Source organism: Denticeps clupeoides, chromosome 1, assembly GCF_900700375.1.
Source record: "Denticeps clupeoides chromosome 1, fDenClu1.1, whole genome shotgun sequence".
Lineage (NCBI taxonomy): Eukaryota > Metazoa > Chordata > Actinopteri > Clupeiformes > Denticipitidae > Denticeps > Denticeps clupeoides.
Genome location: NC_041707.1, coordinates 23,675,218 through 23,963,575, shown reverse-complemented (window position 1 = coordinate 23,963,575; position 288,358 = coordinate 23,675,218). Strand labels below are relative to the sequence as shown.

Here is a 288,358-nt window from a genome sequence, read left to right as displayed (position 1 = left end):
GACTTTTTAAAAGACCAAAACTGTTTACAGTCCGACATTATTGTGACTGCAGAGGCTGGTCAACCTGACTGTACCAGCATGCTTTGAGAGCACTACGAGCACTAAACTAAGAGGGAAATGAAATGTGTGTGTTGGATGTAAATAGTTGAATGTGTATTAAATGGCAGTACGTAGTGGCACTAGGCAACGCACCATCTGTGTTGCCTAGTGCCAGAGAACAATAGTATGTGATCTGTGGTTCACTGAGTAAAGATGAAAAAGGGCCGACCGGATAAGGAAGTGGACCCATAATCTGAAGGCTGAGGGTTTGAATCCCGAACTGCCAAGGTGCCACTGAGCAAAGCACCGTCCCCACACACTGCTCCCCTGGCACCTGTCATGGCTGCCCACTGCTCACCAAGGATGATGGGTTAAAAGCAAACGGACACATTTCGTTGTGTGCATCCTATGCTGCGTTTCACAATGACAATCACTTCACTTCCACAAAGAGTGAAATGGCTGAAAATGGAGCTGAGGAGGGCAGCTCAAGTCATGGTTTAATATGTTAATAAGCTCTTCATTATCTATGGTGTCTTTGGCAATATTCAACATTGGAAAGTATATTTTGATTTTTTTTTCCCCACCTCCACCCAGCTCTATTCTGGGTGACAGGATCTTCATTAACAAATGTATGACTCTGAAGATGAGAAATCAAGTGAGTTCTCTTTTAGTCAAGGCCATGTGTCTCTATGCTTGTTGCACAGTGGTTCTTTGCCTTCCCACTCAGTACCTTGATCTGTGGTCTACCACACTTTTTCTGGAAATCATAAATTGTGGACTACAAATCATTATCATGCTAGTATCATATGAGGCCTTAAACCTCTCTATCATTAAGAAAAAGAAAAAGGAAAAAAACACTTCTCCCATTTTAAAATATAGCTGCTATAATTTGAACTAGCTTCAGGGGATGAAAAGTTTTATTCTTTACCTTCAATGTTACATTACTGGCTCATCTTTACCAGGAAAATATCCTGCATCACCTACATAAACTGTATTGCTGGAAGCAGAGTTTAAACTTGTGTTTGGCAGATGTCTCAGTCTCACCTTTGTAAACTTGGGACTGGATAGAAGGTCTTGAGGTTTCCGGAGATATTCGCCTAAAGAAGAAATGGAAAAGAATTGGAAAAAAATACATTAGGGAATGTTTGCATAATTTTTCTAAATCGTTCAGACATATTTAAAGGGCTTTGTAAAATTAGCAAGTGTTGAAACAATTTGGACAGATTCATTTTAATGTGTTACATTAAGAACATTAAACAGCAGAGGAAGCATTCTCATGATGTTCCCTGCAGTAGAGCTAGTGTGGGGGTCAGGGTAGAGCTTGTCTGGCAGTAGCAATAATATGTTGTTGGAGACTGGAGAGCCCAGGATCTGTTGGATTCAACCCCCCTCCCTTTTACCAGGTCTTTCCCCCCATGCCCCCGCCGGACTATCCGGTTGTAACTGGACAGGCAGGGATCTCATGATGGCATGTGTTTCTGGTGATGCTGGGGCAGCCTTCAGACCCTCAGCCTGATGACACACTGTTCAGTTGATGCTTCGATTGAAGTTACCAAGTCAGTGTTTTTATGACTTCTTGTTAACAAGCCAGTAGGGGGCACACAAACACCACTGTGATGATTTGGGAACATTATTGTCATTTTAGTGAGTTTGCAATTTTAAAATGAATCCTTCTAAACTTTTCAATGCATATAATCCACATTCTTTTAAAATAGTAAAATAATCCATTTGTCTTGATTTAAAAGAAAAAAAGAAAAAAAAAGTAGGCAGTAGATGTGTACATACAAAATTAAAAAAATGTTTTAAAATACATTTTGGGTGGGATTACTTGGATCCAATCATACTATCAGCAAACCCAAATTGCTGTCATGTGTGAAAGGATGCCAGTCACTTAAGTGTGTGTGTGTGTGTGTGTGTGTTCAAGCGTATGGGTGCAAGTGTGATGCGTCAGCACAATCTACGTTCTCCTTTGTCCGTTTTGTTTTTCCCAGTGCATTAGTGTCTAAAATCCCCTCTGCTAGAACAATTATGAGAGGATTGGACTTCAGACCCCATTTTCTATTTTTCAGAGGCTGTCACAGTTAAGCTGCTAAGCTCATGCCTAGAATCTCAGTTGATGGTATTGACTTGTAATGTTGGCAAGCAGGAATAACAAAACCAACTGGAAAACATATAAAACAAATCACTTTAGCTTCTTGAAATGAAACAGGTCAGTCCTGGATCATCAACAAGGTCTTTAAAGAAGACAAAGCTAAATCATGGTTTCATTATAAATCTTAAAACAAAAAAAGGACATGGATCTGAGCATGTCTGCACTGAACAGACTTGAGAGGCTATAAGAAGTTTGTTGGGTCATAAATCAGCGTGGTCAGGCTGTGCTATATGGGACAATGACATCACACACAGCTAAGCAGCTGACGCTGACACACACACACACACACACCTCTTCTTGTGTGCATTTTGAGATGAAAGACATACTGACATACTGAAATAGTCCACATATGAATACAAATCTGCATACAAAATAAAGACAAAGGACATCTGAAAATGTGAATGTGCTGATTGTGCATGCTTAGGCAGTCTTACATTTTTACCAGATTACAGATCAGCAGACCAGAAAGCTGTCAAAAAGTATTTATTGATGCCTAAGAATAACTATTTTCCATCTTGAAACAAAATCTTTTGGGCTATGTGCCTCTGAGAATTAACTCTATGTGCTCTGCAAGGAGAAAATAAAATAATAATAAAAAAAAATTCTGTGCAGCTACAACTTACAATGTGCTACAAATGCGTAAGCCACATCACAGCCTCAGATAAGGTCTCTGCTAATTAAACCAGCAAACCGATCCAGGTCAGACAAGATTACATTTACAAAATATTTACGTAAAACACTAACAATTTATACTGTGCTGCATTGTACATACCCTTTTCTTATAACCCAGTAATTGCTTAAGGTATTACATTTTCAAATAAAGTATGTGGCCATACTCAAATGTGTCAACATTTTTAACAAGCACACCACTATTGTAACCAGGGGGGGTTAAAAATTTTTTTTTTTACATAAATTTCTAAAACGCATGAGACGGCATGTTGTAAATCCCAAATACAGCAGCACTCAAGTCACTGATTGCAAGAAGTGTTCTCAATTCATGTCACATTCAAATCTTCTAAAATATAAGCCATTAGTGTTGGGACAATGTCCTGTTTCAACTGAGTCTCTTTTTTCCCAAAAAAACAAAGCAATTAAAAAAAAAAAAAAAAAAGATTTAAAGAGCTAGGAGCTGGGGTTTAATGCAGTTGGTGGAGGGATTCTGCACATGGACCCCCTTGGTCAAGACACTCTCTGGTGTAGGGACAGCCTTAAACGCTGTCCTTTCCGCTTTGATTTGTCAGCACTAAAGTCTTACATAAACCACCTTCAAACAGGGTAAACAGATTCTCCTCCACAAGGGACACACACACACACACACACAAACACACACGCACGCACACATCACTGCTGCTCTAAACAGGACTAAGGACTATGTTTAACACCAGCCAGATAACCGACGGCATACTAAATTCCGCTGGAGTGGGAGTTTTGGCTTGTGCACAGACCTAAAATGTTGCTTCATTTGTGTGTTAAAATGCCACCCTCACTGAAAACCTCACTTGTGCCATTTATTCTGGTTGGATGGGCACAGCGGGGTAAACAGGGCCCTTCTCTCTTCCTGACCCCTCGGAAGACACTCTTCACAGTATAGGCTTCTGAGAACTTGCGAGCCCCCCCCCCCCCACTTTCAAAATGAACGGCAAACTATTTATTTTCCACCACTGCCCGCCTCCCACTCATCTCCAGCTCTGAAAAGTGACCCTCAAGTGACTTGACAGTGTGGTTATGAGATGAAAAGATTCAGCCTTATAGAGTTCCACATTAAACCAGTCTCAATTTTGCTTTCTTGTACTATATGCTTTTAAAAGTCCTATATTTACATGAGAAATTAGGAATCCATTTAGGAATCATGGTCACTCGAGCCATTTTCAGACCTGTGGTTAGATGAACACAGAGGATGAATATTTTTTAAAAACCAAAATTCCATGGGCAAGTAAACTCTCATATGAAACCCCCGATTCAAATCTACTCCATATGCAGGAATTCAGTGGAATTTGTGGAATGCATAAGATGTCTCCCTTCATGTTCTGCGCAGTGTTTAGGCCAGATTCAGCATGGACCCTGTGATCACATCATCCAGGTACTCTTCCAATTAAACCACGTCCGGATGAAAATGGCCTCCAGGTACAAACGCTTACCGTAAGAGATGGTAGTGTGTGAGATCTCTGCATCTCGAGATCTTGAGTCATCATACCGCCTGTGATAGAACTGGTCCCTAAAACAGACAATTCACAGCAATAAATACTTTGCAGCTGGCATCCAGGCCTAGCATGCACCCCAGCTAACACATCTAACAAACAACTGTCAGCATGCAGACCTTTCTGCAGCTCACGTTTTATCCTGATTACCTTTAATCTATACCCGGGCATAAACACACATGCGCCACTCTTGCTTTACACCAGTGTACTGGCTGACACTTAACCACAATTTTTTTTTCCCCTTTCTGGGGCAGTGGTGGCCTAGCGGCCTTTGCCACTGAGCAAAGTACCGTCCCCACACACTGCTCCCCGGGCACCTTTCATGGCTGTCCACTGCTCACCAAGGTGATGGGTTAAATGCAGAGATATTTCATTTTGTGAACGGTGTGCTGAGTATCCATTGGACTGCTGCAAAAGGGTCTCACTGAGGCATGCTGGGAAGGCTCTCTCCTTGTATTTAATGCTCAGCTAGACAGAAGCATCTGACACTAGCAGGTTTTCACCCGTTTAGAGGTCCACATAATGGCCGGTAAATACACAACACATACGCCTCTGCTGACACCAAGACTGAGTTTGAATTGATTTAAAACACTCTGCAGCCTTTTATAGTCCATAGAGAGCAGTGAAATGTGATCAAATCAAATCAACAATCCTTACTAAAGCACAGCAATTCTGCACCCTTACACAAATGCACACATGCACTTTTTAACTTTCAACTGAATACATCATGGGAGTATATACGTTTTAAGACATTATTATAACGGACTGAAAACAAGGTGCATTTAGGCACTGAATGAGAAAGAAAAACTCATAAAAGCATTTTATACCAGTTAGTCTATTCTGTCATTTTAAATTGATGGTGGACACCATAGACTTTTGTAAACCACTGTGTCTTTGGACTACCTCCAAATATCTACTAGTGTTTAATTCCTAGCTAAAGGGTTATCATGCTACATACAAGCAACATACAAGAACTACTGAACACTTTACAGGACAAGATTCTCTAATTTCTATTCCCAAAACCACTGCTAGCAATGGCTATACAAACAGTAAAAAACACAATTTGCACTGTTGTCTGCAATCTGTAGCAATGAAATTGCAAGCCAGATACAACTGACTGGTACATTGTGTAATAAAAACAGGACTGTCAAATCCAAACCAATCAAAAAAAAAACTGATTCTGAAAGCACATTATCATGTGAGTAAAGGACAGCTACAAATAGGATTGTGTGAACTGGTTCTGAACAAGCAACTAGCAGAGTAATCATTTAGGGGCAGCCTTATCAAGGCTGATCAAATAACGGAGTAAGACTTTTCATATAGTTATATAGGTTTCAAAACACACCAAGACCCACAGATTTTCGTCCAGAAAAGGCAAGACTTTGCTGGTTTATTTTCCCATACATTTCACACTAGGAAAAACCAAGCCAGTGAGACTAGCTTCCATTCAAAAAACAGCACAGACACATAATCCAAATAGTTATTAATATTTAATGATTATGTACTTTGGGAAAATATTTGAGGTATGGAAGCCTCAATAAAAAGCATGATCAATAACTGGTGAAAAACATTTGTCTGATTAATTGACTAAGGAATAAGTGTACCACAAGTGTACATTGCTCTAATACATACATAACTATTGAATCAAAGCAGACACGAACAAAAGAGGACCAGAATAAATTTGGCAGAAAACACTGAAACTCCCCCTTCACTTCTGTTGCTTGACCATACTTCCTGGTCACAATCAATTTCAAAATAAAATCCCAGTGCATAATATTGACGAATGAAACCATGCATACGAATTAACAGCTTTTTTCAGGTACCTATTTCTGCTCTGAGGAGGATATTCATTATTCCACCACAAAACATTAACAAAAGATGAAAAACAGAAAAAAAACTAACATTTACCTTGAAGGATGGGCTTCAGGTATGGGCCTCAGTTCTTTGGTAATGACGTTCTCCACCACAGGAGAGTCCAGGTTGGCAGAGCCATTGCTGAGGCGGTCACTGCTCTCATAGCCAGACTCTGTGCGCTGGATTTTCCAGTTGTCGCTGCGGACCTTTAGGTTAGCCTGGCCCTTAATTCGCTCCTGGTCCTGAGGGCCGCCATGGCTATCCGAATCCAATGAACTGCGACTGCCCATCTCATGTCGCTGCTCATCCTCATAGATGGTCATCAGGCTCTTGGGTTTGCGATCTTCGTGGCTTGTCCAGGCCACATCTCGCTCATATAGCGGTTGCTCCTGAAAGGGACCTTGTCGCCGAGGGCTGCTGTTACCCCACTGTCCTTGGTCATTCAACACATGGTCCACATTGAGTGCCTCACGCACTGGCCTCCATACTCTATTAGTGCGTCCTGAGCGCCCATTGCCCTGACACTCCCGTGAGTCTTGACTGCTGCTGTCTGTGTCATATCCATTTGCAATATCCAACCGTCGGCCGTGTTGCCCACCGCTGTAACCTCCTGCTGTGCCTCTGCTGCTGCTGTCACCGTGCAGAACAGCTACCCTACCCTGCGAGTGTGCACGAGGCTCATATGTTGTTCGGCTGGGGTAGTGGGGTCTGTCAGTCCGTAAGGGACCCCTGCCCTGGCTGCTGTACAGTCTTGGCTCCATGTACTGCCGGAAGCCATTCTCTGGAGGGGACAGGGAGCGAGACAGTGTCTTCTCTGATTGCATATCTACCAAAAAAAAAAAAAAAAAAAAAATGTATTACTCATTATAGCTTATGGCATGTCTGTAAAGAGGATTCACATTTTACCCTTTTCTTAAAACACAAATCATAATATGAGTGAATTCATGTATTGTAGCCACTACCGCATTTTAAAATGATCAGGAATACCTCAAATTATCTTTTTTTTATATATATATATATATATATAAAAAAGCAACAGAACAGGGCACAGTGTGTAAGCAGAGCAGAGCTGTAATGTGGTCTTGGCAGTTGCAGGGCCATTCATCTTCAATGGAAGAAGACAGGCGCTTTTAACAGCCTGGATGACCTTTCTTGGTGAAAGGAGGAGAGTTTCCATGCAGAATATTGCTGAATCTGGCTCAGTTAAATCTGGCACACACACCCCTCAACTGCCCTAATGTGTCAAAATGCCTTTGTGTCAGTGGACACTGCCAAGTTCAGCAAACCCCCTGGATTTCGTCAAAGGCTGCTGATGTGTGTACATGTCTTCAGTTTGGCATTTAAAACACCAGTAAGTGTGTAGTCAAACTGTAGAGATAGAATTTCAGTGACACCCAAAGGTGACAATGCATCTCAGAGTCCAATAAAAAATTTTTTTTATTTTTTTTTAAATACATAAAAAAAAAAAGACAGATATACCTGTTAGCGTGTTGCCAGACAATTACAAACCCAATAAGTAAAATCAGTATCTCTGTGGTTTATTATGGAGGGTCTGAGCTTGTTGAATTAGTGCAGTCAGCTCTGTCACAGACGGGTCAGGCTAGTTGTGCTCCTGTTTGTGCTGTGACCCATGGACAATATGAATCGCAGTGGAGATCAAGTGCCCAGTAGTGACACCTCAGACACCTGCACTGCAGTCACTAATGTCCACTAACGCCCTGCTAATGCCTAGTCGTAAAAGAGGACTGGTGCAATAAAGGGGAACGGTCACTGTTACAACCAATTTGCATGTCCTCCAAGCTCCCAGCATGGAGGCATTACGTTCTTTGTGTTACACACAAGTGTTCTGAAAAAACCTGCAGCATTTCCCCCTGACAAATACATGCACATTCACAAACTCACACAAGGGGGTGTTTGTTGTGCTGTTATTGCTCCCTTCAGAAAGCCGCATGCATGATTGCTTTCATTGTAATTAATTGATTTGCACACTCAATGTGACTGAATGTTTTGACATTTACATTCATCTAAAATGCAGGCAGATTGAATTTGTGCCACGGAACACATCAAAATCTTTCAGTCTAATGGACTGCGGTCGCAGCATGGTGAGGTGGTATAGAGTAGGAGGTAATTTGATGTGGTGTGAGTGCTGATACGGGTTTTACAAAAGGGGCCATCGCCACACTCTGGAGCATAGCTGAACGCTGATGTATGTGAGCGCAGGCCCATCAACGTGGCTTCTAATGAGCCATTAGGCAGCTGGAGGGAGGGGAATTGTGCTGACAATTAAATTTGAATGAAATCACTCTGCACACTCTTCTGATGATACATGGTGTGTCTTTGTCTCAGGCATAGCACAGAGGAAAAAAAAAAAGTGAGCGAAGATGATGACTACATGGCGACTGAATGAATGACAGAATTTCAGTCAATGACCACGCTTACTCTCTTGGCAAAAATACCAATCATGCCAAAATTTCAATTAGAATATTTTCAGTAACAGTGTCATGAAAAAAGCCTTAATCAGTGCTCCTGCTCCAACAAGAAGGTTTATTATTGGGCAGTGTGGTCACTGCTCTGGCTGTTCAAATTGACTGTTGCAGAGAGAGTCAAGAATTCTTCATTATGAAGTGGCTGTGACTGCTCGAAATGGGAATGGGGGGGGATAAAAAAAAAAAAAAAAAAAAAACTAATCTTTTTCTCCTAGGCCAGCTTATACAAAGACCAGTGGTGTACCATAGCAAGCCACTTTTTTCTTAGTTTCATCCTATGAAATGCAATAAAGGTGCAGCAGCTTTAATTAAAGAAATAAGTGCTATATGGAATGTAACAGAACAGATTTTTTGTTGCAGGACTGCCTGTGTGGTTTGTGTTTACCTCTGTTCCTTAACGTGTCATGTCGTCTCTGGGTTCGCTCTGACCTTTCTGATTCCTTCTTAACTAGATTGGCTACCCTCATCTCCCCAGCCCTCTGGGCCACCTCTTTTGAAAGCTCCCGTAATCGGCTCTTGGGATCGTTGAATATTTTAACTGTGGAGGAAAAAACATTTACATTAACTCACCATAACTACACAACATAACTACACATGTTATCTGTGTGGGGGAGAGAGCAAGAGACAGGATGTTAAAAAGTTGTATATATTTATAAGCATGTATAAATGAAGTAAGGCAAGAAACAGTCCTGCAGAAACATACATTTACATTTCAAGATTGCAGTAAAGCAGGAAATTGTATGAACCTGAATTTCAATAGACAAGATGTAACATAAATAACATGTTTGTGTGTGTGTGTAAAATATATATATATATATATATATATATATATATATATATATATATATATATAAAATGTGAATACTTAAGTGCACATTTATGATTTATCCTGTTGCATATATGTGTGTGTGTATAAGGTAAGTGTTGGGATGATGCCAATTGACACCCACTGAGGCTCCTTATAGTGATCGATGCTGGGCGGTTGCGAGATCAGCATTCTGCTGTATGGGAAATTCATTGAGCTGGCACTGCAACACCCCCCCCCCCCTCTCTCTCTCTCTCTCACTCGCACACACACACACACACACACACACACACACACACACACACACACACACACCACCCTCAAAAAAATGCCAAGCAGCCAAGATCATCTTCCTTAAATTCAAACGTGAAACTGACCATCAGTCCCTTTATCTGACCTCTTTTATGGCTGTACCTCACTGAGTGCAATTTTGGCAATCAGTATGGTGGTCTAGCATTATATTTTTCTAAGAAGGTGAAGACTTAGGAAACAAAGCTAATGTGTAAGCACTCCCTAATTACAAATAGAATCTAGGGCAATAATGTCAGTACCCTCCTGCTATCTCTTTCATCCTCACTTGTACCATGAGCTTTGTCTTTTTCCAAAAGTATTTGTATTTTAAAAATAAGCCCAAAATGCCATGATTACTACATTGAGTCACATATATTACTCTTGTTAAAAAAAATTCAAAAGTGGTGGTACCTGGTCCTCTCCCGCCACTGGTCTGGTTGCTTCCTCGGCTGAAGAGCGATGCGGGCGTTTTCTGCTTCAGGGTTCCTTGGCCAGACAGAGCATTCAGATTTTCTTTGGTCAACTCGAGCTTCTTGGGTGCAACCAGAGGGGTCTCTGGCACTAAAGAAAAACCTAATATATACACACATTTAAGATATGGACATGAATACATGATATTAATAATAACTGATACACAGAAAAATTATACAGCTATATTATTTAACCACATAACCATGCCTACAAGTCCATTAAAACTCCTAACTCAACAAAAGAAAAAGGATACATCTAGATACATCATAGTGAGGTTAGTGGAAGTGGGAAATTAACAGAAGAAGCCATAAATTAATGCATGATGGTAGGGGACACTGGGACGCAGGATCAGTGGGAAGTTCAACCCCCAGTCAGACAACCTATACTTCAAAAAGTGCAATTCTACAATGTTGTATCAAATACAAAAGTGTTCCAAGATCCTGTCAAGTTCCACAATAAGCATCTCTCTCAATTTTAAAAGGATCAGTCCAGTCAACACTAAATTATTACAACTATAAGTTTCTATTATTTGTACCAAATTTACTACATTTAAATTAATGTGAAAAAAGTATAAAATATACAATCAGTCTAAATGAATGTTCATTCAGTATGTATGTGGAACTGGTCCTGGTTTAACAGGGAAATTGAGCTGTTATAACAGTGGTCTAAAATTAGAGCACACCAGTCAATTAGCATTAATCAATAGTCATTAGATCTCAGGTCACCCAAGCTGTTTTCTGACATGCACTGCAACCCTGAACCTATCTAGACATCACCCTGAGGGGCTCTATGTGTGAATGCAACTGTGCAAACCAGTTGAACCAGACATTAAATGGGATTCACCCTGCCAGCTCCCTGTTACAAAGTCCATGTAATGCCTGTGTATAGACAGAGTATTGTCCAGTGAACCAAATAAGTGGGCATGTAGATGACGTTTTAATCATGGGAACAACTGAAAAATACAAATATCTGAAAACACACCAATAAAAACAAAATAAAAAGAAATTCTGAGTGTATGAAAAATTCACAAAACCGCTAGGGTTAAGTTTCCAGACATTGAACAGCAATTCCTCCAAACAATTGGTAATTTCAACCAAAATACCAGGCTGGTCAGGCTAGACCAGGAACAGACTGACAGTGCATCTGGCAAAAAAGTTATTTATTTGGACAATAGTCATCTCCTTTTTAAGATTAAGTGTGACAGCCAATGACAGAATCCTCCATGTTAACATGAAGTGAGCTGCTGGGCTAGCATAGCTTTTGACATTTCTCACCAGTGGTGTCCCCATTGGCAGGACTCTTGTTCCAGATGCTGCTGGGTTTGGCAGAGTCGTCTGTATGCACTGCACTGCCGTCTGGGTTGGAGTAAAACAGAAGCAGTGGCTGGAAGTGGCCCCGAATGCATTTGACCACCACATCTTTCCATTTTGTGCCAACCTATAACAAATAAAAAAAAATCTGAAGAATTCAGCAGACTGAACCTGCTATCTTAAAAGTAGGTTTATTTGGCAAAACTACAAAATCTGATGTTGATTCATTCAGAAGTCCTAAAGTGAATTGTCTTAGAGAGTGCAATTAGGTGTGTACATATTTCTCTTCGGCACAGAGGATATATTCTTGACAGATACTAGGACATGGACATGGACAGAACTCTCCCCTACACTCACGTAATGTGCGTGATCTAGCCTGACAAGGTAGGTTTATTATTAGAAACCCCTCATATTATTTTCCCCCTCATAAAACAGGTTCAGGTAAGAGGTACACATCTGTGTTCTGCTACATGGCTACGGAGCATGACTACAGGCAAACAGATGGAGACAAGGTCCTTAATTATACAGGGAAAGAGACAAAAAGAAAGAAAAAGAACAGAACAAAAAAAGGATTGATGTCTTGAGGAATGTCCCAGCACATGCCACATGGATCCAAACATGAGAAATCAGTAGTGACTGGGCATCCATAAATGTCCCAAGCTCAAACATTTGCAATATAATTGCATTACAAAAAAATAAAAATAAATAAATACACCAACAGGAACTCTGGGTTGGTTACCCAGAAACTGCACTAATTGAGTTCATTTAAAGAACAGCACATTTTAAACAACAATATTGATTCACTGCACAAATTAAACAACACTTTAGTCCATGGACAGACTGGAGTGTGTGGACCATGATGGTGTACAGCATTTAGTTCATAATGGCTGTTTAGAGGTTATGAGCAGCAGAAGAGTTTTATGTTTTTAGTCTGTTGTGTGGTTTAGTGAACAACAGAATTCATTTTTTCAGGTTAGCAGTAACTCTGCTATATGTCTGTGTGTGTGTGTGTGTGATATTTGGTGGGGGGTCTGTGTGTGTGAGAGAGTGAGCAAAAGATTTATCTTGGTGAGTTGGTGACATGCGGCTTTCGGTGCTGAACTGCACACACAGCACAAGCAGCACAACCAGAGAGAGCTGATAGATTGAACCAGTCCCACCCACCTACCAAGGACTGGCCACTGAATCTAAATAGAGATTAAAACCTAGATACACATTGAGGGATACGAGCACACAGACAATGACTGTGATTATGGAAACCTACAATTTTGCCAATGATTACAATTGAGTAAAAAAAAAACATTGAAGTTCAACCCTGTCATAACTATATATATCTCAGATATTTTATAATCACATTTTTGTACATATCTGATTATACATGTCTTAAGTGTCCATTTCAGATAGTTTGTTCAGGGAACCCACCTCTTTGACAGTAGCATCATCAAAAAAGACCCATTTGGAGGATTTAGTGTGGAAGGCAAAGGCACAGTAATGTTTACTGGAATAGCAGATCATCCCTACCAGGTGGAGGTCACTTTTTTTGGCATGTTCATCTGTCACTCTGTAAAAGAGCTGCACAACAAAACAAAAAGTGTGTTTAACAAACTTTGTAAGCAATAGAATTTACAGTACCACATACTGCTAATAGGGATGGGAATCTTTTGGCATCTCTTGATTCCGAAGAATTTGCAACAATGATAAAATGATTATAAATGCATCTTTTTTCATAAACAAAACTATTTGTAATGGTCTAAAATGAATCAATATACTTTAATCATAAAACAGAAGTAGTGTGTACAATTAATTAAAATCTGACTCAGTATGGTTTACATAATAACAACTATACTAAAGTCTTAATTTTCATTGATGAAAAATGAGACAAGACGTTATTTCCTCGTTTAATCATGTTATTATATCATGGTTTCTGTGTTTTGTATCACCCATCTGGTTGTACAGATGACATTGCTTCCGCAATAAGCAATCATGGCATTAATTAGATTTCAGGATACTTGTGGTGGTTTAGCTGATTGCTAGGAGAAAATGAAGCGACCTTTAAATCTACTTTAATGTGAAGTAGAAGAGAAAACAGAATGTGTGATCAAAAAAATATGGATCAAATCAGAGAATCTATAAAGTATCAATAATAAAATAATAAGATAACTGTCAGTAACTGTCATCAGTATATGTTGACTAACACATTAAACAGTAAAGGTTTAAAGATTTCTCTGACTAACCTATAACTGAAACATTACTAGAATGAAATGAGTAAATAATATGACAGCTTGACGCAAAGACTAAAGTTAAGTCAACTGGAAAGACAAAATTTTGAACATATACAGTTGAAACCAAAAGTTTACATATGCTGTATTTTTTCTAACTGTCTGATATTAAAACATACAAAACCCTTTCAGTTTTAGGCCCGTTTGGATGGCTGAAGCTGGTAAAAGTGTATCACAATCCACAGTGAAACGAGTCCTGTACCGACATGCGCTGAAAGACTTCTCAGTAAGGAAAAAGGTTCTGACCTCAAGGGGTATTTCATTCCACCACCGAGGGGCCAAGACGGAGAAGAGTCTATATGAATGTCTTTTACCTTTAGTGATGGGGGGGACCAGGCGAGCAGTACTGGAGGCTCGGTGTATACGAGGTGCAGTGCGAGGTGTAATAAGGGCTGTGAGGTAGGATGGTGCTACTCCATGTTTGGTTTTGTAGGCCAGCATCAGTATTTTGAATCTGATGCGTGCAGCTACTGGGAGCCACGTAGCAGAGGGGTGGTGTGGGAGAATTTGGGAAGGTTAAAGATCAGTCGTGCTGCTTCATTTTGTATGAGTTGTAGAGGTCGGATGGTACTGAACCAGTAGCTGGGTGGCCTGTGTTGATAGATAAGGGTGGATTCATCTGATATTGTAGAGAAGGAATCTACATGAGCGGGAAAGACTGCTGATGTGAGTAGAGAAGGACATAAAGGCAACATAAAAGCCAGATTACACTTTGCAAATACACACAGGGACAAAGACCTGATTTCTGGAGACATGTCTGATGAAACAAAAATTTTACTGTTTGTCCATAATGACCATACTCATATTTGGAGGAAAAAAGGGGGAATACTTGGGAACACCATCCCAACTGTGAAGTACGGAGGTGGCAGAATCATGTTGTGGGGGGTGTCTTGCTCCAGGAGGGACTGGTTCTCTTTGCAAAATAGATGGCATCATGAAGAAAGACATCTCAAGACATCAGCCAGGCGCAAATGGGTCTTCCAAATGGACAATGACCCTAAGCATACTGCAAAATTTGCTACAAAGTGACTTAAGGACAACAAAGTCAATGTTTTGGAGTGGTCATCACAAAGCACTGATCTCAATCCCATAGAAAATTTGTGGTCGGGGCTGAAAAGACATGTGAGAGCAAGACAGCCCACAAACCAGTTCTGTCATTTTGGGAATATAAATGGGCCTAAGACTGAAAAAACTAAAACCGATTTAATATCATACAGTAAGAAAAAAAAGCTGTATACCAGCACTGCAAAGACCAGACAGGAAAAGCTTACTTGTAATAATAATACCATAGACTTCAGCATATTCTTAAAAAATATTCTAAAAAAAATAAATAAAGTCCATGGACCCTGTAAATGTTACATGTCATCTATACATAATATAGATGACATGAAGAGCAAGATTTCTATAACATTCACGTTTCCTCAGGCACTCAACAGGCATTTGTATGAGCTGTTATTGCAAAATGTGCTGCTCCGTTTTCTTGAATAACAGGTTTTCCCAAAGCCACCTTAAACAATGGCTGCCACAGATGGAGGCTGTTTTAGCACCCAAAACAATCACATGGAACACAAGAAAATGCCTTTGTAGGCATCCATGGTGATCTGGTGAATTAATCCACAACTGGAATGTATTCAAATCCATGAGAGGCCACAGAAGGGGAGATGTTTGGTTTGAACTTGACAGAAGTAGGTCATTGTTCTAATCTCAATGTGAAAGAAGAAAATAAAAGGTTGTTTTTACAATGTAGACATGCCTTGAGGACTGTCAAGTCTGGATGATTCAAACACATCTCATTTTGAGGTCTTGTGACCAGCAGGCCACAGTTTGACTGCCATATAAAAATATGGAGATAGTAAGCTTTTGATAACTGAAACTTTGTAAAATTCACATGGCTACAGACTAATTCAAAGACACTACAGAGACTGTGGGGACAGCTAGGCGTCAACAAGGTCAGTGCCACACATTCACACTCATTCCCTCATGCACACATACACAAAGACCCCTGGCAGTGTGAGGCTGACATGAGGTGACCTTCTGGTGACAGAGAGCTTTGGATCAGCCTGGGCCAGTGGAGCATAGTGGGTGGTTACACAATAGTGGCTGAACAGCGCAGATAAAGATGCACTTTAGCTCCCTCATATGCTGTGGAGCACCATTAAAACTGCCACAGTCCACCACAATGACAACATTCAATCAGTGGAGGGGATAGGGGAAGGAGGGTTCCACCCCCATGTCTTCAACAGTCAACACGACGCAAATCTACCGAACAACATTTTTACATATTTCCCCATCAATCTCTCCCAAACTATCAGCAACACTATCTCTGAGCAATCAGTGAGTTGTTGCTATTTTAAAACAAGACTACAACAACACTACTCTGTAGCGCAACCAGACGCAGAGTTTACATTTCACCTGCTAACTAATTCTTTTGCACTGAATGGCTCTATAATGGCACTCTATAAGTGCATCCAGAAAGTATTCACAGCATCACTTCTTCGACATTTTGTTATGTTACAGCCTTATTACAAAATTAAATAAATGCATTCTTTTACTCAGAATTCTACACACAAAAAAACCCCGCAAATGCAGCCTTAAGTCTTTTTGAATATGATGCCACAAGCTTGGCATGCCTTATCCTTGGACAGTTTCGCCCATTCCTCTTTGCAGCACCTCTCAAGCTCAGGTTGGATAATCTCGCCAGGGATGTTCAATCAGATTCAATTCAATTCAATTCAAGGCCATGGGCCTTTCACTAAGGAGTGGCTTCCATCTGGCCTTTCTACCATACAGGCCTGATTGTTGGATTGCTGTCTTTCTAGAAGGTTCTCCCCAGTTGACAGACGACCTCTGAAAGAGTGACTATCGGGTTCTTGGTCACCTCCCTGATGAAGGCCCTTCTCCCCAGATTGCTCAGTTTAGGTAGCCTGTCAGTTCTAGGAAGAGTTCTGGGTTTTTTTTATGGAAGATGGAGGCCACTGTGCTCATTATGACCCACAAAGCAGCAGAAATGTTTCTGTAACCTTCTCCATATTTGTGATACCAGATCCTGTCTCGGAGGTATACAGACAATTTTGGAATAAAGCTGTAACATAACAAAAGGTGTGTCTGTACTTTCCGGATGCACTGTATATTGCCTGGAAGGCTGTGTATGCACTATTCTAATGAAAAGGCTTTTGGTGGATTCCATGAGTGTACACTTCTGGTGTGTACAAGAGGATTTTGCATAGCTCTCCAGCAACACTGGATCTTCTGAATCAGAATTTTAACATGCTCACTTGAAATTAATTTAAAAAAGGCTAAAAAGTACATCACACTCACCCCTGACAGGTTGAGATGTGGCCCCAGTGAGCGGATGACCTCTTCAGTCAGGTCTGAATGCTCAGAGTCCCACACAAAGCCAATGGTGACTATCTCAGGTGAGTTCATAAGCACACGGCGAATCTTTATCCGTTGGCCACAGTTGCTCTGAGAAGAGAAACACATCTTGGTTCCAATGATTTAGAATTAGAAACTATTATATTGGCAGGCTAACTACTGCCAAGAAAAATAAAAGGCTGGGTTATTTTGAAACTTCAAGTGATGTGTAGAATTTCACTGACCGAGGTTCTTTCTGACTCTGCATGCTTAAAAGTCAGTGTCAATATTCAAAAAAAATGTATAAACTGAAACATAAGTTCAATCCAAAATTATCCAAAATCAGGCTGTTCACTGGCCACCTACTGGGCAGTTCCGGAGGTCTCCAGATGTACTAGCTGCTTGCAGAAGTTCCCCAAACGTGTCGGTGTGTAACTTCTCCTCTCTCCGGTCATAGACTTGCTGGCTGAAGAAATAAACAAAAACTTCTCAAACCTTTCGTCAAGCACATGACAATTGTGTTTGTAAAGATTAGATGGCACACTGTAGAAATTATTATAATAAAAACATTATTTATTATAATAAATTGTATTAATAATATTAGATGTAGTATATTAATATAGACAAATGTGACTACAGCTCTGTGGGGTTTGTTTTTACACTGTTTTGTCAGTTTGGTTTGTCAAAAATGGTGTGAAGTTGTTTTCAGCCCAGTTCTCAGAAGTCTACGGTCCTGATATTGTACATGATTTCAATTCCAAACTTTCTTTAATTAGGCTGAGATGATTGTTAATATCCTAACTATGCAGGATGGTTGTAAGAGAGAAGGAAAAAAATAAGATGGCTTCTGTCCAGACTGTCCAGACATGGATGATATGGGTTGCGGCCTTACCACAGGGCGGTGGTGGAAACATAGTGGACCAACTCTGTAAAGGGCAAAGGGTCAGACGACGCTCCGCAACTCCGGCACACAGACTGCAGAAAGCAAACAGCCGAGTGAGCAAGGCACCACTTAGCCACTGCTAAGTGCTAATTACTGCTCTCAGTGGGATATTTTGGAGGACAGTAGGGGTACAGACTGAGGTTACAGGCACCTGGGTCATTTCTGAGTAACATGCATAGGCAAAAAGAATTTGCTTTTGTGTTCATTATTTTCCCCTAATGTGGCCATTTTGGGCGCCGATGCTGTGCAAGAATCATTGCACAGCACCTTACACAGACTCTGACTAAAACATGGTGTGGTTTTCATAATGGATCAGTAGTGCATTAGATATGGGTGTCAGCACCACAAATGGGATCATTTTTTATTTTTTCCATGAGTATTCCAACATGACAACATGACTAATTGGGAGACCCTCACTAATGACAGTGATCTATGTTCAATACACACACAAAAATGTGATTAAGAGAGAGAGAGAAAGAGCGAGCGAGAGGAAAGAAGGGAAAAAAAGGCAGCGAGTTCATACCTGTTCATACAGTGTCATGGCAAACTTCTGATGTGTTATGCATGACTTGGATGTGCAGGAATCTGTTTCAGCATTAGGAACTATGTGCAGGTGGATTCTTTCTAAAATATTCTCCTGTAAAAACAGAACATAATATTCTCACATCCTCAAAGGAAATTTTCATTTTCACAACCAAAAGGTACAGCTTGGGGAAAGAGATCCCCAGAAATAAGGTGTTGCTAATGAGACACTGGTTAATTAGTTGTCTGTTCATAGGTTAGAGACTGACTGGTAAATAAGACTTCTCACTGTGGTGCTGATGTACTAAAGAGAAGCCAATGGCTTCATTTCTACACAGAGCTGCTGCGCTAAACAGAAAAAGATTATATCTCTGTGCTAAGCAGGTTTACTGCAATTATCCTGCAGGGACGAAGCCTTTGTTGGCCTGGGGGAAGGACAATGCTTACTGCAGGACAAATGTTATTCTGTGGCCCAGTGAAAACAAACTGAAGCAGGAGGGTTGAAATAATTACACTGATTTGGAACAAATCTTTAGAACATTATCAACCCTAAATAAAATATCAAGTTTTATAAGCTGCAGTACATAGTAAATGCTAATGAGCAGAGTGATTAAATGACAATTTATTACTTTCTTTGGGGAACATAACATTGTTCCAAAATACTGACCACAAAATTTCATAATATTCTGAGTGCTTATAGGGAAGGAGATTAAACACACTAGAGTGTCAGTGTGCTCATGTGGCCATTACATCACATCCCTTACTGATTAAACTCTTACATCATCTGAGGAAATAGCAGATAAAGCGTGGCTGTGGTGAACAAAGACATAGGAGGGAACACACCCCAAAACACCAGCACTGCTGTGCCTCAATTACACACTTACAAAGCACTCTGCAGCATCATCCATGAAGCCTAACTGGAAGCGCTGCTCATCCTTAAAGGTCTCAGCCAGAGCGTTACGGAGGTTATCAGAAGGCAGGGCTCGCTCTCGACTATGCTGGAACTGGCAAAAAATGCCCTGAAAACAGACAGATAAGACTTTAAGACTTACTTACTTAATTAATATTTGTCAAACTTATTAATTTTTTATTCATACCTTTAATGCACAGAAGATACATGAATCCCCAAGGCAATAGTGTGTAGGGAGCTGCCGCAAACTCCTCCTGAAGATATCCAGCTGCCAGAGAACCTGGGAAACAAAATAAGATTCACTCACAACCAACTGCCAAGTAATAAACAACTATGTGCGTGTCTTACACGCTGCTTCGCAGTTACAGTGTTCTGCTCAAGCACTTTTCACTCCCTGATGAAACTGCTCAAACCAGGGACATCTGAAAGACATGGGAGACTAAAATCCTGACTCACTGGACCTCATAAGGGCAAGAGGAACTAGGGAAGCCCAAATTCTGCCTACGGAATAAGCTCACTGCCACTGACAGCGAGTTTACTCACACTGTCCATCATTCCACCCCAGGAGAAAAATAACCTTCCAGTAACATGCTGGTGAAGCAGACAGTGAGTCAGAATTTGGATGTGGCGTAGGAAACTGACTGTAGTCCTCAGGGTAGATATGACTCAATTGCATAAATGTTTTTGTGATGAACTTTTTTTATTTAGGCTCTCTTGTGATGTAATACATGAGGGACACTAGACAGTCAAATGCAAATGTTAAACTTCTTTACACCTGTAAAAATGACTTTCAAAACATGGATTTATAATTCTGCTCAATTCATGTGTGGTTAGAGTAGCTACTCACCTGCACTGCACTGTTGAGAAAGCAGCTGTTCTGTCCCGGCTCATTCAGTAGCCCTTTAGTGGGAGCAAGTGACAGCATGCTCCCTGGCTGGTAAGACCTCCCTAGATTGCCTCCTGGCCTTCTGAAGAACTTGACCCATGCCATTGGATTGGGGGTGGGGGAGGATCTGCTTTCACAGGGACCAAGAGTCAGGCTGGGGGGGTAGTGGTGTTTACTCCCTTGGGAAAGAGCCTTGTGATCCAGATGCTATGTTACTCCTCCAGGAGAAGATCCAGCATTGCGACACATGGAGATCTATTAAACAGGCTCTTGGACGCACCAGAATGAAGCATGTAAAGAACCAAAACCCAAATGAGGTCTTCAGAGTATACAATGTTCTGTTGGGTTCTGAGGGATATCTGGAGGAATAGCAAGCTGCTGTTGTTGTTGTTCACAACCCGAATACTCCAATGTCTCTTGGTCTTTGCCGCATGGCTGTTCAAAGATCAACAGGAAATCCTTGTCTCATCCAAGGCTCCCTTAGAGGGAATTTCAGCCCAGGAAGGCCTTAAAATATTGTCAGTGGAACCCTGTCAATAAAAATAAAGTAAAATTATAAGCAAGTAGATGCCACAAGAGAAAAACATTTGCCAAAAGATTCAAGCATGAACAAGCATAACATGCATTAAATGGTGTCAATTTCATCCTAATTAGCTGGGTTACTAAAAGTTTGGTCTACACTGACACGTAAACAAACATATCCCAGAGGAGCTTTATGCCCATATGTTTTACAAAACCAAGCATGATCAGCAAAGAGAACATCTGCCCTTCAGGTCGTATTATTAATCACCCGCTTCAAATATTTGAATATGGTGGAAACCACAAGCTGGCAGAAAAATGCAGAAAACGGTGTTACTTCTCAGGTCAGTAGAGCAGTCCCCACCCTCCCATTTTCTTTGTAACAAAAGGTTATTCATTAACGTGCACAACTGTTCTTTGGTCTGACCTATTTACGATCAAAACTTTTTTTGCAAATACACCTATACACATGTAACTGAAAGGGTTATAAATATCTTGTTTTGACTATTGGTTTTTGACCCATTAGTTTGCTCAACCACACTGCTGCATGCTTCAGAAACAAGCCAAACTTTCTTAGGCACAAGCATTGATGAGTGCAAGCGTGCACACGCACACACACACACACACACCCTAAACATGCAACTTCAAACTAATCTCAGACCAGGACTACACTATAAATCACATAATGATGAAATATGACTAATACGCCATATTGCCAAAGGGTGCAATAGAAGATCACCTTAATTTAAACATTAAAACACGATCAATTCAATGAAGCTACTTAAAAACTGCAACTTTTCAAATTATAAAATAATTTTATTTCAGTAAGGTTCAGTTTTGTACACGTGGTCTACATGTGCCAAGAACTGGTCTCAGTAACGCACAGGCAAATATCATAAGATTCAGAACAAATGTGACACCAGACAATGTATGAAGACTTAAAGGTCCCTTATCACGAAAGTGAAATTTTGTGAGATTATTTAACATTAATACCAGTTCCCCTAGCCTGTCTATGGTCCTGCAGTGGCTAGTTATGGTGAGAGAGAGAGAGAGAGAGAGAGAGAGAGAGAGAGAGAGAGAGAGATTTTTAAAAAGTGCTTCGGCCATTCTGCTTCACCTTTCAGAAAGTGGACGCTTAGACGGTCTGATCTGTAATTTGTCCCCTTATGTTTTCATAGCTTCCAAACATACAAAGCATTGCAGTTGCTCGGTGACTGGATGTGAAAATGAGCACACATGTATCGAAGAACCAGTGGGTTAATGGTAACACGACTTCCTGTCTGTAGCAAACATTGTGCTTGTTTGCATTTAAGGCTACAGGCACAGAAAATGTGCATCCTGGCTAAAAAAAAGGTCACATGTTCGTAGTTAATCTCTAGTCTATGTGGGTGTCATTCATTAACAGAAACTGGCTTAATTTACATGACTGATAATGAATGTTGCATTTAAGCATCAAGGTGACACCACAGAACTTCCAAGATCTCTCATTAGTGCCATGGCTGAAACTCGGATTGTTGTGTCTGGTGAATATCAGTAGTTAGGGCGGAGCAGCAACCCTAGTTGGCAACACTTCTCAGCTCATTGTTTGAGAGAATGTGTCACATGCACAGAGCAGAGCTCAGTTTCTCCACAACCAACACTTCAATAATACAACTCTAGAATTGGGCAGTGTCAGTTTGGAATCTGAAGTTTGTGATCTTTTAAACCTGAATTTTAATTAATATATTTAACAAAAACAGATCTGCACCACAAAAGCAAGCACTAGGGCCAAAATATGTTTCAAACTATCTTACTGTACTATTCTGCAGGAAAAAAAAAAAAGTGTAGCTATACTATTTGGTTATATAAATTACACAAAGTCTACTGAACATGTGTATTTCTTGTAGCTGGAGTTCAAACAGTGAAGCACACTGTTGCATGTTTAGACAGAGCTGGGACTCAAAACCAGTTTGTCAGCATAGCTGCCCTTTGAACCAGATGTACAACATACACTGCAATGTGACCCAATGACTGACTTTCAACTATTGCCACAGTTTTATGGTACGACTGGCTGTTTCACATTCCACATTCATTGTTCCACAAAAACACAGAACACCAACAGAAACCACTTCTAGAAAACCTTACTGAGGTGCTCTGCACATTTGCCATGTAGCTGCTGCCTTCCATGGCAACAGCATTCCAAAGCGTTGCCTTAAATCCAGTGTTGCCGAAACGACAAGGCCTCTGGGATTAGACCAAAGCTAGAACGCATTCAAGAACATCTCTGTTTTTAGTTGTACGTGGAGAGCAGCGAAACACACTCAACACTCGCACACTGATGCTAGCAGAGTTCGGCATCTGATAAACTGGGTGGAGCCAATAAGAAAAAAATGAGCAGAGGTAGAGGAAAGATACAAGGCCATATGGGCCATGATTCGCCTGCATTTTAACACATGGTTTTAAGCTAAAAAAAAAACGTGTTTTTATGAAAAAGCGCCATATGCTCTGCACTACCACACATTACGTGCGCTTTTTTGTACATGCTAAAACAGACCACGCGTGACGCCAATCCCGAACCACCAAGGTGCCGATGAGGTGCCACTGAGCATTATTATTATTATTATTATTATTATTATTATTAAAACAGCTCAAAGAGCAACATGCTTGAGCACTTTCTAAAGATTTTTGTTCTGTTGTTGAATAAAGGGTTGGAAATGAATGCTTTTCTTGTTTTGTTTTTCAATCTACTGCTCACCAAGGGGGATGGGTTAAAAGCAGAGGACACATTTCATTGTGTGCACAGTGTGCTGTGCTACAGTGTATCACATTGACAAGCACTTCACTTTACGTTTAAATCAATTACTAATCCTTAATCTAAAATCTAAAGGCTCAGCTTGCATTTTTTGATTAAAAGTACTTCACTGTTCTCAGTTCTCCAAGCTTAAATGTGTGTATGTATATACACGTGCTCATACCAAATTTATGGGTATCAATCACCAGGTGCCGCTATTAACTTGATTTATCTAACGGCCCACTCTCCCACATACTGTAGCCATTAACATCCTTTTACCTTCTCCCCTGCCTCAATGTCCCTGAAGTGGACTCAGCACACATCATTTCTGGTGACTGCTGACAATAATGCGCTGGTGCAAACTATACCTGCTGCAGTCTGGTGATGACACACCAGAGGAGACCAAAAGACAGTCCTGCATGGTGGCCAGCAGTTTTCTTTCCCATATGGCAGGTGCTGACCAGTCATGGCCATTCGTTCCTGCATGACATATCCCTTGCCTGGACTAAGGCTAGAACAGAACTACACTGCTTAAAAAAATAAATAAAAGTGAACACTTAAACAACAGAATGTAACTCCAAGTCAATCACACTTCTATGAAACTGTCCACTTACACTGACAATTTCACATGCTGTTGTGCAAATGAAATTATATGCAATTAGCAAGCCATCCCCAATAAAGGCGTGGTTCTGCAGGTGGTGACCACAGACCAATTCTCAGCTCCTATGCTTTCTGGCTGATGTTTTGGTCACTTCTGAATGCTGGCGGTGCTTTCACTCTAGTGGTAGAATGAGACAACCCACACAAGTGGCTCAGGTAGTACAGCTTGAGCAGGATAGCACATCAAGGCATAGCATAGTGTCCAGAGCATTAAGGTGCTACCAGGAGACAGGCCAATACATCAGGAGATGTGAATGAGGCCGTAGGAGACCAACAACCCAGCAGCAGGATCGCTACCTCTGCCTTTGTGCAAGGAGGAAGAGGAGGATCACTGCCAGAGCCCTGCAAAGTAACCTCCAGCACACGGTGCACACAACGAAATGAGTCCTCTCGATTTAACCCATCACCCTTGATAAGCACTGGGCAGCCATGACAGGCGCCCGGGGAGCAGTATGCGGGGACGGTACTATCCTCAGTGGCACCTCAGTGCACCTTGGCAGACCGGGATTCGAACAGGGCCGCTTCCTTAACCGCTAGGCCACTACTGCCCCATGCAGGTCCATGAGGGTGGTATAAGTGAACAATGTCCACAGGTACTTACAGTCAAACACCATGCAGCAAGTTTGGCATTTGCCAGAGAAAACCAAAATTGGCTAATTCGCCACTGGCACCCTGTGCTCTTCACAGATGAAAGCAGGTTCACTGAGCACATGTGACAGATGTCTGAAAATTGTCTGATGTCTGACAGATGTTCTGCTGCCTACAACATCCTCCAGCATGACTGGTTTGGCAGTGGGTCAGTAATGGTGTGGCATTTCTTTGGGGAGGGGCACAGCCCTCCATGTGCTCACCAGAGGTAGCCTGACTGCCATTACAGAGATGAGGTCCTGAGACCCCTTATGAGATAATATGCTGGTGCAATTGGCAATGGGTTCCTCCTAATGCACGACAATGCTAGACCTCATGTGGCTGGAGTGTGTCAGCAGTTCCAGCAACACGAAGGCAAGATGCTATGGGCTGGCCCACCAAACAAACAGTCTCTGAGTGTCCAGAGATCTACAACCCAACATTATCGTATATGTTCTTATCAGGAGTTTAGAAAAACATGCATACTTTTTGGTCTGAGCCTGTGATGCACGCAGAGCATTTGGTCCGAAAGGGACATTAGATTCTCTCTAATGAGCAGACAAATGGTCTGTGCTCAGTCCCTGTTCACTTGACACCATGGTGTGAACCAGGCATTTCTTTTGCCGTTTGCGGTGTTGGGGGAGTGCAAACTGAACACAGACTGTTTTTCTGCTTATTGTAGCAAATCAAAGCATCCACCCAGGTGTACGATACCTTAACTCTTGTATTTGAAAACATCATGTGACCATGTTGAAAATTTATGGGATGCATCATGATTCATCGATATCGATGCATTGATAATCATAATCGAATTGTGAGACCAGAGAAGGTTCACAGGAGACCATCCACCACCTAATCAGGAACATGTCCAGGTGTTGTAGGAAAGTCATACAAGCACGAGGAGGCCACACACACACTGCTGAGGCTCATTTTGACTTTAATTTAGGGTGTGACTCCAAATCAAGACCTCGAAGGGTTGATAAAATAGTGTTCAATAAGAAAATTTCATTCATTCAGATGTAGGGGGTCTTATTTTTGTGTTCTCTTTATTTTCTATTGAAAATCTCTTCGCAGAGTGAACTGGACTTTCTAAACGTAGGCTAATTTTTTTTGTCCACTGGCTCTCTGAATTATGTGACTGAAATTTCACAGGACTCTACCACTCCCCACTCTTGCAAAGTGACATCATCTCCGGTTACTCATGAGGCATGTGACATCAGCGTGACATTATCATTTCACCACATTCTGTACTAAACTAAACGTACAAACTAGCAGCAAATACATGCAGTAAATGTTTTTTAAAACATCAGAGAAGCCAAGAATAATGTGAGCATCAACAGTAAGCACAGATCTGTTGGTCACACTGATAAGATAGTTCTGTCACACTAATATGTGACTTTCACAGAAATTCTGTATCTAACAAGCTACTGGATTTCTCTAATCTTGTAGTAAGAACACATTCAGGATCTAAGTCCAGCCGTTCAGTGGGCTGCCTGAGACTAAGAAAATTAACAATCACGCAGTTCTCAGTCCCAATGAATTCTGAAACAGCTGCCACCCCAAGAGCAGTGTTCTTCATGCCGATTTGTAATCCCTCAGCTCGGCTACCTCCCCCTCAAATCCCTTAGCCAGTACAATTCCATGTTGCCCCCTCGACACTTGTAACTCGGAGAGATAATTAATCACAATGCATGATGAAATGCTTTTGCAGTGGAAGCCATAATCCTCAGGATATGAGAGCAGAATTAGCTGATTATGTTCACTGATTCAAAGAAAACTATCCTCTGCCTCCACATTATGACTTCATAATCCACACTTGGGATGGAAATACAGGCTAGAGAGAGTCACGTCCTGAGAGGTGATTTATACACAAGCAGTTCTTAAATGAATCTCCCTATTGACAGTGATATAACTTATAGCCCTACTGTGCTAAAGTCAAGAGTGTTTTGATTAACTGACAGCACGTGAGATTGATTCAGAAATTAATTAACTCCAAATGTAAAGTGAACAACACACACACACACACACACAGTATAGCTTGTTACTAATTGGCAAAGTAGTTTCTTGTGAAGACAACATTAATCACCTGCACCACTTCACTGGAGTGTACAAAGGCGCCTTTTAATTTTCATATAGGGAAAATCTTTATAGAGTCTGAAATGCGCTTTAGCAGAACTAATTGTCAAAGAGAATTCTAAATACACATTCAATAATGCTACTGCAATAATCAAACTGCTAAAACATCTCTTCATCTCAGTGCTGCATCTACTGTAAAACAAATTAATCTAAATTATTTATTCACTGCAGCAAGGCACATGACCTGCTGTCAATGAAAAAAAACTTATGTTTGAACAGACTTAAATCTACAACAATTCTATACAGACCTTTTTTACATTGTACGGCTGTTTTATTGATAACCCAGCAGCTGGGGATGCATAGAACAGTGCATTTCTTGCTGCCATTCCCAAACCCGAGGAAATGGTGAGGGTTGAGTCAGGAAGGGCATCAGACGTAAAACTTTTCCCAAATCAATTTTGCGGACAACCGGCTGCTGTGGCGACCCCTAATGGGGGCAGCCAGAGGAAAACGACGATGGCTGTTAAATTGTTAATTGAAACTCATGTATAAATGTAACTGGAAACCTCTGACATTATGAACCACACACGCTAGAGTGATCAAGGCTTTCCTCCACCTCCTTCTGAGATCCTCAGAGCAGAAATGCAGATCCGCCGAGGGCTATAATGAAAGGGTTAGGAGCCATTACTAATGTAATAAAATTCTTGCCCCTGGAGACATTATATCTACAAATTCACATTTATGGAGTACTTTTTCCTAAACCGGAACACTGCATTGCTCCTTACAATAAGGTGCATTGCAGATCTATTGTGAAAAAGAACAACTTCCTGTGCAAGATGTTTTCTTCCCTGAACTACATATGAAAAGCAACAACACCCCCACTTTTCCCCACCATAAAGTGGACAAGACACCTGACAACACACCATACCATGTTCGGACCCCTACACGCCACTCAGCAGAAAGTTGAAAGCACATCATGCATGATCTTCAAATCGAAGGTTTGAGGAGGATGTGCAGGGTGGCACCATGGGACCATTTTGTTTGTGGCCAAAACACGCAGGAGGAAATCCGGACAAAACAAAATAATTGCAGCATAAGAGCTGAAGTTTGACAGGGCAGTTTTAAATAAGTTTGAACTTCATGCTTGATTAATATATATATATATATATATATATATATATATATATACACACACACACACACGCACACACACACACACTAATATTATAATATATATTTACAAAACAAACTTGACAAAGAAATAAGCAACAACTGAGAAATACTTGTAGGTGGGGGGAGCTGACGTGGAGAAGGCTGCTGGGACGCAACATGACACGTTCCCGAAACCCCGAAACAACAGAGGAGAAACCTAATTCCCTGAAGGCCTCAGCGAGGGATGTTTGGCCAAAAGCAGCAATGCAGCAGCCACTTCCTGCGTGCGCTTCCTGAGAGCTACTGCACAGGCTTAGTCCCAAAACAGTGAACAGGTCACCATCTGCACCACACTGAGTCACACCCTCACCACATGACCACACCGCACTAATAATCAAAAAGAAGGGACCAAAGAACACAGACAAATTTTCACTGTGTTCACCACAAGACACAATTTCCATGGTTGTAGTAAAAGGACCAAAGGAGTTTAGTTCAAAATAAAAACATGACTAGTCCTGTTCTTTACATTTTTACACTGAGCGAGTGACTGACCAGACGTTTATTCCAGGCATCATCACAACCTACATAAATACGTCAGAGTAAGAGGTGTCTGTACGTGTAACTCCTGCGTTCTCAACCATGGCTGATATCACAGTTTCCATGCTGAGAAGGGGGAGGAGAAAACACGTCCAAACTTGATTCCACATCATCAAACACACACACACACTACACCGCAGACTCCACCCCAAACAATTTCATTCATTTCCACCAGGAAGCGTATTGTTTGCATATTGGTGAAACTACGGCAGCCAGTTGCACCGCATACTTCTCCCAGCTCAGCAATCATGCTGGCCGAACTAACTAGCGTGCAGCACGGTCTACAAAGCAGCGAAAGGTAAAATTGAGCGTGTGAAAAATGACAAGTATGCCAGATGGAGCCCGCACTAGTCCAGCTTCCTCCTGCTCACTGAACACAGAAGTTAAAAGAATAATTATGCACAAGTTTGATGTGTCTGCAGCAGTCACAACGTGTTCAGATGGCCGGATAAACACTGCAGAGATAAACAGGGCCACTCCCATGCCTACTACTCATCAATGTTCGCCCAAACAGGAAGCCTGATCATGATCACGCCTGGGGTTCCAGAATCACCAGAAGCTTTGACAGAGTTTCCACGCAACTCCAGCAGCAAAGACCACAACCTACACATCCCTGCTCATGATAATTAAAATCACATATTAACTAGATTTTATATATATATATATATATATATATATATATATATATATATATATATATATAAAATGTTTTACCTCATACCCGTGAATTCTTAATTATCTGTCCAGTTATTTTCCTCAAATACAGCGTAATGAAAGTTTACATCGTGCGGGTACAATCATGGTTAAACAGTTAAACAAGTGTACAAAAAAAAAAAAGTTAATGTAGGTTATTTACAGATTAAATAAGAGAAAGAATGTGCAGGTGTGTTGCAGCTCGCTGCATTTACTTCGGTAAATTTACGATGCGGCAGGCGGTTTGGCAGATCGTACAGTACGCGGCGCATTACGACCAGTGAACGTGCGGAACGGAGCCAGGAGCTTCTATACTTCCAACTGTAGGGAAAGACACAACCACTGTTAACAGTACGGATATTATAATACTTCAGAATTAAGAACCACACACACAACAACAGCAGCAGCAGCAGCGGCGGCAGCAGCAGCAACCCGCTCGCTGCTTCTCGGGCCTGCCCGCGACTTCCACCACAAACATGCGACACGGCGACCGAATAAAGTTACACGCCTCGCGGCGGCTTGGGTCACAGTAAACACCCGCTCGGCTGCTCCCGTTTCGGGGGGTTTATTTCATTTCAACGCTCGTGTCAGCGGGCTGTCGCTGTCGCGACCGCCCTGTTTACCTGAATCAGGTACATTTCCTCCACATGCGCAATGGAGCTCAGAAAAATGGCGAGGAAAAGTTTTCCACCGAACACCGGAGAGGCAGCGCGGGGCCGCCGCTTACCGTGTCAGCGACGAATCCCGGATAGAATTTTCCTCAGTTTCTGCTCCTGTGAAGTCGGAGTTAGATCCACAATTCAGTCCACATTGGGACCTGGAGCGAAGAGGAGTTTCTCGCTTCGTCTGTTTTTTTTTTAATATAATCGACTGGCGCGTATTAGAAATGAAGCCGGTTTGCTAGTTTCTCCGCTTCCTTTTCCAGCCCCTTCATTAATTCCGTGGGAAGCGCGACGTTCCGAGCGCGACTCCCGAGCAGTTGAGTGAGCGCGCGGCGGCTTCGGGCACCTGAAATACTGGATTAGTGATGTTCCCTGGCCCCGCCCCCTGCACTCTACTGTATCTGCTGCAGTCTCTCTCTCTCTCTCTCTCTCTCTCTCCCACAAGCACACACACTCCTACATGCGCGTACATATCCGGACACGTCATTTATTTCTGAGACATATTTACTCTCTCTCTCTCTCTCTCTCTCTCTCTCTCTCCGGGATAGGGGGAGGGGTTAAGCAGGTACACGTTGGTCTGCATCCGCGGCTCACTTTCTGGATGCGGGGCCAAAAAATGCAGCCCCAGACAGAGGCTGCAGAGAAACTGGCCACAACCAAATGTGATGTAAGAGCACGCTTATCCACACACCATCTGTTCCATCCCGTTACATAAAAAGCTAACAATTTAACTTTTTAGACTTCTCGATTGGAAAACGCGTTTTACAAATCGGCTAGAAAACAACTGTAGAAAACATCGATTTTTTTTTTTACAAACCATATACTTATATAAGCATATAAAAGTACTCAAGAAATGTAGTAATACACTTGTCAAACAGAAGGATAGTAAACCAACGTTTTTAAAACTGTACTTTCCCATATGCTCTGCAGGCACACAGCAAGCATTGAAATTACGGGAACACAAATCCTTAAACTGACACATACCATCACCAGTTCAAAATATAACACTGAAGTTAAAGTTCATGAGGAATTTAGCAGATGCCATAGGTATAAACAGCTCTAATTCAGATATCTAGTTCATAGATCACATACAGCTGTGCAAGTAAATGAGATATTCCTGTCAAAAGGAAGGTGAATAATTTCGTCCTTAATCTGATATCAGACGGTCATTTTCACACAAGGCCAAAGATCCGGGCAGCCTGGTAAAGGAAAAAGATTTTCTTAGTGGGAGCTGTCCAATTCGGATGCGGAAATCAGACACAATCATCAAGTGTGCGCAGTGAAAAGGGTCACGGTGTATCTGAATGGGCCAGGCTTTCCCAGGGAAGTACTTAAAAGGCCCTCAATATGGACAATGGCTCTTTCCCCTTTGCTAGTCTTTCCCTGGGGAACACATAATGCTTCCTCTGCCAATGTGCAACAAGTCTCGGAGCATGTTAATCGTGGTGCGTGATGGGAAGGGCAGACCCTCTCAGGCATATGTGAGCTAGTGGTCTGATGGGATTTACACAGGTTGCCAGTAGTTGGACAACTGACTCGGTTGGCATTGAATAGAAACACTCCCATGTTTTGGATGGTTGTGTAATCAATGACTTAATCCAGTGGCCTGGAAAACTGCATGGTGGTGCCATTTTGAGTGAGATCAGTTATACAAGTGCTTCCCTAAGTGGTAAGGAAATGGTGTTTTGTTCTGATAAAGAAGATCTGTTAAAAACTTTCAACTCTACTGTAGACTCCACTACGAATGAATGTTTTACTCACCTGTGACATTTAACCACACATAAACACACAATCTCACACAACATCTCTCACTCTCATACACACATGAATATAAATATACAGCTACGCCTATTTCTTGGGTGTTGTCCCTTCACTTTAAAGTGGTGCCAACAAACACAGTACAACAGGCTGGAGAGGACATTGGGCGGGATTCAAACTAAGAAGGATTTCTGGGTTAGCAGGATAAGACAAAACATCACAATTGGCCTGTAGACGTGTTTCACTTGTTTCCCTACCTTGTGCATGCAGGACATACTTCAAGATTCAAGATTCAAGAGAGATTTATATCAGTGCAACAGTGTACACAGTATACCGTGTATTGAAATAATGTTAAATAGTTCTGAATAGTTTTAAATAGTTTTTACTCTAACCCAATCTTGACTGATTTTGAAAGTGGCAGGTTGTAAACAGCATAGGTTGGAATTACATATTTTTAATAAGACTAGGAAAAACCAGATTATTTTATGCCAAGTATGATTCCTGAGGGGAATCCTTTGTAAAAGGATCACTGGTTAGTTGTTTCATACTTGAAGAGAGCTGGTTGATCACACAGCTACTTGTGAGATCCTGAAAAGATGTTCTCGCCAACAGAACCAAAATATTCCGATAGACAGTCACTGACTATTGAATATTGACTTTTTTCTATAAAACAGACTGGAATTGTGGCGAATATTATTTTTATGGACATTTGCGATATATGCACAGAATTTCTTTGCATAAGATTTCTTTGTAGTCATTGCACAGTTTAGCACAAAATGTGCATTGCAAGAAAGAATGGACCTATTTACAAATCACACAGACCCATTCTCACACATACATGTTACTGAGAACGAACCAGACTAACAGAATCTTGGTTCATTTCTGGTTCCATGGCTCTGCAGTGGAAAGTTTGTGCAGTAGCACAGCAGCAGCATTGTGACAGACACATTTAAATGAGGGATTCATTAAGTTTGGTGCAGGCACAGCATCTTCCCCCTCGAGGCCTAGTGTGATTGCTCCTGTTTCTCACCTTGAGAGAGTTTTTTGCTTAACACTGCAATGGGCAGATTGACTGACACGCCGGTCTTCCCCACTCACTACCCGGACGTACAATGAAGTTAGGCTTGAGAAACAATATCCCTGCACAACCGACTATTAGTGGCAATAGTCCATAGAGGAGATCGGTGATGGATCAATCAAATTGGCAGTTTAATGGCCTCAGATGAACTCACAGTATTGATCGGGGGCCAGGCAGAGTCAGATCATGTTTGCTCATTCTGATGGCTGGGCTTGGCTGTGACTTTGCCAGGGTTGCCACTGGTAAACATAACATATTCTGTTATTGACCATAAGCTCTTGTTGTTCAGCTCAGAGAGTTTTAAACCATTTTAGATTTTTCACTTGGCATTGGAACAAATTCAAAATTGTGCAATGGAATAATTATTATGTTTCATGTTTACAATGAAACTCAGAAGGAAGCCAAATGAGCCCTGTTAAAACCTCTGCTCCATTATAAGGGGGCAAAGTGGTCACAATCAACAATAGCAAGAAACAAGCTGACTAAAAGATGCATTCATGACCTAGAAAACAGTCATTGTTTCAGCATTTCTCCCAATATGTCAGAAGCCGGTCACACAGCTCTCATTTTATCATTGAAGAGGATTTTACTGAGACTTGAAACTAATCAAATTCCAGTGCATTATTTTTCATATGCTATGCTAAACAATGAAGATGTTGTGCTTTGTAATTTTAATGTTATAATTGGGACTGCATTTATTTTCAAATGAGATTACACACAAAATGAAATCTTCCTTCTCCCCATTCCACTGGTTAAATCCCAGTCACTTGCATAAATACTCCAAACATTGAGTGTGTATACACAGTTCTCTCTGAGTTTTAGCTGATATAATGCAAACGTCATTTAGAGGAATACATTGTTTGCAGAATTGCACATACCACAAAATCAAAATTAATAAAACTACCAATGAATATCATTTTTATTGTGTGTGTGTGTGTGTGTGTATCTCACACCTCCCTTTTACCTTCTTACTGCTGCACTGTCTTGTACAGCGTCTACCAAAGGGAAGGGAGAAAATGGGATGACATAAGCAGCATTTTCTGGCAAATGACCATGTTACATTAACTCTGGCCTGTGGCCAGCCAATGACTGTGATGTATTGTGCTGGTTTGTTTGCTGTATCCGTGGCAGCGCAGGGCACTTGCAGCAGAAGTGATGCTCCTGCTCTGGCTAAGGAAAGGAATGGGCACTGACATTTGGGATCCCACTGCAGTTTCATTCTGTAAAAAAATGTCTTCTGGCACATTCTTGCCTTACAGGAAAAATTCCAATTTTTTTGCTGAGTTTCATTTTTTTCCTCTTAGCCAAGAGAATTTGAGGCAAAGTCTGTTTAAGGTAAAACCATCACTGCGTGTACATTACCTAGAATCCATGACTGTCCTCTCTTCTTCATACATCAGTTCACGCAGTCCTCTTGGGCTTTATCTCTTAGTCTACCTTTCTGTGATGGTAAAGAAGTTAATTGGCCTCTTGAGGATGTTATTCCCACAATAACAATCCTCGGTGTGGCTTAACCAATAACTTTTTAGACATATACACTGTTACAAAATTATTAAAAATGATTCAGAATAGACATGTGGCCTTTTCTCTATGAATGATTAACCAGTTCAGTCAATGAATAATTGTTCTCCAGAAAAAAGGTGCCATGCCATTGATCCTGAATAAATTTAAGGGATGGAAAGTCACAATGACTTGAGGCTTTCTAATGTTTATGGAGCTTTAAACTAGCGTTGTTTACCAGATCCCTCACTCCATCCACAATAGCCTCAGTGTCAGGATCCGGTTCAGAAGGGCATATTCTGGGTCCAGGGTTCAGAATGGATTTTTATGTATGTCCTGTTTTACTTTGATTCCGGATTGTTTTCAACTGTGTATGCCTTTATACAGCTGCCCTGTTTGTGTCTTTTCACTGTCGGGTTGTTGTTGGGTGATTTCTCCCCTTGGTTTTAATTCCTCTTCTACACCTTAGGTGTAGAGACAAGTCTGCATCACTCAACATTGTCCCACATCTGACTATAGATGAATGGGTATTTTTTCTTTCAGAACGGCACTGTGATGCAGCAGTTAAGATGTGCACTGTGATGCGATATGGCCTCACACCTCCAATGTTGTGAGTTTAAATCCCAGCTTGGTCCTGTGTGGAGTTTGAATGCTCACCATGTTGGCACTGGTTTCCTTCCACTGTATAAGGCAAGCACTCTAGGTGGATTGGCAAATCTGATTTGACCGTAGATGTGAGTGTTTTATTGAATGATGTGTGTGTGCACCTTGTGGTGGGCTGGTGCCCTACCCTGGGTGAGTCTGCACCCAACATCCCAGGATGGGCTTCAGGAGCTGTGTCCCATGGTAACAGAACTGAGCAGTAAAGGATAGTGAATGAATATTTATTTGCAGACCGGGTCCTTGTAAACCAAATGAGTAATTACAATGATAGACATCTTAAAGCGTTTATGTAAGTCGCTCTGAATGAAAGCATCTGCCAAATCCTGTATATGGGTATCACTGATTAAAATGTGGTGTCGTTGACTGCTGTTCACAACAATTAGGTCAGCAATGCAATGCTAACTTATCCCATTTCTTCTCCACAGGCTTAACTTTTACACTGAACCTAAGCATTCCACACATAATAAAAACAAGAAAGATGCTATTAGGATGCCACTGGAAGATGGAATTATATCAAAAACAGGTCAATTTACATTCTGTTTATAATATTTCCATTTGTGTATGTGCCTTATACACATGGCCTGAGCTATTCAAGAGCAGTACAGTGACAGACTAAAGTGTGACCAAGAGGCAAAAGATTCATGACTCATTCGTTTTTATGGCTCATGAATAGCATCATTTGTTGTTGTTAATGGTTGAATAATAGCCTGATGCATGTATGTACAAACAGGGAAGCCAAACTCTGGAGACCACTGTTTTATTCAGATATGTACTGGTTGCGTCAGTGTATATAATACTGTATGGATCTTGGCAGAGATAATTTTTATTTGGCCATCTGCCATTCTGCATGGTTCCTCTGGGAGCTGTGAGTGCAGTGGCGGCCTCCCCAGGTGACTCCCCATACTTCATCTTGCGTATAAGCAGGATGATTTACAGACTGGTTACTGAGCGGTAGGGTCTCCAGAATTAAAGGTATAGCAGCACCTTCCTGGTAGCTTTAGTGTCGTCTGAGTCACTGTTTCAACGTGCTGCTCTCATAAAACCTATATGGAGCTATTTTTCTTTAATACATTTCACATTGGTAACCCCAAAGGTAACGGATCAGACGCTAACAGTCCAGCATTAATTATTAATTATAGATACTGGGTTTTATACAAATAAGTATCAGTGACCAAGCCCACTATCTGGCCTTGTCTATAACTTCTTCTCATAGATGGACTAGATATTGTAGCATGCCCCTTTGCCAAAGAACACACTGTTGAGGGGGGAGCAGGTGGACATAAAAGACAGATGTCTCACAATATTTTCCTTTCTCCCTCTTGTACTGACGCACAGCAAAAGTTCAAAGTGAGTTCGTCCCACCCTTATTAAACACACACCACATCTTCTGCTTGTGACTCTCGAGCAAGTAAGTCCTGGACGTACAGGACATTTCCCGTCCAGTAGCTTCCCTGGGGCTGTGGATTCCAAGCAAAACAGCATCAAGGAATGTAGTTGAAGTGCCGCACTGGATGATCCATTGTAAGAGAATGGCAGTTCCTGTTTGCGGCTGTCAGTTGGAGCACATAAGAATTCATAAAATGTCCTGCACGCAAAACTACTCCGGATGGTTTTGTTTGCCATGATGGTACTTTTGATGCTTTACCGCACTGATCAAAGTTGTAATAATATGTAGCTTATTCCTGGTAAAAAAATAGACTAAAGCATTATGTGCTTGATCAGGGTAAATAAACATGTTGTACAAAGCACACAGCACAGCACAGAATTCATGACATTTCCCTCCCCTGAGGTAAAGAGAGAAACGAAAGACAAGAGAGCAGTCACAGAGCAGCAGACAGAAAAATCAGCAACTTTTTCATCCTGAGCTAGCAAACTAAAGCTAATTGGTTGGCTGGGATCCAGCTTGAGTCCCATTTACCACTGGAGCTATACGTCCTGGGAAACGATGCTTGGAGACATCCAGCTTGCTTTTTTTTCAGATTTATGGTTTCATGTAAAGAAAGTCGCAGGACTTTGACACCTGCCCGCCCTCATTTCTCATACCCACAACCTGACTCAAGACGGCCCAGCTGGCAATCCACGGCTCTAGCATGTGACTGTAAATCACAGCTTTAAATTCTCATCTGAGGAAGTGGTGAGACTGTATATCAGTAGTTGTGGGCTGTGCGGTGTCAGTCCCATGCACCATCTGAGCATACCAAATGACCACTGAAGTGGTGAGAGTGGTCATCCCCTGCCCACACTTTCCAGATCATGGAGGCTATATCCACAACGTTGGCAGCAGCATGACGGGGCCCGTGCTACAGAATCACATAGACTTAGCAGAAGCAGGGTGGTTTATTTTTATATTATTATGACTTGTATCTTAGCCTGGAAAAATCAAGCTGCACTTTCAACCAATCCCCATCAGAATGCAAAATAAGATCTTTTTAATACTTCAATTGCGCCCCCTGTATGGTAATGAGAAGAAAATAAAACTGTTACTTATGCCTGCTGCATCTATTTTTTTTTCTCCCTGAGTGAGACTTGCAAGTTAATCTCATGTGTGTCAAAGTTTGGGCAGAAATCTCAATCAATCTTAACCAATTTTAGGAGAATCTCCATTTAGTCCCACTCTTGAAACATTTTTGGGATGTTGGCGGCTGGTATTACTCACCATTTTTTCTTAAACTGGTCTTTATTTTATTTATCACCAGTGACATGTTACTGCCTCTAGCTGCTTGTGTTTACTTCTATTGAGCAGGTCAACATGTGCCATTTCTACTGCCTCTCCACCCTGAAATACACAAAGTAAGAAAGTAGGGAGAGGGAGATAGGGTGTGTTTATGTGTGTGCGTGCCCGATAGCCATGGCCCGAGCTCTTCAGCAGCAGTACCCTGTGAAGGAATAGACTGAAGTGTGGCCAAGAGGCAAAAGACTCATCACTCATCAGACTGGCGTCAGTGAAACAGATTCAATTTGTCAGCCTTGAGTGTGTAACCTTGAGGAGTGTACAATATGTAGAGTGCACACAATGTCAAACAACACACTTATACAAAGGATGCTCTATAGTGTGTATGCAGAATCTAGTGGGCACACCTGCAAAAGCATTTCTCAATGCAGACATATTTCAAATCCCCAAATAAATAAATATTCTGCTTATTTTTATATTGAGATGCACAAACAAGGTGTTAGTTTTCTTTATTTTTTACTTTAAAATGATCAATGTTAAATATTAATCATAAGTTTTTTTTTTTTACATGTCTATATACAGAATGTGCTGGAGTAACTGGGCAAGCTCTGATAATAGACTAGCTTTGTTATGTACTGTGCAGATGGGCTTCACTTGCGCTCCCGGGTGTTGCCAGGGGTGGTGAATGCCACAGAACGTAGGATACAATGGCACTCCTCCCCTGGAATGAACAATATTTACAGGTCTTCTGTCTCAGGGAGGAACCCAGGTGGCAAGAACTGCAGGGTGGCGCTTGATAGAACCAGGGGAGCACTGTCAGAGACCCATCCTAGAGCTGTTCTGTTGAAGGTGGGACGCTTGGTCACAGTTTCAGGTGGCATCACTGGGGGTAAAGGACTGCTTCTTGAATGGAAAATTGGATCTGTTGCCTTAGGAACAGTAATTTTGGGGGTTTTGTCAAAACCACCAAATGGAGTGGCAACTCTGAAAAGTTCAAGTCATTTTGTTATTTGGACCAAACATTCCCAATTCATTAATTATGCTTATTTTTGTGTATAATTGTGCAGAAACTTCAATTTGTGTAACCAACCTGTTAAAACTTTTGTACCCAGGTGCCTGCTGTTTCGGTTCTGGGTCAGGCATGCAACTGACCAGTGTGTCAGCCAGGGATGGGTTATTGATGATGGCCTGCTCCCATGGCGTGTGGTAGGACTTAGGTATAGCTGTGCAATTGAATTTCTCTGCTGGGAGGTTCTTCAGAGGTCCCCCATAACCTACAAGGAGTATCAGGCAGAAGTTCATTACCATGTAGAGAGAGAAGAAAAGACTAAAACACAAAATAAAATAAAAATGAAGACAGCGTGGGGAAAGAGGGATGAAAGAGGTGCAACTCTGAGCATAAAATAGGATGATGAATGAGGACAAGCTTGCTGCCTTGAGAGAGGGCTTCACAGGCCAAGGAGAAACAGTTCCTGCTGTGTTCATGTGAGGAAGGAATGCAGTCCAGGATTGACTCAATTTACGCATGGCTAAGTCATTTGTGCACATTAATAAAGATTTCCTCTGAGCCCGAGCAAACTGGACAGCTCCACCTCAGACTTTGAACAAACCAGCATCCCCCTAAACTGATTATCTGTAGCCTCAAACCTGAGCACTGCCTTTGTTACATAACTGTCACGTATCAGCCTTGCGCTGTGAGCAAACTCTTTCCTGAGTTCATCTGGCCTAAGGAAACGGGACACACCATAGTGCTCATCCCCAAGGGCCCAGCCATTAGTTATTCAAAGCCCTGAAACATTTGTTCAGCTATTTGTTTTCTGGGCATATTTGGGCAGCATCCAGTATGAGACTATTAGGCCCCTGGAGCAAAAAAAAACTTATACATGTATACCAAGGGATTCTATTTAATAGCACAAAGATTTCCATTCCTAGCACCTCATGCCTGTCTGAGTGCTTCTTCTAATCTGGCTCTCAACACACAAAGACCTGATAAAGAGGGAGAAAATGTTGTCCTAGCTAGGCTTCCTGATTTTCTACCAAAAGGACATCCCCTTGCCATTGCATTTACAGCAACGTACCCTCCAATTGCACTGGCCCACTGCAAGCCTCAAAACTACCTTGTATGAGGAAGAGATTTAAATCTAGCACCCATGTTGTAATGTTGAGAGGACAACATCAGAGCATGAGAGATGATGGGGGCATGATAGTGTCAGCAACCCTGTTACATGTACAGGAAATCCATAACATGCTTCCTGTGGGGCTCACAGCACTATTAAACAAAAATGCCTTCTACTGCAGGTCAGTGAAAGAGCAAAGGAGCGAAGGAGGGAGAAGATAAAAACACTGAGCGGAAGACAAAGAGAGCGATTACAGATTCAGCAGAGTTCAAAATGTGGCATGTTTAAAGGATAGGAAGGGGCAGCAGTGGACACCCGTTGAGTAATGGAATGCAATGGATTGTGCCCACAGGAACAAATAAACAAAAATGGCTTCACCTGGGGCTATGATGTTGGGGTCAGCCATGCTTCTTGGGTCTGGTGTGTTTGGAGGTGTTTTTGTTGACTGGTCAACATCCCCATCAGTATCAAATTTTAGCTCAGGGGTATTGGCACAGTTTGGGTCAGAGTGTACACCATTCTGAAGGGTGGAAGAGAATGAAAAAGCAGATAAAGAGAGTGTTAAAAATAATTGATAGAATCTGAAAAATGTTAGTTATAAAATGACAAATTATACAATATCATTCTCTGCAGTTAGCATGGAAAATTCTTTGACTAGTTCTATTTCCTACAGCCACTACATCTAAAACTGAAGACTGAAAATCCGAGGACATCCTAAGGGATTCTTGGCACACTGCCTCTAAATAAAGAAGGAGCTTCTGTTCTACAGCATTAGTTCTTCACACACATATGACCCCTGTCCAGCGTTGCAAGTGTTTATGGACACACTGGAGTCTGAAGCTGTTGTGTTATCCAGGCAATAGCTGCCAAGGCTTAGATGAAATTATGAAATAGATATTATCATCTCACCCTGGTGTACACCCTGGTGAGACCAAGGGTGTAAAGGCTTTTGTAAGTACTTGAGGACATGCTTCTTAAAACAACATGGAAGATTATGTTCTAGTATGACTTTTCTACAATTATTGGTTTACATAAAAAACGGCTTCTGAAGGCTTTACGCATGTGCTATGACTATGGTTCTCAAACTGAGGTACTGATTTTATTGTTAATACTGTCAGAGTGTTAAATATGTAGTGTGTTAAATGCTAACCACAAGCTATGAAATCCAGGTTAAAATGCTGTCATGATAGTTTCTACCTATGGCCACTGCAATATGAACTAATGTTCAAGTGTTTGAATGAACAACATCTAGTCATATTTGCCCTTTACATTCATGCTTTGAAATCTTTATTCAGTATTTGGTCTTACTGCTTCCCTCATGGTGAAATGTGATGTGTTACAGAGCCTATTCTTACATTGATGTCTGTGTTTGTTGCATTCTGGATGCTTTCGAAGGTGTACTTTTCTGAGCGTTTCTGACGCATTTTGAAAAGACGGGAGCCCCTGTTGGATGCCAGGGACAGTTCTTCCAGCATTATCTCCTTTGGAGCATTCAGTTTCCTTCCAAGATCCATGTCTGGATCTGTGATGAAAAGAAAAGTGTCATTAATTCCTGTGTGTGCAAACTACATGTACAGAATACATTATAAGTGTAATACTATGCCAATATTATCAATTCTCAATCTAAAATTAAATTGTTTTTTTGTGATGTTTGCAAAGCTAAAGTTGCATGTGCTTGGCTCTAGGCTAATAGAAATGAGTTTGTTTGGCTTATACCCAGAGACAGACAGTCAGTGGGGCATTAAAATGACTGACCTCATTTGTCCAGATATTGCTGAACACCAAATGCCGGCCAATTACGGAAATGTTATAAGCCTGTCAAAGGCAGGGGAACCTGTCCCACCCAAGTCTGCTTCAGCTGTCAGCAAACCTCAAGCTCCCAGGGACAGTGCAGTTGTGGCTGTCCCAAAAATAGAATTTCAATTTTTTTCTTCTTTGGATATTAAAATATCCAACTGTCTTATATTTAGACATGTTCGAGTGTGCTGCTTAAAAAGATACTCAGGGTAAGGTTGTCCTCTCAGCATTTGTAAGCATTCATGTACAGCAAAAAAGTACCAATGCAAATCGAAACATTGTGGGCCAATGGGAATGTAATGCCGTAAGTCTGCTGAATATTTGATTTAACACATTCACAGCATGAGCAATAATTATGGTGCAATGGGATGACCATGTGTGCACTTCTACTAAATTAGTTCAAATCAATTAGTTTTATTGCTTCTGTAAAGTTAAAAGGTGAAATGTCACATGTGACCCTCTGGTTCTCCCCGCTTGATATGTGCTTGGCTGTACAGCATGCAGACTGTAATTACAGTGCAATAGGAAGAGCATGGGTGCATGGCTGTACTTCTAACTTTGAGGGTCAGCTGATTGATGGCCAAGTTGTTTGACCGCTAGGCCTCTGCCGCCATAGATAGTTGCACAGATATTTGATCCTTTACCATCAGGTCCCTTGATCTCTCTGCAGATGGCTGCTGCTTGCAGCTTCCTCTCCTGTGTTGTCATCAGGCTGTGCTGTGACATACTGGAGCCTGGAGAGCACACAGCCGCCACGGGACAATGAGCATTTACACCAACATGACACTGACATTGATCACACAGACACATGCACGCACACTCAAACTCTCTGGTGACAAGCTTTCTGGTCACTCATGCTCGAGGAGTCAGGATTTATCACACCTGTTAAAAAGAGGCAGAGTTAGCACACCCCTTTAAATAACCTGCAGCCACTACACATGAGGAATACTCTCCTGTGGCGATCAGTACAGGGCACACAATCGATTTGTGTAACACAGCTGTGGCTGACAGAGTACTGAAGCCCTTTAAACACACATCACACAAGGCAGGTGAGAGCAGAGGGATGAATACAATCTGTAGCGACAGAAACTGCCAGTCCTAGTCACTGTCCACATGTGTACTGTGTCGTCAGTTTCGTCTTGCACTCTTAATCCAATCCTTTTACACCATTCATGATGAAATATTGCCTTCAAAATTATTTTACAGATGTGAGTGACTACAGAAAACAAAAATCATGATAAATCTATTCTCAAGTAGTATAGGAATAGAATTGAGAATCTCCATGTTCATCTCCATTGCATACAAATCATGTCTTGTCACATTCTGCTCCAAGAAAGACAGCAATACAGACTTACATGTTGGCAGAGATGTGCAGGCAGTTACCTGTGGCTTGGAGCTCCCTACTGAGATTTTAGGGTGGTGTCTGAACCCGTGAAGAAGGAAGGTGAGAAGCGTGAGGTCAGACTGGGTGCTGTGTCTTTCCGCACAACTCTGAGACTGTACCCAGTCTGTGTGTGTATGGTGTCAGTGGTATGCAGCTAACAGCCAGCTAAATATAGTGTTATAGACACACACACGCATACACACACAAACTACTTTTTCAGTTTAGAATAATTGAATAAGGTTAAGGTCAGACTAGAACTTAACTTTCATTAAAGTAATTTTCTGTCTTTTTTCTTTCTATATTCTCTCTCTCTTTGATTTTGTTTGGCTTTTGTTTTTTCATAACATGACTCTTGTAATAAAGGAGTTTTATATTTCTCTCTCTCTCTAATTTATTTTTATTTCTCTTTATTTCTGGTGAAATAAGACCCATAGTTTCATAGCTTTTATGAGCCATAATGTCATGGAAGCTCTTTATGGTTGAAAGCCAAGGTCAGAGTTCATTCTTTTCAAAACACCCAACTTTAGCACATTATTTAGAAATTTGCAATTGTAGGTACAAAAAAGTAAAATAGTCCAAATATAGGAATACATGAATTTAATGAAAATAATACATTTTCCAAATATGGAGTTACTCCAGCAGCAGAGATGACAGATTGTGAACTGCATGAGCTTGACCTAGTCTTTTTTTTAAAAGTGAGTGTGAGTGGCAGACATAATTCATGTGTGTTATAGTCTACTTCGCACTCACTGTGCTTGACTATAGGACTTTATGTAACTGTCTGCATGACTACAGATAGTCATACACCCTACTGAACACATGCAGTTTTGCAAATTATCACATCAGGCCAAATCAAGGGTATACACAATCTCCCTCAGCAACAAAACTACAGTAACTGAATCTCACACACTCATACCCTCACTCACTCTACAGGAGGTTCAAAGATGGCCAGTTGTAGATACACCATGGCACTTCTTTCATTTTTTTTAAAATCCATTTTAATACAGTTAATGCAACAATCAAGTGCTGTTTTGTCATTGTTGAGATGCCATCAGAAAGAAGCTCAAAATAATACTACATACAGTGAACAGCAAATGTTTGAAATTAGCTCTTCTTTTAATTATAATATCCAAAAACCAATGGGGATTATGTAAAATGTTTTTGAGTTGTCGCTCTCAAATGATTGGGTTCAATACTGTTCATAAAACAATAAACCAGTGTAATTAGATGTGATTAATGTATATTAATATATATTATATCCAAATCCAAAACATACTCAAAAACACCAATCAAAGATGTGATCCTCACATAAATCAGACGGCATTAATGTGGAGTTAATGTTGGAGGATAAAAGAAAAAAACACAATTAAGCAGCAAGCTCTAGGGCCTTTTCCCATTAAAAAATGTTTCAGTCACAAACACAATGCAGGTCTTCCGTGTAGAACAGCCACAGCCATATAAGGGGTGACGTATTATCATCCAGCTGTCAATCAACCATCCACTCTTGGGTGAGGATGGAGTCACAGTTAAATAAAAGGCAACAGCTAGAGAACAACGTAATCCTTTTAAGTGGTGCTTATGCAACAGCCATTCGCCAAATGTACAAAGTTCCTCTGATTTGGCTGTTTTGAGCACTCACTGCCCTGCACACATGTTTCGCAAGCATGTGGGGTCCCACGGACTCTTTTCCTAATATATTGTGCATTTCTACACTGCACATCATGCTTCTGTACCCACAGATTGATGTACTGCTGTTAATGAAACTCTACTATGGGTTATATCGGATGAAGAGAGGCTCATGTAGCAGTCATAGCTCTTTTCCTCTTTTACAACAATAATATGTCTCTTTAATGAAATGGCTGAATATTGTTCTATATATGCAGTCATATGAACTTGACCTTCCTTTTCATTTCAAACAATGATCTCTTCCTCTCTTTCTTCATTCTCACAACCATATCCTTTTCATAAACAATCCAGAGCCACAAACAATAAAGAATATGGCATGGGGCTCTGTCAGAACTTTTTCCAATATTTCCATGTCTTTTTGCCTATATCAGGCAACTTATCACTTAAAATTCCTCGATATCACTTAAACTTCCTTGACACTAATCAGGAAACATTCTCCATAAACATCCATTACACTACAGTTTTGCCACTGTCTTTAGTCAGACTTCCTTGGCCTGTGTCTCGTTCCATTGTCAGCAGATAGGTTGGCTGGAATGGGTCTTTGGGTGTCATTCTGTAAAGTTTCTCTTTTAAAAAACACTAAAATAATTTTCTGTTCAGGCTGTTATCGTAGTACTCAATTGTGTTAACAAATAAGATATCTGATTTAGGGCCCTACTTTTAATGTGATGTAATGGACGTGGCATATGGGGCTTGTTTGCAAATACCAGTTCAATTATGTCCTCAAGATTTACATCAATAAGTAGGTAAAAACAAGAAAACACTGCTTGCTTGTTATCTGCAACTACGGGTGTAGATCATGGTGATGACTGATAGCTTTCACACACCCTACAACACTTAGTGTCTCAAGGTGCCGGTGAAAGTGGATCTGTAGGGCGTTTGTGCCCGTGGTTTGCCGGGCTCAGAAGTGACCCATGGAGGTCCAATGCTTGATTCGGTTTTGGACCTTTGTGGTTGGGACTGTCGGAGAGGAGATGTAGTGTAGATAGTGCTGGCAGCAGGAGCTGATGCTGTGCTCTTTGTGGGGGAGAGGAAGGGTAATGGGGAGCGGTTGGAGATGTGGGTCCTTGGTGGAGGCTTGTAGGCCCCACAGGCTTTCCACTCTTCTGGAGGCTGAGGCAGCATCTTGCGCTGAGCTGCTGACCGGAGGTTGGTGGCAATAGACTGCTGCAGGTCCTGAAAAGCAAATGCTTCATCCACCATACCCAGTGGGTGACGTGAAGCTGCCTCCCAGGGAGTGGGTGGCTTGTGACTGTGGTCCAACTTAGAAACCTGCCTTTCCTTGGCTCTGGTCGAGGAGCTGGGGGCCTGCAGCCGCAGTGATGGGGAGGCTGAGGAAGATCTAGCGCTGAGTCCTACAGCAGAAAATCTTGCGGGAGGAGAAAGGGAGGAGCTTCTGCCAAGACCCTATAAAAAGATATTTTAGTATTGTGAGCTCAAATATTGATTAGGGTTCACAGCAGTACATTTATAATATGTGTTGTTAAATTCAGCATTGTTAAAATTGAAGCATTTATCTTCTGTAGTAACATTTTCTCTCATTTTTTAAGTTGGGATAGAAATGTAAAATGTTGCCAAGTAAACATTCTCTCAGACAAGAGCCCCCTGAGTGGTTATACATAAGAAACAATAGCGGACTTGTGCAGAGCACTGCTCTGAGTAGCTTCCTCTGTATGGAGCCACTTGCCCGTTTATGCTGGACCATGTCCAGCTCTTTGATTTCTTAGAACAATTGGCTTGCATAAGTTGCTTTTCCCCATAAGTCATATTTAGATCTTTTTAATGGGACTTGCGCAGGACACATTTCCATTTCATCTCCGAGAGTCAGCAAGTCTGCTTAGGTGGTTTTTATCAGTTCTATCACTTTCGGCTGTGTTTTAGGCCCATTTGTGAACTTGCTCAAGCAACAGAGAAAGTCTATCCTCAGTTGTGCGCCCTGATCTACTTGCACAAGGCAAGCATGAAGGAGTTTGCCGCCACCTTCTGGCAAAAGACTAATAAAAATCAGTGCGTTTCCACCTACCCCTGACAGAAACATTTTAAACATTTAAAGATAACGTTCAGACTTACGTGCTTGGGTAACTCAGTATATTATAATTTTCATAATAATTGTGAAGGTGCAATTACTGCCTGACAGAATGTACACATGTGCTGTATAGAACATATTGTAAAGTAATGTTCATGGATCTTTATTATCAGTCTCTGGCAAAGCAATAATTTTTAATCTCAGTGAGTATACAAAAATACCAGTAGTAGATATCTCCATCCAAAATAAACTCGTATTATATAATTGTCATTTGTCTGCACCTTATATGACATTTGACAGCAGGACTCTGTCAGGGGGTGTTGTAGTTGCCCACCCACCAGTCTTTGAACTGCCTGACCAGATGGCGTTTTTTTTTTTTAGACAGATGTTTAGCCTGCACTGCCACATATGGTACATCAGGGTTCTGATGCAGATTATCAAGATTTATACATTTCAATCTATAACAATGCTTAAAATAGTTTGGAAAATCTGCAGTGACCCAGCACTATACTGCCTACTGCACAAAATGCTGCTGCGTAGTGTGGGATATGGGTCAAAGGTCAAAGCCAGGAAAAGTACTTTCAGTCCTAGACGATGGAAAGAACTAGCAGTTTTGAAAATTATGACTGAAACATTACAACATTATGACTTGACCTTATGTGTTTTGCTCATAAAGAAAAAGCATGATTTATTTCTCTAAATCTGTCATCGTTCTCTAAATACCTTTTTTTATGTTATAAGTAAAAAAAAGGTTCTCATGTAAGATAGAACTGAGAACAGGTGTAACAAATTGTAATGCTGTGCACCCCTCAGGGCGGGAGACAGAAGATCAGATTTCTCCAAATATAGCCCCTGACCTCAGACTCCTCTGAGCATTGATTTATATATTTGAGGACTTAGCTAATTGCATACATACAATTTTAAAGCATGATTGTAGATTGAGCTTCATTAGAAGGGGATGGGAAATTATTATCAGAAACTGCTATGGTTTCTAGGTAGGCACTTCTTCATAGTTTGTGAATTATAACTTTTAGATAGTTATAGATTCAGTAGATAGAGCCAGACTTTGATACTAAATAATGCTCCTTTTGCTATTGCATTTATCATATGACAGAAAATAAAGCTAATTTGCTGTTAAAGCTTATCGGTTGAAATGTGTTCACTTACTTAAAATAATTCTAATAGTTGTTTAACCCTATTCTAAAAAAGAGACATTGTTATAATTTAAAAATCATATAAAAAAGAAAAAAATATTGATGTGGCTCACATGTTTTGAGTAAAGGTGAGATGATACAGAATGAATGTCTAAGGCAGTGAATGAATGCTTTTTGCCATGCGTGATGGAAGTGGACCCATGCAATAGTAAACCAAAGCAACATAAACTGAAGGACATGATTCATTTTAATATTGTGGCAAAACCTGCAGAGCATATGCACAACAAATAAACACACAAAAGATGCAGCAGAAAAAGGAAGAATGAAAGAATATCAAGAAACTGAGGCCTATGAGCTGTGCAGCTAAATTTTAAAGCTAGTTTAACCATACACAGGTGAATCATGGCATTTTAAACCTGCTGCTCTTCTGTCACCAGATGTGTCAAGGAGAAAAAAAGACAGTCGGAAGAATGAAAGTGAAGAAAAGTAAGCACTGCATAACATGGTTGGGAAAATTATGTTTTTTGTATGCCTACAAACTTAGCATAGTTTTGGTAGCTGAGTCTCCCTAACTCTTCAACAGCTACCTAAGATTACAAACTCATCAGAAACATCTTTTTCACCTGCCTTCACTTACAGAATTTTCATTTAAGAAAAGTTCAATTACACAAAGCAACAACTTAAAGGAAAACAATGGTATTCAAACTGGGTCTTAGAAAGACCATTCTTCACAACCAACACAGGCAATTACATTCATACATACACATTCTCATCCTTGAGACTGGGTTCCAACTCCATTTACAAAATAAAGCATATATATTTCTAAATAATTGTATGTTAAGCTTACATTTTTATATTTTATACATTACTATGACTGACTATTGAATTGTGTCCCTATCCAAAATTTGCAAAACTCCAGCTGCTAACATTGCATTTGCCCCTTGAGTCATTAATCATCGTCTAATTTTGTCCAGTCTACGATCTGGGAAAGTTTAAATTATTCATATTCACTAAGAATCTATTGGAGTATACCAAACAACACAAACTCTTTCCATCAAAACCCAAACCTTCTTATGCTCCGTTAAGATGCAGTGTTCTCCAAAACCATTGCAAGATTACTTAAAAGGGTCAGAAATACTGGCTTCATCTAACACTGAAAAAGTTTGAATACCCCAACACTTAAAAATCTTGACAGCTCTAATAGTGTTTAATGTTTGACTCTGCACAAATTCATATTATTTTTCTTTGTAGTTGTAGAATAGGTGAATCTACTTCACCAAAATGTGAATATTTCCATTAATGGATTTTATTTAGATTTTGGCGGAGACTATAGATTGGACAGCAACTAATTCTCATCTCTCACTCCGTTATCCCCATCAATCATTAAACCACTGGGTAATGTATCTTGATTGGCTATAAAATGAAATTTAAGATGAATCTACCTGTTCTAGGAAAAAATAAATTAGAAATTCAAATTCATGTACAGTATCAAAGTCTAGCTGATACATTCAGCATAGAAAAGGTATTGCTTTCTGAAATGCCTTTTCTAAAAAAAAAAGGCAATAAATTTGTCACTTACTCTTGGTTTAAATGGTTCTTTACAAGAGCATACCTAAAAACTAAAAAATGTTATTTTACACCATATAAAATCCAATCAATATACATTAATTACTCCCTGCACTGAAGCATCAAATATGAATTTTGTTTTTCTTGAGCAAAGAGTCACTCCTTCTCTGTAGCACATGGCTTCCACACCTGGGCAGCACTTTTTTTGGCTGAGAACTTTGGCTTCGGTGCTGCTACTGCAGTCCCACTGGAGACAGAGTCTGCCTTGGCTGCTGCTGCGAAGCTGGGCACCACATAGGTATTGGGTGATGGCTGGTAATTTGTTGCAGGTGCTGCTGGGGCTGCTGAGTAGGGGGGGTTATAGCCTTGTGGGTAGGGAGCATTGAGAGCCTGCTGGTATGCAGAAGTAGGGGCTTGCTGATAAGGGTTAGCCAGGGGGGCTGACTGATAGGACTGGTTGTAGGGTTGCTGGTAAGGAGAACGCTGATAAGCAGTGAGCCCTGAAGCTTGCTGGTAAGCATTAGCATTATAATAGGGGTCATCATGCATTGCAGGTGATGGGCCAGGCATCCCATAGGGCTGCTGTGTTTGGGACTGTGGTGTTATGAAGCCATAGCCTGGGGGCATTTGTCCTGGGCCTAACTGTGCTTGAGCTTGAGTTTGGGCATGGGCTTGAGCCTGGGCTTGAGCTTGGGCTTGGGCTTGGGCTTGTGCTTGTGCTTGTGCTTGGGCCTGAGCCTGAGCTTGAGCTGCTTCTTCAGCCTTTTGCTTTTCTGCCAGTGCCTCTGCTGCTGGACCGTAAGTAAAAAGAGAAGCTTTCAGTTGATAGGGCTGGTGTTTCATGACATCCAAGACATGAAGGGGCTTAGGGGTGGGCTTCTCTTTTTCTTTGCTTTTGGACTTAGCTTTTGTTGATGGGCTTGAAGATGGAGGTTGTTTGACTGCACCTGGGGGATATGAAGGTGACTGAAGAGGGTTGTAAGCCAAAGGTGGGGGTGCACGGACATTTGGTGAGTACTTCCAGGAGTTTGGTAAAGATGGTGTGGGGGATGCAGGTCTAAGTTTATTAGCCTGCACTGTGGCAGAATCTACAACAAACTTTTCCATTCGAGACTGCCTCTTTGCAAACAACTCTGCCCCCTTGCCTCTTAAGGCAGGCATCTCAAAGGCTGAACCCAAACTTTCCACTTGGGCAACTTTGGTGCCCAGTGTGTAGTTATTCATTCTTTGTGTTGAAGGGGGTGTTGAAACTTGTCTGTCTGGTGTTTGGTTCCACATTTTAAGGGGATGGCGTGACACCTCATTGTTTTCTACATGGCCAGTGGTACTTACTGAAGGTTGCTGTGATTTTGATGTCCATGTATTCACTGACCCCACTGGATCTGGCTGTGAAGGAGCTGGCTTCCAGTGATTCATGAAAGGCTGTGCTGTCTGCTGAGGATGTTGGGCCCAAGGGGGTTGGGGTTGGGGTTGAAACTGATTTGTTGGTTGTTGGGTCCAGGGGGGTTGAGGCTGAGACTGATTAGAGGGTTGTTGTGCCCATGTTGGTTGGGGCTGAGATTGATTTGATGGTTGTTGCACCCAAATGGGCTGTGATTGGTTCTGATCTGTGGCCCAAGCATTCAAACTTTGTTGAGGCTGCTCCTGAAGAGAAGCTGAGTGAGCCCATGGTGGCTGTGCCTGTGAGTTTGCTGGCAGTGCAGAAGGCCAAGAACTGATGGGAGGCTGCATTTGTGGTGATTGCTGATGGGGTGCTTGAGAAGTTTGAACCCATGGTGGCTGTGGAGGAGTTTGCAGTTGGCTTTGAGGTTGGACCCAATCACTTACAGCTGGTTGTGGAGATGACTGTGACTGAGACTGAGTCATCCAAGGTGGATGACACTGAGACTGGGCCCAAGCACTTGCTTGAGGCTGCTGTTGCTGCTGTTGTTTGAGTGAAGAAGCCCAGGGTGGAAGTGGCTGAGAATCTGTTTGTTGTTGTGATGGTTGAACCCAAGGTGGCTGTATCTGATTTTGATCAGGGGACCAAGCATTAGCTGGTGGTTTGGCTTGGTCTTGTGGTTGGACCCAAGACATCTGGGGTGGGGACTGAGACGAGTCTGTCCAAGTATTAACCTGAGGTTGTGACTGTGACACCCAAGGTGGTTGTGCAGGTGACTGCATTGGAGGCTGAGTTTGCACTTCAGCAGATGGTTTGGATTGTGTTACCCAAGGCAGCTGAGAATGAGAATGTGTTTGCACTGATGTTTGTGACTGTACAAGACTGGCTTGAGCATTGGTTACCCAAGAGGGTTGAGACTGCGATTGAGTTTGTGCCTGCACCTGCACATCTGGTGATTGAGCCTGGGTCACCCACGTGGGCTGTGATTGATCTTGAGTTGCAGCTTGAGTTTGAACTTCAGATGGACTCCAGGTACTCACAGCTGGTTGCTGTAGTGACTGAGTTTGAACATTAGCCCAAGAACTGACAGGTGTCTCAGACTGAGGATGTGACATTGTGGGTTGCTGAACACTCACTGGCTGATGGGTCTGACCCCAAGATTCAGGTTGCTGGGATAAATTAATTTGAACTGCTGTTGTACCCCAGGCATTAGCTGTGGTGTCTTGCTCTTGTGAGGGAAGTTTGGCAGAAGCAGCATTGGCTTCAGGAACAGCCAATGGGGGAGGGGCAGGTGCTGGAGAGTACTCCATTTCTGGAGCTGGGTTGGTGTCATGAACAAGGGGCTCAGCATGTGTGGGGATGTTATTTTCAGTATGCTGAGGCAACTCCTGGCTTGCATTTTCTGGCTGTGGTGACCATGGGGGAGAGGCTGGGTTGATTTGAGGTTTAGGGGCAACGGGTGGAGGGATTTTCTGCTTTACTCTTGGGGTCTGCAGGAAGTTGCAAGCCTCTGCTCCCAAACTCAGATAATCCTCTTCTGGACCTGATTCAAAACCTTTCTTGTCACTCCTGTTGAGGAGATTCAGAAGTTCAGGGTTTGGAGAAATCTTTGGAGGCTCCTTGAAGGTGAACATAGGTTTGGAAGTGTTCCGCTTCTTTGCATCCTGTAAAATTCCAGTTTTAATAGCAGGCACTGAAATTCGCTCATCTCTGGATGCAATCTGTTCCCCTTGTCCTTCTGTAGAATATGATAACTGCTCTTGAATGGGGGATGAAAATGGAGCAGGAGTTCTATTCTGGGTTGCTGAAAAGGGTTTAGCACTTCTGTTTGCTACTGTCATTTGCATCTCATTAGCTTGGAGATGAACCATTCCATTCATGTTAGGGGAATACTGTTGCTGTTGCTCATGGTACTGTTGCTGAAAGTACTGTTGCTGTTGCTCGTATTGTTGCTGATATTGATACTGTTGCTGCTGATAATATTGTTCTTGGTGATACTGTTGCTGCTGTTGTTGTTGGTGCAGATTGACATCCATGTAGTTTTGGCTTTCAGCTTGCATATAAGAATGTTCAGCTTGTTGGTAGACTAACTGCTTCTCTGCCTCTTGGACACTCTCTACAGGGAGCCCTTTCTGTCTCATTTCCTCATGCTCAGCTGCGATTTCATCAATTCGTTGCCGTCGTTGAGCAAACATCAGGGCTCCTTTACCCTTGGTTTCAGGAAGTCGATCCATCTCCTCTTGGTTGTCAAGCTTCCGTTCTATCTCGAGGAGTCCAGTGTCCCAGTCAAATGTTACAACACTTCCGTGGCTCTGGGCATGAGTAAAGAAGTCCTCATCAACCTCAGATTCACTGGTTGCTAGTACAGTGAACTCAACAGCATGCTCTTCTTTATCTTCTACGTCGTCGTCCTCCTCAAATTCAGGCTTGTCCTCACCAGTACCGTAGCTCACAAGTGTGTATTTTTTTGCCCGTTGTCTGTGTTTCTTAAACAACAATAACCCCTTATTATTGGGGTTAGGGGCTGCAGCAGTCAGGAGTAGTGCAATGCGCTTACATTTAGACTTAGCTTCCTTTACTTGCTTTTCTGATTGGCTTTCACTTCGCCTGAGCCCTGTGTGAAAGGGTGAAGTCAGACAGAGAGAGAGAAAGATGATAGGAGATAGGAGGATACAAGAGAGATATTTCTGATTATTACACACTGTGATCTACTTCCACACATAAAACATGAACATTTTAAAGGTAATGGTAAAGGAGATCTCCACACAAAACATGCAACGTGAGTAGTTTGTTTAGTGTGAATAGTAAATGCATGAATTGCATATTAAATTTTAACACCTTAAGTTTTATAAAATCAATTTTAACTGCTGTAATATTTAAATTACCTTTTGTATAATGGGATGGACAGTTATTCAAGCACAAAAACATTAAGCCATCCTTTCATTGCATTTCTTGAACAATAAGTAAAGATAGAAATATTAAAATAAAACATTTTAATACATGCAAAACTTAACAGTTAATAACATCACAAATTTTAATATATATCGTTCCTTCAACCAGCAGAAAGTTACACAGTCAATAATTATTTAAACAATAAGTAATCTAAACATATAATATTCCTCAAGTGTCAATTTGAAGCCAGGGAATAAGTGCAAGTAAATAATAAATACGATGATAAATACGAATAAAAATTACCCTGGAAATTGGTTTGGCAGAATGAGATTATATAAGATCTTGCCTTTTCAATTTAAATATCTCTTTTCAGTAAAGTGAAGCCCAGTAACATAAGAGCTCTATGGCAGCTCTCATTTATATCTAGAAAATCAAAGACAACATTTAAACAACGTTTTTGTTACAGTTTACACTCGCCTAACCTCAATGTGGAGAGATCTGTAGGAGTGAGTGCTTCCCTTTTCAGTATGGCTAAGATTTGCAGCTTTAAAGGATCGGGTAATGAGTGAGCAACCCACATGCTGGTGTCTGTCAAACAGCACTTCTGCAGGCATCATCAGCATGCCCGTGTTTTATTCTTATCCCAAAAGCCAAAGTAAGAGTTTGGTCACCGTGTCAGTCAACTTCACATTACAGCCTGCTGAAAGCCTTTACTGTGTAAAGCTAATTCTGAAGTAATTCTACGTAAACAATTTAACTTTATGGCTAATTACATGCAAAGGAATCACTACATTGTTGTTTTTTTGAGTGGACAAATTTTGCTCTTTGATATATTTTCTGATATAGCCTTTGCAAAATCAATGACCATACTGTCAGATACATTATCAGATTACATACATTATCACACATGCTGTCCAAAATACATTTTACACCAGGCTAGAAAAAAAAAGAGACTTACTGGCATGTCTTGCCCGGTGCTTGCTGGGTTTACTTAGCTCCTTCTCAGACTCTGACTCCTCTGAAAGGATACCACAGCAGATGCCAGAGGAGGCGGGAGCTGTCTCACTCTGCCCTCCTTCTTCTTCTTCACTGGCTCCGGCTTCTGACCCCCCATGCCCCTCCTTCTGTCCTTCATAGCCCTCCCCTGAAGCCTGAAGCGTCACTTGCACCTGGGTGTGGAGTGCGGGGGACCTCACCAACAGAGCACGTTGACCAAGAGGCTCTCTTTCAGAGATGGGTATATAGAGGGAGCTGTGGGCACTGATGTATGTGCTTTTGGTCTCTTCAGAGGTTTTCTTTTTGTAGACAGGCCCCTCCACCCCCTTAGCACTGCCAAGAGAGGTGCAAACTGAGTCCTCCATTGTATGTTTTGAGAGGGATAGCTGCAGCTCCACCATAGTCCCTGCAGGGACCTCTACCCGGGGCCCTGAATGTCTAGCATCTTGAGTCTCCGGTACTTCCTTGCCCTCATATTCTGGCACGCAGAACTGAGTTCGAACCAGCCGACTTCCCCTGGAGCAATCAACATCACTGTCTGTCTCTCCATAATAAGCTTCATCCTGGGAATCTGATGTATAGAGCTCACGCTGGGGTTGGGATTGGTAAAGAGATGGGATGCGGAGAGTTGTGCTCTGAAGACCCTTTCTAAGTGATTTTCTCCCAGTGAAGTCTTCCTGCTCTGAATCTGAGCCCTGGGATGACTGAACACAATGTCTGAAACAGGAAGGAAGGAAATCATGTCAACACAGCAGATAAAGTTCATATCTACTTGTCTCTAATTGCTTATTCATTCTAACATTACAATTAAATCAATTAATTATAAATTGTAATTGTAATTAACACTTTCTGAATTATTAAAGAGATACCCAGCACTTAATCTCTTTTTGTGACCTTTCATTACCTGAAGAGATTTAATTGATGAATTGTGCTTGAACTAATGAGCCAAGACTGCGGTAGAAGTGCATGTGAATAATTTACACCATATCATAGAACCTATGGGCACTAACATAAAACTAATATCTGGGCAGTTGTGTGCTGAACAGAGACACTACTTTGCAATATGCCTGGCTGACAAAGGTCAACTTAATTGCTTATAAACCAACTCACACCAACCAACTACGTGTCCATAAACAACGCCCATTACATGCTAATTCAATTCTGAGCATCCTGAAGACTAACAGAGCCACGATTTGCATTGTGTGCATATTTGAGGGGAAAAAAAACTGTTACACAGCTATGGTATTTATAGGAAAATTAAAAGATAAACTCATTGTGCCTCTTTTGGGATATTAATAAGTCAGTCAGACACAAATATAATTGTGCAATCAGATCTCATTTATTTCTGTGGTTATGAAATAACTATCAAGCCAGAATGTCTGCCTGTGAAGAGAGACATCTATCCAGTGGAACTGTACCTTTTGACAAGCAGTTTTAGGCAGTCGGCAGAGGCCTCAACAAGAGCTACAGCTTGCCGGAGAGTGAGGCCAGCACAGGGTTTTCCATTCAGTGACACCAGTTCATCACCCTCACAAAGCCCAGCCAGTGAGGCATGGCTGTCCTCCTCTACCTGAAATAAAGGGCATTTGTGATATTAATGGACCACCTGAAATGTATCCATTATCTTCTTTCGGATTCATTTAATGTATAACATTTCATTTAAAACCCACATCAAAATGAGATCATCCCAGTGATTGCCAGAAAACAGGTGACGGTCCATGTGACAGCACAAAGGCGGTGTTCACAGAAAGGGCAGGTGCAAGAGTGCAAGATTTAACGCTGTACTTTATGACAGCACCAAAATGGCAACCAGTCGGCTCAATAATGTAATCAGCTGCAGCAGGGTACACTGGAATTATGTTCTGGATATTGCACTGACATGTCCAAAAAACACCAGTTGGTACATAAAAATCAAGGCCAGTTTTCAGCAGTAGCCAAGTTTCCTTATATTCTTCTTTGCTTGGTTGTGTCTGGGGGGCAGAGTGATTACTTCCGTATGTGCTGTGGTCTGACATTAGGAAAGGGCAACATCATAAACTTTGCAATGAATGTCTGACATCAGCTTTATGGCCCCTGGCAATGTCATTTTGCATGCAGTGACCTGTATTTAATATACTGTATGTGTATCTAATTGAAGTTACCTCACATGACTTCTACAAACCATGGTTAAGGTCTATATCCAAACATAATATATATGTATTTAGGTAGTTTGTTCCAACTGTAAGTATAACATCTATAATTCAGGATCGTTGAAATGTTACCATAGCTAGTATTGCTTTAATTCAATTCAGGTCAATTCAAAGAACTTTATTTGACACAACAGATGATACAAAGTAACAAATCTCTGTATATTGCAGTATGAAAAATTATTAATATGAAAAATGATTAACTTGACATAACAAAAGCAGTCATAAGAGGGTGGGAATGTTAATACATTGGTATGTTCAAATGTACCTACATTTATTAAGAATACAGATTGACTCTCTGAACTGCCATTTAGCATAATTATAATCTGTAATGTGTGTTTATATGTGTGTGCGTGTGTGTGTGTGTTAACCAAACTTCATGTTATATATATTTCAAATATATATATTTATATAATATAGTATATATTTGATATATTATATTATATATATTTCAAATATACTTAATTATATATGGAACATGAAGTTTGGTTAACACACATATATATGTGGGAAAGGGGGAAATTTTGCAGATTGATTGCAATGCACTTATTTTAGCACTAGGTGGCAGCACAAAATCAGCCTCACAATTCAAACCTCACTAACAGTTCAGAGACACAGTAAAAGTATAATATGTTCATGTGTTGATAAGTGTATTGCATGGAATAACTCCAGTGCAATTAAATATTTGTATGAAATGTTTGATTGCAACACACATACAGCAGACCTTTCTTGCAGACCATTACTGCTAAAAGGAACCACGTTTATTTTAAACACCAATCATTCCTAAACCTGCCCTGTGTGGGGTGTGTTATATTGTACTTGCCCTCAGTGTGAAAGTCTCTCCCTGCTTCTACTGTTCAGACGGCCGTATATGGAGGCCCTGTGCAGTCTGTGTCTTTGGAATCACACCTCACAAAGAAAGTAACAAGACATCAACTTGGCCCAACCAGTCCTGCTCAACCCCCCTCCAAAAAAGGGAGGGAAATCTTTCAAAACACATGGCCTCATTGAAATACACAAATCTGCATTCACAATGGAAATCTGAGAGCAACCTTTTCGGCTTGCTGCCTCCAACGCTTCAAGTGTTGGTGATGAACAGAATACAAAATAATTTATAAATTGCATTGCTGTTGAATATGTCATAACGATTTTGCACAAACTATTTGCAGTAAAGTGCAAAGGCTGTTCTAGAAAGTTCCTGAGGCATGGCATGGGAAAGTTGAAAAAAAAAAAAGCTACAGGAAGCGTAACCCTGCAGGCTTTTCTTGCTTAAATCAGCTTTCAGCAATGAGCTTTTCACATTAACAGCAAACATTAACCAGTGACTGGACAGGTAAAACTGTTCACAGCATCCACTGTCTGACATGGAGGTAGATCAAGGCTGGAAGGCAGGATGCATGCGTGTGGATGGAGGAAATAATAACTTTCAAACAGGAGAGTGAGAGTTCTGATAGGGTTTCAAATTTGTGGCAAAAAAGTATGAAAATGGTTACTCAGTCCAGCAACAGTCTTGTCCAGTATAAAGGTCTTCTGTGGGTGGCACCCATGATGAGTGGGAGGGCACTGAGTATCCAATAGAATTAATGTGTAGAACACATTCTACACATTGTTACAGAATGAAGCTAAAATGCATTTAATAAAAATACATCGATATGTTGAAAATGCTTTCTAAAAAATTATCTGATACGATAACACACACATCTGTTTGCATTCTTCATCCATTTTTTCCCATGCAAAGTTAGGTTCCTGTCTTATTTTCTGGTGAAGAATGGCCACCCTGCACCTTTAAAAAATCTGAGGAGTTATGACTTCACCCTCTTTGTACTCCAGCCAGGACTCCCAAAAAGTCCAAATAAAAGCCACTCTGCCATATAAGGGAAACAGACTCCTGAGCGTGTATCCCCCTCAGCACATCAAAACTTCACTGCTTGCTTGTTCCTTGAAAAATGCATGAACAGTCTGACCTCGGTATAATACGTATATATTTGCCAATAAGTATTCCTTTGCAAAATCCAGAGATGGGTTTAGGGTCTGTCTTTTGTATGATTTGCTGCAGCCATAGAGCTACATATAGAGGGAAATCTTTGATTTCAATTGCCATCATCACAAAGGTACAAGTGTATTCATCACAACATAATGTCTTTTAAAGGATTGGTCATCTGCAAATGGTTTAGTGCAAATTTAACTCAACATCATATAGCAATTTAATATAAGAGCTATTCAGTATAAACAGACTGAATATGTGAATCTGTCCAGCATTAGATCAACAGAATTGATGTGCCATCAGCCATGAATCCTCTTTTAGAAAATGACTCTAGTTGTAAGCACTGGAGTAGTTCTTTCTCCAAGAGCAGCTCTGATCCCAGTGGAATGTGGGGATGTTTCTGAGAGACATTATCACTTCTCTGGGCAAGAAGACAGCATGCTGACAGGTTTGGTAAACCAACACCACAAGCTTTAAGGGTGGCCTCATGCAAAAGATAGTGTACTTAAAAAATCTAAAAAAAAAAAGATTGTCAAAATTGGATTCTTTGCGTGTTTTTGTGCCTTTTCAGTTTTTATCAGCTGCTATTAATGAAGATACTTTGCCTGTAATTTAATGAGGGCCAGTGAAGAGAAACAACTGCTTACAAATACAAGGACCCACATTCTTTGGCCAAAGTTTAGATATAGAAACATGAAACAATGACTCATGTAGATATGGTGCATATACAGTACAGGCCAAAAGTTTGGACACATGGTTATTATCATGACCATTTACATTGGTAGATTCTCACTGAAGGTATCAAAACTATGAACTTATGAACTATGTACTTAACAAAAAAAGGTGAAATAACTGAAAACATGTTTTATATTCTAGTTTCTTCAAAATAGCCGCCCTTTGCTCTGATTACTGCTTTGCACACTCTTGCATTCTCGATGAGCTTCAAGAGGTCGTCATCTGAAATGGTTTTCCAACAGTCTTGAAGGAGTTCCCAGAGGTGTTTAGCACTTGCCAAAGAGTTTGTACCTTGCCAATGATTACACTTGCCAGAACCAGTTCAGGGCTTTCAGTTTTATGGATGCAACGGGAACTATTTTAATCTAACAATTTCTTGAATGATTGCATCTTAAAGATCAATTAAAAAAGAACACTTAACATAAAAACATTTACTGAAGTGTTCTAACCATATAGGAGCGATAGTGAGTTACCATTGAATAAATTTTGCCCTACATTTTGCCCTCAATCCCTTTTAAAAGAGAGAAAGTAATGTTGCTTCGTGTCAGTCATATTGAAGGTCCTGCCCTTATTAAAAAACGATTCCCAAACACAAGGGCATAAGGTGTGTATCTAGACTTCCCAAGTCGCATGCAGCCCTCTGCACATGACGGTTACTGTGATTGTTCTATTACTGTTATAATAATTTAAAACATCTATACCAAGATCTTCAGGAGCCTAAATGCATGGGAAATAAAATATAACTTATAACTCAGAAGTGGTCAATTTTTCACCGCTCCCCTTTTCCGGGGAGCCAAGCCCCCCCGTCCAAGGAATTTGCACTATGACCTTCCCTGTCTCAGGCGTGAGCTGTCCCACCAGTCACCTGTCCACGTTTTTTAACAGTGGTCTGTGTGCTGGATGGTGGTGTGGCAAAAGAAAAGGGTTCAAACTGATCACGGATCAGCCACCCTCTCCTTGGCGTGACCATATAAGGTCTCCGGCTGTTTTTTTTTTTTACAGGAGAAAACCAACGAATCCATCTTCCATCAGAACCAATGCGCCGTTCCCATGACTCAGTAGTAAGAAACGCAGCCAGTTTGCAAGCTGCAATCATGCAGAAGAATGGTCAACACCGATAAGGATGTCGGGAAATAGAAAAACAATGCTTTGTTGTAGGAATTTATGATTAATTCATTGAGAGAGTGAAAGAGTTTATTTTTATTTATCATAACTAACTATAACTTTAGTTCAAGAGTTAAGTAAGTATTATTTTTGCCCTTAAAAATATATCTGAAGCAAAATGAGCCCCGGTGGAGCTCGTTTTCAGTATTTCGTCTTGAAAAAGTCACTTTTCAGTTGTAGCTGATCACTAAATTGCTAGTGATGGTGATGGTTGATACCCTACCTGATGAACGTGCAGAGGATGCTGACGGTCCTCGCTATCCTGGCTCAGGCTGAAGCCCCACGGCGCTCCCCCACGCACCGTGAAGCAGTAATAATCCCCCGCGCCCATCCTGTGCCCAGCACCGGGTCCCGGCAGTCTGCGGCACAGAGGTTCGGCTTTTACTCTGGAGGTCCAGCCCGGTGCCGCGTCACGTTCCAGGTCCCGCCTCCTTATTTCACAAGGACCTTCATCCCTGAAATTCATTTCTGTTGATCCCACGGATCGTTATTTCTGTGAAAGAATAGCTCAACCATTTATGTTTAAATATTTGACCATCGCTCACTGTGCTGAACGTTCCATAAATGTCTTAGTGTAAGTTTACTATGAAACCTGATTTTTCTCTTCCGTGTTGAAAATGTTTACCGATCCATGTGATACAGAAGAAGTGGAGGAAATACCTAAAATGTAAATAACTAAATGTAAACAATGATTTATTTCATTTATGTCCCAGCTCAACATCTCCGTGTCTCCTTGGAAACAGGTCTGTACACTAGTCTGCACTGGTCGCAGCTTTGCTGGTGAAATCGGAGCACATGTGGAACCTCCTACTCCCGCAACATCTGACGTGTGGCGCTCGCTGCGTGGCTCCGCTCCGCGCATGCGCACGCCGCTGGACGTGCAGCTGTGTTGGAGTTTGACGTGGCACTCGGCGCCACCGCCGCCTCTCAGCGTCGCACAGGTAAATACAACCGCGTTCGGGTACCGAGCGAAAACTCAGGGTAAAATCGCCGCGTTTCGCCTCGCGCCAAGGACAGTCTAGTCTTTTCAAACGTTTCATGTTAATCGCATCGTTATACGAAAGTTCTCTGATCTGGAAGTGTTTGCAGCGTGTGTAGAACTGATCTCGTCTTGCAAAATCCCGTTCTTAGCTTCGATCGCACCTGCCGTTTATTATTCGAGCTACATTATACAGTCTAAAATAAAAAGCCCATTCATTCTCGCTAGCGTCATGATGCTGATGCTTCATAACGGTGTTTGACGTGGCAGTTCAGGGCAGGGCGCTTTATGTAAGAGGCACGGTGAGGATGTCGCTGGAGGAAAGCAGGTTTTATCTGTTCACTCACTCTTGATCTTCGTTTAAGTGACAGACTGAACTATGTCACAACTGTGACTGTGCCAACAGGCCCAGCCAAGCCTGCGCAGTATCTCACGCTGAGACTTTTAAATGAATGTCAGCTACTGCGACGCCACGGACAGTATGGTGAAGTGTAGCCACTTTTATTTAGTCTCACGTAAAACCTGCAACACCTAACACCCGTGACGTTCATGCAGTCAAATATAGCTTGATTTATTCATCGTGCAGAGGTATTTATAGTGATAGCGTCAAATACTTATTCTGATGAGTATGGACAACTAGTTGAAGACATGATGTATTTATTGGAAGCCTACTGGCTCCAAATGATTGTGTTATCATACACAACTCTTATCTCGTAGTTCAATGCCAAAGGTCCTTTTTAAACCTTCTGACTGGCACTGAAGGAAGAAGTAAAGAAGCAACTGTCATTCTTAGTCAAATATTCCTGTTTACTAATCGCAGCTTTCGCTGCCCTGGTGTCACACAGTCTTGGATTGAGCATTTTAAAAATGTATTTATGATTCTGTTCATGATTTACAGCATAATACAGGGTGCTGCATATTTACTTACATGTGGTATACCTACCGTATAACTGTTTGTATAATTTCATCACTGGTAAAATTCTCTCCTGTACTCTGTAGGTCATTTGTACGTTGCCAAATTGGCATGAAAATATCCTAACAGCACGATGAGTCAGCAGGGTTATGTTGCCACCCCACCATACTCCCAGGCCCAGCTGGGTATGGGGGGGCATCCAGGAGGCTTTGGCGGTCCACCCAGCCAGCCAGTGTATGGTCACTATGGAGGTCCCCCTCAGCCATTTCCCATACCGCCAGGAGGTAAACCAATGCATGAACGGCCATTTTTTTACTATCGCTAAAAATTATTTGGGGCAGCGTGGTGGCGCGGTGGGTGAGTCTTAGACTTGCACCCAGTGTCCCCGGCAGCCACAACTATGAAGTAACAAGACTAAGTGGTTATGGGAAGTGAGTGAGTTAGTGAGTGTTTCAGTCTGCACATTTGCTTCTGTCAAATATAAAAGCTGATCATCTATGTAAATATCACTTAAAATTCCCTGACTCATCAATGAGTTATTACAGCGGGGTACAGCACTCAGTCACCACTTGCCTGGTATGTTTATATCACCTACCTACCGTTGTGTAGTTCACTCTGACATAAAGCCACTTTAACATGGACTTCTGACACCAAGATCTTTTAGGTCCTCTCAGGTACCTCCATGCAGCTGACTTGTTTTTTTCCAGCATGTTCTTCATCTGCTCAATTGGGTTGAAATATGGTGTATGGGTTGGTATATGGATGCCAAGTCAACACCTTACAAACTTTGTCATGATCTTTAAACCCTTGCTGAACCACCTGCCTGTCCATATAATCTTAAATATGTGTTTAATCAGATCAGGCTAACACTAAGCAATTTTAAGACCTGTCATTTTAGGTATGCTTTGCCTGGCATCACAGATTACTCACGAACTAACTACTGACTAAATAAGTTCTGGCCCTGAAACTGACATTATTTTAATTATCATCAGATTTTTTTTTTTGTGAGTGTATTTTAAGCAAACATGAAAATACAATCATATTGGTAACTTTCACATTCCCAATCTTCAGGAACACAACATGGCATTTTAGGTATCCACAAAGGACCTGTCTCAGCTCCATCTGCCATGCCTCAGCCACCAGCATCCAGCCATTATGGATCGTCCGTCCAACAAAATGGCTCATATACTCAAGGGTATCTGTTCTGCTTGCTTTGTTCTCTTTATTATTTGTTCAAAATTGTGTTTCCTCTGAAGAATATGTCTTCTCCCAGGTTTCCACCCCCTCCAGCTGCATCCTCTTCCTTTGGACAGGTACCTCAGAGCCCTTACCAGAACATAGCTCCTCAGGCCACCCCCTCAACCCACCAGCTGACTAATCAAATAAGCAATATGCAGATCAGTGGATATGGTACGAACATACAAATGGACAGTGGCATATAAAGTTTGGGCACCTTTGCTTTAAATTCTTTATACTGTGAATGGTTAGTGAGCACAAAATTAGCCAATAACAATCTAAACAAGCATGAGCCATTATGGAACAAAGATCATCTGTCAAAAAAAGATATACTTATCCAAAACTCACCTCAAAATCTACAGTGGAATATTTGCCTGAATCTGTGTTTCAATCTTGGGGGTTGTTAGATGTCATTTGTTGGTCCATGTTGGGTGCCCAAACTTTTGCTTTGACAGTCTAGACACAGGTAACATTTACATTTGGAAAGATATGTCTTATGTTAATAAGATATGTCTTATGTTAATTATATTATTAATGTGTTTAATGCTGAAGGTCAAGGCCCAATGCCAACCCCTCAGTCTCCAAGCAGGTCTGCACCTCAGCAGCCTTTCCATTCTGCCCCACCACATCTCATGGCTCAGACACCCACAGCACCAGGCCCCCAGTCTCCATCTATGGGGTCTCCACTGCCACTGGGTGGTCCTCCTCCTATGGGCGGCATGATGCCTGCACCAATGGGAGGCCCTGCATTCCATCAGCTCCAGGGTCAAGGTACACCACAAGGGTATCCTCAACCACCAGGTACACATGAAACACCATTGGATAGAATCATTTTTAACTTTGCTGTTGTTCCACATTGACTGAATTTTGTTTATTGTTTTAGCCGCAGGCCCCTATGGAGGACAGTTGGCAGGACCACAACCGGGTTTCCCAGGCAGCTTCCCCGGAGGAGCTGCACAAATGGCCGGACCACCACAGAAAAAACTGGACCCTGATTCCATTCCCAGCACAGTGAGTGCAGAACTGTAAATGTTAGTAGGATTAATTGAATTGGAGCATTACCAAGTTATTAATGGAATGAATCTCTCTTGTTAAGACTCAAGTAATTGAGGATGACCAGGCTAAACGAGGAGGTCAGATCTATGCCACAAATCTCAGAGGACAGATTCCTCCACTGGTCACCTCTAACTTCACAGTCCAAGACCAAGGTATTGCATATACCACAGCAAAGAATGTTCAGTGCCTTCCACTATTGTATTGACACCCCTTGTCAAGAATGGTAAGAGGGTTTTGGTGAAGTAGTATCTTCTACTCTTGAGAAGAAATTCCTCATCAAGAAATTATTTATTGACAACTCTGCACTTAAATTATTGCACAGCCAAATCCATGACTTGCAAAAGATGACTTGTGATCTCTGTGTTTCTCCCTGTTATTATAGGAAATGCCAGTCCCAGGTTCATGCGATGCACAACCTATACTTTTCCCTGCACCTCTGACTTGGCAAAACAGTGCCAGGTTCCCTTGGGAACAGTAATCAAACCCTTTGCCACTATTCCGAAAAATGAGGTTATTATTTTTTCTTGCTCTTTCGGATTATTTCTACATAAATTTCATGTAGAAATTAAATTAATACATGAAGTTATATGTAGCTCTGCTTTGCACATGCTAGTCTCTGCATCTTGTGTGATCCAAGAATCCCTCCTTCGATTCTCTCCTTGACTCCACAAGGAGAGCAGGGCTCCACAGAGAAATCATCCTTTTTAGGCAATGTTAGTGTTCTCTCACCGTGTAACAGACAAGGCTAATTAGCCGGAGCTCAAAACGCCGAGTACATAAGAGAGAAAATGAGTGTCTGCAAAAAGGCTCTCAGCACACAGAGTTTGTCTTACTTGAGAACTAAACCGTGTAAGTAATGAGGCAAGCAACATCCTACTGGAGGAAAGTGATTTGTGTTAACAGTCTTTGTGAACTTCATTCTGTAATGCAGCTTTGTTAAAAACATTGTCCAATTGTTCAATAAATACTGTACGCTTGGACTGAATATACTAATAATAGACAGACTTAAATACTGGTTGTCTGTGGAATTGTAATACAACCTTAACTGATGCACTTTTTCATTACGGTCTCCCAATAAAATGCTAAAATGAACACTTTTAATAGGTTTACGCTTGTAACACGTGTATGTTTACTGGGGTATCAGTTACAGTGCAGTCTTCTTGGTGATGTAGCACAGATATATTACAACTTGTACACAGTTGGCAGATGTGCATTAGATTTAAATATTTGATTAACATATTTTCTGTTTACTATTTTCTTAACATTTTTGAATGTTGAATACACCTGATATTAAAAGTACAAAACCCCCACCCCTAAACTTGTATGGTAGTTCCATGAAGTTCCAAATACAGTATTTTTATACTAAAACCTACCTACAACTTCAATTAAAGGAAATGATTCATCATTTGCTTTGACTCAATACACATGTAGTGATAACTGTAGGGAAGAGTGATGGTAAATGCTTGCTGTATAAATATACAGAATAGTAATATTTTGCTGGCTCTGTTTACCCAAGACTCCTCTCTATGTGGTGAACCATGGTGAGACGGGACCCATTCGCTGCAACCGTTGCAAAGCCTACATGTGTCCCTTTATGCAGTTTATTGATGGAGGACGTCGCTTCCAATGTGCCTTCTGTTCCTGCATCAATGAAGGTGCCCACCCAACTTTTTTATTTGTTAAAGTAGTACATTTTACTAGTGTATTTTCAAAATGACACAATGACATGGCTTACAATGATCCAAGCAACTGGTATATAATGTTATATTGTAAGCTAATGTAACATTACAGGTTGTACTCAACAGAGTGCATGAAAGCACTTGCTTACTTTTTGTGTTTACAGTGCCAGTGTTTTATTTCCAACATCTGGATCATATGGGACGCAGAATGGACCTGTACGAGAGACCTGAGCTCTCTCTGGGCTCCTACGAGTTCATTGCCACACTGGATTACTGCAAGGTAGGGTAGGGACATGTTTCTGACAAAAAACACCACTCTTTACTGCCCTAGACTGTGGCAATTGAGAGTAAATTGCTAACATTAAAGGTCCAAGAGCATTGTTTTATTGACTTTTCTTTTGAATTTCATTGAATATATTGTTCGAATAGACGTCTTTGATTTAAACTTTAAACTTCACACAACTGATGCAGATGAAAGTAATTGTATTGACAGTTGTAGTTGTAATACTGGCAGAAAGTTATCTTAGTTAAGCTTTCACCAAAGTTTTGCCCAAATAAGAAAACCAGCTTAGTGGGGAATTTTTAATGTTTGAAGGTTTTCCCAGACTGTAAAGAATATATATCAGCAGTCAGAGATGATTTCAAAAGCAGTGTCGAGTCTGCTTGAAATGGTGGGGGGGTTCAGATTCCAGCAGAGAAGTCCAAGTATGTGTTAATGCATGAATGTTTAAGGTTAAGTATGGGGGTGCTTTCTGTGTGTGTGTGTTTTCTTTTGATTCTCTCAATGTGGGCCCAGATCTGAGCCTTGGGGGGCAGGGATCTGATTTTTCCCGCTCCTTGGCTGCCATCTCCACTGTTTATTACAGTTTGGAGTTTAGTTTTAAACAAACGCCTCATAGGTGAGGTCTGTCGTAGGCTGTTGCTTAGGAAACAAAACATGATTTGTGTGTGTGTGTGTGTGTGTGTGTGTGTACACTTCTGTCCTTTATTTGCTGGATGTCACATGCATTCTTTTTTCTAGACAGCAACCGTTATGAATGACCAAAAAGAGATAGGAAGAGATGGTAGAGCATGTTGGGAGATGGAAATAGCATAGTATAAACATTGAAAATGTACCTAAATAAGTTAAAGAAAGTCTCAAAGACAATCTCAAAGACTGATGGTCAAAATGATTGTGTACAGTGGAATATGTCCTTTATTCATATAACAAGATGATCATATATCACTGCTTTTGGTCATATATCACTTTTCTGTTTTGTTCTGGATTTTGCAGGTTAAATAAACCTATAGGCTTTGTAGTAAGGTCATGAAATCAGGAATTTTAATAACAGGAAACGTGCATATTAAACGTCTTTCCCTGCAGAACAACAAGCCTCCAAATCCACCAGCATATATCTTCATGATTGACGTATCCTATACTAACATCAAGAGTGGGCTGGTCAAACTGCTGTGTGAGGAACTGAAGACTCTGCTGGAGAAGCTTCCCAGGTAAAGGCCACTGTTTCAGTTTACGCTATGTGTTTTTCCTATCAGCACAGACGTGAGTTCCCTCAGAATGAGAACAAGCATGCTTGAATGAAATAACAAAATGCACACCCCATTCACTTCATACCTCCTGGTAGGCCTTTCATTTGAGTCCGAGTGGTGCCTCCACCACAAGTGATAGATGGGTCCTGTTTAAGAAGAAGAAAGCAGTTTTAATCTTCTATTCTTCTGCATAAGAATTTTGTATGTGAAGATTTCTTTGTAGTCCTTCTTTGTAGGCAATGCAGCTATTACTCAGCTGTGAGTTTGCTATGACCTTATGTGCCGACTTTGAATTACAGCTACTTGGCAGGTCCATGGCAGGTCCACGGTAACCTTGCTTTTATGGAAGATCCCATCTCTACTGGGAGCTGTTGAATAGATACTCCACAGACCTGAACATATAAATATGTGTGGTATAAACAATTCGGCATTCACACTTTAACATGGGTTAAATAGACATTGAAACCGATATTCAGAGGACATGTTCAGACAGATAGAGGTCAACCTTCTGTCCCTGTACAAAAGCATTGCCAGTCTCTTCCATATTGGCATAAATAATGGTCTGCATTATTTAATAGACTACAGGTCTATTGTGCTACACTGGCTTTTAAGAGCATCTGTTAGATTTATGAGACTGGCTGTGGTGTTTTGCCTGAGTCAGCTTGGAACAGGTAGGTTGGAACATCTTGAGAGAGATAGCAATTCCCATCCAAATATGGAAGCATGAGGTATTGGTGGAAAAATGAGAAAAAAAAACAACATGAAGCCAAGTATTTAAATGTCTCATCATTCCAACATTCCTGCCTGAAGGTTTGCTGGGTGTGTGTGGAGACGTTTAAAGACTTTATTGTCATTTCACAATAAGTACACCCCCCAGTTCTATACATTACATTATACTACAATTTCACACAAGCATGCTACCGCTGTCATTTCACTTGTTTTTCACACTCTGGTTCAGATTATATTTGTATTTGTGCAAAATATCAGAGTGGGCAAACAAGTCAATTGAGTGAGGTTGCGTACCAGTGTGAAATTGTAGTATAATGTAATGTTGCAGCATAGCAGATACAGTGTGTATGTTTGCAGTTTATGTGTTTGATGAGTGATATTGCCTGGTTGTAAAAACACTCCTTCATTCTATTAGTTCTTGACCTCAGTGCCCTGAATGTCCTGCCAGTGGGCAGCATCTGAAACACCCCATGTCTCGGGTGTGTGCAGCCTCTAGCGATGCTGCGGGCATTCTTGAGACAGCGGGACATAGGTCCTTTAGGGAAGGAAGCTGATAATTGTCCCTGCGGTGTTGATGACCTTCTGTAGTGACTTCTTGCCTGCCATAGTGTAGCTCAAGTACCACAAAGAGATGCAATATGTCAGCACAGTCTCAATGGAGCAGCGGTAGAAGACAGCTCCTGTCAGCAGCCCCCTCCTCAGGTTAACTTTCCTGAGGATCCTCAGAAAATTGAGTCAGATCTGCATCCATATACACACCCAGGAACTTAAAACTGGTCATCCTCTGATGTAGATGGATTGCAGCTTGGCATTTTTTCAAGGATGAGTTCCTTGGTTTTTTAAGTTGTTTTCCACACACCATCCCACCAGTCTCTGGACCTCCTCTCTGTACACTGTAAATTGACCCCACCACAGTGGTGTCAACTGAGTATTTTGGTGGGTACTGACACAGTCGTATGTGTACAGCGTGTACACTATAGGACTTAGTATGCACCCCTGAGCCAGTGTTAATGCTTAGGGCTGTGAAAAGCTGTGGTGTGTGTGTGTGTGCACATTTAATTCCTGTAGACATCCCAAAACAACAGTAGTTCATGACACATATGGCTTGTGTTGTGATGACAGTGAGCAGTGGAGTATATAAAGTGTTTTATCTGAATTCCCTCTCCTACCTCCCACTCCCCATCAAGCTCCACTGACAAAAGCTGTATGTCAAAAGGTGACCTCACTCCTGAAGCAGTCTGGGAGTTTGTGCCATGCCGGCCCCTCCCCCTTCACAAATTGTGCCTTCTGGACAACTTGGACTAATGAAAACCAGCTTTCTCACCACTCTGTACAGCTCTCCATGCTCTTGACCATTTTTCTCTTTGGTAGCTTTGGGAGAATAGAATCTCCTCATTTTGGCTCAGTGCCTGTCGGAGAGAACCGCACCAAATAAGTTTGTAGGAAAGGGAGGGCCACACATGAACCATGAATATAGCAACTCTACAATCCACATGCCACCCAAACATATACAGAGGAGGAGAGAACTATACATCCCAGACAGGAATGCTTTTAACTCATTACAAAAGCATGAATGCTGCTTTAACATTTTTTGTTAAGGTGTTACGTCCTGGTCTAGGTCAGGAACGTGAACAATTAGAAAGAGGGAAGGAAACGCCACAAACTTTTGAACGATGTGATTTTTTAATAAAACGAAACAGTACAAGTCACGCCTTGAAACACAGTCAGGCCACGAAAAAGCACCGGGTAGACTAATGGGAACAGAGCATCTGTCCGGCATATTTTCCCATTCTCCCCTTCCTCCCATCTCTCTCCTCTTCTTCCTTCTCTCACCTCCATCTTTAACCGCCTCACTCCGACAGGAGCGCAAATCAGTGGAACAAGACGGAACATACAGACCACACATCACATGATCACTGGACGTAACACCCCCACCACCAAGAATCAACATTCCATGTTGATTAATACCACTTTCAAACTCAAAAGGCCTGTGACATGGTGTCCGCTAAAACAGTGTCCCCTCCCCACTTCTACTTAATCTCTGGGTTAAAATCCAGGAGTACCAAAGACCAGCACATAATCTGCTGGGTTGAGTTCTTCATACCGGCTAAAAACAGCACTGGCATCCACGTCTAACTTAAAGGGGCGCTGGAAATATGGGGCAGCGAGGACTGGAGAACTGCAAGAAGAGACTTCACAGCCTTTAATGCACTTTGGCAGTCTGCAGACGAAACAAAGGATGTGCTGCCACGAAGCAGCTCGGTTAACGGGCAGACCACGTCAGAGAAGTTCTTACAAAAACCCTGATAAAAATCCAGCCATCCCTAAAAGCCGCCGCAATTCCCGTTTCGAAGTGGGGACAGGAAAATTCATGATCGCCTGAACTTTAGCCTCCACAGGCCGAACTTGACCCTGACCTACTTCTTTTCCTAAATAGGTCACAGTAACTTTCCCAAATTCACATTTGGCGAGGTTTAGGGTTAGTGACGCTTGTTGAAGGCACTTAAAAACAGACTGTAGTGTGTCAAGGTGCTGGGTCCAGGTGGCTGAGTAGATTATAATATCGTCTAGGTCGGCTTCACAGCAAGGGACTCCAGCAAGCACCTTACATATTAAGCGCTGGGAGGTAGCAGGTGCATTGCATAACCCAAATGGCATCACTGAGTACTGCAGGAAGTTATCAGGTCTAACAAAGGTGGAGATCTCAGCAGCACAAGGAGTCAACGGAACCTGCTAATAACCTGCAACAGGTCTAATTTTGTGACAACTCTGGCAGCATCAACCTTGTCTACACAGTCTTCCATCCGAGGTAATGGAAACGAATCCGGTTTAGTGACCGCATTAACCTTTCTGTAGTCAGTACAGAATTGAAAGATCCCGTCCGGCTTAGGGACCAGTAGGCATGGACTACTCCATGCACTGCAACTCTGCACAGCCAGTTTGTTCTCCAGCAAGTAGTTCACTTCAGACTGCATCACCGCTCGCTTAGTTGGATTCAGCCAATACGGGTGCTGCCTGATGGGAGAATGACCACCAATGTCAACATCATGTTGCATGACAGACGTACCTGCAGGGATGTCAGAAAACAAAGCAGCGTGTGACTGAATTAACCAACTAACTTGTCTGCGGTCTGCTACAGGTAAATGAGACAAATAAGCTTCCAAATTCTGCAGAATTGCACTATTCTACAGCCGGGGTGAAGCTACAGGGACATCACGCAAATATAGTCCATCCTCAGCAGGAGAATAAGTAACAGGTACGTTTCCTGTTCGACGTACAGATGACATAATCGGTCTCACTCAACTGATGTAATCTAAAACATTAGTGCTGGTGGCAGGCTGCTCCGACACCCACATCTCCCGTAAAAGTCTAAGATGACCACGCACAGTGTGACCAAACACTAAGTCCACAGGACTAAATCCCAGGGACTCACGAACAGCGAATAAAAGCAAAGGGAGTACCTCATCCCACTCTTTAGCCGTGTCCAAGCAGTAAGTACAAAGCATGGTTTTCAGGGTTTGGTGAAACCTCTCTAGCGCCCCCTGGGACTGAGGGTGATAGGCACTAGAAACAGCATGCTTAATTCCAAGGTGGGACAACACCTGTCCTGCACACCTTCTCCACAGTTCTTTTTCCGTGATTGTGAAAACACAATTTTATGTGTAAGAGAGTACTCGTCTGCACACACAGCAGCCTGTGCTAACGTGGAAACCTTCTGGTCATTTAAATGGGTTGCCACTGCTTCAGGAATACAATTCTTAAATTCCTCCAGTAACATCAACTCCCGCAGCTGATCCCATGTGGTTACCTTACTTGACACACACCACCGGTCGAATAGTTTCTTTTTCTCTGGCAAATTCCATAAACGTAAGCTGATCGGTTTTTCAAAAAATGTTTTGCCTGTACATAGTTTTGACCAGAGCGTAATCGAAACTTTGCTGCATAGTGAGAGTGGAATAAACCTCCTGAGCTTTTTCCACCAGCACACACTGCAGCAACAGGGTCCAGACATCCTCAGGCCACTTCAACACGGTTGCAAGGCGCTCAAAATGGTTAAAATATTTTTCCACTACCTTCTCAGAAAATGGAGGTATCATTCTAATGTGCAGACCTACATCGAAAGCAGGCGGTGTGGGATCAGACGAGGGTGAAGAATAGGCATATTTAGAAACCAAATTGATCTCCACACATTTTAATTCTAACTCGTGTCGACACTCGCATTCCTGTTCTTCCCACATTTTAAGCTTTAGATCATGTTCCAACTTTTTCATCTGGAGCTGATGTTCCAGCTCCCGTTCACGAAGCGCCCGAGCTTCCCGTTCGACGTGTAATTTTGCGGTGTCAAGCTGCATTTGTTTCTCCGGAACCAATAACACCCTGCTCTACCAGACCAATTTTTACAGCTTTTAACACCGTATCTTTTAACCGTTTATCCGCACCAGTTAATGGAATTTGGTCAAATTCCGCCACCAGGGGGGGAATGTTCCGTTACAGGGACATTCCCCCCTTGGAGCAACTTAGGGTTAAGTGTCTTGATCAGGGACACAATGGTAGCAAGTGGGATTTGAACCTGGGTCTTCTGGTTCATAGGCGAGTGTGTTACCCACTAGGCTACTACCACCCTGTACCAACCAACTACGCGTTGCGATAATACAAAAAAAAAATGCTGGCTAACAACCACAACCTGCGGTGACCTTGTGTAACCCCGGAACTACAGCCCCTAAACCTGCCTACACAAACACTGCCTACCGCCTCGCTAGTCTTCAAGGAAGTACCAGTTTTAGGCAACTTCAAACATGGAACTCGCGGCTTCTCCGACCAGAGACGCCTGACGTGTACCCCTCCCCAGGGTTTTCCCCAAAAATAAGAAAGGCAAAATAACAAAGAAAAACAAGAAACAGCGCCCGAATGAAGGATCGGCACTCGGCACGACCCAGCAGGACGTGTCTTCCTAACCTGAGTTTCCCAGTTTACACAAGACCGCAGAGCGCAGCGTACTTACCCCGCAGCATATATCACTGATTTGTTACGTCCTGGTCTAGGTCAGGAACGTGAACAATTAGAAAGGGAGGGAATTCCACAAACATTTGAACTATGTGATTTTTAATAAAACGAAACAGAACAAGTCACGCCTTGAAACATGAAAAAGCACCGGGTAGACTAATGGGAACCGGGCATCTGTCCAGTGTATTTTCCCATTCTCCCTTTCCTCCTCTTCCTCCTCCTCCTCCTTCTCTCCCATCCATCTTATATGGCCTCACACCTCCTGGGCTCAGCTATGTGTGTGTGGAGTTTACATGATCTCCCTGTGTTGGTGTGAATTTCCTCTGGGTTCTCTGGTTTCCTCCTGCTGTCCAAAGGTGTGCATGGTGTGCAAAGGTGTGGGTGGTGACCTGGTGTCCTGCTCCGACCTTGTTTACGTTGTTTTTGTCTTTTACGTTTTACACGTATTTCACTGCATATCATAATGTGTATGACTGTGTACATGACAAATAAAATTAGCAAATTTGAATTTGATTTTTTAATGAATTTTAGGCAGGCCACTAATGTGTGCTTATTGTGTTTAAGTAGCACCAAGTGATTGGCATCATTATCATACTCAGCTGGTCAATCACTGGTAGTTTCGGGTTCCCTGAGGTGCAAATTAGGGGGCTGGACATAGGGATTTATAAGGAAGGTGGAGTCAGATCAGTCTTCAGAGTGCTTCTTGTCCATCGTTGTATTAGTCTCTTCTGGAAAGGTAGGATCTAGATTTTGTTTACTGTCTATTTGTAAGCTCAGCTGTAGGACTGTGTAGCAGCATCAATTGTGTTGTGTGTATTTGAAAGGTAGATTGTGTTTAAGTAGCACCAAGTGATTGGCATCATTATCATACTCAGCTGGTCAATCACTGGTAGTTTCGGGTTCCCTGAGGTGCAAATTAGGGGGCTGGACATAGGGATTTATAAGGAAGGTGGAGTCAGATCAGTCTTCAGAGTGCTTCTTGTCCATCGTTGTATTAGTCTCTTCTGGAAAGGTAGGATCTAGATTTTGTTTACTGTCTATTTGTAAGCTCAGCTGTAGGACTGTGTAGCAGCATCAATTGTGTTGTGTGTATTTGAAAGGTAGATTGTGTTTAAGTAGCACCAAGTGATTGGCATCATTATCATACTCAGCTGGTCAATCACTGGTAGTTTCGGGTTCCCTGAGGTGCAAATTAGGGGGCTGGACATAGGGATTTATAAGGAAGGTGGAGTCAGATCAGTCTTCAGAGTGCTTCTTGTCCATCGTTGTATTAGTCTCTTCTGGAAAGGTAGGATCTAGATTTTGTTTACTGTCTATTTGTAAGCTCAGCTGTAGGACTGTGTAGCAGCATCAATTGTGTTGTGTGTATTTGAAAGGTAGATTGTGTTTAAGTAGCACCAAGTGATTGGCATCATTATCATACTCAGCTGGTCAATCACTGGTAGTTTCGGGTTCCCTGAGGTGCAAATTAGGGGGCTGGACATAGGGATTTATAAGGAAGGTCACTCCGCTACAGACATAGTCTGTAGCGGAAAAGCAGCAGCTGTCTCATTCAAACCTGGCATCTCTCCTTAAACCTCCATTTAGCCTTTTTTTCACAGTAACCATGTGTCTGAAAACTATCCCAGTAACTGTCTCCTACAGACCCAGAAAAACATACTCACGCTGCAGAGGCTCTGTTACAAACAACCTCATCTACCCCAACCTGTCATCTACTTCTCAAACAAGGGTGGTAGGTGGACTCTGGAACTGTCAATCCGCTGTTAAAAAAGCTGACTTTATCTCTGGTCTCACTACTCTCCACTCCCTAAACTTCCTGGCACTAACAGAGACCTGGATATCCCCACATAACACTGCTACACCTGCTGCCCTCTCTTCTGCCTACACGTTCTCCCACACTCCTAGAAAAACTGGGAGAGGAGGGGGTACTGGCCTTTTAATATCTAGAAATTGGTCCTTCACACCAATGCCTCTGACACATCTTAGCATCTCTTCTTTCGAATTCCATACAGTCTCAGTTTCTTCTCCTGTGAACATCATTCTCATAGTCTTATATCGCCCTCCAGGGCCACTTGGGACCTTTATAGATGAATTGGACACTCTCCTCAGCACTTTCTCCTTAGAAACCCCCCTAACTCTCCTTGGTGACTTCAACCTTCCATCAGCCCAGCTACAATCATCCTGCCTTCTTCCCCTTCTCCACTCTTTCTCCTTAACCAACAGCAACATCTCTCCCACACACAAAGGAGGGAATGTCTTGGACCTGGTCTTCAGTCGTCCTTCTCCAACTTCTGACCTTTCTTCCACTCCCCTTCACATCTCTGACCACCACTTCCTGACCTTTACACTCACTGTACCTACAGGATCCACAACTGTCCCCCGTCCATCCTTCATTAGACAAAACCTTCACACTGTCTCACCTTCATCTGTATCTTCCTGCATTCTTTCACATCTCCCAACCCCTGACTCATTCCTCTCCTTACCACTAGAGACCGCTACTAACTCTCTCCTCACCTCACTTTCCCTTTCCATTGATCAACTCTGTCCTATATCAACTAAACCCAAAAGGACTTCTCCCCCTGCGCCCTGGCTCTCCGATACATTGCGTAGCAATCGAAGAGTTCTTCGAGCAGCGGAGAGAAAATACAAGAAATCTCAACTTGACTCAGACCTACTGGATTACCAGAATCTTCTGCGCAAATTTTCTACTAACCTCACTACTGCTAAAACTGCTTTCTACAAAACAAAACTAGAAGCCTCTGCCCACAACCCTCAAAAACTCCACAACATCTTCTTATCCCTACTCAACCCCCCGACTTCCCCTGCCCCAACTTCATTAACAGCTGATGATTTTGCCAACTTCTTCACAGGGAAGATTGAAAAAATCTGTGAGACATTCTCCACCACTAATCCTACTCTTCCCTCTGAAAATTCGACAACTACTCTAAATCAATTTTCTAAAATCACATCTGATGAAATCATTCAGATTATTTCCACAGGCAACCCAACCACCTGTCCACTAGATCCAATACCTTCTGCAATGTTTCAAACTATCTCCCCTGACCTCATCCCTTTCATTTCTTATATCATAAACGGCTCAATCTCATCTGGCCACGTACCATCCGCCTTCAAAACAGCCAGGGTTCTTCCAATCCTAAAGACACCCACTGCTGATCCTACAGACATTAACAATTACAGACCAGTTTCCCTCCTCTCGTTTCTATCCAAAATCCTTGAGCGCTGTGTCTACAACCAGCTATCACTCCATTTATCACAGAACAACCTCCTGGATCCTAACCAGTCTGGCTTCAGAACAGCTCATTCCACCGAGACTGCCCTTTTGGCGGTTACCGAGCAGCTACATGCAGCCAGATTGGCAAAACTGTCATCAGTTCTTATTCTCCTTGACCTATCTGCTGCATTTGACACCGTTAACCACAAGACTCTCTTGTCAATCCTGAAGAGGCTTGGAATTCGGGGCTCAGCATGGCAGTGGTTTGCTTCCTACCTTGATGAGCGATCTTACCAAGTGACTTGGAAAGGATCCACCTCTACCTCACGTAGACTCTCCACTGGTGTCCCTCAAGGCTCGGTGCTAGGTCCTCTCCTTTTCTCCCTCTACACGAGATCACTTGGTGAGGTCATTTCCTCACATGGATTATCCTACCACTGCTATGCTGACGACACACAACTCCTCTTCTCCTTTCCTCCCTCTGATCTACATGCTGCTTCCAAAATCTCTGCATGTCTAACAGACATCTCGTCTTGGATGGCAGCCCATCACCTCCAACTCAATCCCACCAAAACTGAACTAATATTCATTCCAGCAGATTCTTCAACACATCAGGATCTTGCTATTTACCTAGACAACTCGCAGCTCTCTCCTTCTGCAACAGCCCGCAACCTTGGCGTAACAATAGACAACCAACTCTCCTTCTCAACTCACATCAGCAATCTTTCCCGCTCATGTAGATTCCTTCTCTACAATATCAGACGAATCCGCCCTTACCTGTCAACCCAGGCCACCCAACTACTGGTTCAGTCCTTAGTAATCTCACGACTGGACTACTGCAACTCCCTTCTAGCTGGTCTACCTCTATGTACCATCCGACCTCTACAACTCATACAAAATGCAGCAGCACGACTGATCTTCAACCTTCCCAAATTCTCCCATACCACCCCTCTGCTACGTTCCCTTCACTGGCTCCCAGTAGCTGCACGCATCAGGTTCAAAATACTGATGCTGGCCTACAAAGCCAAACATGGAGCAGCACCATCCTACCTCACAGCCCTCATTACACCTCGCACTGCACCTCGTCTACTCCGAGCCTCCAGTACTGCTCGCCTGGTCCCTCCATCTCTGAAGGTAAAAGGAAAACATTCATCCAGACTCTTCTCCGTCTTGGCCCCTCGGTGGTGGAATGAACTTCCCCTCGAGGTCAGAACAGCTCAGTCACTGAGCACCTTCAAACGGCAGCTCAAGACCGTCCTCTTTAAAGAATATTTAGATTAAATTGTAATTTTCTTGTCAAACTTTGTGTACAGAATCTACAACAGAGTGAATTAAATAGATGTATTCATAGTTGGGGTCCTAGTGAACCGGAATTGATCTCTTCATCGATGGTAACTTGAAAGCACGTTGTAAGTCGCTCTGGATAAGGGCGTCTGCCAAATGCCGTAAATGTAAATGTAAATGTAAATGCTTATAAAGTGTGTTTTTACATCATGTGTCCACTTCAAAGTCTTGCTTCAAATAAGTACGTTATTGTTTGCTTTACCTCAATTTCTCCCTATTCTCTCTCAATGTGTATCTTGCAAAGTGATATCCCCAGGCTGTGTCATGATAAAATCCAATGTCTTTTTAATCTGGAATAATATGAATATTTCCACTTCCCTTCAGATGCTGTGTGTTATAAACAACGGTCACCTTTCAAGTCTGGCCAAAGACATACGTCAGAAATTCTCTTATCCATGAAACCTCTTCTCTCGTCTTTGGTGTTCTCTTCCCTTCTGTCCCTTTCCTAACAACTAAAATCTGACAACTCTTTCTGCACTTCCCATGATAATGGGCCAGGTTTGCTTTAAAAAATGTCTTAATACCTTGTTCTCTTTTGTTTATTCTTAGAAGTCTTTTCAGCTGTAATGAGTGTATGACTTGCAGCTTGTATGAGAATTCAGAATGATTTGTGCTGCAATTAAGTTTTGTTAGTTTTTAAAGTACGTGAATGTGTGTTGGAGAAACTAACTACATTACTTAAACCCACAGGAACACTAACATTTTGGAAGAAGGGATTTGAGATAAACACATTATGGAGACAAGAAACGCTCTCTGTTGAAATCAGTGTAGAGCACCAATCTGACTGATGCAAAGTAAAAAACTGGTGCTCTGAAGTCTCACAAACATTCAGTTCAGCATTCATTCCTTTGTACATATTGCATCATAATCTGTCTTTCCTTGTATGTCAATCCCACTTTTGCTCAGATGTGCTTATTTTCCACCAATAATTTAGCATTACATTGTTTTTTTGGAAGTCACTTTTATGCAGACTTAAACCCAATTCAGCAAATGCTTCTAACATATAACCTCCTAACATATGATATGATATTTATCACATATCACTGTGTTAACAAAGTGGAATAATTATTGGAAATGAATGGCACACCATTTCTCTTATCTGTTGTATCTTCACAGAGAGGAGGGTGTGGAGAGTTCAGCTGTGAGGGTGGGCTTTGTCACCTACAACAAGATCTTGCACTTCTACAACGTCAAGAGTGCCCTTGCTCAGCCACAGATGATGGTGGTCTCGGATGTGGCTGAGATGTTTGTACCATTGCAAGATGGCTTCCTTGTCAACTATCAGGAGTCACGTGCTGTCATCCACAAGTATGTTGCATATACTTCTACAATATGCAGAACTTACAATATGCAGAAATTATTACATGCCAGAGATTATAATTTTATTCAGTTGTATGTTCAGAACCAAATATTAGAAGATTAGAAAAATTCCAAGAGTTTTTCATCATGAAGAGTCAACAGAAATGCTAGAGGAATCAGTGGTGCAGTGGATCAAGCACAATCATTTCTGCTTTCAATTTGACAGTGATGCTGCAGATGGAACGAAGCCATGCTAAACATTCTTTGAAAGGACACAATCTCGCCCTGTTGTTTCTGGGAGAGAATTTGGAACCAAATTATTCCAATGGTTTTAATTCAATTTCAGTTTAACAATGCTTACATCTATACATTAGCAAGCACAAGCATGACAGTGCAAAACCTTTTAGTCTCCATTTAGGTTGTCATTTATTTTAAAGACAGTATAATCTGTGATTGGTTTCATAGTCCTTCAGCCAGTCACATATGCTAGATAATGGTTTATCCCTTATTAAAGACATAAGTTAACCAGGACCCAGTTGATTTCTTGCAGTTCCTGCAAATCCATGACTCTCCTCACCACACTGTATTTGGCTAATCCTGTCTGCTCTGACCTCTGCAGCCTGCTGGACCAGATCCCAGATATGTTTGCAGACACCAACGAGAGCGAGACAGTTTTTGCACCAATCATCCAGGCTGGAGTTGAAGCATTCAAGGTTAGCACAGAAAAAGACCAAATCTCAACCCCTTTAGTAGTCTCCTTTCACAGTCTGGTTCTCTTGTGACAGCACTACTTTTTAAAGGTCCCCTATCATGATATGCGTTCCCCTAGCCTGTCAAACAAAAATAAAAATCGTTCACAGTTGGTCTCCCACAATCTGCACAGTCATCAGCACAAAATATATCTGATAAACGATAAAATCCACCACCACCCGTGATTTGTTTTTGCTCAACTACTGGCACCCTGAAGTGTGTGTCTTGTTTGCTAGTGTAAGGTCAGTCATCAATAAAACAAGAAGGAACTTCTTATCTATGTCTTGAAGAATTATCCTTTTTGTTGGCGTGTAATTACTTGTATCACCCAGAAATGATATTTTAATAAACAGCATTTAAAATGTAAGGAGCCAGATGATTGACAAACTTCCTTTTGTTAATCATCTACTTTCTCATTCTGGGTGATTTAAACTGCTGCCAGCCTGAACCAGTTTACCAGCCATGTTATTTTCTTTGAATTGGCCTGATTCAGTAATGACTTACGTACTCATGATGTTTTGCATCAGATATAAGTGTTTGATCTGACTAGTTGCCATGCAACTTCAACGTACTGACAGTAATGATATGAGGGTAGTTGTGTTTGCCTTTTGAACAGTTTGGTTGTTTCTTTTCTTCTGTTCTTTTCCTTTAGGCGGCAGAGTGCAGCGGCAAGCTCTTCATTTTCCACTCCTCCATCCCCACTGCTGAGGCTCCTGGGAAGCTGAAGAACAGAGATGACAGGAAACTGTTCAATACAGAGAAGGAAAAGGTAGGGGGCCATTTCCAAACTCCAGTATCACCACCTACAGAGTCTAGAACAGATGTCTCCTGTTTCTTATTTTTTGATGATTGTGAAAATAATGTTCTGGTTTCCCCATGCAGACACTGTTCCAGCCCCTGAAGGGTGTATATGAACAGCTGTGTAAAGATTGTGTGGCTCAGGGCTGTTGTGTGGACCTCTTCCTCTTCCCCAGCCAGTACCTGGATCTGGCCACAATGGGAGATGTTCCCACACACACTGGCGGCTCAGTCTACAAGTACAGCAACTTCCAGGTAGAAAGGGTTTGCTCAACTTACCCTGTGGTCTGAAACCTCGGTCCTGATTGCCTGAAAGTGGATTAATAACTGAATAATTAAAAATGTAATACATTAGAATGGAGTATAATTTTGGACAATAGCAAGCGATGTCTCCTTTCTTCAGATTTAGCATATATGCATGAATCTTGCATCAGTGGTGTATTTTTGTTTCCTTTAAGCTAATTTTACTGAGATGTTCAGTCATTAGTATAAGAAAAAAGTCTTGTATTTGTTGCAGAAGACAGAAATTAACACTACTATGCAGTACAGTTGTGCAAAATAACAGAAGAGCTCTGAAAAGCAATCCTGAGGCCAATGCTTTCATTACAGAGTGCAAAACTCCTGAATACCAAAGCAGCTTAGCTGGACCATGGTAAAAAAAAATGTAATTTGATTCCTGGCCTGGACTGGATCATTTCAGCTGGAGCTTTCTCAGATTTTCACTTCTGTGAAATGCGTCCACCTAGTGGCCAAATGTGTAACATATATTTTGCTTGACCAGGCTGAGGTCGATGGCACCCATTTCCTGAATGACCTGAGAAAGGATGTGGAAAAGCCCATTGGCTTCGATGCCATCATGAGGGTTCGCACCAGTACAGGTGATAAAAACTGATCTGGACGTTCATCCTCAGTTTTCACAGTTTTCTTCTCACCCAGAATATCCTGTTTTTCATTGCAGGTTTTAGAGCAACAGATTTCTTTGGCGCCATCCACATGAATAACACCACCGATGTGGAGATGGCAGCCGTGGACTGTGACAACGCATTAACTGTGGAGTTCAAACATGATGATACTTTAAACGAGGAAACAGGGGCCTTCATACAGGTTTGTGTGTGTTTGTGTATGTGTCCACACATGCAGATTTCAAAAGAAACATTTTTGAGCTAATAGACACATATCTCATTAACTTTTCAATCCCAGTGTGCTTTGCTGTACACCACGGTTGGTGGGCAGAGGCGACTTCGTGTCCATAACCTCAGTCTGAACTGCAGTTCTCAGCTGTCTGAGCTTTACAAGAGCTGCGAGACTGACACTCTCATCAACTTCTTTGCCAAATCAGGTCAGTTTGTGCAAACAGAATCTCTGCACAGCACACCACACAATGCAATCACGTAATAGGAAATAAAATTGAGACCTCACAATAATATAAACATCAGAAACAAAGTTGGTGCAATGTAGAGTGTTTTAGCATCTGTGTGTCTGACTAGATGGGGTACAAGTGGTGGAATCCTGTGACCATGTACAGTATGTCTTTCTGCAGCGTACCGCGCCATGCTGAACCAGCCTCTGAAGAACATCAGAGAGATCCTGGTAAACCAGACAGCCCACATGTTGGCCTGCTACAGAAAGAACTGTGCCAGTCCCTCTGCTGCCAGCCAGGTCAGTCCTACACACACACACACACACACACACACACACAATCATGCATGTGCACTGTCATGGGTTCTTTTTTTCTTCACTCCCACAAATCTTGGTTCTCCGTTTGGATGTAACTGTTCACAATGATAAAGGGAAAAACATTCTATTCTGAGGATGGAATTATTTTATATGAGCAAAAAAATGCATCATAATGTCACTAGGAGGTCACTAAATGTATGTGTCCTGTGTGCAGCTGATCCTGCCTGATGCCATGAAGGTGTTCCCTGTCTACATGAACAGCCTCATGAAGACCCCTGCCATGGTGGGCAGCCCTGAGATCTCCACCGATGAAAGAGTCTTACAGAGACTCTGTGTCATGGCCATGGGTGTTGAGGAGACCCAGGTGTTACTGTACCCATGTCTCATACCACTGGTGAGGGTGCGCACACACACACACACACACACACACACACTTACTATGCATTGAAATAAAATAGGGGACTTTTGCATTTAGATATAATTTTATTTTCATATAAAATTATATCTAAGCTTAGTGATGGTCTACTTTTAGCCCACAACCAACCTTTTGCAATACAATACTGTTCATTATTTTCCTTTTTAACTGGTTTGTTGGTATGTGCTGTGGGTTAGTTTCACCTGGAAGATGCTTAAAAGTGAAAGTGATTGTTTTTGTTATTGCGATACACAGCAAGCACAGCACACTGTACACACATGAAATGTGTCCTCTGCATTTAACTCATAACCCTTAGTGAACAGTGGGCAGCCATGACAGGTGCCCGGGGAGCATTGGTTGGGGGACCAGAAAACAGTGCTGTGTATGTACACAGTGTATTTAACACGTAGTAGTAGTCAAAACGTTGTAATGTATGAATGACTTAATAGATGTTGTAAACTGAGAAGACTGTGTTGCCAGATAACTGTTTTAATCTTAAATAGTCAAAAAATGTGTTAAACAGACGAGAATACTTAAATGAGATCATTTTTTAAATGTCAAATTCAAAACCACCCAGATATTTGCTTTTTAACATTGCCTATTTAAGTCATATTGCCTATAAATGTAATAAATCTTTAAGTAATTAAGTATAAGTAATTGTGACACCTATTAACACTATCAAAATGAGCTGTTTCCATAAATGCAGATATTTCCACCTCACTTTTGCTACTCAGAAAATCTATAGCCTTGTGCCAATCTGTCAAATTTTCTGGGGTTTTCTGTAACTAGTGATACTGTTTGATGTGATGACACAGGTGCAATTTAAAAAAAATTTCCTGTATGTGCCTTGGTGTGCTTATATACAGCAGAACATGGACGTGAGCAGCAGTGTGCTGCCGGGTGCGGTGCGTTGCTCTGAGGAGCGGTTGAGTGACAACGGCATGTTTCTGCTGGAGAATGGTCGTCTGCTGTTCCTGTGGCTGGGTCAGGCCTGCCCATCCGAGCTCATCCAGAGCCTCTTCAATGTGCCATCATTCGCCCACCTTCCTGAAGAATTGGTGAGAAGCCACTGTTGTTATTACATTTAATCTGATGATATACAGTATATTTATATGATATACAGTTGAGGACAAAACTATTAGCCCCCCCCCCCCAGGAATTGTGGAACATTTTCCTAAACCTTTTGCCAATGTTTGCAGCACTGATGAAGCAAAGATTACAAAATATAGCAAAAGCTACTATATCACATATAGTAATATAGAGAAAGATTCTCAAAGAGCGGCACAGATTTGTCCGTGAACATTTGAAAAGTGATCAGTTTTGGAAGTCTGTGCTTTGGTCTGATTAGACTAATCTAAACTAAAGCATACATCAAAATGAGTCCAACAGTTCTTCAAGGATACCAAGACCAATATCCTGAAGTGGCAGAGAGACCAGACCTCAATCCTATTTAGAACCTGTGGTGGGTGCTCAAAGTGAATGTCTCTGCTCAGAAACCATGCAATTTGGCCCATCTAGAATTTGCAATGGAAGAATGGGCCAAAATAACAAACACTTGTTGTTAATGGTCATTTTCATGGATAAATTAAAGGGGGGGGGGTAATAATTTGGTCTCAATTATATATTTATAGATGAAAATGATTTTAAATGAAAAGCTTTTCATTAGTTAAGGTCTTCCAATTTAAAGCTCTTGTGTTAAATGATTATAATATAAAATAAATTCACAGAACACCATCATCAGAGCAGTTCAACAAGCAAAAACCTTTAATACTTGAGGGGTCTAACTTGAGTGGTGTGTGTGTGTGTGTGTGTGTGTGTGTGTGTTTGTAGAACTCATTGCCTGAGCTGGATAATCCCCAGTCAAAAAAGGTTCATGCAATCATCTCAGCCATCTCAGAGCGGAGGACCAACCGTATGAAGGTACCGACACATTTACTGTTCATCAAGAGTGTATATGTTCTCAGATAGCTTCAGGCTTACTTTTTAACCTCATTTGGAATTATTCTTTTATTGTTCTTCAGCTGCTGATAGTGAAGCAGAAGGACAGGCCAGAGATTCTGTTCCGGCAGCACTTGGTGGAGGATAAAGGACTTCACGGGGGAGCTTCTTACATGGACTTCCTCTGCTATGTTCACAGAGAGGTCCGCCAGCTTCTCACCTAAGATAAAATGGCATCAGACACAGTGGGGGGAGCATAGGACTACATAGGACCCCTTCACCTCATAATTTCTCCTCAGATGTCTGATATTCATTCCATCCCTTATTCTTATTTTTTTTCTTCAGCTACAGTTCACATTTCAAGTCCAAAAGTCCCAAAATTTCTTTCTTTCTTAAAGTGAAACGATACAGGGGTATTTTAGGCAGCTGCTAGACCAAGGCCAAGGCATTTCTGATGAAAAGAGACATATCATGTAAGATATAGAGTGAACTGCAAGCAAACTATATTCGTATGAAAATACCAACAACTTTCCTTCCAGGCTGGTGCCTGTACTGGTTGGAGCGAAGGTCCTTTTCTTCAGGTGGTAAAATCAGGAATCAACCTTAAAGGTCTCCTAACATGAAAAAATCAGTTTGTTACATATTTAACATATGAATATGAGTTCCCCTAGCCTGTCCATTAGCCCGCTAAACATTGTGGTTGGTGAATGTTGTGATGACATAATTTCCACGAATGCCTCCTCAACTTCTATAAGTCCACTTCCTCCTGCCTCTGTCCTCCTCATTCAAAGATACTGTAATTCTGCACCAAGGCTGAATTTCGGAAAGAGACTTCAGACATCGTATTAGGGGACCACTAAGACCTATATAAAAGCAAAACAAATCATGTCAGGGGACCTTTAAACATATCTATATGACCTTAATGTTGTCTTATTATTTGGCATTTTTTGGCATTTTACATATTAGGAATACTAAGTCATTGGTGATTAAATAAAGAACTGGAAATTAGTTGGGAGGATTTTTATTTTATAAATCATTGGAAGTTTCAGAAATAAAGCAGAACTGACTATCAGGCTGCCTTAATTGCAGTTACTTATTTGGTGCTGTGTCTATTAAATTAATAGTTCATATCACTGTGACATCAGTATGCAGTTATTTATGCTGTGATAGGCAAAGCCTTAAAATGCATATTACATTGAAAAATGAAAATTAACCTCGTAATCAAGCTATTTATTCGTATAGTGACATACTACACATACATTCCACATACTCCTTCATTCCGCTCATTATACAGTACAGGCCAAAACTTTGGAGACACCTTCTCATTCAATCTGTTTTCTTTATTTTCATGACCATTTTCATTGGTAGAGTCTCACTGAAGGCATCAATATTATGAATGAACACATGTGGAGTTACGTACTGGTGAAATAACTGAAAACATGTTTTATATTCTAGTTTCTTTCAAAAAGCCACCCGTTGCTTTGCTTTGCACACTCTTGTCATTCTCTTGATGAGCTTCAAGAGGTCGTCACCTGAAATTGTTTTCAAACAGTCTTGAAGGAGTTCCCAGAGGTGTTTAGCACTTGTTGGCCCCTTTGCCTTCACTGTGCTGTCCAGCTCACCCCAAACCATCTCAATTGGGTTCAGGTCCGGTGACTGTGGAGGCCAGGTCTCCACTTTTTGTTAAGTACATAACGCCACATGTGTTCATTCATAGTTTTGATGCCTTCAGTGAGAATCTACCAATGTAAATGGCCATGACAATAAAGAACATTGAATGAGAAGGTGTGTCCAAACCTTTGGCCTATACTCTATGTAATAGACCTGAAATAGTTTTGTACTGAATGTTTGTGCTTGGCCTTTCATTGTGTAACGCAACATTGCCAGGTTGTGAAATTGTACCACACTGATCAGCATTAACCCATCTTCTGAATGGTGGTCATTTGAAATGGTTTTGGGGTGCTGTGCATTTAGTGCACAGCTCCACCTGCCGCCTGCCTTAACTCATTGTATGGTACATGTCAGACATAGACTGTATATTTAAGTGCACATGGACATTTGGGGATAAAGGACAATATGGTTAATCATTAAACAAATATATCTCAGGTAATTCCTGTGTTGGTGAGTAAGTTGCAGGTACCTGCCACTGTGCTGTGGAACTGAGATACATTCCTGTCAGTGTACAATGGAAAATATTTAATAATTCAATAAAACCTGGTCTGTATTAAGCATTTGAGAGATGTGTTCTGTATCCCTGGTGCTGACTGGTGTTGTCTTGACACCAGTGGAATATTATAGTTCAAAACATGCTGCATTTATTGCTACTTATGGTCCGATTTTTGTGGCACTATATACGTTGTTTGCTAATATTACATCACAACTGTCTTTAGGATTTACAGAACTTGTCATGTCGGCAAGCTGATGAGGAAAGGAAGCACAGAGGTGGGACATAATGTAAACAAGGATTTATTAACAAACACAAATCAACATGGCGCAAGGGCCGTTCTCATTCACCAAATGTTAAATATTACTATTTGTATTTATTTAAACCTTGTACAGAGGAATTAAACATTTAGACAACTGATAGACCGATTTAGACAGCTGGCAACAGATTTTCAGTTCATTTCTGATTTGCCACATGCCACGTCATATTGAAGTGGAGCTTTATTGTCATTTCAGCTACATACATGTTAGACAGTACATAGTGAAATGAAACAACGTTTCTCCGGAACCTGGTGCTACATGTAACATTTGAACAATTAAACAGTTACATACTGACATAAAGTGCACGTGTGCGACACAGACAAACTGGGCAACATGAAGTGCAAACAGGGGACACAGGCAGTGCAAGAATAACATTTAACAAAAAAAAGTTCAAGTAACCTTTATTGTCATCTCTTCTATATATTGTGCAGATATACAGAGAGACGAGAAGACGTGGCTCCAGTTTACACAGTGCAACATAAAAGTAGACAACAAAAAAACAGAAAACAGATGCGTCACATGAAATACAATATATAAATAAATAGGATACAGAATATACAATTTAGCTAAAAATGTAGTGTTAAAAAGTGACCAGTGATATATACATGTTTAGACTGTGCAAATAAACAACAGTAGTGATAGTACAGTTATTGGTTTCAGTGCAACAAGAAGAGGTAGTCCGTATAGCAGCGTGTGCATATTTGCAGCAATGAGGTATAAAGTGCAGAGGTGCAACAGAGTTAGTCCACAGTGCGAGTGTGTGTGGGGGGAAGTATGAGTGCAGGTAGTGTGTTCAGGAGCCTGATGGCTTGTGGGAAGAAGCTATCACGCATCCTGGAGGATCGAGACCTGATGCTGTGGTAACGTCTGCCGGATGGGAGGAGTGTAAAAAGTCCATGTGATGGATGTGAGGGGTCAAGCACGATGCAGGCGGCTCTTCTGATGCAGCGCTTATAGAAGATGTCCTGCAGTGGCGGAAGAGACGCTCCGATGATGTTACCAGCTGCTTTGATGATCTTTTGAAGCTGCCTGATATCGGCAACAGTGCTGTTACCGAACCAGGCGGAGATGCAGCTGGTCAGGACACTCTCTATGGTGCCCCTAAAAACATGGTGAGGGTGGGAGGGGGCAGGTTGGCTCCCTTCAGCCGTCTCAGAAAGTGGAGACGCTGCTGGGCCTTTTTGGTAATGGAGGTGATGTTGGTGGTCCAGGTGAGATCGTCTGAGATGTGGACTCCCAGGAACTTGGTGTCTTTTACAGTCTCAACCGTGGAGCCGTGGATGCTGAGTGGGGTGTGTGTGGGGCGAGTTCTCCTGAAGTCGACGATCATTTCCTTTGTTTTGTCCACATTCAGTGACAGGTTGTTCTCACTGCACCAGGCAGCCAGCCGCTGTACCTCATCTCTGTAAGCCGACTCATCGTTGTAACTGATGAGCCCCACCACGGTCGTGTCGTCGGCGAATTTGATGATGTGGTTCGAAAAAAAGACAACAATGAGACAGACAGCGCTAAACTAGTGAAATGAATAATAAATGTGCAAAGTAAAATAGTATTACAGGTAGATAATAATACAATATAACAGAAGATGTGTGTGTGTGTGTGTCAGTCCAGAGTGGAAAGTCCTTGAGTGTTCAGGTGTCTGATGGCCTTTGGGATGAAGCTGTTGCATAGTCTGGTAGTGAGGGCCACAAATGCTTCGGCACCTTTATCCAGATGGCAGGAGGGTGAAGAGTGCATGTGAGGTGTATAGAGTCCTTCACAATGCTGGTGGCTTTCTGGATGCAGCATGTGTTGTAAACATTATGGGGGGAAGAGACACTCTGATAACATTCTCAGCTGTCCTCACTATATGCTGTATGGTCTTGCAGTCTGATACAATGCAGTTCCCAAACCAGACAGTGATGCAGATGGTCAGAATGCTCCCAGTAGTCCCTTTTTAGAAGGTGGTGAGGATGGGTGATGGGAGATTGGCTTTCCTCAGCCTCTGGAGAAAGTAGAGACGCAGCTGGGCTTTCTTGGCTGTTGAGCTGGTGTTAAGAGTCCAGGTTCTCCTGTAGATGAACACTGAGGAACTTTGTTTTCTTGACCATCTCCACACAAGATCTGCCGATGTTCAGTTGAGACTGGTCCTCCGTTCAGGTCAATAATCATCTCTTTAATTTTTTCATGTTCAGAAAAATATATTGATGACCTTACACCAGTCCGTCAGTCATTGCAGTAATTTCTGCATGCTTACTCATCGTTATTGCTGATGGGACCCACCATGGTCATGTCATCAGCGAACTTGCTGATGTAGTTGGAGCTGTGCATCGCTGCACAGTCGTGGGTCAGCAGGGTGAACAGCATTGGACTGAGCACACAGCCCTGAGGAGCTCCAGTGCTCAGTGTGGTGATGCTGGAGATGCTGATCCGGACAGACTGAGCAACAAGAAATTGTATGCATTTATAGAGAACTACAGACAATGAACTGTACACAATACATTTTCAGACATTGGCAGGGGTTTAGCCCTGTTTGTGTCTGATTGCTGTCGGGTCATTGTTTGGTGATGTTTCTGTTGTCCTGTCCACCGTATATTTAACCCGTTTCGTGACATCATGCGTATGTCCAGCCATTGTGACAGAAAGATGAACATCCATTTACCGGCTTATTTGGACAAAAGAAAAACTATAAAAAAAAACTACAAAAGCTTTTTGTATAGACTTGTCTGGAACAAAAATAGACAAAGATGATAAAATATCAGAAGCTCCAGCCAAATATTTCTGCCAGTGGGGTGATGTATGTCTTCCATACATTCCCTTGTCCTGTCCACCATGTATTAAACCCCTGTTTCGTGACGTTGTGCATATGCGTCCTTCTTCCTCTCCATGTCCAGCCATCGTGACAGAATGACCCGACTAGATTTGGACGCAGCCGACTCTGCCCCGCTGAGATCCACAGAGCCGTGGTTCGGCAGGAGGGCGCCGCCAGCTTCCTTGTCCCTGGCCAGTGTTGGCTTCATGTTCCGCAGGGTCCTGACGTGCCTGATGGGTTTTCCGGACGGTCGAGGACGCATGCCCTATAGTCCCATGTCTGGTGGTGTTCAAGATTATATGGATTATTTGTCATCTAGTCCGGATTCCAGCTATGTACCTCCGGTAATCGTCAGTTTCTTGCCAAGGTCCATGCCATTTTTGTTACGTTTCCCCAAGTGAGACAGACTCTCAGCGGCCTACGAAATCTACAGTGGGGTCTAGAAGATTCCAGAGGTGGGGAGCACCGGCGAATTCGTACAGCCGGGCAGCGAGGCTTTGGACATCATCATTTTCGGCTCCTCCCCTAAACGAAGCAAGCCTTGATACGTGTTTCGCGGAAACATTTACATTTACATTTACAGCATTTATCAGACGCCCTTATCCAGAGCGACTTACAATCAGTAGTTACAGGGACTACTGGAGCAACTTAGGGTTAAGTGTCTTGCTAAGGGACACAATGGTAGTAAGTGGGATTTCAACCTGGGTCTTCTGGTTCATAGGCGAGTGTGTTACCCACTAGGCTACTACCACCCCCTCTATTACTCGACACCCGCTCCGAAGCCTCGGCGCATCTCGTTACATCACTGGATGATAGTCCTCCTTGTTGTTAGCCTGTGTTAGCATTGTTTGTGGTTTTGTGCCTTGTTTTTGTTAACTTTTGTGCGTGTTTGAGTTATCCCCTCTGGACCACCCCTGATGTTGGTTAGCTGTGCTGAGTCCGCTGTTTTAGCTCACTGTAAATAAAAGCGCTGTTTGTACACTTTGGTTATGTTTGTGTAACAGTGGACCCCCCTCCGCTCCACACCCTTGTCACGTCTGTTAACCCCTAGGAGTGTGACAGGGAGGACAGCAGGACTGAGACAGAATACAAGTGTGTGAGTGAGAGGGGAGGACTGCGGGAGGGTCAGTTTACAGGATGAAGAGCTGGTGAAGGAGCAGGACTTCAGATACTTTGGTTCAACATAAGAAGATAATTCCTGTCACACTGACCAACGGCTCTTTACAATATTCAGTGAAAAATAAAGTTAAAGGCTTAAATGTACAGGACAGGCCAAATGTTTGGACACACCTTCTCATTCAGTGTGTTTTCTTTATTTTCATGACCATTTACATTGGTAGATTCTCACTGAAGGCATCAAAACTATGAATGAACACATGTTCATGCACAGTTATGTACTTAACAAAAAAAGGTGAAGTAACTGAAAACATGTTTTCTTCAAAATAGACACCCTTTGCTCTGATTACTGAACACTCTTGGCATTCTCTCAATGAGCTTCAAGAGGTCGTCACCTGAAATGGTGATTTCAGCAAATTCTTTCAGTGTTGAAGGAGTTCCCAGAGGTGTTTAGCACTTGTTGACCCCTTTGCCTTCACCCTTGATTGGGTTCAGGGCCGTTGACTGTGGAGTCCAGGTCTCCACTTTATGTTAAGTACATAACTCCACGTGTTCATTCATAGTGTTGATGCCTTCAATGAGAATCTACCAATGAAAACGGTCATGAAAATAAAGAAAACACATTGAAGCTAGCGGTGCCAACAGCTGGGGACAGATAGACTCTGCCAGCACCAAAACGCATTCATGATCACCTGACATGAGGAGAGCCTTCAAGAGAGTGAATACCAGGAAAGCAGCAGGGCCAGACGGCATCTCAGGTAGAATCCTCAGAGCCTGCACAGACCAGCTAGCTCCTGTGTTCACAGAGATATTCAAACTCTCTTTATGATGAAAAGGCCCGGCAGCGTCTCTACCACCTCAGATGCCTGAGAGACTTTAGACTGCTCTCCAAGGTGCTTAGGAACTTCTACTCCTGCACCATAAAGAGCATCCTGATGGGAAACATCTCAACCTGGTTCGGGAACAACACCATGCAGTACAGACAAGCCCTACAGAGGGTGGTTCGATCAGCTTAACGCATCATCTGTACTAAGCTCCCTGACCTCCAATCAATCTACAGCAAGCGGTGCTGGACCAGGGCCAGGAAGATAATGAAGGACCTCAGCCACCCCAACAATGGTCTGTTCTCTCTGCGGCGATCAGGGAAGTGCTTCCACTCCCTGAAGTCCAGCACAGAGAGAATGAGGCTATACGAGCTCTCAACAACCACTTCTGGACTCAATCCCCCCAGAATCTTGCTCTAATTTTTTACTTTCACTTTATTCATTTGCACACCTTCACCCTACCTGTTACACATATTTTGTGTTAAAAACATAAAAGTATACCCAGAGGGCCCAGAGCTGCTGCCATGCCAAATGACAATAAAAGGCCAACCAGAGGGTCCAGGTCCCCCCGGTGATGGCAGTGTCAGAGCTCTGTGGCTCGCAAGCTCACAGACTTCAAGGCCACAAGCTTGTGAGTGTGCCGATTCTGAGCCTGCAACACAAAGAGCAAACAAAAGCATCAGCTGCTGTTCTACACACTCAACACACAAAAGTGGCCACATCCACCATTAAAAGAAAACTATGATACCATTCAGTTTATCTGTTAAACCTCGAAGCCTTATTACTGCTTAAGAATGACATTCCCAAAACCAGCAAATATGTTACTGGGAAAGGAAAAGAAGATGGAACAAGAAAAGGTACATGAGCAAAATAATAACCCACACATGGAAAAACATCTTGATTTAAAGTGCCTCTAGATATTTAAGACTCAAGCAAGCCTTGAACAGGGTGATAAATTATTAGTGTGGCAGATCAAAATACAATAAAAAATAACATTGATTACTAATATTATCTGGGGCAGTGGTGGCCTAGCGTTTAAGGAAGTGGCCCTGTAATCAGAAGGTTGCCGGTTCAAATCCTGATCCGCCAAGGTGCCACTGAGCAAAGCGCCGTCCCCACACACTGCTCCCCGGACGCCTGTCATGGCTGCCCACTCCTCACTCAGGGTGATGGGTTAAATGCAGAGGGCAAATTTCACTGTGTGCATTGTGTGCTGTGCTGCTGTGTATCACATGTGACAATCACTTCACTTTGACTATTATCTCTGATGAAAAGGTTTTGACGGATCTGTCAGGGAGGGGTGGGAGTATGACGAGCTGAGCCCGGGTTTCTTGAAGGTGGGGTGGGGGTACAGGAGAGAGCAGGGAGCTGGGCTGTGCTGGGTGACACGATGCGGAGGCGGGCAGTTGGGGGGTTGTACCAGGTTCTCATCGTCACAATCCAGGGGAGGGTGCTGGGGTTCAAGATTCCCAGTGAGATTGCTCCTACAGAATGTAGCTGAAGTTTAGCCAGAAAGTCGCTAGATGATGACACGCACTACTTTACATATACGCGTTGGCGTTCTGACAAAACATCACATGGGAGAGGAGAGGAGAGGAGAGGAGAGGAGAGGAGAGGAGAGGAGTGGACAGACCCATTACTGCTAAACTAACCAATCACCGATCAGAGGTCATTAGCCCGCTAAGCACCCGTGATTACCACCACTTACCTGTGATGAAGAACAGGTGGGAATAATCAGGGTGCTAGTGAGCCCCGGAAGAACACACACTAATACATGGGAGAGTTCGACCGCTGGGGGCGTGGCAGAGGTGGCACGAATGTTACAAAACCTAGCCCCAGAAGTATCTTTTAAGGATGAGATTACATTAGTCTCTGTCCTCCTTCTAGCCAGATGTGCAAGAAGTCAACCAGGTTTATTCCCTGGCTCATAAAATCTATGTCTGGCAAAGAAGAGAGATGATTCAACCTTCTTGGTTAATAAGCTGCTGGGACACACCTTTGGAAGGTGACAACTTGAAATCTCCTTCCAGACGGAGTGACTTCAGGAGTTTTATTTGTTTCAATACTTTTGGAAGAACAAGTGCATGTGACTATACATGTACAGTATTGTTCAAAATAATAGCAGTGCAATGTGACTAACCAGAATAATCCAGGTTTTTTTATATATTTTTTATTGCTACACAAGTTGCCAGGAGGTGCAGTGGATTCTCAGACAACAAACAAGACCCAGCATTCATGATATGCATGCTCTTAAGGCTGTGCAATTGGGTAATTGGTTGAAAGGGGTGTGTTTGCAAAAATAGCAGTGTGGCATTCAATCAGTGAGGTCATCAATTTTGTGAAAAAACAGGTGTGAATCAGATGGCCCCTAGTTAAGGATGAAGCCCGCAATTGTTGAACATGAATTTGAAAGCCTGAGGAAAATGGGTTGTTCAAGACATTGTTCAGAAGAACGGAGTACTTTGATTAAAAGGTTTATTGAAGAGGGGAAAAGAGGTGCAAAAAAATTATAGTCTATTCAACTAAAATGATCTCCAATGCCTTAAAATTGAGAGAAAAACCAGAGAGACAAGGAAAAAAAAAACGGAAGACAACAACAAAATGGATCGAAGAATAACCGAAATGGCAAAGGCTAAGTACTATACTGTAAGTACTGTGAAAGTTACATTTACAGCATTTATCAGACGCCCTTATCCAGAGCGACTTACAATCAGTAGTTACAGGGACAGTCTCCCTGGAGCAATTTAGGGTTAAGTGTCTTGCTCAGGGACACAATGGTAGTAAGTGGGATTCAAACCCGGGTCTTCTGGTTCATAGGCGAGTGTGTTACCCACTAGGCTACTACCACCCTAAAGTTAGAAGATGTCTGTGTGAAGCTAATATATTTTCAAGAATCCCCCACAAAGTCCCTATGTTAAAAAAAACACATCAACTGGCTGAAAAAAATGGAGGAACATTTTGTGGACTGATGAAAGTAAAATTGTTCTTTTTGGGTCCAAGGGCCAAACTCTGAATTCAAGCCACAGTACACAGTGAAGACAGTGAAGCATGGTGGTGCAAACATCATGATATGGGCATGTTTCTCCTACTATGGTGTTGGTCCTATTTACCGCATAACAGTTATCATGTATCAGTTTGCTTGTCAAATACTTAAAGAGGTCATGTTGCCTTATGCTGAAGAGGACATGCACTTGAAATGGGTGTTTCAACAAGACAAATACCTCAAATACACTAGTAAACGTGCAAAGTCTTGGTTCCCAATGGCCTGACCTTAATCGAGAACTTGTGGGGTGATATAAAAAATGCTGTTTCTGAAGCAAAACCAAGAAATGTAAATGAATTGTGGACTTGTTAAAGAATCATGTAGTGGAATAACAGCTGCAAGGTGCCATAAGTTGGTTAACTCCATGCCACACAGATGTGAAGCAGTTATATAAAACCGTGGTCATAAAACAAAATATTAGTTTAGTGATTCACAGGATTGCTGAATCCTAGAAACAAAAACGTTTGTACAAAATATTTGAGTTTGTACAGTCAACGGCAGACACTGTTACTTTTTTAAACACACCCTTTCAACTAATTGCCCAAATTCACAGCCTTAAACATATCATGAATGATGGTTCTTGTTTGTTGTCTGAGAATCTACTGAACCTACTGGTAACTTGTTTGCCATGTAACAATAAAAATTATACTAAAAACCTGGAATATTCTGGTTTGTCACATTGCATTGCTATTATTTTGAACAATACTGTATATGAATGAACCCTTAATCCATCATTAGTAATATGTATGGTGATGTAGTATGAAGCAACTCACCCATCAGAAGCTCCCTGTGACTGAGTCATAGATGTGTGACTTTGGTACATTTATTTGTGTAAATGTACCATAATAAAGGCTAATCTGATTAATTTTAATCATTTAATATTAAAAACGAGGGGAAACAATGCTCCTGCAGCATGTGACAAGTTATGTGACAAGTGTTTATTTTGAACATTTGAGAAAATCATACAGAGCACTTGGATAAATGTATAATTAATTGTTTGTAGATCCCAGTTCTCTCTCAGGTCAGTTTGATGTCGGTATCAGGAGAGGATAGAAGGAACGCTGCAGAGATCATGCTTGACTTCGCTGCACTGTACAACAGCCGTCTGCACAATTACGGTGCAATTGAGTGCAGAGAAAATAAAAGGATTCTCAAAATTATAAAAAGCTTTATAGAAATCCACAAACAATACATAACTATCATTTTGAGTAAGGTGAGAATAATCAATGAGGTCTAAAACTAATCTTATATTGTAAAGCAAAAGAGTTCTCTCTTTTTACAAAATGTGAAACAGATGGACAATGTGACCAATGTGACATTTGAATGAACTGAATTTAAAGCTACAGGGAAAGGACAATTCAATTTGTGACCTGATGACATCTGTTTGCTTTTTTTCAGTGAAAACGTCTTCATGGAAGACTTTCAGCGAGACAGCACACACTTCCCAGCAGTGCAGGAACAGGTTCAGGGACGACGAGGTGTTGTTTCTTTATTGATAAGCTGATTGTGAACTTCAGCAACCGTTTTTACAGTTTCAGCTTTGGACAGCAACTCACCATGTTCCTTCAGAATCCATTTCTCATCACTGCTGTCAGAGGGATCTCAAAGGAAGTCACACAGCACTTTGAATGGGCAAATGCTGGACTTTCTTTCTTTCCAGGCTCACAAACGAGCACTTCCACATGTGTATGAGAATGGCCCTGACTCCATTCAAGCCCAGGTTTAAAATCCTGGCAGGACAAGCTAGAGCTCAATTCTCTCACTGAACAAAAAAGCGGTGGAATATTACAGGGGAAGAAAGTGAGCGTCTAAAACTGTTCAACTGTTAAAATGTGTTGGTTTATTTTCTATAAGAGTGGTTCAGACTAACACGCGTAATACGTGTATTGCAGCACGTAAGATGGAACGGATGATTCGAATAATGAGCCAAACTTTAGCGTTGTGCGTAGATCGCTCAGCAAGGTGCGCATGGCATTTTGGGATTTGGTGTTTGTGTGTAGTCAGCGCTTCATATCGCCGAGCAATAATAATAGATCTATATAAAGTAATCTCGCGCGAGTTTGACACATGTACCTTAAGGGCTAATCTTAAAGTGCGCCTAAAGAAATGCTTTATTAGGCTATTTGTAACAAAAGGATCAGAATGTGGGAGTTCGAGCGTCGCTGCTATTATAAAGTTCACGACCATCGGCGCGCGTCTTTTTGGCGCTTTACGGCAGTTTACGGCAGATTCCGGCACTGACTGCGGCGGAGGAGTGAGGATGGTGGCGACGGTGTTCGTGTCGTTCTATACAGTTTTAACTCAGCAAGTAAAAAAAATTAAACTACAAGCAATGCGTCGCCTTGCGAAACCAGACCGGAGAGAAACAAAGAGCCAGAAGGGAAGGAGGCGAGTTCCATCTACACCAAGCTGCGCGTCGTCACCCCAACTTTGCACCTCTGAGTGAGTGATGTTGTCCCCTTCATTAATATATTTTTATTCTTTATAGGTAGAATTTGGGGGAGTTATTGCATGTTGAAGGCAATGAATGCTGTTACACAGTAAATATACATACAAACATACAAAAAAAAGTTTTATGTGAATTACACCGTTTAAAATAAATTCGAGAGTGGAGTTTGAGACCACTGCTCTATGGCAATGCAGCTTTGAGTTATTTAATTAGGAATGTTAGGGAAGTTAAGAAGTTTAGTAAATCAGTACGTTAGTTCTGTTGGTATTACATGAACTATAGAATGCTGGCAGTTGTAGTAACTGTTTATTATCTGCGTGTAGAACCATTCTGAATGTAAATTTATACAGGGGGTCACAGATGGTCCCATTTCCTTCCAGTGTTCCGCAAACCACCAGGATTTGGAAAGGCATCGGATTTTTAAAAAGGAAATTGGGAGATGCTTCCATCCTCACTGACTTGGTGGGCCAGAACACACACAGACACACACACACACTCATTTTCCATTTTAGATCTAGTTATATTTTAACACCCTTGTAATTATCACATTAGTAGCATCCCGAAACTGAGATAAACAAGTACTGAGACAAAGATGTGAGACTGTAGGGAGTTTTTTTTCCACTCCTCGCAGTGATTCCTCCTGAAGTGACACTGAGCAAAGCACCGTCCCCACACACTGCTCCCCGGGCGCCTGTCATGGCTGCTGGGTTGTATGTGCTGTGCTGTGTTTCACAACGATGAACACTTCACTTTCACGTTGGGTAAGTGGTGGCCATAACCGGAAAGTAGCACTTATTTGTGTTTTTTATTTTTAATTTAGAAGATGAAAAACCTATAATTAGTTTCACTACATCCTAAAGTAAACTTTTTTTAAAAGTGAAAATTAATATGCACACTGTGTCATCTAATGAAAAATATGATTATACTATGATTAATACTAAGTATTAATCATTGTATATTATTCAATCAATAAAAAAAGAATGCTTTATTATTTAAAGGAGGGATAATAAATTGTGGGTTGGGTTAAATTATCTTTCCTTCTCGTGTCTGCGAGCCACCTGTAAGAATTTAGGGACATCTAATCCAACTCCTCTGAATCAGATTATTAATCAGATGAACACAGGATGTTAAAAGACACATTGTGTGCAGTGAGAGAAAGAAAATAAATGGCAAGTTCCACCGTGGCCTAGGTTTCCAACAAGCAGGTGTGAGTAAATAATGCTCTCACAATCTCCAGCCACAAACTGTCCACGAAGATCTTCCAGGCAACATTACCAACCTGTTTACCTGCAGGATTACCGAACTCAACATGCAGGATTCAAACACGAAACCACAGACTCGCGTGTCTGTTCGGGCACTGCGCCCCATGTGCCCAACCCTGTGGCGGGAGCGTGTATTGCAATTCCTCAGGAACAGCCTGCAGAAAGACCACATCCTGCATGCCTACCTGCTCCTGCAGCATCTGCTGGCGAGCCGTACACCAACAATAAGTTTGTACCAGATGTGACTCAATTAAAAGAACGTCTTTATTTAGGAGGTACTGTTCAGGGCTTAGAAGACAGAATGGAACGCTATGAACAGAGATCCATGTATTCTGATTGATCTAATCTGGGTGAGCAGCCTTCCTTACTTCAGCATGAGACTGCAATAGAATAAATAGGGTTTAAAAGTTTTGGGCCACTGAAAACCTGCCTGGCCCAACACTGTTTTTGTAGCCCCCTACACAATTGTACAACTAGTTGTACAACTACAACTACTACAAAATGCAGCAGCACGACTAATCTTCAACCTTCCCAAATTTTCCCACATCACCCCTCTGCTACTCTCCCTCCACTGGCTCCCAGTAGCTGCACACATCAGGTTCAAAATACTGATGCTGGCCTACAAAGCCAAACATGGAGTAGCACCATCCTACCTCACAGCCCTTATTACATCTCGCACTGCACATTGTATACTCCGAGCCTCCAGTACTGCTCGCCTGGTCCCTCCATCTCTGAAGGTAAAAGGAAAACATTCATCTAGACTCTTCTCCGTCTTGGCCCCTCGGTGGTGGAATGAACTTCCCCTCAAGGTCAGAACAGCTCAGTCACTGAGCACCTTCAAACGACAGCTCAAGACCTTCCTCTTTAAAGAATACATTTACATTTACAGCATTTATCAGACGCCCTTATCCAGAGCGACTTACAATCAGTAGTTACAGGGACAGTCTCCCGGGAGCAATTTAGGGTTAAGTGTCTTGCTCAGGGACACAATGGTAGTAAGTGGGATTTGAACCTGGGTCTTCTGGTTCATAGGTGAGTGTGTTACCCACTAGGCTACTACCACCCTATATTTAGATACCAGAATATTTAGATTAAATTTTAATTTTCTTGTTGTTGAACTTTGTGTACAGAATCTACAACAGAGTGAATAAAATAGATGTATTCATAGTTGGGGTCCTAGTGAACCGGAATTGATCTCTTCATCGATGGTAACTTGAAAGCACGTTGTAAGTCGCTCTGGATAAGGGCGTCTGCCAAATGCCGTAAATGTAAATAATGTGGTCTAACATAATTAAAATATTGAAAGTACACAGAAGGATGTCCAATTCATAAAAGAGAGAGACTATTTCATCTTTATTTGATTATCACCATTGGTGTTAAATTAACCAATAGAAATTAAAGAAACCGGAAGTTTCTTATGGTTATGCTTTTCTGAACATAACTGGCAGTAGCCATTTTTTCTGTCCTTTCTGTGGCACTGCGTACAAAAAAAATCTGCATCCCTTGTTGATAGCGCATAAATGAGCTAAACGTACGTGCACCAGATCTCACTTTCGTTTTGTCGAGTGTGTTTTTTCATATTTTCAAAGGAAAAGCAGCTAGCGCTAATAGTGGTAGTCAAATGCTAACGTTTCCTTACTAGCATGATTAATATCTAGATTTATATCAGTCTTGGTAAACTGAGATGCTTGTTAAAGCTCAGAGTTATGGCTGTTTAACATTGTTAACTTGTTACGTCCCTGGACTTATGCTCCCACGTGTTCTGTGTGTCTGGCTGTGTTTTTACGTCCTGTCTCTTTTAGGTTTACTTCATGGGAGGAGTTGAAGCCTTCCAGCTCCACCTACCATCTGCCATTGGTCACCTCCACCTATATAAAGAGACTTCTGATGGTGTTTGGGTTCGCTAGGCCCTTAAGCTTTCGGGAGGTCCCCAGGGTTCACGGAGATCTGCATGGAGCTCCGTTGGGGATCTCATTCGTGTGTTTTGTTGCTTTGTGTGATAGATCCCTTTGTTGTTAGCCGGTTATGTGCCCTTTTTGTTAACTTGTGTGAGTTATCCCCGCTGGACCATCCCTTGCTTTAGGCTGTTTTAATGTTGGTTAGCTGTCCTGAGTCCGCTGTTTTATTGTACCTCTTAGCTCACTGTGAATAAAAGCACTGTTTGTACGCTTTGTTTGCTGGTGAGTGTGTGTAACAGTGGACCTCCTCCTCTCCACACCCTTGTTGTGTTTCTAAGACTCCTAGACCTAGGAATGTGACATAACTATATAAGTGGCCTTACTCTTAAAACAATTTTGAGTCACTGTTACTTTCAGATAGTTTTATTTTGTTTGTTGTAATATAATAATGTCTGCCTGTTAAAATGTGCAGGTCAGGGTTTTTTTTTTTTTTTTTTTTTTTTTTTGTGGGTACAAGTGATGGCGAGCCTCCTAGAGATTTCACTGAACCAGCGATCTGAACTGTGACGGGACATCAAGAAAGTGAGCTTCACTCTACCAGGCTGGTAGGAGTGTTACAGTTTCCAAGCATTGGATTCCTACAGTTTTCCTTTCTCTTACTTTGATATTAAGTTCCTTTGAACTTGAGGCCAGAACTGAAAAAACAGAAGATCAATAAGACTTAACACTTTTATTTTATTGTGTTACAAGCATTGTGGAAATTGTTTATTGCTTGATGTATATGTACTGTGTGTGGAAATTCTTTATCGGTTGCTAGATAAATTCCCAGAGTGTAGTCAGTAGTTATAAAAAGGTGAATTCATCTGTCTTTATTTCTGTTTATGCAATCATCTACTCTGTTCATCTACTCTGATTTATTCATTAACTTATTTCTTCCTCCTTCAAATTAGGTCCATTATTACTGCATGCTAGGTGGAATATTTTTTTTAATACAATCTTTAAATACACCGTAACCCTGCATCCTTATTGAGCCTAGAGCTGACCCAATTGCTACATTTTGACTGTAGAATTCGCCTAGGAACTTTGCCCATAAGCACATCCTTGCCCAGGTTACCAGCTTCTCAAGGCCTTGCAAGATCCCTTCTCCGCCTGGGTCCGATGTTATATTAGTAAGGTCATCCTTAAACAGTTGTCAAAAAAAAAAAACTATTTATATTACATGGAAATCAAACATATTAATAAACCTATGTGCAAAAGAGCCAAAGTTTTCTCTTATTTAGAATCTGTTGCTGCTGACATACTATTTCTGAAAGAGATCCATATAAGGCACTCTGAACAGAGGCAACTGAGATGCAGTTGGATCTGCATCTGCAGAAGATTCCAGTCTTCTTTTTAATTCATGGTCATAGGGGTAGCTATTTTAATTCGTAAATCTATCCCTTTTAAGCACATATCAACTATCAGTGATCTTAATGGACGTTATGTAATTGCATCAGGTCTACTTTCCTCAACTCATGTCACATTGCTGAATGTGACTGCTTTGAATGCTGACATTACAATAGCTGAAATACAATTGCTTTCCCCTGTTGAGAATGTTTAACCACTCAGTTGGTATACATCAGCTTCCCCAGTACTTGTATGAGGCAAACATAGCCTTAATTAAAAAAAAAAAAAGGTAAAGAAGAAACAAATCCATCATCATATCGACCCATATCTCTCTTGTACTCTGACCTTAAAATCTTCACTAAGATTCTTGCTAAATAATTAATAACTAAATAATTGTATTGTGAAAATTGTTCATCATGACTGATCTGAATTCATTCCTGGCCGCTTCTCCTTTTTTAATGTTAGGCGACTAATGAATATCTTGTATACTGGGTTTGAGCCTTAAGCTATTATTGCAGTTCTTGCCTTGGATGCAGAAAATGCGTTTGACCAAATTGAGTGGGACTATATTTTAGCTGTGATTAGAGAATTTGACATGGGTGATACATTTGCCTCTTGGGTGAAAATGTTAAATGCTCCTCTTAGAGCTTCGGTTTTAACCAATTTGATGTGTAGATCATCTCAATTCTTATTACATAGAGGCACTCGGCAAGGCTGCCCTCTCTCGCCCTTGCTTTTTGCAATCACAGTTGAAAAACTTGTCCTTGCCATTAAAAAGAACCCTTTAATATTGGCCCCAAATTTAGGCCAAGTTAATCATCATATTTCTCTCTATGCAGATGACATTATTTTGTACCTCCGCAACCCAGAACAGTCTGTACCACCCCTGCTAAATTTACTGGAAACATTTGGTAAACTCTCAGGATATTCAGTAAACTGGCAAAAAAGTGAAGTTCTGGCAGTGACTAATAATATAGACTCTTTTTCTGAGTAGTCTTCCTTTTAAAATAGCCACAAACAGTTTGAAATATCTGGGTCTTACTATGTCTAGAAGCCCTAAGGATATATACAAATTAAATTGTTTACCTATGCTAGAAAATCTGAAAACCAATATAAAACAGGACCCTACCATTATCAATGATGGGGCGAGTGAATGGTATTAAGATGGTGATATTACCCAGATTCCTGTATCTTTTTCAGAATCTACGCATTTATTTGCCCAAAAAGTTCTTAAAAACTTTGGATTCTATTGTACTGCCATTTATATGGGGCTTTAAAGCACATAGAATATCTAAATTGCACGTATGTAAGCCTAAGTCATTGGGGGGGTTAGGTTTGCCAAACTTTCAACACTACTATTGGGCAGCTAATTGTAGAGCCTTAACTTTTTGGCAGGACCCATGCCCCGATAGTCTTCTGGCTGATGTCCCTTCTTGTCTTGTGATTGAGCATGGTGCTTTAAACTCATCTCTCTCTTTGTTGCTATTTGCTGCCCTAGATAAATCTAAAGTTGCATTTAGATCCCACTTCATGACTGCTGAATTGAATCTATCTGAAGGAGATTCTGTTTTGTGATTTACAAACCGGATTCCAAAAAATTGTGAATAAAAACTGAATGCAATGATGTGGAGATGGCAAATGTCAATATTTTATTTGTAATAGAACGTCGATCCGAGTAAATATCATTTTAAAGGAAAAATATGTTTATTCACAATTTCACGCTGTGTACAAATCCCAAAAAAGTTGGGGCAAGTTGCAATAAGAGGCTGGAAAAAGTAAATTTGGGCATAACGAAGAGCTGGAAGACCAATTAACACTAATTAGGTCAATTGGCAACATAATTGGGTATAAAAAGAGCTTCTCAGAGTGGCAGTGTCTCTCAGAAGCCAAGATGGGTAGAGGATCACCAATTCCCACAATGTTGCACAGAAAGATAATGGAGCAATATCTGAAAGGTTACCCAGTGAAAGATTGCAAAGACTTTACATCTATCATCATCAACTGTGCATAACATCATCCAAAGATTCAGAGAACCTGGAACAATCTCTGTGCGTAAGGGTCAAGGCCGTAAAACCATACTGGATGCCGGTGATCTCCGGGCCCTTAAACGACACTGCACCACAACCAGGAATGCTACTATAAAGGAAATCACAGAATGGACTCAGGAATACTTCCAGAAACCATTGTCAGTGAACACAATCCACCGTGCCATCTGCCGTTGCCAGCTAAAACTCTACAGTGGAAAGAAGAAGCCATTTCTAAGCAAGATCCACAAGCTCAGGCGTCATTTAAAATGGAGTGTGGCAAAATGGAAGACTGTTCTGTGGTCAGACGAGTTCTTTTTTTAAATCTGGGATGCCATGTCATCCGGACCAAAGAGGACAAGGACAGACCAAGTTGTTATCAACGCTCAGTTCAGAAGCCTGCATCTCTGATGGTATGGGGTTGCATGAGTGTGTGTGGCATGGGCAGCTTGCATGTCTGGAAAGGCACCATCAATGCAGAAAAATATATTCAGGTTCCAGAACAACATTTGCTCCAGACTTCATCTCTTTCAGGGAAGACCATGCATTTTTCAACAAGATAATTCCAGACGACATTCGGCATCAATCACAACATCATGGCTGCATAGGAGAAGGATCTGGGTACTAAAATGGCCAGGCTGCAGTCCAGATCTTTCACCTCTAGAGAACATTTGCCGCAACATAAAGAGGATGGTGTGACAAAGAAGGCCCAAGACGATTGAACAGTTAGAGGCCTGTATTAGACAAGAATGGGAGATCATTCTTATTTCTAAACTTGAGAAACTGGTCTGCTCGGTCCCCAGATGTCTGTTGAGTGTTGTAAGAAGATTTCCAATCTCCTCCAGGTAGGCCGTCTCGTCGTTGTCAGAGATCAGGTCCACCATGACAATCACTTCACTTTCACATCAGTAAGGAATTTGGGAGTGACGTTTGATGCTGATCTGTTATTTGATTGCCACATTTAGAATATATCTAGGATACTTCCACCTAAAAATACTTCGATGGTAAGGAAATTTCTACATGCTTTTAGAACCTCTACACAGGAGGCTCCAGCCTGTTTAAAACTCATTATTCCAATATTGTCTCCCCTAAACTGGCTTTCAGTTTACAAACTGAATTGAATTCAAGATCCTTCTTCTTACTAATAAAACCTTGCATGGTCATGGTCCAGTATACTTTAGTATCCTTCTAGTCTCATAAAGTTGAGGCCAAAATAATTAGCCCCCCTTATGAAATGACACAACATTCTTGATATCTTGACCATGAATAAGTGTTTGTTGCTTTGGAACCAATATGCTATGCTAACTCTACAGACTTACTTATCTACTTAGAGTAAATATGTGCAGGTCATTAAACCCTACATATTGCAAACAACAGTTTACTCATCCCAAGAGGCGTCAGATTTTGGAAAAAAAAAAAAAAAAAAAAGAAAGAAAAGGCACCTGTCACGACTACGGGCTTACGGGGGAAGGAAGCGCAGAGGTCTGACATTCTGGGAAGGGGTTTTTATTAACAAATAAACAACATATACAAATAAACAATGGCGCGGTGGCCAAAAACGGGAAATAAAAGGGAAAAACACAAACTAACCCGTAGGCGTGTGGCGATTGCCAGAACTCAAAACACATAAAACTAAACCAGGTCAAGTTCGTGCAGAGAGTTCACGAAAATGCCAGAGACCCCGAATGGGCGGAAACTTCCGGCATTTATGGGGCGTCAGGATTTGAGTCAGGTGTGGAGCCCAGCTGCAGGCAATCCTGACAGAGCCCCCCCTCCAAGGGCTACGTCCTCGGAGCCCCAACAGTACAATCAGTGGAGGCGGTGGGGCGGACGGCGGAAACCACAGGGCTCCTGCCCTGCTGTATCCTCCCCTTGGAGGACCCGGTCCCTCGGGCTGGCTCCCCGGCGTGGTCAGGCGTGGCGGCCCCGGTCCCTCGGGCTGGCTCCCCGGCGTGGTCAGGCGTGGCGGCCCCGGTCCCTTGGCCTGGCTCCCCGGCGTGGTCAGGCGTGGCGGCCCCGGTCCCTCGGCCTGGCTCCCCGGCGTGGTCAGGCGTGGCGGCCCCGGACCCTCGGCCTTCCTCCCCGGCGTGGTCAGGCGTGGCGGCCCCGGACCCTTGGCCTGGCTCCCCGGCGTGGTCCCGCGTGCCGGCCCCGGACCCTCGGCCTGGCTCCCCGGCGTGGTCCCGCGTGCCGGCCCCAGACCCTCGGCCTGGCTCCCCGGCGTGGTCCCGCGTGCCGGCCCCGGACCCTCGGCCTGGCTCCCCGGCGTGGTCAGGCGTGGCGGCCCCGGTCCCTCGGGCTGGCTCCCCGGCGTGGTCAGGCGTGGCGGCCCCGGTCCCTCGGGCTGGCTCCCCGGCGTGGTCAGGCGTGGCGGCCCCGGTCCTCGGGCTGGCTCCCCGGCGTGGTCAGGCGTGCCGGCCCCGGTCCCTCGGGCTGGCCCCCCGGCGTGGTCAGGCGTGGCGGCCCCGGACCCTCGGCCTGGCTCCCCGGCGTGGTCAGGCGTGGCGGCCCCGGACCCTCGGCCTGGCGCCCCCGGCGTGGTCAGGCGTGGCGGCCCCGGACCCTCGGCCTGCTCCCCGGCGTGGTCCCGCATGGCGGCCCCGGACCCTCGGCCTGGCTCCCCGGCGTGGTCCCGCATGGCGGCCCCGGACCCTCGGCCTGGCTCCCCGGCGTGGTCCCGCATGGCGGCCCCGGACCCTCGGCCTGGCTCCCCGGCGTGGTCCCGCATGGCGGCCCCGGACCCTCGTACCTGCACACAATAATCAGGGCCGATCCATCTGGGTATGTGTGGGCCCTGTCTCCACACGTCCCCTCTGACACTTCTTGTGTCACCCCCTGCACCGCGCAGGGAGATTGTCCCAGAGCCTCCGGCGACTGTTCCAGGCACCCCAGGCTGGTGCCTTCTGGGACTATGCAGCCCCTCTCGCTGCACGGCCCTGGTGCCAAGGGGGGGGCATTGCCAGACCATCCGGCTAGCCCCTTTGGGGGAGCACCCCCCCCGGCTGGACTTAGGGGTACCTTGGGGCTTGTCCACCTCGCCTTGGACCAGCACATTCGGGTCAGGGACCTCCTCCCTGGGGTTCGGCTCCGCGGCTGGGTCGCCATCTGGTGGACACAAAGAGGGGAAGTGGGGGCGACATACGGACACATAAACCACGCACACACACACAGACAGAGACAGACAGAAGAGAGGGTCGTCTGGCTCCCTCTCTGGGCTCTCCGGGACCTCCTCAGGGGGCATAGCCAGGATCTCGGGAGGAGCGACCTTCTCGTCGCCCACCAGTGCTGGGTCTTCTTGCCCCGGATCCTGACTGGCACTGGATGTGGTGGAGGGGCAGAGTTCGATCCCTGGCTCAGGCCGATCAAACTCCGCCCTCAGTCTCTGTTGGAAGTCCCAAAAACTCCTGTCTGTCTCTCCCTGCTGCCAGAGGGTTGTGCTCCAGCCCCATGCTGATCCAGTCAGACACGTGAGGATGGTAGTGATCTCGTCTGTGTCTGCTGCCCCACTGAAGGGTCCCGGGACAATTGGGCTGTCCCACACGGGGCTGGGCACGTTGCTGGAGATGGTGGTAGGTGTGTGGTGTGGAGGGGGGTGGACGTCTTCTCCAGCAGGTGTGGACGCTGGTGCTGCGCTGCCATTTCGCTGGGGAACGTCCGGGCAGAGGGAAGGCGGGTCGGCGACTGGAGCAGGAATGGAGGATTCCCTGCGAGGCAGTCCCGGCAGCGCAGTTGCTGGCTGGCGACCTCCCGTCGCCCTCTTCCACCAGCTTTCCTCACACTGCTGGGAGGGACGTGGGTTTCCACGGACCTCGTGACGATCCTGGATGGGCGCGATGGGCGGAGCCATCCCGGCACCGACTGCCCAAACGGCGTCATCCTGGTCGTCGTCCGTGTCCACCTCGTACCCCCGGAAGTCACATGGGTCATCACGGACGCCGCGATGATCTCGGACGCGCACGCTGGGCGGAGCCATCCCGGCAACGACCGCCCACCGAAAATCCACGTCATCATCGCTTTCGTCATCCGTGTCCTCCCACCGGTGACTCCAAGGGTCGTCCACCCTGTGGACATCCTGGACCCATGGCGCGATAAGCTCCCATGGGCAGTACTCTGGCCATTCGGGCTGGAGGCTGCCCACCTCCTCGCTGGAGGAACGCCGCCGTTGTTGTTGCCGCTTCTCACCCCCCTGGAAGTGACGTGGGTCCCCACGGACCTTGCGACGATCGCAGACTGGCGCGATGGGCGGAGCCCAACTCTCGTCTCCCGTGCTCTCGTCGTCGTCCGTGTCGTCCCAGTCCACGGGGAGCCTTGCCAGCAGAGCGCAGAGTTCTTGGCTCGACATGCCGAAGATCGTGGGGGTCGCATCTTCTGCGCTCGCTGCCCACGTCACTTCCTCGCTGCTGCCGACGCCAACGTCCTCGCTCCGCCCACTCACCCGCCGACGTTGTCGCTTCCGGGTTTCGCGGAGTTTCCCGGGGGTGACGTCATCACGCGGCGCCGCGTACCACGGCTTCTCGGGGAGAAAACGCTCCACCAGAACGGGCGGCGCGTCTCTCCCCTGGCGTCCGCGTTCGCCGCGCCGGGCTGCGTCCTTCACGGCGTTTCTTCTCCTCTGCTTTCCACCTCTGCGCTTTTGGGTGGGTCGCTGGCATTCTGTCACGTCTACGGACTTACGGGGGAAGGAAGCGCAGAGGTCTGACATACTGGGAAGGGGGTTTTATTATTAAATAAACAATAAACACAAACTAGAAGCCAAAATTCCAGGGGAAATTTTGATGGGTCTGTCCGGGCATTGGTCACAGCTGCGGGCATGGAATTTGTAAAATGGGGCTTCTTTACTGTGGTACTGCAGTATCACTTCAAAGAAGTTTTATTTTACAAATGCTACCAATGCTAAAATTAGCGATCAATACATTCCAATGGGAAATGACCCTGTTTCAGCGTTAATAGCTCGGCCAGGCCCAGTCCGATCGCTTATAAAAGTAATAGCACACCTCACACAACAAAGTTCTAATTTTTGATATATAGCACGCGGGTGTGCGTGCTTCGGTACGACCCGCATTAATTGCCGAAAAAAGGCTGAAATAAATAATAATAAATAAATATTTTTTTTTCGCGCATTTACACTTTTTTGTTTTCCCAAATTTGTGCATGATCCGTAAGTCCGACCGAGGTAAACCATACGTCAAATCGTCGGCCTTGGCGAGATCTACGAGACGATATCAATATCTTCTTTGTATGTCAAACCGTCTGGACACAAACTCCAAAAAAGTCCAATTTTGGGCTAGAATAATAAACGCGTTCCGAAAACGCTTTTTGGCTAATTGCGCGCGGACCGTAAATCCGGCCGAGCCGAGCCATACGTCAAACCGTGCGTAACGACAAGCCGCACGATTTGATACGAGAGTCGTGTGTGTGCTGTGAAGCGTTTCATCGCAAATTCTTGGAAACCAGATTTTTTCGAACTTTTAATGTTTTGGTCGCGATTTGTGGCCCTCCTGTAATCCCCAAAGAAGCAACGAATACGTCATTGTGTGTGGAGAGGTCAGGCCTTCGGCCTGACCTCTCCGTTTTTTTTGTGCGTCTCACGGCCTTAGCGTGGCAGCCACAAATGCGAGACATGGCCTTTTTGGCCTCCTTCCCTATTTCCCATGTTTTCCTGACCACTGTTGGCGGTAGCAACACATCCAATATGTCAGATCGTGTGTCTCAACACCCGTGTCTCTAGCTTTTATGGCTGGTCACAGGGAGCTGAAAACCTCTTCCTCTGCGCAACAGTAAACCGCACTTTTTACGCTTTGAAGCCGATTTGTGGGTGGGCCGTGCGACCTACCAAAACAAAAAGTATATCATCGTGTGCGGAGTGGTCAGGCCTTCGGCCTGACCACTCCGTTGTTTCTGTGCGTTTCACGGTCTTATCGTGGCGGCCTTGGACGTAAGACGTGTCCTTTTATTGCCTTTTTCCCGGTTTTCCGGCTTTTTCCGGGTTTTCCAACCCCCCGTTGGTGCCACCGACTCGTCCCATACGTCGGATCGTAAGACTCGGCGAGGCCTTCGGCCTCGCCTCGATTTTCGGGTCGCTAGCTTCAACGGTTAGCCTCAGGGAGCCAAAAACGCGTTCCCGGCACGATGGTAAACGGTACTTTTTACACGTTTGAACCCGATTTGTGGCCGGGCCGTACGACCTACCAAAACAAAAAATATATCACTGTGTGCGGAGTGGTCAGGCCTTCGGCCTGACCACTCCGTTGTTTCTTTACGTTTGACGGTCTTCGCGTGGCGGTCTTTAACGTTCTTTAATGTTCTTTTTTGCCATTCTCAGCACAATAATAAATGGTCTGTCTTCCTGACAGACCCAATAAAGACGGGCGCGGTGGCCGAAAACAATTTAACTTAAATAAAGAACGTAAACTAACCCGTAGGCGTGTGGCGATTGCCAGAACTCAAAACACATGAAACGAAACCAGGTCAAGTTCGTGCAGAGAGTTCACGAAAATGCCAGAGACCCCGAATGGGCGGAAACTTCCGGCATTTATGGGGCGTCAGGATTTGAGTCAGGTGTGGAGCCCAGCTGCAGGCAAGCCTAACAGCACCCTGTAATTCTTTGTCTTATTCTGCTACTTGTAATGAAATCCTCAGAAAATTTTGTTGACCCCCATCCATAGACGCTTTGAGCATCACTTCAAGCACAAAACAAGTCATCTTCTGTTTGACACAAACAATGTGGAATGTTACTCTCACCTTTCTTCAAAACTTGAGATCCTTGAATATTTATAATGCAATGCTGAGAGCTGTGTAATGTTACTAGACATGCCCAGTCATACTGCCCTTATATGGGAAACCTGTTCCATCTGACTTGTGTATCAAGAATTCTTCGTTAACATTTTAACATAATATGATTCATATGTAATATGTCAAGAATTCTTCATACACATAAAATTCTTTATTTACACTGACATAAACGTCTTAATTAAGATATCATGTTCTTTATGTGTAACAAGACATGTCTTTATAACTAACTTACATTTGTAGATATTAAACAGATATGGATCATTTTAAGGACGATAGTATGGAAACTGAGGACAGAACTGTAATGTCGGTCACGTAAGTGTGCTGATGGGGGAAGGAAGCGCAGAGTCGGGACATAATATAACCAAGGATTTATTATAAAATAGAAACAAAACCAGCGCAATGGACAAAAACGGGAAATAACCAGGCGTGTGGCAATTGCCAGAACTCAAACTATCCACATACACAAGTTACCAGGTTCTCACCGAGTTCACCAAGATGTCACCGCTGCAGAAGGGGCGGAGTCACAGACACAGTATCAAGAATTCTTCATTAATATTTTAACAAAGGAATCAAATGTAATATGGCAAGAATTATTCATATACATTGAAACATAAAATTCTTTATAGACAAACTTCGTAATTAAGATATCATGTTCTTTATGTGTAACAAGACAAGTATTTATAACTAAGTCACATTTGTAGATATTAAACAGATATGGATCATTTTAAGGACGATAGTATGGAAACTGAGGACAGAATTGTAATGTGGGTCGAAGAAATACTGTTGAAAAATGAATGTAAAAGAACAAGAAACTCTAGAAGAAAGAGACAACGTTGATAAGAATTGTTACGATGCCTTGAAGAGAAGGTTTGATGATTTGCAAAAAAGGCATATGCACGTCATTCAGCAGCTGAAGAGTGAACAGGAACGCAATATGAAAACAAATGAAGAGCTGCAGAGATACTGGGGGAAGACAATAGCATTCTCACATGCTAATAACCAATTGAGCAAGAACTATCAGGCTCTTCTTGTCACAACCATGCGGGCATGACGAGGCAGGTGAACGGAGAGGTGATGAGAAGATGAAGAAGGATGGACGCAATCGCTGACATCACAAAACCGGGGTTTAATGGGTGAAGCACAAGACAGGGGAGACATCCGAGACACGGGTGAACATGAAACATAACTTCAAAGACCTAACAGCGAAGAGAAACGAACAGGGCAGCTTTATACATTTGACACAGATGAAAACGATTAGGGAACATTATAAACTGACGAAAGATCTGGAGTCCTGGACAATGAATAACTGTGGAAAAGTGAATGTGAAAAACTGGCAGCTGAAGACTGAACAGGAACGCAATATTAAAACTCTAGTCCAAACAAGGTCGTTGTTGTCACGTCCAGCGTGATGACGAGGGAAGGAAGCGCAGAGTCGGGACATAATATAACCAAGGATTTATTATAAAATAGAAACAAAACCAGCGCAATGGCTGAAAACGGGAAATAACCAGGTGAGAACAAAAACCAGCCCGCAGGCATGTGGCGATTGCCAGAACTCAAACTATCCACATACATAAGTTACCAGGTTGTCACCGAGTTTACCAAGATGTTGCCGCGGCAGAAGGGGCGGAGTCACAGAATTTAAAAGTTGTCCGGATTGACCTCAGCTGGCAACCTCACCTGGAGCCAATCCTGACAGTTGTGAACGTCTTTTCTATGTAAAATTTCAACTCATTCAAGAATTCTTTATGTACATTAAAGAATTTTATGTTTCATAGACATTGACATAAACTTTGTAATTAAGATATCATGTTCTTTATATGTAACAAGACAAGTATTTATAACTAACTCCCATTTGTAGATATTAAACAGATATGGATAATTTTAAGGACGATAGTATGGAAACTGAGGACAGAACTGTAATGTGGGTTGAAGAATTACTGTTGAAAAATGAATGTAAAAGGACTCGAGAAACTCTAGAAGAAAGAGACAAAGTTGATAAGAATTGTTACGATGCCTTGAAGAGAAGGTTTGATGATTTGCAAAATAGGCATATGCACGTCATTCAGCAGCTGAAGAGTGAACGGGAACGCAATATGAAAACAAATGAAGAGCTGCAGAGATACTGGGGGAGGACAATAGCATTCTCACATGCTAATAACCAATTGAGCAAGAAGTATCATGCTCAGCAGCTAGAGCTTTGTATGGAAAATATAAACACTGTTCAAACTGACGAAAGAACTGTCCTGGACAATGAATCACTGTGGAAAAATGAATGTGAAAAACTGATGGCAACTCTAGAAGAGAGAGAAAAGGTTTATAAGCAGTACTACAATGACTTACAGAGCGAGTTTGTTGATTGGGATAAAAAATGTATGCAGGTCAATCAGCAGCTGAAGATTGAAGAGGAACGCAATAATAAAATAAATGGAGAGCTGCAGAGATACAGCACGGAGACAAAGGCATTCTCACATGAAAATGACCAATTGAAAAAGAAGTGTCAGGCTCTGCAGGCTCATGTTACACAGCTAGAGCATGAGAAGAAATGTATAACTGATCAACTTAGCAAGAAATGCAACAGAATGGAGGAATCCAAGGAAAAATCCCCATCAGAGGACATTCCAGATTCCACCCATTCCACTTTCATGAATGTATTTAACAGTCCTATCAAATTTGCACTCATTGCTTTAGGATTCTCAGGTGTCTGTGCTTACCTGTGGTACTAGTGAGTTCTGATGCTGTACAGGCTTTTGAGCTTTTATTCATAAAGTGCTTTTTACAATTTGCATAGACATGATATTGATTATGTAATAAATATTTTATGATTTATACAGTGCTTTTTACCATGTGCTTTTTGCAATGCACATATAAATGGAATTGACTTATTGACATGAATTTATGACTTGATACCCACTTGTGCATAGACACGTTGAAGCGACTTCTTTTTCAGGTCATCTTTGCACGTCCACTGTTGGAGCAGACTGTTACCCCAGATGACTTTTTTTTTTTTTTTACGTTTTCTGAATGTCCAGAATTTACGTCCATAGGACATCTGTATAAGGGCACATTAGATTCCAAACAAGGTCGTTGAAAGTCTTTTCTATGTAATATTTCAACTCATTTTAGATACCATTTACTACTATTTACCTACTGCTCCGTGCAAAACTTTGTATTGCCATTTCAGGAGGTGGTGTGCGGTTCAATCCATTCTCCCATAGTTTTATTTGATAGTCCCAGCAACAAATCTTTGTATGCAGTTGCATTTTAAACTTTAACAGTTCCTCCACCTTCTGGAAATACAATTATAAATGTTACAGTTATACACATCATGTTGTACCACAAAACAAAATCAATGCCCATTTATTCCTTTCCATTTTTTAAAGTTCCAAGCAAGTTTTGCACTTGATCGCAGTCAGCTTTCAAATTATAGACCGATATCCAACCCTCCGTTTATATCAAAAATCTTAGAAAAAGTCGTAGCCCAGCAGCTGAGCGCATACCTAGACAGTAACAATATCCACGAAGTATATCAATCGGGATTTAGACCTCATCATAGCATAGACAGCGCAGGTACAGAATAACACAAAAATCAAAGAATAATAATGATAATAATAAAAAAACGATAATAAGGCAAGCAGGAAAAGAATGCACAATAATGAAAACAATTAAAAAAACAATTAAAAACAAAGCTATCAAGATATAGAATTATATGTATGCATTGTTCTCATCCAAGGAGGAGTCAGATTCAAAGCAGGATTGATCACTATAAACAAGAGTTACATCATTGTCATCAGTAAGGCGGTATCAATAATCCTGACTAACAATGCTCTAAGACAGCATCCACAGAGAATTAAAACAAAGGGGAATACAGCAAGGGCCATGCAAATTTTTATATTTCCCAAATATATTTTAGTGTCCTTTCAACGTAGCACTGACATACGTGTCAGCTTCCCAAGGGGAGCCGTGTTGTTGGGGATAAAGGAGCTGTATCGGTTGCCAAAAATGATCAAATTCCACTTTTCTCTGGTAATAACATCAACCGCGATGCGGTTCTGGAAGGCCATAAGTGAGGTGGCTTCAAGTTGTTTATGCTGCATGTTTTAATTATTTCTATCAATATTTTTGTTAGGCGTTATTTAAAAAAAAATTTATTCAAAGCCTGCAGCTACTAGATTAACTAGTTTGTATCCATCAGGTACTCCTCTGGGAATACCTATGTCACTTATGTAAGTTGGATCAGGGGAATCAAACACACAAAAAAAAAAAAAATCTTTCAGCTCAGCGAGAGTAAACATAGGAAAAAGAGACCTCCGATGCAGCTACGGGAAAATACAGATACAGGCAGATTATGAATGGATGCACAATACCAACATACAATGCATAATACCAACATGGAACAAAACATGTAAAATTGTTATGAGCTACTTTGACATCAGAACAGGAAGTGTGCAGTTGATCATTAGTCGTGCACCAAGGGTAGCCTGCATGGTCAATTGCTCTATGTCCCTTGGAGGACAAGGCAGTTAGTGGAACTGAAATGGTGGATGAAGAGTTAATGGGAAAACACTTGTATTCAAATTCAAATTCAATTCAATGGACTCATGCCAATTCTAATGCTTTTTCTCATTCTTATGTACATCAGGACATCTTTTTGTGAACCAATGAGCTGCATTGACACATGATCCAATTTTTGGGTCAATTTAACATAAATTGGCAATTAAGGCTACTGAAGAGAGTTGAGTGGAAGAAGCAGAGCTGGCCTGAATCAGAGTTGGTAGTGGTGAACGTACTGCAGTCTTCACAGCTGCATTCACTAGTGCATTTCCTGCAGAAATGGGATCAGAGCTATTAGTATGAGATACAGTATGATTACACACAGAAATCTGGCTTGGAAGCAAAATCAGATTTAAGAGACCCTCCATGTTTCCACAGGGTACCACAGTCATGAACAACACCAAAAGACAGTTTGTTTGCCGCTAAAGTGCATGCATGCGTAATGAGCTTATGGACACTTATGGATATGGTTTATTACAAACAAGGACATTGAAACAACAAAACACACACAAAACAGTTCTGGGAAGTCTTAAGTTAACCTTGTCTTCTGGTCACAATCCTTCACAGCACTTCCTTCTTGCTTCACACCAACACTCTCTTCTCTTCACCAACACCAACATCTCTTCACCAACAACACCCTCCTCTTGTCCTAAAGCAGACGCCATTTTGAGTCCTCTTCCCTATTACAGCCCACCAATCATGGCAGGAAGTAGGAGGATTCCAATCATGGGCTTATGAGGAGCCACCCTGCAAAATTACAGAGAGAGAGACCGAAAGAGAGAGAGAGAGACACACACAAACAGAACACACACATACTCTGCCACGGGACGCCACAGGCTATCATAGCAGTAATTTTTCGTTTGGTACATTCACAAGAGTACATCCAACAGGGACTCCAATAGTAAATTACACGCACATCTCCCAGATCTCTACATCACCTGCCAGGTCCAGATTTTCGTTCTATTTTTGTCCTACCTTCCTCCACGCAGCAATCAGGAATAAGTAGCATCACTGCCCATTAACACTACTTTCTATGCGAATCATCAGCAGCAGTAAAACAAATATAATTCCTTTATGCACCCGATTCATCTTTACTTAAAAAAAGGCAAGTTGCCCCTCCCAAAAATAAATATACAAATAAATAAATAAAAGAATGCATGAAAAATAAGCTACAGGATGCAGCGAATCACCATGTGGTTGTAGGAGAACAGAGGTCATTCAGTCATATTTCTGGAGACAATAATGAGACAATAATCCTTTCTTTTTTTCTTTTTTCCCCCCTCCTCAAACACTGCATGGGCGGTGATGGAGAGAGATCTGTAAATAAACAGATCTTAGACATAAAACAAAAAAATCTGTCCAGTCAGTCGATGTCCAGTCAGTTGTGTCACAACATGATTTTTTACAAGTGAAACATGTGAGTAACTTGTCAGGTAAAATACTTTTTTTTTTTTAAATGCTCTTGGTCTGGGTTCAAGGAAACAGAAAAGGTACAGTACAAGTCATAACCAGAACAATGTTGTCATCTCAATGCTATCATTTAAATCATGAAAAAAAGAATACAGCGTCATATTGGTCATCAAAATGCTGTGGCAACACAATAAAACCACCGGGAACGGCAAATCATCTTCTTCTGTGTTTGGGCATTCTCTCGCCCAATGTCTGCTTTGGCCACAGCAGAAGCACACATCACACTGTTTCTTGCTCTGTTGGTGGGCCGTGCCGCGATGTGGAGTTTTTTTTTTTCTGTATTCCTTTAACCTTGCTTCAACCTGTCTGGCCTGGCGCTGAACGTCAGTGAGACACACATAAGCATCTGCCCAGGACACGATAGCAGGACACAAGCCATTTCGGTGGATATCGGTGTGAATTCTCTGATGAAATCATTCAAAGCTCTGTACAGGGCTGCACCCCCTCGATCTGCATTTAGGAGGTGCTTAGAAGAGTTCAGAAGATCTTCAGTCGTGCATGGGGAGGGTTGTAGTTGAGGGTCCTGATTGTCCAGATGATGGTGAGGCATCCAACTCGTAAGTGGCGCCTGAACGAGTCTTGGGAGGAGAGATGGGTCAGCTGCTCTGATGGTGGATTCCTCCTGTGGAGTCGAAACAGTGATGTCATTGTGCTGTGGTGGTTTCTGTTGTTCCTGTAGCGGTTGCTCCAGCAGGGGTCATGATGATTTTTAGGGCGGAAGGGTGGAGCTTCAGATTCTGGGCGGCCTGCAGGCCCAAGAGTTCTGCAAAAGGGGGATTCAAAGACACAGGAGAAGAGGCAAACAGTGCAGCCGTCTCCCTTCTTAAATAAAATAATATCTAAACAAACCCAGAAAAAAGAACCCAAAGTGCACATAAAACGGTATAAAAATTCATTTAGAATTGCACAGTTCACATTGTGTCCTCTCAAAGGGACCTTACAGAAGCTGTCACATGTAACCAGTAAGCAAAGAACAGCCCTTACCAGGGTCTATTTTCAAGCTAGTTGTGGATTTCATGGACAAGTAAGACATGGGATATGCATAGTGGACAAAATCATTTAAACCTTTTTGCACAAATGGTTCTTTTACACAAATCCCCTGATTCTAAAAAATGCACTAGCCTTGCATTACCTTTGACAATAATCATAGAATAGAATATAATAATGCTGCTCTCTTTTAGCTGCTCAATTATTGACAATAGCCTCACAACAGGTAATAAATCAGTTAACAGTGTGTCTATCTGATAAGGCCTGATTAAAGCTCTAATCCGTGGCTACATCCACTCTGTCCCTTTTGCAGGTCCATGCTACTTACCTCTCTAAATGACTGCAGAACACGCAATTTTAAACATACAGGAATATCTGGACCATGACCAATCAGAGGTGGGGCCCCGCCGTTAGAATATACGAAATTAAGCTAATATGCGTTTGTTGCATGAACCACATGGAGTTTCCAGACATTTTTTCCCACCAAATGGCTGGTTGCATGGTGCGCACCATTAGTCGCACCATTGAGAAATTAGCACTCTAGAGCCCTTGGAGGACTAATAATTTTGACCTTGACTGTATATATATTGTCATGTCTCGTCTTCAGCACTGGTCAGGTCCATCAGTGTTTTGTAGTGCTTTTAACCCTTGTCTGTGTTTTCCTTCCAGGTTGTCAGTTTCCCTGGGTCTGAGTTCCCGTGTCCAAACTCCCATTCCCAAAGTACTTACCCTGAATATTGGACGTTTTATCATGTCCTTTTTTATATTGTCGTGTCTGCAGTAAACCATCCTGGAATAGCACCTGAACTAATCCTCTCGAATTGTGTATCTGTCCTGTGTCCATACATTTACATTTACATTTACAATTAAGGCATTTGGCAGACGCCCTTATCCAGAGTGACTGACAACATTACCACCCTCATGTTGTGACATATCAATTGTCTTAAATGTATATTTAGCAATCATCCAAGACAAAAATACAATGACAATTGTTTAACTTTACTTCACCCCTGTTGTAGTCAAAAAAAATTGAGGGTCAGACAAAAAGCCACAGTACTTTTAAAAAATACATCTCACATGAAAACCTCTTATAAAACACCCTTATCAAGAGCAACTTACAATCAGTAGTCCCCCTGTAGACATTCAGAGTTAAGCGTCTTGCTAAGGGACACAATGGTAGTAAGTGGGGTTTGAACCTTAAGCAAGTGAGTGTTTACATATTTTTGCCACAGTGTACAACACTGGTGAACATTCTCATTTTGCATGAATTCATGACCAGCTCGCACCACTTATTTGTAAATGTACCTGGACATGACACACCTCACATATGTGTCCTGGGTAATTATGTATTCATTGTAGTCTGCCTGCTTGGAACCCTGCTTGGGTTTACAACCTGGCTAGAGGCAGATTTATAGACTTTCTCTATAGATATGGTAAAAAAAAAAGACACATACATAACTCCACATGTGTTCATTCATAGTTTTGATGCCTTCTCTGAGAATCTCCCAATGTAAATGGCCATGAAATATATATTTATACTAGAGGGGGGCATAGATACATTTTCTTAATCTAGATTAATCTCACTGTAATCTTGGAATTAATCTAGATTAATCTATAGTAATCTAAATTAATCTAGATTACATTGCTCATTTGAATTCTGCCGAAGGCATTCAGAATATGTGTGCTACCCAAATAATGACTAAAAGTAAGTCTTTGAGAACGGGTTTCTCAAGCCAGGTGGCGCATTACACCAGGGGCTCATCTCCAAAATGCATCACAAACTGCTTGAGAAAGCTGTTCTACTATGATAATAGGTGAGGAAAATAAATAATGTTCAATAAGATGGACTTGTGTTTAACAACTGTTTATTCAGTTAAACAATTTTGAACTGTAGGCCTACATAAGAGGTTGTGATGAACTGTTTACAGTCAGTAGCTTTGTGTCAATAAGTCCAAGATCTATTTTTCCTTCTTCCACCAGTCACTCTGGCAGACCAGCTTGTTCACATTTTCTGGTGACAAAGTAGATCTCCTTTTCTGCACAATATGGCCTGCTAAAGAAAAAAGGACAGTTGGACAGTTGTGGCAGGAGTCCCCAAGTATTTACGGGCAATGTTGGCCATTTTACCATAGACAGCAGTGTGCTCAGACCACCACTTCAGTGGACACTGATCTAGACTGGCACTGGGATCTACCTTGTACCTCTCCACAGTTTTGTCCTCCTGCAGAGCAGATTCTTCTCCCTTCACCAACTCACGTAGCTTTGCCCACACTGGCTCCCTCTCTGATATTGTCACGTCCATGCGGGCATGACGCGGCGGGTGAACAGAGAGGATGACGAGGAGTGACGAGAAGACGTGGAATGAAGGACGCTTTCACCTGACATCACGAAACCGGGGTTTAGTTGTGAATCACAAGACAGGGGATACATCCAAGACGTAGACACTGGTGAACTGGTAACTTCAAAGACCTGACAGCGGACAGAAACGAACAGGGCAGCTTTATACATTTGACACAGGTGAAAACGATTAGGGAACATTACACATGACAACAATTAAACTCCGGTCCGGATCGGAGTAACCCCCATTTTGGACCGGATCCTGACAGATATGGGCAAACACTTGAGGTCCTTAAATCGTGGATCTAGAGCAGTCGCCACCTTTGATGAATAAAAAAATAATAATTATATTTCTTCATGACTCATTCATCTATTCATTGACCGATCTACTGGCTTAACAGTCTATAATGGTCAAACAATGCAGTTATCTTCTGGTCAGTCTGACATACCTTAAGCCATTCCAGGTTTATATTCTCCCTCCGCTGGTTGAGGGCCTTGGTGAAGGCGGCCTTGAATCGCCCAATAAAGGCAGGATCATCATCTGAGATCTTCATTGCGTGCTGGAGGTGGCACAGGACAGGTAGAACCACAGAGCAGGATACATACTTATCCCAACCAAGGAGCTCAGTGATGTACCTACACAGATAGACAGACACACACGCAGAAACAGAGAAATAAATAATTCATGACTGATTCACTTAACTCAAATTACACATTTTTAAAGTTCTTAATCACATTACATTTAAGGGCATGTGTTTCTTAAATACAAAGTGACATTTAAAAGAACTTGTATGCCAATTCATGAACATGTCATCTTTGTAGACTATACCTGCATGGCTCCAGCAGTTTCTCTAGCTTCTCATATTCAGCATTTGTTGGGAGGGCCAGATTGTGCTTCTGCTGAGACAGCGTTGTGTGCAGTGTGTCTCTGTTGCGCCTCACGCGCTTGATCATCTCAAGGGTGGAATTCCACCGTGTTGGAACATCTTGCACGAGTGGCTCCTGAACTTGTCCAAGGGAGGCTTGCTGGACATTTAGCTCGTCTGAGTTGGCCAGACTGTGTTTGAACCACTTTACGGCACTTGGCCAGTGCACCATCAAAACCACCTTCCCAAAGTGACATTACAATAGCTCTCTGTACAACATGCGCAACACAGGGCAAATGCTCGAATGGCAGTATCCTCCCTGCTGCCACCATATTAGGAGTGCTGTCTGTTCCAATAGTGCTGATTTTGTCAGCTATCCCCCACTGATTAGCAATGTCGAGAAACTGCCTGGCACACGCTCCTGCAAAGTGACGCTCCTCTGTTTTCATCACATCTAACGGACAGACAAAGTAGATCAGAATAAGTTTACTACTAGTAGTAAACATCTAGCAATCATCAAGAAGCAAACATAATGTGCTGGTAATTTGTGGTGCCGTGGTAATTAATAGGCTAAGTAATTAAATTAAATTATGTCATTTAAAATTACATAACGTAGCCTACCTAAAGCGAAGGAGTGAAGTTCCCAGCTGGCATCGATGAAGTGTACAGTAACGCCGAGATAGTTATCGTTGTTGATAGATGTCCAATGGTCCCCAGTCAATGCTACACACCTCGCCTCTACCATCTTCTCGTCTTTTGCGGCTTTCTCTGCGGGGTGCTGGTCATGTATCTCCTCATGATAGTTCGCATCGCGGGTAGTTTGTAAGATGAGTCACCTGTGGCCGCCTGGAGAACAAGCTCAAGCCCATCATCTTCAACCACGCTGATTGGAGAACAAGCTCGAGACCAATTTCTTCAACCACGCTGATAGGCCGGCAGCTGGTGGCAATCCATTGAGCAAGGAGATTAGTTAGCTTGGCTGATAGAGCTGTGCTGATGGGCCTGCCTTGGTTGCACACAAACATAGTAGTTTGACGATGACTCTTCCCCTGCACTACATCAGTACTTGGCCTGGCATCCTCCACATTAGCTAACGGATGCTTTGCGTTTAGGTGGTACTTGAGACTGGAAGAACTCCTTCAGTAAAATAATTCCACTTTGCACAAGGTGCAAACAACCTTAGTCTTGCCAAGGTTTCCATTGGGAAGCTTCTTAAAAATAAATTTTCCCTGAAGCAAACCCGGCAGCTTCATAGCTGCATCCATGTTTCCACGACACGTGATGTGGTAATTTCTAGAGCTGTGCGAATTGCCCGGATCCTTTAAATGACTCATGAGTCATGAATCTGAGGTCTCGGATGAACCGAATCCTTCGAGTCCTAACTACACCGTGTCTAAATTGTAAACTCGAATATATTGTCTTACATGAGTCCAGTTGTAGAGGAAGTTAACCGCCAGGAGCGCTAACCCACTCTCTGATCCGAGTGCGTACTGACTCAAGTGACTCAAGTGACTCACGCACCCGGATCAGAGAGCGGGTTAGCGCTCCACTCAAGTGACTCAAGTGACTCACACACCCGGATCAGTTTAGTGAGTGACTCAGAGGGAGCCGAATCCTAAAAATTATCCGAGTATTACAGCTCTAGTAATTTCACAGTTCGAAGACTCGTTCTCGCCCCCTACAGTGCAGGTATACATCCGCTAGGTATACATCCGCGCTAGGTATACAAAATAAAAAATAAAGGTCTTTAGGAAATAAGAAACTAAAAGACACAAGAAAGAAGAAATATACTTATAAATCTAGTGTAACCATTTAACTCCAGCACAATAGCTTGCGTAGTATAGACCCAGCTCCCAACCCAACTTTGTGAATAGATTAATGGCGATATTTTTTTTTCGCCCGATAAGAGTCTCACGTTAACGCCGATAACGGCCCACCACTAATTTATACTTATATTTTTCCCCAGCTTTCCACAAACTTAATTTTAAACCTCTCAGAAAGAAAAGAAAACAAACAAAATCCAAAAAAATATAAATGAGAAATATTTTCCCATATTCCCTTTAAAGCTGAATAAGGTGGAAACTAGGGCTGCAACTAACGATTATTTTAATAATCGATTGATCTGTCGATTAATCGTAGAATCGGATAATTAAAAAAACAAAACAAAAAAAGCATTCATTTCCAACCCTTTATTCAAAACAGAACCAAAATCTTTAGAAAGTGCACAAACATGTTGCTCCTTGAGCTGTTATAATAATAATAAAATAAAACTAGAAGCCAAAATTCCAGGGGAAATTTTGATGGGTCTGTCCGGGCATTGGTCACAGCCGCGGGCATGTAATTTGTAAAATGGGAATTCTTTAATGTGGTGCTGCAGTATCACTTCAAAGAAGTTTTTTTTTTACAAATGCTACCAATGCTAAAATTAGCGATCAATACATTCCAATGGGAAATGACCCTGTTTCAGCGTTAATAGCTCGGCCAGGCCCAGTCCGATCGCTTATAAAAGTAATAGCACACCTCACGCAACAAAGCTCTAATTTTTGATATATAACACGCGGGTGTGCGTGCTTCGGTACGACCCGCATTAATTGCCGAAAAAAGGCTGAAATAATAAATAAATAAATTTTTTTCGCCCATTTACACTTTTTTGTTTTCCCAAATTTGTGCATGATCCGTAAGTCAGACGGCGATAAACCATATGTCAAATCGTCGGCCTTGGCGAGATCTACGAGACGACATCAATATCTTCTTTGTATGTCAAACCGTCTGGACACAAACTCCAAAAAAGTCCAATTTTGGGCTAGAATAATAAACGCGTTCCGAAAACGCTTTTTGGCTAATTGCGCGCGGACCGTAAATCCGGCCGAGCCGAGCCATACGTCAAACCGTGCGTAACGACAAGCCGCACGATTTGATATGAGAGTCGTGTGTGTGCTGTGAAGCGTTTCATCGCAAATTCTTGGAAACCAGATTTTTTCACACTTTTAATGTTTTGGACGCGATTTGTGGCCCTCCTGTAATCCCCAAAGAAGCAACCAATACGTCATTGTGTGTGGAGAGGTCAGGCCTTCGGCCTGACCTCTCCGTTTTTTTGGTGCGTCTCACGGCCTTAGCGTGGCAGCCACAAATGCGAGACATGGCCTTTTTGGCCTCCTTCCCTATTTCCCATGTTTTCCTGACCACTGTTGGCGGTAGCAACACATCCAATATGTCAGATCGTGTGTCGAGGCGAGGCCTTCGGCCTCGCCTCGACACCCGTGTCTCTAGCTTTTACGGCTGGTCACAGGGAGCTGAAAACCTCTTCCTCTGCGCAACAGTAAACCGTACTTTTTAGGCTTTGAAGCCGATTTGTGGGCGGGCCGTGCGACCTACCAAAACAAAAAATATATCATCGTGTGCGGACCACTCCGTTGTTTCTGTGCGTTTCACGGTCTTATCGTGGCGGACTTGGACGTAAGACGTGTCCTTTTATTGCCTTTTTCCCGGTTTTCCGGCTTTTTCCGGGTTTTCCAAACCCCCGTTGGTGCCACCGACTCGTCCCATATGTCGGATCGTAAGACTCGGCGAGGCCTTCGGCCCCGCCTCGATTTTCGGGTCGCTAGCTTCAACGGTTAGCCTCAGGGAGCCAAAAACGCGTTCCCGGCACGATGGTAAACGGTACTTTTTACACGTTTTAACCCGATTTGTGGCCGGGCCGTACGACCTACCAAAACAAAAAATATATCATCGTGTGCGGAGTGGTCAGGCCTTCGGCCTGACCACTCCGTTGTTTCTTTACGTTTGACGGTCTTCGCGTGGCGGTCTTTAACATTCTTTAATGTTCATTTTTGCCATTCTCAGCACAATAATAAATGGTCTGTCTTCCTGACAGACCCAACTAGAAGCCAAAATTCCAGGGGAAATTTTGATGGGTCTGTCCGGGCATTGGTCACAGCTGCGGGCATGGGATTTGTAAAATGGGGCTTCTTTACTGTGGTACTGCAGTATCACTTCAAAGAAGTTTTATTTTACAAATCCGTTGTTTCTTTACGTTTGACGGTCTTCGCGTGGCGGTCTTTAACGTAAGACATGTTCTTTTTTGCCATTCATAGCACAATAATAAATGGTCTGTCTTCCTGACAGACCCAACTAGAAGCCAAAATTCCAGGGGAAATTTTGATGGGTCTGTCCGGGCATTGGTCACAGCTGCGGGCATGTGATTTGTAAAATGGGAATTCTTTAATGTGGTACTGCAGTATCACTTCAAAGAAGTTTTATTTTACAAATGCTACCAATGCTAAAATTAGCGATCAATACATTCCAATGGGAAATGACCCTGTTTCAGCGTTAATAGCTCGGCCAGGCCCAGTCCGATCGCTTATAAAAGTAATAGCACACCTCACACAACAAAGTTCTAATTTTTGATATATAACACGCGGGTGTGCGTGCTTCGGTACGACCCGCATTAATTGCCGAAAAAAGGCTGAAATAAATAATAATAAATAAATATTTTTTTTTTTCGCCCATTTACACTTTTTTGTTTTCCCAAATTTGTGCATGATCCGTAAGTCCGACAAAGGTAAACCATACGTCAAATCGTCGGCCTTGGCGAGATCTACGAGACGACATCAATATCTTCTTTGTATGTCAAACCGTCTGGACACAAACTCCAAAAAAGTCCAATTTTGGGCTAGAATAATAAACGCGTTCCGAAAACGCTTTTTGGCTAATTGCGCGCGGACCGTAAATCCGGCCGAGCCATACGTCAAACCGTGCGTAACGACAAGCCGCACGATTTGATATGAGAGTCGTGTGTGTGCTGTGAAGCGTTTCATCGCAAATTCTTGGAAACCAGATTTTTTCACACTTTTAATGTTTTGGACGTGATTTGTGGCCCTCCTGTAATCCCCAAAGAAGCAACCAATACGTCATTGTGTGTGGAGAGGTCAGGCCTTCGGCCTGACCTCTCCGTTTTTTTTTGTGCGTCTCACGGCCTTAACGTGGCAGCCACAAATGCGAGACATGGCCTTTTTGGCCTTCTTCCCTATTTCCCATGTTTTCCTGACCACTGTTGGCGGTAGCAACACATCCAATATGTCAGATCGTGTGTCTCGGCGAGGCCTTCGGCCTCGCCTCGACTCCCGTGTCTCTAGCTTTTACGGCTGGTCACAGGGAGCTGAAAACCTCTTCCTCTGCGCAACAGTAAACCGTACTTTTTACGCTTTGAAGCCGATTTGTGGGCGGGCCGTGCGACCTACCAAAACAAAAAATATATCATCGTGTGCGGAGTGGTCAGGCCTTCGGCCTGACCACTCCGTTGTTTATGTGCGTTTCACGGTCCTATCGTGGCGGCCTTGGACGTAAGACGTGTCCTTTTATTGCCTTTTTCCCGGTCTTCCCGCTTTTTCCGGGTTTTCCAAACCCCCGTTGGTGCCACCGACTCGTCCCATACGTCGGATCGTAAGACTCGGCGAGGCCTTTGGCCTCGCCTCGATTTTCGGGTCGCTAGCTTCAACGGTTAGCCTCAGGGAGCCAAAAACGCGTTCCCGGCACGATGGTAAACGGTACTTTTTACACGTTTTAACCCGATTTGTGGCCGGGCCGTACGACCTACCAAAACAAAAAATATATCATCGTGTGCGGAGTGGTCAGGCCTTCGGCCTGACCACTCCGTTGTTTCTTTACGTTTGACAGTCTTCGCGTGGCGGTCTTTAACATTCTTTAATGTTCATTTTTGCCATTCTCAGCACAATAATAAATGGTCTGTCTTCCTGACAGACCCAACTAGAAGCCAAAATTCCAGGGGAAATTTTGATGGGTCTGTCCGGGCATTGGTCACAGCTGCGGGCATGTGATTTGTAAAATGGGAATTCTTTAATGTGGTACTGCAGTATCACTTCAAAGAAGTTTTATTTTACAAATGCTACCAATGCTAAAATTAGCGATCAATACATTCCAATGGGAAATGACCCTGTTTCAGCGTTAATAGCTCGGCCAGGCCCAGTCCGATCGCTTATAAAAGTAATAGCACACCTCACACAACAAAGTTCTAATTTTTGATATATAACACGCGGGTGTGCGTGCTTCGGTACGACCCGCATTAATTGCCGAAAAAAGGCTGAAATAAATAATAATAAATAAATATTTTTTTTTCGCCCATTTACACTTTTTTGTTTTCCCAAATTTGTGCATGATCCGTAAGTCCGACAAAGGTAAACCATACGTCAAATCGTCGGCCTTGGCGAGATCTACGAGACGACATCAATATCTTCTTTGTATGTCAAACCGTCTGGACACAAACTCCAAAAAAGTCCAATTTTGGGCTAGAATAATAAACGCGTTCCGAAAACGCTTTTTGGCTAATTGCGCGCGGACCGTAAATCCGGCCGAGCCATACGTCAAACCGTGCGTAACGACAAGCCGCACGATTTGATATGAGAGTCGTGTGTGTGCTGTGAAGCGTTTCATCGCAAATTCTTGGAAACCAGATTTTTTCACACTTTTAATGTTTTGGACGTGATTTGTGGCCCTCCTGTAATCCCCAAAGAAGCAACCAATACGTCATTGTGTGTGGAGAGGTCAGGCCTTCGGCCTGACCTCTCCGTTTTTTTTGTGCGTCTCACGGCCTTAACGTGGCAGCCACAAATGCGAGACATGGCCTTTTTGGCCTTCTTCCCTATTTCCCATGTTTTCCTGACCACTGTTGGCGGTAGCAACACATCCAATATGTCAGATCGTGTGTCTCGGCGAGGCCTTCGGCCTCGCCTCGACTCCCGTGTCTCTAGCTTTTACGGCTGGTCACAGGGAGCTGAAAACCTCTTCCTCTGCGCAACAGTAAACCGTACTTTTTACGCTTTGAAGCCGATTTGTGGGCGGGCCGTGCGACCTACCAAAACAAAAAATATATCATCGTGTGCGGAGTGGTCAGGCCTTCGGCCTGACCACTCCGTTGTTTATGTGCGTTTCACGGTCCTATCGTGGCGGCCTTGGACGTAAGACGTGTCCTTTTATTGCCTTTTTCCCGGTCTTCCCGCTTTTTCCGGGTTTTCCAAACCCCCGTTGGTGCCACCGACTCGTCCCATACGTCGGATCGTAAGACTCGGCGAGGCCTTCGGCCTCGCCTCGATTTTCGGGTCGCTAGCTTCAACGGTTAGCCTCAGGGAGCCAAAAACGCGTTCCCGGCACGATGGTAAACGGTACTTTTTACACGTTTTAACCCGATTTGTGGCCGGGCCGTACGACCTACCAAAACAAAAAATATATCATCGTGTGCGGAGTGGTCAGGCCTTCGGCCTGACCACTCCGTTGTTTCTTTACGTTTGACAGTCTTCGCGTGGCGGTCTTTAACATTCTTTAATGTTCATTTTTGCCATTCTCAGCACAATAATAAATGGTCTGTCTTCCTGACAGACCCAACTAGAAGCCAAAATTCCAGGGGAAATTTTGATGGGTCTGTCCGGGCATTGGTCACAGCTGCGGGCATGTGATTTGTAAAATGGGAATTCTTTAATGTGGTACTGCAGTATCACTTCAAAGAAGTTTTATTTTACAAATGCTACCAATGCTAAAATTAGCGATCAATACATTCCAATGGGAAATGACCCTGTTTCAGCGTTAATAGCTCGGCCAGGCCCAGTCCGATCGCTTATAAAAGTAATAGCACACCTCACACAACAAAGTTCTAATTTTTGATATATAACACGCGGGTGTGCGTGCTTCGGTACGACCCGCATTAATTGCCGAAAAAAGGCTGAAATAAATAATAATAAATAAATATTTTTTTTTTCGCCCATTTACACTTTTTTGTTTTCCCAAATTTGTGCATGATCCGTAAGTCCGACAAAGGTAAACCATACGTCAAATCGTCGGCCTTGGCGAGATCTACGAGACGACATCAATATCTTCTTTGTATGTCAAACCGTCTGGACACAAACTCCAAAAAAGTCCAATTTTGGGCTAGAATAATAAACGCGTTCCGAAAACGCTTTTTGGCTAATTGCGCGCGGACCGTAAATCCGGCCGAGCCGAGCCATACGTCAAACCGTGCGTAACGACAAGCCGCACGATTTGATATGAGAGTCGTGTGTGTGCTGTGAAGCGTTTCATCGCAAATTCTTGGAAACCAGATTTTTTCACACTTTTAATGTTTTGGACGTGATTTGTGGCCCTCCTGTAATCCCCAAAGAAGCAACCAATACGTCATTGTGTGTGGAGAGGTCAGGCCTTCGGCCTGACCTCTCCGTTTTTTTTGTGCGTCTCACGGCCTTAACGTGGCAGCCACAAATGCGAGACATGGCCTTTTTGGCCTTCTTCCCTATTTCCCATGTTTTCCTGACCACTGTTGGCGGTAGCAACACATCCAATATGTCAGATCGTGTGTCTCGGCGAGGCCTTCGGCCTCGCCTCGACTCCCGTGTCTCTAGCTTTTACGGCTGGTCACAGGGAGCTGAAAACCTCTTCCTCTGCGCAACAGTAAACCGTACTTTTTACGCTTTGAAGCCGATTTGTGGGCGGGCCGTGCGACCTACCAAAACAAAAAATATATCATCGTGTGCGGAGTGGTCAGGCCTTCGGCCTGACCACTCCGTTGTTTATGTGCGTTTCACGGTCCTATCGTGGCGGCCTTGGACGTAAGACGTGTCCTTTTATTGCCTTTTTCCCGGTCTTCCCGCTTTTTCCGGGTTTTCCAAACCCCCGTTGGTGCCACCGACTCGTCCCATACGTCGGATCGTAAGACTCGGCGAGGCCTTCGGCCTCGCCTCGATTTTCGGGTCGCTAGCTTCAACGGTTAGCCTCAGGGAGCCAAAAACGCGTTCCCGGCACGATGGTAAACGGTACTTTTTACACGTTTTAACCCGATTTGTGGCCGGGCCGTACGACCTACCAAAACAAAAAATATATCATCGTGTGCGGAGTGGTCAGGCCTTCGGCCTGACCACTCCGTTGTTTCTTTACGTATGACAGTCTTCGCGTGGCGGTCTTTAACATTCTTTAATGTTCATTTTTGCCATTCTCAGCACAATAATAAATGGTCTGTCTTCCTGACAGACCCAATAAAAATGGACTAACACAAAAAACATACACATGTATGCTTTACATCTGCCAAATAAAGACTTAAAAAAAATAAATAAAGTGCCACCTGAGCTGCCAGAACGATCAATAATTTATAAAAAAATAAAGAACAATACAAATCAGAAAATTTAGCAGGATTTGTTTGAATGTCAGAACTTCTCTACACTACACTGCAGATGCACACACTCGCAGACGCACACACTCACAAACTCTCACACTGACACACACACACACACACACTGCAAAAAATGCTTTTCTAACTTAGATACATTTACTAGACATATGAAATAGCATAAGAAATGATGTCTTGTTTTCTGATAAAACATCTCAGAATTAAGTGATTGTTTGGTTAAAATTATCTGCCAATGGGGTAAGAAAACTAATCTTTTTGAGATATAATCTCAAACAGAAGTTTTAAGCATCACTTAATTTTCTCACACCACTTTTCTTGATTTAAGATTTTTTAGATATTTGGACTGGAAACGAGACAAACGTAACTATAGCACCCCTGCTTTCCTACTGTTATTAACGAGCTAACGCTAACTTGTCATGCCTGTCAAGCTGGATGACGGGTAAACATTTACATTTACAGCATTTATCATACGCACTTATCCAGAGCGACTTACAATCAGTAGTTACAGGGACAGTCCCCCTGGAGCAACTTAGGGTTAAGTGTCTTGCTCAGGGACACAATAGACGAGTCGTCCACGCGGAGACGCAGAGAACAGTCCGAACGCTGTTTCATCCCCCCTCCACACCTGTAGGTGGCGCTGTAAGTCCCCGTCTAGTTCTCCTCCGTGGCGAATTAAACACCAGCACCAGGGACATTACGTTCCTCGCTTCAAAACGAAACAAAAGTAGGATTCTGTAGCGACTTACCCTGCTGCTGAACTCCCTTCTTCCTCCTCAAACACTCCAACATGTTTGCGTTTCAGGTGCTGGATCATTGCCGTGGTGCTCCCGTGCCGTTCCGTGCCATGTCGCTTTTGCATATTTTCGTGCAGATTTCTCTGCCTCCGCCATGTATCTGTCCTCTACCTCCGCTTGTTTTTTTTTTTTTTTTGCTCCGTGCTGTCTATGAGGCGCCAAACGCTGCTAGCATTTTAGTCCCAAAATAAAACGAGAGAGAGAGAAAGGCGCCCCACACATACACACACCAGAGAGAGAGGGAGAGATAAGGTCTGCCAATGCGTGCAGATGCTCACACACACACAGAGACTGGAGTGTCAGCAGGCAAAAGCTGACAGTGCAGGGTTGAGCGGAATGACCAGTATAAGACAGGAAGTTAAGACAGAACCCCGCCTCTTAACAGCACTGCAGTCAACCCGGTGATGGAACTCATCAGAACTCCGGTCCTCCATGAAAACACACATACACATCAGAGAGAGGGTCTTCTGGTTCTCCTCAGGAGGTGCAGCCAGGATCACGGGAGGCGTGACCCTCTCGCCTCCAGTCAGTGCTGCGTCCTGAACACGACCCTGGCTGGTGCTGGATGTGGTGGTGCGGTAGAGTTCAATCCATGGCTCTGGCTGATCAAACTCCACCCTCAGTAGCTCCAGGAAGTCCCGATAACCCATCTTGTCTATCACTCCCAGCTGCCAAAGGGCTGCGCCCCAGCCCCACGCTGACCCAGTAAAGTATGGTGGTGATCTTCTTGGCATCTGAGAGGGAAGAGCAGCAAAGTACACACCACATGATGTTAAGAATGGCTGGCATGTACCTGCTGCTCCTGAGAAGGGTCCAGGCACCACGGGTTCTTCCCTCAGGGGGCTGGATGTGTTGCTGGAGATGGTGGTGGTCGTGTGGCATGGAGGGTGGTGGATGTTTTCTACAGCAGGCGGGGGCGCTGGTGCTGCCATTCTGCTGGGGATCATCCAGGCAGAGGAAAGGCATGTCAGAGGCTGGAGCTGGACAGTGCAGTTGCTGGCTAGCGACTTCCCATCGCCCTCTTGACATTCTGTCATGTCCGTGAGCTGACGGGGGAAGGAAGTGCCGAGGTGGGACGTTTTTGGAATAAGGATTTATTAAACAAGACAAATCAAAATGGCGCGAGGGCCGAAAACAGGGGAAAAAGGGGAGAACAAAAACAAACCCGCAGGTGTGTGGTGATTGCCAGAACTGAAAACAACACCACACAACAGTTTCACAGTCCACATAAATGTCGCTGCCGCCGATGGGCTGCTCAACAGCGCCTTCAAATTTGCACATTAGGTTAGTGGAGTTTCCACTTAGGAGTTTTGGGTTGATGTTGTAGTTACACTTTACCTAAAATTGTGGATATACACACTGTGTTACTGTGACAGATGATATTAGGGCAGTGGTGGCCTAGTGGTTAAGCCCCGTAATCAGAAGGTTGCCGGTTTGAATCCCGATCTGCCAAGGTGCCACTGAGCAAAGTGGACTGACTCGTTGCTTCTCTTATTAATATGGTCTTATTCCTTTAAATTCATATCATTCAAATTTGTCACGTACACAGTCATACACGTCATGATATGCAGTGAAATGCTTGTGCGACTGTTATTGACCTCAAAATTACAAATATTGCACGTATTGCAGTGTTACAAACATGCAAATATTACAAATATAAACAAATTTGACAAATGTATGTTTTTAAACATAACTATATGTAACAGTAGGGTGAAGGTGTGCAAATGTATAAAGTGAAGTTGTGCAAATGACTGGGCGGATTGAGTCCAGAAGTTGTTTGAAAGTGCTGAAATGTATTAGTGTTCTGTCCTATGTAGTGTTATGGTTGAGCGCTCGTATAGCCTGCGGGAATAAGCTCCTCCTCATTCTCTCTGTGTTGGCCTTTAGTTCACTATCTTCCTGTCCCTGGTCCAGCACGGCTTGCTGTAGATTGATTGGAGGTCAGGGAGCTTGGTACAGCAGATGCGTTCAGCTGATCAAGCCACCCTCTGGAGGGCTCGTCTGTCCTGCATGGTGCTGTTCCTGAAACAGGTTGCAACATTTCCTTTCAGGATGCTCTCTATAGTGCAGGAGTAGAAGTTCCAACTTAGAGGGCAGTCTAAAGTCTCTCAGGCATATAAGGTAGTATAGGCACTGCTGGGCCTTTTTCACCGTGATGTGGATGTGACAGGACCATGACAGGTCTTGCGTGATCTTGTAAGTCGCTCTGGATAAGGGTGTCTGCCAAATGCCTTAAATGTAAATGTAAATGTGTCGGAAGCTCTCCACTCTCTCCACTGGGCTCCTGTTGATGACAGGAGTCTGGTAATTCCTCTCCTGCTTGGTACTAAAGTCCACTATCAACTCCTTTGTCTTGCTGACATTCAGGTGGAGATTGTTCCTCTGGCACCAATTCTCCAGATTTCCAACCTCCTCCAGGTAGGCTGTCTCGTTGTTGTCAGAGATCAAGCCCACCACGACAAACTTAATGATGGTGGTGGAGTTTGTAGTACAGCAGTTTGTAGCACAAGAGAGTACAGCAGGGGGCTCAAAACACAGGCCTGGGGGGCTCCAGTGCTGAGAGGGATGGTGGCTGAGACATGTCCGCCCATCCTTATTGCCTGTTGGAGATCCACTGACACAGAGACGAGTCCCATTTGTTCCCCCAGTTGTTATAGCCAATAGTCCTGTAATGTCATTTGTTTGGTTTCTTATCATATCCAGACATTTAAAATCACACTGATCCAACTGAGCACAACAACGGGAGCAAGGTATGGAGAGAACCATCTCATGCCACAAAGGTCAGAACTATCTGCTGGTGAGGGATGTGAGGTGGGCAAATTAACTGAATCACTTCTTTAACAGGTTTGATTCATTCAGAATGCAGTCTTCACCATTGGTGGCACCCACCCCCACTGCTGCTCCACCTTAGTTAGCTCATTCACTTCACACCTCATCAACACACACTACTCACTGCTCCCCACCTCCAAACATAACTTCCAGTATGCATCCAGCACACGACTCCAGCCTGTCTGTCTCAACCATCCAGGTAAGAGGGAACTGAGGAGGATAGAGTCCAAAAGGCAGCAGGTCCAGATGGCCCACCAGATGAGAGATTGCCCACCAGATGTGATGTAAGTTGGAAAAATGTTCTTTCCACCAGTGCTCCACCACGTTTCCTGGGTTTCTCCATCTCTTTCCAGGGTGTGCCCATGGAGCCCAGTAAACTCGAGGCAGTGACGTTGTGTTTTCTACCCAAGTTGCTCAAGCAGCTGCAGTGGTTCTCTGGGTTGGCGAACTTCTATTGTTGCTTTATCTGTGGCTACAGTGCATTCATCACACCCCTGACATTTACATTTGCAGCATTTATTCGACACCCTTATCCAGAGCAACTTATAATCAGTAGGTACAGGGACAGTCCCCCCTGGAGCAACTCAGGGTTAAGTGTCATGCTCAAGGACACAATGGTAGTAAATGGGATTTGAACCTGGGTCTTCTGGATCATAGGCAAGTGTGTTACCCACTAGGCTACTACCACCCTGACCACCCTCACAAAGACCTCTGCACAACCCTTTCACCTCACTCCAGCTGCCATTCAAGGCTTTCATTCACTCTGCCATTGCTTTACCTCTGGTCCCATCTTTCAGCACCTGGGCCCTGTATTCTCGTTCATTGTGGAAGTGGATGCACCGGATGTGGGCACCGGTGCTATCCTGTCTCAATGCAGTCCAGGGACGCCATCTATGTTGCTCCTTCTCCCGGAAGTTCACACTGACTCAGCAGCGATATGGGGTGGGAGACTGTGAACTGTTTGCGATGAAGTGGGCACTGGAGGAGTGGCAACATTTACTTCAAGGCAGTGACACCGCCTTTCTGGTCTATACCAACCACCAAAACATGATCTCCACCCGGCAGGCCAAGCAATAAAACCCCCGAAAGGCTAGGTGTCCTATCATGGAACGTGGAAGTGGGTGACGCGTCCCGGATATAAGTCAGCGGCATTGGCACCACTTTGCTCAGTCATTGTTTCTTGGAAACACAACTTGGCTCTTCTCCTCATCAACTTCAAGTAAGCCCAATCCCTTTTTTACCTGTTCCTTTCTCTGTCCTGTTCTCCTCTGTTTTTCTGTCTAATTCTGTGATGCAAGAGTCCACTTTTTCACTAAAGTAATCAATGTATTTTACTAATAATGTATGAGAAGAAACACAATTTTCATTACTTTAATATTTATTACCCCAAAATTTTAGACAGTAACAGGGATAGCCCCTAATGAAAAAAATTGACAATGTCAGTAGCGGGTGTTTCCACCATTTGCCGCAATGACAGCTTGACAGTGACGTCTCATGCTCCTCACTAGCCTCATCATGTTGTTCTGAGGCAATGCGTTCCACTCTTCCACAAGTGTTACATGCAGTTCTGCCAGGTCACGTGGTGGTAGGGTACGATCATTCAGTCTCTTCTTCAACTGGTCCCAGATGTGCTCTATGGGGTTCAGGTCATGGGACCTTGATGGCCATAACATATGAGGCGTTTCAATTTTCTGAAGTCGAGCTGTGACAATTCTGCCACGATGTGGTGGAGCATTATCATCCATGAACAGAAAGTTGGGGGTGTGCTGGTGGAATTGGTGGATGATGATGGGTTCTATGATGCATCTGGGGTAAGAATGTGCAGTGACAGAGCCACTGTACAATAACCAAAAGTTTTGCGCTGACTGGTGATGCCTGCCCAAACTATTGCAGGGTAGACCACTGCTGCATGGTCCAGGTCACATGGTGTTGTGCCCACTGCAAACGTTCACGGCAGTGTCTTGGTGTCAGTGGAGTCACCTGCAACATTCGTCTGGCAGAAGGTTGCAAATGGTTGTCTGGAAACCTTAGTACCCCTCACATCTCATAAATGGGCGTGCAGCTGTGTGGTAGTTGTATAACGATGTTTGAGTACATAGGTCCTTAGGTACTGGTCATCATTGCGGTCTTTCACTTGTGGGGCTCGACTCCTGGGTCTGTCATGAACTCTTCCAGTAGTTCTGTGTTTTCATGTAAGTCTGCTGATGACACTTTGAGACACGCCATGGCCAGGTGACGCTGCTCATCCGTTATGTGACTTTGTGTGTTCATGGCTGTTGATTGATTCCAAACTGATTCCACATTGAGAAAGGTTGTCTCCTGGTATTGGCCCCAATATAATGCACACCTATACAAAATGAGACCATTACATTGGAAACACAAAATGAGGTGTGTATCACCCCAATACAATTACCTCCCTGTACCAAAAATGTCTGAAGTGAAACAAACATCGAATGTATGACATCCACAAAGTCTCTCACAATAACCTTAACTTATTGTAAATAGTGTATTATTTTTAGGAACTTTACCAGTATTCTGTATTTGTTCAACACCCTCATGACCTGTAGTGTGGAAAGTTATTATCATCACAAAACCTGAAATAAAATATTATGTAGTCATTAAACAATCTGTTGCGATAGAAACCAGTTTCCGCAGCAGCAGCACCACTATGCGCCCTCCCGGGAGGTGCATGCAATTCTAGGTATTGTTGGCAAGAATTTGACATTACACTTTTATTAATTTTAGATTGTTTATTTGATTAGTGAACTACTTTATCCATACAAAACACCCCACACACACATCCTCTCTCTCCTTAAGGAAGATAATTCTTATTTTCCCTTTTTTTTTTCTTGGAACTGAATTTAATCTGTAAGGTAGTATCTCTAAGATCTGACTATGTAGCAGAGCTGGAGATTGCTGCCATACAGGGTCTGAAGGCTGGAGCTTTTGCTAAGAAAATGTATTTTCTGAGCCCCAGTGTGGGTCGATCGGGGCCAATAAAAGCGTTGAGGGTTTGGCAACATCCGTTTCAGGAGAGAGAATACAAAATCAGTGTTGTTGAGAACAGGCAAGGGGTCGAAAAATCTAGAGTCATAAACTTAGGCTTCCGGGTGGTCTTTCCCTCCATCATCTTAGTTCCCTCTGCTGGCTTGGCGGTGGATCAACAGCTTCAGTCCAGCTTGGACTATGTACAGTCTTCTTTTTTTGTAGTATTTAATACATGTGCTATAATTTTGCAGAAAAAAATTAAAACAATAAAAAATTACAATTTTATAAAAATTCTATATTTTGTGAATGCTTTGCTGAACAAAATGCATTCTTTATATATATTAAACTGAATACAACAACAAAAAGGTAAATAAATTGCAGGGGCCACTGTTAAAACCTGACTTTGAACTGTGTTAAGACACTAGGTCATTTTACAGCATTCAGCATATACAAATTGTCATATCAATATGTGATTATGTCTTTGATGATTTTAAAACATTTCTCAGATAATAGCAATATCTATGATAAAAAGTTGGTATGTAGGAATTCATTTGACTCAATTTACTGAATGAAATATTTTATACATTCATGCCACAATGGAGCCTTTTTATTCCAAATTCAACACAGCACAAACATTTCATTTCAAGCTATCTTTATTGAGTCTAAATTTTCAAAAAAGGAGTCTTAGGTACACAAATACTTGAGCGCACACAGGAGATGCACAGTGGTCTGTGTGTAGTGATCTGTGGATCACCATCACTATTCCTGTCCAAATTCAGCTCTAGACTCATCTGTTCTAACACTGCTCAGCGATTTACAAACTACACATGCAGCTCCCAACTCCTCACACAGAGATTTCTGATGGTCCTTTTTCAAAATGTTCCTCTTCTGTACGAAAAAATGTGTTAGTATTGTATCAGGATGGGATGGAATAGTCATTATGGGATGCAAAAAGAAAAAAAAAACAGCCAGATACAGGACTTTTGTTGGGCTTCTGCAATAAAGTCTTACATCCTAAAATGCAGGCAATGACCAAAACAGCCACCAGGTTGCAGCAGACATCATACTGTAAGACAGTCACAACCAGAGTAAGTTGTGTAATGAGGATTTTTTAACACCTCATTTTCACATATATTCCCTGGACAATGTCCAAATAAAATGAAGCACAGACACATATGTCTAACCCCTGACTAAATTTTTTTTAAACCACCGCCCATTGAAAATGTAATTTTGGTGGGAAGATTTAAATTTTTTGTAGGGGACAAATATGCCCTTCTCATCTCTAATAAGGTTTTTGCACTTGCCTGATATGAAAAAGGCATTGTCTATTTATTTATTTATTATGCTGCCAAATAAGCAAGAAACCTGTACATTTCATTCTGTACTGTTTTGCCTATGGCGCAGTGCTAAAGTTAAAGGGTAGGTAACCACCAGTGGACTACATGGTTGCCTAGTGAGTATAATTAGAGTCGAAATGAGGGGCTGCTTTTTAGTGAGACCAATTGGCTAAGAACAAGGAAGTCCAATTTCAACTTATTCCTGGTGTGTGTATGTGGTCAGGGTGGAGCGGCAGTGTAGACCAGTGCAGCTGCTGGTAACTGGTATTTATCACAGAGGTCTGGCTATATTGTCTCCTGCAATGTGTGCTACAAGAGTGTTGTTTTTTTTTCAATGTCATGACTTTCACCTCTGCAGTGCTGTGATGAGTGTAGATATTACATCCTTTTTATTGTATGGTGATTTATTGTGTGGTGTGGTCAGTCTAAGTATATATAAGTATATTGCATTCTGTGGTGTGACCAGTGTGTGGGGTGACCATTGGTTTTATGAATTTGAACAACAGTAATGTTTTGTGATTCCTTCAGTTCGGTTGTGTTTAGAGTGTTGTACCGGACCAGGCCAGGATGAAAATAAATGTGGTGCATTTCAGTTGTTTGTCCACTAAAGTGTTAACAGCACCCCCTGGTGGGAATATCTGATTTATATTTGAACAGTTGATTTAATGTTTTGTTTTACTTTGAATGAAGGATAGTGGCAAAGTGCCCTTTACCTGTGACAACACGAATCAGTCATAATGTGTCAACCAGGGTCAAAGGCAGCTTAAACCGTGCCTAAGTGGGGGGACTAAGAATAATAAAGAATGAAACAAAACAAATAAACAAAAATTTACCAGTCTATGCAATAAGATAAAAACAATCTGTTCATAAATACAACAAAAATAAATCTTGTTGTCATGAAAACAATACAGTGCCTAAAAATTATTAAATCTTTGTACAACGGCCATTCACATAAAAAGGTAGTTACATACATAGCCTTGACGCAAAATATATTCTTCAGTAAAGTGAGCAACTTGTGTGCTTTTAGTAAGAAATACAACGTTTTCTTGTTGGCAAATACACACAATATCAATGCATCAATGCTTCAAAGCTGAGTCTGGAAGAACAGGTAAAGTACTGCATTGGCTAGAACCTTCAGGAATTCTGTGGAATGTTCAAGGGACAATAAAACCTCTCCCCTATGGCTCACATAATCTAGTAAAATTCAATTGTAGTAATAATGCATTAGGTCAAAATGATTGCAGAACATTTTATGTAGGTATCACTTATTAATGTTATTAATGTTTTCTATGATATTGTCCATAGTAAACAATATCACTACAAAATTATTTTGTAATCCATTCTGATTTTTTGTTTTCTGCAACAATAAATAAATAAGATATCACACATACAGTGCAACCAGAAAGTATTCACAGCACATCACTTATTCCACATTTTGTTTTGTTACAGCCTTATTCCAAAATTAATTAAATGATCTTTCCCCCCACAGAATTCTACACAAAACCAAAACAAAAAAACACATGTACATAAATATTCACAGCCTTTACTAAATACTTTGTTGATGCACCTTTGGCAGCAATTACAGCCTCAAGTCTTTGTAAATATCATGCCACAAGCTTGACACAACAGTTTGTCCCATTCCTCTTTGCAGTGTCTCACAAGTTCCATCAGGATGGACAGGAATCGTCGGTGCACAGCCATTTTAAGATCTCTTCAGAGATGATTGGATTCGAGTCTGGGCTCTGGCTGGGCCACTCAAGAATATTCACAGAGTTGTCCTGTAGCCACTCCTTTGATATCTTGGCTGTGTGCTTAGATTTACTATCCTGCTGACCGTCGCCCCAGTTCAAGGGCGCTCTGGAGCAGGTTTCATCCAGGATGTCTCTGTACATTGCTGCAGTTATCTTTCTCTCTATCTCCCTAAATATCTCTATATAGTCTCCCAGTTCCTGCAGCTAAAAACATGATGCTGCCACCACCATGGTTCACTGTAGGGATGGTTTGGCCTTGTGATGAGCAGTGCCTTTTTTTCTCTTAACCAGACGGCTGGCATTCACACCAAATCTTTGTCTCATCAGACCAAAATATTTTTTGTTTCTTCTGGTCTGAGAGTCCTTTAGGTGCCTTTTGGCCAACTCCAGGTGGGCTGCCATGTGCCTTTTACTAAGGAGTGGCTTCCGTCTGGCCACTCAAGCATACAGGCCTGATTTGTGGATTGCTGCAGACATGGTTGTCCTTCTGGAAGGTTCTCCTTTGTCCACAGAGGACCTGACAACCAACCGCTTGGTCACCTCCCTGACCCAGGCCCTTCTCCCCTGATCACTCAAGTTTAGGTGGCCAGCCAGCTCTAGGTAGAGTCCTTGTGGTTTTGAAAATTTGGATGATGAAGGCCAATATGCTCATTGGGGCCTTCAAAGAAACAGAAATGTAACCTGTCTGTAACCTTCTCCAGATTTGTGCCTTGAGACAATTCCTTGACGTCATGGACCTTGCTTCATTCCATGACTTGGTCTGTGCTCTGACATGAACTGTCAACTGTTGGACCTTAAATAGACAGACGTGTGTCTTTCCAAATCAGGTCCAATCAACTGATTTTTCCACAGACTTCAATTAAGGTGCAAAAACATCTCAAGGATGTTCAGGGGGAACGGGAGGCACCTGAGCTCAATTTTGAGCATGTGAATACTTTTACATGTACATGTGCTTTCTCAGTTTTTTATAATCAGGCTGTAACATAACAAAATGTGGAAAAAGTGATGAGCTGTCATAAAACAAGATGAACTGTACATAAAACAAAAATTAAAATTCACTAGTGAGTTACACAGCCTTAATTACTGAAACAAACATTGAACAAAGAAAAAGTGATGACCATGATCTACAAATGCAAAGACAGCAGTAATGTGACTGCTTTAGGTACAAGTACTCTAAATACAGTAAATACAGAGGAATCATACAGAAACAGCTTCCTAAATTCATTCATTTGGATTTCATTTTTACCATGATTTGTATATGATATCCGTTTAACAAGCTCTTACCAATTTACAGAATTCTTAAAAAAGTTTACACCCCTCTAGTTTACGGCTCTATTTTCACCCTGCCGCTAGGCGCAGCACAATGTTTCACTTTGTGCATCTAAATTTTGTTTTATCACAACGTGCAAAAATTCAGGACATGGAAGGAAAGAGAGAGGTTCATTTATATATGCAAGGGTGCAGTGGACATTTAAATGATTGCACAAATTGCCAATTTCTGTCCTATACTGCTTAGCGCTTAAGACATTTGAAAATACTCTTTGTGAAAAGTCCATCAGTTAAGCTGTAGTTACAAGCTTCACTATTGCACAAATAAAGATGATTTATTACGCAGCTAAGATAGCAAGAAGATACATGGTACTGGGTTCAAGAAACACGATTTTTAGATTTATCTGTTACAGTTGTTTTTGTCCCTGTGTGAGACTCAAAAAGCTGGCGAGTTTGAAATGCCACATTTATCATTTCACTAATGATTGCAGTGATCTTTATGGTGATACTTTCTGCCTCTTTAAGGGTCTGTACAACTTCTGCCTTGGTCTCTTTGTAAAGGTTCACAAGGCAAAATGTGAGTGTGACGTATGGCTGAGTGATTTTATGATCTTGATTAGTGATTGTGATAAAATTGAGTTGAAATTACAATACATACAATACAATTTACTCAAACATACATGGCAGTGACCCTGACTGGCGTGCAGCTTTTCCTCTGGCATTTCCGTGACTGTAAGCACAAACCTACTCCATGCATCAACTCTTGATTCAGTTTGGCGGTGCATGATAGCACCATGGTGATACCTCCACCATGTAAGTGTGAGCTCAGTCAGGGAATTTGCCAAGGAACTGGAAAAGGAACAGAACAAACAGAGGGCAGCTAAAGTGACTCTGGATATGACTTGATGCTGGACATGATGGTAAAAAATGTATTATACCAATGGGTATAATCGGTGCAATATAAAGTGGGCAATATAAATATATGGGCAAACTTGTACACTTATTCATGAAGTCAAGCTGACTGCTGCTGGATGCTTCTTTTTTATACAACTTTACACCAAACAAGAATTATAGTCATTTAATATTGCAAGACCTTATGATGTGAGATCTTGCCCCATCCCGAATTATTACACTAAAGATGTTCATATGAATCATATTTAATCTACTTTGTGTTTAGTAGATGTATAAATAATATTACTAAAAAAAGTCTTGGAAGCATAAGTTAGGGTAATTAAAAAGTACATTTATCTTCTGTCAGGGTGTCACATGCTCTCATGTTATGAAGAAATTAAATGGGTTCCTGTAGTAATATAAATATAAAGGAATACTTTATTGCCACAAGTCAAATGCGGCACAAAACAAGGCAAGTGTGAACAGACAGAGGAGGTTCTATTTAACCCTGAACAAAGAAGAGAAAGAGTGTCAAAGTGTCACTTTTTTCAGCAAATTGTGGATCATCTCTGACCTACATGAAAGTTCCAGACTTTGTCTATTTACTGATAGTTTCATATTCTGACTACAGACTAAAGAAAAAAAAATTAAAACAGCCAGTCAGTTTTGCATGTGTGTATGCTCAGCCCTGCCTTTTTGCATGAAGTGAAATATGTATAAACACACCCAACAATATGCTAGTGCTCAGCACTGGTATTTCTCTTAACATGTTCCCACCCTAGACGGCAGAGAACTTGTGTCTGAGCTTGCGTTTGCATGCTACATGAAAATAGTGTAACAAGGCTTTTTTAATTATATTAACTCACACACACACACATATATTTAGAAAAATGGCATTCATCTTGCACTGCATATCATCCCAAACACTTTTAAAACAAAGGTACCATACAGATGATTCGATTTACCTCTCACAGTACAGACAGTACTGCCATTAGCTAATGAATGCTAATTTGTAAGTGAACTCTATCTGATAATATGTGGCTAATTATAATACACAAGATTTGTAAAGGTAAATCCAAAATTTTCTGTACGAGTCGGCAGGTCATACAATAGCAGGGGAGTGGAATTTTAGAGGAGTGGAACGTCTTTGAGATCGTTGTTTCCTAATTACATGTATGGTGTCCAGCCTTCAAGGGGGGAAGGGGGATTGTCCCATCCACAGTTCACTAGCCACCACAGACTCATGTCCATCAGCAAGTTAAATAACATTCTCAAAGAGTTGCATCGATCTCATTATGTTTTCATCCTGTGGACAGCAAAGGATAAAACAAGGGAATAAAACAGTAAGCACATTAACAATAGATGCATTATTATGTGTACATTTGCTGTCCCCTTAAACTAACTAAACACACAGCCATTAATGTCTAAACACCTGGCAACGTAAGTGCCTAAAGTGTCAATATTTTATGTGGCCACCATTATTTTCCAGCACTGCCTTAAGTTTACTACGGCGCTACTGTTATATAAGCTGGACACTGACTTCTTTACATTGTATAAAAATATCTTTGGTGTTGTCCCAAGGAAGATATAAAAAAGTGGTGTACCATGTTGTACCATGTAGCCACATAATGTTATAAAGCAGTGGTATAATCCTGTATGCTATATAGACTAGAGCTGTAAATCTTGTTTCAGGTCAACTCGAGCTCATGCATTATATAATCAGTCAGCAAACATGAACTTCCGGTCTATAGTACCTATCCTTTCCACTGCTTGTAAATTTGTTTAGGTGATTGATAAAAGTGTTTCATATGTTGTAAATTAGTTTTATTAAACATTACTTTTTTTATGAAATAATTCTTTCATTTTAGTCTAGCTCTTGTCGCCAGGCTTTTGCAAGATCTCACAAGGTCATGGCTGTATGGACGTGCAATAATACTACTGACTCTGTCACTGTCATTAATTTAAATGCACACAGCATTACATTGAAGTTTGGTCGGGTCTAATTGCTGATTGCAGGGTTCATATAGACTCTACAGGGAGTGCAGAATTATTAGGCAAATGAGTATTTTGTCCACATCATCCTCTTCATGCATGTTGTCTTACTCCAAGCTGTATAGGCTCGAAAGCCTACTACCAATTAAGCATATTAGGTGATGTGCATCTCTGTAATGAGAAGGGGTGTGGTCTAATGACATCAACACCCTATATCAGGTGTGCATAATTATTAGGCAACTTCCTTTCCTTTGGCAAAATGGGTCAAAAGAAGGACTTGACAGGCTCAGAAAAGTCAAAAATAGTGAGATATCTTGCAGAGGGATGCAGCACTCTTAAAATTGCAAAGCTTCTGAAGCGTGATCATCGAACAATCAAGCGTTTCGTTCAAAATAGTCAACAGGGTCCCAAGAAGCGTGTGGAAAAACCAAGGCGCAAAATAACTGCCCATGAACTAAGAAAAGTCAAGCGTGCAGCTGCCAAGAGGCCACTTGCCTCCAGTTTGGCCATATTTCAGAGCTGCAACATCACTGGAGTGCCCAAAAGCACAAGGTGTGCAATACTCAGAGACATGGCCAAGGTAAGAAAGGCTGAAAGACGACCACCACTGAACAAGACACACAAGCTGAAATGTCAAGACTGGGCCAAGAAATATCTCAAGACCGATTTTTCTAAGGTTTTATGGACTGATGAAATGAGATTGAGTCTTGATGGGCCAGATGGATGGGCCGTGGCTGGATTGGTAAAGGGCAAAGAGCTCCAGTCCGACTCAGACGCCAGCAAGGTGGAGGTGGAGTACTGATTTGGATTGGTATCATCAAAGATGAGCTTGTGAGGCCTTTTCGGGTTGAGGATGGAGTCAAGCTCAACTCCCAGTCCTACTGCCAGTTTCTGGAAGACACCTTCTTCAAGCAGTGGTACAGGAAGAAGTCTGCATCCTTCAAGAAAAACATGATTTTCATGCAGGACAATGCTCCATCACACGCGTTCAAGTACTCCACAGCGGGGCTGGCAAGAAAGAGTATAAAAGAAGAAAAACTAATGACATTGCCTCCTTGTTCATCTGATCTAAACCCCATTGATAATCTGTGGTCCATCATCAAATGTGAGATTTACAAGGAGTGAAAACAGTACACCTCTCTGAACAGTGTCTGGGAGGCTGTGGTTGCTGCTGCACACAATGTTGATGGTGAACAGATCAAAACACTGACAGAATCCATGGATGGCAGGCTTTTGAGTGTCCTTGCAAAGAAAGGTGGCTATATTGGTCGCTGATTTGTTTTTGTTTTGTTTTTGAATGTCAGAAATTTATATTTGTGAATGTGGAGATGTTTCACTGGTTTCACTGGTAAAAATAAATAATTGAAATGGGTATATATTTGTTTTTTGTTAAGTTGCCTAATAATTATGCACAGTAATAGTCACCTGCATCATTTATCATTTTATTCTTTTAATGTGTGCATGTGGGAAGAAATTGGGGTTGGGGGTCCTGGCTTATCTTGGACACAGGCAGGGGGGGCTTCAGGGAAAAATGTTGTGAACCACTCTTACAGAGGATCAGTCTAGGAAATGCACTGTGACAAGAACACATAAGGGTAGCAGTGTGAAAATTCTTGGCATTCATATATTAATTTTCTTAATAGATATTACAGATATCACTACAATGTCAACCCTCAAATTCACACAATACCCTTGGCAAGTCTTGGAATCCCATTTAAAGAAAAGTAAAAGGTTATAAAGAATCCAAAAATGCATTTACACCTCATCAAGAAATTATTTCAACCAAAATGATTGGCCACCTAAAAAATTACAGTGAACATAAAATAAGGTGTAAATTGAGTTTACTGGAATGTGTATCTGTAATCCATGACTTCCTGATTAGCTGGGGTTCGGATATGTTTGAGCATTAGACAGAAGACAGAAGCTCAATTGGGTGACATAAATGTCACTGGGGCTAAAACTAAATCAAACCTGGGAAATGTACACCATTCAGCACATGTGTTGACTTGGCAGGGATGTTGCATAAAATAGAATGGCTATAATGAAAAGAATCTTTCCAAGCTGTAACATATGGTGTAGGTTCTATGATATAATGAAGTTTCCTTCCAAACCTCCAGGAAGCCTTTTTTAGGGTACATTCTAACAGAGACAAAAAACCAAAATTTTATGCTACTGAGAGGAAAATAAAACTGGTTCATCATTGATTCTCTTAGTAGGACAATGCTCTGAAGCAGGGGTCCAAACCAACATGTAGATGATAATTGATAAGTAAATCAAGCTTCTTTGTTTTCTCTGAATACATTAAATTTAAAGGTTGGATTTACATTTTTACATTACAACTTACATTTTGGCAGCAGTCAATAAACTCGTCTATGGTCACCACTCCATCCTTGTTCTTATCCATTTTCTGTAATATTGAAACAACATCCTATAAGCAACATCCTAAAACATTCAGCAGGATATTTACTCTATACACACACTCTATAATGCTGCTCATACCTGGAAAAATATCTCCACGTGTTGCCTGGGTGTTTCCTCTTTCAGTATAGGATATGTACATTTCCCCATCATGTCATAGATGGCTTTCATAATGTCCAGCATTTCCTGTTGATGAAATATGATGAAACAGGTGTGCATACAGAGGCCTGATAACTAATGAATGTGTGCTCACCTCTTTTGTGATATAGCCATCTTTGTTTATATCATACAGATTGAATGCCCAGTTGAGCTTCTCTTGGACGGAACCACGGAGGAGGATCGACAGACCCATTACAAAATCCTGCAGGCAGATCAATACACACAACATGTGCTGAGCTTGTGAACCCCACAGCTTGTGCTCATGTGATTAGTGTCTAATTGTTATAAGCTTGTAAATAAAATAGTCAACCATCTGCCTTATAAGTCCATCTTGGAGTACTTTCATAACATTAGTTTTAATGTTCTGATCATGAGCCTTATATTTCTAATTAGTTGTCTGACTGATTTCTATTAATAAAGCTTTATAGTTTTGCTTGCATTTGGTTTTAAAATCCATAACGTTGAATCCATCACCATTTACCCTTGTCTTTATTATGCATCGCAAGCTGAAAGTCAAATAAATCTGTAGAATTTTTATTTTTAATGAACTATGTACTATGCTCAGTCACAAACAATATATCATGTTGTACCCATATGGGGCAAAATACCGTTTTTATTGTATTTATAATCCTTCATAAATATTTCATATTTCACACAAAGGAACCTGATGCCAGCAGTGAACAACTTCCATATTGAGTTCTGGCTGTAGAATTAATCGACCATCCCTCGTATGAATCAATTCATATTACATTACAGCTTACCTCAAAACTCACTGAGCCATTATGGTCTGTGTCAAATGCATTGAAGAGAAAATGTGCATATGTTGAAGCGTCTGCAACAACAAACACAAAAGCTCAGCTGAGGCAATGTCACAACCTCATTTGTAATGAGTTCTTTTTTTGTCAATATTGTCAGAAGCACTTCTAAGGACAAAAAGGTATTAAACATGCTTTTTTATTCGATCAATTTCAACAGGTATAACAAATAAATATTGTTTTTGCCAAATAACAAATAGTATATGTGACTAATAGTATAAGTAATAGTAAGTAAATAATAAGGAAGAAAGAGAAGTTTCACTGACAAGGCCATAGCAAATAACCAAAGGAGCTTCTGGTTTGTAATGCCTTTTATTAAATGTATTTCTTACCATCCTCTTTCCTGAACAGAACAGACGAATGAGTCAAAATTTTCACTCATATGCAAGAAGCAGGTCATGTCTGGTCATGTCTACCAACGTTGTTAAAAAAAAAAATGATTTGCAGATCTTTTTGTACCGATTTCGGTATCAGTTAGCACTGGTACTGAATATAGATATTTAAATTCTAGTTTTGCATCTGCAAGTTCATGGACATCTGCAACAGACAACAACAGTTTTCAACAGGCATTGCAACAGCCCCTCCCCCAGCTATCTGGAGGACCCAATGTTTAAATAAGAGACACACTTTAAACTTAATTCTGCATCACCTAGCTTCCGAGAAAATGTAAAAAGCAAGAGCACTATCTAGAAGTATTTCAGATATCAACCAGAGAAAACCAAAACTTATTGCCATCAAAGCGAGCAGCATGACAAATTTAGCAAATCATTTTGAATCACCACTCTGAATTATACATGGAATTTCGAGAGGGGAATAAAGGAACAGCCAGAAACATTCTTCTCACTTTTCCTTTGTACTGATCGTCTCTGTCCTCTATCTTCCAGACCCAAAAGGACTTCTCCCCCAGCTCCCTGGCTACCTGAGACGTTCTTAGTCGAAGGGAACTAAGAGCAGTGGAGAGGAAATATAAGAAGTCACAGCTTGACTCAGAGCTGCTGCATTATCATAAACTCGTAAACAACATCTCCACTTACCTCAACCCTGCTATATCTACTTTCTACAAAGCAAAACTGGAAACTTCTAGAAACAGTTAACAAGACTCTCTTGTCCATCTTGAAGAGACTTGGAATTAGGGGCTCAGCATTGAAATATAATGCTTCCTACCTTGATGTGCTGTCTTACCAAGTGACTTGCAAAGGATCCACATCTGTTTCATGCACACTATCCACTGACATCCCTCACGCCTCAGTACTTGGTCCTCTCCTTTTCTCCCTCTACATGAGATCACTTGGTGAGGTAATTTCCACACAACAGTTTCCAACACAAACTCATCTTCTGTTTTCCCCCATCAGATGTACATACCGCTTCCAAAATCTCTGCATGTCTAACTGACATCTCATCTTGGATGGCAGCCCATCATCTAAAACTAAATTCCACCAAAACTGAACTAATATTCATTCCAGCAGATCCTTCACCTCATCAGGACCTTGCTATCCATCTGAGCAACTCTCAGATCTCTCCTTCTACAACTACATGCAACCTTGGATTAACAATAGAATCTCCTTCTCGGTTCACATAACAAATCTTTACTGCTCATGTAGACTCCTTTCTCAGGCCACCCAGATACTTGTTCAGTCCCTAGTAATCTCAATCTACTGTAACTCCCTTCAAGCAGGTCTACCCCTGAATGCCACCCGACCTCTACAACTAATACAGAATGCAGCAGCATGACTTGTTTTCAAACTTCCGAAATTCTCTCACACACCCCACTGCTATGCTCCCTCCACTGGCTACCAGATTAAAAATACTGACGCTTGCCAACAAAGGCAAACATGGAGTAGCACCACTGCACCTCACAGTCTCCAACCCTCCAGTACTGCTCGCCTGGTCCATCCACCGCTGAAGGTATGAGGAGGACACTTATCTAGACTCTTCTCTGTCTTGGCCCCTGTCTTGGTGGTGGAATGAACTTCAAGGTCAGAACAGCACAGTTGCTGAGTATTTTCAAATGGCAGACCTTCCTCTTTAGAGAATTGTATTCATGGTTTAACTCTTGGTGAACCAGAACTGATTACTTCATTGATCGTAATTTGAAAGCATGTCGCTCTGGATAAGGGCGTCTGCCAAATGACATAAATGTAAAGTTGTTGTTCATGAATTAAATTAATGATTTAACTGGCAGTGTCAACAATACTGTTGAAGTGAGTTAAGAATGGCTGTGTCTTCGCTTCTCTCTCTGCGTTTTAGAATTATCTAATTACACAACGGGCATATATTTTTCACTTCTGCAGAATAAGAAGCAAGAAGTGATTTTTTATTTATTTTTTGTTTTTGTTGTGTGTGTGTGTATATATATATATATATAATTTTTATGATTAAATAAAATATTCTTTCTTTATTTTATAAACTATTTAAAAGATCCTGTTTTAGTTTTTTCCTCCCCTGTAGTATCGAAATCAGTATAGAGAAGTGCAATTCTCTATATGTCTACTGTGATTTCTGGCCTGATGAAATTTAAGTTTTAACAATTCATTTTTATATCTTCTCGGTTTCAGGATGTCATCAAACTAGAGGCCACTTGACCATCTGGGTTTATTTTTTACATATGTTAAAATCATGTGGATGATGCAATAGCAAATAAGTGGTCTTTAATATGAGTTAATGTATCAATATCAATATAATCAATATATTCTTAAAATTTTCTTCTTAAAGTGAAGTGATTGTCATTATGATACACTGCAACACAGAACACATGCACACAATAAAATGTGTCCTCTGCTTTTAACTATCACCCTTGGTGAGCAGTGGGCAGCCATGAAAGGTGTGTGGGGACGGCGCTTTGCTCAGTGGCACCTTGGCTGATCGAGATTCGATTCGGGCAACCTAGGCCAACCACTGCCCAAATATTCACCTCACATACAATAGCATCATATTCTGAGTAGGAAACACGTTTTTGCCTTGGATATCAAACAATGAAGTATCTAGAACTGGAAAAGGATTTAGACTAAAAAGGCACTTTTGAAGCCTACCTCCTTGTGGAAAGAACTGGGAGTAGATGTCTTTAAATGTGTCCTCATTGACCACACCACTAGGACACTCCTGGAAGAAAAAAAAAGTTAAAACTGGACATCATCTATTAAACCATTACATTTATTTTACCCATTACATTTTCAGGCTTAATTCCACAGTTTCACAGTTTTCATATACTAGCAGATCCATGTTGATGGATAATGAAGAACAGCAACAATGGTGTTGGTCCCAGGAATTTTAGGGAGTTTATGTAACTGCTCAATAGATGATATTGGAGAATATGCAAATAAATTGATAATTGGAAGGATAGTGTCAGTATAAAAAGTTGTAGATCTGGCTGGCTTCAGTGCAGTATTTTCAGAGATATCCTCCATCCACTACTGTATGAGGGGAGATGAAGTAAAGTGATTGTCACAGTGTGTGGGGATGGTGCTTTGTTCAGAGGCAGCTTAGTTATTTAGAGATTTGAACCGTCAACTCTCTGATTACAGTTCCACTTTCTTACCTGCTAGGCCATTATATTTGATAATAAAATGTGCATTAGTTATGTACACATGGCTAATAGAGAAAAATGACTGAGCCTGGAAATTCATACTTGTGTCCATGGCTTCATCAATAATAAGTGACATTGAGAGTGGAATATCTGCCGTGGCTGTTGCTCCTGCCAAATGTGAGGTCTGTTGCATTGCTTGTACGGTAGTTTTTGGCAGTCTTAGTTTTAATCTTTGCAAGCTGTCATATTAGTTTTAGTCACTTACATGCTCATTTTAGTCTAGTCAAGTTTCAGTCGACTAAAAGACATTTTAGTATTTTACATTATACACAGCTGATATAATACATTTTAGTATTATATTAGCCAGAATCATAATTGACTGTTTTAGTCTAGTTTCAGTCAATGAGAACTGATGACATTTGAGTCTTGTTTAAGTCAATGAAATTTGTATTGTAATAATTTTTTTAGTAATGCAATTCTATTTAACCCAGTCAACAAGTTTATCTATTATATTATTGTTACCTCATACAGTCAAGAATACTCTGTCACGCCTAGGGTTTGTGGGGGAAATGAGGCACAGAGGAAGGACATGTTTTCAGGGAATAGGGAACTTTATCATAAATAAAACATAAAATGCATAAAACAGATAACACAAAAATGAAAAAAGGAAATAGAAAGAAACCCTAAGGCGAGTGGTAAAGATAAAGTGAATTGGTTGTCATTGTTATACACAACACAGCACATGGTGCACACAACGAAATGTGTCCTCTGCATTTAACCCATCACCCTTAGGGAGCAGTGGCCAGCCATGACAGGCACCTGGAGAGCAGTGTGTGGGGACGGTACTATGCTCAGTGCTTGAACCGGCAGCCTCCCAATGATGACAAGGAGTAACACAAACACAAAGGCAAGCTGCATTCTCCTTCCTTATAACAGGGCTCTAATCCCATGGATGCCTAAACAGCGGCACCTGATTTGAGCCCAGTTGTCAGTCTGATTGGTGCAGGCTGGGAGACCAGCTGCACCTAGCCGTGACACTTTACATCCATTCTAGACACAGAAGATGCTCTGTTTTTTTCAAGGACTTATTATGTTTTCTTTTCAACCACCTTCTAAAGAAAGCATGTCCAAAGATTGTTACCTGAATTTTATTTAGTAATTTTGAGTTTAAGAGCAATAAACATGTATTGTAATGTTAAGAAATTGTCACGACTACAGACTGACGGGGAAAGGAAGCCCAGAGGTGGGACATTCTGGGAAGGGGTTTTATTACATTTATACATTCCAAATTATATATCGGAATGAAAAAACATACATTTCTGTCAGGATTGACTGCAGCTGGGCTCATCACCTCTGCCCAATCCTGACAGCGCATAAAAGCCGGAGATTTCCGGCCCTTTGGAAGCTCCGGCATTTTCGTGAACTTGACTTGGCAACTGTGTATGTGTTTGTATTTTGAGTTCTGGCAATCGCCACACGCCTGCTGGTTTGTTTTAGTTGATCCCGCTGTATTTCCCCTTTTAGCCACCGTGTCATTGTTTATTTGTTTGTTTATTAATAAAACCCCTTCCCAGCATGTCCCACCTCTGCGCTTCCTTCCCCCGTCAGTCTGTAGTCGTGACAATTTCTTAACATTACAATACATGTTTATTGCTCTTAAACTCAAAATTACTAAATATAATTCAGGTAAGAGTGAAATCAGTGCAAAATAGTGTCAGAAGGTCACCCAGAATACTTTCTTAGAGCAACTGAAATAATACAATAACCAAAGTAAACTTCGGTGTTTTGTTGCTTTTATTAAAATAAACAGCAGCAATAGAATTTAACAATCATGTTGAAAACAAGAAAAACATGTTACCATATATTGCGTTAGTCATTTGATTTCATTTATCAACTGATCTGATCAACTAAGGGTACAGTCGATTTTAGCACAGGTGGCCAGCATCATGAAAAGATGATTTAGACTCTATTGGAGTAGCTTAAACATTTTTCATGTCATTGGCATCCTACACCCTGCCTACTCACGATACGGAAGTACCCACCGCGCGCTAAGGTGGCCTCTTATATCCAACATTGAATATAAAGTACAAATTACATAAAAAGACTAGCGGCTAGTTGGACATGTTGCCATGTGTCTAAATGAACAAAAAAACAGCAAATGGGCACAGATGGGCTGTGTGTCGAGGAGTGGTTGTTGTTGCTGTGGAGCTGCAGTTAATTAAAACCCTGTTGTTTGTTCTTGTGACACTCTGCCATGAACAGCTCAGTGTGAGGCAAGCTTTGCATAATTTCCCTCTTAAGGAAAGAAGGACAGTAGGGATTTGCTTCAATTGTGACTTGAATTAATGGATAAAATACAGACCAGAGGACAGATGTTGGGTATAAGCCTTTAAATAATCAGCTGAACAGGGTTGAGTCTAAACCTGTAAGACATGTCACATGAACTAATTTAATCATGAATCTAGTCCATATAAATTAAATTTTATTACCATATTTATTTTATTCACTTTTCCATTCATCGATTATGCCTTGTCCTAAAACTAAAAGAAATCTTCAAAGTATATCGTTATTCAAAAATGCAATTGGTCTAGAACTAGACATAATATATGAACAAGAAACTGGTCCATAATGTTTAGCAATCCATTAAGTATATTGTGAGACACCACTATGATTTCTTGGAGTAAGCTGACTCCAGGAAATTATCTGGACCTGTAGGTCACTTGGTGACATCTCCGTGTACCAGTCTGTGGTGGATGACTTTTTTTTCTGGTGTGAGCGAACCACCTTCAATTTAACAGCAAGAAAACGAAGGAGCTGGTGGTCGACTTTAAGAGAGGTGGAACCCCTGTGACTCCTATATCTGTCCAGGGTGAGACAGTGGACATGGTCTCTGAGTACAAATACCTAGGAGTGCATTTAGATAATAAACTGGACTGGTCCGTTAACACAATGGCCCTCTACAAGAAAGGACAGAGCAGGCTGTACTTTCTGAGAAGGCTCAGATCTTTCAACATCTGTAATACCATTCTTCGAATGTTTTACGAATCTGTGGTGGCGTGTTTCGTCTTCTTTGCCGTGGTCTGCTGGGGATATAACATAAAAGCGGCAGACAGAAAAAGACTGGGTTTGGATCTGGACGCTATTAATGTCGTGGCAAAGAGGAGGATTCTGTCCAAAATACGAACAATCTTGAACAATCCTTCTCACCCGCTATACGGAGTTCTCACCGACCAGAGGAGCAACTTCAGCCAGAGACTAATTATGACCAGGTGTTCTACGGAGCACCACAGGAGATATTTTCTCCCTACAGCCATAAAATTATATAACTCTTCTCTATAGCATTTTTACTACAGGTCAGGGACTGTCAGTAGTTCCTGGTTAATAACTGATAACATTTTTACACTTTTGTTCACACAACTCAATGTTCTAAGTGCAATATCTGATAATAATACACTTGTGCAATACTTCTTTTCACTTACACTAAGTTTTAGTGCAATAGGTAACTAAATTATGTGCCACAGCTAATTACTATTCTATTTTATTTTACTTCTATTTATTGTTATTTCTCGTTGTATTTTACATTTTTTTAACTTTTCTTCCTTCCCGGTAGATTAATTAATTAATTAATTAATTAATTTGATTAATCTGAGCAACTGTATAACCAAGAGCAATTTCCCTCTGGGATTAATAAAGTTCTTTGAATCTTGAATCTTAGTCACATATTTTGTCCATTGAAACATTGTTTGATGGTTTCTCTCTGTTTCTTGTTAAGAAGATAAATTATAAACAGTGAAAAAGGAGTGATTGTGCACAGCACACGGTTCAAACAACGAAATGTGTCCTCTGCTTTTTTTTTTTTTTTACACTTGGTGAGCAGTGGGCAGCCATGACAAGAGCCTGGGGAGCAGTGTGAGGGGATGGTGCTTTGCTCAGTGGCACCTTGGCATTTTTGGACTCGAACCAGCAACCTTGCGATTACAGGTCCGTCTCCTTACGCGTTAGGCCACCACTGCCCCATGAGTCGAGCAAACAGCAATCCTAATCAAAAATCCATGTAAACCTCTTGCTTTAATAAGATGCTAGTGACAGACCCAAATAAAAAAAGTGAAATGATAGCTGCAGTATCCAGTACAGTATACGTCGTGTGTTTACTGCGTATCCAGTACAGTATACTGCATGCGTATACTGCGTATCCAGTACAGTATACTGCATGCGGTTTTCCACAGCCATACTCCATTTGTTGAGATAATCTATTGTCATTGTTTAATTCATTCAGCTGTGGATAAATAGTCTAATTAAACCAATAACAGGGGAAGAAATGGTATCACTCATGCATAAAATGCAAAAGGCACCCGACTGTGCAAATTTTAGAAATTGCTCATGTTCAAGCTTTGAGTTCACAGTCTCTTCTACACCCTCAGACTCATAGACCCAAACAAGCAATTTACCGAGTGCTGCCCAAGCATTTACCTCTATTACATGTAAATGATGTTTTCTGCCACTGTACTACTTAAGCCAGACAAGGTGAGGCAGGGGCAAATTCATACTGTCACAGAGCTGAGAGGAATGAGTTGGCCTGGAGGAAGAGGGCAGAGTAGATTCAATGTAATTGGATGACACTGTCTAACCCTATGATTTCATTTTTGTCTGGTGGAACTAAAAGGCAAAGGTGAGGAAATGAGTGCTAGTGTGGCACTAGAGTTGTTGAGGGAGAGGGTGGCAGAAAGACAGAGAGAGAGGGCAAGAGGGTTATAAAAAATGATGTAAGAGCAGTCATAAAAACAGCAGACCAACCCCCTACCTCCGACAGACACTCTGAACCTTTGCCAGAGGTGTCCAGGACAAGCCAATTGTTGGTAATAGGTGGTCACTAACTGTTTAGAAGACTGTAAAAGCTTCAGTATACATGGCCTGTAACATGTTGGACATACATCACTTAAGAATGAAGCACTGTGAATAAAACAGGAGATAAAAAGTGTAAATACCGATGTAAATTAAACCACAATAAAATGACTAATGTGATGTATAACCTAGGCAATTCAAGTGAAAAATAAAACAAATATGTTAGGGGAAAAAACAATGTACAATAAATTGTTTGCATAAATGTGCACAGCCTCAAACTAAAATGATATAAACTATTTCAAATATCAGTCGTTTTTGCCCAAAAACCTTCAGGCGTCTGCTAGAAAAAATAAAGAGGATTTTTTTCCTTTTACAACAACAGGTACCCCAAGCACATCCAAATCAACAAAATAATAACTTCAACAGAAGAGACCAAACATAAATCCTACAGAAAATCTGGTGGGTGACCTGAAAACATTCTGTGACTCTCTCAAAAAGGTAGTAGCCTAGTGGGTAACACACTTGCCAATGAACTAGAAGACACAAAGTCACTGGTTCAAACCCCACTCACTACCATTGTGATCAAAGACATAGATGTGCACATGTGTGCAACCAGCGAATCACAATAGAGGGGTATGTACACTATTTCTATGCACGGTAGATCAGAAAGAGAACCACCTCTAACCTCACCAAGCCTGTGCAGGAAGAAGGTTCTGCAGGACCAGGGTTAATGGCACTTGATCTTCTAGGAGTGGACTGGTGCCAAGTTCTGGTGGACTTCATGGTGCCAATTAAAGGCCTTCTTGGAGTCTATAGAATCCGGCTATTTCTAATATCTTACAGCACACTGATAATGGAAAGATGAAGAAGTGTTTGTGTGTGTGTGAGTGAGTGAGAGAGAGGTCTTAGGATGGGCTCTGTGATCGTCATCAGAAAAATGATAATCCAGGGAGCATAGTTCTCACCTTGAGCATTGTCATGCTAGAATTTGGGTCAAGTTAATTCAGTGTCACCTCATTACCTTGCGCTCCAGAGGTGACAAAGGACACACTGGTATCTGCAGGCCCACCCATGAGAACCAACTGACCTGATTACTGGAATGATCCGGTACCAAGCAATAGTGTTCCATCTTTACAGAAAAGCATGAAACCAAAAATACCATTCAGGCTGTCATTGCACTTCACTGCTGAGAAATTTCAATGTGCCAAACATTTTTAGGGAGGGACACAGACTCAGAACAGAAGGTCATACGTAAACAATGCTGCATAGGCAGTCAGCAAATAACCAATTGACTGAAATCATGATGCTGCTGAGTAAGCATTCTTTAGAGTTTAATTTGAGTTGATAGAGTCAAGGATTTGGCCTGCCTATTAGTATCAAGTCATTGAGTATTACAGTGCAGTTAATAGTGGACTGTAATAGTGCAGTTATTATCCAACATCCCTTCACTGGATAATAAACTGGAGAACATCAAACTACAGCAGACACCCAGCGGGAATATTGAGACTGCTGCGTCTTTTTTGCTGCTGTTTTTACTGAGACCTGGCTCAGCGACAGAATTCCGGACACTGGCATTCAGCTGGACGTACTGCGTTTCTTTACTTTACTTTATTTTGCAGACGCTTTTATCCAAAGCGACTTACAGGAGGAAGACACCAGCAATTCTCGTTTGATTTCTATAGATTTTGAGTTTACAAAAACTAAGAGCCCTTATAAGGCCTAACTTGTCAGACAAAAGAACATACTCGGAAATTGTTAAGTGCTAGACGAAGAAAAAAGTTTTTTTTTATTTATTTAGTGCAGTGTGTATGCATGTGCGTGTGTAAGTGTAAAAAGTAATACTTTTTGAATAAGCAGGTTTTCAACTGCTTCTTAAAAGTGGTGGTAGTATCGGCTAGTCGAATGGAGGAGGGCAAGTTGTTCCACCAGCCAGGGACAACAAAGGAGAACAGAGTTGATTGGAACCGGAGACCCCGTGAAGAGGGAATTTTCAGTCTCATTTCATTGCAGAATGGAATGCAGCGCAGTGCAGTACAACCCGTACAACTCTACTAGTCTCTAGCTACTGTTCATCGCAGGTGGTGTTTTTGACTGTGAGATGCAGATCTTTTTATTTACCGTGGGAAATCACCTTAGTTTTCATTATCGGCGTGTACATTCCACCCAGTGCTGTACAGAGCTATTAGCAATCTGCAGAATGCACACCATGACAGAAGGTTTATTACAGACTTTAGGTCCATTTCAACCTCAAGTCAGTTTTCCCTAAATTCCACCAACGTGAACTTTGTGATGAGCGGGGATAACACACTGGATCTCGTCTACCCTAACGTCGCCAGTGCCGAAATAGGAGCCCCATCCCCATCTCGGCCAATCAGACCACATCAATGTTATGCTAAATTTATCATACAGACCAAACCGGTTCTGAAGCAGGTGTTCTCAAACCTGGCTGGCAGGAGCCATTTCTGCTCGTCAAGACTGTTTTGAGTTCACTGACTGGCAAATTTTTAGGAAGGCAGCAACCAACGGCACTAACTTGGAGGAGTACACAATGTCAGTGAACAGCTACATCAGCAAATTCACTGATGCCGTTACAGTCATCAGGTCTATCACCACAAGATCAAACCAGAAGCTGTGGATGACTGCGGAGGTACGTGAACTGCTCAAAGCTCCAGATGCCACCCTTCAGGAAGGGTGACAAGGTGGCCCTAAGATCAGCAAAGGCCAAACTGTCTCGATCCATTAGAGCAGCAAAGCATGCAGATGGACAGAATATTCACAGCCACTTCCAAGACAACGGTAATACATGGCTTCCAGATACGCTGAATTACTTCTACGCTCGCTTCAACAAACAGAACAAAGTGACTGAGGAAATGCAACCCTCCTTCCAGTGATCGGGACCTGTGTCTAACCACCGTAGAGTTAACTCACGAATGGCTGCTGGACCAGACAACATGGAAGAGTGCTCAGAGAATGTGTAGACCAGCTGGCAGATGTTCTCACTGACATCTTGAACATCTCACTGAGAACATCTCACTGAGAACAGGTGGTCTCAAGACCACCACCATCGTGCCTGTGCCTAAAAAGTTTTCAGTGTCGTGTCTCAATGACTACCGACCCGTTGCACTTACACCCATCTGTCACGGTGGGGCTGGACATGGCGATGAAGGAGGACGCATATGCACGACTTCACATGACAGGGGTTTAATACAAACTGCACACGACAAGGGAACATCAACACACACAATGACCCGACGACGAACAGACACGAACAGGATAGCTTTATACAATTATATAAATATACACCAGGTGAACACGATCATTACACGAGACCAACATGAAACTCCGGTCCAAACTCCGGATCCGGAGTCACCCCTGCCGGTCCGGATCATGACACCATCATTAAGTGCTTCGAGAGCATGAAACATATGAAGACCCTGCTGCCCTCCACCCTGGACCCACCGCAATTTGTCTATCGTTCGAACTGATGCAATCGCCACCACCCTGCATCTGACCCTTACCCACCTGGACAATAAGGACACATACACATGTTACATCCCATGGTCATGTGATGTGTTGTCTGTCTTGTTTGTGTTTTTCCTTTTTGTAGGAGGAGGCTGCAATTTACGCAACTCCTCCCATACCTGACTCTGATTGGTGCTCCCGTCGGAGTGAGGCCGTTAAAGATGCCATGGGTTTGCTGCGACACCAGGAAAGAGGAGAGGGAAAAGGGAAAATACGCCAGACAGATGCACTGTTCCCAGTAGTCTACCCGGTGCTTTTTCGTGGCCTGACTGTGCTCAATCCAATCCTGTTCACCCTGCTGACCCACGACTGTGCACTGATGCACAGCTCCAGCCACATCATCAGGTTCGCCAATGAAATGACCGTGTGGTGGGTCTCATCAGCATGAATGAGTCAGCATACAAAGAGAAGGTGCAAAGACTGATGGACTGGTGTAAGGTCTATTTCTGAATGTGGACAAAACGAAGGAGATGATCGTTGACTTCAGAAGACTCTCCACTAAACATCAATGGATCTTGTGTGGAGATTGTCAAGAACAAGGTGTTCATTTAGAGGAGAACCTCTCCTGGAATCACAACCCCACCTCAACCGGCAAGAAAGCCCAGCAGCGTCTCAATTTTCTGCGGAAGCTGAGGAAAGCCCTTTTCCATCTTCACCACCTTCTATAGAAGGACCATTGAGAGCATTCTAACCAGCTGCATCACTGTCTGGTTTGGGAACTGCACCATATAGGACTGCAAGACCCTACAGCGCATAGTGAGGACAGCTGAGAAGATCATCAGAGTCTCTCTTCCCGCCATAACGGACATTTACCACACACGCCACATCAGAAAAGCCACCAGCATTGTGAAGGACTCTAAACACCCGTCACATACACTCTTCCCCCTCCTACCATCCGTAAAAAGGTACGAAGCATTCGAGCCCTCACTACCAGACTAACAACTTCATCCCACAAGCCATCAGACATCTCAGGACCTTTCCACTCTGGTCTGACACACACACTACCTCTGTTATATTGAATACTATTATCTGTCTGTAAAATTAGCTATTAATTCACCATTCCATTTTGCACAGCAGTATTTGCACTATTTTACTTTGCACATTTATTACTCATTTAACTAGTTTGGTGTTGTCTGTTTAATTGTTGTCCACATGTTTTTAATTAAAAGTTAGACTTGCACTGCCTGTGTCCTCTGTTTGCACTTTATGTAGCCCAGTTTGTCTATGTCGCACATATGTGCACTTTATGTCAGGATGTAACTTTGTTTAATTGTTCTCTTTGTTTAAATGTAGCTCCCGGTTCTGGGAAAAATGTTATTTCGTTTCACTATGTACTGTCTAACACATATATAACTGAAATGAAAATAAAGTCAGCTTCAACTTCAACAACTTTTGAATGTAGTATTGAATTGATTTCTTTTGCATCAAACATTTTATGAGTTTGTTTATGGAGGTTTACCAACGGCCTCTTTACATTTATCAAAATAACCATGCAGTTATTGTAGCTTCTATATGAACATTATCTATATATACCGCCTGTCCAAAAATGCCATTGATTGCATACATTTTTCACCAAGATCTTGTAGAGACGATGGGATAGTTGGACTGCTGTACAGTCTTCTCCAGGGCATACAAAAGATTCTCAACAGGGTTAAGGTCTGGACTCTGTGGTATCTAATCCATGTCATAAAAGGTGGTATCCATGTGATAGGGTGGTAGTAGCCTAGTGGGTAAAAACACTCCAGTATGAACCAGAAGACCCAGGTTCAAATCCCATTACTACCATTGTGTCCCTGACCAAGACAAATAACCCTAAGTTGCTCCAGGGGGACTGTCCCTGTAACTACTGATTGTAATTCACTCTGTATAAGGGTGTCTGATAAATGCTGTAAATGTAAATGTAAATAAAAGAAAACCCCACACATTGCTCCCTGGGCACCTTTCATGGCTACCCACTGCTCACCAAGGGTGATGGGTTAAATGCAGCAGACACATTTCATTGTGTGCACCATGTGCTGTGCAACGTTTCACACTGACGATCACTTCAATTTCACTTTAAAATCATGTCTCTGGCTCTCTGAACCTCTCTTTCATAAATTAAGGATACATGGCTATTTATTTCAAATCTCTTGAGTTCCCTTCACACTGCGTGTGTGGAAATGCACATACTGTCACTATTGAACATAGTGTAATAAATTTTTTTTTTAAAAAGCTGGCATCACAATCTGCATTTTCAGTAGATCAACAACAGACGTGATAAAAATAAAGTGAAAAAGACACCAAGTCAACTAATCTTTGGAGGTGGGTATATTCATTAATAATGTCAGGTCTGGTGCCAGTTGATTGTGATGTGAAGTGCAGATGAAGAGGCCGGCAGCTCACATTCTTGAAGCCCCTATAGAGGATCTGGAGTTCTTTTCGGGAGAAGCGGGTCTGAGCCTCCAGTTGTTCCAGGCCCTCTGGGCGATGGCGGACAGCTGACAGTTCCAGCTCATCTTCAACACTGTCTGTGGCACAGAAAATATCACACAAGGTCACAACAGAACTCATGCAAATGACTAAATGAGTAGTGTAATTGTTCCCTGGGGCACAATATTAGAACAAAATTTATCATGATGTGTTAACTTGTTGATGGTATGTCATATGTACTTACAGAACATTTTACATATTTTTCAAACCAACATATAATATAAACAATGAACTGCAAAAAAAAGTTTCAGCATTTTTCAACATTTATTAGTTGAATCACACCCAGCTGTACAATAAACCTAGACTACCTTCAGATTCAATTGCTGCTCTGGGTGAAGAAACTCTGTCATGGCATTTATTTAAAAAAATCTATGTTGTTTGATAGATCATAAATGAACAATGTCTACTACAATTGTAAGCGACCACCAAGACTCAGAATTGCTTGCTGAAGTGGTCTGCTTGTCAAATGTGTTTTGATGTCCCCAGATGTCGAGAAGCACCTACAGTGGGTTCAATACTGGTTATTGTTAGACTGTGCTAAACAAACAAACCAAAGAACAGCATTACTGTTAGGCACATTCAAAACCCACAATAAGCATCCAGTTGGACGCACATGGTAGACACAGGTGTAAACAGCTGGTCGGGTGTCCACTTGATACCCCATTGTCAGCAGGGCTTCTGCTTTTCTTGTTTTATTCTACATAACATTCCGTCAGGAGTGTGTGCTGGGAGAAAGAAAAACGACTCACAACAGCAGCTTTAAATAATTTTTAAAATTGTGGGAACAGAGACAGACATGAACATGCACACATGAACCACAGGTAAAATGACAGATGACAGAATAAGGACAAGACATGGCAAAGATACATTTATACTAATTATACATTGATTTTTTCAAGACAACGCAAATTCAAAACTCTGATCGGAAGAACCTTGGGGCTGGAGTGCCAGGAAATGTGGCATTTACTTAAGCAGTATTTCATAAAAAGTTAATGCCACAAAACTTTTATTTCTATAATCTACAACAGAAACCATGTTCACTAACATTTCCATATCTAATTACACCATCAACACATAAATGGACAATTACAATTAGAAGCATGTGGTATAGTCACTATAACTAGATTTCATATTCAATCTCAATGGGAAACAAGCTGCTGAGTGATTACAACAAAGACGGCTGACAATTATAAAGAATGGAACCCAAACCTTATAAACAGTTTTAACAGGCTTACTGACATCAGGGTGTTCTCTCTACCATACCTTACCCAACTTGGCAAGGAATCTGTAAAGGCAGATGTGCTTTCTGTATGACCACAAGACTGCAATATTTAACCAAGGGTATTTAACCAAGGGACTGGCAATAATCAAAAAAGCCACAGAACTAAGACACACCAAATGTGTCAATAAGCTTCATGTGCAGAAAAAAAAAAATCAGTCAAATAGTTCTCAGCTTGTAACAACTGCATTCCCTATAGGCTGTGTTCACATGAAATGCTCAGGAAAGCTTTTTTTCTGCAGTGAAAAGTTCAATTTCAAACCACATTTCTGACTGCTAACAATTACAAGTGGAGAAGTGAAATGTTTTTCCCCTGACAACCACTTAAATGCAAGTAGCAGTGGAGGAGTTCGTTTTTCTTGTTTCTGAACAGGTCTACCAACCAATATTTTAGAGTAGGTCTTCAAACTGTCCCTTGCTCAGTCTGAAGTGTAAAGTGAGTGAACATTGAACTCATTGTTGAAAAGAAAAAAAAAACCCTTTTGTACTAAATTCCGGCAAGCAAAGGTGGTGAGAATTTCACGGGACAGCTACTAGTAGCAGAGTGAAAACCCCATCAACAATAATTATCTGACACACACCTGTCAATTTGTCACAACCACCTCATGGTCCACCACCTAAATGCCATCTGGTATACCATCTTGGGTGGCACTTTGGCATCAGGTTTGTTTCCAAATCTTCAATTTGCACCAGCTCCAAAAGGAACCCAAAACAAAAAAAATCCCCATTCAAATGTCAAATCAAGTTCACGTTTATGCCAGCTAGGCTGACATGAGTACGGAGTTCAGCCTGCTGAGACAATCAGAACCAGATGACTTTCTGCCACCTTCAACCATGACTCAGGATAGAAGACGTCTCCTCAGAGAGCAATCATTACATTTTTATGCTATTGTGATTAGTAGAACCTAGAGTGCGTGAATGACAGATCAGCGACACGTAACCTTATGAACCCGATTAAAAGCCTAATCGCTCGCGGAAGCAGACAAGTGGAACAGAGATGGGATAATGGAAAGCAGAATTATCATCCATTTCATCTCTGCACTGATACCTCAGACACACAATGGAGCTCCAGAGATGAATTGTCCCGTGACAACTGATCCAGAGACACCAGCTGAATCTCATCTAACTGAGTGAGCCTATTTACATCATTAGTGCTCATTATGAGTCTGTACTTAAGGATGCAACCGTGTCTAAAACCCAGTCAGATATCGACTGCGATGGCAACTGATTCTGCAGAGCCGAGACAGTGTGTTTGTCTTGTGTTTGTATTTGGATCATGTGATGAAGAAGGGCAGTTCAAATGTGTTTGTGTGTGTTTGTGCCTGTCTGTGTTGTGAAAGAGGACCACTTGCTTTGGGTCTGGGCAGCTGGCTTTTTGGCACCAGAACAGGGTAACAACTTCATGAGGCGGGCCCTGAGGCTGCGTTTGCTGCCGTTCTTGGGGCAGATGAAACCTAGGAGACACACAGGAGCATCACAACAGAGCCATGAAGCGCATCTCCAGATAACGCTGCTGTTGAGCATGCTGGCCAATGAACACAACACAGCTGCAAAGTGCAGCATTCAGCACTTAACTTCACCTCAGCAAATCATGCTGTTTCTTACAGAACATCACTGCAAAGCAAGCTGGTCACAGGTGGGCTCAGAGGGACATCAGTTCTGCTCCAATCAACGCCCATCTCCTATAGAAAAATAAAAATCTGCCTGGCTGCAGGGCTGATATCACTGGGGCAAAAATGGAATGGTGCTATTTATTAGGCTGTTTCTCATAAATTGATCCTGATACTAATGTTTATACATTAGTCTTTTCTTTGTACATTTGTACAAAGTTTGTACATTTTCTTTTCTACAGTTAAATTGTCTGCCTGAACACTCAGCACTGCGATAAATAAGCGAATTAAAATAAGAGCTGCATGTGCAACTGGGTGACAAAACACACAGACTGTACCTCTCCAGTCTCTGTAAATTTCTCCTGCAGGCGTTCAATTGGGTTGAGGTTGATGGAAGTTCATAAAATTCATCTTTCAGTAGAGCAACGTCTTGGATGACACCACTCCCATCAGGCTAGAAAGGTCATGTCAAGTCACTCATGTCAACTCAATTACTTCAAAGATGCTGTAATGATTTCTCCCTGGACGTATTCAGGTTTTTTGCAGAGAGAACAGCTGAAAGACAGGATCTATTATGTTTTTTTGTGTCATGAATCTTGTTCTGATTTCCATAATTGCCAGACAGGAAATTACAGAGGGAAATCTTAGTTGGTAATTGCTTAGAAACTGATATTGCCTCCAAACATTAAGAGTGAAAAAGACTTAAATGGACGTTTTGACAGTTTGACATTACTTGTCTCTAAAACACTATCTGGGTGATGATTGATCAAACCTTTTATGTTTCACTGCATTCTAAGTTTTTATAGTACTCATCTTTAATTCTCCTTTTGACAAATGTGTCTGTTGAATTAAAATAAAACATTTTTTTTGAAAAGGCTAAGATTTTTACTCAACATTTATTACTGGATTTATTTTTTTATTGCACATATTATGTGAATATACAGATCGTGAGGTCTGTTTAGCTCTTCATTATCCTGTTATCATGACGTGACACTTTGTGTTGTCATGATCTCTATTGTCATTTGGAGGTTTAACAAGGCATTTAAATGGACACAGCTAATTAACCCTTATTATTTAGTTCCAGCTCAAGTGCCCTGCAGTAATGCACTCCATCCATAGTATCTTAACATATTACTGTAAGATTAATGAGCCACTCCTGTAGTCCGGTTGGAAGCAGTGATAATACAAGCCATGCAAAAAGTAAATAAAATAATAAAAAGCATGTCAGTGCTGGGTCACGGTGTACTTTTGCCATTTTGTGAGAATATATATACACACACACACACACACACACACACACACACATATATACATATAATGTATAAACCTAGCAGCACTTAGTAAAATCCAGCTGATATGAATAAAGAATAAGAGTTTACAGACGATGGTTTTGAGTTAGAGCCATAGTTATGTTTTTTTCTAGTCCGCAAACTTCACTTACTGACAATATGGCAATGGCCTCTATCTTGCTCTTTGACTTGTGACAGCATGTACACCGCCAATCACTGATGACTTGTTAGCATGACTACTATGATGTTACAATACGATGTCAAGTTACAGCTTCATCATTTAAAGCTCACTGGATGCCTCGGTAGCCCTCTATAATGGTACACAGTAGGGATTGACCGGTCCTCAGCCACACCAAATAGGGGCTGTTATTAGGCATTTTGTCAATTATCTGTATCACAGATATTAAGTAATTCCTCGGTACCCTTTGCATTCAATCTGTGCGTCATTTATTGTCCTACCCACAGAAGTCTTTTATTGTCTATACAAGTAATAGCCGATCAGTGCTGAAGCCCTGCTGTCACTTACACTACACTTGCACATGTGTGCAGCACGAAGTTTCAACTGAGTGAAGTCTGTTGCTGAGAAGGGAAAGTAAAGCAGCTAATATTTCCCCAAATATAACTGTACTGTCCTCGCAATGATCTCTACAGTTTGACTGGGGGTCTCTGGGGGAGAGCGATAAGTCCCCTTATCTTACTTTACATTACAGTATTTACATTACTCTTCCCTATATGGTGTTCTCACTTTATATGTAATGTTTTATAATAACAACATGGAGTCTATTAGTGTTAATCTGAATGTTACCATACTGTTAATGTCATCTATAAATTTGATTTGTCCACCTCAGGCATGTATTTTGTATTAGATGCTTTATTTCAAACAACTTACTCTTGCCACAACTGTTATGAATATGGTGAATATGACTCCGTATAATGTTTAAGCATGTTTGATTCATTTTCCATTAAGAAGTCATTTTAATTTAGATAAAAGTTTGGTCGTGTTTCCACCATTGTGTTTGTGTCTCTTTTAGGTTGCTATAGTGGGAGGAGCTTCCTGCCTACCAAATCCGCCTGCTGCTGTATGATTGGCTGCCATGAGATTTAAAAGGTTCAGGTGGTTTGCTAAAGATCGCGCGCTATGGTTTTGGTTGTGGTTTGCTTAGGTTGCTGTGTAGAATTAGTTGCCTGTGTGATTGTTTGTTGTCTCCTAATAACTCCCTCCATTTGTTAGGCCTCTGTAGTGTGTGTGTTTATTTTTGGTGAATATCTTGTTCGTGTTCATGTGTCTCTCTACCCCTTTCCCAAACCCATCCGTGTCACGTTCCTCTGTAATGGACCATAAATTGAAATCACACCATTAAAAATTAAACATAAAAGTAAAATGCAAAGCATGTTGGCTTGACCACCAATTTTCTGTTTTATACATTGTTAAAGTTACTGTTACTAATCAATAATTTGAAACAGGGAAGGAGGACAGGTGACGACTGCTTCAGATCAGGTAGCCTGGAGCTGACAGCATAAATACATTTGGAGACCTTGGAAGTTTTTCAGTCTGATGAAAAACTGAAGCACAAGAGAATTACCACAGGACACACTACACCCACACCTTTAGGCTATAAAATGTGTCTTGAGGCTGAGCAACAGCTTGCCAAGACTATTGACAGTTACAGAAAGTGGACCGAGAAGATTAGAAAATATGTGTAAACTATGCTCTGGAGAACACCTCCAACTAAATCCATCATACCACAAATCAAGAAAATTCTTAAAAGCCAGCCAATTACAGACAGCACATTGCTTTCAGCGCTGGACCTACAAGCTGCATAAACCCTCAATCATATACAGTGTCCTCCTCAGGTCAACTGCTGACTGAAGAACTTCGCTTAATTATGGGAATAATCCATACAGTGTGCAAACCAAACCCTCCATAGCTGCAAGGGAAGAAAATCAGATCAGAGTGCGTAGCTGGATGTTGGATCAATTCCTGGCCGGCCTAGATGAATCCTAACAGTGCGCTAGCAGCTGAGTTGGTGGACGCATGGAGCTGTGCTCCACGCTCTCCTGCTGCGGCTCACAACAACAGTGATTGATTATTATTGGGTAACAAAAGAGCTCACTGATGGGTCTGGCCTGGCTAAACTTGTCAGCTATACGCCTGTACAACACTGGTGGAAATAACTACCCTTTGTCCTCCATTTCAAGTGTCTTTGAAAGTAAAGACATTTTATTTTTGAATGTTTTTGGAACTGGAACTGAATCTCACCGTTCTCACCCACCCCCATCTAATAAAGACGGATAATGCCTTAAGATGTTTTCTGTCTTTTAAAATTTTTCTCAGCATGTGTAATGATGACTTCCTGTCAGGCTGTTTATTATTCCCATGTTCTTCCCACTCCCACTCCCTCCTCTGTTGACTGTTAATCGGTGAGCTGTTAAACTAAACTCTGTTTGGTTCATAAGTTATTGTGCCCTAAAGAATCCAGAGGCTGCTGCCAGCTCCCAGACATCAGGACTTGCCTGTGGCATAAACAAGTAATGTACAGTACATTATCGCAAGAGAGATGTGAAAAAGGCTGAGGAGGTGAAACGGAGTATAGTGCTCGCAGCACGTGCAAAGAAAGCCGAGCTTATAAAAAGCTGTACTTGTTGGGCCCAGGCCGGGTTGGGCCTAACTTTTCAGGCTTGATTACAGCTTCAATTTCTCAATTTCTTCACTTCTGTGGCGTTTATTTAGTTTGGCTCAAAAACATTAAAATGCATTTCTTTCATTTATTCAAGTATTTATTTATTTATTTGTTTGTTTGTTATCTATTTATCAAGTTATTTATGAATATTTTTAGTGTGTGTGTGTAGAGTACCATCCTTAGTATCGGTATCGAGTTTGAAATATCAGTATAGCAACAAGCCTACTTGACAGTAGTAAATCATGCAATCATCGTTTTGGCAATGTTTCTGCACTAAAACTGCATTGATCTGAGGAGCAGGTTGCTTCCATTACACAATCATTCTTTAATAAAAAAAAGACCATATATTGCACAATTCCACCATTGTCAGCTTCATATTACAGTACAGTATCTCCGGAATCCTAAACAGATCTCTACTCTTGCTAGTTAGCCTATGGCATAATGACTGCAGTTTAATGTATGAAACTTGAGTGTAAATATGATTCTGCATTATGTTACCAAACATTCACTGCATATTTTCTGCGAGGAATGAACATGAAAAGTATTCCACTATTGTAACCCGCTAGCTCATTACTTCACATTGCTTGTGTTCCTAATATTTAACATTTCAACTTTTAATGCACAGAGCAAATGACCTCTTTATGCAAGTTACAAATGCCAGCCAATCAGTCAAATTAAGAAACATTTTAATTAATCGACATAATTGATTTATCGCTGAGCAGTACTTCAAAACTTCACCACAACCTGAAAGAAAATATAGTATACTGGAAGAAGAAATAACAAATAAAGGAATTACATTGGCAAAATGAATACTAGAAAAGAACCATGTAGATGTACTGATCCAGCATCAAAAGAGTTCAGCTGTCAGCTCATCCGTTAAGTTGATGGGTTCTGGCAGCATTTCAGAGGAGACCTGTTACTGTGCGACCCATGCCTAGATGTGCCATTTCCACCTGGTTCTCCCAGAAGAAAATAGACGCAGGACTGACAGAAGCTACATCTGTTCTGTAATGAGCTTTTCATCTGCACATCTGCTCATGTTTTGGCAAAAGGGCCCATACAGCTTTGGCGTATCCATGTTGGTAATGGAATAAGGGCCTAAAATGTTACACCGTTGGGATTCAAATTTTTGACAACCAGCCAAAAACTCAGAACTCAGAGAAAAAGACACTGCAGAGTAAAACACCCACACATGTTCACTCCAGGCCAACAAGTCATTTATTGATATTAACACTGCATCATAACAGCTGTGAGGACACTCAGTCCCATCAGATTTTCACCCCATTATCATTCAGAGGCCATGGCCTCACTAGAGAGAGAAGTACATATAAGGCATCAGACTCACTTTTCACAGATATCATCTAATGTTCATTTTCCAGTGTATAATAAAAACAAGTATGTCATAAGCATCTTTATGTGCTTTACGCTCTAAAGGTGAAAACAGCAATTACTACTCATTGTGGAAATGTGTTTCTGTATGTCAAGGGATTTAGCCTTAACCCCTCTGTGCACCACCCCCTGGTGATAGGCACTGGCACCAGTAGTCAGTTGTTCTAATCACGATGTATACAAAAAAACAGAGTAAAAAAAAATTGCATGTATTAAAACACAAACACAACATTTTATACAACTATTATCGCTGCCTGCACCAAAAAAATGTAAACATATATGTGAAGGACTGCAAAGAAATCCACAAATGAATATCGTCCTCAGGATTTTTACAATCGCAAAATCCTGTGTTTTTTGCAATCAAAAGGGTCCAAACAGCAATATGAATCAGAGAATATGAAAACAAAGAATTGAAGGTTTCTCACAGAATACTATAATTTCCACCATTTTTCGCACATAAAACAAGTCATATAAAAACAAAACTTCTTACATTCATACTGAGAACAATGTTCATTTGTAATCCCAACTTATGCTAGTTTCCTGAAGCCTCAGTGATTAACTTTTTCCGACTCCTGCTGACGTCATTTTGGCTGGCTACTTCCTCAAATTGCGTTCGTCAGTCTAGGTGACAGCTCTATCAGCCAATTCTAAACACTCTAAGGTTTAAAATGACATATGGCATGCTCAATGAAAGGCCAGGATGTAGCTGGGACCTGCGTGCATACAGGTCAGTGCCTCACAATCGTAACAGCAGGGGATGTATTGCGCAAAATGACCCTGATGCTGGAGGTAAGTTATGTAGGTTATTTTTACTTCATAATATTGTCTAGATGATTTAATGTGTCCCTAAATGTATTTAGAAATGTTTATATATATTTGCTGAGTGCGTTCGAGACCCACATGGTTGACAGCTCTCTCATGCGCTTGGAATAGTTCACCTAAACTAAACAACGAGCCACATTTCACTGTGTGAAGAAATTTTTGTGTTTCTTCGAAGGAGATTCTGGCGATGATATCTGGGATGTTTTAAAATATGGATTATGAAATACATGTATCCAATACATGTATTTGAGCATCGCAATTCTGCCCAGGACATGATATTATTTATTTGTAATTGTGCATTGTAAATTGTAATGATGCTAGAAAAGTAGCCTTTATTCTGGAAAATTACTTAGCATGGATAATCTGAGCTGCACCTATCCACGATGTTGGCCATTTAATGATGGTGTCATGATCCGGTCCGGCAGGGGTGACTCCGGGTCCAGAGTTCGGCCCGGAGTTTCATGTTAGTCATGTGTAATGTTCCCTGATCGTGTTCACCTGTGTATAATTATATGAGTGTATAAAGCTGCCCTGTTGTGTCTGTTCGTCGTCGGGTCATTGTCTGGTGATGTTCCCCTGTCCTGTGTCCTGTGTCCTGTGTCCTGTGTCCTGTGTCCTGTGTCCTGTGTCCTGTGTCCTGTGTACTATGTACTATGTATTATACCCCTGTCCTGTGACGTCGTGTGTATGCGTCCTCCTTCCTCGCCATGTCCAGCCATCGTGACAGAATGACCCGACCATATTTGGACGCAGCCGACGCCGCACCGCAGAGACTCAAAGAGCCGTGGTTCATCGGGAGGACGCCTGCACCATAGTTCCGTGTCTGATGGTATTCCAAGGTTGCATGTATGGACGTCCCTCGCCGCCACCGTCTCGTCCGGACTCCATCGACGCACCTCCGGTAATCGCCAGTTCCCCTCCAAGAACCATGTCATGTTTTTATCGGTACCCCAAGCATAAGAGACTCTCGACAGCCTACGAAAGCTACCGTGGGGTCGAGAGGATCTGTCACGCTGTTCCCCTGGGCGATTCCGGAGGCGGGGAGTACTGGTAAATTAGTGCGGCCGGACCTCGGTGGCCTACGAAAGCTACCGTGGAGAGGAGAGTTCAGGTGCTCCCGGCGTTAACCGAGACGAGGAGAGCGGCGGACTTCCCAGCGGGGCGAGTCGGAGACTGACTGAGTAGCGGGCACCTGCGGACGACGGACAGGATGCCTGGGGCAAGATAATTGCATTTATTTCAGGGAGGAACACTATGATGGTGGCATGATGCCTCAAAAGAGGATTCACAGCCTACACAGTTCTCCTTCCACCAACTTTCATCAGAGGTGTAAAAATATGTATGTCATCACACCAGACATAAAACTGTGTCTAGAGCCTGGTACTCTAACCTAGTGGAGTGCAGATATAAGTTTGCTGAAAAGTCAGATTCTAGCTAAGCAATTGCTTTGTACAAAAATAGTAATATTATTGGTTAGAAACTAGCATTGTTAAAAAGGCTTTTACCTGTTTGGGTGGCTTGGTGAGGTTTGGGGATACTTGGGTATGCCTACTGCATAAAAATAATTTCTTTAGAATACAATTGTAATTTCTTGTATTGCTTTGTGAAACAAAATATTAAAAAAAAGGTATTTCCTACTTTTTCTTGCAGTTGCTTGCAAGATAATTGCATTTAAATAAAAGAGGTTAAAACAGGTACACATAGTGATTATTGGCAGAGTGCACAAAGGGGTTAAACAGGCTGAGCCTGAGCCCTGAGTAATTGTCAGAGGGGAACATAATTTTGTCTGCAGACTGTGTAGAAAAGACTGGGCAGCCATCGCTGGAAGGCTAATAAATCTCTCCATATGGGGCTGGGACCACAAATATCTGCAAATGATAGTTGACACTAGAAAACCACGACTGCCAGGATGAGACATCACAAAAAATTACTTGTGGTCTGTTTGCTCTTTAGAGTCAATAATAGATAGGGCAAGGCCCCAGGCTTCTAATGAGGAAACCTGCTTCTATTTTAGACCGATAACATGTCACAAATCAGCAGCAGACGGATAAGAACAAAGTTGCTCATTCATTTCCATTTGCTGCATCTCTGCTTGAAAATGGGCATCAGGTTGCAGACAAGGGTGAGCTATATTTCAGCGTTATTGAATAAAGGCAGCCCTGCTTGACTGGTTGGGGACGTATGAATGAAAATGTAATTGGGGAACATGGGAGGATAGCTGCTGGACAACAGAACAGGAAGCAGAGCCCAAATTGTGTATACTGGCATGAGGACCACAAGTCAAATACAGCCCTTCTGTTTCCTCTCAGTCGCTCTGGCTGGCTGGAGACATGCAGCCAATTCAGTTATAATGCATTGCTACAGTTAGTCAACACATTCCATACATGCCTGGATTTTGACATTGCAGGCCTGTTCCTCAAGAAGACATCAGCGCTCGTCCTGAGGCATGCTGCTCATACCAGATGTGGCTCTACCTGGTGGCGATGTAAGTGAAGTAGAAATGTTCCTTTTCCTGCAATGCTTAGAGCATTGTACTCGTCTAATTTTATTTTGCACAGATGATCACTTCACCCTTTCCTGTCTTAAGGGCAAAGTAGAAACGTTGTGCTTTTGTATACAAATGTAAGTGTCCAGCTTTTTGAAATCCATTTTGTATGTCCAAAAGAGCGACGGCATCAAACGGAAGGTGTCTGAATGTCTGTTGGACAAGGATGAGCCTATATGGCAGAAAGTTGTTTCGTCTCTAAAATGAATATACTACGTCACCAAAGATGTTCAACTGATAGGAAACCCAGGCAGATCTAAGCTTTGAATTGAGTCCTGCTGTCCCATTTGGTTGTGAGACAGTGGTATTCAGCCATGATGAATAAGAAATACATGCTGGCCTTTTTTGAGACAGACATGGTGGATTGTTTCAGTGCACAGCAGTAGAATGGCCCAGCAGGGAAAATCATCTCTATGAAGTCTGAAGGAGTGTCATAATCTTGCCTCCTAATTGTGGCATGTCTCTTGCCGTGCATCAACCATTAGTCTGCCAGCTTTAGAGGAGACTCAGCAGCATTGTCACATCTTAGGGACATGTACCTGGTCCACTCGGCAGGAGCACAGCTTGGTTCATTACATGACATGATAATACAACCTTCAACCTACAACCTACAGCGCAATGCTGTATCCCTTCATCGGACTGACATGATAACGGCTTTTAATACAGAAGTATGAGTTAATAGATTCTTGTTACATAGTAGAGACAAATTATTCTGGAAGTTTCTTGTTGGGAATAACTGCACACATGCAGTCAGTTTAATACATGGGTTGAGAAAAAGGGCCTACTTTACTTGTTCTGGGACGCAGGTCGCTCTATGACAAAAATAAATTATATTCTCTTGGCTTCCAAGCAGGCTGTAGTTTCTTTATAAATCATCAGTTGTCTGATTGTCATCAAAAGGTTATTACTTTGTACCTATGCTCTGATGCAGTAGATAGAAGACTTTTGGAGCGCCACAAAGCGCTCAGTGGAGTGGATGAACGCCCCGCATTCAGTCGTTAACGGGACACTCTGTTATCAGAGTCGACCCCATTATCAGCCTGTCCAGCCTGGGCTGAAAGCTGCTTGGCTCCCCATGAATAAAAAAGAAGAGGATACAGAGGGAACGATGTCTTCGCTGATGAAGTGATCACATAAAAGCTCTGGTCAGCACTTCCATGCATTTTCCCCTTTTATGGTGGCAGAAGTAGTTTTCTGATATTGTCTGCTAGGATCAGCACTGCATGGAAAAAATGACATTCTGCGTCATCCACTGATGGAACAATTAAAGCCAGAACAGAAATCAGTCTCTGCCAGCAAATACATTTACAGGCTCAGAAGTGCTCGATCAGAAACTTCATAAATAATGGATGAATGTACCTACATACCATGCATAATCATGTAATACTGTTCACAGGGACTGAAATTTTGCAAAAACTTGCTAATTAAGACTAAAAAGTGCAGACGAAGCACGTTTGCCCTTATTATTTTGATGAAAATTACGAATTATGGATGGGGAGAGCTCAGACCTCAGGCGCACATCATCAAAGCTAACCAAACGTGGGATGAATTCAACTGAGAAACACACAAATGTACAAAACATTTGGTAAGGATGTCAAAGTATTGTCTTCAAAAGCAGTTATGAGCGTGCGGCTATTTATGATGCTGCGCTTCACAGCTGCAAGGTGACAGATAAGAACAGAAAGGGCCGTTTGACTGGTATTTCTGCACTATACTAAAGCATTATGGGATGAATAAAGTCTAGCATTGTGCTGAACAGCACCCAAGCTACAAGAAATCTCAGGGGAAGAACAATGTGAAGGACCACTAGACTTCTTTTAATTAAGGATCTAATTGAGTGTAAAGGAGTTTTGTTTAATTAAAATATAGGGGTTTATACACCGAGGACCTTTTTTGAACATTGCACACCTTGGTACTCTCACTTCCCCTGTAGGCTCCAAATTGTATGGGCTGGAGTTGGGGCACTATTTTTGCACAGTGCTAGGCCCTAAGCATGTTCACTAGTGTAATGGAAATGGCATCCTCAGGTTTTACATAAATAGATAAAAGAATATCTTGACAAAAAGCAACTAACTTGTTGTTGTGAAACACAGAACACAATCTAGGTAGTAGCCTAGTGGGTAACACACTCGCCTATGAACCAGAAGACCCAGGTTCAAATCCCACTTACTACCATTGTGTCCCTGAGCAGGACACTTAACCCTAAGTTGCTCCAAGGGGGGACTGTCCCTGTAACTATTGATTGTAAGTCGCTCTGGATAAGGGCGTCTTATAAATGCTGTAAATGTAAATGTAAATTTATGAAAAGAGTTAAAAATGGGAGGAGCCTGATTGACAGCTCTCCCACATGCTTCTCCTTCATGCACAAACATCAATGAAGTTTCTGTTTCTTTCTTGTTTTTTTTCTTTTTAAGTATATCCAGAGGACACATTTGACCTTACATTAGAGAACAAGCCCCATTTTCTTAGCCCTAGTTTGAAAATAAAGTCTTTACAGGCTAATGCCTTGTCCAGAGAGCATCTGGATGATCGGCAGGAGGATTGGCAGAAAGTCATGTGGTCAGATGAGACCAAAATAGAACTTGTGTTTGGGGGTGGAAACATTATATTTTTTTAGGGCTGCTTTTCTGCCAAGGGGACAAGACGACTGATCTGTGTTAAGGAAAGGATGAATGGGGCCATGTATTGTGAAATCTTGGGCAAAAACCTTCTTCCATCAGTGAGAGCACTGAAGATGAAACGTGGCTGGATCTTAAACACACAGCCCGAGCAAAGGACAAGTGGTTACGTAAAAACCATTACAAGGTCCTGGAGTAGCCTAGCTGGTCTCCAGGCCTCAATGCAATAGAAACTTGTGCCCAGTAACAACCCCAAAACATCACAGCTTTTGAGAAGATCTGCATGGAAGAATGTCGTCAAAATACCAGCTTCAGTGTGTGCAAACCTGGTGAAGACCTACAGGCAACGTTTGACCACTTATTTTACAAAGTATTGAGGTGAACTTTTGCTGTTTACCAAATACATTATACAAATAAGTTCTTTAAAAACCATACAATGTGATTTCCTGGACATTTATATATATTGGTGAAGTGAAGTGTACCTATGATAAATTACGGGCCAATAATTTTTTAAGAGGGACAACTTGCACAATCAGTAGCTGCCAAGTACGTTTTGCCCCACTGTATAGGCACCTCTTAGGACACTGTACATCAGAAAACAGATGCTGTCTGGTGGAGCCCTTTTCTGCCCAGCAGTGACTGATCAAGATAAAAATCCCATAGTTTCATTGCTGTTTCAATGCTGTGTTAAGAAAGGGTCTAACAGTAAGTGGCAGGCGACAGTAAAATCACATAGGGCTGGATTATTATTTCCCATTTCAACATGGACCTAATATTCAATCTCAATCTCTGACTCGAATATTTAATATCTTATAGGCCTGAGGCGCCACAATCGTCTACTTTTCATTCAGCCGCCACAGTCTGTTGCTGATATTGATTGTTACTGAATGCCCCTCTCTCCATGTAATTCTAATTGATGGGGTCAAGTCCAATAAGGACCAGAAAGAAGACACTCATCTCCTCTACCCTTTATGCCGATTAGAACCACATACACCCGAGGGCTTTCGCCATAGACAGAACCATAAAAGGTCATGTAAATCGTTCAACACACAGCTTGAAATAAACATCAAAGGGGTTTGTGCTTACAAATTTATGCAATGATTCCCTTTAGGATATTATAATAAATGATGAGCTATGAGTGTAAAATGGAGTGCCTAATGTGTTCATTCATGTGAATGTGCCGTCAACAACAATCAGTAAAGCGATTGCCAGCATGAACCAAAACCAACCTTCTATTACTATTTCTTCCTGTGCACTATACTAAATGCTGGCCATTAACCCTCCTGTTATGTTCGTTTCTTAGGAACACCAATAATGTTCCTGGGTCAATTTGACCCGGGACATGTTTACTTATCCAAAAGTGTCAGAAACCAAAAAATCACAATAAACATCATTTATATTTCATTATTAACTCCATTACTAACCATTTCAATCAATATCATGGTTCAATGAGGATAATTCACTTGTTTTTCATAAAAACTGCATTTTTAATTTTTTTAAATGTATGTTGGAAATACCTACATATAAAACAAAATAGTTTTACATGACATTGATGATTTAAAAATTTGGAATGGAAGGCATATGTTGCCTAAAAGGGCAGCGACCTCTGAATGCCACTAGCCTTTCATCCACTGTGACATTAGGGCCTGGGTTATAGAGTAGAAGAAAGTTGCTCTACCCACTTGTCCCACACTGTCCTAACAGCTGCCAGCTTGTCTCTCTCCCCTCTGACAGTCCTTGTCTCTCGATTATCGAATCGGATTACTTTGGAGAAAATGTGAAAAGTCTCCAGAGACATTGTGGCACGAAATATAGCATGTATGCACTTCTCCCCCAAAACACGCCTGCCTTCTAAATTTGTCATTTCAAGAATGATTTTCTGTATTGAGTTGGTCATGACAAGCTCAAAAGCTGACTTGATGTCTGTTACACGAGTCACTGCCATCCTAGTGGGCCCTGGCACTGTCTTTATTATGTTTTCTGCAGACAGTTTTGCCTGACGCATATTTGGGGATGAAGACCACTGTATTTCACCATTTTTTGATGTAAATTCCTTGGTAGGAGGAATATGAATAGAAGCTTCCTCAGTTGGCTCATAATCAGAATCATCAGACTCAGAATTGACCTCAAGATGGTCTTCATCTTCAGACACATCCTCCTCTATTTCACTGTCGTGATCAAAGATTAGTTCCAGAGCCTCCTGTGCTGTCATCTGTTTATTTATGCTGCTCATTTTCTAAAGCTCTGACAGAGACTAGATCATATGTAGCTTCAGAGTGTAATGTTGTAGGACCCCCTTGCAAAGAATCTTTATATGTTTGGCTCTTCCCCTACTAAGTGATCACTCAGTGTGGGTGGAGTTTGCCTACGGGAACTTTTTCTGTTCCTGTGGGCAAACTCTATTGAGTTTACCCACGGGAACAGAAAAGGTTCCTGTCAAAAGTCATAACACCTGCATTCTTGCACTTACAGATGAGGTCACTTTAACCTCCACTTTGACTGCCGGGTCAAATTGACCCGAACAGTATCTGTGTAATAGTAACATGTAGGGGGGGGTTGCACATATGTGAAATGAACCATTTTTATTTTATATGTTGATTACTGTTATTAAGCCAAGCACAAGTAGTTTCATACTGAAAAAATACTTTTGACTATTTTTTTTATATATTTGGAATTTAAAATGGGTCAATTTGACCCGCAACATAACAGATGGGTTAAGGTGATGGGTTAAAAGCAGATGACACATTTTGTTGTGTTCTGTGCTGCAGTGTATCACAATGATAATCACTTCACTTTCACTTAAAAATATTTTATGAGAACGCTGTGTGGTTGTAGTGAGTAACAGGTGTTACAGGAGTTCTCAAGCTCAAAAGCCATAGGTCAGTCGACTTTTCTACTTTATTTATAATTTTGAAGTACATTTTTTACATGTTTTTAATTGGCTGAGCTAATAATCTAGAAGTGACACATGATCAATATTCTATTGCAATTTACAATGATTCTGTGTGCTTTGATTCAGTGATGAGTGTGTCAGAGAACAGCCAAACATCTCACCGAAGACGTGGACCAGAGAGATATTCACCTTCCTCTGCAGCCATTTCAAACATCAGTTGCTGCTTGCAGCACTCACCGCCATTAATTTGACATGCAAACTCCCACACGGCAATATTCATCACTGCAGACATGCTGATTAGCCTCAGCACTCACACATCAGTCAGCGCGTTGGGTTAATGGTGCCATGGAGGAAGATTGCGCTGAGGTGAGCTACAGCTGACGGCCGGCATGGCGCCAGGGACTCACTGTGACATTGTGAGAGTAATGGGGCTAGAACTGGGTGGGAAAGACAGTTCTGACAAATGTGTAAAGTTTTAAAACGGGAACGGGAAGCTGAGCATGACAGACATTTTAAAAGATGACTGCTTTACAGCTATCCTCTCTGTCGGAAGCTTCTGGCCTGGAGGTTGAAATGTGGGAATACCCTTCTCACATTTTAAATCTAATGGCAAGGCAGATTTATTGATCATTCAGAAACACAATTACTTTGATTACTACACTCCAATTCAGAATAATTAGAAAACATTACAGTCTGGGTCAAATGTTTTTCGGGAACCAAGCATGCCATAGTAATCGGCTGAAGTTTGTGGACATGCAGATCAGCTTGGTACCCTGGGTGCCTCTGCATTCTGCTGTTCTGCGCAGTATCACTGATTGCTGATACGGGCACATTGCCTCAGGACACGGCGGCATTTCATCAACACAGACAAAAAGACCTAGAATGAGCTATCAAACCTTCATCTCTGCCTGGGACCTATTAAATAGCTTTTATGTGTGCATGTGTGTGTGTCTGAGCTTACTGGGTCTAAATCTCTTTGGCCAATATTGTAAAATGAAAGAGAAAATATTCAAACAAAAGTGTCATTTTTTATCCCTGACACATTAGGGGTAAATTATAATTAGTAGCAGAACTCTTCAAATGACATGCAGCTTTAATTAACATTAACATATGCAGACTTGTAAAAGCATTTTGGAATGCCTTTGAGAAGTTCGAAGCACAAGTTGCAAACCTCTGACCGCCAGCAGTTAAAAAAATAGAACGACCTCGGAAAAAAAAAGATGGATGTGAACCAAAAAGCCCATCAGACTGTGTTACAATATTTCAACAAAACGGTTTCATTAGCACAATACCCAATAAACTCAAGACCTAAAAACAAATGCTGGCCAGCTTGCCAAAACATCTGAATAAAAGCGACTAATATAAAACATCCTTGCAAAAATCACGCTTAAGGATGACGTAAAGCACCAAACTGAAACAAAACCACATTTTCAGGTACGGAAAACACTTTTCATGAAGGTATTTACCTAAGACTCGCTACAGTAAAATTGACTTAAATCTGATATTATGCCATAGCGTTTTTAGTCAGCAGTTATGGATAATTGCCCCTGCCCCCTTCTCTTACCCTCAGAGAAACTGATGAGCCCCAGCAGGTGTAGCAGTTTCAGCGAGGCGCACACGATCACCACGATGCCCAGCGTCTGCAGCCCCTCCGTCTCCCACACCGCACCCAGCATGGCCCCAGACTCAGCACCATGCCAGTCACCCCGGTCTGGGCCCACGCCGCCACTCCAGTTACCCCCGGGCCACTCCAGCACCGCTAGACAGGGACCGGTCTCCCTGGGGCACAAGCGCCTCACCCTCCTCAAATCCAGAGTGCCCCACGAGGGGGCAGAGCATAGAGCGTCTGCCGCCCGTTTAAAAAAGGAGCCCAAGATCACAGTGGCAGACAGAGCGACAGTGAGATGGACAGACAGACAAACAGACAGTCAGTCAGGCCGATTGATGGACAGAGAGTATCAGAGCGCAAGTGTAAAAATCGTATATGTGCCTCTTTCGCCCTCTTTGTTTTCAGCCGGACTTTTCCCCTCCAGTTTCAGTTTGTTGAGCGCTCTGACTCCAGCTTATAAGGGGAGGGATGGGCAGAGCATGTGAGAGGGAGGGAGAGGAGACAGAGAGTGAGCGAGCGAGCGAAAGAGAGAGAACCACTTGGCACTGACTGTGCCAATGAAACCCCCTGTCTATGTCCTCAGTCACACAAGCTTGTTCTCACAGTCACAGTCTGCCAGAGGAAAAGCCTAGTCCTTACACACAACGCTTTTCAGTGTCCGGGAGATTTGGTTTTATAATTTGTATGGAATTACTGATGATAAAATTAATTTACTATAACAAAGTACAAATGTACACAATTACAGGCAAAATTATATATTTTTTGTTTACATTTATATTCACGGCATTTACCAGACTCCCTTATCCAGAGCGACTTATAATCAGTAGTTACAGGGACAGAACCCCCCCCCCCCCCCCCCCAGAGACACTCAGGGTTAAGTGTCTTAAGTGTTTAATTTACATAAAAAATTATGAATACTGGGACATATGCTTCAGTATGTAGTATGTTTAATCTTATTCAGAATAAAACTCAAACTGTACACATGTTCATTGTTCAGTGCTGTAAGGGGAGAAGCTTATAGCACCACCTGCTGGTCCCTGCTTAGGTGAGAGTGATTTTGAAGATGAGGGTGTAAGAGCTTAGTACAGGTGAACTTATCTTTACTATGAAAGAGCATAAATAAATATAACAGTTGAATGTTCATGATGCATAAACAACCAAACCTGTAAATGAACCCTTGTAGAGTAGATGTAAAGAAATTAAGCACACATCTAGTAATGATTTTGCCCCATCAAGGGTGAGCCACTGCGTTGCTAATTACTGTTGATTAAGTGGCTACTGAATGTGAGTAACTAACTAGGTAAATATCTATTTACAATTCAAACAAACATAATCTTTCTATGAAATCTGAAAGGCGAGAATGTTGATTTACTTTTTGTGTGTCTAGAAAGACATGAGCTTTATATATTCACACAGCAGCTCACTTTAATGTGGAGATGTATTCCACTCTGGAATGACCAATTACCTGCACTGTAAACCATCTCATACAGAGAGCCAGACTTTCATGTCTGCCTCTGCAAAAGAGCCCCCTAATGACTATCAGATATTCAGCGTAAATGGACACAAATGGAGTTTGTTGCCATGATTACAGAAGCCCTGAGAGATGAAACGTGAAGAGTGCAACAGTAAACAGCTGCACATTCACAGTGATAAAAGGAAGGCATAACAGGCCCACTTCAGCACAGACAAACAGGAAGTCAGGTGTGATGGGACACTGCTGTCTACTGTGAATACAACTACGTTAGAATGTTTAAAACCAAAACTTTAGCTCTTCTGGAGATAAACACCCACTCATTTAGCCAGTGTTATTTGATGCATGAATGAAAGTTGGATTTGTTGTGTTATATACGTTCATGTTCAGCCAACAATGCAGAAATTACTGCAGGAATTGTGCAGGCAAACAAAACAATTCTATTCCCCCAACTGAGATGAAATAATAAAAAAAAAAAAGATATGAAGCTCAACTGTGATTACTTCAGTTTGCCTCAAGTAAAAAAATATTAGTGCTATTAGTGTTATTATAGCTTATACCATATGCATCTGTAATAATATTGTTATATCTTTAACTTTCTGCCAATGGCACTGAAATTATCATGCAGCACCACCGATGTGCAGTGGCACTTTTAATGTGCTAGGAGGGGATTCTAAATGTTCAATCCATTCACATCGGGCATATACTTAATATATTGAAAAAAATTCATTGACCACTGAAAAGCGCAACTCATATAGCAGTACCCATTTTAACACCATTTATAGTATTTTTGTTTCTTCTGCCATCTTTCTCAGTACCAATCCAGAAACAATAATTAAAATGGTCATGTCACACTAACAGGCTGAGATACACTCCCACATGCCCTGAGAACCCAGCCATGTTACTGCTCCTGCATTGAGGCAGATGACCGGCAGGACTTAGCATCAAAGAATCAAAGAAAAGGAAAAAATGAAAAGTTTCTGGATCTGAGTCATTGTAATGAAGGTCTAATTTTATGGTCAAACACATTGGTCAGACCATATATGTACAAAAAATGTACAAAAAATCACTTTGGTGCCCAAGGCTTATTGATGCATGTGGGAAGTGAATCTGGTCTGATCCTCAATAAGATCTGGTGATCTAGTGGTTAAGGAAGCGGCTGTGTAATCAGAAGGTTGGCGGTTCGAATCCCGGTCTGCCAAGGGACTACTGAGGTGCCACAGAGTCCCCATACACTGTTTCCCGGGCACCTTCACAAGTTGTTGCTTATGGGACTCCAAACGGGTCACCGCGTCCTTGTACAAATAACACAACTTGTACAAATAACACTTACACACATCCTTACAAATTGTTGTTGTGAGACACCATAAACCGGAATCAAATTCCTTGTATGTGCTTGCACATACTTGGCCAATAACCACGATTCTGATTCTGATAATCCACATGATTTTAAAACTATGCATCCCAAGAATTCAATCTAAGAAACTAAAAAAAGCTCAATCATTTCCCTTTTCAACAACAGAATAAAAATAGCAGGAGCTGAATTATTGCTGGCTCTCATATTTCTGCCTGGTCAGGCCTGGACCCAAGAACAGGCTAATTTCCTGTAAGCCCAGGCAGCTGTTATTGTCTGTGTTATGGGGGAGTGTGCAGCTGTGAAGCGGGGGAAAGAGGGCCCACAAGGCTGTCATTCATCATAATGACAAAAATCACCTGACAGGGCCAGTACCCATGGGTTCATCTATGTTTTTCGCCTCCTCTGACCATTTTGGCTAATGCCAGCGCAGTCATTATTTGCCAACTGGAATGACTTGCTATATCAGAGAAAATCAGCTTTGGCTTCTCTCCTTTAGAAAAGTCTGAAGCTAGTCAGCTGTATTTATGGAGGCAATGAGTGTGAAATGCAAGCAATTAAAGCCTGTGAACCATATCTGCCCCGAGCAACACTGCATACACAATGCAGAAGGAGAAACGTGTCACACACACATTATTGATACATAAACATACAGGACTCTATTTCAAACACAAAGCACAAAGTGAAAGACAAATAATATTTATGGACATATCCGAGACTTCACACCAGCACAAAAGGAAATTTACAGTAAAATGGTTGTCCTATCTCTCTGTGGATACAATATCTATGTAATTATTATAAATAAAAAATAATAGGGTAAAATAAAATCTTAAGGGAATCAGTCAGATATAATTTAACTGCTTATTAATATTTACAGTAAAATGTAGAAACAACTATTATCATCTGGCCCAAGGTAACAGAGTGCACCTGCAATGTTCATAATAATAAGCACTGCTTAAATACAATTAAATAAAGCAGCACTGACTCTGCTGCCTTAAATTAGCAATGCAATTAAAAAAATGCATGCACACAAACAAACACAATATTCACATGGTCTGTATGTTAAAAATCCACACATGTAGCACAATGATATTTTACCATTCCCAAAGGGAACCTCTTGGAATTTCAGTTTCCATGGATTCATCAGAATCACAATTTTCTACAAGGAGACAGCCCTTGTCACAAAAAGCTCAGAGTCTATGGTCCTTAACCAGAGACAGGTTTGTCTTAGGAGGATGTAACATGCAACCAGGTTTACAGCAGATCCATAATCCAGATATGCACAGTATGCGCAAACAGTGCTGTAGAGAAAGACCAATAAAAATCACAGAATAATACTCAATACACACTCAAACACACACACACACCAACAGAATACCGAACCATACAGATAAAACGAAGCCCACAGCACTGCTCCCTGTGACATGCAGCCCACAGTTATGAGCAGTGATATGAATCAGCAGGGCTGAGTAACAGATAGCTGAGACATGGAGGCCATCTAGCCAGGGTGACAGCAGACAGACTTGTGCAGAGAAAAGGCTGAAACTGTGGTATTGTCTGCGACTGGCCGCTCACAATGCACAGCCTGATAACATTGACTCGAATCTTCGTCTATCGGTGCGAACGAGTTCCTGTCTCGGATGGTCCTTTGAGAGGCTTCTCGTGTGCTGTCAGGCTTTGTGGAAGTCACTCTGGTAACATCTGTGTGTTACCAGAAATGACATGGCACAGTATTATATGTCCATTGAAAAGACTGGTGGCAGTGCTGAAGGACAGTGGTGAGAAGAGGACATCAATAAAGAAAGTAGTTGAGAAACAATCAATGCAGTCAGTCAACATTAAGTGTGTCTGCTACATCTGTTCTCCACCTTTTAATTCAGAAATAAAAACACAGACAATGGCTGATGTGAATGAGTCAAAAGGAGACAAAAATGAAACTAGAAATTAAATATGTCATGTTGCAATATTAACTCTACGGCCTAGCAATACTCATCATATGTTTAAACAGTGCTTTTAACATTTGCAAATATTAGCTTTGATTAGTGCAATAAAATATAACTTTTATTCATTTAATTGATATATTCAAATCTTGTGGTGATATACTCCCAGCTCTCTGTTCAGATAAGGGAACTTTCCTCAGCCAAACCGCTCAAATTTCAACACCCTGCAATTGGACCAGGTACGACCCTTTGAATCAAGCTAACTCCCAATGCTTTAAAATCTCATGCATCATGGCTAAATAAAATGGAAGGTAACTGTAGACTTGATAACTCAAATTGTCACCTTTATTGCCACCAATATCTTATCCCTTCACTGACTCCTTCGGGAGTGGGGAGGAATATGGCTCACTATGCAGGGTGAATTGCATGCCTCAGGCATGGATTCTTCCTCTAACCTCTCATTCGTCCCATACAATATTAATTAACATTGTTTGCCAATTCCCAGGTACTATACTATTTGAAGCGTACAGTCCCATAAGCCACAACAAAGACTAAATATTGACACAATATTGTGCGGTTTTGCATGTAGCTATAGATGTAACTGGGCATTATTATGAGAATACTGCTTTACCTTGAAATCCACCATCCAATACCTGTGGGTTAAAAAAATACTTTCACACCTCCATACCTTAAAGTATATAGCATCTCTAATTGTAAGGACTAAGAAGATATTGAAACTGATGTTATGTCTTCACTGTCCACAGTTTCAAACACTGCAGTCTCCATTTAAATGGGATCAGGGACCAAAACTACATAATTGGGATGAACAAAGGCATGTAAAAGAGACACTTCTCCAAATTAAAACAGGCGCAGATTCAAAAGAGTCTTTCATGGACAAACTATCACAAGGCTGGATTCGGTGCAGACTGTCTGTGGCCATGGGTCATTAAATAATCCTTTTAAAAGTCAGCTGTGCTGCCATGCCCATAAATCTTACATATCTTTAGTTGAAAAGAAAGTTGCTTCACAAGGTCATGAGGAGGACAGTAATGAATGCTCCTTTTAACATGTTGACTTTTCACGATAAGAGGGAGATCTGTAGAGGTGTTAATTGCTGATTGTACCAGAATGTCACTTATTAAAAAAACTACATTACATAGAAATTTTCATTATAAATAGACTCAAAGTGACTCATGGGTGAATTGACTTCAATTGGACTTCAATTCTTCAAGCACTTTTCACTTTTCTCTTGCAGGCTTGTGTGCTCTGCCTTGATTTCAATACTCGAGAAAATGTGTGATTAGTCCACGTCAGGTCCTCAGAAACACATGATACCCAGATCTGCTAGGCTGACACCACAGAAATGAAACAAGCCTACTACCCCAATTCATCAGATAATTTTCCACTAGTAATAGAGCATGGACATACAATTGAGGATAGAGGATATTTGTTCAAGTTCAGAAAGTTAAGAATCAAGTAATAGAGGAAAGTACTCACTTCGGGATGCATGAGTTTTGTGGCCACTATATGATTAACAATGAGGTGGAGCAAACTGATTAGACTCTTTGATTATCTGAGATGTTTAAAAGGTACACAGGAATATCACTGAATATAAATTCTTATAGCATTTCAACTTCAGATGCCCAGTAAAACATGCAGCTTGTAAACATGATTTTAGGTGTAATGTACAGCACTTAATTCACTTCCATTTACAAACAGAAGAAAACCCAGAGAGTCTTCTGTGAACACTGGATCATATCATCATCATCCTAATTTGGCATGTGATGTTTATTTCTAAGTAATTGTACTGATCACATAATGAAATAAATAAATATCAGCACTGTCAGGATTACATTGGAAGCAACAAACAGGATTTATTATCATTATAACACAGAGCACAGCAGGCAGGCAATTTAATTGTCCTCATTGTCTCCATCAGATCCACTGTGTTTGCATACAGGTCTGGAAACAAATGAAGAGGCCACATCACTTTTTCAGTTATAGCTCAGTCTATGTGTATGAGTCGGTATAACTACTGACAATGATTGAAATAAAAATCTTAAATAAACATACCGTTATCCAAAACTGATAATGGTCAAAAGGTCCAAAAACTACATTAGTGTAACAGTAATACTAAAAAACTAAATTAAACAAGCTTAGAGTTCAATGAAATTCTTAACCCTTTCCTCATGTGGTGAGATTAGGTTGAGCTGATCATCCAATCAGCAGCTCATCGTGCTGAATGAGGTGTATGTTTGTGGAAGATCTAAAAAAAAATGACCATGTAGTGTCCACCGTAGATATGATGATTCAGACTATTCTTAATAATTCATGTTGTGGCTTCATGTCGTGGCTTCATAATCAAAAGAAAAAAAGTGTCACTGCTTGATATGTTTATTTGAAAGCTAACAACACTCTGATGCCCAGGGACTCGGTGCAAACAGCAGGCCCTCCTTTGCCTGATGAATATGTCCTAATTGCTCCCACCTCAGACTACTTGAAACAGGGCAATTAAGACCTGTTCAAATAAACAGAGCAGCCACAAATCATGGCTGCTGCTTTAATGTGGACAGCCAGTACAGACTCCAGCCACCCAGTCCAGGTCCCCGGTCCAGCCTCCAAGGCCTGCACGTGCTCCCAGCAGTATAGGATGTGTCACAAGGGATGTACAAGTGCAAGGTCGCTCCCTGCGGTATGGTGACTGGTCTCCAGGGACATAGGATTCATCACAGGGGTCGTGCAGTATCAGGGGCTGCACATGCCCAGACGGCTTCGCCTTCTTTTGTATATGCAGGTAACCAGAGGGACCTGGACCCGCTGCTTGAGACGGGGCAATTAGGACCTGTTCAAATAGACAGCACAGCCACAGAATGCTGAACTAATGTGACTATTCTCACCCGACTTCCTTGCTTTTGTTCCTGTCAGTTTGACACACGCCTGCGGGTTTGTATTAGTTTATCCCTGTTTCCTGTGTTTTGGCCCTTGTGCCGTGTCTTTCGTAATAAATCCCTTTTTGCCCAGATGTCCCATCTCTTTCTTCCCCCTTCAGCCCTCAGTCACAACAAACATAGGATTCACAGAAAAGTGGGAAATCCATTTCCCACATTTTAAACTCAAAATCCCAAGCAAGGGCTAAATTCTCGAAATATCTCAGTTTTAAAACAATAAATGAATACTGGTAACCCTCAAGTTGAACTATACCAAAAAATGACATTTTGGCCATACTGCCATTCATATTTGAGTTACAATAGCAGAGGGACCTGGACCACAGCCATAACTGCATAAATTACATCATAAAAAATAAAGAAAGAACATAAACATAAAAACTTTGCCAGTGCTGTACAACAGAAGAAGATATTAATCTATAAAAAATGCCTGCGTACACATAAAAAGGACAGTCTTATCTGTTCTATTAAATAATAAGGTGACTGAAAACAAAGTTAAACAAATTACTGAAAGCTCACAGGGATCAGCAAATTATATGTCTTCGGCGCAGTCCTCAGCTGCTCCTGTGATTGATGAAGGCTATGAAATTAATACCTTCACAAAGAGTGCAGACTGCAGCATAATTCAGCAAGCTGCCCTTTACCATAAAATCCATAGGCCTAAAAAAACTTGTATTAAGAGAATATGTGAATAAACTGTGGACTTATCGGATACTTTTTATTTTTAAAGTTCTACCAATAAACATCAGAAAAATAATTTAATCCCATGACACATATCACAACTGTAATAAATCTGATCCACTGCATTAATAAAAAATGTAAATGAATGAAATGGCTGATTTTCCACATGTTCACTATAAATAGTGCCACTGTATTCTAAACACATTTAAAAGGACTAAATGTTTTGTATTGCACAATGAATTAAATTTGTAAGGCTCTGCTGGATAATTCATTGATTTTTGTACTGTTTCTTTTTTAATAAACCAATTTATCTGGTTTAAATTATTGATTTATCTTATCTAGCTTCAGTAATTGTTTATCCTGGCTGTGGATTTTCCGGAATCCTTTGCAATATTTTATTTTCACTAATACATACGTCAATGAAGACAAAGGCATGGCATCTAGCCCCATCTACTGGTAATTAAAGTACGCTGAAAAATATATGCCAAAAACAGGCCGAGTGTTTAGTTTATACTCATGACATTGCTGTCACTAGTTTAGCAGGATAAGTGGCTTTAGAGGATGGTTAGATAAATAAAATACTTGTATCTTGTATCAGTGTTTTTAAAATTAAATCATACTTATTTCAGTTACTACTAGTGTCACACTATATTCTCCTGTCAGTGCTTCTGATAGGTTGACTGGGTATTTTTAACTTGTCTGCCACCGTTTGGGTAGCAAGTTCAGAGGCATTGAGAGACTGGTTGGTATAATGGTGTGTATGTATATGTTTGCTAGGTAAATCAAAAACACAATGAATTTAAGCCTCTACCTTCTCCTCCCCATCAAGATTGTGACTAAATATTTAAAAATGCATGAAAACGCACCTATATTGTGCTAAAATATTACTGTGATATTCAAAGGGCATTCATGGCCCAAATCATTTTAAACATTCATATTAAATGTACATCAGCCAGCAAAATGTTCACTCTTCAAAATCTCAATACTCTGTTATAGTAATAGGTGTGAAGAAAAAAACACTGATACAAGATACAAGTATTCACTTGCAAGGAAACTGCAACTTTTTGAAAATAGTTCGGTTTCATGTGTTGTGCAATTTACATTCTTCCAAATATGTATCATGCCTCTACAGAAAAGCAAATGGTTCAAGGCTGTGGATGTCAGAGGTGCAAAATGATTTGCTTCCGCATGTGACTGCTGGGTTTCACGCTGATTCCCAGAGATGTACAACTCACACCTCTCCCCCACGCCTCCATGGCCTGAGGTGGGCTGAGGTGAGAGTCACACAACAAAATCACCTAGTGCCATTACATTACCACCATATTCCATTCCATCAGACACTGATCACACAAGCAATGAATTACATCTTAAAATCTAACTGCATTACTAAATTTAAATATCAACTAAAAAGTACAAGAAACAATGCATTTGGCACAAAGCAGTGTCAGTGTTTCAATTGCTTCAAATTTCTCCAATTTCAGATGAAAAGATCTGAGCTGCCACACTTATGTCCAGTGCATCAGATGTCACATCACAGTGGTTCACTGACACATTTCTGTCACCCACTGTCACTCCAAAGCAACTCAGCTGGAAGGACTAGCATGGGTCCGACTGTGTGGAGCATCTATTTTTAAATTCCTGTCAGAGACAGAGCAGTGGAGAGAGCACAGAATCTCATTACACACCAATCAATGCAAACTTGGTAAAACTATTGTTTCCTTAAACATTAATCATATTAAAGTGAACTTTACATAGAGCAGCCTGTTTGAAGCAGGCTTCTTCCTGTTTCCTCTTAAAAAGTTGCACTGTGTCTACAAGCTGTCTGTGCTGTGTGACCACTGAATGTTTTGGATCATTGCTTTCCAACTCAGTACCGACACTTTCACCTTTTCTTTAGGTCTGTCCTGCCCAATCTCTTAAGACTTTTATGTGATGCACAGGCATGGCTCTGGATACAGATTTTGTAATATGTTGCAGTATGTGACATTAATTTGTTAACATTTCAGGATTCTCAAAATTAATATTCCCATTGGGGCTCTACCTGAATGTGTAGGAAGAAAAAAAAACAGTGGTGTGGTCGATTGTAATTGTAATGTGTCAACAACGAAATCCCTACACAAAAACCAAAATACCGAAACACCTCTCATATGTAAAATATTAAACAAAACTAACCATTCATGTTATTTGTTAAAAACTAAAAATGCATATCCTATACACTATTTTTAAACAGGAAACTGTAAACTGTGCCAAGCAAGATGAGAATATGTCTATCCAATGTGAAAACACTACAAGAGATGACACCTAAAATATGTCACTTAGAGATTGGGTGGACTGTGAAAAACACCATTCACAAGGACAGCATGCAGTAGAACCATGCCAGCCTTATGGAACAAGACAATTTTATGATGGAATTTTTCCATATCATTTTTAACACAATGATGATGTAGAAACAATTTCAGCTACTTACAGTTTGATAACTGCAGATGGATTAAATGATAGATTAAAAATCAATCTCCAATTAAAAATGACTTTATAATTAATATACACAAACACACATATACACACACACACACACACTCTGGAACAGTAATGATATATACATTTCTAAAAACTGCACTAATTGATGTCTTAAATGTCTTACTTTCAAATGATTAATAACACTTCAGGTATGGTGGGTAGTGGTGGCCTAGCAGGTAAGGACGTGGACACATCATCGTAAGGTTTCCAGTTCAAATTTCGGACCTCTAAGATCCCACTGAGGTGCCACTGAGTATATTACCATCCACACACACTGCTCCCCAGGCGCCGTTCATCATGGCTGCCCACTGCTCACCAAGGGTGATGGTTAAAAGCAGAGGACACATTTCTGTGGTGCAGTGTTTCACAATAATAATCACTTCACTTTCACTTCACTTTAAGGAGAGTGAAGGACACCATCTGACTTTTTCAAGACTGGAATGATGAGCACAGATTCATTTAAATAATCAAAAACTACTAGACCAGAGCAAATTCAAATCAAAATAACACGACTATTTAAATGTTTGATGCTCTGCAGCTCTGAATCAAGTCAACTTCAAGCTGAGACTCATTAAGATGATGCTAACACAAAAGGTAGGCAGGAGCTGCCCTGCAGGGAGCTGATCTGGTTTTAGCATAGCGGGGCCCGATTGTGTGGTTTGAGCAGATTGTTAGTGTATGAAAATAACAGGTGGCTCTAGTTCTGGCAGACTCGGGCTGCATAATATTACATTCACACTTTCAAAATAAGAATGTGTCTCATGATCAGAAATAGGACCCACTGTGAAGTTCCACAAATGGTGGACTACCTGTATTAAAAAGTGCGAAATTGCATTCTGTGTTGACATACAACTGTTGACTTTCCCACTATCGTAACGCTATTATCATCTGAACAGTGATCTATAAACCATAAAGGCTTATGATGTACAAAATGTGGAATAATGATGCATGATGTGTTTCATCAAGAACGACATTGTACACCACTGAAAAAAGAAAGTGTTCCAAGCACTCTGAATTCTCTACTTTTCACATTCAGGCACACTCTAGGTGAAAGTTCAGTCAGTCATGAAGTTCTGTTTGACGTATTATGGAAAAACACAAAAACTACCTTTAGTTTTAACATTCACACATAAAAATTAGAATTTAAATATAATATAATACGTTTTTATAGATAATTCGTTTAGAAACTTTGTTATTTTTAATAATTTGCTACAAAATAATATCCTTTATGTTAGCTTGTCAGCTGAGCATCATGATTTAAGTTTGAAGAATTCAAATATCATTTGAAGCTCATTTAATTAGAAGAGCAACCTGTAGAATTAAATCTGAACAAGCATACACCTAGAAAAACAAGCTTCATTCATCACTGCTTAAAACCAAATTATCCATAATTTCATCCAAAAACATGCATTGAAAAATGAGTTAACATCCAATCTAGAAGCACATCTTCAATATGCATCATAAACTATCAAAGATAAACTGCTTTTACCATCATAGCTTGCCTCCAAAAGTCCAAACTGTTCCAGAACCTTCACAAAGAGTACTACCACCACCAGCACTGCAATCATCTCAAGGCCCTCCAGGTTCATGATCCTGATTAGGTCAGGTCATGGTTATTATTAGACAGAAAATCTAAGCACGACCACTGAACTACATTAAGACTGATCATTTAACTACCTGCAAACAGACTGTACAGCTGATAGGAGACAGAAGAGTGCAAGTGGGAGAAGGAGAGAGAGAGAGCTGGGGAGCTGGGTGGGCAGAATTATGTGAGAAGGGGCGGGGTTTGAAGGTAGATTTGAAACTATGGAGAATAGAAAAGGCAGAAAGAAAAAACGGACTGTGACAAAAGGAGGTTATAGCAGCCAAGACTGTACATGAACTTCTCTGATTCGCAAAAGAATATTTTCACAGTCTGGGATTATTCAAATCAGTTTTCTCTGATGTGCAAGGTTTTTTCATCACCCAATAATAATTATAGATCTGCTTGTATGACAGTCAGGTCCATTCTCTGAAGATGACAGAGATTTCAGGAGATTTCAGGTCCATGACTTATCATCGTTTAATAAAGGGTTATGGATTACCAATTGTTTGTGCCTGTTTCCTGTTCTAAATATTCCTGACTGTTTCCAGTCTGAGTGCAGGATTGCGCCCCTGACTGGTGGCCATTGCAATGCATAAAACATCCAAAATCAAATCTGTCACGGCCAATACACCTCCAGCCCACCAGAGAGTGCCAGACAAGCCGGGGAGACGGCAACCCGGAAACGGAAGTGAGAGCGGGCAGCACCAAGTATAAAAGCTAGATGACACTGAGGAGACACTGCCCGCTCTTTGACTAATTTACTTCCATAGACGCCAGCCTTATTTTCCCACGCCCGACTGATTGATGTCCATGACCACGACCTTTGCCTGTCCCCGACCTAGAACTTTGCCTGCCCCTCTTGTGACGACGATCTCTAATCTGATTCTCCAGTGTGACCACGACCTTCGCCCGCCATTGACCTTGAGTTTTCCTGCCCCCTTTTGCTAATACGATCTTCCCCGTTACCCCCCACGGAGCCAGAGTTCCCTCCCCGCCGCGCTGCGGCCAAGCGCCTCCGGTCCTCCTCTCCCAGTACGACGACTACTCCATCCGCTCCAAGCATGCCTGCGAATGCGTCCCCGAACTCGGCCAGTGACAAAATCTAATTATTACTAGCAGCAACAAGGGGTTCCAATTACTATGTAGGTAGTAAGTACCATGTAGCTACTGTAAGTGGAAGAAGAGAACTCCATAGCACAGTAGTGTTTAGTGAAGCAGTTGGCATGACTGAGGAAACATGCAGAGCACAACATCATATTTATTCAGCTCTCCCGCCATGTCAGTGAGGGTCAAGTGGCTTCTGAGATTAGCCTCTTTTTCTTCCTTAACTGTCGCAATAATTCCATTATGCTGTTGATTTGATTAGTCTGAATGGGTTTTCGAGCCGTTGGATAATGAGGGTGTATTGTAGAGATTTAATTAGCCCGCAATGAAGCCTCTGTCTCTAATTGCAAGGATCAGCAAGGTCAAGGTGTCCGAGAAAGGTGTCTACAAGAAGTAGACAATTGTAAGGGTCAGCCATAGTTTAGAAACCATTATTAGAAACTGTGTAAGATCAAGGTTTTTATGGGTGCGCAGGCTGCCCTCCAGGTCTCAATACAGTCAGAACATGAGACCATGTTTTGTATCCTGGGCCCAAAATAACCTAGCCGCTATCAAAAAAAAAAAAAAACATACAGAGAGAGAAAGACAGATAATCACCATTAATCATGTGTCCTCCTTATTTTTTGTAAGATGACTCAGGTTATATTCTCTAGCTCATTAAAGAATAATGATAATACTGACATGCATGCAGTGTTTGAATTATGCAATTCAGTAGATGCATTTTGCTACAAATGTACTCACAAATAGTCTTGGATATATTTGCAGTTTGAACTGTATGTGATTGTCATCCTAATGACGATTCTTTGTGCATCACTCAACATCACTTCATCTAGCATTAGATTCACTGTCAATCACATCACCTCTGAGTGACAATGTGAGATCAGATATTAGTGCATCAGGTCCTGATTGCTTCAATCAAGTGTCCCCTGTGATGGTAATTATTCATTTTGAGAATATTTTAATAAAAGACAGCATGGCATTCACACAGATCAAATAGTTAGGAGCTGTGCAAGGGATAAAATTAGCTTGAAAAATATTCAGTTTATAGTTGTATGCCCTACTTAAATTGTTTAATAATAATAATAAAAAAATAATCTTTGAATCTCCACCCATTAGAAAATAAATGTCAAATGACACCATGTCACATTTCAATGTAAGAATTTGACCTATCCAAAGTCAGCATAAAAGATAATCCAAAACAAAATTTCATTATATGCCATTATTTTATAATATTATGGTTGAAATATGGCATAAAAAAAAGAGACTGACACATTCACCATTTACATAGCTCTGAGGAAGCTTTGTGGTGCATTACTGCCACCTTATGGTAAAAGTGATACTACTATTCAATTTTGAGAATAGATATCAGCATAATTGCACATATAAGTGATAATGTAAAGTAAATACAAGCTGGTAGGTAGAGAACACCTGAGCCACTGAATTGAGGGAGTTGAATGGGCATTGAATTGGCAGTTGAATGGGCACAGTGCATCAAACCAGGGGTTTGATGTACTGTGCCTGACTGAAACTTGGTTAAAACAAAACAAATTTGTAGCATTAAATGAGTCTAATCCTCCTGGATACAGCTATGTACACCAAACTTGCTTAACTGGAAGAGGAGGTGGCCTCGCAGTAATTAATAACCTTGGTATTAAACATAAGCCCGGACTCTTTTGAGATTCTCTATACCAACATAACCCATGTAGTCTCACAAAATGCATTTAATTGATTATCATTTATAGAACCCCTGGACCTTACTCCAAGTTTCTTAGTGAGTTTAGAGATTTTGTTTCCAACTTAGTTGTATCTGTGGATAAAGCCCTGTCACGGGTGGGCTGGACATGGCGGTGAAGGAGGACGCATTCGCACGATTTCACGCGACAGGGGGTTTAATACAAACTACACGAGACAAGGGAACATGAACACGCACAATGACCCAACGGCGAACAGACACAAACAGGATAGCTGTATACAATTATATAAATAGACAGCAGGTGAACACGATCAGGGAACATTACAAGAGACGAACATGAAACTCCGGTCCGGAACCCGGATCCGGAGTCAACCCCTGCCGGTCCGGATCATGACAGTACTCCCCCCTTAAAAGCACTACCACCTGGGAGTGCCCACAAAACGGTCCATGAAAGGGGAAGAAGTCCATAAGGACGAGTGGCGGTTGTACTGCACCGGCGGCGTCAGGCCCGGGCCAAAGCACGGCTCGTCCGTGGGGGACCGGCATCCTGTCCGCAGTCCGCAGGCACCGTCACTCCGGTCAGTCTCCGGTACGCCCCGCTGGAAAGTTCGCCGCCTCCCTCGTCTCGGTTAACGCCGGGAGCACCTGAACTGCGCGACCGGTCTCCTCGACCCCACGGTAGCTTTCGTAGGCCGTCGAGGTCCGGTCGCACGGATTCGTCGGTACTCCCCCGCCTCCGGAATCGGCAGGGGGAACATGGACCGCGTGACAGATCCTCTCGACCCCACGGTAGCTTTCGTAGGCCGCCGAGAGTCTGCCACGCTTGGGGAAACTTTAAAAACATGGACTGGATCTTGGGCAGGGCACTGGCGATTACTGGAACTGCGTCACTGGAATCGCCAGGGGGGACGTTGGTCTCTGATCAGGGATGCATCGCGCTGCTTGTCCTGCTTGATCTGAGTGCAGCGTTTGACACTATCGATCACGCTATTCTCCTTGCCAGGTTAAAGAATGTAAGAGGGATTAAGGGAACAGCCCTTGGATGGTTCAGATCATATCTGACCAACCAATATCAGTTTGTAGAAATCAATGGTGATTCATCTTCACATAGTAAAGTAGTTTGGTGTTCCACAAGGTTCTGTTCTAGGTCCGTTACTATTTTCCCTATACATGTTACCTTTAGGTGACCTCATCCGCAAACATGGTATTCGCTTTCATTGCTACGCTGACGACACACAGCTGTATCTGTCAGCAATGCCAGATCAGAGGCAGCAGCTGAACAGAATAGAGAATTGTCTGAAGGACATTAGGCAGTGGATGCTCACCAACTTTCTCCTGTTAAACCCTGATAAGCTCTCGTACTTGGGTCTCAAGCAGCCAGGCATAAGCTGGCTGACTACATCATAACCCTGGATAGCCTTTCTATTTCACCAAGTATTGAAGTGAAGGATCTAGGTGTCATCATTGATGCAGGTCTCTCATTCAATTCACATGTAGATAATGTCACTAGGATAGCATTCTTACACCTTAGAAATATTGCAAAAATAAGAAATATCATTTCAATGCATGATGCAGAAAAGTTGGTCCATGCTTTTGTTACATCAAGGTTACATTACTGCAACGCATTACTGTCTGGATGCTCTAGTAGGTGCATGAGTAAACTCCAGCTAGTACCGAATGCTGCAGCCAGAGTTCTAACTAGAACCAGGAAATTTGACTACATCACCCCAGTCTTACAATCACTGCACTGGTTACCCATCAAATTTAGGATTGACTACAAAATCGAACTTTTGACCTATAAAGCTCTGAATGGTCTCGCCCCGCAATACCTGAGTGAACTTTTAGTTCTTTACGACCCGCCATGCCCCCTTCGATCAACAGGTGTGGGGTCACTACTGGTACCAAAAGTACAGAAGATCACAGCTGGGAGCATATAGAGCTCCGCAGTTGTGGAATGGCTTGCCAGTCAGTGTCCGGGTATCAGACACAGTCTCAGTGTTTAAATCCAATCTGAAAACCTGTTTTCATGGGTCTTCTGTTAAAGTCCAAGACACTCATTTCCCTACACTTTGACACAGTGTCAATTATAAAGTCCACTTTATCACACAGTCCCCCTGTTAGACACAGACAGTGTTAAATTCACCCTAGTTAGGCTGTCCGAGTTAGGGTAACGGGTGTTACGTCCCTGGACGTATGCTCCCACGTGCTGTGTGTTTGGCTGTGTTTTTGCGTCCTGTCCCTTTTAGGTTTACTTCGTGGGAGAAGTTGAGGCCTACCAGCTCCATCTGCCATTGGTCACCTCCACCTATTTAAAGAGACTTCAGATGGTCTTCAGGAGGTCCCCAGGGTCTGCTAGGCCCTTATGCTTTTGGGAGGTCCCCAGGGTCCACGGAGATCTGCATAGAGCTCCGTTGGGGATCTCATTCGTGTTTCTTGTTTCTTTGTGTGATAGACCCTTTGTTGTTAGCCTGTTAGCTGTTAGCCTGTCATGTGCCGTTTTTGGTAACTTGTACGTGTTTTAGTTATCCCTGCTGTTATCCCATCCCTTCCTTTAGGCTGTTTTGATGTTAGTTAGCTGTCCTGAGTCCTCTGTCTTATTAAACCTGTTAGCACACTGTAAATAAAAGCACTGTTTGTATCGTTTGTTTGGTTGCATGTGTAACAGGGACCTCCTCCTCTCCACACCCTTGTTGCGTTTCTGAGACCCCTAGACTTAGGAACGTGACAACGGGCCACTGTAGCACCAATATACTACTATTACCACATATTTCAATATCGGTCATACAATGCCAACGTCTGCTGCTGCTTCTGTTTGTTTTCTCTGAGACACTGAATCAAGCACTCAGACCACCGGCAGAAGAGACAGTGAAGAGACAGCAGATAAATCCTGGTTCCTGACAACTGCTAAACCAGGACTTAGCATGAAACGAACCAGAGGGTCACCACAGCCACCACCACCACCATAACAACTACAGCTTCAGGGATCTTCAAATGGACCATTTACATCATAATGGACATGAAATGTAGACCATGACACTGGACTACACTCTGGACTTACAATTGTAGGACTTTTTTTTTTTTTCCCTTTCTTTCTTATTGGACAAATCATCACTAGCCCTGCACTGACACCATTTGCAGGCTCACTCTACCCTGGAAGGTGGTCCCTCTCTGTATTGTGTGTTCAAATGCAATATTGAGATTTTCAGTGCCACTACTGCCTTATATAGTTTGAAAAATGCCACCAGTAATATAATGTACATCCTGTACATAAAAAAGACACAAAATTACTGAAATGCTCTTTATTACAGCATAGTAGTCACAGTATTTATTTTACTACAGTCTATCTCTCTGTTTTACTTGCTGCTGTGGGGTAAATTGTATTCTCAGTTCTGTTTAATCTCTGTGTTTGTCCAAATACCTGTTCAATTCAGGTGTCTAACTTTCACTGCATTTAAACTCAACTTCCAATTTCGACAATAATGCAATTGGTTTACATATAGATGCACTACACTTCTTACTTCTATTATTTACTCCCATTTTCTGATATTTCAGTGCTCTCCTAGTTTGTTCAGTAATGCAGTGTAACAGTAAATGGCCATCTTCCAGGCAAGCTTATTGAGATTTCAGTAACCAAACCATCAGGGCTTCTGTAGGTTTAAGGAAGCCAAATGTAACTTTTTAAGGTCACTTTCATCAAATGTAAGACCATACAATGGGGTTATCAACTACAATTGTCAAAAATAAAGGGAATACTTAAGGGAATACTTAAACACAATGTAACTCCATGTCAGTAACACTTATCTGAAACCAAACTGTCCACTTAGCAAGACTGATTGACAATCAATTTCACATGCTGTTTCACAAATGGTATAGACAATAGGTGGAAATTATAAGCGATTAGCAAGACATCCCCAAAAAAGGAGTGGTTCAGGAGGTGATGACCACAGACCACTTCTCAGCTCCTATGCTTTCAAGGCTGATGTTTTGGTCACTTTTGAAAACTGGTGGTGTTTAAACTATAGTGGTACCATGAGACGGAGTCTACAATCCACATAAGTGGCTCAGGTAGGGTCTCCGATCCCAATATTCTCCTTTGCTGTCACTGGCTGGTGGAACAACTTGCCCTGCTCCGTTCGACTAGCCAAGACTACTACCACCTTCAACAAACATTTGAAAACTCAATTGTTTAAAAAGTATTTCAAACGAGTCTAACACACATGCACGCACTCACAAAAAAAAAAAAAACGTCTAGCATATTCTATTCTTAACAAGTTAGGCCTTTTCAGGGCTCTTAGTTTTTGTAACTCACAATCTATGGAAACCGAATGAGAATTGCTGGTGTCTTCTCCTTGTAAGTCGCTTTGGATAAAAGTGTCTGCCAAGTAAAGTAAAGTAGTGTCTGTCAGTGTAGTGTCCAGAGCATGGAGGCACTACAAGGAGACAGGCCAGTACATCAAGAGACGCCTTTGCCTTTTGTGCAAGGAGTAACAGAAGAAGCACTGCCAAAGCCCTCAAAATGATCTCCAGCAGGCCACAACGTGCATGTGTCAGAAACAGACTCCATGAGGTGGTATGAGGGCCCGACGTCCACTGGTGGGGGTTCTGAAAGCAGATTCACACTGAGCACATATGAGCGCTGGAGAATGCGTGGAGAACATTCTGCTGCCTACAACATCCTCCAGCATGACCGATTTAGCAGTGGGTCAGTAATGGTGTGGGGTAGGGATGTCACGATTAAGCGGTTTCATGATTAACCACGATTTAAAACGACACGGTTAATTAATTGTAAAGGCTTCTCAACACCGTGTTTCTGTTGGCGCTCTTAAAAACGGCTAGGAACTTCACTGTAACTCACACATCCACACACTCGCCTGGGCTAGGCTAAGCGGCTAACAGGCTAGCACCGTAAACAAACTAGTGCAGATAACGGGGGCGTGCAGTCTAACCACTAACGCACAACAGCAACCGCAAACACAGGCTGAGACTCATGCTCTGCATCTACCGTCTCCGTTACTTGCGGAGCCTGTGTGTGTGTGTGTGTGTGTGTGTGTGTGAGAGAAAGAGAGTGAGAGCGAGAGAGAGAGAGTCAAAATCTAAATCCAACCCGATTTCCATACAGATGTTTCATTTCACGACTTTCGTTTATAATCACACTGAAGAAAATTGGATAACAGACCATTTTTTCATTTTCCGACCGTATAATAAAAACAAAAAACCAAAAAAAAGGGTCGTTTCCCCTTTTTGCATTTTCTAATTTAAGACGAAAATCCATTGGCTTGGTGGAAAGCATTCCAATGCTTTCAAAAATGGCCAGAAAGAACCTTTGCATCCCTGCAACAAGCATGCCATCATAAAGAGTGTTCAGCTCAAGTCTCCTCAGAGGTCAAGACTGAGCACTGATAATGTGAATATGCTCACATTTTTGCACTTTAAAATAAACTGATAGAACTAAAGCAAGCACTCCAGACAAAAGAGCACTCCAATCCTGTAGCCTTTGAATATTGTCACAGGGGGAATTCGATGACGCACTTGCAGACATACTTTCGGCGTAGGGATGAGCCGTCGTACCGGTAGAGGACACTGGGCGAGCGGGGCAGGAGGACCGGGGGCGCCTGGCCGGCGAGGAATGAGGAAGTAATGGACGCGCTGCAACGCAGCGGGGAGTCAGTTCGGGATCTTTGGGAAGGACCGGGGCAGAGGAGAACCGGAAGACGGCGGGTTTCAGGATGGTTCGGTATCTTTGGGAGGACGGGAGTAGGTCTTGGGCGGCAGAAAGGTAGGGGAGTATGGAATCCCGTCTTAACCGAGGGGTCAGGTAGGTTCAAGGTCAGGAAGAGGTTGTAGTCAGGAAGTTCCGGTCGGGGTTCCTTTCGTGGTTTCCAGGGGATCAGGCAATTCTCGAAGTCGTGGGCAGGCGAAGGTCGTATTACGGGAATCTCAATTATCGTAGGTTGTGGGTGAGAGAGCTAGCGTCTCTGGCGAGTAAACTCATACAACTCATTTAACTCATACAAAGAGCGGGCGTGTCTCCTTGGTGTTACCTCCCTTTTATACTTGCCACCGCCCGCTTCCATTTCCTCTTCCGGGTTGCCATCTCCCAGGCTGGTGAGGTGCCCTCTAGCGGGCTGGAGGCGCGTTGGCCATGACAGAGCCCCCCCTCTTAGGCCCGGCTCCTGACGGGCCCGGTAGATCAGGGTGTGGGTCGGAGAGCCGTTGCGACGCTGCGGAGACGGAGGCGGAGACTGGGGAGGTTGCAGAGGGGATGGGTGAGCCTGGCGGAGGTGGGAGACACGGAGGACTGGGCCGATGCGGAGAGGCACTCGGAAGGGTCCACGTTTTTGGGGACATGGCTTGGGTTGAGTGGTGTGGCCGAGTCGTCCCATAGCGACATTCTGGGGACAAGAATGATTCGCTGCTGTGGCATGTCGAGGGTTGTGGCGGACGCATTGGTGTCCCCACTGTTTAATGGTGCCTGTGGTCCAGTCAATGTGGGGTTCGTGGGCGGTCAGCCAGGGGTAACCCAGCACGATGGGGTCATGGGGAGTCGTGGTCAGATAAAAGGTCAGGGTTTCGATATGGTTGGGCTCAAGGCAGATTAGTAGGGGTTTGGTTTGGAACAGGACCCGACCCGAGCCCAACGGGCTTCCATCCAGCCCCCTGACTGCACGTGGTGGGTTACACCGGGTGACCGGGAGCTGGAGTTGGGTGGCCAGGTCGATATCAATTAGATTCATGGCTGCTCCAGAATCCACCAGAGCTTGTCCCTCATAACGGCCAGGTTCGGGTGTCCTCCAGCAGATGGTGATGGGAAACAAGCAGCGGGTGGTAGAGCAGGGGGAGGCTTTGGTGCTCACCAGGGGGCTCTGCGCCTCGGGTGAGCAGGGAAGACGAGCTCGGCCAAGCTGCATGGGTTCGTCGACGTCCAGGGGGGGCGGAGTCGTCGGAGCGTCCGGCCAGCGTGCTCTGGGGGCACTAGGGAAAGGGGCGTGGTTACGCCGTTCTCGGCCGCGCTCGGCGAGACGTCGATCGATGGACGTGGCCAGCATGATTATGCTGTCCAGCGTGGTTCCCCAATCGCGATTCACCATCTCGTCTTTCACCGCCTCGCGGATGCCTTGGTAGAACGCGACGGGGAGCGCGGCGTCCGTCCACTCACTGTCGCTCACCAGGGTTCGGAATTCAATCGCGTAATCACTTACGCTCCGATTTCCCTGGCGCAGCGACATGAGCCGCAGCGACGCAGCGCGCCGCCCGGTTTCGCCCTGGAACACAGTCTGGAGGCGGTCCAGGAAGGCGGGGACAGAGAGGCAGACCGGGTCACGTCGTTCTACCAGCGGCGTGACCCATTCCAGCGCGCGTCCCGTCAACCGGGTAATTATATACGCGACCGCCGTCTCGTCATCGGGAAGGTGTGCGGCTTGGAGCCGAAGTATCAGACGGCACTGGGTTATAAAACCGCGACATTTCTTGGGGTTACCGTCGTAAAGCGGAGGCGGTGCGAGGCCCGCCAGTGCAGACGTAAGTGGGAGTGGCGGGGGAGCCGCGGCCGCGGAAACTAAATGACCGGGTCCACCAGGTTGAGACTGCAGCGCTTGGATCTGCGCCGACAGACCAGCGAGTGTGGAGCTAACCTTTATAAGCGCGTGCTGCTGCTGCAGTTGCATGTCGCGTTGGTCCTGGATCGTGGCTTGCTGCAGCTGCAGGGACGTGATCAGCTGGTCCAGTCAGGAAATGGCCCGCTCTTACTGTCACAGGGGGAATTCGATGACGTAGTTGCAGACATACTTTCGGCGTGGGGATAAGCCGTCGTACCGGTAGAGGACGCTGGGCGAGCGGGGCAGGAGGACCGGGGGCGCCTGGCCGGCGAGGAATGAGGAAGTAATGGACGCGCTGCAACGCAGCGGGGAGTCAGTTCGGGATCTTTGGGAAGGACCGGGGCAGAGGAGAACCGGAAGACGGCGGGTTTCAGGATGGTTCGGTATCTTTGGGAGGACGGGAGTAGGTCTTGGGCGGCAGAAAGGTAGGGGAGCATGGAATCCCGTCTTAGCCGAGGGGTCAGGTCGGTTCAAGGTCAGGGGCAGGAAGAGGTTGGAGTCAGGAAGTTCCGGTCGGGGTTCCTTTCGTGGTTTCCAGGGGATCAGGCAATTCTCGAAGTCGTGGGCAGGCGAAGGTCGTATTACGGGAATCTCAATTATCGTAGGTTGTGGGTGAGAGAGCTAGCGTCTCTGGCGAGTAAACTCATACAACTCATTTAACTCATACAAAGAGCGGGCGTGTCTCCTTGGTGTTACCTCCCTTTTATACTTGCCACCGCCCGCTTCCATTTCCTCTTCCGGGTTGCCATCTCCCAGGCTGGTGAGGTGCCCTCTAGCGGGCTGGAGGCGCGTTGGCCATGACAAATATGTTTATTTAAATAATATGTATGCTTACATTTAATTCTAAAGAAAGACTGTTTATTTTTGTTTTAACTATAATGCATCACTGTTTACATTATTATTTATGTTCCAAAAGGCAGTACCCATTTGTTTATGTTCCATTTATGCACAGTATTGTTTGTTTATGGTTTTTGTCTTTTCTTTTTTTTAAAGACAGCAGTAAATAAGAGGTAAAAACCTCTAAATAATGTGATTGTCTACATTGTGAAATAATCGTGATAATCGTGAAACCGTGATTATTTCCCAGACGATAATCGTGCCATCAAAATCTATAATCTATATCTATCTAAAGTGTGTCATTTCTTTGGGGGGCCGCACAGTCCTTCATATGCTCACCAGAGGTAGCCTGACTGACCCTTTGTGACCATATGATGGTGCAGTTGGCCCTGGGTTCCTCCTAATTCAAGTCAATGCTAGACCTCATGTGGATGGAGTGTGTCAGCAGTTCCTGCACTGATGCTATAGACTGGCCAGTCCGTTCCACAGAACTGAATCGAATAGAGCACATCTGGGACATCACGTCTCTCTCTATCCTAAGATTTTCTTGGGGACACATTGAAGGTGTCTGCCACATCAGTAGTGGATCTGGTCTTGATAATTAACACTTAGGTGAACCTTAGGCATGTTTGCAGAGGTCTAGTTGCAGTTGATGTGAAGATCTAGTGAACTGGGGTTCTTTTTTACACACCTGAGAACTAATTGATCCATTATTAGTCACAGGTGAAGCTCATATGACAATGCATTGGTCTTTGCAAAAATTGACTCAATATGCTTCACCAAGCTTTGAATATTAGAATACTTTTTGACAGTTTCGTTTTGCACTGAAACATTATTACAAAAGCTGTTGGGAATAAAATGAGCCATTTCTTGTAAAAAAAATCTTGATAAGAAATATATTTCAGCAACACTTGAGGTCAACTTGTACAGTACTTGTCAGTATAACAGATAAATAAACAGCCTGAACCCTGATCAACATAATTGAAGGGAAGGGTTTTTTTTTAAGTAGACCCTTAAATGATACATTCTAGTGAATTTTGTGGAAATAAATGGGCAACATTCAGACATAAGACAAACAAACCCAGTATAATCCTATATTTTCAGCGCCATCTTTGTGCAGACCACCAGAGCTCTTGAGACCCTGGGCCTTGTAGGCTTGTTCAGTAATCAATCCCTGCTTTTAACTAGGCACTTGTCTACCCACCTATTGCTTGTATAGCATACTGAGACTAAGATACTACAGCCAAACCAAGAAAGTCCAGTAGGTCTATTTATTCAAAACAATTTGCTAAATGATAGAAGTTAAATACAAAAGAGATAACAAAAACAAACAGATTACTTTAGCTTCTCAGGTGAGATGGTTGGCCTGACGGGTAAGGAAACGGATCTATAATTGGAAGGTTGATTGAATCCCCAAAGTGCCAAGGTGCCAGGTATGATGGGATAAAGGCAGAGGACACATTTCATTGTTGTGTTTAGACTTAAGTTTTACTTGGTGGTTAAAGCCTGTAGCTAGCACAGTAAAGCTTTGTTAAATCCAATTTAAGAGTTTTTAAGACTTTTTAAGGATCCATGGAAACCCTGCAGCCATACATGACCATACCTCACCTATGTATAATTCTTTCATTTACACCTCTAGAATGTGAAAGGCACACACACACACACACACACACACACACCCTCGTGTGCAGTCTTATTTTGTGATGTCCAGAGGGATGGCTCAAGACAGCCACACTGAGGTTATCAGAGCCCACAGCTATATTTATAAACCTGTCTGCTTCCACAAATAATGGTATCTAAGACGTCCCTGCAAGCAAATGACCAAAAAGGACTCCAAGAGAAAAAATATTAAGGTAAATTGTAACATTTAGTCTACGCATTCAATCTTGTATGCAAAAGCCACAGGCTTCCAGAAATATCACTTGAATACTATTATTAATATGTCATACTCATGTACTCATCCAATACTAAAAAACCGAATCCTTTAAATTCAACATATGTATTTGTTAAATTAACTTTCAGTACTATGTTCATTATTATATAATTGGGAGCCTAAATGCAAATATTTGCCATTCAGTGTGGCTCTGCTACTACAGAGGCCCACATACTATTTTTTACTCTGTATTTTGGTTTTACCCAAATTTTCCCTGTTGCTGTTCTGTGCCTTATTTGCTTCATTCTTTTTGTATATCAATTGTGCTTATGGCTGTCAGGATTGACGGCACCTGTGGACTCACCTGTGCCCAATCAGGACGGTGGTTTTAAAGGCACTGTAGAGCAGCCGGTCGGTGCTGCGACATTCATTTGCGAACCCTGCAATTATTGTGTGCGGGTTATTTTTGGCTCTCCCCTTTATTTCCCCTGTTGTTTCCCAGAATGTCCCGCCTTTGTGCTTCCTTCCCTCATCAGAATGTCGCAGCCCAAACCAAAAGTGCAGAGACAGAAAGCAGAGGAAAACCAAGAAGAGCTCAGCCAGTCGTGGTGAGTGCAGGCGCCAGTGGGGAGCGCTGATGGTCGCTTAAGGTGTTGGGAAGATCCGCGGCGAGATGAGCCCCCACGTACTGGTTGAGCGTTTTCTTCCCGGCGATATGGGGGTTCGAGCCGTGGTGAGCAGCGCCGTGGTATGATGTCGATCCCCGGAATGTCCGCAAAACCAGGAAGCGGCAACGTCCCAGCAAGAAGACCCAGCACTGGCAGGTGACTAGAGGGTCGCGCCTCCCATGATCCTGGAGTCCCCTGAGGAGATCCTGAAGAACCCAGAGAGGGAACCAGACAACCCTCTCTTTTGTCTGTCTGTCTGTGTGTGCGTTTGTCTTGTGTGCGTATGTCTCCCCAACTTCCCATTTTTATGTCCACCAGATGGCGACCCAGCAGCAGAGCCGAAACCCAAGGGAGGAAGCTCCTGCCCCGACTATGCCAGTCCGGGACGAGGTGGCACCAGGGATGTGCAGCTGATAGGGCTGCACATGCCCAGACTGGGGTGCGGTGAACAGTCACACGGTGAAGGGTGAGAAGCTGACCTCACTGCCAGCAGGGACATGCAGCGATAGGGGCGGCATGTACCTAGAAAGCACCACCCAGAGGTGCGGTGAACGGTTGCCAGCAGGGACATGCAGTGCGAGGGGCCAGCCAGAGGGTCCGGGTCCACCAGTGGGAGGACACAGCAGCGCAGGAGCCCTGTCAGGATTGACGGCACCTGGGGAGTCACCTGTGCCCAATCAGGTGACTCCCCAGGTGCCGTCAATCCTGACAGGGCTCCTGCGCTGCTGTGTCCTCCCACTGGTGGACCCTCCCACTGGTGGTCACCTGTGCCCAATCAGGACGGCGGTTTAAAAGGCACTGTGGAGCTGCCGGTCGGTGCTGAAACATTATTTTGTGGACCCTGCAATTATTGTGTGTAATTTTGTTGTGAGTTCTGGCAATCGGGTTAATTTGCAGGTTAATTTGCAGGTTAATTTGGTTCTTCCCTTTATTTCCCCTGTTTTCGGCCATCATGCCTGGGTTTGTTTGTATTGTAATAAATCATTGTTTTCCCGAATGTCCCGTCTCTGGGCTTCCCTCCCTCATCAGCTCACGGACGTACCAATGGCCCATTTCTTCACCTACACCCAGGCTTTGCTTAGAGTTTATTTTTTTTACATTTCCAACCACAGTTTCATTGGTAACTTGTGCAATCGAACAGTCTGTCATTGATTGTATTTGGTTTTAAGGGCACTTTCAGACTGCTGCATAAACCCACTAATGCTAAGCAAGCAAGACCATAATGAATTTTTAATGGGGGCCAACCTTATTATAAACTAGCAAACAAGGCTTTACTTCAAAATACATAAGCACATTACATGAAGAGGTAAGGACCGAGGTGTAAAAAGCAAAATGTAATGCAACCTGTACATAGACAAGACCAAATAAAGACTAAGGAAACTAAGGCACTGGTGAATCAGGAGAATTGGGAGACACAGGTGACAGTGTAACACTTACCATTTTAAACAGGTTTTAAATCAGTATGATTTTTAGGACATGCATTTCTCTTTACCTAACACCTGTACATTTGTGCATAATTGCCCCTGAAAGATTTTAGAAAGGTGATTATTTAAAGCTGTACATTTGTATTTAACAAAATTCTCCCTTATTAGACTTGCATAGACTAGAATAAATAGTACAGTTACTGTGTCATTAAATGCATACAATTCTGGAAACTAGAATGAACTACTTTAACATTTCACAAAATGTACTATTTAATGTCTTGCACATAAAGTACCAGCAAATTGCTTCCTCCTCAGTCTTGTATGAGGTCATGCTGTCCTCAAGTGGAAACAAGGAGAAGAGCACTTTTTTTTCATATTATAACCCACAAATATGTTAATATATATATAATAACTGACACTGACTCAAATGTATGTACAGTATATCTACAATATAACATGTAGGCTGTAAAATCTGCTCAAATCTATATTATATATTTTATATTATATAGAAAAGTATAAAATATTCTTTCATGTAAAAAAGTAAAGTGATAAAAAAAATCTAGCTTCTGTGGTTAAGATAAAGAATGATAGATACGACTCTATGTACTTTCATCAAATATTCAAGACTACTTCATTAGAACTTCAGAGAATATTCTGCAGTAGCTGAAGACTCCTTGAAACCTAAGAGCATTTGTGCACTGCACAAGTCTGACTGTGAATGATTAAGTGTGATCCCTGGGCTCCGAACTGAGAGCTGTTGGTCATTAATCCCAATCTAAACACGGTTTTAGTGGGTTGCTCCATTTACACAGTAGACTAGCAATGATCACAAGGTCAACCATGTTTCAAGAGCATAGAATTAAAACCAGCTTCAGGCCAGAGCATACCCCCATGAATGCACTTTAATTTAAATGCTAATTAGTAGCTAAGCTCGAGACGTATTTAAGGGTCCAGAAAAATATTTTTTTTTCCAAAATTAGACTTCAAACCTCAATTAAATTCACTCTTTTTAGAAAGACTAGGGAAATACTTACATGGATGAGGCTGGTTTTGGCTGAGAAAAGTACTTTTTCTCTCAAAGTCAGCAGGTGTTTGCAAAGGCAAAGTCTGACCTACTTCACCAGTTCTGAAGGGCAGCTCTGGCAACTTCAGCAAACGTTCTACTTCTACAGGATTATCTACCTCACCTGGGTTAGGCAACGGTTTACAAAAATATCTGAAGGTACAAAAATGCAATTACAGAAAAATTCAGTTTCCCTGTGTGTGTCAAATACATGCGAGTAGTTTCTGTGTGTTGCCCTGTCCTGTGGTGCTGAGCGTGGCAATGGCAAAATGACAGCTGCTCTCCCTGCAGTCAGCACGAGTCGGCGTGTTTGTTCTGTACTGTGTTTGTCAGTGTAAACACCAGAAGGACTATGCTAAAGTACAGCCAGAAAGCATTTCTGGTCAGATGGAGGCAACACTTAAACTATAATGCCTAAAAAACCTTAATACTAATAGATTGTGAAACAATTGAGCTGTACAGAATGACAGCAAGACCAGTGTCATGTTCAGTTCTGAATCTAGAATTCATCATCACTGCCAATCACATTGGGCTGAGCATGACTGTCCATCTGTCCGGTTCTTTCTGTAGGGCTTCTGTGAGATACAGGATTTACAGTGTGGGTATTAGGTTTGTTTTTCCTTTTGCTATTCTTGTTAATGTCAGATGAAAAAGAAATAATTTGCCCCCTGAGATAAGAGTTCCCAAAGTACCAAACTGGTGGTGCCATTATTTCTATTAAATAAAAGAAAAAAAATCATCTATGGTCCTGGAGATAAATTGACAGAAATCATCGTCAGACAGAAGAAGGGAGTTGAACTTCCAGGGAAGGGGTCAACGCTTGTTAGAGGCTAGACAAATATCCATTTATACTGAAGCATGATCAGACATTTCAATGTTCATGTAGTCAACATCAATGATATATGAATTTACCACAGTCAATTAAGAAATAATCAATTCTGGTATAAGCATGATGTACTGGAGAAAAGAAAATTGGATAGCATTCCTTTCTCGCCAGGGGTCAACGGCAAACTGTGACATAAAATCAAGAGCACAATTTAGATCACCTCCCAGAATCAATAAATCCATATTCAAAAAAGGAAAGTTGTTCAATAATTTATCACCAAAATCTATATTTGGAGTTAAAGACCTGATTCACCCAGGAGCTATGAAGCATTAAATGTTCTTTATTGCAAAGATGGGCTTCCTGTATAATACTACATCAAAATGTAAATAGTTTACATGGGCCAGAACTTTGGATCTGTGGTTGAAAAAGTGAAAAAAAAAAACTTACAAAATATATGTGTATACACACAAAAATAAGGGGAAAAAACAGCGAGCTAGCACCCATTCCAAGTACTGTATAATAAAGTCATCTATTTAATCTTTAGGGGCAATTAGTGATTTTATGTATTTTTTAATCATGCAACAGTCATTAGAATAGTCGACTATTCGGTAAAATAATCACCCAAATAATCATTAAAAAAACAATCGCTCAAATAATCACTAGGAATCGATAATGGAATAAAAAAACTACCGGATCGATATGATCCATCAATAATGGCAGTGACATTAATAATTTCTTATCAATTCCCATCCCAACATACAAGACATAACAAAATGCATTCATCCAACAAAAGAAGTGAGTTCAATGAACACCGGTCATCATATACTCAATGACAGGAAGTGCGAAGTAGTACTTCAATTTATCAGACAAAGTGATCAACCAGCCGCAAAAACATCTATATAATATTGCATATGTGCCTCTTATTTTCCAAAAACAGCGCTTATCCATCTGACACTTTGACAGTATCTAGCAACCTCAAATGCCTCTAAATCTTGCCATTTGTATTGTTAATTAATTCTGATTCTGATTGAAATCTGGGAAAATTCTGAGTCGTACTCTTTAGTGCAGTACAATTCACACAGTGTGCAGAAGAGGTCACAACCATCATGGGAATAGCTTTAAGTGTACATGCACAATGTTTAGTTAGGTGTATCGGCTCACTTCACATAGTCAAATCATAATCTAGTGCTTCTCCCATGCACCACAACTCTAACCACAACACAACAGGAAAAAGACCTGCTGGTTTAGGAAGTGCCTTGGCCCTTGTCAGTATTTCTACAGATTTTCCCAACTTCCAAGAACTGACTGTGCACTTTATACCAAATATATCCCACACCATGACAGGTTCCTTTGTAACTTCTCTTCAACTGTCTGTGGTTTAAAACTAACTGGCATATGAAACAATGCTGTTCAAGTGCAAGATGACATTTTTTGAAGGTCAAGGCATATGTGTAATTAGGCTATTTCTGTTTGTGTGGAAAAATGCAGTATGTGCAGAGTCCTCCTACACTTATTCAACTCCTGAATGAGTCATGCACACAAGCCAAACCATCAGCATCCCCAACAAATTGTGTAGAAGAGTCGCACTTCACAAGCATTATGTTAGTGAAAGAGCAGAGTTTGTCACAGTGGAGCTTTCAGGAGCCGAGCTCTCCCTATGCAACACGCAGCATAGCAGTGCCTGTCAGATGTTATTCTTGTGAAACACAGGCACTTGAATGCTGAGAGGGATGAATCTGGGTAATTAATGGTGGGCATTAGAGTGGGCATTGAAGTGGTACTCCAGCCTTCTGCCCTGCATGTGTAAAAGGAAAAAAAGAGCATTCATCCAAGCCCATAATACCTCAGCTGAAGGGAGACAAGCCTCTTATAAAAAGTTCAAGTACGCTTCATAAGAACACATTCACCACATCCTCATGGACCACTGAAAGCATCACAAAGGTCAACATTACAAAAGTATGGACAATCAGGTTCAAGGTATTTGTTCAATTCATAAACATACAGCTGTTAAGTAGGCTGAAAATACCAGATATGCAGAACCAGAACAGGTCAGAACACAGACTGTATCACCTACAATCACTGTATCACCTTTGGTATCTTCAGAGCATATTGTAAAATCTGGGTTCCCCAGGTTTCTGCTTACAGAGCACAAAACTGTCTCCACTATGATCTATTGCCTCGAAGACAGACCCGGACTCTCAATTCATTTTGCTCTCAACCTGCTCCACAATACATTCATAAAATATAGGTTAGAAATTAGACTAACTATATATAACCTTCCACATACGTGCTATACAGTTACACAAACATGATGCACCAGCTCCATTAACATCTTTTTTTTTTTTAAATAAGAGCACAAGATGAGGATTAAATATGAGAGAATAGAGGCTATATTAACACTGGCAGCTCATCATTAATGACTCGGTCAGTGCAGTCAATGACGAATGCTTCACAACTTTTGCCCTGCGGTTAGCAAACTGCCCATTTAACAACAGCAGATATCTAGCTTCCATTACAAAATGCAAATTTCTCTGCAGTTTATTAACTACTTCCTCTTTATTATGTTAATATAAATAGCATTTTACAGTATACTTAATCCCTGCTTGTGAAGTATTTTTCAAAGCCTACCTTGTCTCTTTCTTCTTTGTTTTGGCTGAACGGAGAATATGACCATCAGTGCACCCATCTTGTGTCCAGTACCAGTGATTCAGAAGTCCTGCTGTGGAGCCTTTACCTTGGCGCCTGCCAAACCCTTCTGCCCAGAGCCCTGGCCACAGAGATAATTCTCCTGGTGCTAACCCCACGACTCCAAGCTTCCGTTTTTATAATTAAGTACACCAAGACACTGCAGACTGGATGCTAAAAAGGAAATCTGCAGCTGATCGCTGACGCCCTCGTGATTTTCTGAGTGGTGGCGAGGCTGAGGTGACTTTTTTGACGTTGTTTTTCTTTCCCCTGTTAGACTGCGTTACTTTGTACCAGTTGAGCAACTAGATTAATTGTGCTCTGTGCTTCCAGCGAATGCTTGCTGCACTCTGTGCCATAGTGCTGCCAGAGCGAGAGAGAGAGAGAGAGAGAGAGAAGGGGGGGGTATGGAGGGTGGGAGTAGCATGAATACCATGAGTGGTGCATGTTCTGCTGAATACGTATTTTTCACTAGTTCCTGCTGAAAGATAGAATATGAATGTGTCATGCAAATGGAGTGAAAACACACAGCGACAATCCAATGACACTCCAATGAATATCTTTAGAATACAAAAATAACATATCCTATATTTAGTTGTCAGTGTTTAATACAATTAATTTGATAAAAGACAAGACAATACTACTGAATATTTGTTATGATAAAAATTAAGCAAATGCTTTGCATGCTCAAATGCATGGATGATGATAAATACTCCTGATGATATTTCATTCATGTTGATAGTGTACCCTATTAGAAACCCAGCCTACTGGGGATGGTGCTGACAGTGTATTTCTTGGTGCCGGTCCCAATCCCAGGTAAATGGGGAGGGTTGTGCCAGACTGGTTGATACACTATGACGACCCCTAACCAGAGCAGCCGAAGGAAGAAGTGTAGCCTTTTAGCCATCCTCTGTATTTAGGTTAAATTGGTTAGTTCCATTGCAAATAAAGATGACGATTAAAATATAATTGACACGTCCACCACTTTTGAAGTACTGCAACAGAAAAAGAAACAAATTATGATATAGCGCTGCTTTTTTACACAAGCATTTAAAAGTGTATCTTAAAAGTATTCTGAATACTTTATGTACTGTAACATTCTTTGATGTTTAAAGCCTAATCATTCAAGAGGTCCTATCAATCACTACAATAAATCAACAGTTGTTCCATTTACTCCACACAAAATAATGTATATTTCAACCATCAGCTGTGACTCATGTAGTTTCCATTCACCTTTAAGCTTGCTGAGTTTAAGCTGTTGATCTTATATCTCCTGCATAGACTTTGCTTGTTCTAATTTAGCTGCAAGATCTGCTTCTGCATCTGCTCATTTACTGGAAGCTTTGGAGTTAGCAGCAGATGCATTATCAAACCCCTCAGGCTCTTCTGAGATGACAGTTGCAGTGTTCGTTCCACCAAAGACAGATTGATATTCTTCTTTATTTAAAATCTTTCACACTCTTTCCTTTTCGATCGCTGTTTTAAATGTACCAGGAACAACACATTCTTCCATCCGTTTACTCACTAAATCACATATCTCGGTTGTCAGTGTATTACAAGCATCCTGTTTTTGCACAATCTCTGGAGTGTAAGTCGAATTGCGCTGGAGTGGCTCATAATTCTGATTTACACAATCAAATCCATGTTGAATGTGTTGAATTATCTTATCCAGATCCTCTTTCAAACAGAATTTCTTGAGACCTTTCCTACATTCCTTTGCAATTTGCTTCCAAGCTTTGTAAAATTTCAAGATTGCTTTTACGTGTCTTTTAGCTTCTTCTTCACGCATCTGCTTGCCTCATTCAGTGAATCGCCTCTGACGAGAACCAGCGAGGACTAAATTGCGTGAGGACTAAATTTTCTTCTGTTGGAGGTTCTTCAGATAAGTCTCTCTCATCAGTGGATTTACTCCTTGCTACTGACATTGTTCACATAATTCTAAATCACATTATTATAATTTTAACTGAAAGTGAGCTATACCTTTAAGAGTGTTTTATTACCTCACACTTTAGACATTAAAACATCAACAAAAAGGAGCAATAGGCCGATCACAAATAAATACGGTTTACACTGCAACTAAATTTCCAGACTTATGCTTACTTGATTTACACAGGCTTATCTAAACCATCTCATTTCACAAGTGATTATTTGCTCTTGAAATAAGGCCATTAACATTCACTTCAGAATAAACCATTTAAGACATTTAAACCCATATTATGTCAAGCTTTTAACTCAAAGCTTCATTCCCAACGATTACACTTTGGACAAAACACAAGACCACATGGACACACACATCATCACAAACACATGAACGACCCACATTATAGAAAATATAATGAATACAATAAAATCTTAATATTTATATCAAGAAAAATATAAAAACACATAAAATGACAATTGTGGTCCTTTACATGCATAATTGTGTAATTGTTAGGCAGGGCTCTGATTCAGGTTGATGGGAACCTCAAAATAAACAATACATGAACCTGTCAGATAAGAAAGTTATCTTTTTCCTGGCTTTCAAACCAAAAAGCTTTAGAAGCACAGGCAGTGAAATATCAATCAATCATATTGGAAGCATTTGAATAGATGGTAAACATTCCAGAAGCTTTATACAATTTTATTTATATTTTATTTAAAATGTTTGTATTTATATTTTTCTTCAGATGCCATTGTGATACATAGCCAGCACAAAGTGCACACAACCAGATTTGTCCTCTGCATTTAACCCATCACCTTCATAGCAGTGGGCAGCCATGAAAAGCGCCTGGGGAGCAGTTTGTGGTGATGGAACCTTGCTCAAGGGGACCTTTGTGGTGCCGTGGAGGTTTAGGATTTGAACCTGCAACCCTTGGGTTATGAGTCGATGTCATACCCCAAAAGAACACCAAAGCAGGTCATGTTTCTACAGTCTCAAAATAGTGTTTTAACCTTCATATTTCTTGTCTCTAATGGCTGCATGATTATTTTTTATCAATATTGTGATCACAATTATTAATCATGATTATTTATTAATTTAAGTAAGACACATTTTTATTGCACTTTCTATTCTAAACAAACAATAAGTGAACAAGGCTTTCAGATTTTTGGCAATAAAAACCAGCATATCAACATTTTCTGTCTTGAGAGATGACCAAAGACAGGTCATTATGAAAATACTTTTATTTGTTGTATATTTAACATGAAAGACGAACATCCATTTACCTGCTTATTTGGTCAGAACATACAAGAGGATAAAATAAAATATTAATTGATTCTTTGTTCACTCGTTATTACAGCCATACGTGGTTCAAATGTCTGGCATTTTTGCGCGTACTGTCAGAGAACCCTGTCCAAATATGACTGTGGTATTGATGCATGCTGAGAGGTTGAATGCGGCATCTTTACTTTACTTTACTTTACTTAGCAGACGCTTTTATCCAAAGCGACTTACAAGAGGAAGTGTAGTGTCTATATCTTATGGTGTATATATCTATATGGTTGCCAACTTTTTCAACCCCAAATGAGGGACACATTCTTGCAGGTGCACGCAAAGCCCACGGCATCTCTCACTCTGCCACAATTTGAGGTTGTCGCTCAGTGTATGCTTTCGTTCCCCCCCCCGGTGGTTGGTTATTGAAATGTAAATTTCACAGACGATCAACTTAATTTAATCGTCGCAGCCAAAATCATGAACATGATTAAATTGGATCAATTATGCAGCCCTAGTATCTACTGGCATTTAATGTTCATTTGACAAACACAACAGCTTTTCCGAACACTAAGAGGAGAGAATCCTCTAAATGAATACAGAGGTGACCTCAATGCTCATAAAAATCAATGCACATGCTTAAAATGTTCACTTCTGCAACCAAAAATGACTCCATAATCCATCCTGCTTCCTACATGTCTCCCAACTTGATCTACAATCAAGTAGATCATGCAGCATGCTACAGAAGCAATGCTTTGAAACCTGGCAGAAAAAGAATTTTTTACTGCCAAGAATTGGAGGTGATGTTTCAGTTTGAGGAGTATGGCTTTGTCTTTTCAGACTGCCTAGACCAGGGGTCAGCAACCTGCAGGTCTTTATAATGCAGCTCCATGTGGCTTTGGAAAATAAATATTTTAATTTTCAAAATATTGTGTCTTGAGTTCAGTAATTTAATTGGTTTGTTTATGGTGTTCCAGATATTTACATGCAGCTAACGCTAACACGTGAAAATTCTGAAAGTGATTGTGAAACACTGCAACACAGCACATGTTGACATAATGAAATGTTTCCTCTGCATTTAACCCATCAGTGTGCAGCCATGACAGGCACCCAGAGAGCAGTGTGTGGGGACGGTGCTTTGCTCAGTGGCACCTTGATGGCACCTTGGCGGTTCGAGATTCAAACCAGCTACCAGCAAGTCAAGTCCTTTTTTCCCTTTGTCTGGATGTGTCACGTCATCCGCTTCTACGCGCATAATCTTTCTAGTAATAAAATATTGACACCCCCCAACCCATCCACACACCTGCACACCTGCAATGAAAAAAAAACGACCCATAACCGGAAAGGTTGCCGCTTAAAATCCTGAGCTGCCACTGAGCTGCCACTGAGGTGCCACTGAGCATAGTTCCATCCCCACACACTGCTCCCCGGGCACCTTTCATGGCTGCTCACTAAGGGTGATGGGTTAAAAGAAGAGGACATATTTCGTTGTGTACCCCGTGTGCTGTGCTGCAGTGTTTTACAATGACGATCACTTCACTTTCACTTTCTAAACATTTTCTTTGCATAAATTAAATTTCACAAGCAACATACTAACCTATTTTTTTTAGCAAAAAATCTGCGGCTCCCAGTGCATTCCCTTTTGTGGAAATCAGGTCAAATGGCTCTTTGAGTGTTAAAGGTTGCTGACCCCCTAGCCTAGATGGTTACATCCTAGCATTATTGATTTCAGTCATATTTGGTTTAATAAAATGCCCCAGAGAACAGTCAAGCATATCACAGCTAATTGGCTTTAGCATGAAATGATTGGAATAATGTTCCATGTAATGTAGATTAAACAAATTAATTAAAAATAACATAAATCACAATTTACATAGCATTCTATTAGTATTGTGACTAGCTTTTTAGTCTTATAAAGGAAATATAGCCATTTCATATTCATCATGTGCTGAATTTCATTACCAACACATTTCAACATTTCTTCAACATGATGAGCAGCTGATTAGATAATCAGATGAAGCCTCACTATATTAGGAGAGGATTGAGGTCCACTGGCACACTTGCCTATGAACCAGAAGACCCAGGTTCAAATACCACTTACTACCAGCTTGTAACTCATTTTAAGTCGCTCTGGATAAGGGCCTCTGATGTCGTAAATGTAAATGAATTCTTAAGTTAAAATGACATTATTATATTTAACACTGGGTATAAATGTTTTTAGTATTATTTTATTATAAATATTAATGACAATTGGTATTTTTTGGGGCTTCCTCATCCCAGATCAGAAACTACAAATATAGACCAGGATTTTGTGAACCAACAAGATGAGCCATGAATTCAGTCATGGACTAACTGCCCAACTGAATCAGAAATCGAGTCTCCATTTTTAGTTTCTGATCCAGAATGTCCATCAGTGTCCATAGTTCACACAGAACACAGAATTTTACACAGACACAAGCCCAACAGTTGAGAAATAACAGAGCAGTTTCAGTCTCTAACTTTGTTTAAGTTTATATGTTTGAAGAAACTAAATGTTATGTAAAATGCTACATTTTGAGTTATTTTGATTGCTTTCGCTGCAATAGCCATTATTATGTTTATTCAATAGGACACAAAGGCATGTAGTGCATGAAATGATAGAAAATCAAAAACTTTACATCCTGTAGAGTCATGACTCAATATTCTCCTCAGAATATAGTGAAACAGGGCTCTACTTGTTTAACACAATGCTATGGAATAGAACACCTCATGGAACATCATGCTCAGGGGAGCATATGAAGCACACACAACTGATCATAAACTCAAAACAAAGATATACCCCTGTTATCTTTTTGATCAAAAGTGCTGCCTTTATTCACAGAGCATGGACTAGGCTGAAACATCATCTGTTGAATGCATAACACTCACAAACACATCCCACTTCTCAAATGTGAGTGTGAAGTGAAGAAATTCAGACTTGTCACAGTGTTATTAGCCTGACGGAGTTCTGAAGATGGCAAGAAAGCTCAAGATGCTGTAGGCTGTACTGCAATCTACAATGCATAAAGAAATGTTTGATCTGCAGTCAGTACAGGGACCGACTCAACCTCTGCAGATGCATTTACAATAATATTTTTAGGTAGCCACACAATATAATTTCAAATTTGAAAGGCATGTAAAGGTAGTCTGTCATGCCACACTGACCTGAAAACATAGAATCAATTTGTTGATTACTGCAGCTCGCCATATCCAGAAAACAGAGCCTTAACCACACCCCAGCTCATTACGAAGCTCAAATATAACATGCTCCTGCTGCTCTGCTTTCTTGCACAGCCACATTACCTGTCTTAGTGAACTAGCGAGATAAAGTGGCCAAGGTGTGTGTGTAATCAACCTGGCAAAGGCATAGGCTGCCATAGACTTCAGCTGTTTGTAAGCTAATGAATGGGTGGACATATACTGTATAATTAGTAGCAGGAAACAAGAGCGTAATAAAGAGAGCGTAAAATAACCCACAAGTTTTCACACTAAGGAATAAAAGGCTTTCATGTTGTTCGTCACAGAGCCACTGGGTGGGAGTAGAAATATCCCAAAAAAAAAAAAGTATCTACCTGCTGCTTTAACACACGCCACTGTTCACAGCTTATTCAGTCAGGTTAAGTAAAATAACGCTAGTCTCTATTGATTGAATTAATAGACCAATTAATATAATGACTGATGTGGGTTCAATTGTTATTTCAAAATGGATATTCCTAAATGACCATAAATCTTTGAGAACTGTATGTGCCACAGCAGGAATATTATAGCTGTAATACATGACCTGCTGATTAACATACACAAAACTCAAACTTGGATCCTTTTCTAGTCACATGAGTAAGTATGTCAAGATATAAAAGCTCAAGGTGGATTTATACTGAAAATGTTCTGGGAAACCTTGGGAACATGGCACCATATAATCTATTAAACAAGTTTGTTCTATGGCCGTCTATGTCCCTTCACCTGAACCTATAAAACCCCAAAGGATAGATGTAAAGAGTACAGAGGAGAGGGTTTAGCACCCTGGATGATCTGGAGAGATTCTATAAAGTTGAATGGATTTATTCTCCTTAGTGGTCAAAGGGACATAGTGCAAGTTATAAAATGCAGGAGTGACAACAATTGTGCCATGCATAGAGGGATACGTTTTTTTATGTAATCTATTTTCAGTTTAGTTTTCAGTTTCAGTTTTCAATCAAAAGTTTGATATTTTTATTTTGATTAAAAGGCTGGTTTCTCTAACCCATTTACTAATACATGTGATTGGTTCATGCTTTGTGTCCTTTCCTTATCTGCACTATCAGAGCTCATGCTGAAGTCCAGGGAAAATACATACATTGCAACAGCAGAGGGAGCGAGAGTCAAACTAATGTTCACAAAACTAAGGATCACACAGAATCAAACACAGTATTTTATAAAACCTTAAATAATTTCATTCTTTTGATCTAATTCTCTGATTATTTCTTACCATTAAACCATATACAATAGATTGTTACAAAAAGGTCACAGCAATATTTTTGTTATGACTGTTAGCTATAGTATAATTAAAACAATTCACAGGATAGAAGAGGGTTCATTTTAAAGCCACTTATGACAATCACTTCACTTCACTTTCACATTTTAATATCCTTCAAATGTTTTTGTTGAAATGTTCCTTAAATAGGAGCAGTGCGAGGTGACTTGACTGCACCATAAAAACAAACACAGGCAGAAATGTAGACTTCTAACCAAGACAATCATGTCTACCCCACAATACAGATCCTACTGTACCTTTTACATATGGACAATATTTACACACTGACGTCAACATTTAGCAGCGGTGGATACAGGAGGTGCTATGTAGAGCGAGAACAAGAATATCCTTACAAATATTAGGCACATATGCAGTTCCACAGAATCACAATGACACTAATGAGCAATTATTTATGAGCCTTTTTTGATCTGAAAAAGTTTTATTGAATTAAGTCATATGTGAACTAGTTCTATGACCATTTGTTTTACTCCTTACATAAGCAACTCTTCTGAAAAGTCATTTTAAATAGTGCCACCATGATAAATGCCTTCCATCCTGGGATAAAGTGTGTGTGCCACTCTCAGCGTCTTTTTCATTTCTGGGCAGTGTTGGATGTTTTGTGATGCTGCCAACACCTGTTTTATTGTCAGATACAGCAGTCTGGGCTGTTCCGCAACATTAATTAATAAAGCTGCTCTGAAAAAATTGCCAGGAGGACTGGAGAGGAATCCATGGGCCACCTTAAATCCTGTACACAACTAAAAACAAGTGAAGCATCACTAGCTAAAATTATTACTAGAACCAGAATTGAACCAATTACAGAGGATAGATTGGTTAAAAAAGGAACATTCACTCTGTTAGCAGATGATTCTTTGCCACTTGTGTTGATGCTGCCAAATGCTCTGAGCAGCAGCAGGTGCCAGGGGGCGTCCAGGCCCTGTTAGGCCATCGCACAAGCACCTCTCCTCTAATGAGAATAATGACCTGCTGTTTATAATTAAAGCAAAATGAAGGGAATGGCATTCAAAGGACATGCTGAGTAGAGTGAGTGCAGACATGTACATGTTTAGCCAGAAACATGCTTGCTATGAGCTACGTATGCATATCCATACACAGTTGCATTGTCTGTTGTGGGTACTCCTTATCACCAGGGGTCAGTGTCGAGGCCGCAAACCAAATAAGTGATTGAATTCTTGTATCTTTAAATTGAGTGCAGACCCCGCAACACTGCCCCTATAAAATTATGCCAGTATTGCATCCGTATCCATATAAATTTCTTTAAACCGATGCAAAGAATGCAGAATACATTTACATTTACGGCATTTAACAGATGCCCTCATCCAGAGCGACTTACAATCAGTAGTTACAGGGACAGTTCCCCTGAAGCAATTTAAGGTTAACCTGGGTCTTCTGGTTAATAGGCAAGTGTGTTACCAACTAGTATTTTACTGACCGTGGCTATGCATACGTACGTAAATAACAGCAAGTATATTTCTGCCTTAAGACAGTAAATAGACCATCCATTGGGGTGGTAGAAGCCGAGTGGGTAACTCATCTATGAACCAGAAGGCCCAGATTCAAATCCCACTTACTAACATTGTGTCCCTGAGCAAGAGACTTAACCCTAAGTTTCTCCAGGGGGGACTGTCCCTGTAACTACTGATTGTAAGTTGGTCTGGGTATGGGTGTCTGAAAAATGCCCCAAATGTAAATCTGTGAATGAGTTTTTTTCCATCCTAAAATCTACTAGTTTGAATGAGATTCATTATTTAAAAAACATTAACAAGAACAAAAGAAAAGTTCTTGGAATGGAAGAAAATGGAAACAAAGCTTCCCATGTGCCTGTTCCAAATCACCCTGCATTGGTTTTGTTGAGTAAAGAGAAAAATAGCCTTAGGACTCTATGCTGTGAGGGCAGTCTGGAACACCTAGCAGAGCATCCTGCCTTGGACCAGCCAAAAGCCCATCTTGGCTCTCACCAAGTGCTTCCAGCCCCACCTGCTACCTCTACAGGCCCATTGTGACATCATGTTTCAATTCCTGCCTACCGCCCACCAGGCAGCTGCACCACCCGAGGGTCAGTTACTGCTCAACATGAAACCAGTGCTGAAAAATACAGCCAACAGGAGTCCTGTCACACTGAACAGCGCGAGATGAAAGAAATCTCCCACAGGATTCAGCTCAAGGTTTGAAGCTGTGTTGCAAGAATTATTTGAAAAGCTGCAAGCCCAACCAGAACTGCATCAGATTTTAGCAGGTGTCACAACCGAGGGTTGAAGGGGGAAGGAAGAACATCTGATCAAAAGGGATTTATTAAAAAACACAAAAGAAACGGCACAGGGGCCAAACACAGGGAAATAAGAAAAACAAGAAACCCTCAAGTGTGTGCCGATTGCCAAGAAGAAAGCAAAAACAAACATAAGCTACGTAATGTCTCTCCCACATTAATGCAACTGTGTTGTCCTGCGGCATTCTCCTTCCTTATAACAGGGCCCTAATCATGGACGCCAGCAGCATCTGTCCATGATTACAGCCCTGTTGTCAGGCTGATTGATGCTGGCTGGGAGGCCAGCTGCACCCTGCCATGACAGAGCCCCCCTTCCAAGGGCTCCACCATTTACATGTACAGCATTTATCAGACGCCCTTATCCAGAGCGACTTACACTCAGTAGTTACAGGGACAGTGCCCCTGGAGCAACTTAGGGTTAAGTGTCTTGCTCAGGGACACAATAAGTGGGATTTGAACCTGGGTCTTCTGGTTCATATGCAAGTGTGTTACCCACTAGGCTACTACCACCCTACCACCACTGAAGGCATCGCAGGACCATCTGGTTGGCCCTCAGACATCATTCGGCATGGTGGCGTCTCCGGACACTCTGCACACATGAATCAGGGCGGTTCCTTTGGGGCACGTGCAGGGCCTCTTGCCACCCTGGTGTCTCTGTGGCACACAGCCCCCTGGAGGCAGACCCAGGCCTGCGCCTCACCCACCCTCCTCACTGGCTAGCGGAGGTTTTAAGCACTATTGGTACATGTGGACGCAACATTATCTGTTATTATTGAGTCTTTTGAAAAGCTTTTGACTCTGGGATCAGTATGGAAATAGTCATCGGCTCAGTTTTATATCTGTTCTAGTTGTAAGCCCACAGGACAGCTCATGTTTAAAAGCCACTGGCGTTTGTAGCAAGTCATCCATTAATCAGCTCAAAACTGTTTTATGCTAATTTATGTAGGACATTACTCCTTAAAGGAACAAGAGCAAAGCTCTTGTTTTTCCAAGGTCACTGAAAAAAATGCTTTCAGAATGCACCAAACTTTACATCCAGACCTGTGCTGAATTTTACTTTGTGGTAACGTTGCATTTACTTTAAATAAAATGCCTTGCAGATGGATGCTCAGGAAACAAATTATCATATGCTTCATTTCAGATGTTGGAAAAAAATAAACCACACTTGTCAGTGTTGCTTGAGAAATAGGCGGTTTTATTTTATTATTTTATACATTTGTCCAAGTGCACCAACTGCAGTGATTTTTCTCATCACTCATATGCTGAGATTAAAGATTTATGATTGAGGTCTTTTTACTTTAATTTATTTTTTCTTCCAGCACATTAATTACAGGCTAGTGCACACAGTCCACACAGACATTTACAACAGTAAACTGATTTACACTGGCCACCTTGGCTGATAGTTCATTTAGAGGGGTTCAAACAAATATCTATAATCCCCAGTATAAATCACTGCGAATGATGGATGAACAGCTTGCTTTTTGGCTGTCACGATTGCGGGAGAAAATGTATGAGGTAGCCAGAGTTAAACTGTGACGCCAATCCAATGGGTGTACTTTCAGTGGCCTGCCCCCAGCCCTCTCTCTCAGGGGCTCCAAAATGATTATTAGTTCTAGTTTTTCTACAAAACACCAAACATTATTGTTCCTGTTCTAGCAATGTAAGACATGTTTTCCACGCCTGCTGTGGTTGCGCCGTTTGGAGGCACCTTAAAAATTTTCTTCTAGTGTGCTTGTGGCCTCAAAATTTTAACTGATTTTCCGGTTGGTAGGAGTAGTGTTTTATATGTGGATGGGTGCAATATTGGTGCTATTGCACTTTTTGAGCAACAGAAAGCATGTCAGTGGCACATTGTTAAAGGTGAGTTAAGTAGTGGGGTTTAGAAATATGCACAGCACTAAGCATCACAATGTGGCGGGTGCATTCGGTAGTGAATGGGTTCTGCTCCCTCATGCCAAGCTACGGATCCACTTTTAGTCACGCAGTTTCACAAGCAAGTCTATTTCCTTGGCTGAAAACTGATCTGGTTTACCAGGTATATGAAGAATCATTAATTGCAACCTGCCATAGAGCTTGTTACCCCTCCTTTTAAGGGTGAGGTGACAAGCCATTCATTTATTACATGTTTTGCCGGATCATTATGTTCCAAAAAACAAAACAAACAAAATGGAAAAGACAAAAAAAAAAGTGTGATCTGGTTTGATTTCGATCTTGACGTCAGATCCACTGTGCCAAGGTACTGTTGAAACGCTTCAGGGTAACCCTTCCCCAGAGATGCCCTGCCTGCTGAAACGTAAGTCTTGGTTTGTCTCTCAGGCCTGTAACTGAGCGCTTTATGTGTTAATGCGATCCTCTGCCTTCTCTTTTCCACCTCAGTGGCATGATAAGAGGCAATGTCACAGCAATTCCGGAGTCAGCAAAAGACCACTGTTATCACAAGAGAGAAGGCTAACCCCGCCGCTAACAGCCAATATGCAGCAAAGAAGAAGAGCAAAAACAATAAAACACAATTTTCATTCTAATATAAATCCTAATTTCTTCTCATTTTCAGTAGATTACAATGTTTACAATTACAAATTGAGATCAAATGTTACAGTGTAATTATTTAAATAAACACAGATTTATGCACTAAGTATTCTATATGCAATGAATTGCTGTAATATGCAGCAGAATTGCTGTTCATTTAATCAAATTAATTCAGCATATGGTGCATACAAATATGTATTTGCCTCAGCAACCTTAAAAATTGTAATAAGAGATCAGCACCATTTCTCAACATGTTAAACTCCTTCTGTACGGACACCAAATCCATAAATCAGGCATTCACGCATTCTCAAAACCCCTTGAGGGCACATTCATAATGGGTCCTCATTATCAAATAAAACCAAAATACACCAAACATCAACTCAAATATGAAGTACAAGAGCTCAGACAGAAAGGCCTGACTGTAAACATGATTCAGGGATTGCGGTGAGGGTAAAAATCTATTGTCTGAGTGCAGGTGCTGTAAGGTGTGGCTGGCAATCAGACCCCCTTGCAATGCCACCTCCTTATGCAAGTCAAGTTCACTGTAAGGCTGGCATGTATACCAGTGATCAATTCCTCAACAAGACAGCAGCCTTTGAGAGACATTTTAGTCAAATTAACTATAATTGTCTATTTTTTAAGTATAAAAGTTGATTCCTTCGTGAGGGTGAGACTAAAGGGTCTGTTGCTGAAATATGAGTTCTGACAGTTGAAGGGTGGTGTGTACTTGTAAAATGAGGAAATGTTGTGTCTGAAAGCACCAATTTGAATAATACATGAAGTTAACTTGACTGTTAGAATTGCACACCTGAATTATGCATTGTGTACTTATTAATATTGATTTCAACAAATGTTTCATTTATTTCAGCACTTAAGCCAATTAAAAGCAGTTTAACATAAATTGCACTAGTCAGTAAACAACTGACTCAATCAGACAAGTGTTGAATGAAGCTTTACAGTTATTGACTGCTGAAATCTGTCTCACAAAAAATGGCCTATTACACAAACTATGTTAATAAAACTGGAGTTATGGAAAAAATGTTTTATATTCTAGTTTCTTCAAAATAGCCATCCTTTGCTCAGATTACTACTTTGCACACTAATGGCATTTCTTGATCAGCTTCAAGAGGTAGTCGCCTGAAATTGTTTTCGAACAGTCTTGAAGGAGTTCCCAGAGGTGTCCAGCTCACCCCGAACCATCTCGATTGGGTTCAGGTCCGGTGACTGTGGAGGCCAGGTCTCCACTTTTTGTTAAGTACATAACTCCACATGTGTTCATTCATAGTTTTGATGCCTTCAGTGAGAATCTACCATGGTCATTAAAATAAAGAAAACACATTGAAAGTGTGTCCAGACTTTTGGCCGGTACTGTATTCACATTTCATTATGGAAAGGTTTTACTGCTGTTGCTCGTGAGTACAAGTAAAGTGTAAGGACATTACACAAAGTTCTGGTCATGCAATCACAATTATGCATGTCCTGTGCAACACCAAAAAAGTAATGTCAAAGTGAAACTTACAGATTTGATAGAAAGGTGGCCACATCTTTCTCTAATTTTTTTATCTTTATGTGTGAATGGCTGACCAGAACTGAGACCATCTGAAATAGGATTGAAACTGAATTTTACAGTAGGAAGTGACCTGGCTAATACTGTGCTAACAGTGCTGTGCATTGATGCACTGATATGAAAACGGGGTCAACTCCACTCATTTCTCAGGTGGCATGGATGCTGTTTGTAGAAACCTAGTCCTTGTAGCACATTGGTTTATCAAGGCAAGGTCCATAGCGCAGACCATGTGAGTTTTCAGTTTTCATTAAAGCTAAAGGGATAATGAAAAAATGTGATATTTAAAGATTGAGATGACAATTTAATTTACTATTTTTAATCAATTATAAAAATGTTTGCTGTACAAATTAAATAATAGTGATTTGTCAGAAGTTTTAAATGAAATATTTATTAGATAATTATTTATTTGTTGGCTTGCAAATTTTGGCTGATGCGTTTGTTGTTGATTACCAAAAAATTAAGATGATTATCGATATATTTTGTATTTTATGAATTAAAATGTCCTTTAATTTAAAATTTCAGCTAATTTGAGAAGTATCAAAAAATAACTAACCAATAAATTAAATCTACATGTTTGAGTATACATAGGTGGTGTATATTTTATATTATGTTATGTTAAATTTTATGACAGGGAGTCTAATGTTAAAGTGAAAAACCAATAGGCTTCTGGTCTTCACAAATCCTTTCCTACAAATTAGGCCATTAATAAATGTGGTTTGCTAATCTTAGACAGAGCATTAGCTTATAACAAAATCCTGGTTAAACAGCTCTCGCCAACTCACTGCATTAACACTTTCACCTACTGCTGTGAGCATGTCTTGACACAAGATCACAGCACCTTAGCATCCACCAGAACAGCCATCTGCCATGTAAATGGAGGAACATGCAGCAACAGGTGCAACTGCAGTGCTGCAAGGTCCTCCATTACTCATCCCATCGCCATGCCTACTTCTGAATCATAGCCCATTTCTATCCCCAGTTATGCTGCATCCTCATTAGACTTGGTAAGCAGTACCCTGTTGCATTAGCATGGATTTGGCAAAAGCTGGGGTATAAAATGTGTGGAAGGCAATCATTGGCCTCAGAGCATGAGGGGACAGAAGACACACTGCAGAAAGAGAGAGAGGAGTGGGAGGAGGTTCAAAGAAGAAAGGCTCTTTAGTGCTTCACCTCAAATGGTTAGCTGCAATTTTTTGGCCATCCTTCATTTAATGTTAGGCTCTCTGTCTATTTCAGAAAAGTCTACATTGGTTCCACTCGCTTGATCGTATTCTACCTATATTGATCGCTTTGCTAAGAAACAAGTAACTCTGGTGACTCTGGTTCTCGAGTTGCCTGCAGTCTTCAAATGCAATTTAGAAAAGTGTCACTCTGCCTGAGGGTAGAAAGCCCTTCAGGAAATGTGATCTTCCACAGTTCTGAATGCCTCTAGTTCTTATTTATTATGGGTCGTGGTTGATTAATAATATTGTTGTTCACCTTTACAATCCTTAAAAGACATCTCTAATCAGTACAGAATTTGAGGTCAGAGCTGAATAGTCCCTTCCGGAACAATTTCAGAGTTACTGTTGGGACTTTACTACCACTTTACTATCGTACTATATAATAGCTGCAGCTGTACTGGTATAACATGACAATGACCTTCTACTGGCAGCAATCATGTACATTTACATTTACAGCATTTATCAGACAACCTTATCCAGAGCGACTTACAATCAGTTACAGGGACAGTCTCCCTGGAGCAACTTAGGGTTAAGTGTCTTGCTCAGGGACACAATGGTAGTAAGTGGGATTTGAACCCGGGTCTTCTGGTTCATAGGCGAGTGTGTTACCCACTAGGCTACTACCACCCAGTACAATATGTGCTAACCGTGTGGCCTGCAACAAACAGACATAATATATTATATTATGTAAAAAGCTGACTGTCAGAACACCACACATAGCTGACTGGGTTACTGAAAACAAACTCTCACACTTGCTTAAAAATTCAAACTTAAATTTGACTTTAAAGAAAAAAAGCATTTGTTCTCATGGAAAATGCACAAATAAATAAAGTGACTTAGTGTAAAATAAAAGGTAATCCTGAAGTAACAGGATATGTGAATAAATCAAGAAAATATTACAGAGGGACAGGGTTTGTGGACCAGGGGAACTTCAGATATGCTTCATTCATCAAGTGATTTCTGCGCTCCTAATTGTATTTGTTTGATTAAGTAGCATATCAGTGAGATTTAATCCTTTGACCCTGACTTTGGTTTCAGATTTTGCTTCTTTTCTTGTTTTCCGCACACCTATTACAAGCAAGAGAAATTCATGTATTTTACTGACTGTGCAGGAATAAACAGACTTGTGAAATTAATATTACTCAATACAGTCAGTTTTACTGCATAGTAGTAGCATCTAGCATATTGAGAAAATACTCAACAGAAAGAAATCTGGGGGGAAAATTACAACTTGCCTCCACTGCCATTCTGCAGCTGATGGCAGTGCGAGTGCTGGCTCTGCAGTTGAGGAGCTCTGCTCCAAGCACTTTCACTGCCATCTGGTCATAAACATGAACACGAAAGGCAGAGCGAGACTGTGTTTTTGGAGCGAGAAACACTTGCAGGTGCTGCAGTAAGACCTGCAGTTGAATAACCACAATATCTGATGAGTATCAGAACAGAAATGCAAAAGATGTGAATCAGTGACAAATGCAATAAGGAAGAGAATTCACAAGCATGAACACATTCATTATTCACCAGCCGTTTTTGGCAAGGGAACTAGGTTTCAAGACCACTGTGTTATTTCTCAAGAGTGTGATGTGGAAGCAACATCCCTTTGGTCAGTGTGTCTATAATGAGCTATGTGCACACACAGCTCTGGAAGCAGTTAATAATGTATGTTCAGCTAATATATGGGTGTGTGGGTCCGAACTGTAGATGCCTTTCATCATTAGTAATGAAAAAGCTTTTGAATGCTTGGGGTATTATTAGTAGCTCCAGGGGGAACTGTCCTGTAACTACTGATAGTAAGTTTTGCTCTGGATAAAGGGTGTCTGCTAAATGCCATAAATACTTTTAAAGTCCGAAACACTTACAGCAGGTAAAATAAGTATTGAATATGTCACCAGTATATATTGATGTACACAATAGTTAGATTGTTATTAAAGACAAATCAAAAGGCACGTGGGCCAAAAGATAAACCTTTCAGAGTGCCGGCTCTTGTGACAGGGCTCACAAAGGGCTCTTCATTTAAGGGACGTTAATTTATTAGCCTTACTTGGTAAATTATCATCAAACAAAGCATTCATATTTGCCAAGTAAGGCTAAAATATTAAATGAAAAATGAAAGTGAAGTGTGAAACAGAGCACACGGTGCACACAACGAAATGTGTCCTCTGCTTTTAACCATCACCCTTAGTGAGCAGTGGGCAGCCATGACAGGCAGCTGGAGAGCAGTATGTGGGGATGGTGCTTTGCTCAGTGGCACCTCAGTGGCACCTTGGCTGATCGGGATTCGAATTGGAACCAATAGACATGGTATGAAATGATTTGATTAGAGCCATACAGAGCTAAAGCAGTTCTGCAAGGAAGAACTGGCTAAGATTTCTCCTGAATGATGTGCAGCTTTAATCCAGTTAAGGAAGTTATTGCCAATCGGGGCTCAACCATATATTAATTTCAAAGTTTCACTAACTGTATTGTATATGGTTGAGAAAGAAATATCAGAATTATTTTTGTGTATTTCATACACATTGTATTTGTCACATTTTAACCTTAACTTGATCTGATCACAAAAAAACGTTGGACACTTTGTTGATAAGACACTTTGTTGATATGTTGCCCACATTAAAAACAACAAAACAATACTCTCTGCTGTCTCCCCTCCCGGTCGCCAGGGGGTGCAGGGCTATAGTGCACCTGCTGCACCGGAAGGACACAACACCCAAGGCAGCACACAGTATAAAAGGGGAAGAATGAGAACAGGCAGCCGCAAACTCATTCATTGATACTTCTCATGTTTGTTGTAAGCCGTTCCCTGACTGACCAAGCCTCAAGCCAACCTTCTTTACCCCGACCTCGCCTTTTTGGATTGTCCTCTCATCTCTCATTTGCCATCAAACTTACGGCCAATCATTCTTCCATCCACATCCAAGATTCATGACTTCCAGACCTGCTTCCAGGAGTACTGACAACCGCTAATGCACCCTACGCCCATGCAGGTGATACTATTCTGCTATAAGGCACACATTGCCACAAGAAACATAATTTCACATTTTGAAAAACAGAACTTGATCATAAACCACTGCAGAGAAACATGTATTGTGTTTAAACATCATCACAGTCTGGAAAATGTCCTTCAGGTTCTTCATTAAAAAAAAGTTTCTTAAACACAGATTTAAGATTTCATCTATTCAGTATATTGAATCTGGTTTTCAGAAAGTCATCACCAAAGGAGGTATCACATAATACTTGCTGTATAATTTTGTCCCTCCCCCACTATAAAACTGTAGTTTTAATAGCTATGGTAATAATTAATTCTACATAAATAAACAAATATGCTTTCATATATCCAAACTAAGGAAATAAAAATAAATTAAGCAAAAGAAACCAGCATTGATTTCAATATTTAGCTTCTTACTGCAGCGTTACTCTTTCTAATGATGTCTCATTAAGTAACCTCTAGCTAATTACAGCAGGAGGCTCTTTTTTCTCTCTCATTCTCACACACACACGCACACACACACACACACACACACACACACCACACATGCACACAGGCATGCGCACACACACACACACACACATACACACACAGTTTAACCTAAAGCCAGTCCTCATTTCATCTCATTACCATGTGCAGATGCACTAATTTAAATGAGAACATAAAAGCATGCTAATGTATAGCCTCATTATAGTTAACACTGGGGTGTAACGCTGGGTGTAAATCACAAATGTTATCAAAGAATTATAAAATGACAACAGAATATATCATTCGAAATTTATGATTACAATTTTGAAAAGACATTACCAATTTGTATTTAGTAAATAAAAAAAAAGGTCACTAACAGAAATCACAATAATAATGTAAACAAAACAAAACATCAATACGTTAGGAGTGGTAGAATGTGTGATAGGTCAAAGCCAATCACACGCCTACATTTAGTCAAATTTGCCAAGTTCAGCATTTTGGGTGGGGTGATGAATCAAGTGGTTCTCTAGATTTGTTACATTAGACAAATCCAAACAAACATAACAATTCTGCAAAAATAATTGTGATCAGGCAATTTTGTTATAATAATAGGCCCTCAACAGGAAACACGTGAAGTGGGCTGCAGTGGCCAGAAACACGAATTATACACAATTCCATGCTTTACTGCGTATTCCATTTTATTTGTTGGATTATGTGATTCTGTCCACATTTTCTGCTTTACGGAAATCATAGGGTTCTATACTAGCAACAAGCCTAGTCATAGCACTCTCATAACCACAGAAATAAAGTTCAACATGACAAATCTATTTTTTTTTTGCATGTCATGAAAGGAATTGGGGAAATGTTTCATAGTTATGCATTAAGACTACAGACTTGTGTGTGGATGCATATTAAAATATAAAATGCATTGGTTTTATCAGATTATTTCTTATTTATCACCAAACGTGTAATTGGTCTAAACACTGTACACGGAAATATTCACACAGCTGTGAACTCACAATCGGCCACAACGTGAGGTGTAGGTGGATGGTCCAGGTTTCAGGAAGAGAGAGGAGGTACTGGATGAGGAAATCCTATTTCTGCTGTCTTTATGGCACACCACATATGTCACAGAAATCTATGGGTGTAATTCTCATTATTAAGCAGTCAAGCAGGACTGCCAATCCCAGGCCTGATGGAACGCAGAGGTGTCACCAAAGTGATTTATGCCTCCCAAACCCTGGAAGGTACAAGGTGGCACATTTGCCACAGTAAACTGCAACCAAACCAGTTCTCCTCTCCCGCATACCAACCCAAATTACACCACTGCTGAGGTAAAAAGGGAATGACCTCACACCAACAGCCAATGAGTCATTTAACTGTTTTCAGGAAACAAGTAACTAGCTTACAGGCAGGAACATCAGCAAGATGTCCACCAGGTATGGACCTGTATCTCAGTTTCTGTACCTCTGTAGATGCTAACAGGAATCTGATTCTGAAATGTTCACTGTTATTGTTGTCTAGTTAGATACAGACATGGCAAATCTGTGACTCTGCAATGAAAATTGTACCAGGGAGAGTGGGAGAGGTTGTAATGGCATTGGCAGTGGCAGGTTTACAATAAATAGTGAATTGTGTTTGAAGAATAAAGATGATTCTTTTTACAGAGTGACAAGAGTTAGTAGACGACTTCAATATGAACAACATCTGCTGCTGTTCATAGTAAAAGGTGAAGAATCTCTGAACCCTTTTATTGGGAAAATGTGTTTTGCTTTTTGAGAAAATTAAAGAAACACAAAGCAAAGCCACAAGGTAGAAACACAGTATAGCATAGAATATGCAAAATGCAGTATGCAAACAGGCTACAAGAGCGATCAAGACTAGTTTTTGAGGTGCTGTACGATATAGTTGTTTTTGGCAGCCTGTCTTAGTTTTAGTCTAGTCTTTGCTTCCAGCTATCATTTTATTAATCGTTCAGCAAGCAGATGTTTTCCCCTTCCATGTCACCTGGTAAGATCTATCCTTCAGATAGGAAGCAATGGCCACTGCCATGCTGAGCTGCCAATTCCCAGGCCCCTAAGGATGGGCAGGAGAGTCTTGTGGTTGACTGTGTCAAATGCTGTCAAATGCTGATGACAATTTTGCTGATCTGGCAGTGTGTAATTTCTCTGTAATGGCCTGAAAAGCAGTCTCTGTGAAGTGAGTGGATTTAAAACTAGATTGATTTGGGTCCTGAAGGTTGTTCTGGGTAAGGTAGACAGAAAGCTGTTTATAGATTATTGAATTTTTGTATTTTTGAAGGTAGGTATGAGTGTCTATACTTGGAGATATCAGATGGATTGGTGGTGAATTTCTTAAGAATTCCAGGTTGGCACTGTTTAAATAGAATGGGAATCAACTGTCACTGTTTTCCTGTTCCCATCACGTGACATTTCTTGTTAACTGCAGATTAGCCGTTCCAGAGCTAGTCACTAGTTGGGGATATAAACTACTAATAACCCTGCTTCTGCAGTTAAAAAAGCATCTTCTTGGAGAAGTGACAGATATAATGGTTTTATTGCACATGTTAACCTAATTGAGTAGCTGCCCTTCATAATGTGAATAATCTAGAGTACAGAAATGAAGCGATGAGAGCAAGAATGCATTATAGAAAGCCTGTAGCAGATCGACCTTGAATTCATGAGCCTAAGCCCTGCCTCTCAATTCTCACTTTAATCAATGACAACAAGTACTTACTTAGCACTAATAATAACAGCAAAATTACCATTAGACTTAACAATAACATACAATAAATCAAGTTTACTCCATTTACATTTACATTTACAGCATTTATCAGACGCCCTTATCCAGAGCGACTTACAATCAGTAGTTACAGGGACAGTCCCCACCTGGAGCAACTTAGGGTTAAGTGTCTTGCTCAGGGACACAATGGTAGTAAGTGGGATTTGAACCTGGGTCTTCTGGTTCATAGGCGAGTGTGTTAACCACTAGGCTACTACCACCCTGAGGTGTTACTCCATGTAACACTGATTCTTTCCCAACTCAACCTTTCCTACATCTGCCTCCCTTGCCTTTCCTTGTGTTTCATCGTGCAATTGTCGACAACCATGGTTGTTGAGGCTTTGGACGGTTATCACCCATATAACAAACAGGTGGTGACTCACTAATCCTTTTTGCTTCACTACGCTATTGGATTTTCTTGTCTCCACCTACACGCGCTCTTTCGTCTGTCTTTTCCTCTTTCGTTATACCTTACCAGCAGGAAACAATCCCAGATTTAATTTTAAAGCACAAACTAGTCAACTAAAAGTCTTAGCATTTTAGTCAAAATTGTCCATGACTATTTTAGTCTAGTTTTAGTCAACAAAAACAGATGACATTTTGTCTAGTTTTAGTCAATGAGAACTGATGACATTTTATTCTAGTTTAAGTTGTATTTTAGTCTCTTTTTTTTAGTAATTCAATTCTATTTAACCTAGTCAATATAGTACAAATACCTAACAAAACAGTATACTACAATGTAACAGTATCTATATAAATCTGCCTTGATTGTCTTCGTTGGGTCATTGCATGTGTTATCTGTCCAGTGTTACCATGCGTGCTATGTTTCCATGTATCTAATAAATCCCTCTTTTATGTGTACAAGTCAAGCAATTGCGTCCTCCATGTCCACGCCAGCACCTGCAAATATTATATTATCGTATTATTAGATTATTGTTATAATAATCAAGAATACACTACATCCATTCCAGATAATATTTCAACTATTTCACATTATATGTTTTTTTATTGTTATCGACACATGACCTGCATTTATGATTCGTCTTGTCTCGTCTTCATCAAAAAGATTAGTTGACAAAGATATTTTGTCATACATTTTGTTGACAAAAACAACACTACTGAACAGTCATTTCTCTTTTTAAACCTATTCAGGTTCTTAAATTGAATACATAAGCCAGAGTCTGTCTGGTGAATTAATCTGGGAATCATGTGGGAACATGGTTCCCTGAGACAATTAAGAAGTTAACTGAGGATGTAATGAGCAGTTTTGACTATTTAAATGCAACTTCATGCCTGGTCCAATTTCTGGTCAATTACGTTTTCTGCATATTACATATAAGCCACTGAAACAGAAAGGTGGAGAGGTTTAATCAAAACAAAATCAACATGATCACGGCAAAAATCAACTGAGAAAAATAACCCTCACAAACTTTCATATAAAGGTAAAAAAAAAAAAGTTTTGCACCAGTCTTCCCTCTGTTTATAAAAGCCCCGACATTTTGTGAGGCCCATCAACTGTGAACTTGATTGTACACTTTCCCATTACACATCCCATTTCACAAGTATTGGTTTCAATACTTTTATACAATAAAGCCAAATATAGAAAAGAGACACGTCAGCTTGAATCAATTTAATTGGACTGAAGTCTGATTAAGATGTCATTATCTAGGTGGTGCAGGTAACAAAACACTCAAACAAGGAATCTGTGCAGATCCTTTTGTGGTCTTTTTGGTCAGATTAGGAAGTATGGATTTCTGAAAGCTCAGCTCATTGCTCAGTAGTTAATGAAGCATGAGTGATGAAAAACATAGTCTAGGTGGGGAGAAAACGAGAAGAGTTGTGCAGAACATCACTGAAGAACACAGAAAAATTATACTCAACAAACAATAAACTGTTTAATTATTCCTTTGGAAACACGTCAACTAAACATTTGTTGATGTGGATAAAATACAAAATCTATGTATTCATAAGTATACACACACACACACAGACAAAAAATTTAGTTTTCACCTGTCTATTCACCTTTGTGTTCATCTGCCAGTAGCACTTGGTTTCGCCCCACTAACACTGACAAAACGCATTATTGATGGACCCTATGCGGCATTTGATGGCAGTTTTCATTCTGACACTCCTGCAGCAGCTACACATTCTGAAGCTGAAACAATAGCACACATACATAAACACAATGCACAAGTGCTTCTAAAAATAAAGCACCATTTTCCACAGCATGGAGACTTTCATTTACAAACATTAGTGCAAATGAGAAAACTGATTACACTTGCTGAAGGAGCCGAAACAAGAGACACCAGACTGGCTTGACTGGGAGCTGCAGGCTGATTTGGGTGGCAGAAAAACAATGAAGTCTTCTCTCTATTGCAGCAATAGATCATACAACAAGGGGAAATGTATAATTTAGGATTGTCCTGTCATTTATGCACTTTCAGAGGCATATTTAAATGTCTAAATACTTTTGTTCTTTCTCTTCTTTTCTGATGTAAAGTTGAAAATTCTAGGTTCATGATTTATTATGTGTTAATTTAGACCCCTCACAAATAAGGACTATCACAAGGTGTTCAAAGGAGAGTCTCGTGGAGGATGGATGACCAATGCATTCCTACATTACTACATGCATCAGGAGTTCTCTCTGTTGGGGCGCCTGTCTTGGCTGCACACTGCTCACCTAGGGTGATGGGTTAAAGCAGAGGACACATTTCGTTGTGTGCACCGTGTGCTGTGCTGCAGCGTATCTTAATGACAATCACTTTCACTTTCAGAAAGGCAGAATTATCAAAGGACAATTTGACAATGGGCAAAATTTTTTCGGAGCCACGTGTCCAGTAGTGCTCAGACCTCAGTTCCTGTGCTCTTCTCCTCTACTCTGGCTTCTTGCTCTTTCTATATCTTTCCTTCTCTATCTCTTTCTCATTTTCTCTAATTTGGGACTTTCTGTAACATTGGTACCATTTTCATACTATATTTCCATGTAACTGCAGTAGTAATCTACCTGTAATAATATATTAAAAACTATTCATTCCTGTTATTTCTATTGTAACATGCCTCTGAATGTCCAGGTAACATCAAAAGAGTTCAAATCCATTGCTAATGATTAATAGAGACAGATTAACATGGTCAACGAAATCTCTGATGTTCAGCCAGGACCAGGTAGGTAGCAGGTAAGGAAGCAGAAAGCTAGGTTCAAATCTGGAACTATTGTTTTTTGTTTATTGTTCCACTATGTAAATGGGCACCTTTTTTTAATGAAATGTTACTGCATTTGTAATTTTTTGCTGCAGAGAAAGTGAAAAAAAATGCAAGTATTGTTGCACGATAGGCTCTCTAGGTCTCAACAGAGCGTCAACGGAGGCATTTCCCATTCACTGCCGAAATGAATTCTGGGTCTGTTGCTTGTGGCAACACAAGAGCCAGCTGCTTTGTGCAAGTTTCTTCAAATGCCAGCCAATCAGTCGGGTTATGCAAACTTGGCATCTAAACTTCTTCCAAATAACCAGGGAGACAGCGATTTACCATTAACATTCTGAAGCTTAAAATGTGCATATATTTAGACCCTTTCTAATAAGGTGACCTGAACTGCATTTTTATTTTAGTTATCACCTTAAAGGAAAAAAATGTTATTAATCATTAAAATCTATTTATTGCCAATCTCTGACATTACAGTGAGAACACAATGTGAACAATGCAAAAAGGCAGAATGACATTTAAAGAGATGTGCCAGGGTGCCATTTTCATGGCATATTGGCACTCCCAGGAGTCCTCTCAAATGGTAAAAATATGACTTTACTGCAAGCTGGGTATGTTCAGATTTTGAAAGTCACACTGAACTATGTCAACTGTACTGACAAGCCAGATAATGTCAAAGCATTTGCACTCATTGTAAAAAAAATCTTGTAGATCCTATAAATTGTGACAGTGTTAAACAGGACTAGCCACTTAGTGCTATCTGAACATTGCCGTTTGTGTATAAAGTACGCATGGAGGTGTACAGACAGCTGATAATGGGTGCTAGTGGCATTCTGTCCCTGATGAGTCTCCTTACACGAGCAACTGTATTCACTCTGCCTGGCCCTGGAGGTGACATTAATATGACAGGCTCATCATTACATACTTATTCACTGTAGGTCTAATTAATTACCCTGAGAGTGCTTAACTTCTTACGCCTGGAGGCTGAAACTTCAGAATCCTTCCATGCGAGCCGCTGGACACCGGATTGAAATAACATCTCATGCAGATATTTTATTTTAATTAAATGAAGATGTAGGAGGAGGAGAAAAGGATTTGAGTTTCCTAGGTCTCCAGTCATTTATTACACAATTATTTTCTAATGAATAATAAATTAAAAAGAAGAAAAGGTTGAGTATGTCAGGTTAACTAGGCTTATCGGACATTAAAAAAAAAAAAAACACAAACGCATGCACTTGTGCGTTCACACACACACACGGACAGACACACGCAAACTCTTAGCCACGTTGGCACTGAAGCTAATGCCATCTTGTCTAGCCACCACACAAAGGATGTGTAACCCGAAGAGGAAGAGGACACTTCAGTGAAACAAAAGGGCAAAGGATTATACCCACATGAATCTCAGCATACCGCCCGTCTCTTTAGACTGGCGCCAAGGCAAAGAGCACAGAGACACAGTTCACAGCAAAAGGTCAACACCAAGTCGACAGACCCCAGGTACAAGAAAGAAATGTAAGAGCCCTTTCAGAACCTCAAGATAAGACCCTGGAGATATGCCTGTGCATTTTTAGAGGGTTGAATAGGCTTTGGCTAGTGTTCATTATATTCATTTCGACAGCACAATTATTGTCATGACAACTTTTTAGACAATTACTGTTATATTTTGACTCATTATAGATAGTCAAGTTGACATTGTCTGTCTAGCATATTTGAAGACAAAAAGGCCTAACAAGAGAAAATGAAAAGAAAGAAATGGAAACAGATTCTGTATCATTCATGTAGTAGCCCCACAAGTCCAGTTCTGAAGTCAGAGTGAAATCTGTCAGGTTGTTTTAATTTGAAGTCATAAATTGTGAAGCAAAAAATCAAGGTAACTGATTAGGTAGATATCAACACCTGCTCAAGTTCAGTAGCTGCATTTCTGTGATTACATTTTGCAAACTGAAACTGTGCATTGAATGCAGGAAACCCATCAGCATATATCTGCAAATATAGTAAAAATCCTATGAGGAAATTTCAGTTGATTCAGTCACAATAATTCAACCTATCACAGTGTGTCAGGGTGCTACATAGCATTACTCCGTGGAAATGCAGCCATTTTCACATTCTGTTATGTGTAACTCAACGGAAACACAGCTGATCTCCTGGAGGTGGAAATCCAGGAAAAAGACTCTGACCTCAAGAAACAATCAGACGGGTTCATCGGTGAGCCTGCTCCATCCACATGGAACAGATGAAATTTACATGGGTCCACGCAATCAGCCACCTGCCATTAAATATTCAGCGTTTGGCCAGGGATTATGTGGGCTACTGGCACACTGTCTGCAGACGATGACTGGAACATGACCTGGTAAGAGCTGTCAGGAAACCAGGGAGAAGAAACAAAGACGGCTCGCATCGCAGTGAGATGTCTGTCACACACGTGCTCGCTTTCAGTTACATCCTGACTGCCAGGTACAGCACCCACCCGATTTCTGGCACCCCTACCAAAGATCAGAGAAAGTGAAGTGGTATAATCTCAAATTTGTTAAATCCCACCATAAATTGAAAAGCATTATTCAGCAAATGTGTATTCTCAACAGTTATTGCAAAGTAATTTCTACATTTAATGCGTTGTACATCATCTCTAAACCAATATAATGGTACTGACTCTTCTCCTGTAACATTTCATAAGGTTGGAGGTTATAGAGCAGGGAATCTGAAACCATTCCTCTCCACAGAATCTCTCCAGATCATCCTGGGTCCTAAACTCTCTATTGTGTTCTCCTTTGCTCAGCTCAATCCACAGGTTTTCATGGGTTTCAGGTCAGGAGGCTGAGATGCTTTCATGGTAGAAACCTGATTCTGTTGTGCAGAAATCACTACTGTGCTGATCCATTGGACATCCAGTGGACATCCAGTGAACCATTGCTTTCACTTAATCTATTAATTCACCAACAGTGAACCTTGGGGATTTGTACCAATCTACTATTCTCAGGATCCGGTCCGGAGAGGACTACTCCGGATCTGAGGTTCAGACCAAAGTTTTGTGTTTGTGCTGTGTTTTCTGATTGTTTTTAACTGTGTCTGATTGTACAAAGCTGTCCTGCTCATGTCTGTTCTCCATTGGGTCGTTGTTTGGTGATGTTTCTCCTGTAGTGTGCTCCATGTAATAAATCCCCTGTCTCATGACATTGTGCGTATGCGTCCTCCTTCCTTGCCATGTCCAGCAAATCGTGACAATTCTATACACGGAGAACCCTGCTCACAATGTGCTTTCCCTCTCCCTCTTCTTTCTTTATTCAGCACTGACTGCAGTGCAGTATGGTTTATGTATCAGAGAAAACTGCCAAGCAGTGATGACACTTATGGAATCAGCACAATTTGATTATGGAGAAGTTAGACGCCGCCAGTTTGACATCAAATGAAATTAACCTCATGCAGAGACAACAATAACATACTGATTTCCTTAAGGTCGATGTGAAATAGTCATCCTCGCCATATTCCATTCCTGCTGCAGCAAACCAAATCCATCAGTGAATGGCAGGGGAGCCTTCTGAACATTGAAGAAATGACGGCATCGATTTGGTGGTTTTATTAAGTATTCAGGGGTAAACGCTCCATGAACTGGATGATAACAGTAAAGATAGAAACTAAAACACAAATCACTTGAAATGGGTACATTTCCATCTAACCTGGTCTCCTCCAAAAAGGAGATGAAATGATCTGCAGTAGAAATTGCAAAACTACTAGATATAAACAGCCAAGATAAGGTAAGTTATGCCAATTTTTGTTTCTTTATCCATAAGACAAAAAGCAGACACAGTGCCTGGATGAGTGCCAGACATCTCAAGCCACCTTGCTGAAAAACCATGATTTATTACAAGAGCTGAAATTTGTGATGGTTCAACGTCTCACAATTAATGAATAAAATGAATAAAAGTTACGAAAGAGGAAAAAGGAGGAGAAAATCTCTTATTGATTTGGAGCTGATGGAAGATTTCAAGTGCACAGGCCCCAGCGCAAGACTGCACCCGGTACAGTAGCAAGGAAATACAAACCCTGGAGAGAGTCAGCGGCCCTGAGGAAGAAAATACAGTCTCCGCAGACACGGGTTGTTGAAAAATCCACATTTTAAATCTTTGGGTTTATGAGCAGGGACAGCCTTGGTGGATGCAGCATGCTTTTTCATGTCCTGGTTGAAAAGATAAATTACAGAGGTTGACCATCTTCACACTTGAAGCGTATTTGCTGATCAGGCAGTTTCTGGCTTCATCTGTAAAAGCCACGTGAACAGTTCATTTCGCAGAAAAGGCAAGCTAGCGAGAACACTCATGCGGCACACAATGCGTTAAAAAATAATGATGCTGAATACAAATTCTGCAGCCGCATGCTTTCACTGCTAGGAATCAATAATGCCGCAGCTAACAACTTGTTCTGGAACAGCGGACAGTGTAATTAAAGTGCCTGGGTGTCACCATTTGTCTCCACGTGAGAATGCTTACAAGGGCTGGTTAATCAGGTTAAAGTAATGTTTAGTCTCTGTAAAACAATTAGCTACTTTAGTCTTTTTTCAGACTTCAATGGCAAAAAAATACACTATACACTCTGCTAGAGAATGAAAGCAAAAACATTGCTGGTGCTGAAGATAGGAGTCTTCTTTCACCACTGTTCACTGGTGTATATATATAGAAATGAATGAAAGCGCCTCTAAACTAATTTTGGTGTCTCCAGTATCTGAAAATGTGTTTAAATGAGAACAAGGGGCATTTTTAGAAGCATGCACTGCTTCTAAAGTCTTGGCTTTCAGAGAATTACCATGCTGAACTACAACAGTCCAGTGCATTGCCATGTCAAATATATATTATATTCGGTTGAGGATTTCAGGGTCAGTTTATTAGAATCTATTCCAAGCAGCCCCTCTGCTTTAAGGTGTCAAACCAACACACTGTTTCAGTGACTCAGCAATCTGGAGCTTTGAACCCCCAACCAGGCAGAAGAAACGCCGGACCATCCAACTGTAGCTATTTATTATTAATACCTTCCCATATCCATCAATATGGCAGAAAGTACAATAGGAGCGTTGCAATTTATAATTGATGCCTCCCGGCCGTGTTTGATTATAATCAATCATTTCTTGGGGGGGGGGATAAGGGATTCTGTTTCTTCGGTTACACCACAACACAACCAAGACAAATTGCTGAGATAATCAATTCTGATGTAAACCCGGACAGCGCAAATGCGCCACGACATTTCCAAATTATGACTGCAGCAAATGAAGTGGGACACAATCTGCATTTCCTGTCAACAGCTGAAAACAGTGCATTCAGTGGGAATATGGGTGCAACGTACAGCATCGATAACACAAAGTAATTGTGCATCTCCTGTACTGAAGTGGTGTGTGAATTACTACCAGCTGTCATTCCTTCTGTGTGGGAATTGTAGTGGTCAAGGTCGAGCAGTGAAGCACTAAAAGAATCCAGTTAGCAGTGAAAGGTTGCAGGGACGTGACATTTTAAGAAATGTGTGAAATTGAAGATGTCACCCATCAGGTCTTTCCAAAGATGAAAATGAAACCCCCTTCCAGCACACACACACAAACTGCCTGAATATTTCAGTTTGAATGTGATGCCTCCACTCTGCAGTGAAAGAACACTGAACGTTAAATGTCCCCTATTTCACTTAGATTATTTAGATTATATAACATTAATATTAGTTCTGCTAACCTGTCTATGGTCCCGCAGTGGCTAGAAATGCAGATAGGTGTAAAGCATGCTTTGGCCATTCAGGGAGCAGCAGTTCAGATGGATCTGGAATTTCTCCCCTTATGTTGTCATAAGGGGAAAGGTTACCTTCCCACAGAGTTTCCCACCCCTCCCATACAAAAGAAACTCCAGCAACCATCATGGCTTCCAAACATGTTAAGCAGTGCAGTTGCTCATTGATTGGATGTAAAAATGAGCACAAATGTAGCACAATATTTTTCATTCCATCACACAAGACTCTGAAGAACCAGTGGGATTATTTATTATCTCATTGTGGGGCTGGTTAAAAATGGCTGTAATTCTGTGCCAAGGCTGAATTTCAGAAATAGACTTCAGATATATTATAGGGGTACCACTAAGACCTATATAAAAGCAAAAAAATTAGATCATAATAGGGGACCTTTAAAGAAAGTTGAGGACGTTTTCCACCAGGCTTCTGCAGCCATGCCTGTGATCACACTCATTTGCATTTTTATTTAACACCCCTCCAAGTCTCAGTGCCACCACACAAACACACACACAGCATTTTGCTATGTCCCTGCCTCCTTCCTTCTGACACTCACACAAAAACACACAGGGTAACAATATTTAACTAAGCAAGCTGTTATAATGTCAAAGCCAAAGACGCAAATTCCAGAGAGACCTGCAGGCAAACACCATGAAATAAAAACTAATATCCGTATGCACTAAATGATCTGAAAAAAAAAAACATATTAAAGCTTAAATGTGTGTGGTACTGTACCAGTGGTGTAACAGTAAAGCACTGCAATACAGCAAAGGAAATCGTGTTATTCCTGCACAAGCAGACGTCCAATATAATCTATCCAGATCTGATTTAATCCTATGGACTCATTTTCACTTCGATCACGGAGGCTGCGCAGAGGAGACCAGTAGCCTGAGAGAAACTGACGTTAAGTTCATTTCAGACCTGCTGAAATGACAAGGGCCGCATAACAATTAACTCCATTCACGCTTACTATGTGACAACTCCTGAACTCTCATTGAATTATGTTTGAATTCCGAGTTTAGATAGGCATTGATCAAGGTCAGATGACCAAATTGTGCATTGTAAATATAACCAGTGTTATATAATATATAAATATAACCACTCTGTAGAGTGTGTAATGTACACAGCTGGCATATTTTAATATTGTCAAGAACTACACTTCAGTGAAGTGAACTGATCTCATATCCTCTGTTAGAAGTAAAAAAGAAAACAATCATCTGTGTTTTTTTATCACACTCCTCAGAGGTGTATGCGGTGGTCTCATGCCTGTGCGTGGTGCAGTATGCTGATATGTGAGTGCATTTTGTATACTACTGAGATGTGTATGTGTGTGTGCGTGAGTGTGAGTGCTGAAGGAGTGTAAACTTTAGATGACTCCACATGAGTGACACAGCTGGGCTCAGTACAGTAACAAGGAGAGAAGATTAAGCAGCTCGTTTTACCGCTCATGCTCTCTGTCACCAAACAACTTTCTCTCTATCACACACACACACACAGTTTCAGTGTCAATTCACTGTCTAATGAGTGACTATAAACACACCTATGCAACAGACCAATAACACCTTCCGCCATTTCCATTTGTAAAATGAACCTGCCTGTAAGTCAACAAGGGAATAAATACAACATGAAGTGTACCTGAGTGGAGAGTGCCTGTGATCAGTCTGAAGAGATACTGGGCAAGTTTCACAATCTCCTTCTTGCACCTCTTCCTGCAGCTGCTCATTTTGGAGGGGATGCTGTTTGCAGGTGAGGGGACGTCTGGGATGGTTAAATCCTCAAGCAGGGCTCGGTGGTGGCGGAGGAGGACCTCGGTGGACTGGTCTTCTCCCTCCTGCGGCCTCAGATCCTGTCCTAACCTCTTCTGCCTTTGTTGTTGCCGCAGAGGTGTGCGACCGGCTCATGTGGAGCTGCGCGAGGAGAAGCACTCTTAGCTCCGTGCTGGGGCTCCTGCTTCAGATGCACGCTGGGGACCGCACCTCCACGCGTCTCATAAATCTTTCCCGCTCCTTCAGCGGGTGTCCCACAACTGCTGGGGCCTCTCTGTATTGTTTTTTTTTTTTTATTATCTTACTCTACACTCGCATTCACAAACCCCCGCGCGCACACATGCTGCCACGCTCACTCACACACCAGTTCTGGTGGAGTACGCTGCCTCTGCCACGCGCTCCACACAGCACCATCTGTAGCTGCCTCTACCTCGCAGATCGGAGCCTGGGAGGAGGGGCCAGCGTGGCCCAAGAGCAGAGGGAGGGAGGGATGGTAGGAGGAGAAAGGAGGAGCAGAAAAAAAACGACAGTGCGATTGACTCTACCTCCATGAATCAGCAGTGATAGCCGATTAAGAGCCTGTCGCACTACAGGTTGCGGCACACTAACAACCAAGTGGACAAAAGGCTGAGATCAACTGCTGACTCAAACAATACAAATTGTCCTCTACTATCAATTACACTGCCTTGCCACAATTTATTTTTTGTGGATTTAAATGAGTCAATGAGGCTTTTAAATGGTTAATTATGGTAAGTTATGGTTAATTGGTTGGTTAATTAGTGGCGGAGAACCATAATCTCAGTGGGAAAAAATGTTGTTGGAAAACAGTCCTGAAATGACCATGATCATGTTTGTGAAGTCAGATCTCACAGCTCTACTTTTCAATGTAAGATGGGAGATTCCAGGTCCAGGACTTATCATGTCTTAAATAAGGGAGCCTTATTTAATTTACTTTAGTCCGAATCAGTGGGTGAGCTTTTTAACATTGTATCATTTTCCTCTTAGTTCGTTCCAAGCAAACAAAAATGCATCCCTTCAAATAATGCAAGAACTTTCTCTTTGCTTATTGGTCAGATGTTTTACTGGGGAAACAACAAAAGTAAATACAGGAATTACATCTTCTGTTGTGGACTAGTACATGTTTATGTGAAATCGAAGGGACGTTTTCACAGTTAATTTACGCAAGTTGGGTGATTATTATATACACTGCTCAAAAAAATAAAGAGAACACAAAAATAAGATATCCTAGACCTGAATTCATGAAATATTTTTATTAAATACTTTGTTCTTTACATAGTTGAATGTGCTAACAACAAAATGTTCTTAAAACAAGTGAAAATTAGTCTCAGCGTTGCGTGTGGCCTCCACATGCCTGAAGGGTGTGGCCTCCTATTGAGGCATCTCCTCCCAGACCTGGTCTAAAGCATCCATCAACTCTTGGACAGTCTGTGGTGCAACATGGCATTGGTGGATGGAGCAAGACATGAAGCCTCAGATGTGTTCAATTGGATTCAAGTCTGGGGAATGCCTTCATTTTGCAGGAACTGCTGACACACTCCAGCCACATGAGGTCTAGCATTGTCTTCCATTAGGAGGAACCAGACCCCTTGATCTCACAAGGGGTCTGAGGAGCTCATCTAGGTACCTAATGGCAGTCAGGCTACCTTTGGCAAGCACATGGAGGGATGTGCAACCCCCCAAAGAGATGCCACCGCACACCATTACTGACCAACATTCAAATTGGTCATGCTGGAGGATGATTCAGGCAGCAGGATGTTCTCCATGGTGCTTCCAGACTCTGTCACATCTGTTACATGTGCTCAGTGTGAACTTGCTTTCATCTTTGTGTTCTCTGGCAAATGCCAAACTTTGGGCTGTAAGCACAACCCCCACCTGTGGACATCGGGCCCTCATACCACCCTCATGAAGTCTGTTTCTGACCGATTAAATAAACACATGCACATTTGTGGCCTGCTGGAGGTCATTTTGCAGGGCTCTGGCAGTGCTCCTCCTGTTTCCGTTTGCACAAAAAAGGCGGAGGTAGTGGTCCTGCTGCTGGGTTGTTGCACTCCTCCTCTCCTCCATCAGACCAAATGTCTATGAGGCACTGCACCTCCTCACGACTTACGTTCACAATTAATCTAACAGGATATTGCGTGTACAAACAAAAAAACAACATGAAGTAACGGTGGTAGTAGCCTAGTGGTTAAAGTAAAGTGAAGTGATTGTCACATGTGATACACAGCAGCACAGCACACAGTGAAATTTGTCCTCTGCATTTAACCCATCACCCTGAGTGAACAGTGGGCAGCCATGACAGGCGCCCGGGGAGCAGTGTGTGGGGATGTTGCTTTGCTCAGTGGCACCTCAGTGGCACCTTGGAGGATCGGGATTCGAACCGGCAACCTTCTGATTACGGGGCCGCTTCCTTAACTGCTAGGCTACCACTGCTTTAACTCACTTGCCTATGAACCAGAAGACCCAGTGTCAAACCCCACTTACTACCATTGTGTCCTTGAGAGCACAATAATAACTAAATTCACGGAAAAGCTCAGGATACGAAATGTGTGACATCATATTTTGCCTGCCATAAATAGCACCTCAATGCTGTCGCTGATTACCACCACCTCAGTTACAGTCATTAGTCATTGTCAGGCTCATCCATTACCGGTGCTTGTCATCAGCTCATTAAACTAGTCTTAAAGTGACCAAAATATTCCTATCACATCACATATTAAATATCTAGCTGTATACCAGCATATATTTATTCATAGTTTAAAAGCATTCAAACGATTCTCCTTTGTGACACCATTTAATATCATGTTACACACACACACACACACACACACACACACACACACATATATAATATATTATATATATACACACACACACACACACACACACACAAACATTACAGGCTATTTAAATCACAATTGAATATTTCACCACTAGCAGTTAATCTGAGAACCTAAACATGTTATATATCAACAGCCTCCCATATAAGATTTATAATTCATATAAAGAGCATCATTTTCCCTCAAGTTGCTATTGGTCAAAAGCTAGACAAACGAAATGACAGAGGAGACATCAAAAATGCATTTAGGGTTGGCAATTTTATCTTAGCATATACTACCATTTAAAACTAAATACTAGGTTTGAGTGGTGTTCACTGTAACAAGACTGTGCCACGCTGCAGGATGCTGCCATATGAATCTGTACTGTTCACTGAGTACATTCTGTATATAAGTGCATTTGTGCAATTTGGAAACTGATTAGCCAAGTGGATTCTGAACATGCATCAGTTTGTATAATGAACATATCAAGCAGCCAGTGTAGATTGTGTTTATTTGTTTGAGCTTTTGAATTAGAAAATTTCATTTTCCACTGTTTGAACTGAACAGCTGTTCAGGAGACCACACGGCAGCAGAATACAGGGCAAGAGAGGGCACAGTCTTTACAGGAAACAAGCTGGCAGCTGAGTAGTCGACTGGCGTGGGTTGGTGAGGTGGAAGGTAGAGTGTAGAAGGCACAGCGAGGTAGAAGGCACAGTTTTGGTAACATCGAGGGGCGGCACTGTGGGCGGCAGGGTGGCCCCTGTTGGCAGGGCATTGGAACAGGGGCTGTGAAACCTGGCTAGACTACTGGATTTAAATGCATAAACAGCCATTCCTTGCTATGAATATATTTTCAAACCAAAACAATTCCAATGGGTTCTTGGTAAAAAAAAATTTTGTGATCCCAGATTTGTCCCTCTTTTGCAGTCATGTGACATGTATACGCAGGGAAGAGGCCTACTTCATTATTCTGGGATACCTGGTGTGGAGTCAGTCAGGTAGGAAATGAAATACTTTGTATCTCGTGTGAGGAGAGGCTGTATTCCGCCAGGCGCTGCCCTCTCACAGACAAGGATGCCTATTTTGAGAACCTTGCCCCAAATACATTTTTCTCCGTGTCTCCAGAAAGTGACATTGTCTCCTCCATGTGCTCCTACCTCCCCTTGTACCGGTCAAACTCAGAACAATGTTTCCTACCACAAATGCTTGGTCTCTAGGGAGACTCATCAGACTCATCTGCAGAGATAAAGGTCTCATGGTGACCTGCCGCAGTTAATAAAAATCACAATTCTCCTTGGAATTGGGGACTAATAATAAAGTTAATAATAATAACTTTATGAACAAGTTATGAAACTTGTGAAATTAAATTATATAATTAATAATTGGTGTCAATAAAAAGACCCCCAAATGAGACAGAAAGCCCAAAGTGTGTTATCAGTGCAGTGAGTTCTACATTCTACTTTTAAAACTCATTTCCAGGCAAATCCAACTGAGATGCTGGAACAGAAGCCCAGAATCAGGCTGACGAAACTGGAGTCACAGGTAGTAGGGAATAATTGCTTCTCTGTCCCAGTGCCAGCAGCCTTTGAACAAAGGTTTAGGGGACAAGAGTGCAGAGCAGCTACTACAGGATTATAACACAAAAACATAACAGCCTACAGTATCTTACCCCTACAGGTCAGTCTTCAGGACTGGGAGTAAGATGCTACTTTAAATTGAGGATCCACTTTCAAAAAGCTGAGAGCAACAGGGCTCAGCTAAATGTCACTGTGGAAAACTGGCTCTGCGCCACTGAATTTACAAGTATTAGCACTCCTTTCAGCAGCAGGACACTGCATTGAGCCAAATCAGTGCAGGCTTCAGCAGCAGATCACACTGTTACTGACTGCATTCATAAATTGTTCCCACAATTTATCTTTATAACAAGAATCAGATTACTGCAGCACCTCTGAATCTGTGTTCCAAATGTTCAATGAGAACCACATGTCTGAATAAAACAAAAATGATAAATGTAAATTTTCTATTAATTATTTATTTTCCTCTGATCTCTAAGTGAACACTATTCCATTATTCGTGTTTTGAGGGCAATGAAGTGAGTTCCATTCTCTCTTATTCCTTGCTGCTGCATAGCGCTCTTCCCACTGCAGTGCTGTGATGGTGTGGTGTGGCAATTTCGTGTCACTGCTGCATCTCCCCGGCTTCAGTGCGACTCACTGTGGACAAACTGCACTGGAATTCATCTCACGGGAGCAGCACACAACCCTCTGGTCATGGCTCATTAATCCCTGTCTAATTTAAAACTAAACTGAGGCTTATAAAACAATAGGCAGCACTTGGGAGGGGCTGTTTTGCGCATGCAGCCTTTCAAGGAAAGCGCTGATGAGAGACGCTGGGCAGGTGCCGGGGAGGTCAGCATGTGAATGAATTTGGGAAGCAAATACAACATCCACAGAGACCCCGCCCACACACACACACACACACACACACACACACACACACACACACAACTACGCATCCACCCACTTACATGCATACATTTACAGCATTTATCAGATGCCCTTATCCAGAGCGAATTACAATCAGTAGTTACAGGGACAGTCTCCCTGGAGCAATTTAGGGTTAAGTGTCTTAGGGTTAAGGCTACTACCACCAAAGATATGCACACCAGCACGGTATATACTTTTAAGATGTCCCCCCTCTTCAAGATACAGATAACTACCAAGTAGTTATTTTTATTTATTAATGTAAATCCTGAGGACATACCTTTACACTAGAGATTAAGACCCATGCACTGATTTTCACAGTTCTTTGAAATTAGGCCACAACCTGTTGTATAATTGTATAATAAATGCAAAATGCAAAATATCTTCACTTTTACTAACATTTCCCCACTAAGAGATATATAAACTGTATATTTTGTGTGCCAGCTGCATTGCTTTTCAACAGTCACAGCATTAAATACACCCAATTACCACAAGCACCTGTCAGCAAACATCTAATCCATCAATTTCTACACAACATTATCAATGTTCGGAACACCCTTCATGACTTACACCCTTACTAGCTTCTCCTTTATAGTGTCATACATTTGGTGAAGTGGAATTCCAGGCCCATATACAGTAAAGCCCACTCACATTCATGTTTACACCGGCCACAATCTCCATGACAACCACGCCTTTGACAGGCCTTGTATATTACATAGAACAGTCTGCAGAGAGGAGCTCAGGATCAGGGCTAATATGTACCTGTTCTGTCCCCTCTTAAAATATGGCAATACACAAACTCTCCATAAGAACGTTGCTGTCCTGTTTCTCGACTAAAAACAGCCCTGTTCAGTGTACTCTTCTGCTCTGTGGCGGATTAAATGGTAGGAAACAGACTTTTTTGATGAGACGCAGGCCAATTTGATCATAAAATCTGAATAATAGGTCAGAAAGGGAGGTCACAAGCACTTTCACCTGTTTACATTTCTCACACAGAAAAAAAATCTCTACTTAGCAGGAGAGATGAAGCACAGACTTTGTATCTCACACCGATACACAGCAGAGTGTGCGCGCTTCAGATACTGAAGCTGCTACCAAAATGTGTTGACAGATGTACTTTAAACATGCAAGCTTTGGACAAAAACCTTAACAGTTTGACCTGGTATGGTTGCCACTTGGTGGATGTGCTCATCTTCATGCCCTTCAGCTAGACTCAGATCAATGGCCCCATTTCCATTGGTCCCTCCTACTCTCCAGCTGAAAAGAAGAAACCAGAACCAGCTAGGACTGTGCTGAAATATTAAACTTGAGGCCAGGAACCCTGGCCTCCAGGATGACCTCCACTTCGCTGCCTATCATGGCTAGAGAATACAAACCACAGAGAGAGGGGGCTGGGAGAAGCTGAGTGCACCCAGAACTTAAGACTGAAAATGAGGTGTGATGCTGTAAGGCAAAACATTTGAATAAAACGTTCCTAGATTCTATTTGTCATGAAGATAAAAAGCATTGTATTGATGTCAGATGCATAGGGACTGTGATATTGACCCTGGAGTACACGCTTTATATTTTTGTCAATACAAAACCTGAAGTAAGCTTGCAACAAAAATCAATGTTATATACTGATTCAGTCAGACCAACCAAACTGCATTACTTTGAGGGAATTGATGGTCAAACTGCATAAAAGCAATACACTCGCCAGACATCTACTGAAAAGTGGGGAAACAAAGTCTGCTGCCTCCAGGCATCTGGCAATGGGAACTTTATGAGTTGGCTTCCACTAGTGATATGTTGACACTTTTATTGATCTTAACGTAAAGATGAAAAATTGCTGTGGGTTCCTAACAAAAAAAAAAGAAGAAGAAACTGCTGTCAACAAGTCACCTTCAATATCAACTCTGAAGATCCTAGCTGTTCGAGGCAGGAGACATTTTTCCACCTGTGTGAACCACTGGGTGCAGGAAAATACGACATGACAACTGACGCAGCAGTTTTGTGGCAAAGTGCTTGGATGGGAAGTCTTGGATGGGAATAATATTGAAAGAGAAAAAAAAAACTCACCAGCACGCTGTCACCATGAGAGGATTTTAAGTAGTGAACTGTGAGGAAACACAGCACTCCAAAGTATTACCAAACATACTGGCCAGAGGAAAACCATTTTACACCAAGAGAAATAAAAACTTGCATAACGCCACTGTACGCTGCCTGCAAGGATAAGGGTTCATTTTGAAAACAGGTCCTGGCACTCTGCTCTCACAACAAGAAGAAGCTGAGCTCTGCATCGACTCCACTGAGACCACCTACAGCTTTTTTCAAATCCCACTCCCCCATAGGCTGCTTCTGAAGTAATGATTTGTAGAAGACCAGCAGTGTTTTTCAAGAAATTCCAGGGGTCAAACCAGTATTGACTCAAATATGGTTTGACCATTAACATAAAAATGTTGTCTTGAGAGTGAGGGAACGCTACCAGGACTGCAATCTGAAGATTTGTGCACGAGGAAGTCCTTAACCGACACGCACAGGAGGTCATGCAAACCCTTCACAAAGTCCATCTACATTACAACAGCAAACACAAATCAAGGCAATTATTTTAAAGCTAATGAGCAGCCGAGTGACACAATGTACACGACCTGGCAAATTTATTGCACAAGTGCGATTAATGAGACTCTATGATAATTACTGATACAGCACAACAGAGCTTCAAGTGCATAAAAGCCTTTTTTGTCAAGAATTGTCAATAAGCATAATTTGTTCATCACCCATCATGGTTAGAGTAGGTTCTTGGTTGCCTTGGTAAACATTTGGGAAACACATCTGTCAGTCAAATCTATCCTAAATTCCCAACAGTAATTGCCTCAATTGCCTCACACATTGAGATTGGACGGACCGTGTCAGTGCCGCAACCGCAGGAATCCCGTGAGCATTCCAGCTTCCAGCAGCCTGCTGTCCATAGTCCACTCAGCCCACGCTGAGACGCGGGTTCCTACTTTCACATGCTACTGGCCTTCTCCCACACACAGCACATGCCCGTTTCACATCTCCAATGGTTATGTCCTGTGTCTTTGCTACAATTCACTGAAATTCACTGACATTCCACGGTAAGTGGTTGCCACATCACTCATACTCTCTCCCTCTGTTTACACCCCTGTACAGTTTACAGTCGTCATACATCGGACCGAGGATAGAATCTATAACAGGCATTACGAATGTTCAGTCAGATTTTTCAATTTTTTGTTTTACAATTAGCAAATAATACTTATGTGTCATGTTTTTACTGGTTTGTTAAAGTTGAACCTGTAATGTGGGATGTTGGATTAGTTTAACCAGTTAGATACATTCACTACCATACAGTGGTCTGCACTGTATGGTAGTAGCCTAGTGGGTAACACACTCGCCTATGAACCAGAAGACCCAGGTTCAAATCCCACTTACTACTATTGTGTCCCTGAGCAAGACACTTAACCCTAAGTTGCTCCAGGGGGACTGTCCCTGTAACTACTGATTGTAAGTCACTCTGGATACGGGCGTCTGGTAAATGCTGTAAATGGCTGTAATGAACTTTGTTTGTTAAAAAGTTTGTCACCGTGAACAGTTCAGTGGATTAACTGATCACTAGTAATGTACTGATCAATGCTTAAATATCAATGCTACCAATCAATAGTACCTTACCTTTCCTGTTGTTTTATCACATACTGGATGCAGAGTAGAAATAGCAATTCTGGTTGAAAGGAGGAATACGTTCTATTTCTGCATATAAAAAATTTGCTCTATACATCCCTCTCCTCTGACTGTCACTGGTGTCACTGATGTTTCTCTCCCACTCACCTCTGTGTAAAAAGATGTAATAGCTTTTGCGTATTTGTTAGCCAAACATACTATATTGTATCACTGGAAGTCCACTTATGCTCCCACTACTTCACAGTGTTTTTATGTTACTGATCTGCAGGTGATGCCGGTTTAATGTGTGTACATATATTTCTATGAATATTGTCATGTGCTGTCTTATTACCACTTCTCACTTTATATTTATTTATTCCATGGTGCTTTGATTGGATAAAGCTAGGGTGTGGTGGCTTATGTGTTTTATTTTATTTTACACTTTATGATTATTATTTTATTTTTAGATGTTTGTGTTTTTCTACAGTTTACAAAAAAGTATGCCTCTGTAAACACATGAGTTATTAAGAACAACACATGGCTACAGTCTCTCTAGACCTCTACATTAGATTGGAATGTTAAATTGATCTGTAGGTGCTGAACTGCACATGTTTTACCTGTGACTATTTGACAATTTAACATCATTGGGCACAGACTGTTTTTTCTGAACACACACAGGGGAGCTGCTCTGTTACAAATTTAAATTGTACAATTCTTGGGTATCAGATTCGTTCTTGGTCATAATATTGGAATTAGTTGTTTTTAATAGAAGAGGCAACCCATATTTTTTTCCATATAGGCATATATTTATTTATTTATTTTTGTACTTTATACACCAGTCTAGTATTGTGATATGTAAGGGGCAGGAAATAAGTGTTGCACATCCCTACTGATCTCCATTTTGTCCTTGGTAGATATGTTACAATTTGTCATTGCTTCTCAAATGGTTTCAAGATGTGGGTTGTTGTAAAAGCTGTTAACAACATCATTTGTAGATCCGCTGAACTGCTTCTGTATGGACTGACAATTCATGCTGATGAGCTCACCCAAAGGGTTAAATCAATATCAGAGCGTGCAGAACCAGGCTGACAGATATTGCTCTCAATAAGGAAAAGACATTAGCCATGCTATAAATGCTGCTTGGACCCATAAACCATAGGAGTAATGGTCCTCTGCTTTCTGAGCCGTGGCTCTGGTTAGCATCTAGCGGATGGAGTTCCTTGAAAAGCCTTGTATGGTTCACCAAGCATTTTTTTACCAACACATACAAAACAGCTGCAAGACATGGATGAGACTAACAGAGCAAACAAGTGAACAGGTAATTTAAGAAGAAAAGGGAAAACGGAGCTGGATGGTCAACCTATAATATTGTGTGCATAATGCAAACAGGTTGTATTGTAGTTAGCAATGCTAAAAATTAAAATTTTATTTTCTTCATAATATTCATAAATCTCTGTGTCACTGAGTGGGGACTGAGAGGCAGTGGTGGCCTAGCGGTTAAGGAAGCGGCCCCGTAATCAGAAGGTCCCGCCATTAGAATACGAAATTAACCTAATATGTTGCATGAACCACATGGAGTTTCCAGACATTTTTTCCCACCAAAAGGCTGGTTGCATGGTGCGCACCATTAGTCGCACCATTGAGAAATTAGCACTCTAGAGCCCTTGGAGGACTAATAATTTTGACCTTGACTGTACATATATTGTCATGTCTCGTCTTCAGCACTGGTCAGGTCCTGTCTGTCTCCATCAGTGTTTTGTAGTGCTTTTAACCCTTGTCTGTGTTTTCCTTCCAGGTTGTCAGTTTCCCTGGGTCTGAGTTCCCGTGTGCAAACTCCCATTCCCAAAGTACTTACCCTGAATATTGGATGTTTTATCATGTCCTTGTTTGTATTGTCATGTCTGCAATAAACCATCCTGGAATAGCACCTGAACTAGTCTTCTCAAATTGTGTCTCTGTCCTGTGTCCATACATTTACATTTACATTTAAGGCATTTGGCAGACTCCCATATCCAGAGTGACTTACAACGTTACCACCCTCATGTCATATGACATATATCAATGGTCTCAAATGTATATTTAGCAATCATCCAAGACAAAAATACAATCACAATTGTTTAACTTTACTTCACCCCCGTTGTCAAAAAAGGGTCAGACAAAAAGCCACAGTACTTAAAAAAAAAATACATCTCACATCAAAACCTCTTATAAAACACCCTTATCAAGAGCAACTTTCAATCAGTAGTCCCCCTGTAAACACTCAGAGTTAAGCGTCTTGCTAAGGGACACAATGGTAGTAAGTGGGGTTTGAAGTGTTGTGTTTACATATTTTTGCCACAGTGTACAACGCTGGTGAACATTCTCATTTTGCATGAATTCATGACCAATTCATGAATAAATGTACCTGGACATGACACACCTCACATATGTACTACTGCTTGCATCCATTTGAAAAGTGGCTTAAGAGATCCTATCAGATTGAGTAACAGAGTGCTTCGAAAGATTGATCATTAAAGCTAGCCTTTTACCCGCAACCTTTTATTTCCCCTGGGCAATGCCCCAACACGGCTAAGAACAAGCCAAAGCCACTGCCATGTTTCAACAAAAGCTTCAAAAGGCCATTTAAAAGGATGCGCTGAGAGCAAAAAAAGCTCAAAGTGATAATATATAGGAAAGGTTAGAAGTTTAAGCCTAGAGGGGAACTAAGAACTAAGAGGGGACATGTGTCTATGTGGGGGAGCTGTAAGGTCAGATGGGTTCAGAATTACTTTACATAAAGTAAAAATAAAGTGAAGTGATTGTCACTTGTGATGCACAGAAGCACAGCACACGGTGATTTTTTTTTTATTTGTCCTCTGCATTTAACCCATCACCCTGAGTGAGCAGAGGGCAGGCATTACAGGCACCCAGGGAGCAGTGTGTGGGGACGGTGCTTTGCTCAGTGGCACCTCAGTGGCACCTCAGTGGCACCTCAGTGGCACCTTGGCAGACCGGGATTCGAACGAGCATCCTGATTACAGGGCTGCGTCCTTAACCACTAGGCCAATCACTGCCACCAGAAGTAGACCAGCTTCTTACTGACTAAATCAATCAATACAATTCACCTAATATACACAGATCATAATAAAAACACATTTCTTTCTGTAATAATTCTTTAAGTATACTAAATTTGGGTTTAATTATGTGTTTAATTTTCTCATGCTTCTGCCACTTTGTCTTATTTATTCCAGTAGGGGGCATAGACCAGGATGGAATACTTTAAACAGAACTTCCTTGGTGAAGGTTGCTAATAAATACTATTATCTCCATAATACATTTTCTGTATAGTGGACAAGTTCTCAGGAAAATGAGAGGAAAATGAATGAAGTGAGAACACATCATGATAAATGAGAGAACAAGAGTAATCATTTGTTGGTCATAAACAACAAAATATATTTTTCATTTCACCCTGAAACAGAATTACAGAGAACAGGTCAGAAGTTCCATTCATAATAGGATACCTCATTCACTGCACTGGACCAAAGTCACCTTTCTTCAATGACAAAGGTCATGGCGAGTCATTAATCAGACATGTAGCATAAGTGTACAGGAATGTGATCTCACCTTGATCTGGTGTATGATCCAGAATATTCTGGAACGGGCTGTATTCGCAAAATATGAAACTATGATTTATATACCAATTATTAATTTAAACAATATAAGTGAGATATTCAGCTGACTGGGGTGGGAAATTTTTAAGATTTATTACACATTATGTATAAATATGCATATGGGCAATTCTCTTGAAAATTAAATTTCAATGTATTTAAAAAAAAAACTGAAGGTTTTGCAGACATTTGAAACACGATTACGTCTCGAGATGTAAAATGTTTACTAATTAAAATAAAATACAAAGCAAATTATTGTGATACCTCAGATATTCAAAGTTCAGTTTATATATGTTATATTGATTAGTGCCTCAGGCTTAATTAAAATATTTATACAAAGCACCACATTTTTACACTTAGTACTGGCTATCATATGTTAAACTTAACAGCACTGGTGTAGCTTTTAGACCAGTGACATTGTTGACCGTTCAGCACGTCCCGTGCATCAGACCATCTTGATAATTTTACTTGCATATATTGGTATTGCAAAAACATTATTTTATTGAAGTGTTGCACAGTTTTGTGTGTAGTTAATCTGAAGATGTACCAAAAAACGTCCCTATATTTTCAGAAAATGTACTTACACAATGATTCCATTATTTTTTGGTTCCAATATCAATGCAACTAATAATGAATTTAAAGGTCATCCACCGGTCAAACAAGCTGAGCAGACTAAGAGGCACCAAGAGGCACGTACATTTAAAAAATGTGTAAAATGAGCACATAGACTGAACTGCGTCAAGGAGCCAGTGCTACGTGCCATGTTTGTAAGATGTAGTGGTTCTGGACGCAGAGCTTCAGCGCAGCATATGTCTGCAGATGGGGCTCTGTAGAACAGACACAACTGGCTGAGCAGCATCCCAGAGGCATGTCATATTACTCAGATGGTCATCTCCGTAAAAACGCTGAGCTCGAAGCTGCTGAAAGCACCAATGCTGACAGAAAACAACACAGCAAACAATAAAGCTCTGACTGACTCATTCTTCACCTTATTAGTGGCCTTATGGAATCTGTAAATCCTCATAAGCAAATAAGACAACCTGATAGAAGGTTTGATGGTTACCTGGTACTCAGTGTGTTGGACAAGAAAAACTCTGCCTGTGTCTGGTCCTCCATGACAGGAATTGTGTACACTATGATTATAATAAACATATACAGTACGGGCCAAATGTTTGGACACACCTTCTCATTCAATGTGTTTTCTTTATTTTCATGGCCATTTACATTGGGAGATTCTCACAGAATCTCCCAATGTAACTATGAATGAACACAGATGGAGTTATGTGTCCAAACTTTTTTACCATATCTATAGAGAAAGTCTATAAATCTGCCTCTTGCCGGGTTATAAACCCAAGCAGTGTTCCATGCAGGCAGACTACAATGAATACATAATTACCCAGGACAGATGGAATCACATATTTAGGGAAAAAAATAATTTCTGGGATTTGACCATACATGTCATTCAACTGAATATAAAGATCATCTAAGGGTATGTCCATAGGAAACATCTTCCTGTGCACCACCTGCAAAAAAGAACTCAAGCATTACAGAAAAGGCCTCTGTTAGTATGTGCATGGGTGGTGGTAGCCTAGTGGGTTACAGACTCACTTAAGAAACAGAAGACCACAAAGTACCAGATTCAATCCCCACTTACTACCATTGCGTTCCTGAGCAAGACACTTAACCCTGAGTTGTCCAGGGGCGCACAAAATGTGTCCTCTGCATTTAACCCATGACCCTTAGTGAGCAGTGGGCAGCCATGCGCCCGGGGAGCAGTGTGTGGGGACGGTAGCACCTCAGTGGCACCTTGGCAGATTCGAAAAGGCAACCTTCTGATGACGGGGCCACTTCCTTAACCGCTAGGCCAGCACTGCCCCATAACTTTCTGATTGTAAGTTACTCTGGATAAGACAATGTAGGATATTATTTTCCTTATAGTAAATGTCTTTCTCGTGTTCAAAATGTAAAGTTTATAGTGAAGCTATATAGATACACTTTACAGCTTTTTTTAGCTGAACCTGAAACATGGATATATCGTGTAATGATGCTAATATAATAACCAGCTAGTGCTAGGAATATAAAAATAAATAGAGATAGAATTCAAATATAAAATCTCTCAACGTTTTCTACAGTCTGATAACAACTGAATCATTTTGAACCATACATTACAGGCTCATATGAAAAGGCCATCATTTTGCCTGTGTGACAGCTGTGCAGAAGCCAGCCACAACGCATGTCATTATGGGCTGTGAATAGAATTCCTCTGGGTGTGGTGCGTCTGCAATGCAGTCTTTGGAAATGAAGCTGTCATGCTGCCACCTCCCCAGAGTTCCCAACATGGCAACATCTGACAGGTCCGGGAATTAAACTGTAATTACAATAAGCAATAACACATAGCATCATGTGTGACCCCGTGAATGATTCTGACTTTGCAAGGTCAATTGTATGAGAATAAAAAGAAAACAAAACACAAGGAATCCAAGGAATCAGTAACAAAAAAATCCAAGGAATACAGACAGAGCATATATGGTATTTTCTTGTTCATGCAATAACTAAATGGAAAAAACAAAGAGAATTAGTGTGTTTTGGGCGTCATTTACATTTCTTATTCATATCTGTTTAAGGGCCATTATGGTCTTGCTTTACAACCCCTCCTTTATTAAAACCCTGAACTGGATGAGAGACCTATGAAAATGGATGGATGCATTATACACTAAGAGTCTCATTTGGTCCTAAAAATGTTTTTAAATGTATGTTGTATGCCTTGTAATGATGCTGGGCTGGTTCTAAACAAGCAGACTCTAGGTATTTAGTTAATAAGGGTGTTCGACAATCACAATAAAATAATACTAGACACTAAATAATATTTTAAATTTAGTTAACACCCTTGTGTGGATTTTAGCATTTAGAAAAATTTAGACGTAATGTTCACAGCCTGATTTACTGTCCATTCCAAAGGCTAAAATGGCCTCTGTCGAACATAATAAAATGCCTGAAAATTGAATTGGACTGGGGTTGGAGTCAGACACCAATATGCAACTCTAGCTGCACTCTAGACTGAGCAGCCCCAGGGGGGTCACCTGAAGCAGGGACCAAAAACACCAGAGGACTTGGGGCACGTCCTATCAATGTATAGAGCAGCATAAGCAGATCCACAAATACTAAAGATTGCCATGCTTCAAAATAAAAAGTGTATCACATTAAACAAGAAATGATGAGATCTCACAAGCATTCATGCTTAAACTATAATTTATTACAGCAATACACTGTGACCCAAAGATATCACTTACCACTGTTCTGTAAGTCTATATTCTACACTGATTACTATAATAGCTCACAGTAACTCGCAGAAAATGACCATAGTTCACTGAGTGTGAGATTACTATTGTAAAAAAATGTGCCCCTTGGGATTTGAAAGACAAAATGCTTCGGAGTCCTTCTGTTCTAGCCAGCACTGTTCACTCAAACATTGCTTCCAGAAAAGCCCTCCATGGCTGCTGCATTAGGTAGGATGGCATCATTTATTTTCCTTTGGTCAAAGTATTTGTCTGAAGCAGGGGTCTGGTTGTGTTCTGTGTACACTGCTGAAATCAAACCAGACAATTTCTAATAACAAAGCACAAGTGGTAGGTGATAAAACACTCTTAATTACCAAAGTGTTACTCCAAAGCAGATTTTCCACCAGCACATGGATAATTATTTGTGTGTTTTTAGGTGGGCAAAAAAAAAGATATCTACTGCCAGCGAGGTTGAACGTGTCTCATCTTCACGCAGATATGAAAGACAAAATGGAGTTACCCATCAAAACAGAGTGTGCTTTATCCACTAAAACAGTCTCTGTTGTGATGAGCTGTTTTTTCCATGGCTTTGTTTGTTTAGCTGATCTCCACTGTGGGACAGAGACGTCCTGCCGAGATACATTCCCCAGGACCAGACTCCCAGCCTGAACCTAAACACAAGCCCCTCTGTACCTAAACACAACCATCTCCTGCTCCCTGAAGAACATGACTCAGGGCCGCTGGTGTCCCTGTAATGGCCCCTTCCATCTCAGACACAAATCATTAGTGCCCTTACGTCCGTACACTACGTGAAATGGAAATGGACAGTCCACTCTAACAGGTTAATGGCGAGATGCATTACCACACATCATGTCAGCTACATGGGCTCTGCTTCAGCGTATACATCTTTAAGAAGAATTATTACACAGCTACAGCAAGGCCAACCTTTTCATGCACCATGAAAAATAACCAATATTTGGTCCTTTAGAGGAAGAACCTTCTCAGCACTGCTCTGCACTTGAGCAGTAAATGCTGATGGATTTTTGATAGCTCAGCAACAGGGAGTCATATCCTACCCTACTGTCATCATAAAGAATGATAAGGTGCAGCCCTTGCCCTATGTCAGCATTTCCAATACCAATGTCACCCTGAGATACATCAAGCCTGGTTCCTGGATCTAAAGATCCCTGTAAATTTAGGTCCACACTCTACTCCTATCCGTGCTTCAGGTAAAGAGGAAACAACTGGGTGAAGACAATTGAAAATTCTATTAGAAATTATGTCACAGTCTGTAACAGATTGGCCCTATTGAACATGTCGTTGTGACAGGGTTGCCTCCCTGACCCCTTTCCCTGCTTCTTGCTGCTTCTCCTCTTCAATTTTCACTCTACTGTCTCTTCCCCCTCCACCCTCACCAAAACCAGCAAGCCATTTCTTTTGTATTTCTTATATACACAGGCAAAAAGATCAGAATGTGCTAATGAGAACCAGAAAACATTTTTTAAATTGAGTAAAATTGTACAGTTATCTTTGGTGGTATAATGTGTAATATGGAATATGAATAGCAGTGGAGGTCCATATGAGGTAACAGCATTATTATATATTTTTTGGTCTGTGGTGCAGTGGGTTAATCCCACACTTTGTCTACTTCTGTTATTTAGCCACATTAATGCTTGTGTGGTGTTCATATTTTCACAGGTCCAGTGGAGAAGAGGGTACAAGGTGTGAAGTAATTGAAAATGTGTTGATTTGTATGTTCTTCACAGAAATAATCCATAATTTAAGGAATCATGTATGAAATTATAATAGAGTAATTTTTCTTTCAGTCAACAAATGGGCCAGTTATATATATAGATGTGTGAGGCAGTGGTGGCCAGGGGATAAGGAAGAGGACAATTTGCTTGCTCATTTTAGGCACGCACGTTGTTGGCAAAACATAAGATCATAAGACAGTCTATCATGAGCGGTCTATCATAAATGCATATTTATGAATATGCAGGTTTGGTTATGACTCAAATATTTAAAACAAAACTTAAGGTTGATATTGATTTATATTATTATAATGATTAATGCTTTACATTAGCAAATGTGAGAATCTGCTCATTTCATTGATAAAATTATGCTCATCTGTAAAAAAAAAAAAATGATAGAGATAGCAAGATTTCCAGCAAACTATGGAAACAATTGATGCTAAGCATCAACATATTGTGTTAATCCCAGGGGAAGGTCCACTCATACCATAATTCATTAAGAATGGAAGGAGTGGAGATCAAGGATGAACTTGGAAGCTTAGATAGAAGATGAAACATGAATGTTATGTAATTGGTCTGAGTGCCTGTCAGCCTCTGCCAGCCAACTCCAGTAAATCAGCTAGGCAGTAAGTTTAGCCTGTGTAATCTGAAATAAACCTCACCTCACCTCACTCGCTCTCACAGTGATGATGAAATCTTATGACTACTTCCTCGTGTTTGGCAGCTCCTTATTTAAATTCATGAGATGCCCGCTGACTTCCTCTTCATGATTAGTTATTAAAAATGTTGACTTGACAGATTTCCCAGCTCCTAGCCTCCCGGACTTCCTAACTAGGGAACCAAGTGATTGGAAAATAGAACATCTATAGGAATAGAAGGCCTGTTCTTACAATACATTATGCAAAAATAATCTATCATTTCCTTATCCTGTTGTAAAAATCAAGAATTGCTTTGTAATGCATTACAATGGTAAATATGTCTTGTATTGCTCAACCTGCATCTATTATTTATGGGGCTTTTCCAGTAGAAATTCATCAAGCTATCAAGAATCCATTAGCTAAGTGTTTCCATAACTGCTGAACATTAAAACAAAAATTCCACCTTTTATCCAAATTGCAGTGAAGATGGAGGGTCACAGGTTTGCATTAGCACACACTGTGAGCACACCATTTTCTGAATTTAAAATGGAAATTAAGTGTCAAATGATGATAAATTCAAGGTATAAGGAATCAGGATATACTACAGGATATTATACTTGCAGCATAAACAAGGGGTGACCAATTACAAATTGAAAAAAAACAAAAAACGTTATTCTAAATGCGTTAGACCTTCCCTTCCCTTTTTGGTTTCAAATGTCTCTTCTTGCCTTTCTTCAGTAGTATAAATTAGGACTATGACAGGCACAGGTGACAGTGTGCCGCAGACCCATGAAAGTCATCCCTGCCCGCGGGTGCAGGGACTTACTTGTTTCTGCTGCACCCTGTATCAATCATTTGACTATTTATAGAGCACCGACCACTGCTGGCTAAAGTAGGTTACACGCAGAGAACAGAAACTATATCTGCCACACGCAGCTCAAGCCCCCCCATAAGAACACACCCTCAAACAATCCACTATGGATTTCCTAAAAGCAAGCAGAAAATTGCCTGGCTTTACACAGTACAGACCAAAAGTTTGGACACACCTTCTCATTCAATGTGTTTTCTTTATTTTCATGACCATTTACATTGGTAGATTCTCACTGAAGGCATCAAAACTATGAATGAACACATGTGGAGTTATGTACTTAACAAAAAAAAGGTGAAATAACTGAAAACATGTTTTATATTCTACTTTCTTCAAAATAGCCACCCTTTGCTCCGATTACTGCTTTACACACTCTTGGCATTCTCTCGAGGAGCTTCAAGAGGTCGTCACCTGAAATGGTCTTTAAGGAGTTCCCAGAGGTGTTTAGCACTTGTTGGCCCCTTTGCCTTCACTCTGCGGTCCAGCTCACCCCAAACCATCTCGACTGGGTTCAGGTCCGGTGACTGTGGAGTCCAGGCCTCCACTTTTTGTTAAGTACATAACTCCACATGTGCTCATTCATAGTTTTGATGCCTTCAGTGAGAATCTAAATGGTCATATAAATAAAGAAAACACATTGAATGAAAAGGTGTGTCCAAACGTTTGGTCTGTACTGTAGGTGGGGAACACATGTTAGTGAGTAAGCCAAAATCAAGAGATTGAGAAATGTGAAGAATCCCTGTGTTTTGGATGTGAAATCATTTGTGAATAATATTGTTATAGAATATGTAATATGTGGCTGTGTGGTGTCCAATTCAAGAGTTGGAGTACAATTTTTCCAGGGAGTTTGCTGTGTCCTGAGCATCCGGCAGCCGTGAACCTGCTTAGGAATAAGCAACAAGTGAGTGAATGTATGTATAATATTTGTATGAAATTGGAATATTTGTAAAGAATCCACTCATGAACAGACATGTATTGTTTCATTTATTTATTGAGTGGGAGCCTGGGCCATTGTGTTCCAAACCTGACAGTAGGCATGCTGAGCTCCTTCCAGGTTTTGTATAGAAGACACTGCTGACAGAACTGGAGCATATTTTAATATGGGAACTTTAATGTCTGCACTTATTTATTCATTAATTTATTAAAATAATTTAATACAATATAGTTGTCAATTGCCAAAATCAGTTTTTTACAGAGCTCTTAATGAACAGGTTTACATAATAAGAAATTAATTAAACATTTTGGATTGCTGCATGCTGACAAAACACTCAATGCAAAATACCATATTATTACTTAGAACAGGCAGACATGTTTCCTGATGATTTCACAAGGTTCTATTGATTGTCTCGCTCTTGAAGCTTCTTGGAATTTTGTCAATGATATTTTTATATTTTTTTATATTGATCTTTTTATTCCCCTTTGTCATTGATATTTTCACCACAAAGGCAGTTTAATAGTAAAAGAGTGATATTCCTCCTGTCTCCAACAGAGCTATACGACAATTGTGCTTGGTGAAGTACAGCCATGGTTCATGCATACTGATTGCCCTCAGTTTAAATCTCAAGAGCTTAACAGGAGATGTCATTCAAATATCCACATTTACTTTACTTAACCCCATTATTACTAATTTTAAAAACATAATAAATAAATTAACAGTTTATCTGTGAACTCTGACTTGGCAAACACAGCCCTCAGCCTGAAAGAGGGTGACAATTTAACTCCATTTAGAGCTTTAGCTTTTGGTGTAAACATATAATGCATATAAATGCAAATGGTGGCTTTTACAGCAGACTGGACATAAAATATATAGAAATCTGGCTAGATGAAAAGACTTTAATTTTTATTACATTCCGATGATTTTTAATAATTCCATAATATTATGGAAGCAATATACCAGAGCTAAAAATGCTCATTTTGCCTGGATGTGTTACTGGCAGTGAATTTCCAACATGGAAGATGAATTGTCTGCATGTGGTTAATGTGGTTGGATTTTGTTAGACTGCCACCCTATGGCCAACATTCAAGATGTTAATTCTAAATGTGCATTGCTTTCATCCTGTAGTTCCCTGCATAGTGAACTGGGTACAGGGTGCAATAAGGGATAATACGATTATTATAGGGATTGGGTAAATTTTGAAAAAAGGCACTGAGCAGTAGATAATAAAAGCTATAACACTATTATATTAGATACCATACCATATACCATATTAGAAGTTCTTAGGTGTGCAAGAAACATCTCGTGGAAATCTTACATGTACAACAGACATTTAAACTAAACATATACTATGATTTATTTCAGATAACTAAAAGAAATAAAAAAAATAAGCAGCTTTCATCAGTGCCCAAGACACTAGGGAGATACAGGAGTTAGTAGGTTACAGCGCCCTCTATGGGCTGAAAATATTCTGCCAAACTAATAAAATGACAAAAAAGAAAAAAAAAAAGACTGAATATATTGTTTGTTCTGAGTTAACCCAGCCACTGGGGACACATGTAACTGTATAAAACGGTATAAAACGTTTGCCAGGTTGTTTGTGCAGACAGCCAGACCGGCAGATCCACTGTGGCAACCCCTAACTGGAGTAACCGGAAGATTGTTAGTTCTAAGGTCACATTTAAGTTAAAAATGGCAGAATGTGCCACTGAACTACAAAATAACCTAAAGCCTAAGAATGCTTGCTCTACCAAAAAATCCTCAATATCAGCACTATTCTGATAATATTCTGTAATATCTCTAGTTAGTGTTAGTTCAAGAACAAGATGTTGCAGGACTGACAGTATATTCAACACCAGAAACCAATAGGCTATGGAATATTGCAAGTATTTAATGATTCTCAACTTTATGATGCTTTCTTGTTTATTTTTAAGATGCTCCATCATCATTAAATGTGGTTGGGAATATGCATTTGATAGATAATTTGTGATGATTGAAAACTTGCCATTCATATTTTTCATTTTCTTTTGAAACCAACTCCCCATCTGAGCTGGCCCTTAATCATTTGTCTACAGCTCCAGTGAACAGGTTTAGACTGATAACCTTTGCTGCTCCTTAGCAGTGAGTACATGTACTCCTGAGGAAGATGGAACAGAATGGTCAAAGAAAGATATGGCCTTAGCCATGTGTTACTGAATGTGAATATATTAATAATATAGCACCAACTTTTTACTCTTGCACAAATCAGATTACTTTCACTTTACACATTTGCACACTTTCACCCTAACTGTTACACATATATTATGTTAAAAACATAAAAGTGTAATATTTGGTTATGTTTGCTATATTTGCTTATTGGTTCACTGTATACTTGCAATATTTGCAATATTGAGGTCTATAGCAGTCGCTAAAGCGTTTCACTGAATATCATACCGTGTATGACTGTGTATGTGACAAATAAAATTTGAATTTGAATATATTTACATACAGCACAGTATATTGACAAAAGGCCAGACCATTCCTCATTACGCCTAACCTTTAAACACAACAGTAGGCATCCTTCTCAGCAGCTGGCAGCAAAATATGATTATTCCCACCCAGGAGAATTAGGCTCTTGCGAGGCAGAGGCAAATGAATACATTTGAATGAATACTACCCATCCAAAGCAGCTGGGCGCTGACAGAAACACCTGATGCTGTGAAGATCCCAGCTGCGCTGCCGGGAAGGGAAATTACAGGGTGGGCCAACACACACACACACACACACACACGCATCCCTAGGCAGAGTGCCTCGGGATACATACAGTATTCCTTTATCAAACACGCCGAATTACAGGAACACTTTTCACTGATTTCCAAATTCTACATAGCCTCAAGATGTGTAATAAATGTACTACTGGGTCACATGAAATCTAATTACCTCAAGGAAGCTCCAGGAATGAAATTACATTTGAGGGATCTGATACGACTGGCAAACCTCACTGATTCTGTGAACATCGCTATGCAGTGTTTCGATCCCATCTGCAGCGTAAGTTACCCCAGCATACTCTAAAAAACAGTAAGTCCTTCAATCAAATTTACATTCGACTGCATGCATTTCTGTGCAGAACTGCGCTTATTTATAAACTGCTGCACCACCATCTTGGTGAACATTTCCGAATTCCTCCAGCTCAGAGCCCGAGAAAAACTGAGATTTGTGTCTCTCTCTCGAGCTGCCACCTCAATTCAAGTCATTTATTGACTCACATTTTGCCTCATTACTAAAGTGAAAGTGAGGTGATTGTCACATGTGATACACAGCAGCACAGCACGATGCACACAGTGAATTTTGTCTTCTGCCCATTATCCCATCACCCTGAGTGAGCAGTGTGTGGGGACAGTGCTTTGCTCAGTGGCACCTCAGTGGATCGGGATTCGAACCGGCAACCTCCTGATAACGGGGCCGCTTCCTTAATCGCAGGCCACCACTGCCCCACCACTGCACCACTGCCCCATTACTACTCCTTATTCTGTCAACAACTCAATGTGGAACCTTGAACACTGAATTTTAGACCACATTGTGCCAATGATCAATAAGGCATCAGCATATTCTGATGAGCAGGCTGATTAGCAGTCATATTTAGAAGCAGAACATGTATAGTTAACAGTTAACAACAAAAAATTGGATCAAAGTATAGGGAACTGCACAAGTGTTTTACAACCTCTTTAGAAGCTCATCAAAGCCTAAGGAAAGCGCTCTGTAATAATGAATGCAGAGCAGAAAAGGAACATTCAGACCAGAATAGTTAGGAATTGATGACTAAGGGATTAATGGTAGATCACATGACCAGGATCATTAAGTCTGCCAGAAAGGACTTTTCTACACAACACAACCACATTACTGGACTTGAGTTAATTGGTTAATTAATCCACATTTCATTTTAACAATGACACATTAAAAAATCTGGAAAATGGGAGAGAAAAAGCTCAGTCAAGCCAAGCACAAAAAAGGCTGAGCTAAACTTTCTTCTGACTATTTCACAAAACCAACAAACATCTGTCAAAGCTTTAAATTGTCCTGCATCACAAGGACATGGCCAATCTGAAATTCCCTATCACCGTCTCTCTACCTTTGTTGTTGGGCGAGGCCCAGGAGATGACACGCCGCACCAGGCAGCAGTTGAGCAGGACTTTGGAGGAGATGCCGTGGCCCATGCGGAAATGCTGGATGTCCTCCTTCCACTGAGTCCTCTTAGCTGGAGTGGTCATGCTCATTTTTCCTCCCACGTCTGCAATACAGCGTCTGGGTCAGGGACAGAGACTCGGAGCTTTCCTGTATACTGAATCAGGTTTATAAAGCTCTGACGCCCATATGATTTCTGCAGTCACAAACAATTAGCAAGGGAGCTCCAGATACTTGTTTTTTTAATCTTCCAAATCCTTTTGCTTTGATGAAGGCAATCTTGGCTGAAGCATGTGACACTCCTTAAATCTGCTCCTTCTGACTTGTTGCAATGATTTCTGCAGCATGTTGTAAGCATATTGTACAAACTCTTGCAACACTGAGACAGAACCATGAGGCTGAGACTGCCTCAGTGAGCCCTGAAGTGCACTCTGTTAGTACAGTGTGACCCAGTTCTCCATCTGCCATGTGGCAAATTCTGATTCCTCAGTTTTAAAACAGCAAGAAACAGTGATCATCACTACATGCGACACTTTACATTACACATTAACAGTGGTGATCTGATATTGCTCTGTTAGTGATCCACTCTGGATGGTTCATAACCACTCTAATACTATTGACGTTGTTTTGCCATGTCTCATCAGCTTAGGAGTGGCATTTCACACTGTGGCTGCATCACATGGGATTTCAAATTAATGTAGACTTAGCATTGAATCACATTTTCCTTGCCACGCCCCTGCTCCACTCGAGCATCTTTGCACAATAACTGTACCAACATAAACACAGTGTCACACACTGTCCCTGCATCTTTCAGTTTAATTCAAAGCACAGATTGAGTGCTGCAAGCATTTACAGGCAGTTCAGCAAATATACACATCAATTTATAGCGGTATCGGCTTACCTTTATCAGCATACAAAAAATGAAGAAAACAGAAAAGCAAAAAGCAGTGCAGGAAAGTCAGATATGAGCAGGGCTGGACGGAGACTGAAGCAGCAAAAGGAGCGAGACAGAAGGAGTGAGAGAAGGATGGAGATTCGCTCCTACCGGTGTCTCAGCCCCTCGACCACCACCTCTGCCTCACTCATGGGTACGCTAGCACTCGCATCATCACAAGCCACCTCACCCACAGCCAATCAGAGTCCAGCCGTCTCATCTGTTCCACCAGGTGACTGCTGCCTCGCAGAAACACGCATGGACGTGGACATGGACGAAACCCACACCAGTAGTTACAGCCACTCAGGTGTCAAGACAACTGATATAAACTCTTTTATTATAGGTCTACATAGCATTTAAATGGTTCTTTCCAGGAATGTGAATATTTGTGATCATTGTTATGCCTTAATTATTTCTTGTTTAATAACTTTTTTCTCTCCTCTTTCTGTCTTGCCTCAGTAAACAGCAAAGCCACATGAACAAATTCCTGTAATTTATGAAAAATATGAAAATGTAATCTGAAAAATGTTAGAAGCTATGGTTAATGCATTCCAGCCAGGTTACATTCTCCCTGAAGAGATATGCTCCAAAAGCAGGGCGAAGAAGAAATATGAGGAAGAAATCCATAAACTATATTTTGTCTACTATGCCACCTGAAGATTGATAGACTGCAATGAAAATAACATGATGGATTGAAACAATTAACAATTCCTACATCAAAACCAAGGCTAATGTAATAGCTGCCCTCAATTTGCTGGAACAGAGGAATGAAATATCTTCAATCCACAGTACTGGAATTTCCACAATTTCAGCAAAACAACTGGCCAATCCCTGAACACAAACTGCCAGCTCTTTTTATATGATCAGCTGCCTGCTAGAGCATAGGTGGCTTATTACTGTAACCCCAATATTCACAACAAGAGAAAAGCATCCTCCATCCTCAAAATGACAATAGCAAGGAAATTTTGAGGCAACTGAAGAAGTTTGGTCTTCCACAGCATGCCGTTCTACATCCTAGTCTGTCCTGTGCAAAGTAAGGTAAGGTAAATGGATGTTCATTTAAAAAAAATCTAAAAAAAAAAATCTAATATTTTCATAGTCACTTGACTTTTGTCATCTCAGAAAATGTTGACAGGATGTTTTTATAGCCACAAATCTGTTGGTCTGTAGTATGTTGTGCAATTTCCCACTTGTGGGACTAATAAAGGTTTATCTTATGTTCCTGTTCCTTGTACTTTACTTTACTTTACTTGGCAGATGCTTTTAACCAAAGCGACTTACAAGAGAAAGACTCTAGCCATTCCCATTCGGATTCCATTTTCCATTTCAATTTTGAGTTATAAAACTAAAACTGATAAGGCCTAACTTGTCAAGAATGGCACATGCTAGGGAATCGTTATATATATATATTTATATATATATATACACACACACACACACACACACACACACACACACACACACACACACAAATATATATATATTCATACTAATACTGACTAATTCGTACTCATACTACTAATATATATATTCGTGTGTGTGTGTGTATATATATATATATATATTTGTGAGTGTGTGTGCATGTGCGTTAGTAGTATGAGCCTTTCTGCAAAAGCACACGGTGCACGGTTTTTAAGTCATCACCCATAGTGAGCAGTGGGCCGCCATAATGCCATAAATGTAAAGTAAATGTTGATGCAAATTTACACATGAGAGTTTCATATGGAAACATTAAACTGCAGGCGGCGCAGCATGTGTAGAGATGATCTTTACAGGATTCCCCTGGAGATGGTATAGTAATAACAGCAGTAATGGTGGTAGAATCATAAACCTTGCATTAAAGAATTAAAGTGGAATTAAATACCCTGTGACGCTACTTGACGCTTGATTTCATATATCAAAGACCACTATCAACCATAATCAAACTACATTTCTTCATAAACTATGTCCATAACCCAAGGCCTACCATGCCTGTAAATTTTGAATTGTAAATAAATTCATGAATAATGATTGCCTTCAGGCAGATTTTTAAGGACTACTAAATGAGATGTTTCAAGGGCTGTTTCTTTTTTGAGCAGTATTAGCAGGTAGTGCCAAGTCTGAACAGGCTGTCATTTTCAGTAACTGAAGAGGAAGAATCGTTTGCTATATTCAAACTGTAGATCAATGCAACTGGAATTAAAGTAATGTCCAGGTCCAAGTGTCTTGAAAAGAACCAGCATTTTTTGTGATTGTGTGTGTATAGACATTTCAGTATTTCTCTGCCTGTTCTTATGCTATGCAGCACAGCACATGTGCACACAATGAAATGTGTCCTCTACTTTTAACCCATCACCCTTGGTGAGAAGTGGACAGTCGTGAAAGGCACCTGGGAGTAGTGTGTGGGGACTGTGCTTTGCTCAGTGGCACCTCAGTGGCACCTTGGCAGCTCGAAATGGCAACCTTCTGATTACGGGGCACTTCTGATTACACCATTTATGCAAATATTGATTCACGTTCACTACAATATGTATATTATTACAATATAAGTATACATGTACATGTGCATTAGCGTCTCTGCATTCGCATCCTTCGACTGGATCCCAAAGTCGCAGCGGACAGCAGACGGTCTGAGGCTTGGCGGCTTAGGATGGATGGATGAGCACAGCAGAACAGACAGCACAGACAGAGGGTGACGTATGAAACTGGGCTAACCACAGAGCCCAAATCGACACTCTGACCTTGGACTCATCAAAACACTGGCTAATATTAGCTAAACACAGGAGACCACTGCAAACAACAGGATGTTATTCACCCTTAATGAGAACATGTAATTGTCATCATCTCACCTTCTTATCCTTAGCTATCCTTAGCATCAATCTATGAGAGATTTATCTTACAAACAGAGCTTATCAAAATCCAGAATATATCTAAAACTGATTGATACAGTCATACCTTAAGTTTGTTGCTTCAGTGTTTTTAGATATTTTTGTTGTTTCTGTGGTGTATTGAAGTATAATTACAAGTATTCAAAGGCTTTTATTGACAGTTACATCAAATTTATGCAAAGACTCAATATTTGCAGTGTAGGTAATTTTTTCAAGACCTCCGCAAAACACCCTGGCATGCTGTCAATCAACTTCTGGACCAAATCATGACTGATGGCAACCCATTCCTTCATAATCAGTGCTTGGGTTGGTCCACCCGCATCTGGAAGAGTGGTGGTTAAGGAAGCGGCCCCGTAATCACAAGGTTGCCGCTTCAAATCCCAAACCGCTTAGGTGCAACTGAGGTGTCACTGAGCAAAGCTCCGGCGCCTGTCATGGCTGCCCACTGCTCACCAGTGAGGACACATTTCGTTGTGTCACTGTGTGCGGTTTTGCAGTGTTTCACAATGACAATCACTCCAATTTCACTTTTCACTTGAGGATTGACCACAAGTTCAACTGGATTAAGGTCCAGGGAGTTTCCTGGTCATGGACCCAAAATTTCAATGTTTTGTTCTCCAAGCCCCTTAGTTATCACTTTGGCGTTACGGCACAGTGCTCCATCATGCTGGAAAAGGCATTGTTCTTCACCAAACTGTTCTTGGATGGTTTGTAGAAGTTGCTGTTGTAGGATGCTTTGGTACCATGATGGTAAAGCTAAAATGTGGCAGGGCTGAAATGCAGTGGAATAAGTTTTTCGCAATTCATCTGATCACTCTTCATAACATTCTGGAGTATATGCAAATTGCCATAATAAAAACAGAATCAGCAAACTTTGTGAAAAACAATATTTGTGTCATTCTCAATACTTTTGGCCACGAATGCACTACTGTCACTCTGCAGCCTGTTGAGGAAAAATATTGTGAGTTAGATACAAGAGTTTTTGGGCTGAATCGTTGATTAAGGCCTCATATTAATGTTGCTTGATAGTAACAAACAGTTTTTGAATAAGATGGATAGTATAATCTATTACTGTTTATGACTAATTGCAAGTGTAAATGTAGTGTCAATAGTATCAATAAGATAATCAATAATCAGATTTATAAAATAGACTATTGTATATCACCCAGCACTAATAGGACTGTCAATCCCAAAACAATACATTTAAACAGAATTACATGTTATGTGAGTTATGTGCTTAAATCTGATCTGTGAAATTAGAAATTATGGATTACTATGATTGATCTACTTGGAAAGGAATAATGTATTAGGGTGTGAGATGATGTGACGTGCTGTGAGTTTACGCTTCATTTCTCACATTGTCATTCAATAAACAGGTGCTGAGGGTACAGCAGAACAAGACATGTGCCCACCCTGTCTCCCGTCTGTCTATTTCCCTGGAGAGGTGAAAGAGTCGATGTTCACAAATGTCTTCATAAATAATTCAGATCATGTGACAGGTTAAAGGACACCATTTTGCCGGTCAGCTTGAGAAGGCTCTTATCCAGCAAGGCCCTGAAACACAGGATTCCCCTGAGCTTTTTCTGCATTCCAAGTGGAAAAAATGTAGCATCAGTCATTCAGCTTGCGCCATCACATCCTAGTGTAAAGGGGCATCATTGATAAAAATCAGGAGATAAGCAAAACAAAGGTAATGGTTGGTTTTGGTGTTGAAGAATCAGTTCATTTATATGCATTTCATTTAGATTTTATATAAATTATAATTTCAATTTCAATTTATTTCACCTGACATAATATAAAATGAATTGTAAAAAGGGGCCATTATTTCACCTGTACTAACCAGACTAAAACTGTATGTACAAGACCTGACATTGTCTTCTTAATATTACAATATTAACTTTAAAAAGTTAATATTGTTCAGAAACAACATGTTCAGAAACAATATTTTGTTCAGAAATTATTCTGCAGCAAAGAATGACACATTTAGTGCGATTCCTAAAATTTTCCACAAGATGTCAGTGTTGTACCCTGGACTGGTAAATTCACAGTCCATTCCTGTTCCTGCTGTTCTATAAAATTGCAGGTTGCAGATGCCACCATACCATAAGACTTGATGTGGGTTAGCCTTAATTAGACTGGGATTAAACTTTAAGATTTGCGATCATACCAAAGCCAACCCTTCAGGTTCAGGTAAAAAATAAGACAATTTACCAAAGTAAAATTATATTAAACTGTGTTCTTCCCCCCTTTTCACATCTTTATTTAGCTCTGCTTCTCTGCAGCAGTCTCAGTATATGGTTGAACCATTACAGAAAAATAATTTACATCTTGTTTACTTTTTACCTCCAGCGTGTCATGTCATATGTGTACTGAAATATCATCTTCTTCTAATCCTCTAATTCCAGTAATTATTTGAAAAGGAGGAACAATGTTGAAAATGTGATTTTTTTAAATTAAGTGTGTAAATGTTGACCCTCTGTTATTGTTGTGGAAAAAGGATGGGGAAGGGACAGTTTCAAGTCACACTGGGACGGAAACGGATGGAAACCATCCATGTACACTATTATATATCATGGCTCCAGGGTGCATGCATTTCATTCACCATAGTGCCAACATGAAAGGAACACTTTTGCACAGTCTTTACACACTCTGCATTTTAGAAATGTTGAAGAACATCATGCATTTAATATACAGCAAAAATACAATACAACAGCATGCCAAATCATATTCTCAGTTATTACCTTAATCATGTAGTTGCTAATGGTTATATAATGTGACTAAAACTAAAAAGAGTGCATCTGAATCATTAAAGATTTTGAAAATAGTCAAAAGAAAATATATAATATAATGTGTATAATTAAGGGGTTCGTGTCTTTGCCCTCCCAAAATTACCCCTTCACTGTGCTGTTGAGATGAGATGGAATGATTTGGCAGGACAGGGGACAGGAGGGGGATAGAATTTCCCCTTCTGGTGGCTCTCCAGTCCAGAACCCTTGCCAACCAGGCCTCCTGCCCAAGAAAGCAAATCCTCTGTCCTGACGTCAGTTCAGATGGAGTCTCCCCTCAGCCGCTTCCGCAGAGAAACAGGTGCAGCCTTTTTTCTATCACATCCGTTAATTGCTGACTTTTTGCATTCGTTAGACGTAACAAGAAATCAGGATGTGTTAATCTAATCTAATTATGAGCAAGAAAACTGTAGCCTAATTGAGAAATCCATATTCCATGATCTTGTTAAAACAGTGACAGAGCACTTATGAACTGCAGTACTGAGAGGATGCAGCACCTACGGGCCACAAGTGACTGACAAGCAGCAAAATATTCTCACTGATAAAACTACAAAACAAGTGTCTCAGAGCTCATGCTAATGACGCAGCAGTTGCATCAACTGGGCTGTTTGTTCTCTCACTCTATTTGGATGACTGTCTGCACATTTTGTCACGTCTTTGATCTTGAAAGAGCAGCACAACCATGTTGGGGTCATGAATTAAATAACACCACCTGTATTTTTGGGACGATCTGCATTTCAAAAAGTTCAACATACTGTTCAAACCCAACAATTATATTGAACATAGTCATAATAAGAGGATGAATGATAGTGAGCATACATTAACAGACATACATTATAAATCCCATGAGCAAGGCTGTAAATAATAATTATGGAGCAAGTAATCAATTATGTAAACACTGAATAAAGATTAATATTAGGCAGTTAATGATACTCCAAACCCATGGTTCAGTTTGATTTGTACCTTGTTTTCTGATTTTTAGTGAATACATACATTTATAAATAAATGCTTAAAAAATGTTGAATGTTGATCAGATTGTAAACCTGAAAGATTTACCATTAACTCAGTGTTAAAAGGAAATCCCGGATAATCCATTGTAGACCTAAGTAGACTTGGAAATTAGCTAAAAATCCCACCAGTCACTTAACTTTCACCTGAACTGCCAAGGTGCCACTGAGCAAAAGCACCGTCCCCACGCACTGCTCCCTAGGCGCCTGTCATAGCTGCCCACTGCTCACCAAGGGTGGTGGGTAAAAGCAGAGGACGTTGTGTCCTCGTGTGCCATGCTGTGTTTCAAAAAGACAATCACTTCACTTTCACTGTCTCTGGTCCTGCATTGGCTAGAAATGGTGATAAGTATAAAGAGCGCTTAGGCCATTACGTTTTGCGATTCAGAGAGCGGCAGCTCAGACATGAGGGATTTGTCCCCTTATGTCATCATAAGGGGAAAGGTTACCTCCCCTTTTTCTTCACGCACCCCTCCCATAAACCATTATCTCCACCGAACATCTAGGCTTGAAAATGTGTGACGCATTGCAGTTGCTCAGTAATTGGATTTGAAAATGTAGTGTTTTAGTTCTGCTATAGACACAGAAACTGGGGAAATGTGTGACTCGCTAAAAGTGCCTGTAATTCCACATAAACATTCCTGTTAACATTGCTGTTTTCCCTACATGTCTGTAAATCTGTTATCATTATAATCACCTCCATCTATCCACAGCATTTACAATCATGGTAGCCATCTATACCCACCAGTTTGGTAATGACATGATCCTACACTGCCAAACACACTGGCCTATATTTTATCAATCACAAATCCCTTGTCAGAAAATCGTTTGAAAGCTATTTCTAGTCTGCTATAGGGAATCATTGGAAATGACCCAATAGCCATGTTGCACATATGGCTAAAAAATACTAGTTTCCTATGACACACTAAGAAGACACTAGGGATTCAACGGTTGAGTCCCGGAAAATGTGAACCAATTCTGGTTAAATATCCTAAAAGCGTCCTTGTATTATTCAGTAAATACATTTTATCAATGCAGTAACTACTTGTCACAAAAGTCACAAATAGCTGTATGAACCTGCAAATGGCTCCAAAATGTTATAAAGGGGTAATATTAATAATAATATCAATACTTATTTAGTAAGTATTCCTTCAAACTAAATCTTTCTTGAAACATATATACTATATATACCAAACATATATACTAAATTTTCCGATGAGAGCCACATATAGAAAAATATATGAATGGCTTGGCCACCCATTTTATGTGCACTTGTATTATTTCTGTAATCTGCACTCTTTGTATTTTTCTGAATATTGCCTATATTGTATATGGAAGATTGTTGTTGTTTTTATACTGCTGTGCTTGAGGACATCATTGACCAGAATCAAATTCCATGTATATGTTCACTTACCTGAACACAATTCTGAAGTCAAATTTAATCATCTGAGTACCTGGTATTACCCAACCCCTCGTTTTTCAGGGGTTTTTAGAGTTTTCAGTTTGTTTTAGGTGATAAAACATTAATCACATCATGGGCTTGCTTCATATCTGATATGTCCATAAGATAAGATAGTTTAAGCTCAGATCAACCTTTATTAGTCCCACAAGTAGGAAATTGCATTTGTTATGGCAGAAAGTGGATAGAAACAGAAGTAATAGCAGCAAAAATTGAGGTATATAGCAGCAAAAAAATAAATATGTATATTTCTACAAATGTACAATTGAGATCTACACATGTGCAATGGGTACACCTGTACAGTTGGTAATTACCGTGATGTATTTAAAGTGTGGGTGCAGTAGACTGCCACTGAAGGAGCTGCTCAGAGCTGTCAGAGTTTCCTGCATGGGGTGGGAGATGTTGTCCAACAGGGATGACAGCTTATCCACCATTCTCCTTTCACTCACCACCTCCACTGGGTCCAGAGGGCATCCTAGAACAGAGCTGGCCCTCCGGATCAGCCTGTTCAGCCTCTTCCTGTCCCCAGCGGAGATGCTGCTGCCCAAGCAGACCACACCGTAAAAGATGGCTGATGCCATGAGGATCATTAGTGTTTGTGTGAGCATGTCTAGGCAGAAACGAAAACCCCGGTGCAGAGTAGCGCAAGGAGGCAGTTGAATCTCTGAACTTAATCTGCGAACGTAAGCTCAGTGTCAACTGCAACATCCACAGATGTTGACATTTGTGAAATACAGGCAAGACGAGGGAAAGGCAAAACAGGAACATTCTTACTTTGAGTAGACGTTGATTCGGCCGAGTCTTTGCAGGCTAAGACAAATAATGATTGAGGTGGTAGATGGTCTCCTGAGGGATCTGCTCCCAGACCAGGACTAAAGCATATGCCAACTCCTGAACAGTCTGTGGTGCAATGTGGCGGAGCAAGACATGATGTCTTAGATGTCCTCGATTGGAATCAAATCTGGGGAACGGGTGGGCCAGTCCATAGCATCAATGCCTTCGTCTTGCAGGAACCGCCGACACACTCCAGTCTCATGAGATCTTGCATTGGTTTCCATTAGGAGGAACCCAGGGCCAATCGCACCAGCATATGATCTCACAAGGGGTCTGAGGTTCTCATCTAGGTACCAAAGGTACCAGGCTACCTTTGGAGAGCACATGGAGTGGCTGTGCAGCCCCCCCAAAGAAATGTCTCCTACTCTTCCTCCACAATGGCGGAGGAAGCAATCCTACTGCTCGGTCTCCTCCTTGTGTCTTGATGCACTGGCCTGTCTCCTGGTAGTGCCTCCAAGCTCTGGACACTACACTGACAGACACTTGTGACTTGTGTGGGTAGTAGACTTATAGTAGTGTGACTGACTTGTAGTTACATTGTGTCGTTTAAGTGTTCCCATTTTGTAGCAGGATTTTTTGAAAAATTAGCTTCAGGCCAATTATAAATGCATCACAGTTGGCCTGAGGACAATAGTTTTGACACCCCTGATATAGACTATTTGAATCCTGAATCAGACCTTGTGTTTGAAGTGTGCATGCTCTCCCCATGTTCCCATGGGTCCCCTCTGGGTTCTCCAGTTTCCTCCCACCATCCAAAAGGCATTAGGTGAATTGGTGACTCTAAATTGTCCTTAGGGTTGAGTGAATGGTGTGTGTGTGCTATTTGAGGTGGACTGGCACCATGCAATTCGCCTAGTTTCCCAGTGCCTGTCTCAAGCAGCCATGACACTAAGTAACAGGACTAAGTGGTTAAGGATAGTTAGTAAGTAAGCATTTCTGAATGATGCTTTAGCTGCTACTACTGAGCCCCTTTCTCAAGCAACCAACAGTTATTAAACAATCATGCAGACATAGCACAGTTCTTATTGTTTTGAGATCTACAAAACATGTCCTAGGTATGTCCTCCTCGAAGACCTCCAAATTCTTTAGCTCATCATCACATATTCTAACAACTTCCACACGTAAGTAGACATGAAAGTGCCAGAGAAATAAAGGTGTGAACACTCAAGGAGTTTCTAGAACGCACAGCAATTTGATGGCCAAGCAAGCAGCATGACTTGGCCCCGGCAAACAGGGAAAACAAACTGTAAATCTGCGGCATCAACAAACCCCCGGGTGGGAATCTAAATATGAAAGCCTGTCCATTTTCCCTTTTGGCCTTCAGCAATCATAAACAAATGCCTTCTGTTCCTGCTTCTTTATGAGTTTATTTCTCGCTCTCTATCGCACGACTGGACCTAGTCCAGCGGCAGGCGGCCATACTGGCAGATGCTTCCTGCCCAGGCTCCTGACAGGAGCAAAAAAAACAAAATTGGCTCTACAGCAAACAGAACCTGGCGTGGAAAGCCCTACAGACGAATGGGTAGAGTTCTCAGCCATTAATCCATGCTTTTCTGAGTCATAGAGTTTTTAATGGAGAGGAGCAATTGCGAACGCTAAGCACAGGGTGGCAACCTGGTAAGAATCAGAGGTGCAGCATGTTGGTTTACATTGTGCAGCATGTTGGTCTACAATTTCAGTGCAGGCACTGAAGACACCACATTGTCTCATGGATGTCAGAATGATGCACATGTAAGCCCTATTCAGGATTGTGTTTTTTTTTTCTTTTTGGTAAAGTATACTCAGTTTAATCACAGCATTGTGCTTTTGCAGAGTGGGTGCTCCCCCAAAACTCAGAAATGTTGATATGTGGCTCTACAATCTGACAGAATGAGGTCAGGCTGTTCAGTACCACCATGAAATGCTGTCTGCTGCTTCTGCAAAATCCACATTGGTCACCCATTCCCTTCACTCAGTATGGGCAGTGACAGAAAAAAATGGTGGCATAATGAATGCTTAAATATTTGCTGTCAATCAACTTAGCGCTGTGTTGATTTGTATTTAAATGATTTTAAATACAAGACACTTTTTAAACATACACTGTTTTTTGTTTGTTTTTCAAGATATGTATTGAAAGTGATTAGTTGTCACATGACACAACACACAGTGAAATGTGGTCTCAGCTTTTAACCCATCCCCTGAGTGGGATGTGGGCAGCCATGAAAGGCATGTGTGGGGACGGCACCTTGCTCAGTGGCACCTCAGTGGCACCCTGCCGGTTTCGGATTCAAACCGGCAACCTTCCGATTATGGATCTTTTTCCTTACCCACTAGGCCACCACTGCCCCAGATATATGATTAAATATTACATAATGAGCTTTACAGATATGACAAATCCAGAACATACTATTTTACTCAACTGACATTTTTATCCTGCACGACTTACATTTCAAAAATTACCGGGAGAGTCCGTCTGCAGCAACACTGAGTGATTTGTCTCGCTCAGAAGCGGTGCAAGAATGCTCATCCTCGGAGTCCAGCATTCTGGTCCCATGGCACTGGAATTGAGGGCCACACCCCTCAATTCCCTACAACTCTTTTCCCTCTTTTAAGGGAGTGCCTGCACCGTCTTGTCGCATGTCATTGTCACAATGTGTGTGTTTGTGTTGTGTGTGTGAACAGTCTCAGGTGTGTATGGTGTTGGTGCGGACGCACACTTCCCTGTAAATTCCCTGTAAATGTGTTTACTGGCATTGTATCTTTTGTTTCAGATGTGGTTGTGTGTGCAGTGTGCCAGTATGTATGAGATCCTTCACATCCCCGTCTACACTTCCCCTTTTCCAAAGTAGATTCTCAGTGTTTGTCTTGTATCACAATAAACCCCTTCCTTGGAGTCGTGGAATTTAACTGTGTGGACTTGTTCTATATAAGTAATGATTGATACATTTTTCTCTCAGTAAATTATCATTTGTTTTGGTCAATAAATTATTAATACTGTATTCAGAGGTTTTGAATTACAAATTATTTCAAAATGAAGCTTCACATTCTTATCAGTAATGAAGGGAAAATGTGTGTCCAAAACCCAGATGTTAGTCCCTTCACACATTAACACATCTATGTGCCACAAAATATAATTTTGCAACATTAATAAAGCAATGTGTTCATAATGTGTTTGATTCTTGCAGAAGTATAAAATTGAACAAGAAAAGCATATATGCAGCACAAAATATTGTATTATTGATAAACCAATGATACCCACCCATAATTACCAAACATTATTCCCATTTAGAATGACAAGATAATGTACCTGGGGCTTATTTCCCAATTATATGCATATTTCATCAACTGAAGAATGCAATAAATGTATAGTGTTTGTTTGTCTTGTATCACAGTAAACCCCTTCTTTGGAGTCGTGGCTGGCACATGCTTGCTCAGAGGTGCAAAGTTCAAGATTACCACCAGAATAATGTCCGCTTCAATCGCAAGAAATACAGACCTTGTTTGCAGACTAACAATTAATAACTCACTCCTGGAAAAGACTTATGAGCTTCTTTAAGATTTCATAATACATAATAATAAAATCTAAACTGGAGTGTCTTATTATCAACTGGAATCACTTTTTAGTTATGACTATTTAGTTACATTGTGAATCTTTTTGTGAATCTTTTTCTACTACCGTTTATACACAGATCTGGGTCATCTAATTGAATTAGATCAGTACACCACTTGCACCAACTAGATTTATGATCCTTCCATAAGGATCCATAATTTGACATGGACATTGTTCTGTTATGCAATTTGGCTTCAGAAAATAAATTAGTTATATTTAGTTATAAATTAGTTAAAGACTGGCATTCAATTTGACATTTGAATTACATCAATTTCCAACTTGGAAGAATGTCCCTAATCATATATCATGTTCTGAGTGAACTGTCTCATGCCTTGTTTCTCACTGAGCTGAACCACAGGAGGCCCTCTGTTTCCTAGAAAACAAGTCATTAGATAGCAGAGCAACAAACAAATTTTCCATTTTCTTCCTGATGAAAGAAAGACAGAACACCTCCCTAAAGTCTGGCTACCTGATTATACATACAGATAACGTGGTGAACTCAACCTTGTCTCACCTTCTACTAAACACTAATTCCATGCATGAAGGCTCACAGCATTTGTCTAATTAGACACAGTCCTGTAGGCACTTCATAAATATGCTAATCAAGCAGCTCCATGAAAGCTTTCATTTTATCACACCGTGGCTATCAAAAGCACACTTCAAACTTTGCTTATTATTTCACACTTTGTAAAGACTGAGATCAGACAAACCCCCCCAACTGTTTTATATGTTCTAAAATGCAATATATTTTATAAGACGTTCTGACATCAGTATGAGGTTGACCCAGCCCAGGCCACCCATATATGCACACCTCAGACACGCCATTCCTTCCAAGGTGATATCTACAAGAAAATGATACAACCATGGATGAATTTAATTGTGTGGACTCATCCACATTTGTTCTATATAAGTAATGTTTGATACATTATTCTCTCTGTAATTTAGCATTTGTTTTGGTCAATAAATTATTAATACTGTATTCAGAGGTTTTGAATGACTATTATTTCAAAATGAAGCTTGTGCTTCACATTCTTATCGATAATGAAGGGAAAATGTGTGTCCAAAACCCAGATGTAAGTCCCTTCACACATTAACACATCTGTGTGCCACAAAATATAATTTTGCAACATTAATAAAGCAATGTGTTCATAATGTGTTTGATTCTTGCAGAAGTATAAAAAAATATATGCAGTACAAAATATTGTATTATTGATAAACCAATGATACCCACCCATAATTACCAAACATTAGACCCATTTAGAATGACAAGATAATGTACCTGGGGCTTATTTCCCAATTATATGCATATTTCATCAACTGAAGAATGCAATAAACGTTAAGACATAGTGTTGTGGCATTGGGTTGTAAAATGTAACCCGTTTTCATTCTACCAAGAAGGAATTGGGTGGAGGCCACAAACTCACTGAATTAGCAAATCCAGTGGTATAAATCCCTGATTAATGTTGTTTGTGTAAGATGCAATCTGCAAAGTGTTACATATGCAAGGCATTTTACTTACAAGCTACAATTTGTGGCAAGAGAGCTAATGTGGCCACTAAAGACAATAAACGCACCATCTCGTTTCCATGAATACAAAACAGGTCCAGTTATCAAATTAAGATGTGCATCATTATATTTCTGCTTTACATCAGCATCATTGTCTCTCTGGGGTACAAGCAAATACAACGACTATTTTCCCAAATGTTAAAACTCAGCAAGCTTGCAATGATCCACATTATTGTGAAAAAGGTCACAAGTCAGCAAGACAACATGGATCACAGTTTCCAAATAAATGTGCAAAGAAAGACAAGGTGTCCCACTGTGTGACATTATAGGACGAGTGCCAACAGATCACTGTACTAAAAAAGGCTTTAAAATACAAAACATTCATTTAAAAACTTAGAAGAATGGGCAAGAAATTGGTTTAACAAGACCTTCCACAAAATGTTAAAAAATGTTTCAGCCGAAGCATTGCTCTCAATCCCATGATGGGATGGTTGCATTGGAATCTGAATTTGTTGATCTGTATTAAATATCTCTGTAAACTAGTGGTGTTGGTATGACAGGGTTGTACTGGGATATACTGGTGCAAACTGATTTATCAACTTCATTTTGTTTCCTACACAACAGATATAAATGTTGGATCAAGTTATTTGGATATCCTGATGTCATTTAGGATTTTTTTATGAAATACTAAATATGAAAGCAAATACGTACTTGGAAGTGTGAGGCCACGTCACTATCTGCCCCATGGCCTTCATCAACAAAACAAAATGAATCTTGAATCATAATTACTCACTGTTCGGTATACTGTAATACTATAATTTCATGACTAGAGAATTTACTGACAACACTGACATGAGCTACATCATACTGATACAGGCCTATAAAATCTTGTCTCATATTTTAATAAAGCCTAAATCTGAAATAAAAAAGTTTTCCAGCAATGGTACAATGGTACAACACTACCCATCATCCACAAACACCACCCACCATCACTGAGAGAAAACACCTTCGAACTCAACACATGCAACACATGTGTTCCGCCTGTCACAAGAAGAAGAAAATTTGTGCAGTTTTAGCCATTAATAATGAATTAATAATGCAGCATGTTATACTGACATTGTGCCTTTCATGAAGGAAACGTAAAACCTATTCGGGCTGAAGGGACTGGAAAGGGATGCGATTGGGTTTTAAGAGACACATTACGGGCCAGCCAGCACTCCAGCTGAACAGGTAACCCCCATCTTTCCCCGAAGAGGGCATCCGTGACTATTTCACGCGGCGTGGAAGTCGGCGCGGCGTACATCGGGGCAAGGGGGTCTCTGTAACGGTGCTTCTGCGGTTGCTGCTGATTACTGTTGTCAGACGATCCATCCGGAGGGCCGCAAACACAAGGATTTGTGGGGACATTCGTGCCCTTAAACGGAAAGCCGGCCTCCCGCTGACCTTAACCCCACTAAACCACTCACACACACACACACACACACACACACAGTGAAGGCAAATATGTCGTGTGCAAGTATAAAACCATTTATGTCCAGAAACTCCGTAACTAAATGGACCGAAGTGGACTGAGAGTGAAACATTTTCCCACCTTTGCCCACGGCGCCATCCCGCCGAGGGAGGCGCGGGCGGAAATAGTTGTCGAATATCACTTGTAACATTTTATAACAAATAAATGAAAAGAGACGTTCGCCCTTATCAGCCGAATTCAGTTTCTGTTTGCGCGGTTGTTGGCATCACAGAAGGCAAAAGTACCAGCGTGACAACTTAGCAGGCAACAGGCAAGGGAATAAATCAACAAAAACGAAGAAATAAAGAAATAAAGAAACAAAACGCAGCCATTCCCATGCAGGTGCTCCTACCGCTCGGCGGCGGACTCTCCCCTCGGCCGGAGACGCTCTCCATGCTGGCGCCGCGGACCAGGTTGCCACAGGGTTGCCGTACGCGCGCTCCCGACGTCCAACTTCGGAGAGGAGCTGATGCTGCTGTGACGAGCGCGCGCGCGCGCGCGCGCACGCCGCCGGTCACGCGCAGGCGCGCGCACAGCTGGCGCGGACGTTTATACATGTATATCAGAAAAGCACAGAAAAGCATAGAAATAAATAGATATCGAGACTGAAAACCCTCACACACAGCGGCGGAAGATAGAAACGTTGCCGGATACGGACACATCAATATAACTGGCTGTGAATTAAAACAACAGTTTTAATTCAATGATTTCCAAGGACAGGCTGTTGATGCAGCCTATAAAGTCGTTTGGCATCTTTGTTCGAGTATTCAAATAAACCGTCACATCATTACCAATCATACATAGAAATAAAAGAGGGCTCTCTTCAGCTCTTTCCACAAATCTGTTGAACAAAGAAAAAACAACAGAATAAATCAGTAATGCTTGACATCATCCTCATTAGAGCTGGCATTGCTATTTTTATTACACTTACGCTGATATAAGTCTCACTTGAAAAAGGCCCTGTCAGCCTGCCAGAAGCAGCAATGGAAAAAACAAAGCATTCCAAACAGCAAACAACATAATGATTCAATTGCAAATGCAAATTTAAGAGGGAAAATGTAATCGCCATACATATTTAATATGCTTGCATATTTAAGTTACATAAATTAGCAAAACTACAACTTAAACTTTATTATGAGTGTGTGTGTGGTAGCAAACAAGAGAATAAATTCATTATAACACCATACATAAAGGCCTACAAAATTTTCTGATGATCAAGCAATGCTCAGGAGGCAATTAAACATTACATTTGCCCAAATGTCTACTCAAACATTCTTATTTACACATTAACACATTTTAATGCAAGTAGAAATAACTCTGAGTTTTCAGAAAGAAACTTTCAAGACCTAGAAGAATCACATATTATTCTATAATTGGATGTGTACGGCCAGGAAAGTTATGAGGCAGAATATTATGGATATCAGGCTCATGTTCAAAATTTAAATGTTGTTCTGTGAACTTTCATCATCAAATATTGATGACAATATATTTTGAATTCATAGAAGAGAAAATTAATGGGATAATATGATTAAAAGCACTGTGGGTAAAATCCATTCCTATGGTACAGTGCACAACATCTTATCACCTCCTCAAGAAGGCACATTTTAAAAAAATGTTTGATTCTTAAAAGGGTTGAAGAATTTTTGTGTTTATCTCTGATTGAAGCAGCACTCCAATTGTTCCACCAGGTTTCCAGGACGGGTACTGCATAG

The 288,358-nt window shown here is 41.5% G+C and overlaps 5 protein-coding genes across 13 annotated transcripts in view; 1 reads left to right on the top strand and 4 right to left on the bottom strand.

Moving 5' to 3' along the window:
- The window catches only part of LOC114799469 (inactive ubiquitin carboxyl-terminal hydrolase 53-like), a 32,127-nt gene extending 1,415 nt beyond the window's left edge, over positions 1 to 30,712 (bottom strand). The window contains 15 exon segments of the mRNA XM_028996187.1: positions 592 to 633; positions 4,324 to 4,406; positions 6,298 to 7,069; positions 9,115 to 9,267; positions 10,237 to 10,398; positions 11,571 to 11,733; positions 13,029 to 13,178; positions 17,204 to 17,350; positions 17,606 to 17,705; positions 18,132 to 18,214; positions 18,706 to 18,819; positions 19,589 to 19,723; positions 19,802 to 19,894; positions 20,462 to 21,030; positions 30,322 to 30,712. Coding sequence (XP_028852020.1) covers positions 592 to 633; positions 4,324 to 4,406; positions 6,298 to 7,069; positions 9,115 to 9,267; positions 10,237 to 10,398; positions 11,571 to 11,733; positions 13,029 to 13,178; positions 17,204 to 17,350; positions 17,606 to 17,705; positions 18,132 to 18,214; positions 18,706 to 18,819; positions 19,589 to 19,723; positions 19,802 to 19,894; positions 20,462 to 20,605 — 2,341 coding nt within the window. The 5' untranslated portion in view covers positions 20,606 to 21,030; positions 30,322 to 30,712.
- Positions 30,713 to 38,418: 7,706 nt separating this feature from the next.
- On the bottom strand, positions 38,419 to 43,353 carry LOC114799292 (myozenin-2-like). 2 transcript variants are annotated; one of them, XM_028995845.1, is made up of 6 exons: positions 43,224 to 43,353; positions 42,485 to 42,574; positions 41,399 to 41,565; positions 40,422 to 40,563; positions 39,017 to 39,200; positions 38,419 to 38,910 (listed from the first exon to the last, which is right to left on the bottom strand). In XM_028995845.1, exons 2-6 carry the CDS (start codon positions 42,564 to 42,566, stop codon positions 38,664 to 38,666), a joined length of 822 nt encoding a protein of 273 aa, XP_028851678.1. In that variant the 5' UTR covers positions 42,567 to 42,574; positions 43,224 to 43,353; the 3' UTR covers positions 38,419 to 38,663. The 2 variants fall into 2 exon arrangements, with proteins under 2 accessions (XP_028851678.1, XP_028851763.1); XM_028995930.1 differs by having other exon boundaries at positions 43,196 to 43,318.
- Positions 43,354 to 44,331: 978 nt separating this feature from the next.
- synpo2a (synaptopodin 2a) lies at positions 44,332 to 61,339 on the bottom strand. 2 transcript variants are annotated; one of them, XM_028995046.1, is made up of 5 exons: positions 61,218 to 61,339; positions 56,344 to 56,495; positions 54,888 to 55,642; positions 49,846 to 53,651; positions 44,332 to 46,317 (listed from the first exon to the last, which is right to left on the bottom strand). In XM_028995046.1, exons 1-5 carry the CDS (start codon positions 61,323 to 61,325, stop codon positions 45,748 to 45,750), a joined length of 5,391 nt encoding a protein of 1,796 aa, XP_028850879.1. In that variant the 5' UTR covers positions 61,326 to 61,339; the 3' UTR covers positions 44,332 to 45,747. The 2 variants fall into 2 exon arrangements, with proteins under 2 accessions (XP_028850879.1, XP_028850970.1); XM_028995137.1 differs by lacking the exon at positions 44,332 to 46,317 and having other exon boundaries at positions 48,317 to 53,651.
- A 531-nt stretch (positions 61,340 to 61,870) lies between these two features.
- On the top strand, positions 61,871 to 87,176 carry sec24d (SEC24 homolog D, COPII coat complex component). 2 transcript variants are annotated; one of them, XM_028995402.1, is made up of 23 exons: positions 61,871 to 61,935; positions 62,973 to 63,170; positions 63,958 to 64,081; positions 64,160 to 64,296; positions 64,675 to 64,923; positions 65,006 to 65,133; positions 65,219 to 65,330; positions 65,561 to 65,688; positions 66,695 to 66,833; positions 67,022 to 67,137; positions 68,221 to 68,345; positions 79,810 to 80,001; positions 80,612 to 80,705; positions 81,395 to 81,511; positions 81,625 to 81,795; positions 82,322 to 82,418; positions 82,499 to 82,644; positions 82,741 to 82,879; positions 83,081 to 83,199; positions 83,432 to 83,611; positions 84,499 to 84,690; positions 85,463 to 85,552; positions 85,654 to 87,176. In XM_028995402.1, exons 2-23 carry the CDS (start codon positions 63,020 to 63,022, stop codon positions 85,792 to 85,794), a joined length of 3,087 nt encoding a protein of 1,028 aa, XP_028851235.1. In that variant the 5' UTR covers positions 61,871 to 61,935; positions 62,973 to 63,019; the 3' UTR covers positions 85,795 to 87,176. The 2 variants fall into 2 exon arrangements, with proteins under 2 accessions (XP_028851235.1, XP_028851319.1); XM_028995486.1 differs by having other exon boundaries at positions 84,502 to 84,690; positions 85,654 to 85,794.
- Positions 87,177 to 141,227: 54,051 nt separating this feature from the next.
- kcnip4a (potassium voltage-gated channel interacting protein 4a) lies at positions 141,228 to 287,111 on the bottom strand. Of its 6 annotated transcripts, none has more exons than XM_028978385.1 (9): positions 286,999 to 287,111; positions 165,271 to 165,372; positions 162,553 to 162,677; positions 151,313 to 151,382; positions 148,230 to 148,300; positions 147,563 to 147,670; positions 147,391 to 147,495; positions 147,236 to 147,298; positions 141,228 to 144,205 (listed from the first exon to the last, which is right to left on the bottom strand). In XM_028978385.1, exons 1-9 carry the CDS (start codon positions 287,039 to 287,041, stop codon positions 144,158 to 144,160), a joined length of 735 nt encoding a protein of 244 aa, XP_028834218.1. In that variant the 5' UTR covers positions 287,042 to 287,111; the 3' UTR covers positions 141,228 to 144,157. The 6 variants fall into 6 exon arrangements, with proteins under 6 accessions (XP_028834218.1, XP_028834227.1, XP_028834253.1 ...); XM_028978394.1 differs by lacking the exons at positions 165,271 to 165,372; positions 286,999 to 287,111 and adding exons at positions 270,102 to 270,260; positions 271,056 to 271,181; XM_028978420.1 differs by lacking the exon at positions 165,271 to 165,372 and having other exon boundaries at positions 286,999 to 287,109.
- Between the last annotated feature and the right edge of the window lie 1,247 nt (positions 287,112 to 288,358).

What these genes read in the sequence shown, in the direction of transcription:
- synpo2a (XM_028995046.1), bottom strand. Translation starts at nt 61,325, where the DNA reads ATGGGCGCGGGGGATTATTACTGCTTCACGGTGCGTGGGGGAGCGCCG. An exon ending in CTAAAACTGCTTGTCAAAAG is followed by an intron (nt 55,643 to 56,343) that starts GTACAGTTCCAC and finishes TTCCTGTTTCAG; the next exon opens with ACATTGTGTTCAGTCATCCC. An exon ending in GCACCGGGCAAGACATGCCA is followed by an intron (nt 53,652 to 54,887) that starts GTAAGTCTCTTT and finishes CCTTTCACACAG; the next exon opens with GGCTCAGGCGAAGTGAAAGC.
- sec24d (XM_028995402.1), top strand. Translation starts at nt 63,020, where the DNA reads ATGAGTCAGCAGGGTTATGTTGCCACCCCACCATACTCCCAGGCCCAG. An exon ending in CCACTATTCCGAAAAATGAG is followed by an intron (nt 65,689 to 66,694) that starts GTTATTATTTTT and finishes TGTTTACCCAAG; the next exon opens with ACTCCTCTCTATGTGGTGAA. An exon ending in CCACACTGGATTACTGCAAG is followed by an intron (nt 67,138 to 68,220) that starts GTAGGGTAGGGA and finishes CTTTCCCTGCAG; the next exon opens with AACAACAAGCCTCCAAATCC.
- LOC114799292 (XM_028995845.1), bottom strand. Translation starts at nt 42,566, where the DNA reads ATGTCACAGCACAGCCTGATGACAACACAGGAGAGGAAGCTGCAAGCA. An exon ending in AGAGATCAAGGGACCTGATG is followed by an intron (nt 41,566 to 42,484) that starts GTAAAGGATCAA and finishes TTTTCATCACAG; the next exon opens with ATCCAGACATGGATCTTGGA. An exon ending in CCCCAACATCATAGCCCCAG is followed by an intron (nt 39,201 to 40,421) that starts GTGAAGCCATTT and finishes TACTCCTTGTAG; the next exon opens with GTTATGGGGGACCTCTGAAG.
- kcnip4a (XM_028978385.1), bottom strand. Translation starts at nt 287,041, where the DNA reads ATGGAGAGCGTCTCCGGCCGAGGGGAGAGTCCGCCGCCGAGCG. An exon ending in GGAGAGTCCGCCGCCGAGCG is followed by an intron (nt 165,373 to 286,998) that starts GTAGGAGCACCT and finishes TGTGTCTCCTAG; the next exon opens with GTTTCATCTGCCCCAAGAAC. An exon ending in GCCAGCTGCCCAGACCCAAA is followed by an intron (nt 162,678 to 165,270) that starts GCAAGTGGTCCT and finishes TCTGTGCCACAG; the next exon opens with ACAGTGTTGAAGATGAGCTG.